The following is a 250062-nucleotide window of genomic DNA, read 5'->3' on the forward strand; positions in this document are numbered from 1 at the left end:
GATATCTCAGAACATGAGAATTTTTCAGTCTCTTTCATATAACAAATGCCTTATATAACAGAGGCTGTCTCAAAGTCCTGTTAAAAACACTTTTTTTTCCCCCCAGAATGGGAATACTCACTTCTGTGTGGGGTAGAAATGAATAAGCTCTTTTTCTGTTTACTTTCCAGTTCATGTATCAGTTCATGATATTACTATTGAAACAGAAGGTCTTCATAAGGAAAAAAGGTGCCACAGAGAGCAGATTTTAGTTTTAATACCAACAGAAATATGACAGCCTCTCCTGTTAGCGTTTTGCCTCCAAGCACTATAGCTATGAGTCAGCGAGCTGATAGGAAGACTTTCACACAGCCTTCAGAATCAGCCTTGGAGGATACACAAAATTACAATTCTTTCCTGTCTCTGCTGTGTTGGTCACTAAAGTAAAAATAACTTCAAAGTAACAATGGTTAACAGTTTGGAACTAGGAGTGCAGCTTTAGGTTAAAGTTTTTGTAGCACGAGAACTCCCTTTGTTTGGAGTTAAAAAGCTACTGTTTAAGAATGATGCAATTTTTAAGGGGAAAAGAAAGGCATGCTGCTGCCTGATGGAAAGCTGTGTTGCAAGAACTGCTTACGTGATCTGCTCTTCCCTTAATGACTCTCAGCTCTTTTCCAGAAGATTTCTTCCAGAGAAGTTCTTTCCAAAGCTGTGTCTTCTTTACAAAATATTGGGGAGCATTTCCCCTCTCTCCCATCTTGTGGAGTATGGGTGGTACCAATAGGTACCAATAACCTCTTTTTCTCATGCTCAGTGAATTCAGTGTCTGTACATAGCTACTGACTGTGTTTCTTCACCCTCAGTTTCTGCTTTATAAATATCCTGCTGTGTTGTGGCTTCCTTCTGTAGCTGTAAAGTGCTGGGAAAGAGGCATGGCAATGGACAGAACTCTTGTGAATTCTTGTGGGCACTCATCCTCCCAGCAATAAGCACACCAGCCATCTCGGAGTAAGAAAATTTAGAATGACACTGATGGGTGAAACAAGAAGGTATTTGGGTTTGGCCCTTCTGCATACCCAAAAAGATGGATAAAACCAGCCTACCTGAAGACAGGTCCTGAAACACAGATGCATTCACGAGCCACATTCAACTTTTTGGGGCATCCTTCTCTAGGTCTTTGCCATGCAAGAGACCAAATGGTTTATCAGGTATACATAACCAAGTATCTAAGAACATGTACTGGTTGGGTTGAAGAGAAGTGGGCACTTTCATTTACGGATGCCAAAGCTCAGACTGGTTTGGCACAGAACTTCCTACAAACGAAGAGGTTATGCTACAAATCATCAAGGCAGTTTCATGGGTCATCAGCTTCTACTCAAAACCCAACCCCAGAAGCTCCTGTTTGCCCCTATCCTCAGACTGGGAGCTGATACGGAAAACAAAAAAAGCAGTTTATTTATTTGCATTTTCACTGCATTGTTTCTCTTATGGTGTTTCTCTTGAACACTGAGAAATTATAAGAATTAAGGGGTGTTCCTCTAGGGAGGCGACATGGCCAACAGGCCAGCTGAGGTGCCTTTACAGAAATGCCTGCAGCATGGGCAGCCAACAGGAGGAGCTGGAAGCCACTGTGCTGCTAGAAAGCTTAAACCCTGTTGCCACCACCAAAACTTGGTGGGACAAATCCCATGACTGGAGTGCAGCTGTTGATAGCTTCGGACTGATCAGAAGAGGCTGGAGAGGAAGGAGAGGCAGAGGGATTGCCCTCTGCATCAAGAGTTGGATTGAGTGTGAAGAGCTGTCTTTGAATAACAGCAACTAGCAAGTCCAAAGCCTGTGGGTAAGAATCAGAGACCAAGGAAACAAAGGGAACCGTGCTGTTGATGTCTGCTACAGGTTGCCTGACCCAAGGGAGCCTATTGACAAATCCTTCTTGCTCCAGGTATGAGAGGCATTGCTCTCACAGGCTCTTGTCCTGTTGTGGGACTCCAACCACCCTGATATCTGCTGGGAAAGCAGCACAGCAAGCTGTAGACAATCCAGGAGACTCCTAGAAGGCATGATGGATAAATTCTTGACCCAGGAAATAGACAGCCCTAGCAGAGGGGGTGCATTACTGGATCTATTGGTCAACAAGACAACACAAACAAGATAATTGGGGACATCAAGATTGGAGGCAGCCTAGGCTGAAGTGATCATGCATTAGTGGAGTTTCAGTCCTAAGGGACATGGGTCAGGTAAGAAGTAAATTTAGGCCCCTGAACTTTAGGAAAGAAGACTTCCAGCTCTTTAGGGAGACTGCTGGTGAGATCTCCTGGGACAGGGGAGTGGAATAGAGCTGGCAGATCTTTAAGGAAGTCTTCCATAGAGCACGAGAGCTAGCAATCCCCAGAATTAAGAATTCAAGCAAGGAAGGACTGACCAGCATGGCTGAGCAGGGACCCATTGATCAAACTAAAGGGAAAGAAGAAAATGCACAAACAGTGGAAGTTAGGACAGGTGACCAAGGAAGAGTATAGAGATGAAGTAAAGTTGTGTAGGGATGGGGTGAGGAAGGCCAAGATGAAGCTGGAACTGAACCTGGCAAGGGTTGCAAAGAATAATAAGGAAGGGCTTATATAGGTATATTAACCAGAAAAGGAGGGTCAAAGAAGGTGCAACCCCTGATAAACAATGCTGGAAAACTGGAAATGATGGGTGAGGGGCAGGCTGAGGTACTCAGCAGCTTTTTTGCCTCAGTCTTGGCAACTTCTCTTCCCACACCTCTTGAGTGCGTGGACAGAAGGATGGGGACTGGGGGAAAAACGTCCCTCCCACTCTAAGAGAAGATCAGATTCATGACCACCTGAGGAAACGGAACATACATAAGTCTATGGGACCCCATGAGATGCATCCCAGAGTCCTGAGGAAACTGGCTGATGTAGTTGCTAAGCCACTCTCTATGATATCTGAAAAGTCATGGCAGTCAGGAGAAGTCCCAGGTGACTGGAAAAGGGGAAACATTGTACTCATTATTAAAACAGGGGAGAAAGGATGACCCTGAGAACTACTGACCTGTCAGCTTCAGGTAAGGTCATGGAACAGATCCTCCTAGAAGATGTGCTAAGGCACATAGAGGACAGGGAGGTAGTTTGAGACAACCAGCATGGCTTCCCCAAGGGCAAGTTGTGGCTGATGAACCCCGTGGCCGTGTATGATGGGGTGACTACATCAGTGCACAAGGGAAGGGTTACAGATGTCATTTATCTGGACTTCTGTAAAGCCTTTGACATGGTATCCCACAACATCCTTCTCTCTAAATTGGAGGCAGATGGATTTGATGAGTGGACTGTTAGATGGACAAGAAACTCGTTGGAAGGTCACATCCAGAGGATAGTGGTCAATGGCTCAGAGTCCCAGGGGACCTCAGTGAGAAATGGTGTCCATATTGGGATCAGTGTTATTTAATATCTTCATTAAGGACACAGACAAAGGGATCAAATGCAGCCTCAGCAAATTTGCAGATGACACCAAGCTGAGTGGTGCTGTTGACACACCTGAAGGACAGGATGCCATCCAAAGGGACCTGGACAAGCTCAGGAAGTGGACTCATGGGAATCTCATGAGGTTTAACAAGACCAAGTGCAAGGTGCTGCACTTGGGTCAGGGCAACCCCCGGTACCAACACAGGCTGGGGGATGAACAGATCAAGAGCAGCCCTGCTGGGAAGGACTTGGGGTGCTGGTGGGTGAGAGGCTGGACATGACCCGGCCATGTGCACTCACAGCCCAGGAACCAATCCTGTCCTGGGCTGCATCCAAAGCAGGGCGGGCAGCAGGTGAGGGAGGGGATTCTACCCCTCTGCTCTGCTCTGGTAAGACCCCTGGAGCACTGCATCCAGCTCTGGGGTCCCCAGCACAGGAAGGACAAGGACCTGTTGGAGCGAGTCCAGAGGAGGCCATCAAGATAATTAAAGGACAGGAGTACCTCTCCTACAAGGAAAAGCTGAGAGAATTGGAATTGTTCCACCTGGAAAAGAGAAGGTTTCGGGGTGACCTAATTGTGGCCTCCAGTGCCTGAAGGGAGCCTACAAGAAAAATGAAGAGGGACTTTTTAGAAGGGCATGTAGTGACAGGACAAGGGGGAATGGCTTCAAACTGAGAGAGAGCAGGTTTAAATTAGATATTAGGAAGAAATTCTTTACCAGGCTGGATGGAGCTCTGAGCAACCTGGTCTACAGAAAGGTGTCCCTGCTCATGGCATTGGGGTTGGAACTATATGATCTTTAGGGTCCCTTCCATCCCAAACCATTCTATGAGTCTATGACCTGACTCACTGGCTTTAAACCAACATCTGCACAATATAGTGACAATAAGCTAGTGGAAGTCTGGTTATGTTCACTTGAAGTTATTCCCATACAAATCAGACACAAAGGGTTTGTTTGTTTTTTTAATGCATCTTTTCAGCCACTGAGTTCAAAATAAGGTCTCACGAGGGCTTGCATCGCCACAACCCCCATCCCAATGAACTGTGGTGCTGGGGTTAGGCAGGGGTTAACTTCTTAAACCAGACAACTTCGCTGGCTGAAACCAGTGTCTCATGGGAGTGTGCCTTCACACATGGCAATAACACAAGCAACAGAAGTCTCACAGTGGGCCCTATGATATGGGCCAGAGAGTGGATGCTACTGGAAGAAGAGAATGTTGAATATTCAGCTTGACCATTTACTGAGAACCCTATTTTATGAAGTGAATTTGCAACAAGACAGCATTAACTTGCCTTCAAAGACAGGATTTAAATCTCTGGAGGGAACTCCCATGTATATTCAGGACAGCTACCCAAACTCACTTGCAGAATTTAGAAGTCTCCTACTGAGAAATATACCAGCAGATGCTTCCTGACATTTAATGCTAAACATGCTATAATGAGGCTATAAACAGCCTTTCACTCCAAAACATATGAAGGAATAGCACAAGACCCCAGGGAGGGACAGCTCTGTAGAAATGGGTTTGTTGTTCCTGATTAGGATTCAAACAGCCCTCCCTGGTGTTCTTAGTCCTGGTTTGATTTGTTCTAAGGCATGTCAAATGTTTGTCACACAAACAGACTCCCTGATACTTTCACTATGATGGAAAACTAAAAATAAGAGGTGCAAGTAAAGAAAGGGAGCCACAATATGAGTCTAAAAGCAGCACCTGGTCATGTAGTCACTACAACCCACTGCTGTCATGAGAACTCCTGACCAAAGTTTCCATTTTAACTTTTGCCATAGTGTGGTTGTCACCTTCCAGTGAATTTCAGGAAGATTCATGTGCCTACTTCCCTTTGGCTGCTGTGAAAAGTCCCAATTTCCCAGCATTTTGTTAGAGTACCAGTGACATAACCTTCAAAGCAACAATTTCTAAGGCTTCTGGAGAAATAGAGATATTTCAGTCATGTATGAATACCTGAAGAGAAACTTTTTGGCTCTGTGACCAATCTTATTAACAGTTAAATGTAGAGAACTATACAAGAAAAGAATATTGAAAGGTGTGAGAGACACCTGTATAAAATAGAAGCTAAAGAGCAGGAACAGAATAAAATCTGGCTCCAATCTCACACAGGGGTGAATGGCATGTTCATAGCTCATTTTGTTAGATGTAGGTTAAGGCTTTTGCAAGGTTTCTCGGGCTCAGCTCACCTTTTCTACGATTGAAGTTAACATAATTAGCGTGAGCCACGATTAACAACATTAATGTGATAAATAAGTAACCTCGTTAATGTTACAGGACTTTGAATTTACAGCAGGATCATAAATTAGAATTTGACCCTACGCACCTAACTGTGCAAACAAGCAAAAGATCACAACACATGTTAAACTCAGAGTTGTTTAACACACATGAACTCCTACAATTGAAAACTTTTAAAATGTTATTGTAAGAGATCGCTGACATACCTCTGTCTGGCATCATCCACCCTGAATTAGTCAGGGAACTCTAAAACATTACAAAATATTTTTATTGAACATACCAGATATACAATCACAATAGTGTTCACTAAGAGCAACATAGTGCATACAGTTCTAGTCCCCCACAAAAGCAGACTCAGACACACCAATACTCATTCTAGAAGAGGAAAAATTTTGGTGGACTTCCTGTGGAATAAGCTATTAAGAGCCAATTTCTGGCCCAGCATAAGTCAGAAATGAAGCTACAATACTAGGTGCTAGTCAAGGATTGGCCTGAGTTTTTGGATTTTCGAGGCCAGATGTCTGTGTCTAACCTTTAGACATTCAGTGCCAAGAGCAGTGAAACTGACCTGCAGTGTCCAGCAGATGAGAATATATCCCACTGCTCAAGTTCTCAAAATTTGCTGTACTGCAAAACAGCTACCTGAACCAGTAGGCAAGACTGTGACAAAACCAGCACTCTGCTGCAACTTCCTGGGAAGGGTGCTTAGAACTTGACAAAGCATGGACAGTATTTTGAGGGCTTGGATTCCTGCCCCCTAATTTAACTGCAGTGACCAGTTCACAAAGATTATGTCTAAACTGGTCACCTGGGAGACTTTCCAAGTCTCCAAGCATAAATCATGGCTGCATACCAGTTTCTGCACTACTGGGTCTTGCCCTTACATGTAATTTCTCACTGCTGGGGGTTGTGCCCTGCCCAGTAGAAACTGGAAAGAAACTTGGGTAAATAGTGTTTTACCCTAGGAATGATTCTCCAATTTAGTAGTCCCTCTTTTAAAAAACCAAACAAACATGCCACCACCTTCTTCTCCTCCCTCTCCAGCTGGAAGCACAAAAGGCAAAGATCACAGGTTGACACAGGAACAATTTACTGGAAATGGCAATAAGATAAGAAAACAAACAGTGACAGCAGTAATATTAATAACAAAAGGTATCAGACAAAGAAACAATTCACAGGGAAAGCCCACGACATTCCAGATGGCTGCACAGCACCCATGGGCCAATTCATTGATCTGGACAAGAGGGGTCTTCCGCGCACACCTGGGGGGCAGCTGGGACTCTGCCATGCTAGACAGGATTTCCCAGAAAAGCTGTGGAGGCTTATGCCTGGAAGTGTTCAAGGCCAGGCTGGATGGGGCTCTGAGCAACCTGGTCTAGTGGGAGGGTCCCTGCACATGGCCAGGGGCTTGAAGTTAGATGGTCTTTAAGGTCCCTTCCAACCCAAACCATCCCATGATTCTTTGAGCTGCCTTTCCAGTTGTGCCTCCTGTTCTGGTGGGTGTTTTAATGCCGAGCAGTCAACACAGGGATACACATTGTGATTGCACAGTCTGTGCCATCACTGCATGATGCCATGAAGAGGCAGAAAAGTCAGCTTGCCCAACAGCATGAAAATTAACCAAAGTTCGAGTCATTCTTTTGTTAAAATAGCACCTAATGCTATTTTAACAATGACCTTATGTATGTAGTAAGGCCACATTTTATTTAAAATATTTTCTTCCAGACAACCATGAGTTCTCATGATTTTTATCGTGTCTCACGAGCCTTTGGTCCAAGCTGTCTATTAATGAACTCATTGTGCTATATTGGAGCAATATGCCTGCCAGACCTAGCTCCAAAGGAAAACAGTGCAACTAACCTGGCAGGCCCTGTGGTCGGCTGGAGTGGCACAGGGCCGGTAAAAGCACAACACTTGCAGCATCTCATCCCTGTGTGTCTGCACAGCCCTGGATTTTGTAGTATCACCCTACCCAAGGTAGGATCCTAACAGAGGCAGGACCTTAACTGAGTGGTGGAGGATATTCCTGGCTGAAGGCCCACGTGCAGGACTCGGGAATGCTGGTGCAGCAGATATGTGGCTTGTGCTGCCGGGATCTAGGGAAAATGGGGTTTCCTTTCCTACCATTTGACATTTGTCAGTGTTTCTAGCTCCACAAAGTGGTCCATTACATAATTGCAAAACACCCTCTCCGCACCAATGACAAACACGGAGGGGCTGCGGGGCCCTAGAGGCCTCCAGGCACCTGTGCAGTCTGGCTGAGAAACCCACCCAAATCAAATCCATTCTCCAAAAGTGACAAGTCATGAAGGAAATGAAAGCAAAGTCTCTGGCACAGGAAGTTTCGCTTCGCGGATTAGTGGAGCAGTGACATTTTTAGTGTGTTTGTTTTGGAACACTCCTGAAAAAGGAGAAATGAGAGAATTTCTGCATAGGTTTCCTATTCTGTGGTCAGATAAGATGCTCTGAGAACAGGCTAAGTGTAGAAGAGAAGGTGGTAAGAGCCCAAACCACTAATTGACAAAAATATCTCAGTCGTCAGACGGCTGTCCTGCTGTTTACCACAGGCAGGCACAGGATTAACTGAGAGGCTTCCCACAGGAAAGGCCTCTTCACTGGAAAAGCTTTACCTGGGACACACACAGGTGCTGGAGGAGCTTGGAAGGTTATCTGAAACCATGAAGGAGAGCTGGGTGGAAATCCTCTGCATCATGAGTCAACATGACCTGGAAGAATATTCCATCGTGTCTCACGAGCCTTTGGTCCAAGCTGTCTATTAATGAACTCATTGTGCTATATTGGAGCAATATGCCTGCCAGACCTAGCTCCAAAGGAAAACAGTGCAACTAACCTGGCAGGCCCTGTGGTCGGCTGGAGTGGCACAGGGCCGGTAAAAGCACAACACTTGCAGCATCTCATCCCTGTGTGTCTGCACAGCCCTGGATTTTGTAGTATCACCCTACCCAAGGTAGGATCCTAACAGAGGCAGGACCTTAACTGAGTGGTGGAGGATATTCCTGGCTGAAGGCCCACGTGCAGGACTCGGGAATGCTGGTGCAGCAGATATGTGGCTTGTGCTGCCGGGATCTAGGGAAAATGGGGTTTCCTTTCCTACCATTTGACATTTGTCAGTGTTTCTAGCTCCGCAAAGTGGTCCATTACATAATTGCAAAACACCCTCTCCGCACCAATGACAAACACGGAGGGGCTGCGGGGCCCTAGAGGCCTCCAGGCACCTGTGCAGTCTGGCTGAGAAACCCACCCAAATCAAATCCATTCTCCAAAAGTGACAAGTCATGAAGGAAATGAAAGCAAAGTCTCTGGCACAGGAAGTTTCGCTTCGCGGATTAGTGGAGCAGTGACATTTTTAGTGTGTTTGTTTTGGAACACTCCTGAAAAAGGAGAAATGAGAGAATTTCTGCATAGGTTTCCTATGGTTTCCTGTGGTCAGATAAGATGCTCTGAGAACAGGCTAAGTGTAGAAGAGAAGGTGGTAAGAGCCCAAACCACTAATTGACAAAAATATCTCAGTCGTCAGACGGCTGTCCTGCTGTTTACCACAGGCAGGCACAGGATTAACTGAGAGGCTTCCCACAGGAAAGGCCTCTTCACTGGAAAAGCTTTACCTGGGACACACACAGGTGCTGGAGGAGCTTGGAAGGTTATCTGAAACCATGAAGGAGAGCTGGGTGGAAATCCTCTGCATCATGAGTCAACATGACCTGGAAGAATATTCCTACTTGATCCCGAATCCACTGACTAGTACGGCCTTGGGCATTTGAGTCCCATCCTGGTCCTGGCCCACAGCAGGACGAGGTGTGGCCAAGGCATCCTGTAATCCTAATGGAAAAGGGACTTCTGGGAAGACAGATGGTCCTTTCTGGTCAGGAGAGAGTACGGTGTGATGGGGAGGAGCTGGTCGGCATTTTGTCGTGGGCTTTCCCTGTGAATTGTTTCTTTGTCTGATACCTTTTGTTATTAATATTACTGCTGTCACTGTTTGTTTTCTTATCTTATTGCCGTTTCCAGTAAATTGTTCCTGTGTCAACCTGTGATCTTTGCCTTTTGTGCTTCCAGCTGGAGAGGGAGGAGAAGAAGGTGGTGGCATGTTTGTTTGGTTTTTTAAAAGAGGGACTACTAAATTGGAGAATCATTCCTAAACCATGACATGCATCAACCAAATACATAAGAAAAGGAAAGATTTGAGCTATCCATAAACCATAGAGGAGTGTATAAGATCAGTCTCTGGTGCTTCATGGGAAAGGTGGGAGAAGGAAACTTATGTTTAGTTTTTAGCTTGTTTCTAACCAGCTGTTCAGTGGGATGGAGAGGGGTGGGGTACTTTCTGATCGTTCCAAGAGAATTCCAAATGCCCAAGTACATGACACAATATAAGAAAGGTATTAAGCTATTAGAGAGTGTCCAAAGGAGGGCAATGAAGATGGTGAAGGGCCTTGAGGGGAAGCTGTGTGAGGAGCAGCTGAGGGCACTTAGTGTGTTCAGCCTGGAGAAGAGGAGACTGAGGGGAGACCTCACTGCAGTTACAGCTTCCTCGTGAGGGGAGGAGGAGGGCAGGCATCGATCTCTTCTCTGTGGTGAATAGTGACAGGACCTGAGGGAACGGCCTGAAGTTGTGTCAGGGGAGGTTTAGGTTGGATATTAGATTAGAAAGAGGTTTTTCACTCGGAGGGTGGTTGGGCACGGGAAGAGGCTGCCCCAGGTCAGTGGTCACAGCACCAAGCCTGACAGAGTTCAAGAAGCATTTGGATGATACTCTCAGGCACATAGTGTGACTCTTGGGGATGGTCCTGTGCAGGGCTAAGGTTTGGACTCAATGATCCTTTTGGGTCCCTTCCAACTTGGCATATTCTATGATTCTGTGACCTGGCAATAGTTTGTTATCTGGCATTTCTTTCTTTTTTGTTCTGATTTGGTCGATGTGGGTTCATTTCAGCAACTAATACTGTTCTGGTAAAACTGCAGCTACACTACACCAGTCAAACCTCTAGACCACCCCAGTCAAAGCTCTCATCTTCTTTTCCCTTGAACACCTGACCTGCTGTCACAAATGTGTAATAAAGTAAGAACCAGTGTCTGGAAATCTAAAACCAAGTAAATGAAACTTGGAAAGCTAAACCCTTCTAAACCATTAACCAACAGAACAAAACACCAACAGTTGATCTCCATTTCTTAGAATTTTAGCAGCAAAATAAAGAATATTTTTCTGTGAGAGTTATTATATGCATCCAAAGCCATGGAGCTAAATGCAGAGTTCACTGATTGATGCACTGTGGCCTGGGCAATGCAGCAGGTGAAAAGATCTGCAGGTCCTTCCCTGGCTCCAATCTCGTGGATGTTACATGGAGAATCAGCAAATCACAGAATAGTTTGGTTTGGAAGGGACCTTAAAGAACATCTCGTTGCAGCTCTCCTGCCATGGGTAGGGATGCTAAACACTAGACCAGGTTGCCCAAAGCCCCATCCAGCAAGGCCTTGAACACCTCCAGGGATGGGACATGGTGCAATCATTGTTGCTTTGGTGGAGTATAGGAAAAGGTCACAATAGTCTGCAGTGAACTGGGCAGATGGTGGAGTGGTAAACTATGAGAGAACTGGTGGGCTCTTCTCTCGCAGAAGTTGATGGCCTTTATTAAAAGTCATGCTATCAGCATTTTCTGCCAAGTCTCACTTTTCTGTCAATCTCTGAAACCACATTACATGACTCAGATGAAACCCACGGCATGGACAAAATTGGCTGCAGCATTATCAGCTCTTGGTTTACTGATGCTTGTTAAATAGTAAAGATGGTGTTCTGCAGAACAGATGTGAGCAATTACCAAGGGTGAGCAATTGCTGGTTTAGGGATGGCACCAGACAGGCACTGGGTACTGAAATGTATCAATGTCAAGAAGCAAAACAGATGTCTTTTTTAACCATCTCATCATCCCACACCATGCAAAGAAAATTAAAGGCAGATATCCTCAAGCTACATTCTCTTCTTGCCCCCTCCCCTATTTCCTTTTGGTTCAAGCCTCATGCATATTAGCTATCAATTTTCAAATTTCAGCAAAATAACTGATTACTGCAGTTAGTCCAGATGGCACAAGTGAATCCTGCAGATTTTTTTCAATGTCAGAATCAAAAGACTGAACACGAGAACAACTCACCTTGGCTATCTGGACCAAAAAAAATGTTAACTTATGACATACAAGAGAAAGCCAGTAAATGACTTGTCAAAGGCAGAGAGGAAAAAGACTTCCCATGCAAAATGTATCATTCTCCATATTGTTTGCTGCTATTTTTAGTGGAAGAAAAGCATTTGCTGGCATCGCTACAGCTATGAAATTTAAGGGTTGTATATTGCTTGCAGAGGCATCTCTTTACTGTGAAAGGGACCAGATCAGGCCAGAGCAGAGGTGATCACCAAGTGCCATCACACCAATTATCAGGTGACCGCAGGGAAGCGTGGCTTGTACCTGCTGGCTTATGGCCATGGGAATCCTTGCTTCTGCTGGCACAGAAATGTAGAAACCGTTTGAACAGATAAGATTGCAAGTTGACCTAGTGGGAGAGGTTTGATTTTTCATCCTGGGGTTGTCAGTCTCACGTTTCTCCTTTTTCAAGAATGCTCCCGAACGAAGGAAAAATGTCACTGGTCTACAAATCTGCGAAGCAAAAGGTCCTCTGGCAAAGATTTTGCTTTCGTTTCCTCCACAGCTTGTCACTTTTGGATTTGGTGGCGTGCAGCACTCACCAGGTGTTTGAAGCCTTCACAACCTCCTTCATTTGGGGAATAATGGCAGGGGTTTAGTTAATCTGGGCTCCAGCTGAAAGACCAATATGTTCTCCAGCTGTTTTTTTCTGGTTCCAGTGTCTAGTTTGGAGTACAAGCTCCCTCCCTGCCCCAAAGACTTCCCATCTGTCGTGTGTTGGGAGGGTTAAGGGTATCTGTATTTGTTGGAAAATGTTTCAAAAATGAACAAAAACTTCCCTGAAACACAGAGGGTATTTATGTCTTCAAACTACACACAGACACACAAATACACACACAGGGGAATAAGCTATTGCTGCTGCCAAGCTTTGAGAGAAAACCTTAGTTGCTATTGTGTGGGTTTATTGCATCTGTGATGGTCATCCTCAGAAACTTCCTCCTTTGATGAAACAGATGACCTGACCTAGGCTTGAGTCCAAGTGGCTGAAAATAATTCCAAATAAGGATCTGCAGCCTGACAAGCTGCTGTGTTATAGAGAAGGATAAAGTGACCATGTTTACCAGCAACTTAAATTAAAGGAGGCTCTTTGGCTTCATCACCTCTTTCAGCTGCCAAAGTGATATATCTCTCTGCACCTCTAACTGTGATTAGGAAGGAGGTAAATCACAGTAAATTGTATTTTCTGCTTCTGGAGGTGCCAACAGACAAGGCTTATGTTCCTCAGTTTGCCAAACACCAGTGGGTAATGAGGGAGCCTTGGGAAAGAACATCTCAAGGGAGGGGGGCAGGGGGAAAAAGGGGAAAAAAAAGATGCTCAGCAGGCACTGAAAGCACTTCTTTCTTTGCAGAATTCAGTTAATTCAAATGTACGTCCTCATAGGTTTGTTCACAGGGTTGGTATTCTCACATTCTCTGAATTCTGGCAAATAGATGAGAATTCTTTTGGATGACAGTTGCCATTACAGGAAAAAAAGCATCTCAGCAATTGGTGAATAGCTTCTATGAATAACGGTACTTCCAGATGTGACAGCTGACAGGTTTTGTCAGCACAGAGTCACAGAGATGATAAAAGGAGGTGTTATTCTGGGTTTAGTTCCAATAAGCAGCAAAAATACTAGAAAGAGCAACTTATAAAAGCACTATTGTCCAGTGAATAGTTACTTATAGTTTATATATTGTCTAAAGCCTATTTTGTGGCCATGGGTGACTGAGGGGCAGCCTGGGGTTCCTTCTGTCATATGCTGTTTATCAGGAAGAAGGTAGTAAAGGACAGATAGATGGAAAAATTCTCACAAAAGAAGAACTCGACCTCAGAGGGACCACCCATAGAAAAAGAAACTGCCTGAAACAGAAAACAAGGAAACAGAATATGCTGAGCTATGGTCACTAGGAGTTCAGAGGCCTCAAACTCCTCTGATCCCTGGGAAAGGATCAGTTCCACACCACACTTCTGGTAACACCAACATGTGGAACTGAAGGCTTGGCAGAGAGCATCTATTCACCTGTGAAGGTGGAGGTGATGTGACTGGAGAATAACATCCAAAATATATGCCAACTCCAAGTCACTTCAGACTTTTGTGGCTGACCTGAACAGCATTCAAGGCTTTAGAAGGAGTCCTGAAGAAGAGTAAAAGGAAGGGTAGAGAGACAAGATGCAATGTGAATATAGCAGGGCTAGAACATGCAGGACTAACTTGACCCTGGCTCTGATCAAGGCTTTCCCAACTCTAACCTGCTCAAGGTGTACATTTTTGTAAGGTGGCTCCATTGCTTCTGAGATTACATGGAGAGCAGTGGCCACTTGCAGGACTAAATGCATGATAATAAGAGGCATTCAGTGTCTTTTGTGAACCAGTGGAATCTAACCACAGACTGTGGGTGGGCAAACTTAGTTTCTAGGTACGAATCTGGCAGCTCAAATCTAAGTGGGCTCAAAAAAATACCCATTGCATACAATGTCAGATGGGAACTCCTGGTGAACTGGAAGAGACTGGGGCTGGAGAAAGGACTGTGAGGTAACACAATAGAAATGGGCTGAGAAATATGAAAAGCCCACAAAGACAGGGACTGATAATGAGCAGTGCTTCTTAAAGCCAAGGGAAAGTGATACTAGAAAGGCTGTATATTAGAGAAACACAAAGAAGTTATGTACACATGACTGGAAATGCAGAGCACTACTTAAGAGCAAAAACCCATCTCTTGTCTGATGTAGCAGAATAAAGTTTAGTGGAGATGGCAGTGTTACCCACTCAGCAGGAGACTTTACCATCATAAACAACACTGTTGAAAAAATAATTATTTCTAAGTTGGCTATAAATCAGAGGCAGCAACTGAGAAGATAAAATATCAGAGAACCGGCATCCTGAAAAACTTCCTCCAGCATCTACACTCCTGGTTTAAAAGAAGAGTCTGGAGGCTTACATTCCACAACCCCCAGAGAGAGCTCAGACCTACAGTGTACGTTCCACCAAGCATTAGGGAATACTGCCAGCCTCATTAGCCTATTGCAAATGTTCACAGGCCCATGTCCAGATTTTTCTCTAGAAGGGAGGAAATGAGAGCATAAGAGCAGAAAAGGAGGAAGATGACATGTCTGGAGGAAATCCCACAAGCAGCCTGACCTCCTTCACTGCCATCACACTGCCTACTCCCTCCCTGCTGCTACCCAGAAAAAGGGAAACTGAATCCCATGCTTGAAGTGCTGTCTGCTTTCTCAGTCTGTGCTAGTCACTCCCCAGACCCTCCCATTTCTCCTCCTAGTCTTCTTGTCTCGATCCACCAACTTGCTAATCTCTTCCAGGAAAGGCTGATAAACCACCCTTCCCACTCCTGCCCTTGGGTCTCTGCTCTTGCCCATCACACTCCCAGAAACACAACATCCTTTCCCATAAGGACCTTTCATCCCCATCACATGCTCACAAGAACACATCATCCCTTTGAGTCTTGGCTATCTCACTCCTCCAGCAAATTTCTGATGGTGTCACAGAACCGAGTTGGCTACAGCTTTTAGAAGGTGATTTCCCAAAGGTCAAAAATTTTCTGAAGTCCAAAAGCCAGGCTTGATTTCCTTCTCGCTATTGTTATAAAATTATCTAATATTTTAAAACAAAGTCTAAAAATAAAAGGATTGTCAAAAGGTCTCAACCATCCACCAAATCTCATCAGTGTGACTTCTTTCTTTCTCAGTTTGACTTCCTGAGTTGCAGCAACTTCTTGAATTTCCCCTTTTGGGATTCTACAAAAAGGTCTCCATGTCAACTGAAAGATCTGGTGGAATATTCTGCTGGCAGCCTGGAAGACTTCTTTGAGATTAGGAGCAAACTTATCCTCAGAAGGCTTCCTCCTGGAAGCTGGTCTACATTTTGCATGCTGGATGCTATTTTGGTCCTCACATTCCTGGTTCTCACAGCTCAGAAATGATCCACTTTAAGGGGAAAGGTTCAAAGAAGGGCAAAGATTATCAAAGGTCTGGGGAAATTGAATAAACGGGAACACTGTCACCCCAAGAGCAGTGACTAGGGTGAGATATGATAGAGGTCTACAATATCTTCATTGCCCAGGACTGAGTGGCTAGGATCAGCACTTTAGCATTTTTGTGGAAAAAAAGAATGGAGGGCATCAAATTAATTAGTTGAAACCAGGTTCAAAATAAGACAGGTCTTATTCAAGAACTTGTAAATCCATGGAGCTGCTTCTCAGGGGCTCAGAGCGGGATAGGAAAATGATAGTTTAAAATTTATTAAAGAGAAATAGTGGAGTCAGGAACATCTCCCAAGTTAAAAATTACCAGCACCATAAAGAGCACCAGAAGGAAGCATCATTAGTTTACCTTGTTCTTGCTCTTCTCTGGACAGCTGCTTGTAACCACTCTTGGAGGCAAGATTTGGGCAAGAACAGTCAGATAGGTCATCAACAGAATTCACCTGCCTGCCTTCAGCATCCAGCTCATCTCTCACTTCCCTCTTGTCCTGACATAAGTTAATGTCACTGCATTCCGCAGGTGACTCCTGGATGGAGGAACAGGCAACTTACCACTCCCTGTTCCTTGTCATCTTTGCCACAATGTTCTTGGAACAGTCTTTTCCAACTCAGGATAGCCATTTCCACCCCAGGTACACCAGCATATAGATATTTATAAAATAAGTATTCTATTTATTAATTTATTTTTAATATATATATTTGATACCTACAGTGTGTATCCTATATCCAGGTGTCATTTTGAGGAGGGTTCAGACAGAGTGAAGACAGCCATGTGCACACCACAGTAGTGTTGCCATAGGTACAAGCAGATCTGAAAGATTTTCTTGGATCTGAAAGATTTTCCAGGCAGAAAAGAAAATTTTGAGGCATCACAATTACTGTAAACTCAAGAAATGAAGCAAGATGTGCAGATAGGTTTGAATGAACAGGTTAAAAAGCAATGCTTCTGGAAACTGATTCTGTGACTAAACAGTTCACAAACCTGGATGGCAGGAGAAGCGCTAGACTGGTGGATACCTTTGGGAGTTCCTGGCTCTGTTGTAACAGCCACACCTCTTGCCCTGCCCAGGCCTCTTCCCCATGGTTACAGACAGCACTTTTCCTTTGATCTGCTCTTTATTGTTTTTTCTCCACTGCAGCACCTGCTGAGCAATGACAACCAGGATACCAGTGAGTTAGAAACCTGTGAACCATCTGACTTGATACTGAAGTGGGGCTTAAAAGTCATGCTTTAAACAACACATCACATAGGACATGCCATCAAATTCAGCAACTTCCCCATGATGAAGCCAGGACTTTGAGCTGCATTCAAATTAGCCAAGTTACTGGCATTGAACTGTAGAACTATAGAATCATCTAAGTTGGAAAAGACCTAAGATCATCAAGTCGAACCATTAACCCAACACTGCCAACTCCACAATTAAACCATGTCCTCAAGTGATGGTTACTCCACCCCTTTCCTGGACAGCCTGTTCCAGTGCTTGACAACCCTTTTGGTGAAAAAATATTTTCTTAGTATCCAATCTAAACATTCCCTGGGGAAGCCTGAAGCCATTTCCTTTTATCCTATTGCTTGTTACCTGGGAGAAGAGACCGGTCCCCACCTTGCTACAGTGTCCTTTTCTGTGGTTGTAGAGACCAATAAGGTCCCTCCCAAGCCTCCTTTTCTCCAGGTTAAACACCTCCAGTTCCTTCGGCCACTCCTCATTGGACCAGTGCTCCAGACCCTTCCTCAGCTCCATTGCCCTTCCCTGGATATGCTCCAGCACCTCAATGTCTTTCTTGTACTGAGTGGCCTCTTTCTTGTACTGAACCCAGGATTTGAGGTGAGGCCTCCCCAGTGCTGAGTACAGGGGGATGGTCACTGCCCTGGTCCACCTGGCTGACACAGGCCAGGTGCCATTGGCCTTATTGGCCACCTGGCCACACTCTGGCTCATGTTCAGCCACTATTGACCAGCACACCCAGCTCCTTTTCCACCAGGCAGTTTTCCAGCCACTCTGTCCCAGGCCTGGAGCACTGCAGGGGTTTGTTGTGACCCAAGTGCAGGACCTGGCACTTGGCCCTGCTGAACCTCACACAGTGGGCCTCAGCCCATCGATCCAGCTTGTCCAGACACCTCTTCAAAGCCTTCCTACCTTCTCACCTACCTTGGTGTCATCTGTGAACTGACTGAGGGTGCACTTGATTCCCTGGTCCAGATCATCGGTAAAGACATTAAAAAGGACTGGGCCCAGTACTGATCCCCAGAGGATCCACTAATGACCAGCTGCCAGTTGGATATAGTACCATTCACCATTACTTTCTGGGCCTGGCCATCCAGCCAGTTTTTACCCAGCGAACAGTGCACCCGCCCAAGCTATGGGAAGCCAGTTCCTCCAGGAGGATGCTGTGGTAGACAGTGTAAAAGGCTTTGCTGAAGTCGAGATAGACAACCACCATGGCCTTTCCCTCATCCGCCAAGCAGGTCACCTTGTCACAGAAGGAGATCAGGTCAGTCAAGCAGGACCTGCCTTTCATAAAGCCCTGCTGGCTGGGCCTGCGTGATGGCATGCTGCGTGATGGCACTCAATATACTCTGCTCCATGACCTTCCATGGCACTGAGCTCAGGCTGCCAGGCCTGGAGTTCCCTGGATCCTTCTTCCAGCCCTACTTGTAGATGGGCATCATGTTTGCCAACCTCCAATCAGCTGGGACCTCCCTGGTGGGCCAGGGGAAATGGTAAATGATGGAAAGTGGCTTGTTGAGCACTTCCACCACTCCCTCAGTGCCCTTGGGTGGATCCCACCCGGCCCCATAAACCTGTGGTTCTCTAAGTGGTGCAGCAGATCACTGACCATTTCCCCTTGGATCATGGGGGCTTCATTCTGCACCCTGTCCCTGTTGTCCAGCTCACAGGCCTGGGTACCCCAAGAACAACTGGTCTTGCTATTACAGACTGAGGCAAAGGTGGCATTAAGTACTTCAGCCTTTTCCTCCTCCTCTGTCACTATTCTTCCCACGACATCCAACAAAGGATGGAGATTGTCCTTAGCCCTCATTTTGTTGCTGAGGTATTTATAGAAACAGTTTTTGTTGTCTTTTATGGCAGTAGGCAGGTTAAGTTCTAGTTGGGCTTTGGCCCTTTCAGTGTTCTCCCTGCATAATCCCACAACATCCTTGTAGTCCTCCCAAGTTGCTGCTTCTTCCACAGGTCATAAACTCTCCTTTCTTTCCCAAGTTCCAGACAAAGCTCTCTGTTCAGCCACACCGGTCTTCTTCCCCATCGGCTCATCTTTTGGCCCATGGTGATGCCCTGCTCCTGTGCCTTTAAGATTTACTTCTTGAAGAATATCCAGCCTCCCTGGATTCCTTTGTCCTCCAGGACTGCCTCCTAAGGGACTCTGTTGCTGAGCATGTGTTACCCAAGGAAAAAATGGCATCTCAGATCACAGAAATTCGGAGAGCCATGTTATCATGAAATATGAGTTTCTGATTTATTTGACCTTGTCTGCTGGAAATTGGCAGAATCCCCAAAAACTGAGGAGAGGGAGTAGTTTACCTGACATCAAGAAGGCTTATTCTTTCATCTCTTGTCAATACAATCTACAAAGTATTAATGATCATATGAAGCTGAAAGTTATGAATCAAGTTTGCTGCATAATTATTTTTCTTCCTATTTTATCTGTAAAATATCCGACTGCCTGTCTGAGTCTTTCCACTCAGCACCTTCATGAGACTATGCTAGTACAAAGGAATGTGACTTAAAGGCCAGACAGGAGAAAAAAAAAGGAACTAAGCTATTCTCTATGCTTTTCTGTGATGTCTTAGTGTGTTATCAGAAGTCATGGACTTCGGGGAAAGATGTCCTAGATAGAGGCACCATGGAGGAGGGGGGAATTTGCTGGGTATCTACAGCACCAAAAAAATCTATGTGCTAAACCAGATTTACAAAGATGCTGTTGTGATTCTTCTGTACATGGTTTAGCAAACCCAATTACAGTTATATTTACACAGATGACTCCAAATGCTGCTAAAAGAGTTTATTAAAGACCATACTAACAGTTCTCATAACAATGGCACGTACAATGATTCAAAATCATGACAAATAGCATGGAGTTTTGAAGAGCATTAGTATAACACACCATGGACAAGAACAAAGCAGATGTGCTGTCTCAGAACTCTACCAGCAGGCCTATGAAATACAGGAGTCACATCATACAGCTGTACAAGTATCAGAGAAAATAGAAAGGAAAAAAAAAAATCATTCAATTGCAGTCCTTGAATTTATTGACAGTATTACAGTACTTTATGGGCAAGGACTGGCTTGTTCCAGCTGCACTTTCCAGAGCACAAGGGCAGCTGGAAAAGCAAAAATATCCCCAATAAAAACCCTCCAACAAACATACCTCAGGTGCAATCACCACTCCAGACCTTCCAGCTTACGAATATTCAGTCAGAAATTCTGACCTCCCTGCAATTACTTCGCTCAGGACAGTGTTTTGTTTTGCAAGAAAACAAAAGCAGGATGCTTCTTTAAGACAGTGCAAAAATATTTCAATGGTATCATCAATGGTATCGTAAGATTAATAACAATCAGCATGGATCAATCACAGCATCTTCAAGATCAGAACCAAACAAACGTGCTGCCCCTTGACCAGCACTCCAGACTGAGGGCTTGCAGAGGGGAGGCTTCTTCCTCTCTCCCAGGCAAGCCATCGTTTCTGGGTTCATAGTGAGGAATGGTCTTAGCTACTCCAGGGTAACAAAATGCTACAGAAAGCCTGCAAGTATGAAATTATCCAATCCTCTGTCAAAAACTAACAAAAGAATATTGAAGTGGAAAAAAAAGTACATAGCAGCCATGTAATTTGTCACGGCTCTAACTCTACGACTCTAACGCTGATCCCTCCCTTACCGCGTTGGTCACGGTAGCCGGAGCGTGCCTTGCGGAGCTGAGCAGCTTTACAGCACCCCCACGGCGGCGCGAGATTCCCGGCAGCACGTGGGGATTTATATTCTCCGAGACACACTGTCTAATTACAATGGCAGGGCAGCTGCAGCCTGCTCCCGGTGTGTTGCCTTCGCAGCTTTTGGCTATGAGATCTTAGGCCCCTCTGCACTTGTCTCCCATGCTCAGAGCAGCACACCCGTGGACATACATTCATCCGGTGTGCATCTCCAGAGCGATCTGCCACTCCCTTTTTAAGCAGATGTTGAGGTGTCTGCATACCATGTTGGCATAACCTGTGACAGAAGATCCCCAGGCAGCTCCACAGTACATGAATTCAATGAGAGATAACTGTGCTTTGTCAAGCCCCCAAATCATCTCCTCCCAATTTCCACACAGTTGTGTGTTTGCATCGTAGTGTGATTATGTAGAACCTTTTTAATGCCTGCCAACTTCAGAGGATAAAATCACAGTGCTGCATATCAACAAAACCCAGCAACTCCAGCCTCCAATATAAAATAATTTATATACACAAAGCAGAATTTGCATCTTAAATAAGAGATTGTCTCATTCTCTATGGTGTCTTACCCAGCTACTAAAAAATAAATAATTCACATCAGATTGATGGATTTGTTTCCTATACAGCACACGTGCGCTATCGGAGCTGACAAAGACAACATGAAAAAAAACCTTTTGCAATTAATAAAAGAGAATTGTTGAACACTTGCACATATTGGCACAAGGCAGAAGAGAAAAGGGAATATTACACAGCTCAGCTCAGGTGCCTTCCTCTGTGGAGCGGGATTCAGATTTCAACTTTACAAATTCTCTGGCAACTTCATCATTGGTTCTCTGAGAGAGAATCCTCAGGATTGTAAGTCCAGTCTCATCCATGTGAATCCTGCGCCCAAGGGGGCACCAGCAAGCACAGCTCCCTTTGTCTGCTATGTCTCTGAGCTGCATCACTGCTATCCCCAGTACCCGGTCCTCCCGAGCGAAGCAGTAATCCTTCACACAGACTTGGAGCTCATAGGCATCGGGGCCATCTTCATTCCCCAGGATGCTGAAAAACACACACAAATTACAGTTTCTAAAGTCTATAAATTCCTCTGCAGAATAAAGGTGTCAGCAGCTGACTAGAGTGCTCTGATAAGCCACAGAAACTCATTTCTTCAGAAAACCCTGGTCAGGGAGGGAGAAGTAAAACTTATAGCATGTGGGCATTTTTGCTGATTTATAGCAGATAAGACAACCTGCTTACTTAAAAAAAAAAACAACAACAACCTTATCAAGTTGCCTTTGCAACTTGGGTGTGTGTGTGTGTGTGTGTATTAAACTGTGAAATGAGAGGAGCATGGAACATTAAAGCCATGCTAATAGATTTTCAACTCAGAAGACTTTAAACATTTCTGCTTCTCTTAAGGGTTGCTTCATTTCAGAATTACTATTTTAATTAGATGAGGTCTTTGTTAAAGATTCAAAACCTTCCATTAAAGCAAAAGCTAATAAAAATAAATCCCCAACCCTTCTGATGTTGCTAAAATTAAAAGAATAAAAGGAACAAAATCTCTTCACTTAGAGGAAACCTGACTTTTCCCACAGAATAGAAAAATTATATGAACATTCCCTCTTCCCCAGAGATTCACAGTCTTTTGCTGGTCAGCTCTGCTCCACTCATTTTTACATGTACAGCTGAGTGAGCACTAGCCTGCAGCTCCCTTTGTTGAGCCTTCAAAGAAGGAATATGTCTTTGTAATAATGAAAGAAAGCCAAATAAGAAGAGATCAATACTCGACATTGAGAAACACTGCAATTTTAGCAGTGCAACCAGCAGTTCCAAGGGCTGTATCCTTGGAAACAAGTTCAGAAAGCATGTCCCACAGGTCAAGCAGGGATAAAAACGCACATTGAGGTTAAGAGAACGAAAAACATGTAATGAACTTTTAGCCTCAACTCTACCAATAAAAGATACAAAGTTCATTAAAATGACAGAATAAAATACGTTCATAGGACACACAGTGCATTTCAGAAGGTAGCTAAAGGACTCTCCTGGTACAGAACAGACCTCAGCATCCCACCTGCAGCAAAAATTCCCATGATCTAGTGTTTCCTGCCAAGGAACAAGGCACAGGGCCAAGCTACTGGTTCACACACTCTTCTGGGCCCTGAGTAGGCTGTTTGTGGACACTGAAAACCCCTATCTGCCCTCTGCATCTGCACTTGCCACACCAGATCCCTAGGCTATTTTTCACACTTACAAGTGAAAGGTTTCATTGTATTTTGGAGCCCAGTTGTTGCTCTTTGACTTGGTTGTGAACTTCCTCTTCTTGTCACTCTGGTGGGGCCCAATCATGGTGATTTCAACAAATGGACGGAACATGCCAGACGTCTGCCACTTCAGGTCATTGGCTGCCACAACTGGAAAAGAGAGTTATCATCTGTTCCCATTGCTCAGGACACCTTTCCGCCCCACCCTGCTTTCAATTTCTTGCTTCAGGGGGCAATGTCACAACACGCATGGGCAGTGTATATATTTTGTACTACAAAGATGTATATGCTTTTTTGATCTAACTTAAAGTCTGTGAAGGGAATTTAATGTTTGGGACATACAGCTTCTGCTATATGCATTGTCAAAAAATTAGCCCAAGAAAACAGGCATCCCTGCAGCTCTGGGCAGGCTGCCTTGACAGTTCAGTGCTTATATCTACCTTATGGGTGGGATAAGAAAAAAAAAAGGAGGATTTTGGAGGCCAATATTAAGGTCTCTGTTGAAAAGGAAAATGAGACTTCAGGTAAGACAAACAAACAACATGAGCTGTGAGTGGTTCCAGAATCCACAATTATTAGATTTTTAATTCTCTTTCTCTCTCAGGTCACTGCAGGGAACAGACTGAAGCAGAGGAAATAGCTCTGAAAATCAGCTTTTGCACTGCAGTGTAGATTTAGCCAAAAGAGAGGCCTGAAGAACTCTTCATGTAAATTGTTAGAGGAAATTATTTAAGTATGTTGTATTCAAAAAAAGGAGACGAAGGAGGAAGAGGAAGCCTGGGATGAATCACTACTTTGGCTATTTTCAGAGTGGCTCTTCAGGGACCAACGTGGCCTTCAGGATGGGGGAGAGGAGCCTCTGAACTCTTACTGGTTCTGTGATCTCTGGCTATACACTGAACAGTTTCGTAACATCACCCTGTCACGCTGACCCGTTCTCTGCAGCACAGACTAAACTGTGGCGCCTGGTGAGAGCCATCAACTGATTTTTGTTTACTGCTTATATCGTTGCCAATAAACAACAGGGCTGTACATTGCCATGTCACTGGCTGGACAAGCTCATTTGCTGTTTCTCTACATGTTCCTGATGTGAAACAGAGAAAACAATTGTGGACTCAGATCCCATGAGCTAACACTATCATGGCTGCCAACTGGAGATTTGCCTCGATGCAGTCACAGAGCCTGAGCAGTAACACATGATTTGCCATACCTTTCACCGTGACCTTGTGTTCACCAGTCCCTGGGTGCGTGTACAGGTCAATCTGTATGGACACTTCACCCACAGGATCATCCACACCGGAGCCTGTTGGAAGAAAATGGACACCCCCCCATGCACACATGGATTACTGTTTTTTGGCACCAGTCTTGGCCTCAGCAAGACAACATAGTGTTTTCACAGTGCACCTTCCATAGCCAGCTTTTCAGTCAACACCAATAATGTCACGTTAATGCAAGATATCATCAGGCTCGCATGCCCAACACGCATGAACGCTAACATTTCTTGCACTCCACCGTGAAGATCACATCCTATTGAGAATAACAGTAAGAATTTCAAAAGAATTTAAAAGACCTAATGCTCAACAATGGACCTTCACAGAGAGCAAGGGTTTTTCAGAGGTTCCTGCCAAGGTATTGTGTGTACATGCAGGCATTCCAGTGGTGGGCATCGGCATTCCTGTCTGCCCAGGGAAGAAGGGAGGACAAAAAACCCAGCAACAAAAAGAAAAGAGGAGGAGAGGACATCACACAAGAGAGGAAGTTTAGGGGAAAAAAAACATAGATGCTAGTGATTTGCACAGAGCTATAGTGCAGTCTCACCCTCCAAGAACCTTTTTCCATGCTGTACATCAGTTAAAAGTTGTCATCCTGATTGCCTATCTGCTTCCTTTTGGAGGATAATGAGAACCTCTTCTCTATTGTGCATCAAAAATGATGAGAGAGAAGTACTCACAATTTGCATACTTGTTTCCCTTTATCAATTAGTCAGGGACAAAACAAGATGTAGCTTCAGAGAGGAAAAGACAGCATGTTGTAACAGAGACAAGATCTCATGAACCTTATCATTTCTGTATTATGATTTTTTCATCTTTTTAACTTTTAATCATGATTATCATGGAATATGTGGAAATGACATTTTCCTGGGTAGTAAAATCAAGATGTCATGTAATTACACAATAAGACTGTTTAGCAAATGAAAATGAAGTCTTGGATAAGATAGTGAGATTGATTTTACTTTTGCTTTGATAACTGCCTGACCTCAGGTTGACAATTAGCAATGCTGTTGTAATTGAGATACCTACAGCCTAATTGAGTACCTATGAGCAGTTTTGAGGCTAAGACACATTACTAAGTGAAAAACTGGTCTGTTTGAAATTCTAGATAAGGAATCAAACATTTTGATTAGATCTAACAAATCAACTTACACAAGAATGGTCTGCAGGCAGCAAAACCACTCATTTAAAATCCAAGAGGTTGAGAGGTAATCTGTGCAATTCTCTGAAGAGAATTACATGCCACAGAACTGTAGGCAGTGAAAGTCATATTAATATAAAAGTAAAAGTATCTGAGCAACCAAAAGAGAACCTCAAATTATTACCTTAGGGTAGATTCTAATGCTTGACCTGCGTACAATAAACAATCTTTAGGCTGTAAAAAACATGATCTTGAATGTACTGTTTCCTCCCCACTTAGAAGGGCAGTGTCACTTTTTTGTATATAAGCACAGAGCTTTAAAATTGGCAGGCTTAATTATTGACCTGATTCATCTGATGGTGTGGGTCTGTCACTTACAGATGTTGGTGTTTTCCACGGGAACAGACAGGATTACCAACAGTATGTAACTGCCTAATCCACAGAAACATCAGCCAACAGACACTCAGGTCTTAATTTTATTGATCTTTAGTGTAATTAATAGGTTATAAAGGAGACACTGATGCTTCAGAAGAATGACAGTGGAATTTCCCCATTACCTTTGAGGATGACAAAATTTAGATTATTGTTTTATTCCTACCTTCGTTCTTTCCTTTTCATAAAAAAACCTTGTTCTACTAACTGAAATTAACAAAAAGAAATCCACTTTGAAAAATGCCAGCTGAGCACGTACAACTGTGTGCATACACGTTTGCAGATTTAATTCTTAACATGAAAATCTCATTGGTATTGCAATACTGAAAGGTGAAACTGCAGAACTGAGCTCGTGCAATGGGTTACAGATGTATTTCACCTAAGATAATAAAAAGACTTTGGACAGCAAAAAATAAATTGAGAAATGAAACATTACAAGACTTAATTTTTTAGGGGTCTCCTGAGCACCCAGACCTTTAGCTACCCCCCTCCAAGCCAAGTGGTTCAAGCTTGGCATAACCTTGAGTGCAAATCAGACATTTCCATGTATTACAGTAGCTCTTCTCAGCAAACCATACACATGCAAGTCCAAGACTTGAAATACACAGCCCGTGGTAAAGGGTAGGGGAACAAGTCTGCAGCATCTCTCAAAAAACCAGTCCATTTTCAAGACAAAGTTCATATCCCATTAATAAATCTCAAGCTTGGGGACAGGCTCTCAGGCAAGGTACAGACTTCTAAACCGCACAACCTGTGGTTCTTCTGTGGGATGCAAGCATTCAGTGAAAGTTCACTTCTACAGGGAACTACAGGAAACAGGACTCTGGAAAAGGTTTCTGAGCATGGGCAAGATGACTTCAAAAGCAAGGCAGTTGGGTAATGTTGTTATGGTAACAACATTAATCTTGAACATACCCTTATCAGGAAGAACGTCCTCATTAGCGGTAAACCTTATACCTTTCCCATCATGCACTGAGACATGAATTCAAAAGGCAAGAAGAAAGCAGGATAAAGAGAGAAGAGTATGAATTACAATACAATCAGCAGTGTCACTTAAACACAAGACAAATATTCTAGCTCTTAATAACAGACAAAATATCCTCCTAGGTCTTCTGCCCCAGTCCAGGCTTTGGAGGGCAAGGCTGTCCGTGATTAAGGGATTGTCTGGGTTAAAACAGGAACAGAATTTGTGCTGGCATAACTAAACTGCAAGCCCTGATCCAGATCTGCAGAGCAAATATTTAACAGCACAGTGCTATCGAAGCCTGCTCAGTAAGGAAATGAGAGCGGTAGGTACCTCACAAACTGGAAGAAGCAACCATTGAACAGTGAAGTAAGAGAAGCAAGCAGCATTTAAATAATTCTGCATGAAGCCATGTCCTCCCATGGGCTTGTGGGACACGACTTGTGCAAAGGGAAACATGAGTCACAGCTGTAAATAGAGGTGCTGTCCTTTCTGCCCCTTCAACGTGTGTGCAGATCTCCAAACCCACCTTCCAGCTGTAAGTAGAAGTGTAAGCAAGTAATATTCTTCTTTAGCCCAAATCCCAGGAGAGAGTCGTGCCTTTCTCAGAGATATTCCATCATAGATATTAGGTGGAGGAGCTCAAATCTTTTATTCCCCAAACAGGGTCAAAACTCTCAAGCCCACTAATATACAAGATGCTGATTTGGACCAGCTCAGTGGCCTACCATGCCTAGTACCTGTTCTACAAAGTGGCTCAGATGAGTCACAAAAAATGCCCTCAGTCAGCTATGAGATATAATTGATGACCTCGTAACATGTGCATCTTATGTCCTAAAGCTAGAGCTTCATTCTTTTTAAGCTTCTTAAAAAAATACATAAATAAATACCCAGGCACACACTTCTGTGGCAACCTTCTATGTTCCTGCTGCTTAGAGATTATGTTCTATTATCTTTGCGTTTCTGCTAAATATTTGCCCCCAGTGAAATTCTACAGTCAAATCATGCATTGCATAAACCTGCTTCTCATATCAGCTTTGAATTTGTCACTTTGTGACTTCAATGGAGCAATTTCTTCCTCTAATTTTAAACACTCCTGACTGTAGCATGGACTGGAGAATGACATTGCATTGCAGCACACTTCCTTGTATCTTGGGTCATAATGGCTATGTAACAGTATCCACATAAAAAAATAGCTTCCATTCGTGGTTTGGATATGTAACGTGAAACATTTGCATAGGGTAGCAAAAACTGAAAGCGCTCAAGTGTGCACTCAAGTTCCCTGTTAAAAAGTATTTTGAGTAACTGATGACAACAGCCAAGTTCCTGGAGTCCCTGGTGGATGTAGAAGTCTTTGACCTGTCTGGCCACTGGATGTCATCGTTGCTCTGCTGGGACACAGCTACAGGACCATTCTCTCAGAGGCAGGTACTGACTTTTAGTTAATTTCAATGTTTTAATGCAGTATGTTTCAACCTAAGCAAGACTAGACCATGCTTCTAAAGGCAGGGATCACAGAATTACAGAATCGTCACGGTTGGAAGAGACCTTCAAGATCATCTAGTCCAACTGTAAACCCAGCACCACCATAATCACCCTTAAACCATGTCCCCAGGTGCCACATCCACACCTCTTGAACACTTCCCAGAGATTCTGCTAGCTCCCTGGGCACCTTGCTCCAACGTCTAACCACTCTTTCAATGAAAAAAATAAATTCTAATATCTAATCTGAACATCCCCTGGGACAATTTAAGACCATTTCCCCTTATCCTTTCATTTGAGACATATCACAACCAGCTCCCACCTCACTACAATCTCCTTTCAGGTAAGTTTCAGGTCCCTCCTGAGTCTTGTCTTCTGATGATTCAGCCCCCCACAACTACACTCAGCCTTTCACTTTAGAAACAAACCTTGCTCTGCTTATGAAATCTCTGTACTTTCTACTCAGAGAATGCCAGTAGCAAGCAGACTCATTTGCAAAATGGGAAAAGTCTCTCAACTAAGGAGTGCTTTCCCCTTGATTTTGGGGCTCGGTGTGATGGTATGCTGGCAGAGTTAGTACCATCTGTGTGGTTGCCAGCTCTTGGAAGGATTAAAGGAGAAGGATCCAATGCAAAAAGATGGCAGGAGGACACCCCCATGGAGTTCTACTTTGCTGCTGAGATGAAGCAGCCTAATGACAAGGCTTGTATTTAAACAGCCTGAGAGCTCAAAAGCATTAGTTTTGGGTTTGACCTAACCTCTAGTAGCATCTGTCCCCTCTTACTGAGATTATGAGACTCATAGTCAGCTGGTGAAGGTCCTTGACTAGAGACCAAATTATTCTGTAAAACAATCTGGAGATGTTCACATGACAGCAATGAAAGATAGAGACAACTAAATGTTTACCCCTTCAAATTCAATGAAACAGTACCACGAAGCCATAAGGCTTCCCAGAGAGCCACCAAAAACTGTGGTGACCCATCCCAGCAGCTTATTAATTTATTGTGGTGATCTGTAAACATCTAGCTCCCACATATCCTGTAGCTCCATGACTCATCACGTTGGTGTCAATCAGCCTTAGTCAGGCCTGCACGGGCTGTGCTGGCAGCTGGCCTGTGACACAGGCACTGACTAGTTTCTGCAGTGGTGTCTCGCTGAAATGGTCCCCCACACCACTGTGTAAGTCTCAGTACAGTAACTTCAAATTTCACTTAAGTCACCCACCCACATTAATTCATGAAACGTGACTGATAAGGATTGCAGAGAAAAAAGACCACAAACACCCCAAGCCTTATGTTCCACACATCTCTGCTCTCCCAAAATGTAGTCATGGAGTGGGAAATAACCCCCTTTTCTTCCTTTCCCGTTTTAAACTGAACTGTCACGTTTCCAGAAACGTTACTGCCAAAAGCACTCTACAAACTGGCAGTACAAGACAGAGAAATTATGAACAGACTGGAGAGCTCCATTCAACTCTGCCAACAACACAAAAGAGTCTTACCCTGAGCTGTCTGACTCTGGACAAAGGTTTTGATGAGAGTGTCTGTGGTCTGAGTGTAAAGAGAGAGAGCATAACGAAGTGACTGCAGGTCTGGACTCTTCTCCAAGAAGGTTTTCTTCAGGCCATTCCCACCAGCATGGAAATATTGCTAAGAGTAAAAAGAAACAGGAAAAATACTGAGCAAGAACTGCAATCAGCATCCAACATGTATGTGCTATTGCATGTGCAGATAGGAAATAGCTGGAAAAATTCACAAAACAGCTTCTGTACTGGAAATCCAGCTCTTAGAACAACTGATATCAACTGATGAGCACATGGCTTTCCTCTTCCACAGCACTATAAGTATGCTGACTCCCAGCGTGCCAGTTACCTGGGCCTATTCAGGTTTACACAGACTCCTGCCATTTCCTGAACTGGGACATGCACTGTCCTCCCAAATAGGATTTGGGGATGGAGTAAGGGAATGACAGAGACAGAAATGGAATCACTTACTTTGATTGTATCCAGTGCCAGGTCCAGAACAGCACACTGCTTTGGAGTGAGACTCCTAGTTTCTTCTCTCACCATATGATCCTGCAAACAACCATTATATTTGACACAGGCATGCTATCAGAAGCTAAAGGAAAAGGAGTATCCACTATCATCACTTTTTCTGGATTCACGCTGTAGTTATGTGGTGACAGCATAAATTCAGCTGTTTAAGGAACAGTTAATGGAATCTCTCAGAGTCATTTATTACAGCTTAACTTGAAAATAAACTCATTTTCTCTCTTTTTTTTTGCAGGCACAGAAGACATAAATAAGGAAAGGAAGTGGACAGAGATAAGTGACAATTTAAAATCACAGTTTGTCTCTCTAGAAAACCCAAACAAAAGTCTGTCTGCTACCACTGTCATTCTAGAGCAGCTACAACAAAACTTTCAAAACACCACCTAAATCAAGGAATTCTGGTAACTATAAGTCGAAGTTGTCATATGCTGTTTCTGGATTTTTTAGTTCTTCCAACTACAAAGGTCACTAATTCATCATGTCATCGGTGTGGAGGAAGAAAAACAAAAACCATGTTCCAGAAAATATGTTTGCTAAAAGAACACATTGTTCCCATTAAGACCCACCATCTCTAATAGTAAACAGCCAGAAATCACTTAAGAAAGAATTCCCTTTCCTGCAGTGGGAGCACACCCCTGTTAGGACTCCTGGCTGACAACGAGGATGTGCCATCCTTTGGTATTTCATTAAGTTCTTTCTCTCTGATGCTTAGTCTACATCTCAGGAGGAGACAGCATATTTTAGGAAGCAGAGCTTTGCACAAACTCAAATTCTACCTGGAGGGTCAGGCCAGCTGACTGCAGCTTGAGTGCTAAAGCATTCGTGAAGAAGATGCAGGCAAATCAGGCAAAGGCTATTTATGCTACTTTAAGCATGTCATAGCCTCCAATAAGAGACACTTCCCAGGATACACATCTGCTAAATTGCCTTTCAGTAAAGCATGCCTAGTGTGTGGCACCATGTGTGCATTTCACACAGACAGACCTGCTGGCTATCTTGCAGCTTGGTGATCCTTCATGCTGCCTGGTGCTGTTCCTATTCATTATCCACTGGAATCCATCTCCTGCCTGATGGAGACAAGGATCACCGCAGTTCAGGCGCAGCGTGAGGCATTTGCCACGCTTCTCACAGACATCTAGCTGGCAGCTTCACACAGTGCTGCATTAAACTGCACAGAAGATGCCTCTCAAGTTGTCAGTACCTCAGACAAGTTCACACTGTGCTTCCTTGAGTACTGGAGACATCCCTCCACTTGCCTCTTTCCCCCACACAGGATGCTCCTGGTCTAGGGACCCATGTGCAGTGGCAGAGTACTCTGTAGGCTGCAGAGTATCTTCTGTTGTGACAAGCTGTCCTGAGCGGAGCAAATACCTCTCCTCCCTCTTCTTCACGAGCTGGGAGTAATTCAGTTGAAGATGATGTGGCTTCACACTTCAGTAGACAGAGGGTAAAGCATTCTTTTCTCTCTCTGACAGTCAGATAAAGTGCAAAATCAGCCAGAGCCCAAAGCCACATTTGTAGGAGAGGGCAATTTAGTCAGGGTAGCTGTGTTCCCAAGGCAGAGTGACTTTCGCATCTGTTAAAATGACTTTCTAGGCCTGCCTGCCAGATTGCCCAGACTGTGACAGAAACCAGGTGGTTTCTCTTTCTCAACATTTTTCTCCTAAACACCTGAAGAGCTCATGCAGCCCTGTTCTGAGCGGTCATTCCCCTGGTGCCCATGCTGTCAACGCACAGCAACACATCACTGCTTTCTTTGAATTTCCCAGTGTCATTTACTTCAACACATTATATAAAAATAACCCAGTGACTGGACTGGCAATGCTTGCACCTACTCACAGAGGAGCCCACGACTGTCATTTCCCTGCATACCTGCCCTCTGCAAATCCCACACTGTTCCTATAAAGGACTGTGCAGAGTGCTACCTTGCACTTCCCAGATTGCCAACCAGGAGCAAGACACAAATATTTACGTCAAATAATAAAGCGGCTTCAAGAAGAAGAAGTAAAAAACCAGAACAACCCAACAAACTTGTCAAACTCATCCTTGTATTCTGCACAGGTACTCTCAGGAGAAACTCTGTGGTCAGAGCCTGGCTTTTTAGCCTGAGGGCAACAAAAGGAAGGGGAGGTCGCTGCTCCCTGCTTCAGCTGCTGGCTATTAAGCAAACCAAGCAGAAAGAGTTTGATAAAAAGTGAGAGGCAGATATGTGGCACCTAGGTGCCAGGTTTATGGTTGGCTTTCTGAGCATTTTAAAATACACTGTGAAATTGATTTGTCATTGGGATGAGAGCCTGTGCTTGTCAGGTCTGTCAGCCTCAGTTTTCAGCTGAGTTATCTGATTCACTAGGGCTCTGTTCTCCCTGTTCTATTTAAGACCAACAAAGCTTAAAATCCATCCCATAATTTTCCCAGGATTTTAGTGGAACTGCAAAATGCAGAGCAGAGTGGCTCTGAAGAACCATTTACTAATGCCTTCCCTGTTAGCTTGTATGTGCCTGCAAAAACAAAAGGATAAAAAATTGTAATATCCACGATGCTCCCAAAGACCCAAACAATCTACACTCTCGTAACACTCCTGTTCTTCTGGAAGTTTTTGGACACAATGTTGGTTCACATAAAGGTTTCCAAAATTCAGGTGGTAGAGTGCTCTCCCACTTGAGCACGACTCTCTTGCCACATATAAAATCCTGGGTACCTGCTGCTGCAGTTCTATATGTGGATATGCAAATAAAGGTTTGAACACACCCCAGGGCTTGCCTGATTTGCATGATTATGTGCATTTCTAAAAGTGCACCCCAGAGTTAACAAAGTTAAGCTTTACTGTAACTGAACTGAAGACAGGCCGCTGCTGAGGGATGGCCTTCATGTGACCAGTGCAAACAGAAACCAGCAAAGCTTCCAACTCATTCCTGGCAAAAGGCACCCTGCATATGTTTGGAAATTCCGGTTCCAGAACATATGGAACAAGAAAAAGACAACATTGAATGTCAGTGGCCATGCTCAAGAATGCAAGCAAGCCACAGGAACTCACAGACCGTCCTTGTGACGTGGGAGAAGGAACAGAGCAAATCTGGAGCTCTGCCCCTCAGACAGCAGGAGGGCATGTAGAAGGCAGGGATGGCTTCTCTTCTGCAAATGCTGCTGATGTTTTTGAAGGGGGTAGGGGATACTCACAGGAAACGGGAGTCATATTTGGATGCTGTGGTTCAGCTCCCATTCTCCCAGGCTGGCTACAAAGCTCCTTCCTACCCATTTTTCCCACGGAAGTGACACACAGCATTGCAAGCGCAGGAAGCAGTGAAGGAAATGCAATCCTTAGGAGCCACATCACCAGGGAGGACAGCCTGACCGTGGGAGTGCATGAGGACATCACTCAGCACAAGTGACAGCTATTCCCCCAGAGAGCCACACTTCAAGGTTTATGTTATGTGACTGTTAACTGCTATGTAAAGGCCTCAAAATGCAGCTGGAGAAAAGTGTGCACGTGTAATGACACACCTGCATGTCCACATCACTTACTAAGATTGCTAATAAGCACCACCTTAAATGAGTTGTGTACTGGCCTGGCTCATAAACGTGTATGTAAAATGTGTCTGCTGGGCAAGGGAAATAGATAGGTGTATGAAAACAGCTGTATTAAGTGTGCAAGACAAAAAAACATTATAGAAAGGGACAAACAGATTTTTAAATTACTCCTAATCACTTAGGAGAATGTCCTTTGGTCTGGGAAGATTTCCCTGATCATGCTCCAAGAGAGAGTTCACGTTCAGCTCCCTTTCAGAACAGTTTGTGTACTGTGACGCTTCAGATTTAGACCTCCTCTTGCACAATATGTGTCTTGTAGCACAAGTCCAACCACAGCATAGTGCAATATGAATGCTGGAAGGCGTCACTATTCTCATACCATTCCTGTCGTGATCAGTGAATTAGTGCTTGATTTGCTTATGATGAGGTGGCATGCACTTCATAATGCTCATGTCATGCACTGTCATGTCATGCACTGTCAAAACACATCAACATAGCCTTCATGCTAAATGCCAGCTTGCCTGTAAAGAGAGCCCACGCAGAAGGAATTTACAGACACAGGCTCTCTTCCATAACAGTTATTTTTGTAACAGTCCATATAATTCATCCACAGCTAGCACAGTTGTCTTTCCAACCAATACCTCATTAGGGACTCCCTTTTACATATAGGGATACAGAGGAACTGGACAGATAATTGAGAAATCTACTTTTTTTCATTTTAAATTGATGTCCAAAACTGACCACTGTATCTACAGAAGAGAAAAACTACTTTGATGATTAAACTCACAATAAAATTAACTGTTAAACACTATACTAATGTTAGTAGAATGCATTTAAAAGCACACTCAATGCATTTAAAAGCATTTCTCTACAACTGCATTCAGTGACAAACCACTGGAAGCACAAGACATGCTATGCACTACTACACCTCCATGCTTACACACAGGGATAATAACAGAAGCCATGCAGGACAATACCTTCAGCTTTGACAAGTGTCCCAGTTCCTTAGCAGCACTGAAAATCAACTGTGTGCCCTATGATGGCGAGAAGTTAGAAAAGAAAGGAGGGGGAAAAAAAGGTTATAAACAAGCTTTGCATATTTTTCCAAGCAAGTCAAGCCAGTTCACAGCTAAAACTTTACGTAACCTTCCCAAGGCCAGACACAACAACTGGACTCCTTGCCTGTTTATTATGTAGTGTAAAAACTGGCATTTCCATGGATACCACATCAGGACCTATTTCAGAGCACAATATTTTGCTAACTGGTTTTCTTGTTTACAGCAGCCACAGATTTATACAGTATGTGGCTTCAAATGGATTGCACAGGCTCAGGGTGGAGGCAGTGCACTGGAATCGTATCCATGTGCTCCTTCAGATTTCACATCTAAATACACATGAAAACAGCATAAGATTGGCCAAAGCAAAAGATCACAAAACTGATGAAAATCTCACTGTAGAGGTAGGGCCCAATCATCAGGGTGAGGGTAAAGCACACCTCAGATCAGAAACAAAACTGCACCTGAGCTGTTTACAAGTGAGAGATTGCCAAAGTCCAGCGAATACTACAGTATCACCTTTAAATGTCAAGAGCTTGGCCAGTGGCTCTTCTTCCCCCACTGTGCCTCACTGAAGCTGTATAACCAATGGAGAAACACAAAGGGAAGATAAATCCCAATGGCAGGAAATCTCGCTTCAAGTCACTTACACTCCCATATAATGTATTTTTATATACTTTTCCAGCAATGGTTGCAACTAAGATATTTTTCCTTTTTTTTTCCTACACACCATTTCTCTGTTGTGTAATATTCCCTTTGCCTGGGGAGCGAAGCCCAAAATTTAATGAGAAAGCCAAAAGCAACCAAGACAATTCTTCAGTATCATCTCCCAAAGATACTTAATGGAGTGTGCTATAATTTATTTTCTTCCACTTCACTCATCCTTTTCATTCATTTAATTTTGTCTTTTTCTTTAGAAAAGTCACTGTTGTCTATTATTGCACTTGGTATGAAACCCCAGCTTACTGTAACTCTCTATGAATTTGCACTCCAGCTCTCTCAGGCTAGTCAGATTTGGGCTTTAGGACCAGGACAAAGCTACAGGTTTCCCTAATTAAACCTCCCCTCAATTATCCTTCTCAGGAAAACCTTCAGTATGTCAGGAGCAATGCCCTCCCAAAGATGATCTCTGGCTGTCCTCACTTGTACTTGGTCACTAGGGACTGGTGTTAAAGTACCTGTCACTGCAGGTATCAGTTGAGAAGTGCCCAGGGATGTCCCAGCTGAATGCCTGAAGTAAGATTCCAGGGATGGACACTTCCAAGAATGCACTTCGCAGTAGGGTCTTTTGCTCAGGAAAACACTTGGGAGATGAATCACAGAATGGCTTGAGTTGGGAGGGACTTTCAAAGGTCATCTAGTCCAATTCCTCTACAATGAGCAGGAACATCTTCATCCAGACCAGGCTGCTCCGAGCCCTGTTCAACCTGACCTTGAACACTTTCAGGGATGGAGCATCTACCACCTAGTCTAAATCTACCCTCCTCTGGTTTAAAATCACGCTTGCTACATGATACCTATGTACCAATTGGTCACTTAGGCACTTGGAAAATCAATATTAACACATAAAATGTGTTTCAACTAGATCAGGTTGGTCAGAGTCCCACCTAATCTGGCCTTGAATGTTTCCAGGGACAGGACATCCTGTCTCAGGACTGTTGGCTCCACTAGCTAAAGGTCTCCAGTAAACCCTATTCTCCTTTCCACAGCCCTCCTTCCCTCTCCTTTACTACCCTTTCTCATCTCAACAGTCTTTCCCTCTCCCACTTAATCACAACCTCTAATTTCTCTGGCTTTGGAAATTTCTTCAAGCTGAAAGACTCTGTGGCCTGAAATTACAGATCACCTCTTGATTTGCTCTGCTCGTAACCATCACCTAACCCTCACTGTTCCTCAGCCTTTTATGTTTGTTGACTAAAAATTGTCACAGAATGAACGTTATTGATTTTGTAGCTAAACAGAAGCTCTTGATAAATGATTAAATTCACAACTTTTGGCAGGGGTGGAGGGGAAAGTGCAGGCAAGGACAACACATCCATAAAGGAAAGCTTCTGAACTGAAACTGGGAGCTTGACTTGCTGTCAGTATCCCTTGGATAGTGTTTAAGACTACTACTCTATAATCTAAAAGAGCAGTATTTTCTCTGTATTTCCAGCAAGCAAGGTTGAACATGACTGCACACCAGGAACAGCAGATTCCACTGTGGGCCATGCCAAATAACTCACCAGAGTACAGGGTTTCAACCAGCAGATGTGCCTGCTGTTCTGTACAATTGGCCACATAGGGGTTTTTTTGACTTATGGGTCTTAAAATTTAAGGTTTTCAAGCCTATTAACCAAGCAGGGGGGGGAAAAAAAAATCAACATTTTTATATTCTGAATTCCGAAAAACTGAGTAGTCTCAAAACACACTAACATCAACATTTCTTAATTCAGTATTTTCAACGTTCACTGGATGCTTCTTTTTAGATACACTCGAACAACAACATTAACCAGCCTTGGCACGTAGTCTCACTGCTGCAGGCTTCTAAGGAGGGCAGGCCAGTAACACTGAGCAATACTCAGTGACTGGATACGCTTCATGGAACAAAGCTGCTCAGATAACTGCTCATTTCTTGTGTGCTAAGAAAATCCTCATCAATCAGTGACAATCTCTGTCAATGCGTCTGCAAGAAGTTATTTTACCGTTACACCGAGTTTGTCACCAATGCTGGTAACATCTAATGAAAATCTGGACAGCTCCTTCCCCTGCCAAATGGCATTCTTGTAAACAAGATGCCATACTGCTCAAAAAAGTTATTTATTAATGAAAAACATACCACAAAGGTCTACAGACAGCATCACAGCACTTATTCCAGGGAATTAAAACAAATAAACTTAAACTATCAGGTAGTTTTGAGAAAAGCTGCCTAGAGTGGAATTGGTTAAAAAGACAAGGAGAGAAATGAGGAAAAATTAAGTCCTTATTATGAATCATGCCTAGCTCTGTGGCAAACATAGCTGGAAAGGGGACAGGCCTTCGTGCTGATTTTTTTGGCTCTTCCCATAATACTAGCTGTATTTTCCTAAACTTTACAGTAACGGAAACACACCTATAGTCCACAACACAGAGATTTTAAATTCCTTGTTAATGGTCTGATGCTTTTTTCTCCCTCAGTGAAAGCATTTAGAGAAGGATCATCAGCTGACTCAAGTCTATTTGTTAGAAGCCAACAGAACTGCACTGATTTATATTCCAAGCAGCTCAAACCCCCAAAGCTTAACTGTCCTACTGCTCAGTTGACAAAGTTGGGAAACAAAAGCCTACTGCAAGTCTTTTGGATTCCAATCCTTTTTTGTAAAACATATTATTAGTGAGGCTTATTTTTCTGAGATATACCAGTGAAAGGAAGTTTCATCTGCTATTGTACATTCCTTTCCCATAATTTTTTCAATTCCTACATTCAACAACAATGAGATCTGATAATTTTTAACAGCATTTTAAGTTCATTTAAAAAACTCTATCATAACTGGCAATGTTCATTTGCATACATTAAAAGACTTTTTTTTTTTTTGCCACTGTGGTGTATTAATCACTGACAAAATAGGTTTAAAAGTGGGGATGAAAAGGGGAAAATAATTACCTGTCAGTACAGAGATCTAGACACATGTGCAGTTCACAGACCATAATTTTATTCAAGGCTACAAAAGCTTTTTCTCCTCATCACAGAGGCAGCCTTAAACTCTTCTGCTCCTAGCTAGCACAAGAGAGAGGATTCATTTAAACTAACACAGGTTAAGAAAGGTTTCGGAAAACCTCTTAAAGCCACACTCTCTTCCACCACAAAACAGCTCTGAAGTGGCTCAGGCAGATGAGCCCAAAGAACAGACGGTCTGGAAGTCACATGTCCTCAGCTTAAAGGAAATTTAGTTCTTATCCTGGACCGTGTTCTCATTTAGTGAGGAGAAGTCTGACAAGTAGAAAAAAGCAGAGCAGGAACAAACATAAATGGAGCCTCTTGTGAATGGCTGCAGTGTACTGTGTGAAATAAATAAAGGAGAGGCTCCAGAGGAATCATCTGGCTGTAAACTAAGCAACTCTTCGCTGACCTCACTAGTTACTGATTGCATGGTATAGTTTCATCCATTCATTCAAGCAGTAAGAAAGAAATATGTAACTAACCTGTTAATATCCCCAAGTGTTGTGCACTGAACCCTGAAACAAAGACTCCCAAAGTAGATATCCACTCAACCAAGACGGAAGGTGTTTAATTAAAAGCTGATCTTGAAATTAGGGAGGTGTGAATTACTTGGTGAGTTACTGGAGATCATGTTGTTACTAATCTCACAAGCCAATGCTTGTGAGGTGGCCAATGCTCAGAGGGGCTCAAGCATCTGAAAGTCATGAAGGACCCACAGCTCAGGTTCATTAGAGTGGGAGGCTGTAAAATTGCCCTGTCCCCACTGGATCCTTCACAAGCAGTAGCTGACACTTTCCCCCTTGGGCCCCACCCCTGCACAAAATTTTCCAGGAGCTAATTTAAGTGGAACAATCAGTCTGGAGAATGGCATTTAAGCACTGTGCAGTGCCAAGGTCATGCAAGTCACAGGTGAGACAAACTGCAGTGTGATGGGAACTTCCACCAGATGCTTGCCATGATCACCATCAAAACCACTTCTGCACCTCCAGCAATTTTACAGAAAGAAGAGAAAATATTCCATAAAAGAGATTCTTTTCTGCCATTAATATCCCCTACTTCTTAAGAGCTGTAGAGGAGTTTAAGGAGGGAAATCCCCATCAGTGGTCCTTCAAACCTGGAGAGGCACCACTGTGGCTTTCTTTTGCTGAGGGCTGGGAGGAAAGTGTGTTGCAGTGCCTGAGGCTATTTGTGTCTGATGTGCTTTAAAAAAAAAAAAAAAAAAAGCAAAATTAGATAAGAGGTGCTTGGTAGAGAAGTAGAATAGCAAAGAGAAACTACTGCTTCTGCCCATGCTGACAACCCTGAGTTTTGCCTTGCCTTGCCCTCCAGCCTTCACTGCTGGGAATAATGAAAATCTGGTGGTGACAGAATAAATTGCTACAACCCAGAGAACAGTGGAAGAAGCTCTTTGTCCTTGTAGCTCATCTAGCCTCACTACAGGTTCCCTGCTCAAGGCCATTTGAATCACTGCATTGTTCACAACTCTCCTTCTGAAACTGCAACTCTTTTCCAGTTTGGACTAGTTCAGCCTCCTTGCTACCATCCAGTGATAAGCATTTTGCATAACCTCAGACAACTGAGGATACACTTCAATTTGCCTCTCAATTTGAAACTGAAGTGATGGCAATAAGAAACTGTTTGTGAAGAGCAGTCTAAATGGCTTACAGCAACATCCCGCAGGTTGGAAGAATTGGCTGATAGCAGTTATTGCCTCCTTCATGATACAAGCACTGAATCACTCTCCTACTCTGCCTTTGAAATCCAAAACTAGCAAGTATAAAGCTCAAGCAGCTCCTCCCTAGTTCTGTCTGAGGCCCTTGATCTCACTGATTCCATTCCAAATGGGTCATGTTAATGCTGCTCTTACATGATGATTTTAGCACCTGTCCCCAAAGACTCCTTATTAAAAGCGATTCAACCAAGAGAAAGAAATTTCATCCTCCTAAATTAATTTTCTTTTTCTTTCTTATAAATTAAAAAGGCAATCAGAAATGATTACTCTGAATATAAGCTCAGAGAAAGCAGTCTTTAGCAAATTACACTTTAGGCTAATTTTATGGTCTTAGGTATGACAGTGCATTGCATCTCAACAGTTTTAAAGTTGTCATCAAGGCCAGAGACAAAGGCCTTCCCCCTCAGAGCAAGATACACCTAGTGCAAGAGGCAGGTTTGCATCACTTTCCGAGACACTGCAACCCAAGAAGTCCACTCAAAATACATGAGGCAACTGCTGAATAGTAAAAACCATTATTGTTCTTCCCACCACCGGGAAAAAACATAAATCTGCATAAATTAGCCACAGACTGGAAGTTTACTCTAACAGAGAGATGAAAAGAAGTTCTGGATCATTTGTAAATAATGAGGTTATAGCCCAAACTTCACAATGCCTGCAACTGAGTGTCATCCCCCAGAGCAGCCGGGCATCTGTGACTGATACTTAATCAGTTTCTATGGTTTCTCAAAATTGGGGAAGAGTTAATCTTCTATGGTTAAAAGCACCACTACATTCATGACACATATTCATCCAGCAAGTCTGCAGAGCTGAACAATTACACAAAAGACTTCCTTGGAAGGAAAACTATCTGGACAAACTTCCAACTCCCCAACATCACAGATAGAGATATCCTGCCATACTGATGTTAAAGTCTTCTGGGGAGCAAAACAGGGGATGCCTTCATTAATAATCAAGCTCGAATCAACCACATCTGTACAGAGGGACACTCGACTAATAGATGATTAGGCAAAAGTGCTTACAGGTGTTGACCTAATGCCGTGAACACAACACTAATGGCACAGCACAGACACGCACAGCTCTCCTTAGAGGATTGCAAATCCCTAATTAACGAGAGTTCACACACTGGATAGAAACTCCTTTTGGATCGCGGAATTTTAATTGGTTTTTTTCTAGAGCTTGCTCTGTATCTTGCAACCCTACCATAAAGAGAGCTGCTCTCTTTCTTTACTAGGTTACAGACATGTTTTTCCAACCTCAAGCAGCCAAATTTACCTGGAGAGATGACTCATTAGGTCAGGGAGATGAGTTACACAGGCAATGGCAACACTTTCTGGTATGAGTCAGGGAGAAGAAAATGCTTTACCGTATGGTCTGTAAGAGGAGGCAGCACAATCAGCTTCTCCATGGTATTCATTACCACCCTCCAGAGCTCTTTCAGCACCCGCTTCAACACTGTCTTTTCACACACTGTTGCAAACAGAGTCAGGCTGCAGGGAGAGAGCAGGAACTGAGTAAGTTCAAAGAGTGCAATATGAAATGACAGAGGAGATGTATACGAAAGAACCAGTGCCTTATCCAAAGTTATAATGATTGCTTTAAGGGTCTCCCTTTTTCACAAAGTATAGCCTTTGCTCGACCTTGGAGTTCTAGCACTAGATACAATGGCCAAAATGGATTATTGATATTTCTGAACTCAATGATTTCTGTTTCTTGACCTGGGGATTACAGAAGGTATCATCTGGTAATAGGTGGTTGGGAATAGTATATATAATCCAAATAAGAGCAGGTACCATCAAACAGGTTTCCCTTAAAAAGATGTATCAGGTTTATAGAGAATACAGGAAAAAATTATAAATACAGAATAATAAGTTTTAACTTCAAACTGTTATTATAAGGATATATGTTGAAAGACACACTTGCAACAAACGTGAGTAGAGCCCTTCCCAAATCTTCGTTTGCGAAGCCTAGCCATGATGATGATGATGTTGAAAGCCTTAAATTAATACTTCCCAGAGTGTTATGCAGAAATTCCTGTACAGCTTCTGATAGCTGCTCAAGCCTCCAAATCTTTAACCTCTACAACTCCTCTGAAGCATTACTTGGACTCCTCCACATTTTGTTATGATTGCATTCAACACCAATCAACTGCCATATGTTTGTCTGCTCTAACGTAAAGAAGTTCTGCTTTATCTCCCTAGTTTTTCTCCCTTTATTATTGTACAGGCTATCAAAAAGGCCACGAAGCACTAGAATTTCCTTCGCTAGACTTCAGCATTTACTGATCACACTAAGAGAGCTACAGAACAGGAACTCTGTGGCCAGTAGCAGGGCACAGGTGACAGCTGGCTCTTCTACAGTGTGTAACATCTTCTCCAAATTTCCCTTCTTCCCACAGCTGGTTAGACAGTAAATGAACAAAAACAAACAGGGACAAGACTGATGCGGGGGGGATGCAGTAAGCATCAAAAAATACTCTCCTTCTGTAAAGGAGGAAAGAAAATAATCCAGGCTTGGATTATCATAATTAAAATTACTTGCTCCACAGCTGGATGACAAGCTTGAGGAATAACAAGTTCCCAGCGGCACAAAGGAGTCTGGTTTCTCAGGATTCATGAAGGCATGCATGGAAAATGCTTAAATGAGAAAGCTCCTAGATGTAATGACTGCTGCAGAAAGTCACTTAGCACACAGTGACCCAAAGCAAAGATGGGATAATCAACACTAAGAGCAACCAAACCCCCTATATTTTAAACTTGCAAAGCTTCACATCTCTTGAGGCATTTATTATGAAAACTGATGGCCACTCCTTTCAAAATAAAGAACTACTGTGCATCAGCAAGAGATTTAACTTCTACAGTGATTAAAAACTATTTCTCTTTGTAATTCAAGGCTTGGCTGACAAAAATTATGTCCAGTCAGCCCCATTTAGCTGTCCTCGCACAGCTGAATCATGCTGCATGGTATTAATGGCAACAGTTAATGAAAGCAATGGCTCAAGCTTATGCAATCAGATAGTTTAGAAGCTTATTTGCTAGTCAGAACAGAACCGGTATGACCAGAACACACATGCTTAACACAACTGGGATACTGAGTAGTACGTGTATCAAGTATGTAAGCACTATTTTCAATTTGTTTGCTAATTGGCTACAGTACAATTCCTATAGGAAAAAAAAGCATAGTTACATAATTTAGAATTTCAGACTTTTCCACTACCTGATCAGTAGCGTGTTTTGCTGATTGCTTTAATTGTCAGAGGTAGAAAAAAGAATTGAGAATGTGCTCTGGCACGGAATGAGGGCTGAAGAGGCTATCCATGGCTTGTGAGAAGCAGACATGGGAAGAAAAGCTATTAATTCTTCTTGAAAATTTGGAGACCAGACATCTCAAGAACAATACAAGAATACAGAGCTATTTTCCTCTCTGCTCCATTCCTGTTCCAATCCAATGAACTGTATGTGTAGCATATGTTTGAACACTCCCTTACTTTCCATCCAGGAAATCCATCAATGGCCTCAGGACATTATCTGCATCTTGTGCAACTGTGTTTCTGGCATTAGCAGCAGAATTTGCTGTCCCTTTCACCTGACAGAGGATATCAGACATTTGCTTGACGCACTCATCAATACGAGTCTGAAAGCTGAACAGATAGGAGAGAGGCAAAAACAAGATTATCAGTGGCAGAGATACAAGGTAAAATATTGCAAGTTCATAAACCATGCACTCAGTTACTCTTCCTTTATGAGACTTGCTGCTCTTTCTTTACTGCATTTATTACCAAGGGGCATGTTCTCCAGTTCCGTATGCCCACCACCCACACACAGCTGATCACCTCTGAATACGAGACACAATCACATTTGAGAAGAGTTTGTTCATTCATCTTGCAGAAGGAAATTACCCTCTCCTGATTTCAAGAAACACTGTTATTCTTAGCTCAAAGCACCCTGCTGTATCCTTGCTTTCTCCATTTTTCTGCAATGACACAATGCATGCACAACTCTGAGCACCCAGGAGTCCATCAGCAGAAATCTGGTTATGACCCATCACAGGCTAAGTATTTAAAATAACAGAGACAGCTTGAAGGCAGGCACCAACTTAAACCAGTTCACTGCCATACAGTCCATGCCAAGTGTCATACTGGGATGTGGGGCTCAGCTGTGCAATGAGCAGTGTCCCTGTAATGAAGTGACACACAAGGCATTAAAGCACAATTACTTTTCCATCTCTTCCTGCTAAGAGGAGGTTCAAAATTAAATAATGCAATGATTAAAAATTATGAATAGATCAGCAGAGCTGACAACAAATCAATTCAGCAAATAAAGAAAAAAGGCTCTGACATTTAAAAGAACAGTTAGTAACAACAGGCACTACAAGTGACATTTAACTATCCACTAATGGCACAGGGGCTTGAAACCAGGAAGATAAGCCAGTGTTAGGAGCTAGGGTAAAGTTTTAAGAGCAGGGACACTAATCTGGAAGTCAGCTTTACATCTGCATAAACGACCTGAACTTCTGGTGTGTGAGCCACCCAGGACACCCGTGGGTTGGCTGCTACTGTACAACTGCTCTGCCCCGTGGCTCTCACCTTCCTTCTCCATCTGGTCACCTTTACTGCACTGCCACCTCCAGCCTCTCAGTCCCTTCTGCTCACTTCTAGCCTGCCTCTCACTGGAACAATTCCAGAGCTTTCCTTCCGTGAAGCCTCCCTCCTTCCCCATTTCTAGCAGAAAGAGGTTTGCAGCAGTCAGTTGTGGCTACACTGTCAGCTTAACCAGAGACTTAAATCACATCAAATGAAAGAGCATAAAAAAATTTCCTGTACTGCTGACAGTTCCTGTTCTGCCACAGGCTAATCCCACCCCACAGTTCTCCCAAATACTGCATCAGCTGCAGGGCCCCACTTCAAGATGCTTTAAACCTCCCAGCCAGGGATAAAAAATAACAATGCCTTAAAAGATAAAAAATGAGCTAAAACTGTTACCAATTCTATGAAAAATAATAAATCAGTTACTGTGGCAACAGGTTCACCTGAAAGTGAAGCTTGTGTAGATGTACAGTTTGACAGGAGTCCTTGGCAGCAGCAAGCTAACAAATGACCTCACCTATGCTGTCTGACAGGGCCTGATGCTCGCTAATTCCTGCAGGAATTCCCTTCTTCAATCCTTCAGCCTCCAGGGACAGTACAACAGCTAACCTTGCATGAATATAAACCCCTCCAAGACTCCTGTTCTCTATGATATCTCTTAAAGCAGAAAGTACTTCTGTGTCCAGACAAAATCCTCTCTCAGCTCAAAGGTGGTGAGGTTCCCTTGACATGTGCTGCCTTCTCAGCAAATGCAATTATATCACACAGATGAAGAGGAGTTCAGATCTGCAGCATCAGGTGTTCACAGTGTTGTAGGAGCAACTGCTTACAGACTCTGCACAGAATATTGCAGATATCTGTCTTATCTTCTAAGTTTACATCCTTTAGAAGATTCTGCTTATACAGTAAAACTGCAGCTCTGCTTTTCACTCCCTGCTACTGCTAAGGAATGAACAAAGCATCTGAGCCATCTGATTGGCTAAATCTCCTCCTGGCTCATCTCTCTAAAACACTTCCCAGTAACTATGCTGATACTGGTAATCTCTTTAAATCATATTTGCAAATATTAAGATTGTACCTTAATTGTTTTGTAGCAGCAACACCATGGAGGCAATACTCAGATTAAAAAAAAAAAAAATCACCCTCCTAATTATGATTTCTCACTCGCCCTCCATCTAGTTATGAACCTTATTGATTCAATTCAGTTACAGTTTGAGTCTCCCCATTTCTTGGTACAGCATCCATTACTGGCATTGGGAACTCCTCACTTATCTCCCTGCTTAGCTCTCTGAGCTGAAATCCAAACAGTCATTGACAAATCCCACTATGATTTTTTAGTCATAAATACTGCAAATCTGTAGAACCCAGGAGGCCAAGTTCGTACAATTTGTTTTGCCTTGCCCATATCCAAGCTACACTATGGTTTATGCCTGCATTAATCCTGTTATGGAGCACAATATGAAATGAATGGGGTTTGTAATGAGAAGTGGTTGTTTCTGAAGATCAGTTAGGAGTTCTGCATTTTTAGATTTTCCTTAATTGACATCTTTTATGGTTCACTACAAAATTATTATAAAGCTGAGCACACTTTTATCCTCAGGTAAATGGTAACATGATTTGTAATAAAACTTAATTGCTATCAATTACTCTGGCAATATTTTAGAGAGCTCCTCTCCTTGAAACATTAGAAAACACCATTTGCTGCAGCATTAGAACAAGTCAATCTCAAATTCCAGACCTGTTTCCTTCTTATCCCAATATTCATTTAACAATCAGAAATCAGTCAGCTGTTTCATACATTTAGAGTAGAACGTTTAAACATGAATGTTATTTCATAAATGCTAAGCTGGAAACTGCTTTCTGAGCAGTAAAGGAGCAGGCAATTCTGTTACTGACAAGCACTACTTACAGAAAAAAATAAAAATAAAAAAAAATCACTCTATGTGAGTCAAATACATTTCACAGTTGAGAGATCTCCATGTTACATTTTCCAAGCAGAGTAATACAGAAGAGAAAGACTTTAAAAATATTTCTCACTTCTTTAGATGGTCTCACTATTTGAAAGGCAATGAATTTAGGACAAAAAGAAAAATATAATGCAGTTCACAGGAGTTTCTCTTCTCTTCTTAACCTGACTGAATGAGATTGGACAAAAGAAAGGAATGCTTCAAGGACAAGGACCTCGTAATACTCACCTGTTACCAAACACTGCACTCAGCTCATCCAAAACATTGTTCAGCTTCACCTGGAGCTCTTTGAGATGGTCACTTGCTTCTGCATCCAACTGTAGATAAAAAAGAGCATTTAGTTTGAACCCAGAGGGCAGTCTGCTGTCCTTTGCAGTGCTTCTCTTCACTGTTGAGGCTATACTTAATAAGCAGGTGAACTATCCCCACTGGAATCTGCCAGCTAGGATGCTTTCCTCCACTGCCTACTGCTGCTACAGAAGCTGTAAAATTATCAACAGATATTTGCCTAAAAAGCAGCAAGTGATTTCCCCAGGCTCCAATACCCTTCAATGCCCTTCCTGAGGTTTGTAAAGTTGAGAAATAAAGTGCATGTGAACTCCCTGTGGCCAAGAGTGTAACTAGGCAGAGAAATCAAGTACTGTGCAGTATCTTCAGCTCATGGGTCATTTCACCCCTCTAAGTTTAGAATGAGACAGGGCTTTTCACACTGGTTTCTATTTACTTGTGTATGATCTTGAAAGAAGCTGTTTCACCTTCCACCCTGCTGCCAAGTATTCCAGCTGAAGACTGACCCAGCCTCTGCTCTCAGAAGGTTGGACCCCAGAGATTTTGAAAATCTGGCCACAATATAATGGCAGCAGCTGTTGTGCACTCATCGCTTTTGGAAAGCATCTCAGCTTTAGGTATTGAGCAAATGTATCTCTGCTCTCACATGGAGCCAGACAGCTTTTTGTATGCAAGTGCTCAAAGAAGACTTCAGAAAACAAAAACAAAAATAAAGTGCCCCAAGCACTACATGAATGCTGTCGACACCTTGGCAGGTTCTGTAAGAAAGTACTTCCTCCATTATTATCAGCACAAAGCCACCTGTTTTTACATGGAACAGTGCCCTGTATTCCAGCTGTAGTCATCCCTCCAGCATCAAAAGAACCACTTCTAAGCAACCTACCTGTGTGTACACCTAACAACAAATGATGAATGCTTTGGGATCACTTGCTCTGAAAAAGTAACTTGTAAAACAGATTTGCCTTTGTATGCAGGCAGGCAAGATGTTTGTAAAATAAAAAAGCTCACAGAAATGTTTGTATTTGGCATTCAGAACTTCAGCTCTTACCCCTTAGGCAGAGCATCTATTTACAGATGTAATGAGCCAGGTACCAGTACAGTGGTATAAATCAGTTTAGATTTTTACAGCATATCCATCTATACAGGATTTGCACACAATGGGAGTTCCCATTTCTAAATTCAGTGCCAAAGCCCTTTTCATGTTCCTCAGCATCTGTCAGAGAAAGCCAAGCCTTAGGGGATTTGGAATCTGATCTGTTCACTTTCCTGTTGTAAGCTGGCATGGAAAATTGACTCTATTACGCATTTGAACCTGTGCTAATGAAACTCCTGGATCAGAATTTTAAAAGTAATTAAACTAAGAACCAACGACCAAGCAAATGATGATTACTTAGGCCTTATAATTTTAAGCATTGCTACCTCTGATTATTTTTCCTTTATTAAAGTGATTTGGTTTTCCTATTATCTTTCTAACACCCTTGCTCTGTGACGGCAGAAGGAAGCTAATGTCATGCCAATCAGTATTCATTCTAGCCAAGCTTGTAGGTAACAAAACAAAAACAGCATCTGGTGGTGGTGGCTTCTCTTGCCCCTACATTAATCCTTCCCTCCCACGGCCCAAAGGCACAATGAGTCACAAGCTGTCTGATTTGCTATCTACAATTAATGGCATAGAACTGCCCCCTGATTTTGGCCATTTCTGACAGACTTGAGGTAGAACCAGTTCAAGACTCATCAAAACATTCCAACTAACTGCTTTTCCAGTTGGAAAAAAAAAAAAAAGCCAGAAGAATTTGGCACAAGACACCTGTTCTTCACAATTTACTTCTTATAAGCTACCAGATGCACAGTCTAGAGGATGTCTGAGGTCAGGATGAACAGCTTATTGCCCTGGTTCATGATTTATTTTCCTGTGAGGTGGCATGGAGTTATCTAAGTTTCCCCTTGCTATTGTACTCGTTGACTGCAAACTGATCTTCCTCAGAGCAGAAAACACCTGGTTGCTATCCCAGTACTGCGAGAAGAGACAGCTGGAACAATGCTTTGCCAAGGGGATGAGCTCCATTATCTGTGGTAAGGAACTCTCATTCCTCCAAAACATCAGCTCACAGCTCTCTGCATCTGGCAAGACAGCTGCCCAGATTTAACTTAAAGGTGCCCAGCCTCACCCTCAGGAAGCCAAACCCTGGTGGGTAAGCATTCTGGTTCAGTATCCACCAAGTCCCCTGCCATCCTAGAAAAGCTGTTGTCCTCTGAGCAACTGCTACTGTGGAGAAGGAGTCCACATAATACACATTACATAAATGCTTAGGCTGTGGAATGCTTTGGCTTTAGGAATCAAATTTCAGGGAATTACCTGAGGGTGATTTAAGTCCATTAGGAAGGGGCTGGTAGGTATATACTACTGTTTCACAAACATAAATTACATGTTAGCTACAAAGTAGTGTAGCATGTGGTATAACTGCAAACTATTCTTTGCCAATGTGGTGAAGCACTGATAACAGTGCTCAAATGAACCAGCACTGGTATTGCTGCTGCTGCTCAGCAATGAATTCTAAGCATATCAGCTATCACTGATAGCAGGAATTGCTACTTGGACTGCATGATAAATCTGGCTGGTAAAGCAGAAAGCAGTATTAGGCAGCTGGGTCACTGCCACATGTCACATCCACACCATTTTTGTGGGAAGCTGGAGCTGAGCAGGCTTATGATCTCCTTTCTGTGGGTGTATCAGAGATAATTCAGAGGAAGAATGAAAAGTTCCTTGTGCAAAAAAAGGGACAGTACCCACAGTGAGGTGGCTTTTGATCTCTGAGCCAGTGTTTCAACTCCAGTCAAATCTGTGTATTTGAGACTAAATGTATGACACTGAAAACTGAGGTTCAAAGAAAGAAAAGCTAACCCTGTACTTAAATTTCAGGGAGGAAATCAGGGCTCTGTTAATTTTCTGCAAAGATTTGGGACTTGGTACTTCAGAGAACCTGGGCCCCAAAGTCTCATCCAAGCCCATTTAGGGCTGAAACCTCAGTTCATCTGAGTGGTGGCATTTACAGCACGGGGTTATCAATTTGAATTTAGGTTGATCTCCTGCTTCTCTCATGCATGAAACAGAAGCCTTGAGTCTAAGAATTTGCTGTGATGGGCTTCCAAGTTTTCCAAGAGGTGCCATTAGTTCTTTGGTTTCTACAGTCACTGGTGAAGTGCGAGTGACCAGAACTGAAAGGCTTCTTGGTAGCTGGTGTACGTGGACAGACACGGCTCTTGCCTTCTCAAAGGCTGAAGATGTTAATCAATTCACACTGTGAAATCATCGGGTCTGACCTGACCTATCAGCAGGTAAAGAATTACGCCCTGCTACCTTATTTTAGCTTTATGCAAGTTATGGAGTACATCTGACTCTGGTTTGAAGCTGCTGATTTTTGCTCTGCCTCCCTCCACCAGACCTTGGGAGCTCCACTCTGCAGAGGTAACTGTGAGGCAGGGAGCTCACCAGGTCCAACCCTCTTTTAGGGACCTGCACTGAATCCAAACAACAGCTGCCAACTTCCCAAATACTAGGGTGGCCTTAGCTATGGCATGTGGGAAGCTAAAGAGGAGCAAAGAGTGGATACTGCAAATCCTCTGAGAACACTGCTATTAAATCTTGGCTGTTTCTAAGCCATCCTGCAATTTGTTATTCAGGTGGTTAACTTAGGATTTAAAATGTGGGCTAACTCTGGCTAAGCATTAAGAGGAGAGTTTCCTGAAGCTTTAATTGTGCAGATTAGCTTGAAACCGAAGGCATGAAAATTGTGTGATGACAATATGTGGATACTCAGCAGCTAATTCCTTGGGTTTCCCAGGCAGTGCTTGTCTCTGATACTCACCTCACATGCTTGACTTTGGGGAAAAAAGGCGTTTTAAAATGTTTTAAACTAGTCTTTCACAGTACATCTAGACTCCAGCAGTATGCAATGCAGTACCACGTCTTTTAATTTCAGTGGCATGAGTTCATTACTCATGAAAAGCTAAGCAAAATAATGGACTGCAGGCTGAACTCTGCTGGAAAACTGCAGAGGTGGGTTGAAAATGCAGGACACATTAGGTTTTATTAGATAATGTATGAATAATTAAATAAATGGGCCAAGTTCAGGCAAACACTAGCACTGAATATATGTAGCCCACTTTAGCACAGAGCTAAATTATTATCTCCATTCTGTGGGTGTACTGGAGATGATTCAGATGAATCAAAGGTTTCAAAAGATGTTCATGTATCCAGTTTTTGTCCAGGACTCACCCCCCAATTCCACTGTTCATTATGCTTTTAATGCTATCTGCCACTCCATAAACACTGCCTTTCCAAAACATGCTTTAGGGATGTCTGAGAATGCTCCTGAGTCATGGTGACACTGTCTTGATCCCATGAGATCAACACAGTGCAAAAGGGAAATGCAAGTATTAATTATAATTCCCCAAAATAATTTAAGATACTTTTCTCTGTGTATGCACATATGTATGTGTGTGCGTAAATATATTTGCTTTGAGTTCTCAAGCACAGATCCAAGAGAATCCCTCCACACAGAGCTCTCTAAAGCTTTGCTGTTGTCCTTATTGTTTCTGACTAATAATGTTCACAGATCACATGATGTCAACACATTAAACCAGAGATGTTGGGCAATTTTCCCCCTGTTTTGTACCCTCTGAGCACTACAGTTGAAAAAAGAATAAGAGAAGTGAAGAGAAAAGGTACCATAGCCATTGGGGGCAGGGGGTGGAGAAGGGAGTAAATAAATAGTACTGGGCACTTCTGTTCCATGTTATGCCACTACACTGCAGGGTGAGTATGAATGAGCCCTGTCCCTTCATTTCCCTTGCTGCAAAAGGGAGTAAGTTATATGGATTTCTGTTAGTGTGGGTTGTGGACCCACTGGAAAAGAGCACTAGGTAGCAGCAATCTTTCAAAGCTTTCCAGAGTTGTGCAGTGCTACAGCTGCAGCTGGAGATGGATCTGCGAACTGGAAGCAGATGAAGCCACACATAAACTGAAACCAGTCCCCCAGGTCTAGCTGCATGGTACACCTGGCATATCTGCCAGAGCAACAATGGAATATTTGGTACCTAGCTCTCAAAAACACTTTTGAGAACACAGAAAGTTGAACAGTTCAAGATCAGGACATACAACTATGCTACTTTCTTACTCCCCCAAGAAAGCAGATCCTTTTTGGATAGAGTAGTCAGGATAATGCTTAGTTTTGTGCAAGCTACTGTGTGAGGTATAGATGAATATAAAAGAGATCTGCCATAGCAAGTAAAAACTGTCCTTTCTGAAGGAGGATAAAACCCACAGATACATTTTCCATAAAGTTCTGTTTTCAAAGCTATTGTCTCACCAATTGTTACCCAGTAGTCAGGTTCAATCTGCATCAGAAAGACTACTCCAACTAGGACAAGCCCTTGTTTACTCTAGCAAAACAGAGAACCTGCAGGTTTCAAGTCAAGAAGCAAATGTTCCACACAGTCACCAAGCGGGAAACCCCTGGGGACAGCAAATAATGCAGGCACCTAACACAACACGATTTATTTCTGGTGATCAGCAGCAGCCCCATGAAGGGCAATAAGCGTCATCTGAGAAGAAAAGAAAAAATCACTTCCAAAAACCAGCTTCCTAGCATGTTTGTCACATTTCTTCCTGTGTATTTTATTGCTCATTGTCTGGATCTCTCTTCCCTCTTTTTTCTTTCGATTTCACAGCACAGGGGAAATAGTGGATTCATTACCTCTGTTTTACTTTACTTACATCTCCCGAGAAAGGTTTTAAAGGACAGAATGCAGAGAAGAAGTCTAGGAAAAGTAGCCAACAGTTTCAAGAAGCACAGGTTATTCTCCACTTATTTAATACAGTATCAGGGAATATTTTCAATTTGAACTGTAGGAAAACCCTACTTAATGGCTACCACTACAGAAAATAGCATCTAATTGCTTCCTTAAGGGAAATTAAATGCACAGGCATTAAAATTTTATAAGCCACTTCACAAACATTTCATCACAAGTTTATTTTTTTTCCACAAATGAGCATTTAGCTACTGCTGCTATTACAGCTGGGACCATATAATGCTGGTTCTTGATGTAGGGCTCAGAAATTAGTATTGTTGAGGTGACATGTGAAAGAATGACAGCAGTTTTCCTTGCCTCATGGGGCAAATCTACTTGTTGAGATTTTTGCCACTTCATAGAATTCTGCCACTGAGCACAAGAAAGATTTGGAAAAGCAATACAGGCAAAAACTAAGCTGTCCATCAGCAAAGCTGACTCTCCTCTTGGCATACAGGTCATAGCACAGGCTCTATCACAATACAACCAAAGTAAATGCACTTGAAAATAATTTTTTCCTAACATCAGCATCAGCAGGCTTTTCTTCATCTTCCTGAATCTTGAAAAGCAGTGAAAAAAGAAGAGAAAAAAAAGATACACAGATTATATGAGAACAGAAATAGTGATCTGGGGGAATAAAACATTATTTCTGTAAAAATTAACATCTCATAAAAATAGATACATCTGAGTATCCCTCAAAACATGAGTACAGAACTCTTATTTGCAAGTCTCTAATGTACTAGATTTTGAACATCTCATGCTAAAGGTACTGTGCCACAATTGTATGCCATATAAAATGATTCAACTGTCAACAGTTCTCAGACTTCTCTGTCTTCAGAGTTGAGAAACCCCCAGCCATGTCCACATCCAGCTCACATGAGCATGACATGCAACCTTCTCTTTCCTTCTCCATGCTATTCTGTGCTTCAAAATATTTGCTCCTGCTTTTTATGACAGATATAGTTGAAAAGTATTTAGCTACTGCTGTCTCCTCACACTTACAGTGCCAGCTGCCACAAGGCTCTTCTCATGACTGCAGGCCTCAAGAACCATTATGATGCACATACCCTAGTAACAACAGTGCAGCAGGAATGAGCAACACAGTCCCTGAGCTCTCTTACCTCTTTACCACCCATGGCTTCAAACATCTTCTCTAGCTGCACCCGCAGCTGTTGGATGTTATTCATCAGGATGCAGGGCTGCAGGGACAAAAGCAAGTGCCTGTTACTGCTCAGGATGCCAACACATTGTCACCAGTGAGAGACCTTGTGCCTCAATACCCTTCCCCAAGTACCACCAGATCAGAGAGTCAAACAGGAGGTAGGGCATGCACAGATTTCAGCACTCAAACATTAAAAAAAAAAACCAAGTCGTTTTTTCTTCAGCTTGAAATGGGATGGTCAGTTCCAGAACACCCAGACAGGAGATCTCTGCAAAATACCAGATCAACAGAGCAATCTGTGCCCACTTGTTTTTTCAATCACCTCTGTAACACACAACTCAGGCAGTGTGGAAGTTAATTTCAAGGCGACCTGACAGCCTCCAAGCCCTGCAGATCATCTTCAGGACCTGCTTTTATTCCAGGGCCAAGCCACAATTCAATCTGCAAAAGCATATGAATGATGATAACAATACTGAAAATATTTACACCATCACTACAGCCAGGTGCAATGTGAAATTGGTTTCATCAGGACAATTATGTGATTCTCCAGAGCAAAAGAGAAGCTCAGCACAACTCACCAGTTTCTCCTTGGAACAGTAGGACTCAAAGCTCTTGGATAGTATGTCAGCATACTGCATCAGCACTTTCCCAATAGTCTGTGAAGACAAGATGTGAGCGCTGTTACTTGTCCCCTACCACTGCTGAAGAACTCCAGGAAATAAAACAAAAAAACCATTACATTGTTTTACATCCCACTAAGGCAAGATTAACATCTGGACGTTGAGGGTATTACCTTAGCAAACCTCCTATTATAATGAGCAACAATGACAGGGTCTGGGCACTCCAGCTTCTTAATGATCTCAAAGCTCTGATTGAGCTGGGTGAAGACGTCCACCACTGAGCAAGAGAACAGAGCATGCTCGGACGTTTGCTGGAACTAAAACAGAAGTACAAAGAGTCACTGTCAAGCAGAAAGATCTGAAACACACTCATTTCATGGGTGTTTCCATCATCTGTGGCATTGAAGGCAGGACAAATTTATCAAAACCTACATCTTCCTCTGAATTAGTCAAAAAAACTCTCCAAAAGGCCTAGAGATGCTAAATAGCCAGTTCAGCTGGGTTGTAAGTCCTTTACCAGTGATGACATGACAAGCACCAGGGAAGTGCTGCGTGATGCTGAGACCCTTGATGAAATGCATGGTCTGTCAGTTAATGAGGAAGGAAGGAGAGAGTAAAGAGCTCTTTTTAATTTTATTTTTTTTTTAAATTTAGGTATTGAACAGAATGTTTCCATTAGTATCACAAACTACAGTCCCTGAATAAACAAGAAAGCTCTTCTCTCCATAGGGAATACTCAGCAAATTAAGAATAAGATTGGTCTGTCAGTGGATTAAGGTCACATTCTCACTGCATGACTAAGTATATGCAAAGTGCCTCAATTTTCAATTTCAATTACCTCTTCCAAACAGAGAGAGCACCAAGCCATTGGCTGACAGATTAACAGCAGCAGAACAGACATAAATGAATGATATGTACCTTGCTATTAAAAAGCTCTCTGTGACCTGTAAAGTCCTAAAATAAATGAGTTTCCCAGTTGTCTGGCAAGCAGAAAGGGCCACATCCTCCATTTGTATGACAGCTGAATTTACAGTGTTTTATTTGGTTCTATGCACTGAATGATGTAGGACCAAGTATTTCACTCAGCGTGACCTACATACCCCATCTTTTTTATCTCTCTCCAGAGCACCATGCAGGAATTCTAAGGAAACATCTTCATTTTCATCCAGCCACTGCATCACAAATTGCTCAAACCACCTGTGGGAGGATCAGGAAAGACAGCAAGTTACAGCAGGAAATGGAGCACTCCAACTAGACTCTGACAGTGCTGCAGTTCCAGCAAGCCTTGTGAAAGCTTGCCACTGTTAGATGTCTGAACACTGCTGTCTGTGCATGTAGTCCAAGTTCCCAAATATACTTGTACCTGTTCTGAAGCACCAGTGAGCAGGGCCTGTACCATTACTTGGGCTGGACCAGCAGGACACAGCCCAGCTCAGCCTCTGAAGTCTGCTGGTCTTGAGTTGTTTTTGTCCTTCTCCCTATCTTTTCTCTTCTTGGTACCTTCCCTTTTTTCCCCCTTGAGAACCACATTTAACTTTGCATCATCTCAAAGCACTTTGTTGTTTCTTTCCCTTTCATTCAAGTGCCAGATAGCACAAGGGAGACCTCCACACCCACTATCTCTGCATGCCAAAGGGCACCTGTCCTGCTGCCCACTTGGATGTACCAGCTTTCATGTGAGAGCTGTAAACAAGTATAAAGGGAGGAAAAGAAGCACCTGTTTCCCAGGGCCCTTAAGTCACTTCATCTGGAGATACAGATATCTTCTTGGAAGACCAGAAAGAGGAATCAAGGCTGGAAGTTTTCTCCACTTTAATCCTGCTCTCCCTTTCCCTGAGGCTCCCTTAGAATACTCTCCCATTTCCACGGGCTGCTGATCTCACTGTGAAGATGCCTGAATAAGATCAACCTCTGGTGACATCTGCTAGGGCTTGCCAGCCTGTCAGCAGCTCTTCATTGTTTTCTTATGAAGAAGCACAAACTTAGTTCATATTGAGTACTGGACCAACTGCATTGGTGCAAGACCCCCAAAATAGTGAGTTCCAAGAACAAGGACAGCAAAGTTTGTCTCTGTTGTTCCCCTTCACTTTGGAGGATAAGCTAAGTGGTAGAGCAGAATTAAGAAGCTGCTGAAACAGCCATTGCTGAATCTGACACATGAGAGGTGTCTCACATGAACTGGTGTCTGGGATTACCTCTTGCACTGAAAGGCTTCTACATGATCCCACCTTGTCCAAATAGTCAAGGTGAGAGGCAGCTTCAGTGATGGGATCTTACAGCTGTTCTCTGTCCCTCTGTTCTCTGTTCTGTGGGACATATTCACACAGTATAAAAGGGGGTGGGTGTGTTTTTGTTGTCTGTGTTTAAGCAATAAGATAGCACTTACAGCCTTATTTAAATGTCTGTCTAGAATTTGTTGCATGCAAGTGCCAACATAGCACAGCTGAAGCAAATCTTAATTTCAAATATTACTAAACAGCATTCACAAATAAAAGAAAAAAGTGCCCATGTGTGATTTAGTCCATACAAAAGATTATTATATGAGCTTCAGAGAGTACAGCCTCCTCTAAACAGGCAGCTGCGTTCATAGAGATTGTGCTAATTATGGGCTGAGTTTGCAAAGAACATGAAAGCATGTGCCAGACATGAGAGGGAGATCAAGAGCAAATTCACAGGCAGAGCACACTAGATAGCCTTAAATACTCTCTAAACTTTGAAATATAAAGCACATCAATGCTAATATTGGAAATTGTAACTGACACAGTGTTAAAATGCCAACAGAAACCTGTCTATGCAGCCCTATTTATTACAGACAGCAACAGTGGAATACTGTCACAGACATATGGACTTCCTGTATTCTGGAAAAATTCCTTTTGAATGGCACTTCAGGCTCCTAAAAGTCAGCATATGTTGAAGTCTGCTGCAAGTTTCTCAAGCTTTCAACATTTTCTTTTAAACTGCAATAGTGTATTTTAAACAACTAGAGCCTTAGAAGGGAACTCAGGCATTTTACAAGGAAGTAACTATGCATCTTCCACCTGTTTCACAGTTCCCAGGCTGTGAGTTGCTGACTGCTTCACATGTCACAGGTCAATGTGCAGGGAGGATTACTTGTTGGTGCCAGAAGCCACAGTTTTCACTCTGAGAAGCAGAGCAACTTCCTGATTATCATTCACCCTTAGTTATGGCACCACATTCACAAGAAAGAGCCATTTGCTGTTGAGAACAGTCACTGCCCATTTTTATGGCTACCATATGTTGATGTACAAAATCAAGTGCATAGGTATTTTACTGTCTTGCCAAATTGTCTAAACAAAGGTGGCAACAAAAAAGGTGCTGTTGGGTGGGTGGGGATGGTACATTTGCTTCCCCCTCATTAAAAAAAGCATTGCCCTCAGGAAAAGGTTTAGTATGAATGTTAAATGAATCACTAAGGGTCAGGTCAGGACATTCTGTAGGTACATTTGCAAAGCCAGCCTCAACTTTGCCCTTTATTGGCTGGCAGGAAAACACATGAGATGCAAATAATTCATAAATACTTCCAGTCCATGTGCATATTCAGGACCAAAACATACTTTGAACTGTAACACAAACCTAGAGCTATCTTAGGCCAAGTACCCCTTACAGTGGTCTACTATCAGGTCTTGGGCTGCTGAGCAAGTGAGGGGGGACTGCAAAGGCAACATATCCAGAACCATATTCAAAATTATCCAGCACAAAACCGAATAAAAATAATCTGATTTCATGCAGAAATAACTTCAAAATTTATATGGCAAATATCTTCTCCCTTGCCTGCTTCAATTATTGATCTAGACGCAAACGCTGTAATGACTCACGCACCAGCACACAAGGCAGTAGCTCACAGTGCTACTTCAGAGACATTTTGTGCTCACTGGGGTCAGCACTGACTCCAGACAGCACAGCCAACCCCTCTAAACAAGGTATGTACGGAATATGCTTCAGTCCTGCCTGCTGGGAAAGGGAGCAGCACTTTGGGACTAAATGGAAATTTACCTCTGCTGGCTGCACAACAGAGAGGTAACACAAAACACCACCATTTCAGCTTGGCCATGAGCATGGCTCCTGCAGTGTCACACTTCACAGGTGAATTCATCTTGTTCATTTGCTGTGGGTATCCGGTGAACAACCTCTGGGTCTTGGCAAGTGCTGAGGCAAGAAGGCAGGCAGGGTTCCAAAGAGTAGAAGAATAAATACTGTGTTTGATGAAGAGATCTGGGATAAGTCAACAGGATCTCAAGGAAGGAATACCTTCCCTCACCAGAGAGAGGGCAGCTACAATGCTAGCTGCATGCTAACATCAGTATTAAAACAAAACACAGAAGACTTATTTTACACATCTAAAAAGCTAGGTTAGCTGGCAGCTAAAAGCTGAAGAGAGGAAGTTTTGAAGATTCACTCCCAGATACATAGCTATTTCCGTTTCAGAAACTGCTGCTGAATTTCAGAAAATAAAGGGAGTATAAAAACTTCAGCTTCAATTCTTTTGAGCCTTCACTTTGTTCAATTATATCTCAAGGCTATCAGAAACATGGTTTCTCATAGTTTCAACATGAAAAGCGAGTTTGTGGATAACCTCTTGTCTGACAAGAAGTCAGACAACCCAACTGTTGTCTGGACAGCAGCAATTTAGTTTCACCTAAAGAGTTTACTGATGTGCAAACCTGATGTGTAGACTCCTTTGTTTAAGGAAGTTTCAAGACTGAAAGTACTAGTGATGAAGCAAATCAAAGGACAAGAGCACGTAGCTGTAATTGATATCAAGGGGATATTTTGTGACAGGTGAAGGTTATGGTTGAAATAAACATCACCTATGTGTGACAATGTGCCTATTGTTCTAAAATAAAAGAGTGAAGTAACAAAGCCATTGGCTGCAAGTGCACATGAGCACTGAAGCTCTACCACAAAGGGCAGCAAAGCAGAACAGACTGCAGAAGTCTGCAGAACAAAACTGAGCATCATTATCCCGATTACACAGGAGAAAAAGAGAGATTAAGAATGTCTGATGGCTTGCCTGAGATTGCCCAGACTCAGAGGCACAGCAAAGAGAACAAGGCTTCTGAGACTGCCATTCCAGCACCCTGTTCACTGGGTTTATGCCTCTTGCTGACCTGGTTTGTTAATCAAGGCCCACAGCCCACAACGAGCAATTATGCCAATTGCCTCATGTCTTATTAGTATGCAGCTGGCACCAGGCTTGAGGGACCGCATGCACAACAGGATGGGAGGAGAATTCAAAGTGCCAAACTGGAAACAGAGTCCAGGCACGATGTGTTTTTCAAGGGGGACAAGTGCAAAGTGCTGCATTTGGACAGAAGTGAACAGTCATGTACAGGATGGGAACAGCAGCGTGGTAGGACACAATGCTGAGGGTGCCTGTGGGCTGGCCTGTGGCCCACTGGAAGCACCACGAGTCAACAATAATTCTGAATAAAAGATAAAAGAAAGGGTTGCTGTCAACCCAGAGAGCAGCAGCACTGTCTGCAAGGCAATGCAAGGCAAGGTCTAGATGAAACATCGATATTTAAGGCTGGGTATTGTATGTTCAGACAGAGACCAGCTGGAAAGAGGTGAGTAAACCTCCCTTACAAGGAAAGCTGGGAAGAAACAAGAACCAGCACAAGACTGGGAAGAGACATGAGCAGAGCATTTTAGTCTTATAAAGCAGGAACAATTTATTCTCCATGCCCAGCCTATAACAAGCTCAAATCAAAACAAGAAAGATTGGGGGAGAAAAAGGAAAGTGTGTTAAACCCCCCAAACCAATGGAGGGGTAACAGTGAAGCACAGGAAAAAAGGAGATGTGGTGCAACCATCACTGAAAGCCTCTGAAAACCAGTTAAAACACTGGTCAGAACCAGGATACCTGCTCTTGCCTTAGGCAAGGAACTCTAGCTACAGCATTATCTCTGGGTTGCTCCCTTTTGGGCTCATACACCTTCTCCAGGTCTGAAATCTACTGTTGCTCGTTTAAAGTTAAATAAAAGTTACAAACAACTGCTTGGAGCTCAAGAGGAACAGCTTATCTGATCTTTCCAGGTAAACCACCCCGTCTTTCTAAAAAATAGAAAACATTATCTTACAAATCCTGTAGTGTGCACATAGGACATCTGTAATCGGAGGCATACAGTATAAAGACATAAACCTGTACCTACAAACACAAGAATGTAAGCCTACATCTGCTGTTCAAGAACTGACTGAAGCCCACACTGCAGGCACAGACTGACTTAACAGACTGCCCATGCCATTGCTAAAGCTTTAGAAATGTTGGGAGATATTGTACAATAAGGGACTGAGTTGGGTTGGGGCAGTGGCACAGAACACCACAGGGGACAAACATGCACATGAAAAAGCACAGAACATCAGGAATGAAGAAATGCTGTTATCATGAAGGCAGCCACAGGAGAACCAAATGATCCCCCTACCCTCAAGGTAACACAAGGAGACAGATAGTGGGGATTTACTAAAGGACACATAATACACTCACGCTGGATATTCAGGCACTTTTCCCTGGAAGGCAGGCAGATCACGAACATATTCATTGTACAGCCACTTCACTTTGAAGTGTAAATTCATATAGTCCGCACTTTTACACAGTCTGTGTTTCTCATGCTCTGTAAGGAAGGAAAAATAAGCAGTTAAGTCTGAATTTACCACTGAATTTGCCATCAGGCACAGGAAGGTTTTATAAAGCACATCTGCACTATGCAATGTTTTGAGTATGAAGTATCTATAGAGACATAAAATCTTCACAGCACAGAATTTTGGCAGCAAGCAGGGGTTCTTGGAGGTTGACCATTGGGGCTCTGGAGTTTATTTCTGTAGCTCTAATTAATACTTCCATTTGCTGAAGATTTTTTTGGTTGTCAAAGCAATAAAAACAGACGAATCTCTTATGGTCTTTTCATTTAACATATCACAGTCGAGATTCCATCTTTGCAGAGGAAAAATCAAGGCAAGTGAATCTGTTCATTCTTAGATACAAACAAAAGCAATACCAACACGTTACACTACATCCCGTAGGAGACAAGAGCAGAAAGCACCAAGAGTTTGACAGTATGAGTCACAAGCAAGTCCAAACGAGCTACACAGGAGGTGGATCCCCAGTTTGGAGAAATTAATGATACTTCTTTTCCAGAAGGCAGTGTCTGCTGTTGAGCCTCTTCCTCCCTCCAGGTTTCCTAATGTTTTTGTACCCAGACAATGTTGGAACAATTACAATTACACAGTTCTTCCCTGTGTAATGCACATACCTCCACAACATGACCCTTCCCACACACCTACACTGCTGAAGCACTGGCCATACTCAGACCTACATTTTAACTCCCTAGATCACAGCTTCTCTTACTTAACACGAGGAATGTATTCACCATGTCTTCACTCTCAAGGCCCTTCACAGCCTACGTCCACACTACCATCTTTCAGCAATTGACTCCCACCTCTGATCAGCCCACAATCCCTGTTTTTAAACTACTTGTTAAGTTCTCCCAAACGCTTTCTCCCAAGCCACCCCTCATGTGCTTACACAGGCAGCTCCTTGTACTGCGCTGCTTTTCTTCAAAATCTCCCTTGAAAAGATTAAAATTAATTCCTTTTTCATGATGCTATGAGGATTCAGCAGCTGGCTTTTGTCTGTACTGTGACCCTGCGTTATCAGGTGATCAATTCTGCACTGCTGCTACCCAGTGCTGCCCGTCCATATCCATCTCTTTCGTTTGCCAGGCCTCACAGCAGGAATACACTTTGTGCCAAGCTTCTTTGTTCACTCTAGCACCACAGCACGCTGCTAGTCCATGTCTACAGTGTGAGATATTATACTAAGACACACATGATTTTAGCTCAGGCTCAGGTTTATATCCTTAGAATTTGAGTTTAGACTCTTCTTCCTATCTTACATGTGGGTACCTCCTTACTGATGTAACTTTCCAAGGGCATCACTGCTGACATGCAGACAGGATTCAGCTATGTTGAAAAGAGGAAGTCTTTTTCTTAACTTTGAATAGCTTTAATCTAGGACTTCAGTACAGGTATCCAGTAGCTGGGTAGATCTGTGCACATGTGAGCAATACATGCTACAGATACTCATAAGTGGAAGATACATCTTCATGATGCAAAATGGCTGTAGTTTTCTAATCAGTTACCTGACAGACAAGCTTATCTTACATCATTATCATCATCTATTTTCATGTAAATGTGAATTCTTGCAAATAATTCAAAACACTGAGAAACTTCTGTATCTCTCTTGAAGCTTCATCAACCTGCACAAGAAGAAGGTCCACATCAAGTATGAATTATGCAACTGAAAACACAAAATCCAGAGAAATTTTCATTCAGAATTTTTCCATAAGCCTTGGCAACTGCCAAGCAGTGGAATGCCCAGTATCTGAGAGACACAGTCCCCAGGAGTAATGGTTCAATGGACAAATTACATATACTATGGTCCATTTCCCTCCAAAGTGAATTTGCTTGTATTGGAGCTGTGGAAAGTCCATTCCTGTTTTATATCAATAATCTTGTATCTTTCTTCAGCACTTAGGAGTATACTCAGTGTCTGAACTGCTGACATCCCTCAAGCAACTGCAGAAGAAAATACAAACTCTCTCCACAGATCTGGACGCAAACAGAGCAATAACTGTGCCTGCTTTGTTCCCTGTGACTGAGGAAACCAACAGACAATTATAACTTCATTAACTTGGACAGGCGCTGCCTCCAGCTGCTATTTCTGCATGGGGAAGGTGCTGTTCCTGCAAAGGAGAGGTCTGACTTGGACACAAAAAGGACTTAAATCAGACTTAGTTCCTCAAAATTAAGCAGTGCACTAAAAGCAAGCAATTCAAGCCTTTTTCTGTTTTTAGAATGTTTAAAACACTTCTAAGTTGCAGAAGACGAAGATGCAAAGCAGCCACAGAAGCTAAGCCCAAGGACTGCTACTAGGACTACCTGGCCATCTAAGTGCTAAAGGAGACACTTGACACTAAGGGCATAAACTACAGGAAAGTAAAAGAAAGAAGAAGAGGTCTTACCACCATAAAAGAGAACTTTACGTATGCGAAAGAGAGGTGGGGCTTGTGACAGAGAAAAGACAAAAGTGAACTATAACAGCTCAAACATTCTGGAGGACAAAGCCAACAAAGACCCAAAACCCCCTCATTCCCAACAGCTCACACCATCTGCCTTCCCTCCTTCAGTGGACCCTGCACAGTTTTGATAAGCTGCTTCCTTTACAAGGTGAAATGTTTAAGACTACCTGAAGGTGACATGGAAACACATCAGTCAGAGGCATACACTGAAAGCCCATTTTAGAAAAGGTAAAGTGAAGGTCCTGGGAGCCATCAGTCTTAGAACATTTCTGTGCTGCTTTATAACCTGCTGGCTTTTAAAGAGCTTAGTGGCAGCAGCAGCAGAACAGCACAGAGATATTGTACAGCAACTACTGTGTTTTATCCTGGAAAGACCACAGGGTTCTGTAAGTCTCACACATTTCCTCACCAGATTTCATCTGCAAACAGCCTCCAATGGAGAAAAGCTTTTAGGGTCACCAAGGTCATGTTATTAAGGCATTAATAGGTAACTGTTCCCTAGCAGCACACTTTCTAGTGTCACATCCAGTTCTATTTTTTCAGGCAGAGAACAGTGCTTCCACCACATCCTTTAATCCACAGATTATGTTTCCTGATTGTTAGTCTACTTTTCATGGGTTAATTTCCAGCAAATAATGCCAAATTTCTGCAAAGAAACTCTAATAGGTACCAAGGCTGTTGAAGCATCAACACTTTAGACAGATGGCATCTGTGTGTGCCTCCGATCCCCTTCTTCTTATTAGAAGTGAGAAAGTGGCAGAATGATTTATTTCAATCCTGCCTGCCAAGTCTGCTCAGTCTCTCTTCCTATCAAAGACGCTTCCAATTTGCAACTCTCCTAATGCTGATGTGTCCAAACTAAGATAAAATGGTGCTGTCAAGGATGACGTTGATTTTCTATTACTGTCTTTTAAGGCCTTTCTGATAAGGGAAGAGCACAAGCCTCTTTGCTCGAGGTGTTTGTGCTTTCTGGGCCACAGAGGTTTCACAGAGGACAGTGAGAAAACTATTAACTCCAATTAACCAGTCAGTGTCCCAGAGGTGGTGCCAACTGTATGACTTGGAAAATCATCCTCTACACTACAGTGACTCCAGGGGAGCATGATCCTGCCAAGCCTGGGACACACGATGATCTGATCTGTTTCACTCTTGGGTTGATGGGGAACACAGGACACTTCTCAAAGACTTGTCCTGTACTGCCTTTGCCAGTAAACAGGCAAGTGCCAGCTCTGCTGTGAATGGTGCTTTGAATTGTCATTGCTTTAGGGAAGAAAGAAAAGAAGCAGGGTAGATCCTGGAGCTTCTGCTGTGTCTCAGATGCTGAGTCTCCTTAGGAGAGCTGTAGGCATAAGATCTGTCTGCAGTGCACTTGCCTTTCAGCAGTCAAACACGCTGCTGCCTGATGACTGCTACCGGTTCCTGAACACATTTTAAATAGAGAATAGGTGTTTAACTTTTATGACTTGAACATTTCTCACATCAGCAGTCTCACCCTACAGAAGGTGTCCGAAGGACATGTGGTGTAGCATCCACAGGCTGGTATGAACTCTGCATCTGAAGCCCTTCAGCCCTGTATTCTAGGTATAAATTAGAGTTTATACATTGTCCTGCACAGGCTGCGTGGGTGCACATGGGGCTAAAGTCCAGCTGGGAAAGGCATGATGGGGAAAAAGGAAAGCAACTCGCACAGTCAGGCACTACTCTCCAGCTCAAAGAAACCATCTCCCACTTGAGCCTCCCAACTCTCCTCCACACTGCATCCTGGAGAGCAGTGTGGAAGTATGAGGCTGGAAGGAGGCAGGGGGCAGTTTTATGCAGCCAGGCCTGCACTCTTTCTACTCCAAACACTTCACACTGCAGAGTGGAAGGACCAGAGATCCTCAAGCATCACCTGGGCCAGGAGGAAAGGAATAGAGTCACATGTGAACTGGAGCTCTTACCTCAGCAGCTATTCTTCAAGAGACATTATCTACATCTTAATGCCTGGGACCCAGCAAAGGGGCTATTTCCCAGAACTGCTCAGTGCATCAGGCACTGTCAAAAACTGGAGTGGCTGATCAGAACAGGAGTCTCCCTACAGCACATACCCTCCATTTCTACAGCAGCAGTATGGTCTTTCAAGTCTTCTTTGCAGATCTGTTTTAATGCTGGCATTAGACTACAGAACACTAAAGCTAGTGTGACAAACTACATCCAGAGTGCTAAAACTATGGGTAACAGATTAAACTCTTCATCTACTCACACCTACAAGCTCCACAAGGAGCATGAACTTACCACTTGGTGAGGTGAATGAGCTCATGTGATCCAGAACTTAGGAACAGAACATAAGGGAAAACACCATGAAGAAAGTTAGGAACAAGTGTTATAGTCTGGGTTCACGTGCACATATCTCCACAAAGCAGATAAGCTTTTCTTGAAGAGAGCTCTTGATGCATATATATCTTGGAGTGCACCAGAAATGTACCCAGGGATTATGCCACAAACTGGCAAAAGGAATATGAAACTCTTAGTGCAGTTAAACTGGTAAAACAATCAGTGACTGAACCTGAGAAATGACAGAGCCAAGAGCTAAGGACAGCAAATCTAATCATCATCCCTCACATCATTCAATCAATTTCCTTTAATCCCTTTTTTCCCCTAGTTTAAAGAAAAATGCACTTAGCTAATCCAATCATCTGTATTTAAAATATATCTAGTAAGGCCTATAATTAAATTATTGTAGAGCTTGTTCTAAAGGTTATCTTCACAAGTTTCTGGAGAGCAAAGCAGTGAGGAATCACACTTGCCTCAAATAGAATTCTGCACCCTGAGGATTTCTTGAAAATATATTTGGAAGAGACACACCCCAACGCTGACTCTACTGCTGTCCAACCCTCCTGCATAACTTGCACAACTAGAGTACAAATACATTACCATGCAGTTTTTCAACTTTTGCTCAAAATGCAAATCCTCCCCCTTTGTGTCAATTTTCGTCACCAATAAATATTTTGAAGAGGGATGGTCTTCCAGCTAGTATTTGCTATGCACTGAGGAACTAAGGGATGGAAACATGATACCAATCCTTGTCTTAAGAAGCTCAAAAGTGACCAGAAGCATGTCAGGAAAAGGTAAAATAAGCCCAGATTGATGAGTGGGAACACAGTCAAAGGGGACATGGTATGAGATCTGAACAGAGAAAACCTGGGAGGCCATGCGAACATGGAATCAAATAAAGTCATTAAAAAGACAAAAAACCCCCAGTCAAAGTCATGTCCCCTTTGACAGTCAAATTCACACATGTAACCTTTTTACAGTTGCATTTTGGATGCAACAGGCAAAGGGAATCTTAGGAAAATAAGCAAGAGATCTCATGGCTGCAGATAAAGGAGGAAGATAGGACACTTCCAGCAGTTAGAAGAGTAAATTGCATTATAAATTCTCGAAGGCAAGCACGCAGGAGTAAATAGAACCATGGACTGGCTTGGGTTGGAAGGGACCATAATGGTCATCTCATTCCACCCCCTGTGCCATGGGCAGGGACACCTTACACTAGAACAGGTTGCTCAAAGCCCTATCCAACCTGGCCTTGAACACTGACAGGGATGTGGCACTCACAGCTTCTCTGGGCAACCTGTTCCAGGGCCTCACCCCCCTCCCAGGGAAAAATTTTTTCCTAATATCCAACCTAAACATATTCTCTTTCAGTTTGAAGCCATTCCCTCTTGTCCTGTCACTCCATGCTCTTGTTAAAAAGTCCCTCTCCATCTTTCTTGTAGGCTCCCTTCAGGTACTGGAAGGTTGTAATTAGGTCACCTGGAAGCCTTCTCTTTTCCAGGCTGAACAATCCCAATTCTCTCAGACTTTCTTCATAGGAGAGATGCTCCATCCCTTCTATATAAGTAAGAACAAAACGGAAAGGGGACCTAAAATGGTTTGCAGGAGCAAACAGTTTCTGGGGAAAGATAACATGAAATTATCACCATTGCCTCATCTCTAACATATGAGCAAGTAGTGACAATCCCTATAAAAGAGATTCTTCAGCACAGTAGGTCTTAGTCCTTCTTCCCAGTGTCTGTTCTTATATCAGCGTGACCTCACAAGACAAAGGCACTGTGGGGTACAGGCGTATATAAAAAGTTCCTAACACAGAATTGAGAACACTTCATCCAGCCCTGCAGCCTGCTGAATTCAAGCCTACAGCTGGCAAAGAGCCTCCCCCCACAGCACAGTCTCTACTTCTGTTGCACTGACAGAGATTAATACAATACATTGAGTCAACCTTCTTCACTTACAGGGCAACCCCACAGACTGTTTCTGAAGAACAAAATGCAGGAAACTCTCTTACAGGCAGCATTTTTGTTCTAGCAACTTGAAGTAAGAGTCTAATAGGCCGTCACTTCTATAAGCAAGCTCAAATCAAACTAGGGACAAGTGGATTGAGCAAAATTTTGTGAGTGACCAAAAGCAGCAGCTTGACCTGGGTTTGGAATATGAATACAGACACTAACATGCCACAGACAGCACCAGCCCTTCTCTTTTATCACAATAGCAACTTACAGGTGATCATAAAGCTGAACCCTACGAAATACTGAGAAAGCAACTGCTACCACAGCTGCAGAGCTAGCGGGAGCTGGATGCTCTGTGAACCTTGTAAAAAGATGATTAGATTGTGCAAATCAATGTATAGAACTAAAATCAAGTTCAGAAACTGTAATCAACCACCTGAAGAGTACTGCAAGTAGCAGAATTCCTTTCTGGAAGTTTGTTGGGCTTTGCATGTCTAACTCATTTTCAGAAACAGTAAAATTTCTTCCCTACTAGGAGGTGGAATTATGCAAAGACTAATTCAAAATGTCTGCAGCAGGAATTGTTTTAACAGCATCTTTCTGCCAATGGCTTAGACCATCTATGCTGTACTATCCAGGGAACTAGAGCTATGACAAAACCCAGAGTCTGCCTACGTTTTCAACCCTTTCTACCACAGTACACTGCAGAATGAAGCTGCTGCTGGCTGCTAATCTAAGCCAACGTAACCTCAGGTCAAAGAGAACTTCTGATTTCAAACCAGCTGGGATGACAATAAACAGCTTGCAACACAGCCTGACTCAGAGGTCTGGAGCTCATGGAGATCTCGGCCTCAATTCTCACCCATAAAGCAGCTGTGCACAAACAAACCACTGGGAATCTCTGCTCCAAACAGTGCTGCTACTCCTGTGCTTAGGCCTCATTTTCACCAAATGGATGGAGAACAAGAGATCAGCAACAAGTCAGCTAGCAGCAGTGAGACATTCTCTTACCTTCCATGGCGTATTTCATATCCTGGGCAAAAAGACTCCACATCACCTCTGCGCTGATCTTCCCAACTGCAAGCTCCTGAGGAAACCTGAGGGGACATTTGGAAAAACTTTGGCATGTGGCAGAGCAAAAGGCTCTTCTTTATTCAGCTCTGAGCTACACTATGTGATGAAAAGCTCAACATTATGGAACTTCCTTCACTCTAGATAAAGGTCCAGGTGAAAACTGGAGACTGTGAACTGGACTCTGTGGCATAGATTAAGTAATCTGAAAACTACACTGGTTTTAACTCAAAAAGCCAGGTCCTGGATGTCATTCTGCGTAGAGATGCATAAAATAATTCTGGGAATGTGATCTCAATGCCCTTGTACCTTTTTCCCTTTCCTTGTCTATTTTTTTCATTCTCCTTTTCAAGGGTTACTAGGCTGACAGATGAATGATTATTATGTTAAATCAATGATCATTAGGGCACAATCCAGCTGTTCGTGTATAATACCTTGTCAGATCTCTCTCTCTCTCCTGCCCTGTGGGACTGTTGGAGTGGTGTCACTGGTTAAACAGACCTGTTTCAGGTTCCTTTCCAGTGCTGTGCCAACTCCACCCAATGCAATCTCCCACTGCTGCAATGAACACCATGTTCCTAAATCACAGTGTAAGGCACCATGGCACCACTGTGTGCATTAACGTGCACCCCAGAACTGCTCAACATCAGAAAAAAACAAAAGAACTCTCACCCCATTTTCAGGTGCCTCCCTGAGTTCAGGATTGTAATAATCAGGGTGTTTGTGCTCGAACGCCAGCGTAACTGAACCTTTTGAAACTCTTCCATCCCAATCAAAAAGAGTTATTTATAAAGACAGAGACAGATAAGACAGAAAGACAGACAGACAAGATAAGTACTTCTATAAATGCACAAGTGACAGAAGAGATAGAAAGCAGCTCAACAAATAAAGCAGAGCACACACAGACTAATATTAGCCACACAGGACATGGAAGTTTCTTACTGATTCAGGACTGGGGTATAGGAATTCTTGTCCTCTTCTATGATGGAAACTATCAAAGTGATGAGCTTGGGCCAGAAATCAAGGTTCCTGATGCTGGGGCCCTGTTCCTCAGGAGGAAGGTCCTGACTTTTGTTCTGGGAAGGAAGCCATTGGAAAAACAGCATAAACTTTAAGTGGACAGAAAAAGCTGGCAAATGTAGATCACCATTGTGGGCCCTTTCTCTGAAGAGCTTAAAACTAATAATGACTGCTGGTAATTTGCATGATCTAATGCAAAACACAGTAAACATGCCAAACCATGTTGCTTACTGGTGGCCTCAAACCCAACTAATCACTGTTTTGTCATTTACCATGCCAAGAGCAGGCCAGGCTCCAGAAGACCTGCTGAGACATTATTTTCCCTAAGCTTATTCCAAATACTTGCTTTCTAGGCACCTGCTTGATGACTATATCCACACTGACACATTGTGTGTGCATTACTACACAGTGGTTGGAGGAACTTTTATGGATTTGAAAACAGCTTGTGTCTAGAGGCACCTCCTAAACCCAGTGCAGGATACTGGTTGCTAGAAAACAAGGTAAAATTTCACTGCTCGGGGTTTATATATGCTAAAGTTTCCTGGATCAGTCTACATCTGCTCTAATTGGCTTTTGCTCATTCAAAGCTACATCAAACCTTCCCTTCACAAGTAACTGCTGAGGCTGGCAAAATGCATCATAATTAGTGTAAAACAATTATCATCCTCCACTTACTAATTAGCGCTCATTATTTGATTACAAGTTTCGTGCATTCAGAAGATAACAAGTCACGTAATTTTGTTTGTGTTGGCTTTTTGTATCAATTAGTATTCTCGTTATTATCTTAAGAAAATCAGAAACTTGGACTTCAGCCTTCTTATCAGCTACTCACAGGGTCTGTCTGGTACTCGCGACTGTACAGCTCGTGACAGTTGTTGAAAATGTACTCGTAGGTGGAGTTGAGACAAGCTTTTACACAGTCCTTCACTACCTGGCTGGCTCGGGGTGGGCTCTGCAGCTCTTGGACCTGACAAGGAGACAACAAAGAGAGTCAAACAAAGAACTGCTCATAAATCAAACGGGGAAGGAACACACCGCCGGTTTGGGAACCACCCAGGGCTTGGTGGATCTGCTTTCAGCGACTTGTGCTATCGGTGACCTGAAGCCACAAGTGGGTCACTCTCCCCAGGCATCAAAGAGCACTGATGACACTCCCCATTGGACCATTTGCAGAATAAAAACAGACTTTGAAAGGCCAAGGAAGATTCCTCAAAAGAGACAGATCATGTGGCTTGATATGTGTATAATCTGAGCCAAACACGCAATTTCTGCTGAATTTATAGGATTTTGTTACGAAGCCAGCGAGTAATCTTTCCCAACATTGGAAAAATGTGCAACAGACCAGCTGAGCAGATAACATCTGATCTGGAAAGTCTTGCTGAAGACCACTCATATGCCTTAAAATACAAAAACTTGCATTAAGGACATCTTTCATCACAAGCTTTATTGAATTTTAAAGCACACCAGAATCCCTAGGGTCATGCCAACTGATACGCCTTCTCCTCTTGCAACAGCAGCTGTTTTCATTATTTCATTGTTATATTGCTTTAGAAAAATGCTGCAGGAGCACTTTAAACTAAACAGACAGGCAGGTATCACCCTGTAAATACAACAATAAACCAGCAATTTTGATACTGTCAGTATCTCACAACTTCTCAGAGTATTTCTATAAAGCAAACTTTCAATACAGACAGATTGCCTGAATGAACACTCTTAAAATGAAGTTCCAAAACATCATTTACCCTAGGGGTTAGGAGTAAAATTTTAAGAACTTCATGAAACAGTTCAAATTAAACACTTGGTTTTTGATAAGATAAGAATTTCTATGTCACATGTACAAACAGATGACAGTAGGTTGTAAACTTTTAAAAAAAGTTTAGAAACCAATAATCATGAATCAAAAATAATCTCATTACGCACTGCTAGAACAATAAACTTAACTATGGAACCAGCACATTAGCATTCATAAGAACTCTCCTGGACCTCTACTGAGAGATATTATCTTTTTGCAGTATTTTACTCTCCATGAGATAAATTATAAAATATTTACTAGATAAAAGATAGTGAATAGATGGTAGTGGCTTATGTTACAGTTAGTTTTATAGGAGAAGCTTCCTAATGATGTTAACAGAAGCAAATTATCTTCCTAAAACTAGCCAATTTTCTTTATTCCTTCTCCTTTCTTTTTTTTTATGCCATATTTATGACTGAAGAACCCTAGGCAAAAAACAATTTACATCTTCTCAGTGCAAAACACAGTGAAGTAAAGACAAAATGTGGATGTTTATACATGTTCACAGATGATTTTCATCTTCCTTAAGTGTCTAAAGCACAACAATGTTAAACAATGCTTTGAAAATGGGAAATCAACTCCTAGGGGAAAAACTAAAGAGATGCCATTCCCATCCCCACCCATATCACTACCTTCATCCTGAAAAAGGTGATGCTGGTCAGCAAATCCACTGTAGACTTCAGGTCCTGCAGGCGTTCACGGCTGCTGGCTGGGAAGTTATTCTGTTGACAGAAAAGGGAAATCCTGTTGGAAAGCACAGCCAGATCCATGCAAGGCTACAAGCATGTGCTAAATAAGGAAACTGTCTTGGAAACATTTCCTGCTCAAGAAGCTTGTACCAGTCAAAACAATGCTCAATAAATAAGGCCTTTTTGCTGCAGGAGCTTATCTGTTTGCTTAATTAAATAGATTCTCATAAGAACGCAAAGTCCGTGGATGCCAGGAGACTGACAGCCCTCGGCGGCAGGAAATCTCTCCTTGGCTGTTGAAGAAGCAGGCTGGGAACAGCCTCACCCCTGGCAGCCCTGGCCTCTTGCCTGAGGTTGCCTGTGTGGGCCCTTTCCTTCCTCACTGCTTGGTGTTTTGGCTTCCCTTCTGAGATGCTGAGAGATGTGGTGTATTAAAAACCTCTCCAGAGAAACAAACTGGACTGAGAAGGAAAAATGAGCACCGTTCCCTCTAAGAAGATATTGTAACCACTCAGCCACCTGTAAGACCCCATCTGCCAAGGTAACTAATGCATCCTTCAGTGCCTCCTTCCCTCTAATGCATTTATTTTACACACCCTTCCCATCACCCTGCTGTCCACAGCTGTACACGCCTTCCTCTTCCACTCTCTGGCTCCCACTGAAATTAGAAGTCTTGTCCCTTCCATATACGACACATATTTGTGTATGTGCACATATGTATATATATGTGTGTAAATACATATGCTGAATGCAGAAAGCTTCACTTCTTGCACGAGATCCTCCCTTTCTGACCTCAGGTACTGCACCCTTTCCTACAATCCCACTCTCTCCAACCTGTGTCCTTTAACTGCATTCATGTTCCTCAGCAGGGTCTTACATTAAAGCTGATATGATTCTTGGTTTTGCTGCAAGTACAACAGCAAAGGCAAGCTTCACTTGGGTAATCCCTTCTTGTTTGCAAGTTCAAAAATTATTAGATACAAAGGTAAAAAAGGGCAGAGGAGAACAAGTGTTCACTTTTTATTGAGGACTTGCAGAAAAATACACAGTCTCTTGACAATAGTAATTGAGTATTACTGCAGTTCAACTAACCACTGCAAAGAATTTAATTTGCAGTTATTTGTAGATGCTCATTCCTAGATAACTCTCCTTTTAAGGTTAACTTGTCTACACATGGGCTCTCTGGAACTCAAAATCAAAGCCTTTGAAGGGTCAAGATCTAAGTACAAATCACTGGATGAATGTGAAATGCTATCTCCTGTCTTGAAAGCTGCAAACTAACACCTTTTCTTCCATAACTTAACCTGCCCTTCAAGGGTCTTAAAATAATTACTAAATGGTCTCAAATTGCTTCAGACATTTCTCTAAATATAATGGCAATTGGATAACACCTGAAATATTTAAACTACACAAATCTTTCCCGGTCCTTTATGTAAGACCTTACTTGTCTGTGCACAGGTCAGTTGCATTAGCCACTGAAAAGCAGCTTTTAATGAAGACCAAGCAAACAAAAAAGGCATCACTGCTACAGATTCCTATTGCCCTGCGTAGATAATTTGCCTTCTGCTACTCAGTGGCTCTGTTTAGACCTTCTCTTACTAGTACTGTAGCTTTAGAATAGCTCTTCATACAATATTTCTCTTATCTTCTTTTGCACCCTGCCCCTTTTCTTTTGTTTTCTCTTCCTACTCCACTTCTCTTAATCTGCCCATGTTTTTCTCTTACATATGTTTTTCTGCATTTCAGATGAATGCACTAATCAGAAGGGGATCTAGTTTAAAATAAATAAATAAAATGAAAGCTCACATTTGCCACCATTTTTACAATTTTCAATTAATTAATCACCAATTGAAATAATATGGCAAGGAAATTAAGGAAAAAAAAAGCCAAGTCACGTGATAAGATTATATTGACTCTGCAGTAGCAGAGGAAGAAAACAGAGGGTTTATAAAGCCTGTTAGACTAATGCCAACATTTAAAACTCATCTCTTCACAAAATGTTGAAGAGGACAGAATCTCAAACCTGACAATATATCTTGTAGATCCAAAGTTAGGGACAGTGATTCGAGTTTGCCAAACCTCAAATAAGTGACAACATGGCTGTGGGTCCTCTAAAATATTTCTGTCATACTAGGGGAGAACAACTCTATTTTCCATTTTTAGATGACACCTGAAGGAGCTGATAAGAGTAATTAAAATAATTTAATCCAATCCAACTTGCATTTCTGGGAGAGTGTCAGAGATGAGCACAGTTCACAATCCTCAAATTATTTCAGAAGGCTTGAGGAAGTTATGATGGAAAAAAACCCCCATGATCCATGAGGAAAACTAAATGGTATATTTAAGTAACAAGTTTGTCATGACAATTTCTTAAGACATAAACTACACAAAAAGTTAGAAACATATGAGAAATCCAAATGGTGTGTTTCCCCTCTGCCCATCAGAATGCCTGAAGGGACTATATTTATTCTCACTCACCCTGTACATTGAGAGATCAATCCGAAGTGAATTATGAAGCTGGTCCAGAAGCTTCACAAATCGTTCTTTCTGTTGAGAACACCAATAAACATCACTTATCATCACTGTCCAATCGATGTTCAGAGTAAGCAGCAGGCTATCAGGTAATTAGTGTCAGATCTCATGAGAGCAGGAGGAAGCAGTATGGATACATGGCGTTGTGTAAACAGTGTTTTCTTTCAATTCTTGGATTTACTTTTAAACTGTAATTATTTCTGAAGTCTGTGTAATGTTAGAATTGTCAGAAAAAACACTCCATTATTACTCTGAAGTAGAGGTAGAAGAGAAACCCCTCTGATTTCTAGTCTGCAATTTACACCAAACTTGTATTTAAGAGAAAATATTTATTCAGAGATGGATAAAGTACAGCAGAAAAGAGTCTAATTCAGAGCAATAACACAGCTGCAAGATCTTATCTATTAGTTCAGTGACAAGTATTATAGGTTTCTTGTGAATATCTTCTTGAGGTCAGATTTCTCCACTGGATTCTGATTTGGCATTGTGAACACCTCCTCAATCTATTCATGAATTCTCAATCTTATGGGAAGCATAAGCCTTTCCAAATACTTTGCCAGCATACTCAGCTCCACCACCAGTTATGTCAAAAATATTTTAACCATTAGAGGGATAGACATTTCTTGTGGCTTCGAGTTTGTTTTTTCTTCCTTAAAGCAGTCGCTATTTTTAAAAATAAAGTTCTGAAATTACTAGATCACATGGTATATTTCAGCAACGGCATCAACAGGCAGAGTTTAGTACTGTTTGCTCATTCCATACCATCTGTGCTCTATTGTAAGGTGAACATAAAGAATAAACATCACAATGCATTACACTGATTGGTAACAAAAATGCATGATGATGACGACAATAAACCCATGCTCTTTGTACAGTCTGAAAGAGTTTTACTGCTTCCAACTCCTCACAGATTTAATGTTCCTTAAACAGGAGTTATTTATTGAAAGGCAGAAGCACCGCAGGGAAATTACAGAAGTCCAGCTGTAACATCACCAAACACGCAAACATACCCCAAAATTGGAGGCTGCAAAGCGGTCCGAAGCAGACACGTTTGTGGAGGCAGTGGTGTGTGCATAATAAGCATTGATATTGGCAAGTAAGGTGCTCATCACAGCTGGCACGCCTGGGCACATGTATTTAGAAGAGAGACATGCAAAATGCCTGCAAAAGAACAGTTCTGTAAGTCATTCTGGTCTCCCTTGTGTAGCAGGGCTTGACTTTATCCCTTTAATAGACCCCGTGTTCTGGCAGGCACTGATGAACAGATGCAAGTTGTTTCATCCCTTTATGCAGCTTTCCAGCATTTCAGAGCCTTTTTTCAGAACGACGCCATCTAGACAACAGCTCAAAATGAGAAATCCCTTCACTACAGCCCTTTCTAGATCATAAACCAACTGTTTGCTGCTGCCAACAGCTTGTGACTCCAGTCATACCCTGGGTCTTCATGCCAATTCCTAGAACCAAGCCTGACACAAGGTAATCTATATAACTTGCTGCTGCTCAAGGCAGACATGGGTTCTGAGGTGACATGAAGCAGCAGCAACTGCCTCAGAGAGGCACAGAGAGAGCACACACGCTGGTATTTCTGTGCTGCACTGGTATGTGATTCCTTATGGCTGACCCTTCCAGCCTGCAGGAAGCATGCACGTTCATTTGCATTTTCCCATTCTCTCATTAAATGCAAGGAACCCTCCTTCACAAAATCTCAACATTATGCCAGGAGCACCCAGGCTTGTGAAATGATTAAATAATCAAAGAAAATCCATTAGACATACGAGGGGAAAAAAATAATCAGAACTTAAGAGGTCTTGTATTATGGGACATGGAAAGTAAAGTTCATTCCAACAGGCAGGAGAGTTGAGCTGTTTTTAAGCTGGAATCCTCAGAGCTCCCAAACGAAATCTGGAAGCTACTTTCCGAATGTAGCTTTCTCCTTAAGGGACTCACAGAATCATAGAATAGTTTGGGATGGGAGGGACCTTTAAAGGTCCACCCCTACAGTGAACAGGGACATCTTCAACCAGAACAGGTTCTCCAAAATCCCTGACCATGAACATTTCCAGGGATAGGACATCTACCATCTCTGGGCAACCTGTCCATCCAGGGTTTAGCACCCTCATTGCAAAAAATTTCTTCCTTTTATCTAGCCAAAATTTACCCTCTTAAAAGTTTAAAATCATGCTTGCTACATGATACTTATGTAGCAACTGGTCATCTAGGCACTTGGTAAATAAATATAAGCACATAAAATGGCTTTGTTTAGCTTTAAGAAGAGAAGGTGTGAGGAGTGGGGATCTAATCAGTGTCTTGACTACTTAGCAGAGAGGGGAAGGTTATAATCATAGAATCAATCAATAAGGTTGGACAAGACCTCTGAGATCATGGATTCCAACCATTAATGTAGCACTGCCATGTTCACCACTAAATCATGGCCCTAAGTGCCACAGCCACACGTTTTTGAACACTTCCAGGGATGGCAATTCCACCATTTCTCTGGGCAGCCACTCAGTGAGAAGACTGAGCCAGGCCAAAATCCTTTTAGAGGGAGGACTAAAAGATAGGCAGCAGTATGCTGCAGCTACAGCATAAGCAATTCAAAGTACAATTTTCCAGTCTGGATTTTAACCAGGAATTTCTTTCCCAGAGTACTACAGCCTGAAGACAGGAGCCAAGAGAGGTAACACACCTTCATCCTTGGAAATTTTCCATTTACTGAAAGAGCCCCGAGCAGTCTGGTCCAACTTCCAAGTTAGTCCTGCTATAAGTAGTGACTAGACCTTCAGAGAAACCTTCCAATTTTTTTCCATTTTGGCTTTAACCAATACGCAGAAAAGCTGCTTGCAAGGTGATGTAAGAACAGTTCATAACTCATCCAAGGACCCATAACCCAAAACTTTCAGCTTCTAATGTGAAAAAGTTCACTTTTGTCTGCTACATATTTACATTTGAAATAAGAAATGAGCCAGGCACAGCACTACTAGTCTTTAAGAAGAATGACTAATCCTAAGTCCAAGTGAAAGTATAGTGACAAGGAAAAAGTTCTTTGAAGATGAAGAACTGCATTAGCCTAGCTCCAAAGAAGACAAATCGGTTGCTCCATTACTCAAACTTTCTATAAATGCCTTCAGCAGCACCTGGGAAATCAGACTTCAAAGGACTATAACAATTGCTGCAACAGTTGTGTAGGACAAATACTTTCGCAAAACCTCATCCCTTCTCACATCATCAGAAGCATTCATGGGAACCCTGAGCAAAATCCTTTTAACAGAAGAGTTCTCAAATAGGGATTTTTGAGAGTCTTAAAACAGCAATGTCTCAGCCACCATTAATAAAATATGGTCATTTACGCTAGTGAAGTTGGTGTAATTCCTTAGAATTAGTTTTAAAGGTGTTCACACAAAGTGTTGAGATAGAAGCTTAATTCCAGCACTTTGTCAGACATTAATTTCTAGACTTTGAGGAAACTGGTGATTCAGAGACAGGCTCACAGCAAGCCCCATAAGGAGCAGCTGTCACTGCCAAGCCTTCCATCACCAGCACACTTCATCATCTAACTAGTAAAAGTCACATCAGTTAGTTACACCGATTATGTGCGCTGAAGACCACACAAAATGCGTCTTACGTCATGGCCTGGTATATTGATTCAATGCCGTAACGCATTGCAAATTCATCCACGATCTCTTGCGCTGTCTCGTCAAAATACACCTTCCAGGCATCGTCTCCTTTGGCATCAGGGATCTTCACCACCCCATTCCCTTGCACATCTGTGAGGTGGTGAAAGAGGTTCTGAAAGACAAAGCAGGAATAGGTTTGTGTGTGAGGCTGCTGAGGCCTTTAAGCAAGATTCACGAAGATCTTGGAACTGCTGAGGTGGTGGCACTAACACAAATTCCCTTGTTCTCCTCCTCTTTCTTTCCCCCTACCCATTCTGTGTTTTCTGCTTTTGCTTTCTTTTCTTCTTGAGTGCTCATAGCTGAATATTTTGCATGTGGACCTACAACTTTACCCAGTAGACATTGTGAACAATGCAGAACAGTGCTTCAGTGCTCTGAAACCACACACTAATTAGTTTCCTGAAACCTACACATTTCTGTCCTCGGAAAGAAATGTCTTGGACAACCTATTTAAACTAGTTGACGTTACAGCTCTGTATCAGCATTGTAATTATTATCATACAGCAGAACAGTCCAAGGAGTGGTTTTTCTTCTGAGAAGGATACCCTTAAGATCACCCCTAGCAACTAGACAGTTGCATTATTATTCATCATAACCTTTCACTTTATCTAACACTACAAAAGTTTTCAGCTATCATTGCTGTGCAGAAATTGCACAATCAGCTCAGTGGGTTTCTCAGTTATCCTCAAATTCAAGACACTTGCAGATTCATCAGCCTATCAGACAGCTGGCTCCCTGCAGTAAGGGGTGCAAAAGTCTAATGATCTCATTAGTAGTTAGAGGACTGTGCTTTACACTACTATTTTTCCTGATTAAATTATACTTGCTGTAAATCATCTTCATTTTAGAATACACAAATGAAAGAAGGGGATACTTAAAATGAGACCTATTTGCAAAAAACCAGCAGCAAGTGATCATGGATGTTCAAAGGAAAAAAAAAAGAAACAGCTTATCAAACAGAAGCCATCACTGAATTAAAAAACAAATATGTATTGAAGGAGACAATGCAGCCTACTAAAAGACAGCCCCCTGGTAAGGCCGGAAGACACCACAGGACTCATCCAGCCCAGTGTCTGGATAAATATGTTGTTCCTGTTGATGAACGATCTGCTCTGTGATGCAACTGTCCTTCTTGTCTAAGATGAATTTACTTAAACCTCCCTGGACTTTAGGATATTCTTGTATAGAGGACTCTGACTACTCTTCCTTATTCAGGCACTCAGAGTCTCACCCTGCCACCCGATTCTCTTTGACATAGGTAGACTGGGCACCATGCATCTCTCCAAGGCAGGGTTATTCCTTTAGTCCTTTTCCTAAGTCATCTTTGGGTTTCTTCCAACTTCTGCAGCATTGTCTCCCCAGCTCAGCCCATCCTGAGACCAATCGGTACCCAGTAACCTCAGTTGATCTTCTGTTCCCCAAAAGTACAGTTCTGTTCCCCCAAGCTGTTGTACATAACTACACACCAGTGCAGCAGAACAAAAGAATTTATACCACCAATATATGCATCACTCAACAGCCAGAAACAAAGCCCTCCACAACCATAATTTACCTACAAAGCATTTTAGTATGCGTCCTCTAAAGAAAGACATAGCTCCAGTACACACTGAAAACATCACTCAAGGAAAAGGTTTCTCCACATTAAACTCATCTTTAATTGATTCTGAGTGGATCCAATGCCTCATCTCTGCCTAACAGTAGTACAGCTGTGACATGGAATGGACTGAGCCAGCCAGCCCCCAGCATGGGGGACACAGCCTAAAGCTGCCTTTGCCTTTCTGACAAATGCAGGTCTGATGATTCACTGCGTTACCAGGCCTGCATAGCAGGGAAAGCAAAGCTCACCAAGGGCAAAGCGGCACATTCCAGGGAAATGAATGTTAGAAAATTGCTTTTTCAGTAGTCAGAAGGAACATGGTGATGTTCCCATCTCTTACCTCGTGAAGGCAAGTGTACTGAATATGATATGGAGCCACCTTCTCCTCGCCTTTGATCTCCACACTGATTTGCAGACGAATAGCCCCGGACACTGCAGACTTATCTGTTCTTTTCTCTAGAAGGAAAAAACATCAGCAACTATATGCATTGTTCGTATTCAGAGCACAGACATCTTGGGGTGACAACACCGGCAAAGAAACTGCTGGAAGCTCAGGCTGAGTCATCTCAGAGAAAACTTTCTCTTTTCTTTCAAAACATTGAATACTAAGTAGACATCAGCAAAACAACTGCCATGATACACCCTCAATATGACACATCTAGCTAGAACTATGTACATTTTTAGACATAAGACAGCCTTTCCATCACCAAATGTGCTACAGGGTCTTGGATTCAGTCAGCTGAACTAGAACCACCAAGAACAGATTCCTTTCCTGAGAACAGGGCTGAATGATGTGGAATTCTTCTCTAACTTCACCATAGCCCTGAACTCCTGGGAATTGCTGGCTGTCCCTATCAAGAAGATTTTGGATCTCCTACGACTATTACTGTGCCTGCCAACTCAGCACCATCTGGTTACTTGCTAGTACTTTCCTCAACAGTCACTGGGAAAGGTCTCAACAACCTGCCAGCCCAGTGCAGTGCACTTGATGGTTTTATAGTCAGGCAAAATGTTTGTGTTAAAACAAAACAAAAAAAGGATGTATGTAAAAGGGCAGTATGCCTCCAGCACAGGTGGAATACAGTCCTGCCCCAAGCATTTCACCCACTGTACTTTTCAATGCCTGACAGACAAAACTCATCAACCCTCTGACATGTTACACTCCATTTTATCTGGGATAAGCTTTGCAGCTGCTCTGCAGTGGCATCATGTACCCTTTGAAACCATGTAAGCTTTTTTTTTATTTCCTTTCTTGCAAGTTGTCCATATGCATCCAAGTGCTATCAAACATTCCCAAACTAACACGTAACATTTTCAGTCCCAAAGCCCTGCTCACCAAGGTTGTACCACACGTCCATTTCTCCGCTCAGAGTACGAACTTCAATGATTGTCTGCCCCAGGAAATCATCTGACTCGCGTTTCAGTCTCTGCTTGACACGAGACTTGATGTCATCATCTTCATCCCACACTCGCACCTTGATCCGGTCAGAGGAATTATGGCACTCACTGCAAACAAGAGAAGTGTAATTTATTTAAGAGTGCATAATGCAGCCAACATTTATATGCGACACGCTTCGCGTTCCTCTTGACCCTTTCATTCAACATTAGAAGGATGTATTAGCAAAATCTATTAGCAAAATGTAAACAATGCCTGTTTATTTAAAAGTGGAGCATCTGGTATGAACAACCTCTTGGTGCGCTCTAAATGCTCCTGTGACATGGCAGATACTGCACTCCAGATGCAAGCTGAAGGACTGCCCTGCCCGGACCTCGACCACCAACTTCGCACTTACGAAGTGGTTGTGACTCTCCTGCTTGTCCTCACTGTCAGCAGCAGCTCCCCAAACTTGGGAATTCTCTTCACAGCTGACTGTGAAGCCCACAGAAACCTGGGGATAGCTAAACTGGTAAATGCTTTCGTATACCCCCCAAAAATGACGATGAGCATCTCACTGGTTTCAGTAGCTCACTCCAACAATGACCCTCTGTTCAGCCGTAGGTGCTAAGGGCTACCTGTATTTATGCAGTATCTAGGACAGCACAGTCAAGGTCTGTGACACACACCCTTCACGCTGGTTTCTAAGAAAAGGATAAATAGCTCAGGTGGAGGTAGATCTCTTACTTCAAAATAGTCACAAAGCAGTAGTGTATGAATGCACAATACATTACAACCAAATGATGCACATACGGCCTGAGGGGAAAGGGTGGGGTACAGTAATTACAGCATTGGTATTTAATTACTAGAATTGATTCTGCCCATTATTCACAGTGATGCCTTAAGCCCCTAATGGTTTTTTATTTTTCTAATAGTTATAAGACTTGTAAATTTTATAGGTAGGTTTTAAAAGCAGAAACCCCTCTGTCCCTTGTTCCTTTCCCTTGTTTATACATTCCCTAACCCTTTTACCCCATTCTATGCCTTCTATATCAACCTACCCCTGAATCCAGTAGCAGTGTTTAGTCTTTTGTCAAGGTAAAAGCCTAGACTGTTTGGAGAACAGCGTATCAGGGCCTAAACCACAGAGTACGGTCAAAAACTAGGTGACAATATACCCTTTGTACTCTGATGAAGCTGAAGATGATGAAGTAGGTGGTCCCAAAAAGACCCCAGACCCAATTCTCAGGGGGAGGACCCGGGGCGGTCCAGAGGAAGGGCCAAAGGGTGGACACATCTGGGATTGGATGGATAATGCTATAAAATGTAACCTCTCGGGCACGGCCGGCGCGCGCGTCTATATCACCTATTGCCTTGGCAAATAAACCCTTTCTTATCTCACCCCTAATTAACTGCTCCGGAGATTTTTTTCAGAACCAAAATACACCGGCAACAACAGCTTAGACTGATACTTTGTGCTCTGAGCAGATCAATAATGACATTTTCATTAAGAGAAGTAGTTTACTGTTTGATGAATTGGCACCCTTCAGTTTAATGCACAGGCAGAATTCGCAGACTCTCCCTCTTTTTTAGGTGTTCACCTTTTGTAGATCCAAAAAAGCTCTTGGATGACAGAAGTGGGTAGAAGAACTGTATTATAAGAGTTCTGCTCATTTACAGGGCATGCAATAAAGCAATTTGAATGCTCATATGAGACCATGACAAGGGTGATTACTCACCATAACCACTACAAATGTCTACCCTCAAGCAAATAGAATATATGAAAACAGGCAACTGCTGCTGAAGGCCTGTTTTCCAGCCTTTTTAACATTAACATGCTGCATCTGTTGCTAAGCAACAGGGAGAAAGAAGAAATGGGTCAGAAGAGATCTGCTAAGCCTGGTCAATAGGATATGGCAGTGACTGGTATGAGCATGCTCTCTCCCAAGAAACCATTTGGGCTCTTACTGCCACCACTGTGATTTAGGACAACATTTAACAGATGTCCATGCAGCTCCTACTGATTTTTCCAGTAGAGAGGGATAGCTGGGAATTATATGGACAAAGTTAGAGGCGATTCCATGCAGTTCTGATCACAGACAGAGCACATCACTGCTCCCTGTCTTTGCTTTGCAATCAATGCTGTATTTAGAGTTCAGAAGAGAAGAGGTTCTATGTTTGTCTCCTGGCTTTATTCTCCTCTTCCTCCTTTTTTGCTGCAAGAACATCTTCCTTAAGAAAATCATGCAGCCAAGTGTTCACAAGCAGGGAATTCCTGGACTTGCTGTTCCTTGTAGCTCTCAAATTTATCTGAGTACATTGCCATATTTACCAGCAACACAGTGTAACCATGCAAAAGAAATCCTCTTTTCCTGACATGGTGTGCTAATGTACAACCTGGCAGTTTTGTAGAGGCTCAGTGTTGAGAAATGCATGGGTGCCTAAAAACACAGACTAGCACACACTGCCATTTACAAAGCATCAGTAAGTTAAGTCCTGACTTCTTTAGACCTCACCTTCTGGTGTGACAGCTCTTCGTTAGGAATGTTTTGATCTTGTTTCTTTGCTACCAATGGTCTTTCCTTGAAGAAAACATTCACTGTTCAGACCTAAATCTAACTTAGGCAGTCCCACATGCATCATCCCACGCTCCTGAGGTGGCTGGCTATCATCCTTCACTCGACTACAGCAGCATAACTCACTGCTAAGTGCTACAGGAAACTTTCCAGTACCAATTACTGAGCTACTGAAGCTTCTATTTTACCACACCTTTCTCTGCTGTTTTTAAGAGACTGCTCAGTTTGTATTCTTTATACTGGTCCCATGCCAGAGAGTGAGTTTTATCACTTGCTCACAGCATCTGAAAGCCCTGAGCTGGTGGCTCACCATAAAACATCTAGGTCTGTAAGAACCACAGTCATTGCTTTCGGTGAAGTAAAACAAGTGTGTCAAATCCAGTTTACCTTCCAGAGAGCACCCCAAAACAGAATGATGAATACTGGGAGACTTGGGCTTGCTGATTGGTAGCAGTTTTCTAATTAATTAGTTAGTTAGTCATTAGTTAGTTTTCTAACTAATGACATAGTTTCCAGTTTGTGACAGCATCACGACTCTGTAAGACTGTGGCTAACAAGCTCTGCTGCTAGAAGCTTTCCCCTTCATTAGTACAGGAGCTGGCACATTTCTCAAGACGCCTGCCCCACTTCTTGCTATGTTTTTATGAAGCTTGATACGAGCACACATACGTCTGTCCACCCTCCCACAGCCGAGCTCCCACAGCTTTCCCAAGAGGATTCAGAGAAGGAAAGTGACCCCACTGAAAGTAAGAAATTACCAAATCCTTTCAGGTTCTCTTCAGAGAGTGAGAGACTGGAAACCATGTTTGCTATGTACATGGCTCAAAAACTGTTTTTTTTTTTATCCATATCATCTTTATGTTTACAGTGGTGCCACTTTACACTTAAAGATACCAAATAAAGTAATATTTTCCAGAAACAGCACATCAAAATTTTAAGAAAAATTAAAATCAAATACATGGTGATTTTATTTTTTTTTCCCCATTAACTTTTTCTGCCTGAAGCCAGTGGCTGCTGCAGAGGAAGCAGCTGAGCCTGGTTCTGCTGACTTGCTTTTTATCCCACTCTCTACCTCCATTCTCTTCTACCGCTTCTGTCTTACCCAGCAGCAAAGCCCCAGTACCCACACACATCCCCTGCACTGTCAATATTTGGGTCTCTTCCCATGCCCAGCCAGCAACTGGGCTGAGGGGAAGCACGCGAGCGCACGAAGCTGTAGTTAATTCTGTTCTGCACACACAGTGACATGCCCACACACACGGCAATTAGTATATTGGTGGCTAAACAGAACAAGTAACTGTTGAATTTACACTATAGTTCCTCCCACAATGAAGTTAGTAATTTGCATCCTTCTTATCCAGCTCTAACTTACCAAAAAAAAAAAAAAAAAAAAAAAAAGGAAAAAAAAATTGTAGAAAGTGATTCTTAGTTGTGAGATCTCTGCCCACCTTGGGCTAAATTGGCTCAGATGATGTCAGGGGTCTGAGACAGAGTATTTAATGTGCCTTGTCTCCTCCAAAATGTGGAGAGAAAGAAAAAGGAGAATGACCAGAACACCACTTTTGAAGCAATGATTCGTACTTTGAAAGCAAAAACACCTAACAACATTTGTGCTGAATTTGCTAATTTTGCTTTGTAGAGCTGACAGGCTAATAAAGACAAAACAGAACAAGTAGATTTAAGCAAGAACAGACAATGAAAATGAAGAATCAGAGGAAGCAACAATATTTTGCAGATTTAAAGCTAGGTTGAAGCCCAGAATTAAGTAATTTTATTGTATTTTGATATTAAAAAATATTTATGGTTCAAAGAGTCCAGTGAATGTCTATATGTCCATATTCTGTGAGCAGTTTCCTTTCAGTGTCATGGCTGATGCAGCTCTCAAGGAGGGCCTGTAAAGTTTCACAGTCTGGGGCAGTGGACATTTCAGACAATGACAAAGAAAAAGAAAGAAAGAAAGTGCAGAGCTGCTTGCAGAAATAATGGATGAGAGAGCAGAAGCCAATACTTTAGGACCTGTGATCATTTTAGGAGGACAGTTTTGCTCCTGAGGAGCACGGTTTAAAAAAAAGCAGAAGCGATTTTTTTTGGAAAATGACAAAGGAAAACAAGAAAGTTTAGTCAAGTATGAGAAGGTCCAGTAAAAAGTTATAACAACATACAGAGAGAGTAGGAAAAAAAATTGTTTGGAGAAATAGTGTGGCTGAAAAAGCCGGAAGACTTGAATATGGTTCAAATGAAGTGTCATGACACGGCAGCTCTGTTGTGGCCAACCTCAGTGGGAATGGAAGGCAGAAAACTTCTTAGAACACGTTCACTTTTAAATAATGATAAGACTCATCTACTGGGGAGAAGAAAGGACAGGGGAGAAAACACCACAGGCAAAATTGGAGTGGTAAGAGAATAGAGGAAAAATCCTTAGTACCTTAGAAGTTAAGCACGACAGCACAATAATATGCCCTGAGAGCCAGTTGTTACTAAGAACAAAGAAATTAGTTTTCTGTTCTTACTGTCATGAAGCTCTTTTCTTAGGGGAACAAGTCTAATCATTTGCTGTTACCCAGTGCTACAACAGCAACTGACAAATTAATGGTGCAGTTCTAACTACAGAGAGCAGATAAAGTGATTCTGAGCATTACACCCTTAGTTACATTAATTCAGCTTTCCAACAGGTGCTTGCTGCAAGACCTCAACTCTGCAATCAAATTTAAGTCTCACATTGGTAACTGAGCAGGGAAACAAGTGGTATTTTATCAGAGTGCCAGTTTCAGTATCTGTGGTACCTGGAGAAAAAAGAAAGCAAGGAAAACTGGATGGCCCCTGCAACACAGTGAAGGGAGGCTGAGGAGCAGAGTTGCAGTGACATTTATAAATACAGTGGTCTCAGAAGGGGAAGTCTAAAATACAGCTCTGGAACAGTCACATATAACCACAGAGATAACTGAAAGATGCTGAGCTTGACAAGAGGCTCAGCAGTTGAAAGGAAAATTGGGGAATGAAATAGAAGCTTTCGTGTGACAAACCAGTGGTTAGCTGAGCAATAGCACCATTCCCAAAGGATTAACAGGAATGTGCATCATGTGGGCTCCGCATGTCCTAGTAAAATACTGATTATCTGCTTGCAGGAGGCACTGCATTTGTTTTAACTCAGTTATTCTTCTGCAGTGAGAAAGAATAAAACATGCCTCTTGCAAACTGTTCAGTGACAATGTAATCTGTTCCAGGCAATGATTTCATACCCACCATTCAAAGCCTCAGGCACAGCTGTACTCAGACCATCCAACTTCAAGGGGGTATTACCGTAAAATGAACGAGTTTTGCACCCAGGCCAAGAAAAATGGCAACATCCTGTTTGAATCCAGTAACCTGTAGTGTTCATAGTCATTAAAGACTACGATGTTCCCTGAATAACAGGTACAGACCAGTAACCTCCAAACAAGCCCAGAGCTCTCCCTTTAAAGTGGAAACTCTGTCCTGCGGTCAAGTTTATCCTCCTAAATGCTGTCTGCTATTGTAAACCATGCAAATGGATGCTCAGCTTCAGCCTTTATAAAAAAAAAAGATGCCAGGAACCCTGCAATTTCCACTGACAGTCCAAAACACAACTAAATGGGGAATTACTGTCTTGTTCTAATTGCACTGAATATGGCAAAAATAGCTTCCCTCTAATATTACTGGACTGTTTCCTGAGGAAATGAGAGTTACACAGACTTGTTATGAAAGCTTCTAAATTCCAACAACTTTTGTGAAAAAATAACAGCTAGATGGAGAAGAGAAATCCATACCAGCTGCTGTCCCTGGAAAGCCTGCAGCCAGCTGGCTCCCATGGACCAATCCATACAGACAACTCGGAATCCAACTGCGGGCAGGACACTTGCTACCTTCTGTCCAGCCAGAATTCAAGGCAAGGGAAGAGAGCTGAGGGCACAGGGGAGAAGGCACCCGGCAAATGAAGGAAGCCACCTATAAGTCTGCTCATCATAACTAGAGGAAAGAAATTGGGGTTTACTGCAAAAGGGAAAGGGATGTAAAGCCAAGGGAAGCAGGGTGTGTGCTCACAGAACAACACGTTTGTATTGCAGGAATGGCTGAAGCTTTCCCCATCAAGCTTCCTGCTGCCAGGCACCATATGTGCAGAGACTCTGCATCAAGCCAGCAACACTTTGAACTTGGCAGAAAAATCAACACCTTATATTTTCAAAGGTCTTCAAACTCCAGTGAAATATACAAAAATCTCTCCATAACAACACATTTCCTAAAGCTACAGATGTAAACATACGAAGAGATAATTTTCAGACAGAAACAGGACCTGGAAATCACTTGCTCAGGTAACAGAAATACACTGTGAGAACTGGTCATTAATCTAAGCAGATGTCTGCAGTTACACAGGCTAGTAATGACCTAAATAGCACCTATAATGGAAACCCAAAGTGCTTTCAACCTTGTCTTTTCTAAAATACGGTTCTAAATCTGGACTCCTAAATTGGGTCAAGCCTTCCACAACATTTTTTTTTCCTGAGAATATATGGAAAAGGAACAAAGCCATTTTTAGGAGAGGTATTTAAGTTAATATACTTTTCCATCCATCACTGTGCATAAGCATAAAAAAACCCGATTTGAAATAGGCTACTGCTGCCTTAAAAATTTAAAACTTGTTTAAGCTGCTTTTAATAAACTTCACTGAGTCTGTAGAAAGAACTCTGTCACTCAGCTGTACATAGTCTGCCTTAATTCATGCCATGGATTACAATAACAATGCTATAATTATAATGACTGATGCACAGAGATTTCTGGCTCTATATCCAACCTTTGAAAAGACACTGGAATTGTGTTCATATAAAAGGCACTGTGCCTAATGAACACCAGCTACAAACAAGTCCACCAAGCCAAACAGAAAAGGAATAGCAATAGCTGACATGCATATTAGTAACTGACCTCTCTTGTTCCTGTTGAAACGTTAAACCATTTTGAACACCAAACTTTTCATATGTTTACTGCAAAGCTTTCAATAACCACCAGTACACCTTTCTCTCACTATAAGAAATTAACTTCTTTCTAAGAATGAAAGATACCCCCCTGCCAAAGCCTTTAAATTTGACAATCTCTTGATTGTCCTGACAATCTCTTATAAAAAAGCTTGGTATGTAGTGGGTATTTTTGGCTTGCATATGTTGATTTAAATTTCCATTTCATTATGGGGTAGAAAATTTTAGAATTTTCTAAAGAGTTGTAAGCTGCAAAAAGATCCATAATTTCAAAATAGAAAGATGGGCGTGTAGAAGACCAGTGCTGCACACACTTCTAAGTGACTCTCTCCTCACCCAGCAGAAGATGAGCTTTGACACCTACTCATGAAATGACACACTGAATCCAGAACTGAATGCTCTCCTGCCATCAGTCTGGACACTGTGCTCCTTCCCTGCATGTCCCCCTGGGATTCCAAGGAAATTAAGACAACACGCATACCATAGGCAAGACAGAAAGTAGCACCAACTCTAAAGCCCAACAGCATGTTATCTGCTGAATCACAGGCATGGCGATGAAGTCTAAACAGCGGCACCGTTAAAACTGTGACATTTATCACGTTGTGCTATCTATCTTTAAAGAGAGTATTTGTTGAAGCTCCTAAAATTAGAAGGGAACACACTGCAAATACCATGGTAACTACTTGGCATGGTAAATCAAGGTCCTTAAGGCTCCCACACAGACTTACTGCTATTGTGACTAGAGTTATTCAAATGGCACCTAAGCATACTTACTACTTACCAAGCAGCAATGTTACCTTGGATTAAACTAAGAATAAAGTCAAGGGCTTACTAGCCCAAAATAGCACTAAGATTTTTCTGACGTTAATGAGTAGCTCAAAACTGCTTAAAAATAATTTTGTTTGTACTGTACACTGCAAAGACAGAGCTGCGCTGATATAACTCTGATTTTAAAACACAAACAAATTGCATTTTGCAGAGAGATCAACTGCCAAGCAGTTTAGGGAAGAACAGGGAAATAAAAGAAGGAAGGTAGGAGATGGTAAGAAGGAAGAGCTTACACCTTAAAGGAAATACAGATCTTTGAGATCAAATGAAATCATCCAGAATCTTCAGAAAACGCTCACTGGATTTCATGTCTCCATTTTGTTTTATAACACGTTCAATGACAAATTGAGGGTACTGTTTACTTATTCAATAAAAGCAGGATGGAACAATGTATTCTGAGTGTAGCTCATATCTAAAGAATTGTGTCTCCACTCTTTGCTTTCGATTCAGACATCAATACCTTGGTCATCTTAAAAGCTCCCTCAAGAAACAATGACTCCCTCAAGTTATTGTTAAATTGATTTTCCAAAACTGAAAGAAGAGACTGCTGGTGTGACAGACAACTGACAACTAATTACCTTTAAATTTTGTTGCCAAACACCAGTAGCAGGTCACAACAACATGTCACAGGAAGTTTGCTTAGTCTTTTACATGAATTTTGCTCTCATATTACAAAGAATATTGTTAGCCAGGAACAATAGTCATTGACTTAAATATTTTCCTTTCTTTCTAGCATTCTCTAGAAACATCAATATAAAAGTGTTCAGAAGGCAGACAATTTGTATATACAAAAGGAAGACAGATGGGATAAATAGGTGTGCACTACATACATTGTTAAAGATGTCAACCCTCCACACGAACACACACACACAGAGCAAAAATAGAACCATCCCAGATTAGAGGTGATGTGGGAATGCATTCTGACAGAGAAGACAAAGCTGTCAAAGCATAGACTGTACAAACAGGTAAAATGGGAGTGAGAGTCAAGAGCACTCACAAGTAAAACTTCTCTTCCCATACAGGGTTCAGATTCCCAAAAATTGTTTTTGTCCTCTTCTTTGTTTTACCCACTTGAACGGTTACATACGGATCGCTGGACCCAGTCTTGTCTTTGGCCTGCAGACCCTGAGCACACACCACTGAAAGGAAAAGAGAAGGGTTACCACCACCATGCAACAAGACAATGTGGCTGAACACCATGTGAAGCAGCAGCTCATAATGCCAGAGAAACAGGAATATCACTCATGAGAGCATTTCTGATGAGCCTCAGCTTATGGCGCACTACAGTGCCTGCAGTAGCAACATCTCCATGTGCTACCTGTATGTACACTGAGCAGAAGGAGACACAGGTCAGAGGAGCCCTTCCTCTCTGTTCTCCCTACCTTCACACCAACTGTCTCTAACTTCAGGCTCCTGAGTGAGACCAAGAGAACCCACGACTCCCTCACTTACCGGTGATCGTGATCTTTGCTGACCATTTTGAGGTGCCATCGAGCACACTCTGCTTCACTGTCTTCATCTGCTGCGCATGTGTCATTTTGCTCTCACAAAACACATCTCTGATCAAGTCAAAGATCTCTGGCTTGTTCCGTTCCCGGATTTTCATGCGATCCTTCATTGCCATGATGAAATTCTGGGTTCGGTCTTCAGCTCCGTGCTTCGAGCTCTTCTCCGCTGCTCCTGTGCACCAGGAAACATGCAATGCTCATCAGAAACAAACAAGCAGAAGATCGTGTTTCACTGTCTGGACAGCAGGATCAAAGCTATGAGTTACCCTCCACATCATGGTTCTTGCTATTTTACACTCATTCCCCCCAGTTTCAACATATGCACAGTGAATCGGGACCATTTGGAGTTGGGAGGGGATAGTTCCTCTGTAATCCGGGATCAGATTGCTCTCCTGACAACAGGCTGATTTAATACCCTTACAGTTGAGGAAGACTCAGAAATGAGGTTCTTACATTAGCAGCAGATATCAGCATGCCCCCTGCTCTCCTTATCTTGATTTGAAGAAATAAATCCCTGCTTGGGCAAGTGCTAAGAAGAGGACATAGGACCCCCATTACAAATAGTATCTATGAGCTTGTCTCAAAGCTGCACTTCAGCACCACTGAAGAGAAGTTCAGATGGCTCAACACTGTTGGCATTTCCTACCCACGTGTGCCACACGACTCCCTGTTCAGCACAGAGTCACTGCAAATCTCTGTCTCATTTTGCCTGGAACCACCCTGTTTGGATCAGGCATCAAGCTGCAGACACACAAAGTGCCTCTCTGGATGCCACTCTATTTTATCAATTTGTATGGAGACAATTCAGATCATCCATTTCTAGAATTACACAGGTATATTAACTATCACAAATACCTTTAAGGTAGCACATTCAATAGTTAAAACCTTGAGCCATCATAGGTATGGGGCACTAGTACAGTATCCAGCAGCTGGAAACACAAGAGCCAGGTACAGAGTCTGTAACTGCATAGGTATTCAACTGGATCTGGAAAAAAAGAACCCACTGGACGCTTGCATACTGCTTACAAAATTTAGAAGTTTATAACATTATGAGATAAGACTACTCCCACAACTGACTGCTTCCTACTCAATTTTGACAGTCATTTTTACTGTCAAAATTTAAAGACTGACTATTGTGTCAGATGTGAGACATGCATTAATGAAAGCACTGACATGAGCTAACAGAGCAGATAACTCAGGTGTGAAATGAAAAACAGGAACACAAGATTGCACACTGCCTCTCTACCCACTGTCTGCAGCAATTTCAAGTTATGATCTTAAATCAGATTAAGTTAGAATGCTACAAAAGTCTCGTGAACACATTCAATCATAATCCTTCTCTTTAATGTACTGTGCTTTTGCTTGTTTTTCTTCTCCAGGATAGTTTAATTAAAGCAAGTTTAGTCCTAGAAAAGTTATTTTCATTCAGATGTTCACCAAAATTAAATTACCTTAAAAAATATGTATTAAAGCAGGTATAGGTGTGTGCAAAGGGAGCCACCAATCACAAAGATACATAAAACTGTTTTCTTCCAGAAGAAGTGGGCAAATATGATATCTGGAGCACCTTTAATATAAGGTATTACAGTTTTGCATATGAAACTGTTTCAGCAGGTAGAGACTAAATATGAACAAAATATATATTTACACTCACACAGGACCCCCAGCAGGACAACATAACAGGCAACCTTGTCAGCAGGTTGTTGTCAACAGGGTGCCCAGTGACTAGTGCTGCCTGAAGGCACTCATGTCTAGGGCCCTCACTCTAACACCTTTCACCCTGACTCAACTCACTTCAATAAAGAAACAAAACTCTATTATAATTTCCACCATCCACACCAAAGAGAACAAAAACACAGTTTGGAAAAAACTGTGGCCGCTGAAGTGTCAGAAGTTCACTGAGGACACTGCGTAACAAGGCATGCTATTAAGGACCTGGGTGTAAAACAAGCCATAATTTTACATTACCTGAGTATTTTTTCATTTCTCTTGCTAGAGGCTTGATGTTCAGTATTTAATTTAGTACAATAAAATGTACATGCCCCACAGTTTCCTGTTGTTGGCTTAAGATGAAATGAAATCAAACACTGGAATTAATTACGCAGTCCCTGCTGTTTCTACTCACCGGTGATGAACCTAACATTTATTAAAGGAATATGAGACCAAAATTATACCAGGGGCTATACTTTGAACTTCAGATAAGAAGTGCTATTCAGTTTTAGCAGAACTAAGTCTTCTGGGGATGGAGGTAGACTCTATACTGTATATACAGAGCTACAGAAAATTACTGGGAAATCAGGAAAGGCCAAACTGAACAATTTGCCTTTCCTGGCTGGAATTCTGAAATCTGTTGTGATCCAAAGAAACCAGCTGTGCCCTGACCTTTCTGAGTTTAAGGAAATTAAGAACCTAATTCAAACATTAAGAGTTTCTGTTATGCATGAGAGGAATGCTCCATTTCTGAATAATTGTTTAAATAAATTACTAGCCAGGCAGCTTGTGAATATAAATGTTTCCCTGTCCATCAGTGAGTTGGGACAAGAACTACCATAGTTCTGGGGTAGCATGATCTGCATCACTGCCTTAATACAAACACCCCAGAAGCCTCAAATGGTGCTTTAGAATGCAAACTTGGACAAATGGAGGAATTCTAGTTAAAAACAAGCTTAACATCCCCACAACCTGCAGATACCTTGCACAGTGGATTTATCCCTCTGCAAGCCTAGCAGCAGTCCAGGGCACCCTGGGTTGCAGGACATGTAAGCCATGTCACAGAGACCCCTAGAGCCCTCTCTTTAGTCACCTCCAAGGCTTGGCTCTGCCTTCAGAGGACATGCTGCTTCCCCACTCTGCCCAAATAATTTGCCCAGATATGGCAGCTCCATTATTCCTTCCCTGATCGATCTCTCCCTGAGCTGCAGACACCTTATTTAACAATTCAGACTAATAAAGAACAGAGAATGTCTGTTCTGCTGTCTCAACAACACAATTTTAATTTTAACATCTGCTTCTTGGTACAAAACCAAGAGAATTTCCAAAACAACCACTGCGGGACTAATTAACTATGATGTATGTGTTTTAAACCCAAAACATGTCATTATACTGAATGGCAGAGGATGCTTTTCCTGGTGTTGGACTGGGATTGTGTTTCTTCAAGCTGCAAAGAGGGTTTTGGCCAGTGGATCAGCTTTTCAAGTCCTGTGAATAGCAACTGACAGGCATCTGAATATACAAGGAATGTGTACAGTACTATAGAAATGGTTCTGGGTTTTCTTTCTCTCTTCCTTTCTAGGACTGAAGGATGAGTGAATTTATGACTGGAAACAGAAAGCAAATATGTCTATATTGGGAATTGTATTGATACAGCTATTAGTAAACCACCAGTGCTGTTATTCTATGCTTTAACAAGAAAAAGTCAAGAAAGCAACACTGGCAGGATTGAAGGCAGCTGTTCAGTAGGCGGATAATGCTTAGAAATTATATATTCCTGAAACTTAAAATAGATATTCAAGTTTCAAATAAAGGTATCCCTTCCTCCCTCTGTGCAAATATTTTCCTACATAGAACTTTGGGAGCAAACAAATGTTCCTCAACATGGTGTCTAATCATCATTCAACCCAGAAGCCAAGATGATCATCACAGAGTGACTTAATCGGTCTCACTAACAGTCCACTCACTGACCTGGTCTCAGGACTGCAGCCTCTGAATTCACAGTGCAATACATACAAGTTTCTCACCCAAAAAGCAACAAACACACCTGCCTTCCAGTCATGAGTCAAAAGCACTAAACATGCCCAGAGGTGAACCCAGAAGTCAAAACAGTTCAAAAGCAGGGTATTTGGTAATGTAGTCCTGATGGCTTGTGTGAACTTCTCCAAGGTTTAGCTAACTACAGATTTCATGTTCAAGAGTAGTTTGAAGCTTGAGATCTCATTTCCTCACTTTCAAGACCTCCAGAGGACCAGATTCTGTTATCCCAAGACATTTTCTTTTCTCAAGTTTAACTGTAATATACTGAGGACTAGATTAGCATAACTACAAAAAACACCCAAGACACAATTATAGACACAGATTACTATGGCTTTTCAAAAGTTAGTCCTGAACTGTACAGGCCTCTTTTACTGGGACCTTGTTAGCATAATGTCCTTCCCTTCCACCCACTTCACAACTACTTCTATGCATTTGTTCCTTGGTATCCTACACATCCATTCCCAAATTTACTCTTCCTTTGATACCAACGTTGCCCAACCCACTCTGATTTAGTTAGTACTACACCAGTGCTCAAGGCAAGAGATAAAATTCCTTTTCCAAAACCTTTGCATGCTATGGGGATGCTAAAGATCATCCTTCTATCCATTTTCACCCAAGCAAGAAAGGAAATTATCCATATAGCAGAGATTTCCACCACTTTCAAGAATAGCAGAAGGCTAAAAAGAGAGCACCATCCCTTGCGCAAGTATTTATGAGCTTATGGTAAAAAGGTAGGAGCCCTATCATCAGAATAATAACTTCTCAGTGCCTACAATACTGTAAACCAGGTGGCTGGTTCCAGTTTACTGCACTTCAGACATCACCAGTTCATGGAACAGCCCCGCTGAACCAGTCTGCAAATGGGTTCTGATTCAAATTGCAACAAAGCATTGCTGAATTTGAGTATTTCATCAGTGCAGCCCCATATGTTTGTTGAATGTATCAGATACTCAGTTTCTTAAAAATATGGAGAGCTAGAAAAGTACCCTCAGAAGAAATAATCAAACTTAATTCTAACAGACTTGGGGAAAGAGGTATTTTATTTCCCCCAGAAAGATATGAAGGAAAGAAGATGAATAAACAGCACATTTTGATTCTAAGGAATGAAACTCCAGGTGTCTATCAAAATTTTAAGCTATAGACAACAGAAATATATTTGTAACCAGCCAGAAAATTCATTTTACTCCAGTGTAACATTTTCTGGAAGACTTACAGAGATTGAAGTGAAGATGTATCCTGAGGCATCAAGGTATAATCAACAGAATTGTATTTGTTACCGGTCTGAAAATTCATTTTACTCCGTTGCAACATATTCTGGAAGCCTTAAATAGACCTAAGTGAAGATACATCCTCAGAATGTTTGGGGTTTTTTGCCAACAGCAACAATAAAGCTTCTGTTAGGAAAAAAATCCCTCCTGAGTTCAGTAAACAAGAAAGTTCAGTCTTGAATTTATTGGATCTCTAAACTGCTGTTTGTCCACCAGAACCGCTATTTCTCATTCCTCAAGCACAGACTATGTTCTTCAAACACATATTGAAACAAAATTAATTTATCCAGTTTCTTCTGGCTTGTTGGGTTCCAGTTAGAAGGATTTTAGCATGAACATGCCAAAGCAAAGAACAGAGTTGCCTGCAAATGTCTTTTAATAGATTTCTAGTACTGATAACAATTGTTTTCCCATTTCAGAAGCACACTCACATATGGACTCCACCATTTTCTTCATCTCCCAGCACCATCCTCTACCTTCTTTGTCTTTTAATTACACAATTACCATCTTCAGTTTGCTTTACATCTCTGTCCCAGCTATTTATACACTCTACACCCGCAGTGGGTAATCCTGCAGACCCCAGTTCACAGTTTCTCTATCTTCCTTGTTATGATACTGGACAGATTACAAATAACTCCGTAAGTAAAATTTTTGCTTGGTTGGGTTTCACTTTTCTACATGATTCACATGTTTTAAGCCAAATATATTCTCAGTTGTTTCCTCTCTGTTTCTATAACTCTGCACGATGAAGTATCTTGAGTTTACATTCAGAAAGAAAATGTGAAAACATCTGCAACCCTCTGAATAAAATAACAAGTTCTTAATGCTTTGCCAAATATGAAAAGTAGAGTAATTTCCAGTTGTTTCTTCTATTTCATGGAAAAACACAGACTTATCGCCATCATCACATCCCACAGTCCATTGCATAAGCTTATGTAATTACAACTGGAGACTAAAAATCCTTCCCCCATGGTTATTCTTCAGAGACTGTTTCAGAGACTCTCTGTTTTCAAGGCATCTGAATCACTGAAGTTGTCTTCTACTTCTACCTTTAATTTTCTTACAGCAAATTTAGCCAATGTTTGGGTTTGGGTTTTTTTTTTTTTTTGTAAACAGGAAGCCTAAACAGACCATTTTTTCCCCCCGCAGCTCATGACCCTCTTGCCTGACGTGCTGCAAGCACAAACAAGGATTAAACCAATCCACACTGCCGGCTATGAAACATCTACTGCTCAGAAAGGCTTTAGGCCATGGACATCTGTAAGGTGTAAGAGCAAGCCAGCATCATAGCAGGTGCCCCACATGCACGTCTTACACTTCTGCCATGGGCTCCATAATATCCTCTCAGAAACATTCTATCAGGACAGACCTTGTATGCCTATTTTTACTTTTTTGAAAGAGCATGATTCCTGTCCTCCTGTCCCACACTGCCAAGCCTCTCTTTTGAAAGACTAACAAATTCATACCATCCTCTCTCAAGACATTCTCATACTTTCTCCATTACCACTGAACTCCCTCCAATACCCACCCCAGACTGAAGTCTCCCTTCTTGAATATGGATAGTCACAACTTTTCTCTGCAGGAACATATTTCCTCTCAATTATTAGCTATTTCTTAAATTGGGGGGGGGAGGGGAAACAGGGGGTTTCCTATTGTTTTCAACTTTATGATCACTGCTCTGTTCAAAAGCTTTGTGCCTGTTTCCTCACCCTGCTGGTGAAAACCTAATTTTCCTCTGCTCTCCGTAGCATTTTCCCCATACTGAGATATCACAAATCCCTTGCAACATTACAAAATCCTGGGTATGCAACAGATTCTGTCAGAAAACTAATATATGGCTGGATTACATTCTCCTGGACCAAATGCAACACCACAGCTCTTTGCTTGGTCACAAAAAGGTCGCAACAAGCCAAGGTGCCAATGATGCAACAGTTCTAATGCTCTAAATTGACCTTGCAGCCCTTGAAGACAAATCCAGAAACACTAAGCAACTGAGGGACAGAGAAGTTCTGCCAGTGTCTGTCAGATGTGTCTTACAAATAAGCCATTGCAAACAGTCCTAGTCCTAACTATGACAAATTTAAGACTCTGCACATATCAAAAATACAAGTACAAACAATATCCTTTTGGAATGTTAAGAAAAGCCGTAAGGAAAAAAAAAGTGATCTGTGATCCACTGGTATCCCCTGCTGGATCATCCAGACTGGCTTTCCCAAACAACTACAACCTGAGGCAGATACAAGATTTGACTTTTATATTCCTATAACTCCTAAATGCTCACAGGCATTTGCAATAAGTCTGTTTACATTTCAGAAACTTTCCTGATTTCTTAGATTTAGTCCATCAAGCTGCAATGACAAGAAAAGCAGGAGTGAACAGAAACAGCCCCACCTTCCTACTCAAGATTTAACACATATGGCACATATTCCATTTAGACCAAGATATTTTGCTCTCAAGCAGGAATATAAATTTGAGACCAAATTAAGAACAGTTTTACAAGCAAACAAAAATAACGGGCCCAAGGCAGATGTCTAAATGAATACTTTTCTCTCTCTCTTTTTTTTTTTCTTTTTAACCGAATTTCTTTTAAAGTCCTCCCTTGTTTCTGTAAGGTGTCATTTATTCTGCAAAGTCACAAAGCTCCTTGAAGAGATGGCTTAGTTTTTTACAACACAGAAATAAAAAAACCCAACAAAACAAACAGAAATGCTAGTAGGAAGATGAAATACTGTCCATAGACCCAAACACCACCTCTGTATCTGACCCACCACTTCTGCTGACTCAGGCCCTGGTTCTCAAAGTAATTCAGCCAGGAAGACGTACTGTTAAAAAGACAAAACACTTGCCCGATCTGCCCTTTAAACAGAGAATTCAAGCTTAGTCATGGACTCTTATCCCCTAGAACTCAGTGCTGCTCTGAAGAGCTTAAAACAGTGGCACAGGCTGATGGCTGGAACAAGCAATGATGACTGGGATACCAGGGCAGGGGGGACGGAACACATGTCAGAATATTCACCCTCACACCCCCAGCCCACTGCCTCTCTTCCATGCAGGATTATGTTAGCAGACACACCACCTGACCTGATAAAAAGAGAGTAAACAAAACAAACAAACAAGAAGTCAGCCAAACCCAACAACCAGAGGTGAAAGAGTCAAGAATTAAACCTTCTTTTAAAGTACATCAAGCATAATTCTGCAAAGTTCTTCTGCATCACTGGCGTCTGTGTCCACAGGGCGATGGAGGTAGGCTCAGCCTAAGGGCACCTTTCCAGAAAATACAGTCACTTTAATAATTGCAGCTTCACTGATCCCTGAGATATCACCAGTACATTTAGGAAAGCTCTGGCAGCACTTCTGGACAGTCACACTCCACTGGCCACTACTCACTCTGTAAGCAGTCAGCGTTGAGCAAGTCTTGGCACTTCTCATGGCACTTGACTCCACATTCCCCGCAGCGCATTCCCTGCCGCGCGATACCCCACAGCAGCCCCTCACATTCGTAGCAGTACGTAGGAGTTGTGGCTGTCCACACCTCAAAGTTGTGTGGGGTTGTACAAGAGATGGGGTAAATTAAGGCTTGCAAGGTCTTCTTATAGACATGAGATTTCTGAAAGGCAAGAGTACACGTAAACCCACATCCAGGAAGGTGACTGAGCCTATTTTTGCTGGTTAATACATGAATTTTAAAGAAAAATGGATGAGGGGTGCAATAAATCTACAAGGTAGACAAATTTATCAAATGTATACAAGAGGCGTCAGAGGACACCCTTGCTCTTCCAAAAACATCTCTCCAGGCATTTAAAAATGTGGAAGAGGCTGAAAGACAAGAATTAAGGTTTGTGGACGAGGAACATCTTGCATGAATCAAGTTTCACACACAGCAGATAGCACAGGGAAAAATGGTGAGATTACTGAGTTCAACGCTCTCAGGCACATGGTGTGACTCTTGGGGTGTCCTGTGCAGGGCCAGGAGTTGGACTCGATGATCCTTCCAACTCAGCATGTTCTGTGATTTTATGGTTCTACATTTTTTGGCATTATATTGATACATTTAATGTTATTTTTTGCATGTTTAGTTTCATTATACAAACGATACAGGAAGCCTTGCATCTATATTTCTAGATTTCTGTGAAGCTGGCTCTGCAACCCAGAGAGTCAAATCCCCATAATTTGCTTACTAAAAGTTAATAGAAGCCAAGCAACCCTCCCAACTTACCAGTTCTTCATCTTTGAGAGATGTTCTAGTGGCCATTGCTGAGGTAATTCCGGCTTTCCGGGACTGAACCAGTGACTAAGGACGAAGAAAGTTTGTTATTCACTACCAATATTTAGGAATGCAATGGCACTACATGCCCAGAGATGTGAGCAAGTGGACTCTCTCATGCCAGATATCAAACTAGCAGTCTACTGCATTCAAGTTGGTTTCTTAAAATGACAGCTCACATATCAGAAGAGTCAAATGTATATTCTGAAAGGTCTTCAAACTTGTTTTTATCTCTCCCAAACCAGTCTAAATCTAGTAAATTTTTTATGTTTCTCTGGTAAGAACTGTCAAATAAACCTGGGTTCCCATCTTCACTACTATGTTCTGGTAGCAATAATAACTCTTCTATTGCCTAAGGCCACCACAGGAGACTCACTTTTCTATATCTAACTTCATTCATATCCAAAAGGACATTATTTTTTCAGTTTTACAACACACACAAACCCCCAAAATATGACAGTAAAAAGATTACAAATAACCAGGATAAAAAAAAAGCGGAGTGGGTTGGGGGCAGAGATCTGAATGTGCTGGTGTATCACATTCATTGGCCATCACTGAACACAATGAACTGCATTTTCCCCTCAAAGAACTGCCTTTCACATCCACTCTAATGCTGTTTTGCAGCTGTGGACAGCACAGGACAGTGCCTTTGCAGGACTTCACAGTGGCATACACAGGATTTCTGCAGCAAGCCACTCCGTTTAGGTGAAGGCAGAGGAGGAAATTTAAGGTAGCAGCATTTGCTTTGAAATCATCAAACTGTGTCAAAAGGCTCCATTTATGCTCTGCTTTATGCTGTTTGAAGACAGACTGAAAAAGTTCATTCTCCCAGTGATGGAGCGGGACAGAATGCTGGATACACATGCACTGCAATACTGCAGGTTCAAAAACAAAAGAAGTGAAAGGGAAATAAGGTAAAATAATTTGGTGGGGTTTTTATGGTGAAGACTTAATGGATAGTCTTTAGCTTCACTTACCATGGCCTGTGAAGAGAGAGAATGAAAGCGTTCAAGGGAAGTAACACAAGTTAATGCCATTATTGCAGAGATTTAAGATACAAGCAGTTAGTAGACACATACTAAGCTTCCCATGCATAAGCTGGCAGAGAAAATTGCATGCATCTTCTCACATGAATTACAGGATATGGAAACTTTGGTCTTTCAGCTGTTACAGCATTTCTCTCAAGTATGAAATTGCTGCGTGTATTGAATACAGCCAACAGAAAACCATTTGTCCTGCAGAAGCCTTATTTCACCATATCATACAAGCATATGAAACTTGTCCTCATTACTCGCTTGGTTCTCGTGCTTCCTCAGTGCAGAAGCCTACTGGCAATATTGCAAATAGCTTTTAAAATCCAAGCACATATGCTTGTTTATCTATCCTCTGAAATTCCAACCCTCTGGTGAGTCGCCAAACCTCACATGGACATTATAACTTTCCCTAAGGTATGTGATTTTTAGGAAAACGCTTAAAAATAATGCAGGCCTGAAAATAATCAAATATTTTTTGTAGAATAACAAGGAAAAAGAACATGAAAAATACCTTCATTCTGTCAAGTGAAACTACCTACACAACTGTAGCTCATTCTCACTGAGATTTTTTCAAGCAGAACTCCTAACCCTTTAGCACAAGAATTAATTTAACAAAATGGGAAACCTTCAGCTTCTTGGAAGTGACAGAAACCATTACCATACACTGAAAAAGTAAAGCCAGCTGTGCTAATGGCTATGTGGCAGAAGAGAAACAAACAAATCTCTTACCAGATCACTGACAAGTGGAATTGGCTTTTTTTTGCGTAGATCGGGCATGCTGTCAATGCCATAGAGACCACCTGCAGGCCTGGAAATTCAGGAAGGAAAAAAAAAATTCATTAATTTAGGGTTGAGAAGGGTGAAGAGGGGGATGCTTTACTGGAGGAATAAAAATCAGCCAGGAGATTATACTTAAGAAAGTGTAAAGTTAATGCTAAAAACGATTAAGTGTTTATCTTCTTCACGCACAACAACCCAGACATTCCTGCCTGGTGTTGGTGGTTAGGAGGGAGTATGTCAAAGAGGATCAGCCCAGGGGCAGGATGCTGCTACCCATCTTCTTATTCGAGGCTAGAACATAGTTAACCCTTGAGGTCCATATAATTATTAGGAAAAACCTGACATCTGAGGATAAAGGAGATTATTTTTATTTCTATGAAAGAGACCATTTGTGGTGCTCAGCATTTCAAGCCATCCAGACCTGTACAACCAAGAGCTGCCATTTGCTGATGGAAGTGGCAATGGAGCAAAAGAGCCATTATCCCAGCAACAGTCAGAGCCTGATGAAATAAAACACTATAATCTGCTTCCCACCTGACAATGCCAGATTGGATAAGTATACCTGGAACCTGCTGTTCACTGGTAACACCACATGGATGTAATCCTGTACTTGAAGCAGATCTATTAATTCAGCTTAAAGGCCCCCAGCAAATGCATCCATCTGCAATGAATTTAGACACTGTTTTTTGCTAAGGCTGGAAACAGAGCACACACTTCCCTGCTGTGACCCCATGCAAAGAACACTCAGCCCACCAGGCAAAGCCCCTCTCACTGTCTCTCTCACCTTTCCCAGCTCCACGCTGCTCTCACACCTTGGTAGCATTAGAAATATGGTTCCTGAGGCCTTTTATTTGACTTACAGAGACTGTAAGGAACCCTCTGTCTCTCCATTCTTACTCATTTGTTTTCACCCCATACCACACTGGTTTACACCTTTTGGCATTTGTATGATAAAATGGATAGCCCTTTTAACCTGTTTGTTTTGCTGATCTGGCACACCTGACCCAGCCAAAATGCTTTAGGACACCACAATTACAGGAAAAAGGAATACGGGACAAACTGTTCTTATCGCAATAAAACCCACATATAGAGTTACCTTTCCTAACAATCTAGGAAATCAAACTGCCACTACAAATTTGCATATGCTATGAAAATTGGGAGGCTGGTAAGTGACAAGAGGCAACCCTCAGAAAGCAGGACCTACTTGTTAAATACAGCCAAATGTAAAAAAAAACAAGAAAAAAAAAAGAAATCCAGGGTGACCATAACAGCATACATAACAGCAGGCCATGCTCGAGGATAGATGAGGCTGTCACGACACAGACCAGCACAAGGCTGTGCCAGAGAGGAAAACAGTCTATTATTACAGAAATGTGAGACAGAATTGAAAAAACACAATTGACTTTTTCGATGGGGCATGAGAGGGTGACATGTCCGGGCCAGGGCTGAGCTGACAGCTGCTGCTGGCTGAACGAGCTTGGTGGGAAGGTGAGCAGTCACGTGTAACTGCGCAAACTGTGCTGGCTCCACACGCAGGATGAGTCACATTTGCACGGCAACACAGCCCCTCTGTGCTCCTGACACACCACCTGCAGTCGCTGGGAAAGGAGGCAAACTCAGACACGAGAAAGGTGGAGGTTTACAGCAGTTAACTGAATCTACTGAAATATTTGGCCAAGAATGAGAACAGTTTTCCCAACACTGGAAATCCTTACAGAGAGGCAACACCGTGTTTTTACTAGAGGCTGTCCTCGTTTCCAATAGAGAATTCAAGAAAAAACTTTTTGCCCAAGTCACACTGCCATGATCCCTTCTGACATATAGAGAAATCTCTCACCTACATCAAGAAATAAGAGATATCTGCACAGTGTTTATATTGCCAGAAATATTACTGCCAGACTTACTGGGATTAAATATGGAATTTTGTCTGCTGCCCTAACATTACAAATCCTTTCTGATATCAGTGATTCTTTTTCGGTGTAAAATAGGTGTCATGGAAGACTACTCAGATAATGCCACAAATCTCAGCATTACTTAAGCCACAACACAGCTTATTGATAAGTTGAGGTCAAAGATTTGTGTCAAATCACTTAAATTGTGAAAGCATATACAAAATAGAAAGGGAGAGTCTATAAGATGAAAAGATGCAACAAAATGATCACAAGTAATAATCCAGAGTCAGTGCTCCTGCCAAAAGTCAATTGCAGAGTTGCGAAATTACACTTCTTTTCTACATGATTTCCAATGTTGGTTTTTTTTCTAATTCAATTGAGAGGAAACTGTGATACTCTGACATTTCCCAGGAAAGAAAAAAACATTAAAATTGCATGTTTTATAAGTTCAAAGTGAGCCCATACAAATTATTGTGCTGGAGAAACATGTCCAGTTACAACTCGGTTCCTTGCAAATATATTTTTGCTTGACTGAGGTTTATGAGAGAACCAGTGGTAGGCCAGGATGACAAACATATTTGAAAGGTGCTTGTGCTTGTCACTGAAGGAACAGTTTCTTAGAACACAGACAGATACGCACTCAGATGACATGCTTTTAGCTTGTTAATATGCATAAACAAACAAATAAATAAATGAATAGCAACAATTCTTAATTTTCAAAAGTGTTGTGCTTTCAGCTATCTAAGTCTCTTTATTCAAGCACAATTGCTACCTTGCTTAATAAAATTAGTGTTTGCACAGACAGAAGAACTGACAGTGCTCCAAATATGTAGTTTTATATGTAGTAGGGTAACTCTCCTCTGCAGTGACTGTAATATTTATAGCATTATTATGGAGAGCTCTATTGAGGAGTGAATAGCATTTCTGTATGAGAAGAAGATATGCACTAATAAATAAATTATATAGATATGAGATATTACACCCAGAGACTGATCCATAATACCAATTGTGCCTTTTTTTGAAGTGATCTCTCCAAACCCAGTGATTACAGACAGGGAGCTACTGTTGCATTATTCTAAAAGTGAAAGTACCCTGAAGAGTGTATTCATCTTTTAATACAAGTTTTATCACACAGAAGCTTCCGTTAAATCTTGAAAATTTAAGCAAGCAAAGGTGGTTTGCAACGATAGAAGATGACTACTTCCTTCAAAGGACACCACTACTCTAATCTTCATATTGAAAGAACAAACAAAAATGCTTAAATATACTTTGAGGCTAATAAGCCACAACGCGGCTAAGGGTGGAATTAAAAGGTTTACCACCCACAACCACCTTCTCCAGAAATCCCTTGCATGGGGAATACAGTGAATATGACAAACTTTTGTCAAAACCAAATTAGCCAGACTGTTTTGTTACATCTTGCATAGAAAGGAAAAAATTACAGACCAGAGCAAACACTGGCTTGAATAGACAAAACACATTTTTGAGTATTTCAGGACTGTAGGTGTATTCATCTTTCAGGCTGGGGAGTCATTTTGTGTGCACGAACCAATAAACTGAGTACACTGTGTCCATGTTAAAGTGGGAGAAGGTGCTGCTTATAGGTACTATAAATCACTGTCTTCTGCTCCAGCAAATTGCCAGTTCTCCAGCAGTGTGCTCACCCAAGTCCTGGGCTCCTTGGGAAAGCACAGGGTTGCTAGGCAGCTCCAGGCATCTGCAGGTGACGCTTTGTGGGAATACCAACACTGAAGAACAATAACTCCAAAAGCAGGAAGCCGTATAATGAAGCCTCTAATTTATCTTCACGTTTTATTAGGGAAGCTTCCTTCAGTAGTACCAGAATTAACTTAAGTGTGTAGCAAGACAACGTCTTGCTGAGATTTCAGGGCAAATCTGCTGCTACTGACTGTCAGCTCCTAATGAGTGCCCCACCACCAAACCGAATCACCCTTGTCATGTACCAGGCACATAACTGATCAGCCTGTAAAATGTGTCATTGTCTTTTTTTTTTTTCCCAGAGGATTCTAGAGAAGCTACCATGCTGGCACCTATTATGCAGAGTGTCATGCTGAAATTACAATCAGGATCTGTCTGCTTCATTTGCTGCCATTGTGGAGAGAATCCACGACCCCTCACTCTCATCTGTACAAATCAGGCATGATAATCACTGCTTTAAAAAAAATACGAATTGCAATGATTTCTAGAGTTAATGCAGTTTTCACTACTATAATGACCATAGAAAACATTGCAAAGACAGAACACTTACCCAAACCTACCTTTTCCTTCTAAGAGCAAAAGACACAGCAGTCTTTAAGAGCTACTCTTTCAACCTCCTGGTGCCACAAGTGACTGATTTAGGAAAAAGAATTTCATCCAGACCACTCTGAGGTGCTCAGTAACAATTATTTAATACTACTGCCATAAGCACCTGCCACCAATACATTACAGATTATACATTGCAAGTATAACCTCGATTTTAACCACAGTTCTCAAAGAGCAGCACAGCCACCTCCAGCTCCTTAAGAGCAGATTGAAATACAGCAGCAGCCTAGCTCTAAGTGAGGTTTGGCCACTTAATTACTTCATTTAAAACACTAGAAATGCTGTTTTAACTTACAGTGAACTGCAGACCTCAATGTAATTATAAATAAAGGGAAATAAGGTCTCAAACCACTACTTACCCTCCTTTGAGCCAGGGTGGTTTTGATGGATCAGACACATCTTGGCCCTTAAAGAGAGGAAGGGAAAAGAGCAACATGAAATTAGTTTCCAAAAACACCAGAAAATACCAGAAAAAAGTATTTGGATTGTATTCTGAGGAAAGGGTAACGGACGTCACTGCATGCTGGCAAATGCATACATGAACTCATTAAAGCACCTCCAGTGACCAAGATGCCAGGATAAGTCATACAGACACAGACAGGCTATGCAATTTCATTGAACGCCTAGGACTGGAACCTGAAGAGCCTGTTCAGTGCACCTCCTCATTCAAAAGGCATTCTCGAAGACCAACTTTTTGGTTTTTTCCAACCCAAACCAACATGAGTTATTGGAGAGCTCCTATTACTACGGGTCACCACTCAATCAGAATGTGGTCATAATGAAGATGTTATAAATTAAAAGCACTTGTATGAAATGCACAAATGACAGACCAGACCAACATGAACCTTGGTACAAACACTTGTGAGTTTTGCTCATCCTCAAATGTGAAGACTCTTTAGTCCTCTAAGCAGAGAGGTCCCATTGCAGCTCCACCCATTCATATCAAAGTATTTAATTTCTAACAGGTGTGAAACAAGAGCCAGTACTTGCAAGATGACTGCAGGTGAACTGGGATCTCACAGTCTGATGGAAAACACCACAGACTGCCAATACGAAGATTCATATTTATGAATTCAAATCATGTTCTCGTGCTCATATCAGGATCGTACTTATAGAGTGATATTCTGTTTCTTTGAAAATCTTCAGTGGACTCATTAAAAGTGGTAAGTACTTAAACACCTGCAATGTACCTGGAGGAAAAAAAAGGTTCTGAATAAGGAGAAAATGGTTACCTGAAAATGAAAACCTCTTTGTTCCAGCTAGAGGTCATACATTCTCTTGCCCTCCCTGAAAGAAATGCTGGTTTCAAACAGGACTAAGACACACTGCTAATAGCTAACACTCCAAACTCAGATAATGACGTCTGCCAAGAGCATAAGGAGGCTACAACTTGACACAGTGGAAAACAAAAGTATTTCCAGCCATAGGACTCACAATCTGAGAATCAACAAAGTAAAGGAGTACGAGTCAGGAAAAAAGATCCAATTTTATGAAAGATAAAAGCGATTTCTTTTGGGGATGTGTTCTCTTTTTTGTTTTTTTTGTCCTGTGCTTTGGGTAAGCTGTGCATCTTCAGATTGTTCACAGGTGACAGACAAGGTCTCCCAAGAAGAGCAGAAGTAACCAAGGACAATAAGTTTCTATCTGAGGTCTCAGCTTGAACAGAAGCATAAGGCCAAACTTTGTATCTGTGAGTCCAACAACTCCAGGGACAGGCAGATTTAAAGACTACATAATTTTTATTATTTTATGTTTAAACAGACTGAACAAGATGACATTATCCATAATGGAATGGACACTCCATTGTATAAACAATGGAACAGACATTTCTACATGATCAGACAGGCCTGCAGAGCAGGCCTAGACCCACAGTCCAGCACAGTGCATGTTTCCCCACAACCAGAGCGACACATCAGGCCCCAGGGTCCCGAGGGACAGATTGTGCTCTACATGTCGCTGCTCCAAGCTGTGCTTCCAAAACCCCTCAGCCTGAAACCTGCATTTCCTCTGGAGGGATCTAAACCAACTGCTGGTCAAGAGAGAAGATTCCATGAAGCAAATGCAACCACAGCCTTCTGAGCACACAGGGGAAGACAACTCTACCTTTGCTTTTGAACACTTGGAAGAGCTGTGGCTAGGAAGCAATACTAAATGGGACAAAGGTTTTTTAATGGACTGAGTTTGACGTCAGATGGTTCAGCTGAGATGAATGACAGAGAATGACAAACAAAGGTGGCAACGCTTATTGGCAAAAGGAATTAGTTTAACAAACAAGTTTTCAATCACTTTACCTGAGAAACTCTAAATAAAAGGAGTGATATTTGAGACATTAAAAGACCACAAAACAGCTTATTCACTGCAGCCTGTAGACCAGGGGAAAAAAGATCCAGGGAAAGCTGTTAACTTGCTGAGCAATAACCATTTCTTACAGCCAATCATGAGTCAACAGATAACACCCAGGAATATGGATGCAGGGAGGGCAGAAAGTGCAATTAGGAAACAAACCTCCATCGTTTCCCAGATTTGAAACATGCCAAGTAAAAAGTGCCAAGAGTTCCAGATAAATTATACTTTTGCTCATGTATTTTAATTACTTTTACCAAGCCTTTTAGTCATGCAAATAACAAGAAAACAAGAGAAAGAGCATCTCTTGGGTCAAGATTCAAAGTCATCTGGATACAACAGCACAAAACAAAAGAGCTTCCAGCAAGTGACAATATTGATGCAGGGCCAAGGCAGGTGATGGATGTGTAGAGGAACAGGAGTTATCACCTACTGAAAGCAATGTAAAGAGGTAATTCGCTCCAGGCAGCCTTCTCCCTGAGAAAATGCCAAGAGAATCAGCCCCTGACATCCATCAAACAGGGACTGATGCCTTGAGACTGTAGAAGAGGTAATGCAGTATCCACAGTTAAGGTGTGTGTGGGGAGGAAGGACGCGTGATCCAGATTAATGTAGGATCATTATTGGCTTCAACAGCTTGAAAGGCTTCTGAGCAAACATGAAGAAAAGAATTAACATGAAGGCAAGTGAAAAACAGAAAAAAATGTAACAGAGGTGCACCAATTTTGAAAACATTTTGGTTTTGTTTCACAAAGCAACTATTTTTTCTTTATACTGTAAAATGAATGATAAACTGAATTTTCATTTCAATAAAAAACTTTTTATGCAATGCCATGTGACATTAATAAGGCCGGATAAGCTGAGGAGGAGGAAGGAGCTTTAAGGTGGATAAACAACTAACTGTAACTGAGCCAGCCATGGACAACGCAATAAGGAAGCTAGTGGGAGTAAGCAGGATCTGCTGATAAAATCTGGAAATGACAAACACAGGGGAATTATTGATACTGAACACATATGTCCAGTGGAAAGAACTGATGGCAGTAAAGACTGCAACAATGGAGGATTAAGCATGGAACAAACAGCAAGTCCCAAAGCCTGCTGTGAACTTGACTGCATACAGGGTGATCCTCAGTGGAGAAAAGCACGTGACAATGGACTTGAGTCCTAGTCATCACACTGACCAAAAGCCTCTATGATATGGCCATGTAAGCAGAGAACACCATCCACAGAGTATGTTCAGTGAAATGTCTCCACAGAACTAAAAGCATAAATACCTTTGTACTGTGCTGGAAAGACTCCTTTAGCGAAGGCATATGAAACCTTTTTAGTCTATATCAAAATAAAAAAGAATTCACAAAGAAAAATGGCAAAAGCAGTTTGAGGATGTAAATACAATACTATTGAAGGAGAACAAAACATCTTGCTTACTCTAGCAAAAAGAACCTTTTCCTGTGTTTGTTCAACAGGCAGGAGAATGGGAGCAGAACTGCAGCTAATCATAAACAGAGGATGAAAATTCAAAGGTGCCTCACCATGACAGTTCTGTAGCAGCCTTTCAAAAGGAGAAGCAGACACCAAACCTAACGAGTTCTAAAGAAGAAAATTAGGAGGTTTATATAAGATGTAATGGCACAATATCACAGTGGCAGAGCACTGGCAGTCACCAAGAAGTCCTCTGCAGCCTCTTCTTGCACTGACACACGCAGTCAAAGAACCAGAGGCTTCATTAGCTACAAGTGCTGGCTCAAGGATCCAGACACCTCCATTAGTGTCAGTTAAACAAAGTAATCCATAGTTTGCACCATAGTTTGTGGGTAGGAACTTTTCATATATTCCCTTCCATTTAAAGAAGGCAAATGGCAATGCTGATTAGAAGGATTTGCTGCAGAGGAGGAGTTTCCCATCCTCCAAAGGCAGCACTAGGACCAGGGAACAGCAGGGCTCCAGCAGCTGCTCTAGGACTTGCACAGCTATGGATCTGCTCGGGTTCAGCCCACAGCAGCAGCCTGACTCACTCACAGCCTGGGCAAGCAGCGGAAGCAACAGGCAGGTGAGAAGAACACTGTAACAACTGCAAGAGCTTTTAGCACTGTCCTTCCCAAAGCAAACGGGAGAGGCAAAGGGAAAATAGACACATTTAACACCCAGTCATCCACATGCTGCATGTCACAGAAAGTGTTTTGCTGGCTTATGCATCTTCTCTGCACATCTCTGTCACTTGATCTTTCCTTGAAAGCAGCCAGACCAGTCTGAATCTGAAAATATTTTCTTTTTTTTAAACCTCCAGTAAGCACGTGAAGGAGCACTGAAATGCTGGAGAAGCAAACATGTAAACAAAACAGCCCATCACATCTTTATTTGATTTTTTTTATTATTATTTCCGATGCTGCTGGATGACATTTTTACACCTACTGTCCAGCAAATACCTTCAGCTGGGGAAGTGCTTGTCACCCCTAGTACCACAGCATATTCACTCACAGTAAAGCATGCTGCAATCAGTTGCTGAAAGGTCTTCTCCAAGCAAGTAAAGTTTCTTATCTACCAAAAATCAGTTAGCAAAACAATGCCAGTGACAGAGCAGCATAAATTTAAGGCCCTGGATTAAACAAGGTAACAGACATGATCATCTAAAGCACAGTATTCAGTCATAGGGAAGGTAATGTTTGGTGAAGCCTAAATATGAAACTAATAGGAGTTTTGTTTTCTTAAGAAAAGCACCAACTAGGCTTACAAGTAATCTGAGAAGTTATTTAACAAAGCTGCAATTTTTAAATTTGCAAATTCTCTCATACACAAGATGATACTTTAATAGCCAGAACAATTACGTACTCCTGTGGAGACAAGAATCCATAAAATGGACAAAGAGGCATTAAAAAATTAAAAATACAAAATCACCAAGTCTGGAGCACCATAAGAAAACAGAATAATATCCCTAGATCTGTTAGCCCTCCATACAAATCTATCTCTCCACATAAAAGACTTCCTAACAATGCAACTTTCCATCACATTTAAGCACTGTGTCTAACACATTATCCTCTCAAGATAAAAACAGATGTAAAACATGGAAAGCTGCTTTATGATGCTTTATTTAAAAAGATTAAAAAAAATTAATTACTTTTATTTGTTTTGAAAATCATCCTGACTTGCTTTCAAATACCATGCTTTATTATTAAATCTCAAACCCCTCAGTTTAGATATAGGTTACTCTGAATCAGGCTAAAACAAGGAGCAACTGTTTCACTGTCTAAATTAAACTTCTGGTCATGCCTAATTAGAGCATTTCGTCAGAGTCAAACTGAACTAAATCTTCCGAATTAAATGAGTCAGTCTTGTGGTTCAATGTCTTCATTGAACTCAAATATGCTGCATTTTACATGGAATCCAAAGCTGCAACAAGTCAAGGGATTATTTTAAATTCATTCTCTATTCTGCAACAGCATCAATTTAATTGAGGACTGAAGAACCCCAAAGGAAACTCATTCCACTTGATGTATCATCCAGTACCACTTTTCTAATTGCCAGATGAGCAGTTTAAAGGAGGTTGCAGTGGTTTGCACTGAAGCCAGAGGAAGATGGAATTTAACACAAGTATTTGACACCGCTTACCCCAGCGGTGAAAAATTCCTGAAAAAGCATTAATGGACAGATATTTACCAGTAAGAATGAAACAAAACTGCTGATACGTGAACCAATAAAGTTCAGAAATACAAATTAATCAAACTCAATGGATGAGATCTGCATGGAGGCCCAAAAGCCCTGGAACGCTCAGCCTACTCCAGGAAACCGATTTAGCCTCACTCATACATCAAAGGGAGAGGGAGAAGCACAGCAGGCACTGAATCCATGCAGCATGGATTCAAGAAAATAAAACAGCTGAGGATCCAAAAGACAGTAATTTCTCTGTATGAGGTACAGTTACAAACACAACTGTTGACAAAACACACAGCAGTCAATAAAATAATTCTGCAGATCCCGTTAGGAGGAAAGAGTCACCTGTTGCCCACAGAGTAATAAGCAGAGAGGTAACCAGTCCATGAGTAGAGAAGTAATAACTGTAGGTATAAAGGGAAAAATCCTGCTCTTCCCATGTGGCACAGAGCCCTGCTCAAAGCAAAGTGAAGCTTGTAGCTACCTAAAAAGACCTGGGATCTGCAGTGAACACCTTTCAGCATCCAGTCTTGCTTAATCTCAGTATTATAGCCCATAGATGTACTTTTGACTGTAATTGATGTTAAGTGTATGAACCAGACAGACATGAAATGAAATAATATAACTGAAGAAAAAGAAATATATATACTTGGTTTAAATAAGATTCATAAAAAGGAAGATGGAAAGTACAAGATAAACAACTTGTACTCTGCTAACACGGAGCCTGTGAACATCACACACACCCCACAGAGCACCAAAGGGAGGAGATCACTCCAAGCATTCATGTTCTCCTTTTTGTCCAAGATAATACGCACTGAACAGACTCTTAACTCATACACAGTGTTAAACAAAGCCTCTGACAACCATGACATGCTAAACTGAACCTCAGCGCCTCAGCAGGAGCAATTGGCTACATGGAGACGAGTCATGCACACACAGGGGTTTCAGAAAGAGATGCTGGTTACAAGGGACAACATGTACAACCTGGAGCTCTCCTCTACCTCCTTCTGCAAAGAAAAGAAAAAGAGAAGAAGAAGAGGAATAAAAGTTAATAGACCAGATTTCTGCCATGAGATCTGTAAAATGATTTCAGAAACTGGGGTAAAGGTTTGCCACAAGCTGATAAAACATTTGTGCAGCGAAGAGTTTTCCCATGCACTTCTTGGGACATACACCAGTCAACTAATCTCTTTCAATCAATCTCGGTTAAACTAGTCAGATTTCATCCATACCTGCACATGCATCAACACATATGCTTTTGAGAGCTCTTTTTCGAGTTACAGTTCTTGTTTTATTAACTGAAGAATTTTAAATAATCTTAATACAGAATTGGAGCAGCTTATCATACAGGAAAGAAAACCTGTACTTATAGAGAGAAACAAAATTGATTCCTCCTTTCCCCTGGACTGCATCCACTGCCTGCATCTGAAGCATCCCTGCTGCTTCCCTCCTCACCCCCTGTACATTTTGCCCGGTATGAGGAAACCGGCAGCTCCCACGGAACACATTTTGCTTTTGCAAATACCGTAATGCAGAGAGATATTTTCTGGGTTTATACATCTAGGCAATTTTCCTCTGAGAAAAAAAAAAATCCAGAAGCCTCCTACACTAAATCTCATGTTTATGGATAGGTAATTTCAGGGCTAGTAAAGTTACATGAGAGTCATACTCAAAACTTCCGGTACAGACATGATATTTTTTAAGTCCGCCAATCGGATAATTCTCTCCCTGCACAGAAGAATCATATTACTCATTTGCATATGAAAGATGGAGGGTAAGGAATATCTTCATGGCAACAGGAGACACTCAAACTGGTTTAAAAGCAAAAATAGTTTTTGAAGTTACTGTCTACATGGGTATAATTACAGACATGCAATCACTAAGACAGGAAAATAGAGAAGCTATTTTAACTCAATTGCTAAGGAGAAGTCAAATTACTTTAGCAAATGAAGTGCTGGATTGTAGCTAAAATAAAACCCCTACTTTCCACCTTAAGGCATGCCTGCATGGATGCTCATTAGGGAAGAAAGCCTCCGGACCACCCTGCAGGCTTCTCCTTTGGAGCTCACGGAGGAGAAATCCCAAGCAGCAGGATGCTGCTGTCTTCTACCCAACAGCTGATGTGGCAGAAGTGCTGTGTTGTGACAGTCAGCTTGGCAAAGACCTGGAGAAGCTGAGGAAATTTGGGGTCCACTCCAGACTCAGGTGGGCATATGTTTTGCTAGGCATGGACACTTCTGACTGTTTTCCTCTGAAGTAATTTTATATTTTATATATAACATCATCTTCCTGCCTGTCCTGTTCTGTTAGGGAAAACCATCTCACCTAGACAGACACACTCCAAGTCCTCTGGTTTTGTCCTTCTTTTTGCACAGCTACCCCAAGCCCTTCCAACCCAAGCCAAATTGTCTCCTGACTTGGTCCGTGCGGTTGTTTCAGTGTGTTTTAGAGCCAGACATTCCTCATTCCTGGGTTTTTAACTCCTTTGTATTTGAACAATTAGTCCTTCCTGATGTCTCTCATGGAGTCTCAGAGGGCAGAGGATGCAGAAGACCTGGACTTGTGTCCCCTCTCAGGTCTGCCTTGGCTCTCAGTCACATCAAGCGGGGAAACCCTGCTTTTAGCCCCCGGCTGGAAACCACTGAGGACAGATGGAGTCTCTGGCAGTGCAACAGCTCAACAGTACCAAGCTACCAGTGAGCATATGCAAGCTACACATTTTTCAAGAGCGTGTTCACTTCGCTCATTTGGGGTTGATTTTCCACAGAAAATTCCTTGACACAGACTAGCACTGCCAAATTTTAAGACCTCAGGGCACTAGTGTGTCTCCAGTATAGGTCAAACTTATTTTTATACAAACACAAAGCAATAAATCCTACATTAGACTAACTTTTTAATTAAAAAAAATAACACAAACAAACACAACAAAACATTTTAGCTTAAATTCCATACATATCCTTGATTTCTGAGCCCCATCAATTTAAGGCAGTTAGGGACAGTTTCAGGCCAAATACAAAATTTGACAAAGCTCTGAGTAACTGCACACAAAGATCTAAAATCTTGTGTCTCAGTACAGCATGTGCACTTCATCAATGGTCACAAACTTGGTTAAACGCCTATCACAGAACTCTTTCACTATTCCACTTTTGAGCAGTCACCTTACATCTACAAAAATCTCTATTTCAGGACTTTTCATTAAAAAAAAATCAAACTATCTTCATCTTCACTTTCTTTTTTTTTATTTTTTCTCAAATTCAAATTTTAAAAGCTTCCACAGATTTTCAGAGGATATTTTATTTTTTTTCCTCTTTTGACTTCCAATTAAACACAACAATTATGCATCTGCCAAGTTCTAAATTCTTCCGGTAATTTGCATCTGTGTACAACTATAAATAAGTTAAACCTTTATGCCAGTGCATCATCTCTGATTCACCAAAACATGCAGATTTACCAACACCTTCAAAGTTATCATCCATTCCTTTGCTGCAAGCTGCTGCCAAATGTATTTAATTAAATATCCTGGACTGAACTTTTGAGCAGACATGAGTACCACAGTGGTTCAGGTTCAGAACCAAAAAACACAGCTGCAGAATTGGGTTTTCAGTGGACTTTACTCAGGAACTGGAAAGCCTATTAACAACAAATTACATTTTTAAAGTGAGACATAAACACTCATCTACAGCTGGGAAAAAAGGCAAACCAACAAGATTTCATTGCATTCCAAGTATGATGCTTTTTCCAAAGGAAGAAAATAAGAGCTTGGCTCAAACTTGAGTACATCAAAGCAGGACATAAAACTGCAGCTTCTCTTTCTGTAAAAATGCATGCCAGAACAACGCCATTTCAGAGTCACAGAATCACAGAGCCAGAACAACACCATTTCAGAGAGTCACAAAATCACAGAATGGCTTGTGGAAGGGACCTAAAGATCATCTAGTTCCAACTCCCAAACAGTTTCCCTGCCTAGCTCTGAGGGTCTAGACTACTTTGCTTCCTGACATCTTCTCCAGGGTTTTTTCCCCAAGGTCTCTTCCTTTTCTTATCCTTTAACCAGTGCTTTCCACTACCCTTGACTCATTTGACTCCTCCCATCTCTCAGAGCACATTTCCTGCATCACGATTTCATCACACACTTATTTTTATAGCTTCAATGGCCAAATCTAATATGTAGATCCACCTTTACATGAGTGTCACACAAGCACCAACTCTTTGTCACGTCACTAGATGATGTTCAGGAGAACTGAACCAGGGAGGCTCAGGAATGCCAATTCACCCTGGAGCCAGATTTGAGGTACTAAATCCAGCTCTGTTCCTCCTTCTCCTCTACTGTTTTGGCTACTTCTCTCCTTGTGAACATGCCTGTACTGCTCAAACTCTGCTGAGATGATCAGCCTCCTCTCACCTCCAGAAACAGGCTATTTCAATACTTTTGCTGTGATATATGCTAATCCGAACCCCTGGCTGTTCCTTCAGGTCCTAAAATTAGGACATATGTCCAGACTTGAGCACCACGCCAACACTACCGAAAAAAAAAAAAAAGGCATGTCTGCCAAGCCTGTCAACAAATCCCAATGTTTCCCTAACTAGCTTTATGATCAGCATAACTCAGAAGGTCATCGGTACAGAAGTCAAATACAGGTTGACAAACTGTTTGTTCACAGTGAAAGCACAGTCACTGGAAAAGCACTTGGAGTTAGATGACTCTTTCAGTCAGAAAAAGACTGCTCTGATTACTCTGACTAGCTTTCATGATTGCAGGAAGAGTGAACATAGTATTTGATACACAGAAGTTCACAATAAGGATGTGAGGGTTTCAAGCTGCAATTCAAATATCTTCCACTCTTGAAACAAAGCCTCTTCCCTTAACTGTGTAGCAATCTGGACAGAGATGACACCAAGGAAGTGTTCTCAATGCCTGGAGAGGAAAGGGGCAGATGGAGTTACATTTCAAGTTTAGGTTCTGTTTTACCAAATCAAGGCCTATCAAAACATGTCCCATCAAAAGATGCTGGTCAGCTCTATCTCCCACATGCTCAGGGACAGATTTAGCAGCACAGCTCCACCACTGTATCACCTCATATGGGCTCTTCAATATCTGTGCTGGAAGTAAGGCATGTACTTCCACAGAAATGAACAATTTCTCATCTCGAGGACAAGTTACGGAAACAATACCAAAATACAAGTCTCAACCATTTTGTGTGTGTGTTTTGGTTTTATTTAGTTTTTATTTTTAAAGGTCTGTACTAGGGTAACACCTAGCAGTGATTAAACACTGAGAACTCCCACTTCGTGATAGAGTCACTTGAAGTCTAGATCCACTCAACTCACAAAACTGCAAATCTGGATACTTATAGCTCCAATGCACACTTTGTTATCACATGTCTTAGCTATTATATTTAACAAGAAACCAAGTCACGAATTATGATGAAAAACCTTAACACCTGCTATTTTGAAGAAGCACTGCAAATCTTCCTGTCTGAAAAAAAAAAAAAAAAAAGAAAAAAAAAGAGAGAGGTGAAGCTCGCTAACTGGCATTTTAGTGTGTTACACAATAAATTTTAGGCAGTTTTGTCAGTAGTGTTGAACAGCATATGTACTTGTCTTTGTAATAATTTGCTCACAACTTCTAATAAACTGTTCACCCACATAATGAGGTTTTGGCTGCTGGCTGCACAAATATCAGATTTTGACATCTCCTTAAAAACATTTTTTTCATTTTACCTGAATTTGTCTCCTCAGCAGAAATCCAGTTTCCTTCCTGTGCTAATTCTTTTAAGAGTCTCCTACGCATTTGTCTCTTTTCCCTCAGCACATTTTTGAAATTGTTGATGCACTTGTTCAGGTAGATGGTCTCTGCGCACACCTTGTCAAGGCTCATGGGTCTGCACTCCTTTGCTGGCTCAGGTAGGGTGTTCACATCTTCTCCAAGCTCCTCAGGAGGTAAGCATTGCCCAGTAGGGATTTCACAGTCAGATGATGGCACCAAACTGGAAACAGGAGGCTCATGAGGAACAGAGGAAAGACTGGAAGGAGCAAATTGCACCTGAGCAGATGCTTCGCTGTTGACGTTTGTGTTTGCCTGGCTCTCAGAGGACTGACTAGGAGGGGTTTCTGCAAAGTTGTCAGAGCTGCCACCCATACCTGAACTGGTCAGCATAAGTGTGTTGTCATCATCCATCTGTAAGCCACTATCATTTTCCAAAAGGATTTCAGAATCACTTGTTTCCAGTTTATGAAATACCACCTGCAGAGCAGACCTGAAGTGGTGAATAGCTTTCCCAAGCTTATTAGTGTAAAACTTCATGTCTACAAGATCAATGTTATCCCGGGAATGGTCAAGGAAATACTGAGAATTTTCCAGGACATCCCTAAAGACCTGATCAGTTGGATCTTGATCATTCAGGTCCATTTGGATCATATCTTTCAAGCTGTCACTACTATCAGCCATTTCATCTGTTGTATGATCATAGCTAATGGTTGTCACCCCACTAGAAACATCTTCTCTTTGAATATCAACTTTCTCTGCACTGGTTAGTTTGCATGAAGTATCACAGTCTATTTCAATTTCTTCTGTGGTTATGCCCTCATCTTTTTCTAGAAGGGAAGAGCAATTCTCAGTGACATTTTCAGTGTCAAGCCTGTGCTCACCACCATTATTTGAAGCACACATCTGGTTTGCACGGCCAGAAGAGTCAGATGAGCAGCAGTGATTTCCATCACCTGATCTGGCCAAACTGGTCACCTGTGGATTTTGCAGAGGTTCATGAAGGACCTGGTGAATGTCACTGTCATCTGAAGGCTGCTCACCGCAGCTTATTATTTGTGTTTCCTTTCCAGTCTCAGACACTGAGTTGCTTTCCTTGGCTGATTTCTGCGCAGAATCAGGTCTCTGTCCTGTGCATTGTGCTTTCCTACTCGTGCTTTTATACTTAACTTGGAATGAGTCCATCTGGAGTTGCCCAACTGCATCAGTTCTCTGAGCTCCATCAGGATTCACCGAGTTGTGATGATTTTTCTTGAAGCCAGACTGCAAAGAGACCGAATCTGTTTTCTGGCCATTCTGCCGCTTTTGCTCCTCACTGGTAGCAATCCAGACCCCTGAGCTCTGTAGAAGGATAGACTTCTGTAAAATAAAGTCTCTCTGTTCACAACTGACAAGTTTCACAACTGCTGGTCTTGGCATTAATGGTTTGCCTGTACCCACATCTGATCTATAAGCATCTTTTATATACTTACTGCACTGAATACCATTGAAGCAGTGATACTCAGACAAGAAGCTGCAGATAAGCTCTACTGTGTTTTCACCATCTTTCTCTGGGATGCCATAAAAATATAATACTGGTTCTTCCTTTTGTACCTCCTTTCTTGGCTCTCGAGCATGTGTACCCTGGGTTTTGCCACTGGAACCACCTTGTAGGCCTTCTATCTCGCTCAAGACTGTATCCACGCAGCTGGAGACTTCATCCACAGAGCCTTTTATCAAGGTGAGGTGCTGACGGAGCTCTGCGATCTCCGTCTGGATTCGACTTATTCCCTGGAGCTCTTTAACAATGTAATCAACCACATCAGCTGAGCGATCTCTTGATTGCCTTCTACGGCTCTTGTACGAAGTGGGCTTTTCCTGGGGAAAGCACCCTTGCCTTTCAGCTGCATCCCTCCAGCTCATGGTAATGCTCAGGGAAGAAAGGTCCTGCCCCTCAGACACTCTGCTCTTTATTTCAGACGAGGTCTGTGTGATACCATCAGAAGAACTTCCCTGCGAGTCCCTCTTGTTCTGTTGAACCGAACATGGTATTTTCACATAGCCATCCCAGTTCAGTTCCACCTCACCAACACAAACTTCACTCACTCCTTTGGAATCACGTCCTCCATCCTGATGAAAGTCCCCTCCAGCTGTGGAAAATTCAGTGCTCCCGGAGCTCCTCTTTATTCCACAAACAAACACGTCTGTTTCAATCTCCACTGGGGATAGCTGGCAGCGATGTGCGTGGTTTGAATTATCATCTACCTGGCCTTGAAGAAGCCTCTTCATTTTGTCCCGCAGAAACAAATGGAGTTTTTGCTTCCGGAATTGCTTCCTGCCCCACAGTTTTACAACAGGTTTTCTGTGCAGAAGTGAAATTTCATTTTCTTGCTTTTTCAATCTACTTCTAGCAAACATCATCAGCTGCACCTGCGTTTCTCATAGTGCTACAAGCTGCAAAAGCACACATCAATCACAACTCGCATCCAGTTTTTATTCTGTCATGAAGCAGCTACCAAAAGAGGGGAAAAAACATTACGGTTTGGTTCAGATCGAAATAGCCAAAGTAACTTAAGCAGCAGAATAACAAAAAAAAACAAGAACAGCATACACATAAAATCAGACAGAAAGAGAACGTGCTATTTAGAGTGTATAGACTTGCTTTTGGCCACCTCCCCTGATCAGGTTCTTCTTTGTAGAAATAAGTGTTTCTCACTTCCTCTTCTATTCAAGAAAGAAAAAAAAAATCTAAAAAGCAATTGTGGTCATTCCCTTTTTCTACAAGGTCTGCAAATTGCTCTAAGCTTGAGTTCCTGGCAATAGTGCACTATGTGATTTAATTACCCCTCTGAATACAGAGTTTCCGACATTAGAAATTCTATCCTTGCACATTTCCTTTCCTTTCAAGTTCACAATTCTCATCCTTTCTTGCTTCAAACCAAAGCAGAAATCAAATTCAACTTGGCGCATTACCAGTTAGCCCACAGGAATTGCACAAAGTGATGTAAAGTGGCAGAAAGATTGGATGACAGATTTCAAGTGTAAAACCTCTCTGCTATTTTAATACTTTCATCTTAATATTTTGCTACCAAACAGTAAAAAAAAAAACCAAACCAAAATGAAGCAAACCCAAAAAACCTCAAAGCTTGCAAGCTCCCGAGCTAACCTGCAGTTAAATATGCCACACTCAGCATATGCACAAACAGGCTGAGCTGACAGCAGGAAGATTCTGCATGTCACTTCAACTCTCAAGATTTTGCAGTGGATCATTTTCCCCAGTTTAAATCCCCTCTGCAAAGAGCAAAATAAAAACAAAAAACCCTTACTATGTTAACTACTTCAAACTTTCATGTTTCTTTGCTGCACTTAGTAAGCAACATAACAATCAGCTTTTCCCTCCAGAGTGTAAGTTAGACGGAGACCCATAGAGAGAACCTCCTGGAGCCACTGTGACTGGAGAACACAAGTGTATTTGATGATTCAGTTTGGACTTGCTGCTGAAGCACATATTCTTTCTCGTATTCTAATTTGGAATAAGACCTATAGTACCTATTTTCCATTCTAGTTCTCAAAAAAAACCCCAAACATTTTCAAGCTTCACAATGCACAAACCTAATCATCACACCACCACATCCATTTGCTCCAAAATCTCTCAGAAGCTTTCACCTGGTCCCTTTTTGGGAGCGCATACAATGACTCCCATTTTCAAAGCATTAACTCGAAGTTTCCAATCACTGACTCAAAGTTTCTTCACCTGCACTGATCCCAAGCTGCTGAGGTGCAGAAATCCTCCCTATCATGTCCTCAGCTCCACCTCACAGCTGGCTGTGCTGCTGCCAGCAGCGAGCATGCTGCCTGTTAGCGAGCATTTTCATCGTGGTGAGCATTTTGTTTTCACTTTTGTTGCTTCATTTTGTGGGTAGGAAAGGAGAGAGTGTTTTTTGATCTGGAGGAAGGAGCACTGCAAATACCAATGTCTATAATAAGAGCTTAATTAATATGCTATAATAGAAGTTGCATCTGTGCTTCAGGTTGAAGTCCCATCATTGAGCATCTCAGCTGAACTACCACACCAAAGGCAGCACGTGCCCTTACGTAGGCTAAACAAATTCTCTGTGAGATTGATTGATGGCTGCTTAAAAGAAAACAAGTTTTAATTTTATAGAACTTTCAGGCCACTGGTCCAGAAAAAAATTTTATTTTTTTTTTAATGTCTTTCTTATCTAACTACTCACCCATAGAATAGGGTTGACATAAGAAATACTTTCTCAGACTCTCTTCTTCCACACAGTTTAGCTACTTCCACTTGATTGGGTAACTGATCTTTAACACCAGAAAATCACTTCTCTACCAGTATTAAGAAGTGAACCCTCAGAGACCAAGCACCTCGATTCAATGGCAGCCAAGAAAAAGGGCTCCACAGTTCTGGCTCCCTACATGTGTTGCTTGAGGGTAGCACACAGAAATGCTCATTTCAAATATTATCCAGCATATTGAACTCCAAGTGCTAGGAGAAAAGCCTACCTATGCTTGTGCAAGGTTTCCCTCAGAAAGCTCGATCTTCATCATGTTTCCTTCCATACTCAGCTTTCAAGGCATCAGAGGGGCTTAATGATCATTTCAGTTAAAAAAAATAAGAAATCAATTCAAAACGGTGTTTGCTCTCATTTCTTTTGTCTGCTGCAACACTCAACAGCAGCAGTTTGATATAGAAATCACTTTTGCCTGCTGAACACTTTCTTGCAGAACTGCAGCTGTTTCAAAGCTGGAAGCTCAAGTGCAAACAGTACAATGCTGTCATTTTTATTTATATATACAGTGTTTGTGGTTTATGTATATGTATGTATGTATATGTATGTATATGTAGGTATATATAGATATACAAGAATACCTATTTCGTAGGAGATTTAAAAAAAAAAATCCTTGATTTCATCAAATACCATCAGTACCTTTCCATCTTACCCCAAGAAGGACAGAAACTGTTTCCTCCCAAGATGGGAACAAGGTTGGAGCAGAACACGTGGACAGCAGCTCTAGCTCAGAGGGAAGCCTCCCTACCTCTCCCTACAGTGGGTGGAAATGAACAGAAATTGCTGTTTACCACCAAAGAGCAAATCACTGCCCACTTAGACGAATGCCAAGAACCAAGTAAGAGAATCGCCCTCTTTGCACCTCTCCCACAGGCCTCCTCTTCCTCCATTCCCTGCCTTTTGCCACCCCAAACCCACACTCAGGCCTGGAGTTCTGGACATTCGCCCACCTCATTCTGTGGGCTGTCCCCAGAGTGCCTCTGCACCTCCTGCCAGGGTCCTTCACTCCTCCTCTCCACCCAGGGTGTGGGTGCTCCTGTCCCATTCCAGTGCTCCAGACTTGGGTGCTCTGCAGTCACTTGTGCCCTGTAAAGATCTCTTATTCCTCTCAGGTTGCCTGCGTTGGGGTCATTCTTTTTTGTAGCACTGATGTGCAAAGTGACAATCAAAGTTACTGCAGGTTCAGCCAGGGGAAAAAAAAAAATCTAATCTAGATGCAAATCCTTGCTGAAGTCTTTTTCTCTTCCAGAATCACGCCAGGAGTCACATTAACACATAACAAGAAATCAAGTCTTTAAAAAAAAGAGTATTTGGATCTTGGTATCCTGCCAGATGCTGCAAGCCTTCACTGACTACACAAGGTTTGTTCTGACCGCCTTGTTAGCAAGCATTTCTCTCCAGAAGAACTCTACGCTCAGTTTCAATGCAGCTGTCTCTGGGTGTGCAGGCTGGAGAGCAGCATACAAAGGTACCATCATTTCTATGTTCCCTAAATTCTCAAAATGAACCAATGCTCAAGCTAAACATGAGGAACACATTGATGCTTTACTTGAGGACGTTTGAGTCATTTTGCTATTTCCATGAGGACAAAGCTGCCATATTAAGATTTTTAACAGGGGAAACACATGAGCTACCACAAACACTGCACAGCTTATTACCTTGTCACTGGACACACTTATGAAATATCCTTGTAATGTAATGTAATATAATCCACGAACAACAGTTACTTTTCCTCCTGACACATGGATTTGCCATGACAACAGGAGCAAAAGCATGGCATGCCAGCATCCATGAAGGAGAAAGGAGAACATGAGAAATCCCATGAAGGAATAAAATGCAATTATGTTATCTCTGCTTGGGATCAGTCATATTATACACTTTGGGCACTTGGGGAAGGCCAGGCTCTTCCCAGGGGGAGGGGAGATGGCTGCAACCCCCTCTGAGCAGCACCTTCAGCTCTGTGAGCCACTGGCCAACATGGTTCAAAACAAAGGTAGAACTGTGGTGCCTTCAGCACTACCCCACACTGCAGTGAACTGGCTCCAGTCCAGTGGAAAAAAAGGGAGTGGAAGCACACACCCTATGTCCATTAAACCTCTGCTAAAATGAGGTGGGTTTATCTTACAAAATCATAGAACTCTTTAGGTTGGAAAAGACCTTCAAGACCTTCAAGTCCAACTGTTAATCCCACACTTCCAAGGCCACCACTAAACTAAGTGCCGCATCTACACATCTTTTAAATACTTCCTGGGAGGCTGATTCCACCACTTCCCACTTGGGCAGCCTATTCCAATGTTTGACATACTGACATTTTTACTGGCTGTGTGGTTTTCATCACACCAATGTAAATACTGAGACACCTTTACCCCACAACATCATGCTAGAAGGTGGCAGTACCTCAGGGTAGACGTGATGTTCAAGGTCACCAGCAAAGAGATATAAAAATAATTGACTATGATCAGAAAAACATTTCACAGCAGCCTCTCTGGCTATTGATTCGTGCTACTGAGTGAAGTCTTTTTGATTAGATTATATTTACAGTATCTTCCACACAAAGTGGTATTGTATTACCTGTGCTAGCAATTACACTAGGAAAAGAATGACTGATAAATGGTCCTGCTACTTTATAAAGAACCATTTAAAAATGAAGAATACCAATAACTAAAATGTAGGACATTCTGGGAATAAAAAAAATTGGCATTAACAAGAGAAAGAAAATCATGGCTAGGGCTGCCATAGCAACATCGCCCCAGCACTCTGCATGCTGAAACATTGACTCTTCCTGAGAATATTATAGCATTTTTAAACACATTAATTGCTGAAATAATCCTAACAACAAGTCCTGACAGAGGTATGAAGGGTTACCGTCAGTTTTGCTGATGGATGACTTCTGGAGAGGAGCCTGCAATTTTCTAATTAATATGATTACATTTAATTTTGAGTTGGATCATATCTCAATGTGGCACTATTGCTTTGCTTCTAAGAATGTGTCTCTCTTCAAACCTTGTCCTGGTAACTAACAAAAACTCTAACTTTTGAGTCCTGGCATGACTAAGAAGGTACTGAGCTGAGGAATCCTGGGCAAAAAGCAGGACAGCTGGAGAACAAAACATACTGTTGAGAAATGTGTTCACCTCAGGGCATTTTGGCTAAAAGTAAGCTGCAGAAGAGACACATGGAACACCACAGTGGATTAAAGATGAAATACATCCATGCCATCGAACAGATAGTAGTTACAAAAGAATAAAAGTAATTTTAAAAACAAAACAATGTGAGCAGAGGAACTATTACTCAGCACCTCATCAACCCTTTCACAGTTCCTCTGCAGCGTAGCCTCAACTTAAGTTCTTGTTCTGGACAGCCCCACCTGTAAAACTTTCTTAAGTTTTTAGCACTTCCAATGGTATTTTCCAGGTTTCTTGTACCTACAACATCTGTTTCTATACAGCTGAGCAAAAACTGTGACAGAACACTTCAATGCAGGTATCAATGACAGCCACACTTCCCACCTGACACGTTCAAGGAAAAAAAACCCCATACTTGAAATCTTCCCAAAGCAGTTTGATAGATGTGATAAGAGGTCAGGTTCGGTCAGTCAGTCCCCCTCATGGTGGAAAAATGATCCACGGAATACTGCATATTACAGACTTCTGCACCTCCCACATCACAGTTATTTCTTACCTTTTACACAAGGCCATCCAACCAAGACAAAAAAGCACCTCTGAATAATATCTTGCTGTACGAGCAAGCTATCAGTGCAGCTACAAAGTGAAGGAACAGTAAAAATCACAAACTATGAGTGTACAACACCCACTGAAGTGTTCTGAGTGCATTCCTCAATGTCAAAATTTCTGTTGCAAAACAGCATGAAATTAAATTAATGTAATTAAAGAGTATCACTATGTAGTAGAACAAGGAGATAGCACTCCCTGCCTTAACTCCTTAACACCCTCTACAAACGTAGGGACCAACACAAAAGTTAAATGTGTTTCAGCTTTCTCCAAAATGGGACTAATGTCAGTCATCCAGACGACATCCCTTCAGTGAGCACAGATGGAGAAGGACTAAGTTGCCCAGGCTGTAAGTCCAGCGGTGTTGGGAAGCCCTGGAAGGCACCTCAGCACCAGGCAGCCCTTCTATCCTTCAAGATGTGCTCATTTCCCTCTGCAGCGTATCCTTCTGTCACAGCTTTTCCTGCAAGCTGAAAGCAGCAGTGGCTGGCACAGCGATGCATCGCTCGCAGTAACAAATGAGGTCTGTCACCACCTGGCAGCCAGGGAAAGGCGGCATCCAGAGACAGAAATAGGGGGTGTCCCCAAGCGCAGAGGGAGGCACAGCCTGGAAGCTGCCGACCATGGCAGTGCAAAGACTCATGCCTAGCAAGCAGCAAGCTAAGTCTAAGGTACTTACCTAGTTCTGAGACAATGCTGTGCTGAGAAAAAGGCAAAAAGGATAACTGACTACCAAAAATAGAAATCACAGCTGTTTCTGTCGTTCTTATGTAAAAGTTTCTTCACTCCTTAGAAGAGAAAACAAAACCTGAGCAGCAGCTATTAGCAGTTTAAGAGCAAATGGAGAAACAACTAAGTTCAGCAGCCCCCTTATTTCCAGAGCTTGGGGGTTTTGTAAACAGCTGAATCAACCAGTAAATGGTTTGCCTAGGACAACCTAAAGCACTAATTATTCCTTAAAACAGATTTATCCCAAATCGGGATCCTAAGGACCAAGCATTATACTGAAAAGACAAGTCAGGATCAAGAAGCAACTTCTTATTTAAAGGAAACAGCTCCAAGGACTGAACCAAAAGTATGAGGGCATGCTAAGTTGGCTGGCCATGGGATCAGAAGCATCTGATGGAAATGTCTGCCACGTTTTGGGGAAAGGTTTGTGACTATTCAGTTACCTCTAACAAGAAAGCAGACAGACAACTTATAGCCCAGTGCTGAGTTACTGTGTGAACTCTCCAAGTCCTGCATTTCTGGCAAGAACCACCACGAAACACATCCTTAAGAATTTCCTCAAAACACTTGATGACTCCCTGAGGAGGTCTGCAGCTGGTTTTTCAGGTGACAGTGCCTCAGCTCACAGGGACATTCAGGTAGGAGACGGACAGGCAGCACTCACCAATGAATTAAGAGACCCAACTTCTGTTGTCAGGGCAGAGAGAGCACAGCCCTCGTACTAACTGGCGCTACACAATCTTGCTCACTGATTTGACCTGCTCTGCACTCCTTTAGGGCAGACACTTGGCAGTGTTCAGCTGGGATGGGTGAAAGTAATGTATGCAGCAAATGGAATTAGGGTTTTCCAGCTCATGCTACTAAAATGCAGCACTCGGCAACTAAAATCCTCCTGGGGTAAAACTGCAGCTTTACTTCTATAAGCTTTCTCCTTTTCATCTTGAGGACAGAAGACCTCAGCATTCTGTATTAAGTCTTGAGGTTTATCCCCCAAAGGCTCACTCCATTAGCAAAAGAAAGCTGCCCATATAAATGGAAGGAAAACTGAAAAGATATCTGAAACAGTCACACCATCTGCTCCGATTCACGAGCTTGTACAGCATCCTCATTGCTCCTGCATGCCAGTCATTCCATCTCATCAACTCACAAGCTTCTCAGCACAAGAAATCAGGCCAATGACAAACACTCTGTGTTAAAAGCAAGCCTTTTCTAAGTGACATTTCAGAAGAATCAAACCAATAATTTAATTACTTCAAGTTATTTGCTTTTCAAGTGATCAAATTTAATTTATCCCCAAGCCCTTTCCCTTTAACTCTTCTTCCCATAGTGATTTTGATGTCAAATTCCAGCTGAGATACAAACCCTCCTAACAGAAAAGTATGAGAAGTAAACAGACACAACCTCAATTATACCAGTCATAAGACATCTACAATTAGTATCTAAGGGGTGAAAACAAAAACTAAGAAATAGAGCATACAAAGGAACATACTAAGTGTAAATTGCTTTTACAAAGACATTTTTAAATCCAGTCAGCTTCGAATGGAGCTATTGTATTGCTAAAGTAAACACACACAGAGCCCACTCTAAAAATAAAGAGCAATTCTCCTTGGTAGCTGCCTACTTGCAGTTTATACCCAGCCACTTCATTTGTTCCAATCTTTCACTTACCTTGCTGCTTCAAAATAAAACAAAAGGTTAAAATGTAAAGGAAATTTATAGAATTAATAGAAAACTACAGAATACAATAGCTTGTTCTCATAGAAAATACAGGTCCTGAAGGATTCCTAATCTTGTTAAAGGTTCACCGGATAATGAACTTTTACTATGGAGATTATCAACATATTGTTGGTGTCCCATCTGAGGTATCAGGGAAAGCAATGTTAAAGGCACCGAGAGTTTCCCGTTCCACAGCAGCACTAGGATGAGAAATCACATAAAGTTGAAGGCATGTTTTGAAGGGGATAAAAAATGCAAACAGCTACTAAAAATCCAAAAAGCAAAAAAACAGCAGAAGCCAACGATTGTAAAAGCCAAAAATGAAGAAATCCTTTTGGTTTCCAGGAGCATCCCTCAACAGAAATTCTTTAGTTCCCCACCACAGTGCATCTTTTCCCTTTCTCAGGCTGTACCAAGTACAGTTAAAACTTCATCCTTCTCTTCAGTTGTGACTCAACAGAAAATATTGTACTTCAGAGGCAGAGAGAAAGCTGTGCAGCTATTGCTACTTTACTCCTCCTCGTCAGCTGCCTACTGCCTAGCTCCTCACACACAGGCAGCCTCCCCGCTTCACTCCTCGCCTCAAAATGATTCTCCACTTTATTATCCATTCAGAAGGAAATGCGAACTGATGGAGCCAATCTGACTAAAGACAAAACGCACTCCTTTGGCATTACGAGAGCAGGCAGTGCAGCGCAGTGAGCTGATCTCTGCTGGAAAAGAGCTCTGCCTGACTCCTGGCATCCTGCGGGACTGTGGAGAAGGGGGAGGGGGGGGGTTGGGGAAAAAAGCTCAGGACTCAACATAATTAACTAGCTCCAAGAAGATTCTTTGCCCCGTTTATTTTTATCTCTCCTGTTCACCCCCAGACTAACCCGCAAGATTCAGCGATGCCCTCGCTGAAATGAATCCAGTTTCCAAGGAAGACTAGTTCTGGTACAAGTGTGGGGGATTGAAACACCCGTTGATCTCTCGTTTCCCAAAAATAAAAGTCACATTGTTACATAAAAGAATGACTGCAGAAGTGTTGTGCACAGAATCATATCCACTCACGTTGTACTGACACTTCTCTCCTGGGAGTGAGCAGCAGCAGGCACTCATCCTGCAAGAAGCAACTGAATTACAGGCACTGTACATCAGCACCACAGCCTGCTCCGGGGGTATCCAACACACTGCTGCTAAGATAATCTTCCTGTTGAACAGCTGATCCATGTTCATATATCCTCTGTCCCCCCTCTTCATGCACCCAATACAAGCACCCACCTCCTTCCTGAATACTGATTCTCTGCCTTTAGCATCAAAGGCACTGTATGACTGCTGGTTCTGCTCAAGGACAACTCACTGCATCTTTCAAAACAGTGTCTTTTCACAGTGTGGGGTGGGATTTTGAAGAGGCCTATATGACTTAGCTGTGGAAATGCCACTATCCTCCCATCTGTTCAAATACCTCCTACCTCCTTGTGAGCCAGCCTTGCTGTGAACGATATATCCCCTTCAATGTCTTACCTACACCAGAATCAACTTTTATTCACCACTTCCTCCACAATCATCACTGGGCTCCCACCCCTGTCCTCGCTGCAGGGGGATATTCTCCCCTCAGCTTCTACCCCCTGCTCCCACAGCTCCACCCCAGCATGTTGCTGTAGTGCCAGCTGACAACAGCCAGGCTGGTGTCCCTATCAGCTCATTTCTTTGATTTGGGTAAGGGTGAGTTTTACACACAGGCAAACTAATGTCATGATTCACAGCACTGTCTCAGCAGCACTACTAGTGACCTGTACCTCTGTTCTTTCCACGTGGACTGCCCCTTTCAGTCAGGCACAGAAACCACCTTCCAGACCCCCTGTAAGGCTGGTGTTCCTTTGTGGTCACTCATATACTCCATCCCCTGGAACACCCTCTCATTTTTGCTCTTTCTCCTGCTGTAGGGGCTGGGACTACAGGTCAGATTTAGAGAAGTGCTTTAGCTTTAAATGATTTTAAGAGTCTGACCCCTAGTTTCTCATTATATATATTTCCATCCCACCTGGAGAACAGGGCTCCTGCCCAACTGAGGGCACCGAGTCCCACTGCAATAGAAATTATTCCACTAAACACACCAATTATAGCACTTGAGCTCAGATTCAAAGCTCTGCATCAAATTCATCCATATAAAAATGAAGACTGCCCAACAGAGAAAATAAAATGCAATCCGGGATTTGTGCAGCATTTAGTATCTTCAAAGCCCTGCCTGTGAATAAGATGAAAAAGATCTTCTGAGAGGTCTCCTTCACAGCAATAGCTTAAAAAAATATTAAGTATCCATCAGATAATACTTTATTATTCACATTAACTCTCTACAGCACCTGAAATTAAGACAGTCTTACAGGCTTTTGCATGCCTTACTCTTCCCAAAGATCTTACAACAAGTGCAACCAACATCATCTTGCCATCGTTGCCTCTGTTCTTCCCATTTCTTCCTTCCTTGGTCTTTGCCCATTCCTGCAGCGTCAGTACCAGACATTAGCACATCAAAGTACCAAACATAATGCGGCTCTAGCTACAGTTCCTAAGACCCAAAAAACCTGTGCAAATTTCCAAGCACTGCAACAAGAAATCCCAGTACTCCCATGGCTGTCATACAAGAACAGGAGCAAAAAAACACACGGAAAAAGTGAGCAGGCCTCAACAGACAAAGAGACAGGAGACACTGCTAATGCAGGTCATGAGCAATGGAATGATGGAAAAATGTCACTGCCCTCACCACAGCTCACAAGGAACTGGAGAGGAAAATGTGGCTAAAAAAAAGACAAAAGAGCAGGTGCCCTCAGAAGCAAGAAAGATGGCACCTTCCAAACATTTAGGACCCCTTACCCAATGCACAGGAGATTGAGACAGGTTTCTTCAGAGATTTTTTTCCGAAATAATGAAGATAATTCATAATTGTGAAAAATAGGCATGACTTGCCTATTTCTGACTTGCCTATCTTATGACTCTAAAAAAAGTCAGTGAGAAAGAGTATGCTTTACCTTAAGGCTGAGAGCACTGAGTTATTTGCCTTCTAGAAGAGAAATAAACTTACGCTTAAAAATTTAAATACTTCTTACTGCAATTATTTAATTCACCAACAGATTTTAATTTTAGGTTGAGCCAGCAGGGAATTATTAAAACTGATAAAGCCAGGCTCAGCTATATAGGCCAAATGCTTTGATGTCTGAGAGGTATACATTACCCTTTCTTCTTTTTTAATCCTCATTATCTATTTCATTCCAACTTCCTGTAAAGTAGTGAATTACTGATAAAATTGTAAAAAGTAAGCAATTCCTTCATGAGCACGAGTGGATTAACGAAAGGAAAATGAGCACTCTTCGAGCACAGGTCCTGCTCCTCCCTCTCCCAGACTTATGCCCCTTCTCCCTGCAGGAAGACAAGCAGGAACATTTCTAGTGTCCTGGCTCTGGGGGAAGAACAGAATTGAGTGGCTAAGGAAATTAGCCACGATAAGAATGTTACACAGAGAGATGAAAAAGAAACAAGAGGGGGAAAAGTAGAGAAAAAAGTCAATGGAGAGAACTTGTCTGGTACTGCAGGGGAAAATTCTGTCCAGCTAACTCTTAGGTTTAATTTGTCTCACAAATGGTCCTGGACATCTCTGACTCTAGAGCTCTCTAAAATAAAATTTTTATTTGACTTGAGAAAAGAAAAAGCCATCTATCCCAAGTGAAACCGCCTGCTGCATCTCCCTGAAGGCAGAGTTTTCAGTAAGGCAGCTTGAGTTCAGTGCTTCACTAGACGGTACGAGTTCAAATACACTGTGTAAAGTTTATCAATTTATTCAGCAGTGAAAACATGCTATTTATTATGTTTTTCAAAGCCACGAGAAGATTAAATCAATCAGCAGTCTAAATATGAAGTGTTAATGAAAAAGCAGTGACCTCCTGCTGTTTGACAGCTGTCCTCAATGAATACCAGCTTTGAGGAGCTGTGCATCACACAACCCCAAGCAGGGCTGCTGAGACCGAGCGTGGAAGAGGAGAGTTTCTGTTCTGAGGAATTTAAAACTGCCCTGTCAACGATGCTGCTGTTTGTTACAGTAGCTCCAGAACACACGTATGAAACATATGCTTAAGACATTGCTTTCAGAAGAAAGAACAACTTCAAGAAGGGGTCATTCAAAGCACTGACTCTTTCTTTTCCCCTTAGGAAAGGCTAAGGCAAGGCACAAGGGCAACATATAAGCTCGGAAAGGAATAAAGATACAGGTACCTCCTACAGCACCTTGAGCACCTTGGAAACTGATAATGGCCAGACATTGGCATTGAAAGACTTGAAGAAAAGGAAGGAGATAATCTTACCTAAAGTTCTTACCCTTTAAAAAGTTGGGTTTTTAACTCTCATGCAAGTTGAATTATTTTGTTTATAGAAAGACAAGAATGGCACTGGCTCATTGAAAAAAAAAGCTAAAGATCAGAGGTACCGGGACTGCTTACCTTCCAAAGACAGGCAACCTAAGTCCCTTTGTTGCCCATGGCTGAGACCAAACCACTGGCTGACTCAGCTTCACAGGAAAGATGTTTACACTCCACATGTTATCATCATTTCACTGTAAGGACAACCACTGAACTCTGAGACACGAACATTTCTAAACTAACAGAAGGAAAGACTTTCACATACCTGGGAATAAAGGATATTTCCATGGCTAAGAATGTAGTAAAATTCAAGGAATGGATTTTTGCTAGGTTAATGAAAAAAATGACTTAACACAGCACCAATGTTTTTGAAGAGCCACGAACTATACACTCCATAGTTTAGGTCAGTCTTTATCAGGTAGGGATTTATCAGAGACCTTAGAGCTGCCTACAATGAGTCCTCCCATCTCTGTCCCTCTGAGGGTGCTGCTGCCACACCAGTCAAAAACTCCTCCAGAGGCTACAACAGATCTAGTCTGATGCAGGAATTTTTAAGGTGTAAAATCCTTAAGGGAGCATGGGTCATGAAGTTAGAAAAGCTTGTATTATCATCCTCCAATGGCAATGCCTTTCCTAAGAGATGTGAGACAGTCCTTCAAATGCATGGGCTAAACCTGCCTGTCCCTTTCTTGTCTCCATGTGGATGTTTGCACTCTTGGCTTCAGGGTACCAAAAACCAGATGTTGTTAGCTCTGCAACCCAGCACTTCACAGAAGAGGTTATTTTATTCCTCACTCAGTAGGTTCCAGCCTCTTCGGGGCAGAAACAAGCCTCGGCTCCCAGACACCACACTCCTTCCAGAAGCCACTCCAAGACAATGCCAACTCCACTCGTCACAGCCCACACCAGCCTTCAAAGTCAGGGTGATGAAACTTTAAAAGCAGAGCTGCCTCAGGTGACAGCCTGTGGGGTAGCATGTTGTCCCCTTGTGCCGCAGCAACAACAGACACAAAGCCTTCCTTAATGTGCTTAAGGAAAACAGCAAAATATCCCCAGAGCTTTTGCCCTGGGTTTTGGCTGCCCCTCTGAATGCACAGAAGCCCTTATCTAGCTGAATTGTCATTCTCCATTTTCAGTCAAAACATATAAGTCGAAGATGGACTCTTAGAAAAACGATGCTGCCTTCTGCCACTCAGACAACTTGAAAATTTTAACCACTGGCTGTCCCTATTCCAGAAACAACTATTATACTGGCTTGTAGACTAGAGTCAGTTTAAATACCTTAGGTCAACAGGCAGCATTTATAGCAGAGAAAACTCTCCCTCTGCTGCCTCCTCCTTCAAATTACATGTCTCTCCTTCCTTCCTAACTCCATCCAAAACGTAAGGACTTGATATTTCATGAAATTGGAAAATTACAATCAATGCGTTAATTGCACATCTAATTAAATAATCAGCGTTTCTAAAATGCAAAGGCATCTGGGCACAGACATGTGCCGGGGGTGGAAAAACCTGTAATTATACTCTCAGTTGGAGCTGTAATTGCTTTTTTCATCAAGAAACCTGGGAAGGAAAAGTTGCAGACGATACGAAATGTAGATCTCAGGTAGACATAACAGCTTTCAAATGTGAATTAGTTGAAGCAAGCACAAGGGAAGTAAACTGTTCAGCATTTCTATTGTAAATACAGATAAAGGAATAACAGACTTAACCTACAGCAGGGGAAACCTAGGCTAGACAGCTGAAAAAGCTTTTAATCAGAAGTGAGCGTGGATTATCTAGGGAAGCTAAAAAAACTCTGTCACAGAAGGTTTTAACAAGTGGAAGCATACACATTTTTAAGGGATGCTTTTTGAGGAAGATAGATGGTCTAGTTAATCTCTTCAAGTCTCAGTTTTATTGCTGCTTATCTTTATCATTCTGCTACCTGTCTCAGGTAGAAAACTGCATGGTAACACATATACCTGGCTAAGGGGCAGGATGGTACATTACTCCCCACGGACAGTCTGCATGACAACCCAGCTTCCCACAACACAATAGCTTAGTTCAAACACTGCAGAGCACATTTTCCCGCATGAGCTTCACAATGAGAACACAGAAATGGTCTCTCACAGAACTCTCTGTGCATTCTACAAGGTCGGTCCAACACATGGGGATTTGGCTGAAGGAATTAAGTGCCTTGATCCTACCTGTTAGCAGTCTGTATGAACTTTAGGACACCTCTTTCTCTGGCTGGAGGTAAACCCCTCTCTCAGCTAGGAAGGAGGGTGTCCTACTGCTCACCACCCAAAAAACTATTTAATATTGTTTCCTTCATGTCACTCAGAGCACGATCACATGCTTTATTTATTGCATCAGAGCCAGGCCTCCCATTACACGCAATTACATCACCATTGCATGCAGTGAGGCAAGGAGCATTCCCTGTCATACTACTGAAGTAATTCAAACATTATTGGTGTTTAGATAGCACATCTGTGAAGTTAAAAACTCCCTGTTACAATGGAAGAATAAGGGAAGCATCAGGTCAAGAGCTTCTTCTCTGGACACTTATCTCAAGACAACAAACCTGACTTCTCAGAATACTTAAGTTGGGAGCATATCAAAGACTAGGAAGTCTGGTTCCCTGCTGCTTCACTCATTGGTGACTCACTTCCAGAATCTTAAATCAAATAACCAGAAATCAATTCGTGGATCAGAGGGAGAGGAATTGTAAAAACCCTTTTCAAAAGCCAGGATGGCTTGTCCAGCCTCATATAACAACATGGCAGGGGAGTAACAACTAATAATCTTGCAGAGCAGTGCCCAGCTACCTCTGTTGACAGATGGTGTCCTCCTCATTGCTACAGATGCACCAGCTGGGAGAAAATATTTTTTACTATCCTGCCTTCATCTTTATGTCTCCAGGCTTAAATAATACACCTGTCTCTTAGGTGGGAATAATTTCGTGTATTTCTATTCCCTTCAGAAGGCAGCAGTTGATTAATGAACCAAAATGCCACATAATTACTTGTTATGAACCATGTAGAAGCCCCCTGTCAGTCTTTGAGGACACTGTTAGCACTGGCACTGAACAATGGGCACTGCCACATCATAGCTCTGACAAAGCCAGCTCCAGCAATCACACCCAGATTAATAAGTCCAGACACAGCTTTCACACATCCAGTAAAGGCACTTGACAGGTTCTACACTGGGCCTGAATTAACTGGGTCTAGAAATTCAGTCTGTCTGCTCCTCTGATTGGGAGGGACAGAGGAAGAAATTTAATGCAAAAAATGAAAAATTATTGGATTTAGAAAGCCCCTGCAAGGGGATGAAAACTGCATTACAAACCAGGCTTTGATAATGTAGCCAACCTAAGTTAAGTCACTGAGAGGCCAATTAACCCCTTCAGCAAAAGTCTGTGATGGGAGGGGCAAGCAGAATCAGACCAAAACACACTCCAAAATACTGAGCAGGGATGGCAGGGGGATCACTCCAGTGGCTGCTGCCTCTGTTTGCTGCTCTCAGGTCACAGAAGTCACTCCACCTTCACAGAAACTGGAGAGAAGAGGATGTAAAGGCAGGATGAAAAAGGAATGATTCTACCAGCTGTAAACAGTTGTATATTAAATAGCTATTACTACTGTGAGCTAAAAACAGAGCGACATAATTAGGATGAGTAACATGTATCCATGTCAAAAAATATGAAAGAGAGTTGTACTTGCTTTAAATTAGGTTCCTTAAATTAGGCATAATAAAATTCAGAGTGAATACACCAGCCAATCTATAGGTATTTGTGTAGACAAAACTGGATCCTTCAAGTACCCGTTATATGAGATACCACAAAAACACTTGCATGCATATCAATCTGCTGCACTGTCATAATACAATGAATAAAAATAAAAAAATGTAAATAATTCCATTAAAATTTAGCACTCTCAGCTTCTCAATAACAGTTTCTAAAAAATCTGCGTGCTATCTCAAAATATAAGGTGAATATTGACTCATTAACAAAAATAAAACACAGATGGAGACATGGTTAAAATAAATTGATCTTTTACATAAAGCAATCTATTTGTATTTCAAATATTCTCATATGCAACAACCTAAAGTATTAACTAAAGTGAGGCTAAGTAAATTGAGTCTTGAACTGATTTATATAAATTCCCTTCTAGCTGGACAGGTCTATTATCTCCTTTTTAGTACTTATCCCTGATTTAGTCTCTGTTGCTTTTCAAGCTCTCCTATAAAATAATTTTCAAATGTTAGCTTTTAAAAAAACTTTTAATGAATATGAGTTCAATTGCAAATTACTGTCTAAATAAGCAACTGAAAGCCCATGGAGCATTTATAAAATTTAAGAACAAACCTGTTTACAAAGCACACGGTATTTTCTGAAACTGTTACCACTCAAACTTTTGTCAAAACCCAAAATTATATCTATGACAGGTTCATTACCAGGCATGAGTCACTAAGAACAACCATTCTTCAAGAAACTCCTCACACAGTCTGGTATCCTTAATATTAACTGCACAACTGCACAGAAAAGTCACCATCCAAGGGAGGCTGCAATATGATTTTCACAAGTTTTACTTCAGTGACAGCTTCTAAGCAGGAAACACCTCTCCTCCACACCTCTGGTTGTGCTCCAAAAGCCACACAGTCCTGCAGTGTGGCACAGCTGGACAGCAAAGGCAGGCAGGTGGGCAGAGTGAACACAGGAAGGCCACGCTACAAAAAATCAATGACGGAGGCTGTGGTTCCACAGACATTTCTGACAGCCTACTTAGAGGCTTCCTGGATGATGAAGTTCCATTCTTTGCTCCCACAGGCGACTGTCATACAATAGCATTCATAAACAGACCCAATTTTAGATTAATTAGAAACAGAAAGGGCAAAGAAACCAATTTGGAAGCTGTTCACTAACAATTAGAAAAATCGCTTTCTGATTTCTAGCCTGGGTTTGCTCATAACCGGCTTATACCCTTCTGTTCTTGTGCTAGCATTAACCTTTCGCTTAAATAGCTGCAAACTTGCCAATATTTACTCCCATGCTCTATTCGTACACGGCAGCAACATCTGCTCTTAGCTTCCAACCTACCAAGCTGAGCCACACTTGTTTGGTCTCATCTCACACATCCTCAGCACCTTCCCTCCCAGGACTGCCCTGGTATTCCCTCTGCCACTTCTATTCTCTGATGTTTGCAATAGTTCCCATCTTCTACAAATCCTTTGCTGTTTTCCTGCATGTCATATTAGAAGTATTATGGACACAAAGGCAGAAGAGACCTACTACTGCCCACCTGGTCTGCCACAGTGTAGCACACAGTATAAAGCACTGTGCAATTAATAATTTTACTAATTTCTCATTTGCCAGGCAGTAATTCTTTCTTTCATAACTATTTCTACAGCCCCACTAGTGAGGGCAGACTGAATGAGCTCAGAACAGCCCTTCCTTCTCTCTCTCTGATCCAATGCATAAGTGTAGCTTAAACAGGATCCTCCTGTTTTGAACAGGATACTCCCTTAGGCCAGAGAGTAACGCCACTGCTCACCTGGGTACCTGCAAGCCTGAAGGCACAAGCCACCCTGTACAGCAAGAGCCACCCTGTACAGAAAGAGACTCACTGCCTAGAGCACCCCAGTAAATTAGCACTCGGGTTTATCTTAGCCCTTCCAGCATCTGGTACCTGCATGCTTCAGTAACAGATGAAAATCTCAAGCTACATTTGGGATTTTACCCCAGCTTTATGCCTAAATTATCTTTGGTTTTACAGCACATAAAGGATAAAGCTGTCAAAGTGCTCAGGAAATTCTTCCCGCAGAACAGATATCGATGCCCTGATGTTCCCAAGCGCCTTTCAGCAGAGGATGTATGTTACAAAACCAGCTCACAAGCTGCCAGGAAAGGCTGCAGGCCTTCTCTTACAGATTCAAAAGCCAAGGAGAGAAGAACTGGTCCCATCTTACCACTTACAGGTTTCAAATTAAACGAATGTGGAACCACTAAAAAGCCCTTTAGAAAGTGCCAGTGATTAACCATCAAAGCAACGGAAATGAACCCACAGTATGATCCAGATCTGGCTCATCTGATCAGTCCTTCACAATGTCACAAAACTGTCCAGACTCTAAATATGAGCAGACAGCATGCAGCATGTGTGTGTCCATGATATGGCTTAAAAAATACCATTTGAATGCCAAGAAATGAGTCTGGATACAAAGCAAATTCTTGTAATCACCTGTCAAGAACTAGTCCTAGTAGGTAGCATTTATTTGCTGCATCACAAGACCTTCAAGTGGCTTGAATTCTATGCAGAAAATAAATATGCTACTCTGTTTCTGGCTGACACACCTGAAGGACAGGCACTCAGAGGGACCTGGACAAGCTCAAGGAGTGGGTCCATGGGAATTTCATAAGACCAAGTGCAAGGTGCTGCACTTGGGTCAGGGCAACCCCTGGTACCAACACAGGCTGGGGGATGAACAGATCAAGAGCAGCCCTGCTGGGAAGGACTTGGGGTGCTGGTGGGTGAGAGGCTGGGCATGACCCAGCCATGTGCACTCACAGCCCAGAAACCAATCCTGTCCTGGGCTGCATCCAAAGCAGGGCGGGCAGCAGGTGAGGGAGGGGATTCTGCCCCTCTGCTCTGTTCTGGTGAGACCCACTTGAAGCACTGCATCCAGCTCTGGGGTCCCCAGCACCAGAAGGACAAGGACCTGTTGGAATAGTCTAGGGAGGGCCACCAAGATGATCAGAGGGCTGGAGTACCTGTCCTACAAAGAAAGGCTGAGAAAATCGGGATTGTTCAGCCTGGAGAAGAGAAGGCTTAGGCTTAGGTTAAGTACCTGAAGGGAGCCTACAAGGTTTCAGTACCTGAAGGGAGGCTACAAGGAAGATGGAGAGAGACTTTCTACAGGGGTATGTAGTGACAGGACAAGGAGTAATGGTTTTAAACTGAAGAGAGTAGGTTTAGGTTAGATATTAGGAAGAATTTCTTTACTGTGAAGGTGGTGAGGTATTGGAACAGGTTACCTATAGAAACTGTGGATGCCCCACCCCTGAAGTGTTCAAGGCCAGATTAGATGGGGCTTTGAGCAAAAGGGTCTAGTGAAAGGTGTCTCTTCCCACAGTAAGGGGGTTGGAATGAGATGATCTTTAAGATATCTTCCAATCTAAGCCATCTTATGATTCTATCATTCTGTTTTGCATACTACATAGCACCATCCAGAACTGGAGTACTGCTGTCTTCAAGCATTATATTAAGTATTATTAACAGCTTTTTGACTTATAAGTGCCACTTTTACAATGGGGAGGAAAAAATGAAACATCTTAGTTCTGGATGCACAGTACTAGAAGATTCCAGTTACAATCACCTTTACATGACTCCAAAAATTAGCTCAGAATCATGAAAGGCAACCCTGCCCTACATCTAAACAAGTTGTATAACCATGCAGCTTGGAAAACAACAAACAAGAAAAGCAACGCTGGAAGAAAAAATTGTCATGTACTAACACCCTTTTACTGCCTTTTTCTATGAAGTTTTGTTGTTTTTCAGAGCATTTGCTAACTTTGCATGAATAGTTAATGCTTCATTTATGATGCTCTCAGTCAGAGCTGGTTAGCTCATCTTTTCCCCAACGCTTGTGCTTTGTAAGCTGAAGCCCACTGCTATCTCTCTGGTGCAGCATTTCTTGTACAGATTGCTTCAGTAATACGCAGCACTGGGAAATATCCCCTCCTCCCACACAGATCCTTAAAAATAAGAGTGTGAAGTCTGGCTCTCCCAACAGCCAACACTATTTTTAAGGGCTGCGTATGTGGCAGGTAGGAGTCCCCCCACCCACCTCTCCCATTGCACCCCTATTCTGAGCAGAGGCAACTGACTTACTCCACTGCCAAATGAAATTCTCTCAATTTTTACCGACGAGCACCATGCACGAGCGTCATGTCAAGGAGTTCAGGACACCACAGATTTCTGTGCCCCATTCCAAATACGATACAACCTCTTCCATCAGACCACACTGTTGTAATTCTATCTGCCATTATACCCCCAAAGCAAGGTGCAAAGAAGGGAGTTTTGCATGAGGTGGCAACAGTTGTCTCAGCTCCATCATCTTTAGTGTTCTTCTACAGCATCTGATATACACTGATTAGAGGACTTGGTCCACTCTTCAAACATATCTGGGTTCCATTTTTACTGAAAGAGTCACTACTGCATCAAGTCCTGAGAAAAGACAACCACCTGATCAAGAAGGTCTTTGTTAGAGTCTTAGTACAAATGTGAATGCGTGCTGGGCAGCATCACACAAGGGAGAAGAGCCTACTGCAGTTCATCCTGGTTAAAAGGGATGAACTATGCGCACAAAGACTGTTCTTTCAGCCTCCAACACTCAAGTCGCTTCTGGAGGAAGCCACCACAGAAATTGCTGTGACCAGATTGCCTAAGAAAAATGTTGGTAGAGAAAAAAAAGGTACATAGTCTAATAAGACTATGGACACATAGTCTAATAAGAAATCTAAGAATTGTACAAGATGCGGGTCATTTATTCACATCACCAACCCACTGCTGCCAACTACATCTTGCTGTCTGGTCAGCAGTTACACTTCCATGGAGAAGAAGGAAGGTGACTAAAATTCCTTTTCCTTCAGAAAACACCAACTTGTCAGATTCAAAATCTGCTTTACAGGACGATGATTTTGAATGAGAACACTTTTCTGGTCTAAGATGCCCAAACAGGTGAGGGAGTGCAAGGAAGAAGCATTCTGTGGAGGAGTGTTACAGCTTAGCAGTCAATGCACTTTTCTAAATTGTGAGAAACGCAGGCTAAAATCTCAGTATTGCCCAGTTTAGATCAAGAACAAGAGTCTTATTCCTCCATTATTCTAAACATATCTAGCTTAAAAAAGCTAATAGGTATAATGGCAGTCTATTCACAACCACCCCAGTACTAGCATTATGACCTTACAGGTCAGAGAAGAGAAGCAGAGCTCAGCCAAACTGGATTACTCGAACATAACATGCAGTACTAGCACAAAATACAGAGATGCATCTGATGGTGGAACACTCTGTGTTCATAAACTATACCCCAGATGTTGCACAAACATGTTCCCTTTCTTTTTAAGGAAATCAATGGAATAAACTTTTGAAGAAAATTAAATTACACTTGGATTCCCACTCAAAGGCTTCAAAAGAATTTTGACTTACAGATGTGTAGAGTTTATGATACCAAACAGAGAACAAAAACTCCCTTGAGTTTGGGGTTTTTCTAACCAGCAACAGGAAGATAGGAAGGAACTTTGTTGTCACTGGAGGGGAGAGATGTCCTGTGTGTCTGGGAATACAAATCATCAACACCAAAACTGGTTTTTATCAGAGATGAACTGAAGTTGAGAGTCAGCATACTGGTATGTCCAGAGAAGGTTGCAGAAAATCCTATAAGCAACTGAACAGGCTCCTACCTGCTGTGATCATTATAAAAAGCATTTCTCACCAGCACACTGCTCCACAAGAGAGCCTTTCTCTTAATTTTTAACTACTCTGAAAAGGGAAAGCCTGTTGATTTTTTCCACTGGAGATAAGGTTATCAAAAAGCTACTCAAAAATTACAACAGCAGCTAATGAAGGCACAACACTATTTTCTTGTGTGTCCATACAAATAATTATCTCTGTTGTAACATAACTGTTAACACTCATTGTAAAGCAGGTTAACGTAGGTCTCAAGGAATCTCAGAAAAGATGAATAAAGATGCATTTTATTCCCAACAGATGAGAATACGCAGATATCTTATTTAAGACACTTGGAGAAGAGAGCAATTTGTCCTTCTCTGAGTACAGCATGTCAGCTGAACCTTCCCTCACAGAGAGGCAACAACAGGCACAGGTTGTTCAAGCACCAGAGAATCACCCAACACAAAAAACTGCCTTGGGAAAGCCACAGAACGCTCTGGGGAGTCTCACAAGACTTGCCACGCTGCAAACTCAGGTCAACACAGAGAACCAAGACCATGGCACCGTGAGACAGTCCCCTCTACTTTTGTACTGAAATGCTTTCTAAATAATTATTGTCATGCAATCCCTAAGAGATCTGAAAGCTGCACATGCACTTTATAGGTAAGGTATACAGAAAACATTTGGCTGCTATTGTGAGCACAGCCACCTAACACCAGACAGTGCAGTGCAGCTGGCAGTGACCCTCGGATCGTGCCTTACCAACATGATGTCTGCTCAAGTGTAGGAACAGAGAATTCATGCCCACAAGGGTATGCTACAGGTCCCCCCCACCGCTGATCCCTAGCACATTTGCCCAGCAATGCTGGTATTTTGGTGGAGGTTAAAGATAACCTTCGTACATCATCAGGTAGATAAGAATGAAGACATTTAACTGGAGATGGAGGTTTTTCTGTATGGAGAGAAGTTTCTAGTAACTCTAATGTTAGAGTCACAGTGCTTCAGTTTGCTTCTTTGCCACTGTGTGGGAGGCTTTGAAAATGCAGAGCTTACTCATCTTCACGGGACTGATAAAAAACACCTAGGCAACAAAGCTTAAGGGAAACAAAATGCCGAAAGTAAACTATTGCATGGACTGCAAAGTCCATGAGAGGTGAAAAGGGACAGTTTCTAGTCTTTTGGTGACTGGCTTAAAGCAGCCTGTCCTCCACTAGCCATCTGGGATGGTGAACAGTACGTGGTAGTACATGCAACAGTACAGAGCAGAGGGCCCGGATTCACACGCTGAGCTCATTCACATGGGGACAGGCAGATAACTTACAGTCAAGCTTGCAATCAAACCTGGCACCAGCTAGTACCCTGCTGGTCTTTTCACTAGAAGTGGAAGTCCAGAAAGGACTCTTCAGGTCACCCCACTGCTACTTAAGAAGGGAACAGGGGTGCTTTGCACCAACAACTTGCTTTGTCGAGATCGAAACAGGGCTTCACACTCCAAAATCACCAATACAATCACCCTCTCTGAACCCAGGCTTTTAAAAGTGAGACCCTGATGGTTCTTAAATACTTGCAGGTGCTTGATCAGAAGTGCCGATGTGAAGCTATGGGGTATGGGAAAATCAGACTGAGGACATGACTGGGTACCTATAAGAGTAAAGAAGAACAGCCATTGAGTTCCCCTGACTGCAGGTGATCATCATACTCCAGAAAAACAGTCACAAACTACATCTGCCATCTCAGAACGTGATCTAGTTATGTATCAATCAAAAAGAATAGATTATTGACATTTAACAGGGAAAGACAACTATTATATCAAAAATGGTATAAAATGGTATTTATTAAAAAAATGAAGAAAAATGCTCCAATTACTTTGGTTTAGAAATGAATACAAGTCAATTGATGTATTTAATCTGCTGACATAAAAGAGAAAAATTATGCATAAGATCTTTTCCCCTGTAAACGAATTCAGTATAAGTGGAGAAAATCCAAGACCCCACACCCTCTTCTAATATTTAAATATACTTGAAAGAATTGGTAAGAGAAGCAATTTGATGGTTTGACTGAATTTTCGTTCTTCTCCAGTCTGCCAATTCTTCTGTTATACAAAAGTCAGATTCAAATTTGTATAATTTTAAAAGTCACGCAGCCATGTCCCTAGCTGGAGGCTATTTCAGCTACAGAGGGCTGTAAGTTGAAGATGCAATAGCTACGTGTTTGTTCTTCTCCTGGAAAAGAAGCTCCCCCTGAGGGACTGCAGCAGACGAGCTATCAATTAATCCCTCTTTGTAGACAAAGTTCTTAGTGTGAAGGTGAGGAGTATTGAGTCATCCCTTGCGGGGCTGAAAACCCTAGTTGATTCTGGCATAATTAAGTTTCCTCTTCACAGAGAAAGAGAACAAGAAAAACAGCAGAAGTGAGGAACAAAACATGCAGGCTACAACAAAGCTTTTTTAACATGCACAGTTACAAATTTCTCTGCCATTTTATAACTGTCAAGTCTTAATTAAAATACTATATTTCTCTGACTCATGGTCAGGATGTAGGATGCATGTACATTATTCACATGAATATTAATCTCTTTCCAGGTAGGAGGCTGAATTGCTCAGGGGATTTATAATCACATCACATATGGAAACTTCTTGGTGTGTCTTCTTTTTTTTTTTGTTTTCTTTCAAATTTCAGCCAGACCATTAACGATTAAAAGTCATAAGAGCCACTTCAGTAGTCTATGTGAGAAGAACGCAGCCATTCAGATCTGTGAGCTGGAGCTCCATGTGTAGTCATGAAATGATATGGCACATTGAGTAAGAGGAACACAGAAATGTTCTGGAGGCATCACTTTGAACATTAAGGACATAACTACCTGTTCTAACACGCTGGAACAAAAAAGGATAGTCCTCTTGAAAGCTTCTAAGTAATGACAGAAAATGGAAAGATGTTAATAGGGTGACCAGACAAATGTAATCTTTTACCAACAGATACCAACAGAGTTTCCTGGTTAAACTATCATCATCGAAGCAATCCTGATCCTTATCTGTAAGCCTGTATTTGTGTTACTGAGTTCATGAGAAAAAGGCTTTAAGGACCAGGGAGTTCAGGAAGCTGTTAACAAATAAAGAAACAGCATTAACAGACAGAAATCACAAGCTGTCCCAGTGAAGAGGAGGGAAAGGACTTATTGAGAAACCTGTTCCTCTCCTAGGAGGGCTTGAACTCTCTTCTTGAGGAAGTTTTTAAGGACAAGAAAGATTGCACAGGAAAGAAATCAAAAGGCTAAAGCACAAAATTAAACACTTAGCAGTGAACACACAATATGACAAATAAAGGATGGATGGAACTCACAGGAAGACAAAGCTAGCATCAGGTGGCATTACGAAGGCTGGACCATTTGAAACCTTAATTGTTTCAGGTCTTCACTGAGAGAGGCAAGTGCAGTCAGGCAGCTGACAAAATTAGTAGTGGTTTGTTGGGGTTTTTTAAAGGAAAGAAGTTTAGAAAGTTATAATAAACAGGCTGCAATAAAGGAAAACAAACTGAAAGAAATAACTGCCTTATCTGCTTGTTGAGTCAGCTGGCCCTGATAAATCTTCATCCCCAGGTTCTAGGTTGCAACACTGACAATCAGTAAGCACTAAGAACTCAAAGATTTCAAACAGGCAAAGCAAGTATTTACGCTTGTAAAAAAAAAAGTAAAGTAGTGATTAAAAATAGTAAGAGGAGAATTTAGATAATTCTGAAAGCAGTAACTTGACAGACACAGACACACCAATTTCCTGGAGAACAAATAATCAAATTATTTGCAAATCTTCTAGAACATAAAAAGGAGAGAAATAACTGTGAGCAGAGTTTCATCAAGAGTAGAACTGTGTCAAATGCACTTAACTTCCTTCTATGACAAGGTAAATTAGTCTAAGAGGTAGAGAAAGAATAGTAGAAGTTTTGTATCCTGAGATCTGGATGAAGCTGTTAAAAGAGATGCAAACACACTGGGAAAAAAAATTATACTCATGGCAGCCAAGCTCAAAGAATGTATCAAGCAAGGTCCCTCAGGCAACTCTGGTAGTACACAGCCTGGCAGCTTGAGTACCACACAGTTTTGCCTCATACAACTTGAATGATTTGTTCACGTAAAAGAAGAGGAAGAGATAGACAGCAAAGTGCTTAAGAAATGAAAAAAACCCCAATTCTATTAAGAAGAAATGCATAACCATATTCAGCTGTAATCCAACGTAAATACAGGCTAGGGAACAACTGACAAAGCCCTTTTTCAGAAGGAACCTCAGCTTTGGAAAGCATAAAAGGGTAACTATGCATCAGTGATAGCCTGTGACAAAAAAAGCACCATCACAGTAGGACAGCTGATATCCTGGGGTATCAGGATCACAGACAGGAGAGCAAAGTCTTTGTTGCTCTGTAGTGCACCTGAACAGGCTCTCAGCTGGGTTTACACATTCAGCTTTGGACACTGTGTTTCAGGAAAACCAAAGAAAGGAGTAAGAGGGAGAAGAAAAAAAGACAGGCTGATTAAAAGAGTGCCTAAAAATCCTGGCAAGAAAAGGCTAAAGAAAAAGGGTCATCTAGTGAACATGAACAGAGTGAGTGTGGTTTTGTCTTGGTTTTGCAGCAGCCCTCTACTATTCCAGAATTCCTTGTCCTAATCATGAGAAATGGATTTATATGGCACAGGAGAGACCTAGAGCAGAAGTTAGGAAAAGTCTTTGGACAGTAAAGGCAGCTAAGCCCTGGAGCAGCTCCTGGAAAACTCCATTTCCCACATTTTTTGTTCTAAGGGAATTCTGGATGAATAGCTTTCAGTGGTGGTCAAGGCAAAGCAAATAATGACATTTTGCTATCATAACTAAACTACTGTTTCAGTAACAGTCATCCTAAAGCATGTCTTCTTTCCAATTCAGCAGAATCACAAAATGGTTCTGAACCACCTCAAGGACCTTCTACTCTCTCAGAAAAAGAGACATCCAGGGAGAGGTGTTGTTGAACCTCTTGTTCCTTCTAGTATGGCTGTGCACCTGTTTTCCATAAGGTACAGAACTAAATTGTTTTGCTTGCATAGTCTGCAAAATCACAGCAAAATCCTTCTTCTTAATATACTAATGGTGCTTAAATTTCACTTTGCATGTCATTCTGACAGTTGTGATCCAAATCCTTTCTGCTAAGAAGTGAAGTAATTGTTAAATGGAAAAGCATTTACAATCCAGATAAGCCTAAGGAAAAACTATTTTGCCTCCCCAGACGCAAAACAACAACAACAACTGCTTTCTTGAAAATTTGCAACAAATCCAGAAGAGAAAGAAAAGTCCTGATAGTGACAGATACTGTAAAATAATTTCTTATAAAAACAAAATAAGGCATCTCTAGAAGAAAGTAGAATTTCTAGATGAAATATATTAACTCTGCACTTAGGGTAATAGGCAAAAGTGTATCATCTACAGAACATGAGCACCATATGTTATCTTTCTGTGGGCATAGAGATGGATGAAAGCATAAGACTTTTTTTTAAAAAACCCAACTTTTTGGTTCGTAAGCACTGTTTTCTAAAACAAGAGTGTTTATTCTGTTATAGAAAATGTCACAACCTTTTCCTTTTGACTTCCCAAATCAAGACTATTTATTTTTAAATCTTAGTTCCACGAGATGGAAATACCAAGACTTATTATACACCCACTTTCAATTAGTATATATAAAAATATTTGATGTAAAGTTTCCCAAGGAACATTTTCACATGAAAAATAATACAGATTACTCCTACTAAGCTAAAAAGCTATCCTCAAGCTGCCTTAAGAAAAAGTCTTCATTTCAAGCAGTTTGACACAAACCATTTAGCCCCAGACATTATCATTTCAAATTATTATTTACAGATCCAGAGCTAATTTCTCTGCTTCTGCATATTTTCTGATTTTCATCTCTAGTTCCATACGACAATGTTAAATATGGTTGAACTAGACAGCTCCAAGATCATCAGAACATGCTGCAGTCCTATACATTTCATTAAATTTTTGACTGCAAAACATCAACACTGTAAGAGGTATCTTACAATGAAGAAGAAATGAAATCGCAGTAGCTCAGGAACAAGCAAAGCAATACTCCATCCTACCTCTTGAAGCTGCAGTCGAACTTTGCTAATTGCTCTAATCCAGTGGGCTCTTGCTGGAGGAAATGGTGGTGGCTCGTTGTCACCATGGTAGCTTAAAAGCAAGAAACAGAAAATCACTATATGAAAAACACTCACCTGTAGCATTAAAGACTCAACTACATGGTGCAATCACAGCTTCAGCTCTGGAAGTTGAAGGAACCAACAGGCTCCAGTCAACACACCCCTGCACATGCTCTGGGAAGTGAGAGGCTAAGGTTTCCTTATATACAGGAATTGTCTCAGAAATTGATGAGCTGAAAGATATAAGCTGTATACAATCCAGACCCAGGAGCAAGATGATGTCTGAGAGAACATAAGGAAAGCTGTCCAAGGCACATGACCAAGCCAGTGCAACACACTGGTATCATAATTACACACACAAAGAGGCAGATGGTGCCTGTTGGAAGTTCCTTCTAACCACTGCCCTTTCCTACTCACCCCTACTGCTACAAATTTACAGCCCCTCTTCAGTGGAAACACTAGCAACAGGGCTCAGCCTTGTTTGCCTTGGTTCATTGAACCTTTGTCACTCCACCCTTTCCCACAGCTTTTCAAGAGGGAATGTGCATCTGTCAGCAAGCTCCACTTCAGCTCCCCACAGCACATGTTGCACTCCCTAACCTCATGGTACCTTGGGCTTTTGGTTGCATTCCTGCTTTTGTATGTTGCTGAGGTGTAAATCGCCAAAACAAACATCTTTTCCTGCCTGCAAAGCACCCACTCCACACTGTTGACAATACTAAACAACCCCACAGCTGAAAGCATCACATATCCATGCCACACATCTAGCTCAGGTGCAACTCTAAGGACCAATGTTCAGAGCTCAGTTCCATGCATACTCCATGGAGACAGGAGAGCATTGCCAGAGAGCGGAGAGAAAGGGCGCCAGTGATGTAGGAGCATCCAAGTTAGATGCTTAAATTAGCTTGAAACAGCCTATGTGAATAACCTTCCCTGTGAACAAATATAGGCCAGCCATTCTGGGACAAGACTCCTGCTGCTCTGTAAGGAGAAGAGGAAAGTGAGTCAGAGTTTAAAAACAGTTTAACACTTTCTCTAGTCTTGTTTTCCTTTTTTCATCTTTAGTGTAAGGCTTGCCTACACATGAACTCTTGTGGTTAATTCTACCATACAAGCACAGTGACACCAGCTGTACCCTCCAAAGGGCAGAGACAGGCAGACATCTTTCCATGGATCTAACTGAACCCAATAAAAGCAATCCCTCATACTTATTAAAGTATAACCTTATCCACACTAGGGTCTGCAATGACTTGATTACCTCAAGGAAAAATGTCACTCCCAAATTTAAGCAGTGGAATTTGAAATTCCTCTAAAACCTGTACAAAACCCAGTACACTACTCCCCCAAACTTAGCCAAAATACTTTTGAAGTCTGTTTTCAATACTGTACAAGGACAAAAAAAGCTGCAACAGTGAGTCAGATCAACATGTCTATTCATACTGTAATTCTACAACCTACAACTACATAAACACTAATGGTGGTAGTCTACTACAGAAGAACTGAACTAGTGAAGCTCTAACCATGACAACATGGATTTCTTGGTTGCATAAACCTGATCCCACGTGAGCAATGGAAGCAGCTATTTTTGGGCCAGAGTACATTCATCAAACCAGAAACAGGAAATACAGCAAATGAGCTTCAAGGCACTAGCTGGTGTTCCTCTTCACATACACTGCAAACATAGCTTAACCTAGCCAATGTCACATAAATAAATGTTCCTGCACAATAGATGTTTCACAGGTCAGCAACATCAACTTGGTTGTCAGAGAAGGCTGCAAGAACAATGTGCACAATTCGCCCCAGGAAATAGCAAATTAGAAGAACCCTCTTTGAACTAATTGAAAATAACTAATTGAAATTCACCTACCTCATTTGGGCTTCTGCATCAACATCCTTGGGCTTCTCAAGTTCCAGAGGTAACTTAGCTGCAGGATGGTCTGCCTGCTTTTCCTCTGCCTTGCAGAGCTTCTCCTCCTCTCCTTTGCCATGAGGCTCCTCTTGCTCCCTGAGCCAAGCCTGACCATCCTTCTGGTAGCTGCCCGAACTGTGGTAGGAATGATTCGACTGCCTTTCCTGGTGATCATCATCTTGCTCAGAGCCATGGGCACTTTCATGGGAATGTTCCAGCTCACTTAGGTGAGAGCTTTCCTGGCTGACATTGCAAGAGGAGCCATATCTACTACTGCCAACAGGACTATGAGAGAATAAGAAAGCCCATCAGAAAAAATAATGGATTGGAAAAACACAAAACAAAGTGCACATTCAACAAACTGAGCAGAACACTAAATATTACTGAAAACATATGTGTTACGGAGTCAAACATATTTAACTACTATGCTCTTATGATTATTATCTGGACTTATGAACCTCAAAACTTTGGTAGGCAGTAGAAATGCTTCATACACAGTCTGCCAGCATATAGACCATATATGGTTTATATATATATTTATGTATATACGCATATGCATATGTATACTTTTATATATATACTTATATATGGTCTATACATATATATACCTTGGTCTTTCCTGCACCAAATACTATTTCACCTTACATCAGCAAGAAACTGCCAGTGAAGATATTCTAATAATCAGACAAGATTAATGGAATCATAGCAATTCAGAGTGAAAGTGTTTCTGTCTTCTGTGGTTTTGCTGCAGCCAGGGTCTTTATCATGACCATTTAAGCTGATTATTATTATTAAAAAATACAGTTAAAGTTAACTTTATTTTTATATATTGCAAGTTTATGATAAAATACATTGCAGTCAAGATTAAGATTGTCAAGACTCTCAACTTAAAACCTTTCACAAAAGTGGAGCAATTTTTCAAATGAAAGCCACATGTCTCTCTCTAATAGAGCTCTCTCAATAACTTGTTTTATATAAAAAAAACCAGAGCCACAGGGGTGTGATCTCTCTGATTCAAGACACCACTTTCAGGACTGAATTCCTAAAATCCTCAAACAAAATACAGCAGATGGAAATTTCTCATGCAGTCAGGAAAACTATGGCCAAGAATAAAGCAGCATTCATATTTCTCTCTTGTAGTCTTTGGAGAATTTGAAACCAGATAGGAAGTTTATGAGTGCAGAGTTGCAGCTGTGTGATCAGAGGAACAAGTTTCCCTTATATCACACAGAAATATGTAAGTTTAATGAGTCTCTGTTTTGATTTTTGAAGGTGATTGTAACTTAACGCAGAGGACTTAATACAGCCTCATGAAATACCGATACCTTCCTCTAGTGGTTTTCATAACTGCATGAAATAACCTTCTCACAGATTTTAGGAAAAGCGAGCATTAGAATACCTTCACTGATATCTCTGATAATGTTTTAATATATTCGGTAATATGAAATGAACCGAAGTAGTTCTATAATGCATCATCAGTAAGTTAAATTTCTCTCTAAAAGCCTTTATCTTGCATTTTGAAAACAAAATGCTCCTTCCTACCAGTACTTTCTACCCACTGTTAGTTTTTTTCTTGGCAAATACAATATTATTATCACTAAACAAGAAAGCAAAGTGAATCATATGCAGCAGAATTAACACACAAATACTTCTGAGAGGCTATTGAAATCAGCACTAGAAGCATTTCATTCAGTGGCACACAGTATAAGAACATAGGAAATTCAATTACACTTGCAGAAGAAAAGTGGAAAAAGGCGAGAAAATGGTCTAAGGGCTTGTACATAACTGCAACTGCAGTTTGCCATAACCTCTGTGACAAACACTGACAACAGACAGGGAATGGGACTGAGCTACAAACATCAGACACCAAGGCCATCATCTACTGCTGCAGTGTTGCATTATAAATGGTCAAAACCCATTTATTATGCCTCATTTGTAACTAGCCTTTTCTCATTCTGTTGTTCCACGCTCTGCAGATCTGCAGTCAGTGTGTTAGGATGAAGCACTGCTCCATCAGGAGCAGAATCAAGCCCAGTTTCTCCCAGTTCAAGCTTCTCTGTCACATGCTCTTCTGCCTGATCGTCCTTCTGCAGTTCACCTGAAATCACGTTCTGCTGATCTTCTGACTCTTTACCAAACTTCTCTCCCAGCTCTTTGCTGGATGTATCATCAACAGTGCTTGCACCAGATGGCTCTTTGGAAAGTTCATTGTCTACAGTGTCAGGCTGCTTTGAAGACAACTTTACTTCTATATTTGCATCTGTCGGTTGATCTGAAACTGCAGATTTTGAGTTTTCATCTGAACTGACTGTTCCTAACACCTTGTCATCTGGTTTTGACAAAGCCTGTGGTGGCACATTTGGTTCCTTTTTGGCAGAGGTCTCCCTGATGTCTTTTTGCCAGGGAAAGGAGAAATCTAGCTTTTTCCCAAATACTGCTCCTTGGGCACTCTCTGGCTTACTCACCTTTTCTTCACTACCTCCTTCAAACAGAGATGAAGAAAGCTTCTTAAAACTGGACATGAGGCCCTGATCTGTTCCTGCTTTATTAACAGAGGGTGGCTGCTGAGAGAAGAACGACCCAAATGGCTTTCCACTATCAGAAGATGACATAAAGCTGAATTTTGGCAAACTGGGTATGTTTGGTATCTCAAAGACATTTTTACTACTATTTGTATCTGGAGGGACATTATCCTGTTTCTTCAAGTCAGATTTGGAAGCAATTCCTTCTGCAGGCACTTCATCAATTGCTAAATGTTTCTCCTCTTTGGCAGTTTGCTGTTTTACTTCACTTGTCTTATCTTCATTTGGCTGAAGCTGATGAACACTGGGCTCATCAGCTGGAGCTGTGGGTTCTCTATCATTGCTACTGATCAAGTCCTGCTGATCAACACCAGCATTGGCCTGATCCCCTGTAACAGCAGCCTCTGATTCAAGTGTAGCACTCTTGTCTAACTGGGAAAGGTTTGTGCCTGCCTCACTAGCTGGGGCTTCCATTTCAAGTGCAGGCTCATTAGTAGAGTCAGAGGGAAGGACATCAATGGCTGCCTTGTCTGCAGGAGCAGCTTGTTCCTCTGCTACATGTGAAGACCCCGTATCTAGTAGGGAAGTACCTACATCAGTCTGGTCAGTGGCCTCAGCCTGCACTGTATCAACTGCATCCCTGAGATCAGACTGGTATGGCTGAGTATCTACCACCTCAGAGGGTTGTGCTTCCTTATCGAGCTGCAGAACCTCAGGGGCTTGTTCCTCACTACAGACTCCCGTTTCTGGCATGATCCTCAAAGGTTCCTCTTTACAGGTTTCCGAGTTCTGTTTTGACTCAGCTTCTGTTTTCATAGGAGACTCATTTGTGGAGTTTTCTTCTGCTGAAACAGGTAATACATCCTTCTTCACAGAGCTTGAGACGTCTCTTTTAGACTCACTGGTTGCATCTGTATTTTCTGTCTCCTTAGAGTCTTTTGCTGGAACAGACCCAGTGACATCTTTCACACTACTGCTTTGAGGTTTAGGGGTGGATTTTGGAGGCATCTCTTTTGGAGGTTCTTTTGGAGGTTCTTTTGGACCTTTGAAGATGCCAAAGAGATCATTTGTGAAAGCTGGTGCTGGGGCACTTGGGAGGGAGGAGAAACCAAAGAAAGAAGAGTTTCTCTTCTGTGCAGGAGGAGGTGCAGTAGCTTGAGGTTGTGAAAAGAAACCAGAAAATGTTTTAGGTGGTTTCATTTTTGTCATGAAACTTGAAAACATTTCAACTGAAGAATCCAGAACTGATTTATCACCCTCAGGTTCTTTAGGTTTGTTTTGAAAATTAGATGCCTCTGGCATTTTAGGAGGAGTGTGTGGCTCTTGTGCCTGTTTTAACCTGTCACCAAGAGTTTGTTCAGGTACTTTATGTTCTGGCTCTTGTGCCTGTTTTAAGCTGTCACCAAGATTTTGTTCAGGTACTTCATGTTCTGGCAACTCATGCTGTACACAGACTTCTTCAGAGACTGCTTCATTTTTGATGTCACTTGTACTATTTAAATCTTTTCGACCCTGGGAATCCATCTTATCACCTGAGGCCATGCTATTATCCATCTTTTCAGAAGTTTGCTCTTTTGAAGAATAAGGCTCTTCTTTATCAATGGGAAATTCAAGACTGTCCATTTTTTCTGTATTACGCAAAGCATCTTCTTCTGTCCCTAGGGAAATAGTCTGAGAACCTTCCTGCACAGTGGGAGTCTGAAGGCAAGGATCAGAAGCAGCTGAATTGGTTACTGCAGTGTCATCTGTCTGTGGAAGCTTTTCTAAGTCACTCTCTTCAGCTACTGCAGCAATACTTTCTATATTTTTCACATTTTCCACTGCCAGCATTTCTGATTTATTTTCTGGGATGCTGAGGTCATTAGATATTTGTTTGCCAGTCACTGCTGCAATAATATCATCAACTTCTTTTTTATTGTCTGCATCTTGTTGCCTGGTAGAACTGCTGCTTTTGACACCAGAGTCAGCGGAAACACTTTGATTCATATGTGGCTTAGAGTCCACTGGTTTGGCTGGTTTTGTATTACTCTCCTGTCTATGAGCAGTTGGTGGCTTAGAACTCACTGGTTTAGCTGGTTTTGTGTTATTCTCCTGTCCTGGAGTAGTTTGAGGCTTTTCATCCAAAAACGATGTCAAATTGAAGAAGCTAAAGCTAGTGCTTCTTTGAGGTACGCTCTTCTCAGCAGACGGACCACTGGAGAAGAAGGAGGGCAGATGAAACAGTCCCTCTGTTTCTTGTTGCTTCCCGCCAGCAGGAGCAGCAGCAGGTGCTGAAGGCTTTGGTTCATCCGACCCAGTGAAGAAGGAGAATATGCTCTTACTGGCTGGCTGTGATTTCGGAGCAGTGATGTCAGAAAAGCTGAATGGCAAACTGAAACCTGACTCTTTAGGTGTCTGGTCTGGCTTTGGTTTTGCCCGATTGGCTGTGTCTCCTAAGCGATCTCCTGCTTGTTGCTTTGGTGTAACTGTGGGTGTGCTGCTTTGCTGCACGGCTGACTGGCTCAGCTGGCTCATTCTGGGACCTACACCCATTGGCTTCTGTGAAGCATTCCCAGGAGGCACTTTTTTACTCTCAGGAGGCCCCTCCACAGCTTTTCTGTTTTGTTGTTCCTTTTGCACCCCAGGACTAGGAGAGACCTGGCTGTCCATGCCTTCTGTTCTCACCTCTTCCTTAGGGGTGGAGGACAGACACGGCATACTGGCACTCTGAAGACCCCCAGACTTCTCAGGTTTTTGTCTTGGCTCAGCCACAGTTCTGCTATTGGTTTTTGGAAGAGTTGTAGTGCTTGAGGTTGGTTGAGAAGACACAGGTTCCACTTTGAAGAGATCTCCGATGGATCCAAACAGTGATGAGATGCCAGAGGTTTCCTTCTGTTCTGGCTGTTTCACCTCTTCTGGTTTATCACTTTGACTTTTCTTCAAATCTGGTGATGGTTGTGGTGCTTTGCTCACCTGTGTTTTAAAGAAATCAAAAAATCCAGAAGCTTGGGGTTTGTTGGCAGTTGAGCTAGCAGGAGAATCTTCTCCAAGACTGAACAGTTTTAGAGCACTTTTAAATAATGTCTCCTCAGGCTCAGTGGCTGGTTGGCTCTGATTTGGCTGTGACTGAGAAGGTTCACTAACGTTTGCGTGCCTTTCAAGATGCCTGGAAGCTGGTGTTGTTTTGACAGGTCTCTCTTCTCGTATGGGCCTGCTGTCTGGAGCAGTCTGGCTCAGTACAGAGGGAGATCTTGTTAATCCTGTTTTTTTAACACGGATGTTTTCTGTTTGATTTAATTCTGGCTTTTCCTTTCTAGCAGCCTCCAAATTAAGTTCTGATGAGGCATTCCTTCTCAGTTCTGATGTCACAGGAAACTTCTGCCCTGCCTGTGCCTCATCCAATTTTCTATTTGGTGTTAGTGGTAAAATATCAGTTTTATTTTCAGATGATATTGACTGTGTGTCTGTCCTCTTCAAGGCAGAATCTTCTGATATCTCAGAGCCAGGGCCCGAAGACTTTCCAATTAGTCCACCCAAAGCAGAAAATAAAGAGCTAACTTTATTCACTGGTGTTTTCTTATCTTCCTCTGTCTTTTTTGTTTCTGTTACTCTTTCAGTAGATGCTACAGTTTCCTCAGCTTTAGGAGTAGACTGAAACAGTTGGAAACCAAAGAATCCTGATGACCCACTCCCAGAAGTTGTCACAGGGACAGCCTTCTCGACTTCCTTAGTGTGGACCTCCTTACTCAGGGATTTATTGAAAGCTGCTCTGGAATGTGTTCTGAGATCAAGGGTTAATGGAGGCTCCTCTGAATGATTCAGGGTTTCCTTCTCAGGCCTAAAATCTACTTTGAGTTTTTGAAGCTTATAACCTGAGAAGTCTAATGGCTGCTCTCTCTGATAATAAATAGACTCCTCAAACATTTGTGAAAAGGTTTCCAAATTCATGTTCATTAGCTGATCACTCCTCTGCAGAGCTACTGACAAATCCAGGGGTTTATTTGTTGTATAATCATCTAGAGACTCTTCTTCAGCAAACCAAAACAGCTCATCTTCACTGCCAAGAGGGACTTTAAAACCACAAACAGCAATTGTGTTGTCGTCTAGCACAGCTCTTGGAATGGAATCCATCTGAAAGTTATAATCCCAGCAGTCCGGGTAAGAATAAGTTTCAGGAGCGCACACGTAGACATACTGTCCAGTGGGATCAGTGAGCAGTGAATACACGTACTGGCTATCACTGTACATGTAGTATCCACAATCACCATCTTCTGATGGCCACCATATGCCCTGCTCAAGCATCGTTATCCACTCCTGATACTCCCGGCTATAGGATGAGTACATGAAGCTCTCGTCCATACTTAAAGTCTCTTGGTCAATTAGTGTCCACATTGTTCCATCACAGCCAGAGGAGTAGCTTAAATCCATGGGCAGCTCCTCAAATGAGTAACTGACATCTCTTTCAAAGGGTGGAAAGTTACTGTAACTTTCATTCACAGAATTAGCAGCCCATGCATCATTTTCTTCTGAACAAACATCTTGAAACATTAACTGGTCAAATGACTCATATGACATTGCACTTAAATCTAAACTCTGTCCATCAAAATTGGCATTAGTCTGCCAATCCATCACATTTGCATTCCCATCCTTTTTGCACAGATTCACTACCATATCATTTGCAGGCCAGTCCAGGAACTGAGGGGGCAGAACAGAGTCCTGGTTTAACACGTAGTAAACTGGAACTGCTATTCCATGAGTGTCAGCCAGTTCCCCCATTTCATATTCCCATTCAAAGCCAGAATGGCTTCTTGTTTCCTGATAAACTGAGTACTGCTCCGTAGGGTTATAGCTTTTATTAGTCAAATTGAGAAATTCATTTGATCCTTTGTTTAAAGGAGTTGGAATTACTCTAGATTCTACATCCTGATGAGGAATATGTCTACTATTTTTAGGCTTTCCAGATAAGTCCTGTACCTTGTCTTGCATATTTAGAGCTTCAGGTTGCACAGGATGCCCACAGTGGGGAGCATGTGGCTCAGCTGTTTTATTTACTTTTGCACCGGACAGGTGGTCAGTAGTTTTGGAAGATTCCACTGTTTTCACATGATCTTGTTTCTCCTTTGGTTTAGGCAGGAGATTTTTTAAGAAGCTGGAAGCTTCCTGTTTTTCTCCAGTGCTGCTTTGACTGTCAGAAGCCATTCCCGAGTTGCTGGGTTTTGTCTCTGAGCTAGAATCCTCACCTTTATCAAAGAGCTTCATGAAGCCCAGAGAGTTTGTTTTCCCCTTCTCTTGCTTAGATTCAGACAAGTTTTCATTTGAAGCTAACCTAAATAAGCCAGACAACAATCCAGGAGAAGTGCTCTTCTGGCCATCGCCCTCACTTTTAGCAGTTAGGTCTTGGTTATGGGCTGTGTTTTCATTGGAAGAAATGCGAAGGAACCCAGAAAGAAAACCTGGTGCGTGCTTCTTCTCCATGTCGTCTGCACTTGCAGCTTCTGGTCCTCTGGCTGAAGAGGTGGGTTCAACTGAGCTGTTGTTTACTCCTTCCTTCATCAGTCCTTCTTTTACATTTCTAGGTTCTTCCTGAGTACTCTTGGTTCTCTGCTGCTCTTCTGCAGCCTTAATGGTAGTAGAGCCATTCTCCTGGTGCTTTTCTCTGTTTCCTTGGCCACTAGATAGATTTTCTTTATTTGTGCTTTTTCTCTGTAAAAGTTCCTCCTTACGGTCTGATAAATTTGGAACTGAGCTAGATTTTAATGAAACGGCATTTTCTGAATTCCTGTTTCTGTCTCCAGGTAAAGAATTGTCGTTAGAACTCTGGTCACTTCTTTGGTCCTTTGTAGGTGCTAGATTTTCTGCAGAAGAAAATTTAAATAACGAAGGAATAAAGCCTCCTTTCTCATTCTTCTGTTCCTGCTTTGCTGAAAAACCCAGACCACTGAAAAAAGGAAGTTTTCCAGTGAAAGGAAATGAGTGTTCTTCCTTTGATGAACTATTTTGTCTTATATCCTCCTCAGACTTATGGCCTTTAAAATGCTCAGATGTACTTTCTTTCTGCCCTTGTTCAGCAGAAGGAAGCAACAACTGACTGAAAGACTTTTTGAGTGGGCTGAAAAAGCTTTCAGATGCTGTACTCTGACCTTGAGGTTGTGAATTAGGTTCCACATTACCTCTGTTTTGCTTGTTTCCCAGTCCATGACCTGCAGTATGCTGATCCCCTGGGTGATTTGCAGGAGGCTGCTCCCTGGCAGTCGGTGCACCCTCTTTCACAGTGGCAGCTGGTTGGTTTGTAACAGGATGCAAATCTGGTTGCTTCTGTGGCATATCCTGCTGCTTGGGAGCCAAGAGACCATCAAAATTGGCTTTCAGGCTGAAGGAACTGACTGAATTTGTGAGCCTGCCAAAGATTGAAGACACAGAAGTGCTATTTGCGTTTACCTCTGCCTCACTTCCAGTCTCACTTTTCTGTACCTCTGGAACAATGCTGCTGGTCCTGGCTGACGTCTGTCCAGACGGTGTTTCACTCTTGTTTGCCTCATCAACTTTCGCAGCCTGGCTGTCCTCCTTGGTGTGCTCCTCCTTTATGACTTCTTGCTTTGGCACTTCCCTCTCAGAGAAGATCTTTAAAGGATTAAACATGCCTAGAACTGAATTCACAACTGAATGTTGGTTCTGCTGGCCGTCAGCAGCAGTTCCTTGTGATTGTTGGGGATGATGTGGTGCAGAAGCCTTACTGTCCACCTCAGTGGTTTCTGGCTTGTTGGAGTTTATGTTCTGGGCTCTTTTATCACCACTCACTGGGGATGGTAGCAAAGACTGAATGGAGAACTTGGTGTCAGCTTTATTATCTGCTGCTCCTCCAGAAGATGAACTCTCGCTTTTAGACTTATTAGAAAATACATTCAAGATTCCACCTTCTGATGAGTTTTTGTTTTCTGTATTCTCTGGAGTGGAAGAAACAAGCTTTTCAACAGATGCTGTGAGCTGCTTTGTGCTTGACCCTACCTTTTCTGTGAAAGAGCTGAACAGGGAATTTACTGTATTTTTCACACCTGACAAGTCTGGAAGAGATTCAGATTTGCCTTTGGTACTCTCCTCCACAGCAGGTTGTTTGGTCTCTTCAGACTTTTTAGCTTCTACTGAATTATCAGCATTACCCTGTTTCAGTGGCACGCTCTCAACATTTTTTCTGGTTTCTGGCAATGTACCAAATTTGCTGATTTCTTCCTCCTTTTCAGCCAAGTATTCTGAGACTGATTCTACTAGACACTGAAGTTCATCCATTGTGTCTATGTACTCCTCGCTGGGTTCTTCAACAGGAGACAGTGTCAAGTCTTGCATAGTATGAACACGCTTGCTCTCTTTAGTTTTATGTTTTTTATCAGAGCTAGCCTTTTTTTGGGAGCCCATATTTGCAGGGCCATTAACAGTTAAGTTTCTCAAATGGTTGATGTCAGAATCACACCACGTTTTTGAAAGCGTAGCCAGTTCCTCCATTTCATCATCCGAAACAGGCGAGTACTGGAACTCATCAGAAGCACTGCTGTCAAATTCCTCAAGGACATCCACAGGCACAAAAGTGTTTTCTGGCATCCCCATGTGTTTCATGTCTTCAGCGTTACTGAGGTGAAGTGAGTCCTCACGGTTCATTCCCTGCTTGATGGGCAACTTGCCACTTTTAACCATTAACCCATTTTTGTATGGACGCAGGATTGGATAAGCAGGCAACCGTTCCTTACTTTCTGAGCTACTGGTATATTTTCCAGTTCTATCATATACTGGGAAATCATCAACTAGCTCAGAACTAGTTGCCACACCATTGAAATAAACTGCCTTCTCCCCAGGAAAATGTAGACCTCCATTACCCTGCAGGTTTATTTGTTCTCTCCCTCCAAAATTGTAACGCAGCTTCTTTTTCCTTCTTCTATCTATTGTATCATATTCCTCAGGATATCTAGGGACATCTACAGATCCTGACTCTACACACACCCTTTGGCAGCACCTTGATCTTTCACAGTGACTGAAATTTTCTCGTTTCGAGAGAGTCTGCATCTTTTTAATGTTTTTCTCATGCCAACTTCTATTTTTATGATTTTTTTCTAAGAATTCCTCTATTAGCAATTTTCCTAGCTCTTCATAGTTACTCTCCTCTTCTTCTTCTCCATCTTCAGAGTTAAATGGAATGATCCTGATTCTTTCATTTCTGGCTAGAGATCCTTGTCTAGATGAGAAATAAAGGAGGTGGGAGGGAAATAAAGATAGGCAGCAAAAAAAACAGGAAGGGAAAAACAACAGTTTTAGAAAAAGCTCTAGAAAAGACAGAAAAAACAGCAATGGTAAAACAGGCATTAAATAAAGGAAAATTAAATCAGAAACATTCAGAAATAACAACGTTGAAAACCTGCCAATCTACCACCATTACATTTAAATGAAATAGTCAAAAAAAGCAGCATGGGTTGTGAGATTCCACAGGTTATGGCTGCACAAAAATTAGAAGTGCTTATTTGAAGGAGAACAGCTTTTTGTGATCAAGTGAGGGCACACAGCCTTGGCTGCACCAGTATTCTGCTGTTACTTTTTTAGGCATGCTGAAAAGAAGTCACTTATTGCAGTAGCAGGACTACTTTGAGATACAGTGCCCACGCACACCATCCACTACGCTGTGCCTGCATTTCGGTCACTCCATGCTGCAGACTTTTGTTTTAGCAGTATTCAAAAAGCAGAATGACTTTGTCTCTGCTTCATGACTTTGTGTCTTCCAGGGGTGGCTACAAAGCAGAGACTTCATGTAAAAACTCAAGAGTCACTGGACTCCGGGCAAGTGTGCAAACTGTGCACACCAGCAGCATGAGGAGTTTTGGCTACTCCACCACTCCTCTTTGTTGGGAATGCTCTCACTGCAGCTACTGGCCTGGAGGGGCTCCTACCAACACAAAATTAAGGTTCTCGGGGGTGTCACTGGATCAGAAGGTAAAATAAAACACTGGCACTGGATATTAGCCCATTGCAAGCCTCACATGCTTTTCAGGATCCATACTTCCCCTTTATAATGCACATCTAAACAGATCCAGCAACTTGTCCATTGTGGGAGAACGGTTTAAAACTGTGAAACAATTCCAGACTTCTCAGAAACCCAAGTAAATGACCCTTGGGGTTTTGGGATTAATTCCTAGCCCTTGGTCAGAAGGATTATCTCAATTGTTCAACAGCTCAAAGGCTAGTAGCAAGAAAGCTTCCTCTTTATCTGAATCTCACAAGAACAGCTCCTGGCAATCTACATAAAAATAAGCAGGTAGCAAGTGGATGTAAAAATAACAAAATGATCATCTGAAAGATGCACCACAGCTTTGTCTCACATCATCATATTGGGGCAGCCCAATATAGAACACTATCGGGATAGCCCTGAAAAAGAAATAGGTCATTGCATTTTCACTACTGCTGGTTTAGTACTGCATTTCCACCAGTAATACCCAACTTACTGTAATTGAAATGGTACTCATTACTTTAAATTACTCCTGTTATAAACATTTAGTACACTTACTACACTTCTTGCTCACAATTTTAAGGCAGTAATTGAAATAATTTTCTTTTAAAAGCTAACGAAATTTAAAAGACTCCCAGGGCCACCATAGTTACTGGATCAAGACCTTCCAAATCTCAACTGAAAGCAATGGGACCTACATGAATGCCTGAAGAGCCATTATCTGTAAATGCTGAACCAACAATAGGCTAATTTAGGCACAAAGGAAATTACTTTTCTTTGCAATTGAGCGCCTTCCCCTATATGTGTTTCCCCTGTACTTCTACAAAGCATCCCTTTCACAAGAAATAAAGCAATGATGAGAAGTCCAACACATGAGAGGACTAAGAGATGACAACATCAGCCCAGCACTTGATTACCACAGATCTGAAAGAGAGAGGAGGCAAACAGCAAACATCAGCTGAAATGTATCACAAGACAAGCACACAGGCGCAGAGAGGTCAACCCACCTATCCGACAGATCTAGAGAGCGCCTGCTCTCTAGTGAGCACTGGCAGCTTGTCATCTGACTACACTCAGATGTGGACTCTGGGTCAGTGCAGCCACTCACAGTGGAATCTATGCTATCAAATCGCCTTGGGAGTGAAGAGAGCAAAGAGCAGGGAGACATGGAGGACAAATGGTTACACAAAATGAACATCGCAAAGAAAACTTAGTGCTTAAAAAAAAAAATAAATAAATGAAATCTAAGGGGAAGATATCTGCTATTCTGAAGCCAAACTGGCTGTTGGCAGCAAAACATTCTCCAAAGACAAATAAGAATATTGCTTGTTATCCCTAGGAAAGTGTGGAAGAAAATACATGTACTTCTATCAAACAAGTATGATCACATGTAACAGCTAATAAAGAGAATCAGAACTTTTCCACCCAAACTCAAATGTCATAAGAAAAAAACTAAGGTGTTAGGACAGTTTCAACTGAGGCATTTTGGCACTGACAACACTCTGCCCAATTCAAGTCAGGTTCTAGCAGAACTTTGTCTGGTTCCTCTGGGTCTGCCCAGGACAGCCTCCTACAAGCCGTCGTTTCCTCAGCAACCACCAGTTGTCATGAACTGCAACCTGCAGACTGCCAGGAACACTGATTTCATCAGGTGACTGCATGGTCCACAGCATTAATTGCTGCTAGGACAGTTTAGTTTTGCAATACTCAGCTAAAACTTTGTTTTGAAAACATTTAAGACCTACCCACATGCTTCTTTTCAGCCAGCTTATTAGAAATACCTTTCTGGTAAGAACGAGAATCCCACATAGCTTCTTTGGAAAGCTTATTTGCATTTTTAAGATTAAACATGTAGCAAAAAATCTTGTTGGGCATGTGGAAAATGCACATGGGAACAGGAAGGCTCAGAGGGAATCGATCACCATCTAGCCTTCCTGGACTGAAAGTAATTTTAGACCTTAGCAGTCTACAAAGCTCATTAAATTTTATCAGTCCAGATTGTTTCACACCAATACTTCAGGAAATCAGGAAAAAAAACCCAAAACCACAAATTCATACTCTAGCTTGTTATTCTGTAACAATTCAAACCAGAAGTGCTTCTTTGGAAGGTCTTATGAACACATTTAGCCTTTAGATACAGTTAAAAGTTCACAAACACCCTGGCTCCAAGAAAGGTGAGCCATGAAAGACTACTTGTATTGTCAACACCACCCCAAGAAGTCACACAACTGCAAAAATACACAGCCACTATTGGCTTCCCCTGGCTGGGGGCCCAATCCCACTGTTCAGTTTGGCTCTTCCATAAAGAGAATGCCTCAGCTCATCTACACAGACTCTCAGTAAGATCTTCAGCAATTTTACCACTGCAAACCAGCAGCACAGAATCACATGGGAAAGGGAATAACTTGCTTATACAAGATATTTAATGGACTGGGAAAAGAGCGCTAGGAATGACATGTCACACTGCAGTGAACACATTTTGTCAGCATATTTGCCTCTGTTCTTGAAACCTCAATAACAGTAACAACATTAAATGTTACCACTAAAACTCTTCCTTTACCATTAATGATCATATGTCAAGAAGAGCAAAATTTAGCCTCAGTCATACACCCATGAGGACAACTGAATTCAGGTTCAGGCTTCAGGAAACAAGAACATTCTTACCAAGGGACATAAAGTAGAACAAATCAGTTATAATACATATAAAACTCTGCACATCTGTGATAGTCTTTAAGCAATTGCCTGTTCCTTCCACATCCAAGGCAGAAGCAGCAGCATAGCCCATCTACACACCTACTCTTACCAAGCTGACCAGCACTGTCCAAGTTCTTCTGCTTTCTCCTTACACAACCAGCTCTATTATTAACTTATTATCATAAATTAATGCTGTAATGCTTAATACTTAAGTTAAAACCAGTTGTGAAACCACTGATTTATGGTCAAAAATATAATTTAGATCAAGTAAACCATTTTTCACATAGCTCAAAGTAAACCAAAAGAGAAAGCACAGAATTCAACAAGGTTGTATGAGGACCAAAAAAAAAAAAATCAACCAAAAAACCCCAACTAATTGGTTACAAACTTTCTTCTTGAATATGTTGTTTTGACAGAGTCAATAGAACCAGAACTAAACTAGGACAGAGGATAAATCTGCCCCGGGAAAGAAGCTCCCAATAGGATAACTCTGCTAGGCTGTGTTTCACTGGCTTGGGAGGCATGCCCATGCAATGGTACCAGAACAATCAACTACTCAGTGCTCTGGCCTTCAAAAGGTAAGGGGAAGGTACAGCCAAGAGTAAATGACCTCAAAGTTGAGCATATCTTTTAAAGGTCACTCCCTAAACTCCCAGATCTGGTGTAACACGGAGCCTCATGGGTTTTTCCTGGTTCACAGCACAGTCCCAATGCTAACAAAACACCTTCCTATCAGAAGACTTTTAAAGCCCTTGATCTGCCCTCCCCTGCCAGCACGGCAGCTTCATGGCCCCGCCAACAAAACAACGGGAAAAGAAGAGCTACCCAGCAGACAGCACTCACCTGATGGCCACGTGCTCCCGGTAATCCAGATCATAGTTTTGTAGGGAGTCAGCACAGGAATCCCGCGGGACCCCTTGCTGCTGCAGGCGCGAGGGCACCGTGAACTGGTGCACGGAGGCGTTGGGCTGGGCCGTGGTGTGGTAGGGAGGGGGGATGCTGTTACTGGTCTCACTGCGGTAGTCGCTGTCCCGGTCGTCCACAGCACTGTCAGCATCTTCAAAGGCTAAGAAACAAAACCAGTTAAGGCCATGGCTCTCTCAAATCGCCCTGCATGGGGCAGTAAAGCCCATTTCGTTTTGAAAGAATGGCAAAAAACACTGTTTCTGCTGCGGATGTATCTCAGCCTGGTAGCTGGCTATAACCTCCAGTTCTCTCAAGTATGCACCAAGGAATTGCAGTGATCAGGTCCACACCTTCCTTTCCCTCTTCCCACCATAGGAGTATACTTCTCTTTAGTTGTTACTAATCAGCAGATTAAGACATTTTTAATCAAAACAAACAAAAAAACCCCCCAGCATCTAAAATTTCAGGTACTTTGCTGCTGCCAAAATGAACCTTTAGATGCTGGGTCAAAAAAAAAAAACAAAAACAAAAACAAAAACACCAAAACATTTCCTTATGGAAAGGAGCTCTTTTCCTGGAAACTTTTCAACCTTTAATTCAAGCTGTAATACTGTCTCTTCTTCTCAGCATCCTTAACCAGAACTGTAGGGTTCTGGATGGGTATGTCATGCCTTTTTTTCTCTCCTTTTTGATAAAAGTATTAGTTTAATTTAAGAGAAACTAATGTAAACTACTCAGTAGGAAAACCAGAAGAACTGGGAGAGCAGTTCTGCTTATAAACAACTACACTACTTCTTATAGGGGAAAATTGCTACATTTAACACATACAAGTAAATTAGCCTAAGTATAGTACTTAACACTAATAATAACCTTCACAAAGGAAAAGGTTCCTCTCCAATGAGTCCCTCTCCCTGCAGAAACATTTTAGCTTGTTAACCCTTCAGAAAAGGAGAATGCCGAGTTATAGTGAGGAAAGGTATAAAAAATATACAGCTGTGTATGGCTGTGCAGGATGCAAGGTTATCTTTGCAAGCTTAAAGTGAAATACACACACTGTTAGGCAGTGGAGTGCACCATTAACATGCTTGAAACAAAAGAAAATAAGGATCAGCCATTATTCATTCTCTCTGCCAACAAAAGCCTGCCTAAAAGGGACAATCAAATTAAAGCTCTCTCCAGAAAGTTACCCAGTGGTGTGTGTTCTACACAGTCATTGACCATGAGGCTAAAGGTGCTCTTTACAGGCCAGATCCTTAATAAAACCTACATTTAAGTGCTGAAATTCCAAGCAGATGGAATGCAGCATCACGGAACACCTTCTTCTTCCACTGGTGCTTCCCACACCTCTATTTCAATTTCCATTTTTTCAATCTGAGGTAAAATTTGTTCTGTGACCTTTTCAGTTCCTTCACAATACAGTAAGATTAGTGCCCTGAAGATGGATGGAAGAGTAGAAAAGAACCCTAGCAGAAAACAAGTCTGCAAAATATGGGCCACTTGAAAAAGCCCAGCTCTACCCTCCTAAGTAGAAACAATTCAATTTGATTGTCCACACTGAAAACGAAGTTAAGCCTCCTGCTTTTTAGTAGTTTAAATGCTGCAGAGTTCCTGTCAGTCTCTAGTCAATTGAATAGAAATGAATAGCAATCATATGCTGCTTTATTCAGCTTTATTAAAAGCAGTGTCCATCACTTTTATTACAGTTCAGTGCTTAGGAGAAACATTCAAGATTTACTACACAAAAGTGATTTTATATGGTAAGGTGCCAAACCACTCTGAGGAGCACCAAACTTCCAGCCTGTGGAGCAAGGGTTGATCTATTTGTCAATCACAAGGCACACGCTGTCCTCAGAAGAATAACAAGCTATTACTCAGCTGAGCAATGACATTGCTGAACACTTGAGCCATTACCATCTAATGCACAATAATTACTTTTACTTGGAAAGAAACGCACTGCTCCAAAGAGCCTTTTAATGCCTCACTTTGCTGCTCAACTAATTTCTTGGTCCCATCAGATGTAGCTGTCATTCAAGCTAAAGCCTAAGTAACTCTGGTAGGATGGAAAGTTCTTCAGCTGTGGCTGCATCATCATGGCAGCACTTGTAGGAGCTGAAGGCAGCCTAACTGAGATACAGGTCTGGGAGCTGGTAAAAGTCACCAGATGAACAGCCTCGGGGATAAACAATTTAGCTAACCTCAAAAATAAAGCAAAAAGTACAAATCAGTAGTACAATCACCTGGGTCAAAAAACCCCAGCGAATCCAGTAACTCATTAGTATTGGGCTAAGCTTAGTATCAGGGAGTGCAAAGACTTAGACAGTTATGGTTACCAGGAATCAGGACACAGCTTCTACAGATCAGCAGCTCTGACCACCTGACAGACTCAGAGATTTCCAAAGGAATCAGACTGTCGCAGAAGTACCATCTGGATTTGTTAACCAGCCATCCCATCTCACCTCTGCACTATCAAATGAAGATTTCCCACATGGACCACAGTATCTCTAAGCAACATCCAAAAATAGCTGATTAGCTTAAATGTTAATCATACATTTAGAGTATATATGTTTATAAAAGCTGGTACCAGAATTTCTCACAATTCCTACTGGTGTTTAGCATGAGGAAGTCACTTTGGGATCATGACACTAACTGCTTCCCTGAGGCATGTTTAAAGGATGCAAGGCTCCTTGAGACAGGAACATACTGTTTCTTTGATGTATGCACCATGAGCCTACCAGCATCCATAGATGTTAATACCAGGCAGAAATCCTCATAAATAAGAGACAACTCAAAAAAACTCCTGTTCATGCTGAACTGCAACTACCCTATGAGCAATCTCACTTTATCTAACAGAAGAGTTCTCAAATGAAGACATTGCTCAGCCTGATCAAAAGCATCAAAAACTGGCCCATATGTGGCATATAGCACACGTTACCTTTGCAGAAAAGTATTCTGTGAAATGCCAGCATATAGTGATAATCCTGTTCATTAACATGCTCGATGTTTAAATTTCAATTAAGCAAGAGACTGACAAAAGCTTGCAGAAGTAGCTTTGGGGATGCAGTGCCTCTTCAAAAGGAGGCATTACAGTCCATGTTTCAGCAAAATATCCCTCACAACACACATGGTGTGATAAATTCAAGTACTATTTTCTTCGAACAGATGATACACCAAGTCTTCCATAAGCGAAGCTGTAGCTTAGCCTCAGTCTCTGCAGATTAGTTAAATTAATAACAAGATACATAACAATAAACAAAAAAAGCCAGTAACTGTTATCACACTTTGAGAAAATTCACATATACCAAAGAGCTCTCAAGGGACGAAAACTGCTTCTTTGTCACTGGACCCACTGCACAGACAGCTGAGGGTGTGGCTGAAGGGGCAGGGCACAAGCATGCTGTTCCCATTTCATCATTGAATATTCATGCATATAGGCAGTATAAGAAGAAAACCCATCGGATTGTGACATCACACAGTAGGATTTTACAGAGTGGGAAAAATCAAGGAAAGGAGAGATACCTTCTCTGCCTGTTATTCCTCCCCTCAGCTCCTGCCTCTCAAAGTTATTACACTGCTGCAGGGTAGAACACACAGAGTTTTTAACATCTTGATCTCAAAACCACTTTTCACAGTCCCGTCATGTCATGTCAACTAGTCACCTTTAGCCTCTGGCAACTTTCTTAAATCAAGCTTCAGGACAGGAAGGAGAGCCAGCAGCAAAATTATTACAGGTGGCTGGATGAATGCACTTGAAGAAGTGTTTTTGTTGGTTTAAGGTCCCAATGCACAGCAGGAACTCCTCTCAAAAGGTTGTATTAATTGCCTCCTGCTTTTCTAGCATAATGTGTCATCAGCCTCTGGGAGCTGAGGTCCAGTCCCGCAAGCTTAGTTATCATCCATAAACTTGAGCAAAATCTTGGACAAAAGCAAAATCCTCACTAGTTCTCCAAATTAAGCACTGAGCTGTTCACAGCTTTTGTATATTTCAATAATGGTAGAAGAAAATGAAGTGTTCTAACTGAAGGAACTATGTCCAGTCCAAGTCAGCAGAGATCTCTGCCAGCTCCCCACCAAGGCCTTTGCAATTCACCTTCCCCACCCTTCATCCACTTAAACTTCTTTTCAGGATAGCTCCCCACAACTTCATTCCTTAAGTCTCAGACCCCACTGCTCCATCATCTGCCAAATCATCGGTCCCTTATGGCAATCATGGACACTTTCTAAAATCTAATCAAAATGCATATTAGCCTAAAGAGGACTATTGAATAATAAGGAAGGGAAAAAAAGACACAAGAGCATTTTTTGAGGCCCTTCTATATCTCTCCATGCTAAAAACACCTAGGTTGTGAGAAATACTTTAAGTGCAATTTTGCAGGTCATTAGTTCATTGTATTGCCCTCATCACTTAAAAATACATTAGAAATTTGCATAATTGTAAGATGGCAAGTTTACAATATTGAGTCTTCAGTTTAAGAGCTTTCATAATCTTGTTTTTCCCACTTGAAAATACTCTGCTGCTGAAACACTCAACAGTCAAGAACCAAACTGACAGGCTGAAGTGCAAAGACTACTTTGAACATCTATCCTACTTCTTCAAGTCTTTCCCTTTCCTAAAATAAGACCAGGTTAGCAGCACTAGCTGCTAACATTTCCTAAAGTGCCCCCGTCCCTAAGAAGGGTCTGGGCTACAGCACTCCTTTAGCAAGAAGCTCTTACCAGGAAAAATCTTCCAGCTACCATCATGCTGTTTCTGCTGCTTCCTTCTCAGTTGCTGTTGAAAGTTTACAATTAGAAGTGTATTTTTCATAACATTGTCAAGATAATGGAGTTCACTTGGAAACATCATCAACACTGGCCCAGGCCTGCCTATAAGCATTCTAACGTGATTTCAAAGAGGACAGCACAGGAAGGATGAAGGAGAGGGAGGAAGGGAGCCTCATGAACACAAATACCTTTTGAATCCAAAACTCCACACACCAACACTTCAGATAAATAGGAGAAATACACTCTGCACAACTCTCCTAAACCTCTCACTGACCAATGCCTAAGCACCCCACTTCCTTCCCAAATACTCAAAACTGAGAAATTAAAGAAAGCTGTTTAGGACACTAATCTTTGGTTTAGTAGTGTACAAAAGTTAATTAGTTACCTCTCAGTTATCCTACCACACCTCTGAGAATAACTCCAAACAACTGAGACATTCAACACTGACAGCATGAGTTGGTCAACGCTGCTGATGCACAAAGAACTTATTCTTTGGTCAAAGACAGGAGACCAAGGAGGACAAAAAACATTGCTGGAGGAGAAATGGGGAAGTCAGTGGTGGGAGAATTCTAAAATGCAGAACAGGTCCATGTGTGAAATGCACTCTAACATTAGCTGGACATTAGACTCAGATGCAGTAAGAGCATCCTCTCCAGATCCCATTGTGTCAAAAATGGAAAAGCACCAGGCAGAATCCCCTCCCTGATGGATGTAGTCACAGTGACCTTTCTTTGCATGCTCCCCTTAGCAACACCCTCATTCGTAGCTTTTTTACAGGGAACAGACACCTTCATTTTAACCCTGATGGATCCGTCTTTACAGGTCTTATGGGCTGTAGAAGCCACATACTGTATCTTGAGCAGAAGCCTTGCCTGTAGGACTTTGAGAAAGTGAAGATGTTTCATGCACATTATCTGGAAAAATGAACAAAAATTTGGTGGCCGGTGCACAGGTTATCACACCAGTCTTCACATGTAGCATTAGCCCCACAGATCACAGCCAGCTGCAGTATCTGAATTTTACCTGTCCCAGGCTGGTAAGCATTAGTTAAAGCAAAGCCCTGCCACTTTTGCCATGATAGTGTCTCACTGAGCTTGAATATGTGCACCTGCCATTTCTGCTTTCAGATTTACTCCTATTAGTAGTATTTGGAAGATATTTCCACATATTTTCACATCTTAGTAAAACAATCACTACAGATTCCCTTGTGTTTTTCCATCATTCCAAACATTGATTTGGGCTTACAGAGGCATGAAGACCAACACAAAAGACACACATAAGCAGAAAACTAGAATCACCTTTACAGGAAGAGAGTAATAGTCCAGTTCTGTCATCATGTCCTCAAATTCCAGCAGAAGGCAAAAGCAACTCACTTAAAACATGAGCAAAACAAAGCTAAAAAGTGAAAAAATGAACAGCCATCCATCCACACAAATATGAAGACTCAGTGAAAGTGAAAGAAAATACAATGGAACGGATTTTCTATATGCATGAATATTTCCACTTTTCCTCATACTGGAGCATGCTGCATCACTATACAATCAGAAAGCTTGCAAGAAATCAAACTGTTACGTACTCAGCTGTTCTCCCCATCCGAAATAACTCCAGCTGCCTGCATGTAACACAAACAGCAGAAAAGAATAGGAATGGAAAAAGAAAGCTTAGAAAAACAAACCACAAGCATACTTTTCATGAATTTAAAACACCTTATAGATCATGAAAGAGATTTTTTTCTTGATAAATACAACATTAAATTTATGTTGGGGCTTGCTCCTCGTATTCTTTTTGTTTGTAAGACATTCTGAAGACTAAGATCGTTATGAACTCTAGGAATTGCTATGCAATCATGCATTTATCAACACAGGTAGACAAAATACTTATCAATCAACACATTACCTAACAAGAGCAGTTAAACAGTTATTTCCCAGTGCACTCATCAGGATTATAGATAGAAGGTCCCAGAAACCAGGGTCCAGTTTAGAGCAGTATCTGATTCCAGGCTAAACTCTGCAAGTCAAGTGGCAAAAGTTGCTCCTTGTTTCCACTTTCTGCCCTCAGCAGTGAGAGCACCACACCAGTAGTAACAGCATGAAAAACTGTGTGCATGTAAACTAGTGTTAAGTGTAGAGTACTTTCTTAGGCAGATAAACACACAGGTGAAAAACTTAAGAGCTCCCACAACGTTCCAGGGATGCAAATGGCCACAAGTTAATTCTGCAACAGTAAGCAAATCTCTCCCTATTAAAATTGAAGGTGACAACAAATTCATGCAAAAGCTGAACTGTAAATTGGTAAGGCAACCAAGTTATCACTTATCAATATCCATGTTGTGACCTCAAGGTCACACTCAGTACAATGGAGGCAACAAACTAGCGCATACAACACTTAATGCACTTCAGAAGCATGCACACAACTTGCAACTCCAAGAAACACTTCAGATCCAGCATTTCTAGAAGACTACCTGTAAAAAACACTTCAAAAAGTGACATTTACAGGAGTTTTGATGGGCCAAGTGCAGCAGACAATAAGCAAATTCTTCACCTGCAGGAAGAGAACAAGCAAGAGCTTTCTGCCCTGGCTATCAGCCTCGTCTCTACCTACCAGCCAGACACACATTACCAAGAAGGTGACAGCTCAGAGGATTAAACATATCCCTCACACTGCACTCATTAACAAGAGTCACAAAGTTAGAGTGGGCGAGTTCTTGCTTTTAGCTAAAATTGCAAAAAACAGTTCTGGGAAAAAAAAGTATCTTTGTCCCAAAAAATCACCACTGAACTAGTACGTAAGTAAGTGACGATTAGTCCTGATGAGTAACTTGGCTTCCCAAGGGTTTAGTCCCTAGGTACATGTACTACAGTGGGGCTTCAAATCTACAGGGAAAGAAAAAGTGAGCAGGAAAAAGAAAAATAGGTACAAAGGTGGACTACCCCAAGAAAATTAAAAAAGCAAATCAGGGTTTCACTCTCTCTCTCATCAGAGCTACAACTAGACTGCTCCTTTCTTCGCAGAAATAAAAGGTTTACTAAGCAATGCAGTTCCTCAGATACACATCAGTACTTCAAGGTTCCTGGACTACGCTCTGACACACATGTGGTGCTTTGCACAGGCACAAGCTTTGCTCAGCCCAAAGTGACACTTTTATTATCTGCTAGAGCTTCAGAGGTAGGTCACTGCCTTCTGGTTCCTACAAGAGTAGTTAGAGAAAAAAAAAAACAAACCAACACATGTATGTTTGCTTTGGTCAATAAAGGAAGCAGCCCTGACCAAGTGGAACAAATTCAATTATATTTTTTATCATATTGATTTAGAAAAAGACCGCATATTAAACTGATATAATGCTCAGCAAATGCAGTTTCCATGGAGTATAAAAGGGTTATTCCTCTCCTGTTTACAGAAGTTCTTGCTCACAGAACTTAACAAGTGAGAAAAAGCAAAGTCCATCGAGTTGAGCACCAGAAGTCTACAGCCTGAGAGAAGACAAATGTCATGTCTCTGGTCCACAGCAGCAAGTGTGACAATTCACCACTTGGACAATGCACCAGTGCCAGCTGGGCTGGCAAGATGATGATGTATCCAAATGCATCAGAAACCTGCCAGTGTCCACCTGACAGTGTTTACATGACCCTGACCACAGGGTTGTCATCTCAAACTTGTTTTTCACTGCAACAAAAATCCATGGATTGCCTAAATATCAGCTTTGACAGAGGTCTGAGTGTATTTCAGGGGGAAAGGAGTGAAGAAGGAGGAACACACAACCAAGCTGGCAAAAAAACAGAAGTAAAAGACATCCAACAAAGAGAGATGAGAAAGGAAGACAACCAGTAGAAAAGGTATGGAAACCAGAGGCAGGGAGAGCAGAGGCAATAGAGACAAATATGGGGAAAAAGTTGAGAAAAAGAAGCAAGATGTTGACAGAACCCTGCACTGAGCTTTAATGTGCTGTAATCAATAGTTCCCATTAGAGAGAAAATAATTTCCTATTAATGTATAAGTCAAACAATATCTTTTGTGCATCTCGTTCCTGAAAATCTCAAGCCACTAACACATGTAATAGCAACTCCAGCACATCTTTCCATCAAAAAGTCTGCATCTCAGGTGAACAGTAAGAGGCAAAGGAAGGAACATTCAGACATCTGGATCAATACTAAAGATCCAGAAAAACTCTGTTGTGAGAGAACATCATTGCAGTCAGGCTACTTATTAGTGAAATCCATGTCATTATTCACAAGTGAATGCACATGTAACATCCCAAAGAAACTGGGGAAGAAATAGCAGAAGATACTATAAATTTCTCAAACCAGTATGCAGATCAGAAAAACCACAGAGGAAATGGAGCTTACCTGTCCTGCAACTTTCACAAAGACAAAACACCCAGACTGACAGCCTCTGCACAAACCACTGTAATCAATCTGTGTGGAGGGAATGAGTGGCTCTTTAAGGGAAAATGGAAAGCCTGACCCCTGAAATGAGCTCAGACTGTTCCTAGCCCTTATTTCCTACACAGTAAAAGGCCTGATGGCACAAACCAATGACAAAAGTCATTGTTTAAACTGGAACAAGGAGAAAACCACCAAGTGCTAAAAATGAGCCTTTCTCTTCCTCTGTTCTTGGAGGAGAAACATTACCACCTCCCACAGGCAAAGAGTCCTCAAACTGACAGTGATAGCCCTGAACTAGCTACTTACCTGGCCACCTCACTGCTACCAAGTTCCACAAACTTTCCATGCCCAAACATCAGCTGATGCCAAGCAGGGCAGGGTGAGGAGAAGGGTGGCTGCCATGAGACACCAGCTCCTTACCCTGCAAGTTCCACACTGAGAAGTTGTGTCTTGGCTAACCAGGGCGTGCTACAACTAGAGAACGACTGGAAGACAATACTGCAGCAGCAAACAGAAAGAGATGCAGTAACAGAGAGTAAGGCAGAAGCTCAAAACTCTGCTTTTGTTTGTTTTTACTAACACCCACTTCACTTCAGCGTCTAACATTTTGGAAAAAAAGATGAATTTATTAAAGATTCAACACATATGCTGCTTCATTTAAGATTCAGGAGCTAACAGTATATATCTCAGTCCTTCAGCATAATCGCAGAAGACCTGGGCTGACAGTCTTGATATTTTGAAGGTTAATGAAAACAGAATTTCCTTTTAGCCTTTTCAAGTTGTTTTTCTGCTTCATAAAAATAACATGCATAACCTCAATTTGTTAAGAAAAATCCCTTCCAGATCACCTTCAGGAACAAATTTAAACCTGTACTAACTTGAATTAAAAACGTCAAGAAGTCTGGACAGATAAAAATTGGAAATTTGTAATTCTAAAGACATACAACAACATACATTAACACTAGAATAGATGATACACACAAGTCAGACTGGTTACTCCATGTGCTCTTAAATACCAACAGTGTGTGTCTCGGTTATCACATTATTTTGTATTCATAAGTTTCAGTACTCAAAAAATGAGGTTTCATATAAACCTCCAATTAAGGACTAAGCAATGCCAGCAGCCTGGTGCCTTGGAAGCTACAACATTTTTGTCATTAACACATTTTATAAAGCACATCTAAGTTCCCACAGTTAGCTGAACATAACATATGCTTGTTCTGTGTCTCAGTTATGCAACTATTCAAGGAGGAACTCCTCCTCCCCACTTCACACTGTCAAGCCTGGATCAGCAGGGACACTGTAGAAAAGCAGAATATTCCAAGTTCTTAATGCAGTCTAATTTGACTGCTTGTGTGCCATTTTGTTTCATTGCTGTTTACAAGTCTCTGGGAGTGGCTGGCACCTACTCTCCCTGCTGTCCACTGCTTACAGTCATGCTGGTGAATTATTTAATTACCCTGTTGTATCCCATGCTGAGCACAGACAGAAATCATCTAAATGAGTTTATAAAAGCAAACAAAGCTCAGGAAATCGCACTATATTTGGTGCTAATAAAATACTGTTTGTAGAATACAAACAGAGCTGGGAAAGTCCTGGTCAGTTCTTTTTTCTGGGTTTAATAAACCTCCTTTACCCCTGGCTAATTCCCTCAACAGAGTGTGCCAGCTCTCCGATTCCATAGAAATCCTCATTCTTCCAGTGTTCAATGCACTTCCCAACACTGAACAGGTGGTATTTTAGTGGAATAAGCTTCTCAAATACCAAACATACACTGAAGAGGTTTTTAGAAGGAAGTCAAGTTTTCAGTAAGCAGGATGACCAAGAGGGTTTCATAACAAGTACCACTATTTCCAGTTCAGTTTTGGAACATCACAGATGAAGGCTAAGGCCTTTGCACAAAAGGAGATGAGAAAGCACAGGAGGGAAATGAGCTAAAAGGAGCTGACAGAGACAAGGATAGGCATGGTAGTGTGACATTGGAGTACTCCCCTCTTGCTCCCTTTTTTTCACCACATTCAGCTTACGCTGAGCTTTTGGAGTATTTTATTTCACTAAATGAAAGGGACCTTCTGGCCACCTTTACTATGGTTAAAGAAAATCAGATTGAGAGCTGAGAATTTAAGTAGGGCTTGGATCACCAAATTAGAGTACCCACTAAGTTATTACAAGCTTGTGCAACTCATTAATAACCACAGTAAAAGAATCAGGTAGAGCTCCACCTAATTTTATTTACAATGGAAAAACTGTAATATTTCTATCACTGCATTGATATCTAACAGAGCTGTCTTGTCTTAAAAATTTTACACAGATTAAGAGATGTAAACACAAGTACTGGCAAAAGATTTATATACTCCTCATGAGATACAACTTTGGACCATAGTGGATCACCTAACACTATATATATATATATGCATAATGGCAAAGAGGAATATAATGTTCTACAGCAGCTGGGATACAAGATTTGGTGCCTTTTTTCCTTCTGATTTTCAGTCTTGGACTTTGAGTACAAGCCTTATTGCTCAAGGGCACATGTTTCTGGCTTGTGCATAAAGTCAGGCAAAAATTTTTCTATCAGTTTAAAATATTTAGTCCAATTTTTAAAAAGTTTATATTCCACTGTGGCAGCAAAATTCAAATTAATTTCCTCCTATTGCTATGACATTAAAGGATGACTAATAAAGTTTTAAAGTCCTTAAAAAGTCTGCACAAAAAAAAAGGCATCTTTCATGAAGAGCGCTAGACAAATTATGAAAGCTACAGAGTTTAACTGAGCATTTGCATTGTTTGATCACTGTTTACGGACACACACATCAGTATTAGCAATGTTCAGAATTTCAGTAGGAGCTTTACATTTGGAGTTTATTTAAAAGTCAAAGTTTTATTTCCTTGTCACCACTTCTTAGAATGCAGCCCATACTCTAGGAAAACAACAACTAAAAAAAGGTATATTTAGGGGATCAGCAGCAAAAACAAAGCCTTAGAGTTTTCTAGAGTTCAGCAGCAAGTCAGTCTTTTTTACTGTATAATCTCCTAATATAGCCAGTATTTTTATTTTTAAATTTCATTTGCCAAGTACTTTTCCTTAGACATATCCAGTCCAGAAGTGGCACTTTTACCCTAAAACTGCAGGCAGACACTTTGGAGTAATACCTTGAATCTGTGTTCCTTTTAGCAGATCCATCATGCCTTCAGCCAGCCCTGACAGTGAGTACCATAACGCCAAGAAAACAAGTCTCCCAGGGGGGATTCATCCCAAACAAGGAGGAACGGGAGCTGCCAATCACCCAGAAGCAGAGAAGCCCAGGAACTCACTTTCCCAGCCCATCACCAAATGACCACAAAACAGCTCATACAATGATTTCCCTTGCACAGGTTAAAGCAGTTTTTCCTCGGCCCAGCTTAAATTAAAAAGAAAAAAAAAATAGCCGCTCGTGTATTGTTTTGAATTATACTAAACATTTTTCAAGGACTGTTGTAACTGCACTGTGGCCAGAAGTTCTGCTCTTACTGGAGCACAGCTTTCCAATGACTGCAGCACGATCTTTACTGTCACCTACCCTTGAGAAGGGTAAAACAATCATTGACTTCCTCTTCACCGTTCCCAAACTGGTCTGGTCTAGAGATGCCATAGGTGTCTGCTGACCTCTGTTGTTTAGGTGCAGAATCAGGCTGGTAACTATCAAAAAAAAAAAAAAGGCAAGAATCTAGATGTATAGCACACACCTCTACAGCAAGGAGAGCTGTGCAGCTGTGTCACCTCCCAGCAATCTCAGACAACTATGCTGCCTGACCCTCCACTAACACACATCATACATCTCTATGAACAATCAAAAGGGTCAAGCTGTGGCCTGTTTAAAAGTGTTTTGATTCTGCCTGGCCTTGAGACACCGGTATAGCAGATCACTTTTTTTAACGTATCATTACTGAAGAAGAAAACAAATTTTTTTTCAATAGGATGTCATTTCGGCACATTTGCTGACAAAGAGTCAGTTCATCCAGCAGCAGGGTGGGATGCCCCCAACCCAGTGGCACATTAATGTCAGCAGAAAGATGCCATATCCACAGTATCATCACATCCATACATCAGTGTGGATGGTATCAGGGCTTCCTGGGGAGTCAGGGCCTGGGAGGGCAATCTTTGGGCTTTTTACCAGACAAAACCCCTCATCAGCACCAGGGAAAAAAAACATAATCTCAGCATTAGAGTCCTTCTATTCAGAGGAATGTACAAGCCTTCCTGAGGCACCAGTGGAATTTGAGGTCCTAAAAAGAAAACTAGAGGGCATCAGGAATGAAACCTCTCAAAGTCAGCCTTTGTTGTACCTTTGAAATAGTAGTGAATGTGTAGGTATTAAAAGAATTTTGCCTTATATATTGTGCAGAAACAGATTTCTTCGAGTATTAGTGGGAGAGAAGGGTCACCACAACAAACTGATCTGGCAAAAAATGCCATCCATTCCTATGATGCATATAAAACATTTTGCCAGATTTTAAGTGGATAAAAAGCTGCTCGTGTATCTAAAACAAAACTGCAGCATTTTTTTTCCTGCGTGCATGTGCACACACACACACATTCCAGAGAGCATTTAGAGATGTAACCTTGCTCCTTTCTCTCTCATCTTATGGCAGACCAAGCACAGGCTAGCTCTGGTTCTTTTGGTGGTATAACAGTGTATCAGAAGTTTTTTCTCCTTAACACACAGAGTCCAGAGCCAAGCAACAAATTCGCCTTCTGCTGATAAAAAAGAAGAATAGCAAAACATACAATAAAAAAATAAACAAAACAAAACTACCCCCCCTTTTTTTTTTTAAAAAAAAAAAAAAGAAAAAGGAAAACAAAAAACCACCACCCACCACAGCCCTGGTAACCAGGGATTTTACAGAGTAAAGCACTAAAGGAAATGGAAGAAAAACATATATGAAGAAAAGCGACAATAAAGCGTTCTCACAAAGATTATCAGTCAATGATAAGAAGACAGACAGAACTGGTTGATTCAGTGGCACTTAGATTATCGTTCCTGAGAATCTGAACAAACCTGCTCCCTTCCAGATTTGTAAACTCCCTGACAAATGGTGTAGGACAGTATTTACAGTAGCTGATATTAACCACGTCTGCCAAACCTTTTTTGCAAAGATGCAGAATATCTTTCTCATCCCACTTTGGACTGTGACTGATCCAAGTCAGAGCTGCATTTAAAACACTCTCAGTGTGACTCACTTATGGATTATAATGGACTTTTAGGTTGCCAGAAATGATTTTGAGCATACAAGGAAAACATATCTGTAACTCCCCACAATAAATAGATTAAAGCTTATTGACTCAAGGCCAAAATAATCAAATAATGCTTCTTCAATCTGCTTCATTTAAAGTGAATTTCAGACAATAAAACCTTGGGGTTTTTTTTAATTTACATTTAATTTCAGGCTGCTTGTAAAAGCTAATATGGGGATGCTTCAGTTATTCAACAATGACGTATCAGAAAATTAAGAATTATGACTGCCTTTAACATAAAGGCAAACAAAACTGGATCCATGGGCACTATAGTGCTTTGCTTATGGCTCGGAATCACTGGAAGTTAAATCACTTGGAAGCATGCAATCTTTCTGGGGCAGGAGAAATATACAGGGAAGCACAGCAGTTGGGAGGTAAAAATGAAACGGTTAAGTATGATAAAGGAAGAGACAGGAGTGCCAAAATCAGCAGGGCTTAGAAGAACCACCTGCTTCATTTAAGAATAGGTAGGAAGCCTAAATACCACATTACCTCAGGAAGTATGGGTCAGACTCTTCTAAGAACAAAACAGCATTTGAGACTGTGAAAGTGGACCTGAAAGCCCAATAATCTCTGGAAAAATTGGAGCTTCTAGTCTGGACTGAGATTTCCCATGGTACCATGCCAAGGCAGCAGCCCATACACAAACAGAGACAAAACCCCACCCTCACAGATCAGACGATGGCTTTCAGACAGGGCCCACCTCTCTTCTCCCACATCCTGCTCCATCCATCTCTGCCTCTGTACTCATGGGGGGATAACAGAACAAGTTGCATCCACGCAGGAGGAGGGAAACAACCACAAGAAGGTGGTTGGGGAAAGGGAACAGACATGTCTGCAAAGTACAGAAGCAGAAGAGGGCATAAGTGTAATCTAATTTAACATATAAGGAGGACATGTATTTCTCCATTTAATGAACCTGATCTTTCCTGCTGGAGTAGGTTTTCTCTAGCTAGAACAAGGATGTCAAAATGTTCTTCTGAGACCTGCAAGAGGGCTAAGCAGGACACCAGTGGCATGTGCAGTTAGGCACCATTTTTTTAAATGCAATCTATATGAAGTGTTTTGCGGCACTTTTGTTCTATACTGCATCAGGTGTGGTTTCTTTATCAGTTTTGTATTTTTTAGGATTGGGAAGACATTCTCATGGGGCAAAAACTATTTACACTGAGCATTTCTCTTTCTCCTTTTAAACCGTTAGTCTGATGTCCAGCTGATTGTGTCCTGCTCCCAGCAGCGACCATATCTCATCTAGCACATCATGATGGAAAATTGGATGAGTCTTGCAAGTGTTCTTGAGGATGTTTTTTATTACATCTAAAAATATAGTTATCAATTATTAACCGACAAGGTAAGTAAGAACACTGCGTACTGGGCACATTTTAGGCTCCTGTGTCACATGCAAAGGTCAGGTCAGCTTTCAATAGAGATATAATCAATGCACCTTCTGGGTTAAACTCTTGAGTATCCAAGGACTGTGCTACAGTCAGGAAAACTGACGGTTCTTACGCACAGGTTGATGCAGGGACAGTTCATTTTTCAAGAGTACCTCTATATTAAATGTCTAATTTACATTTTTCCATGTAAACAGATATTCATAGATGCCAGATACTTGCAGGCAGTAAATAAGCAAAAGTACATGCAGTGCCATGAGCTTTATTGAAAATTCTTAAATACATTAACCACATACTGCTTTGAAATGTTTAACATCCATTCTAATGATGCTTTAATCCCATGAATGATTACACTAATTCTTGTGTGACATTACTGTTCAAAGCAGGGGCCTTCAATTAATTACTGTAAAAGGTCACTTTCAAGGAAGGTGCACGCTGTTAACAGGCAGCACAAAAAGGGCAGCTGCAGTGCTGTTCTTCACTGTGTCTGCCTGCGAGAGCCCATTTGGCTCTCCAGGGGAGAAACGGGCTACAGGTAGATGTAAAAGCACCCTGCTGTGGGAACAGGTGCAGCTATTTTTTCTACACAGAAGCATTCCTTCTAATTTACCCATATATCGCAATAATTAGAAGAGCCAATGAAACCAGGCTCTCCCAAACCGAAGCAAAGTCCAGGGCACAGAGCCAGGAAAGCAATTTCAGCAAATATGTTAATTTCTTCGACATTTCACATCAGGTAGCTTTTCTTTGACCTTTTGGCATCAGGAGTTCTGCTCACTATGCTAATATAATTTAATAAAATATCTGTTTCTCCCAAAATGCTTCTTATTTGTAGGCTTAACAAATCAATTGTGACCTTTTGACTATGTAAAAAGCGAAACAAAACACAAAGAAACCCACCCAAAACAGATCACCAACAAAAAACCAAAAACAAACAAAAAAAGTGCTTTATTCTTTACATACACCTTTTTTTTTTCAGAAAGAGAGGACACATTCAGTGTTACCTGGAGTGAAAGCATTGATGAAATACTCTCATATGGAGCTTTGTACATTTTCCAGCTACACAGCACATTTGGATTTTCTAAGCAATTGGTTAATATCCATATTTTGTTGAGGATTCTTTTAAGACAACATTACAATACTATACAGAGTAATTAATTCTACTCAAAAAAGTAAACAGTAATTAGCATTTCCTAATGTTATCAGTTTTGAGGAGATCCTATAATCAGCCTAATGGATAAACAGCCTGCAACGTGTAATATCCAAGTCTTACAGGATTTGAAGTAGAGGATAAAAGATTTGTCTAAATTATGAGACTTGAATTTTATTAATGTGGTTGCCAAAAGTAGATAAGACATTCACAAGAGACATCACTGAGCTTTCATCTATTGTACGTTAAAAGCAGTGTTTCAGAAATCTAATTTTGCAGACCATCAGATACAGTATTTCCTAGGTTATTTTTCCATCCACGTTTTCAGAAGCATAAAAAAATGCAAGACGAGATAAGCAGAAATTAGTAAAAGCATTTTTTCCATCCATCAACACAGCATTGAAAAGTAATATTAAAGAAATCAGACATCAAGTACACAAACCTCTGGTGCATGTTAAAAGGCTACCAGCAGTACTTGTCTCCATCTACTTTCTGCCTCTTCAAATTTCATTAAACAGTAATAAAAATAATATTTAACACAGGATGTTTAAAGATAACACGTTTAAAGAGCCTGACTTAGTCACATGAAAAAAACTCAGCATTTTCTTACAGGCATCAACATTACAAGGCTCTAACAATCCAGGTGACTTTGAACACATTTGCTGTTCCTTTTGCACATAAGGACTCCAGCAGGTTAGACTCAATTTTGCTTCCTTGCATCAGAAGCTTTAGACCAGCATTTTGAGGAGCACAGCTTTTCATAACTGACAAAAGTTGCTGGCTGCACAGAGATTTAAGTATTTCTAGCAAGAAAATATTGTTCTGATGTACCATCACTTGATAACTAAGCACAGAAGGAAATTAAGTACACTGTAAAAGGAAAAAATATTGAGAAGAAAAAAGTCTAACTTACAACACTGGGAGGCAGCACTGGGCAATGGTTTCTTCTGGACTTCCTCCTGAAAGGAGTACTAAGGGAGGAAAAAAAAATAGGAAAAAACACAGATGGATAAAAAAGCAAATGGTAATTTTATGAAACAGCTTTCAGAATACAGCATGCCACACATAAGAGAAAATATCCCTGGCAGTATCAAAGCATAATATCTATAAGTATAATATCTATAATATATTCTCCATAATACAAACACAGTCCCAGAAGTGTCCTTTTTTTCATGCTAAAATCACATGTTCCAAAGTGCACATCTTGTTAGGGTGAAATCTGCTTTACTACAAGCACAGGCCCCTACTATCAATTGTGAGGCCTCAAATTAGACACCTAAAAGACCCGATTCTCCACACCATGATGTCGGTGTGACAGGGAGCTCAGAACTGAGTATAAGCCTGTTTACATTTAGACACTGCAGCAGAGCTTAAACAGCTCAAAATTCAAGTGGGCTCACAGCAACTCTGCAGCAGGAGATGGAAGCAGTTAGATAATTAGTGTGTCTGTCAGGGAGGAACACAATGTTTGCCCAGCCAACACTTGCAAACTCTCCTGTGATCCACTTTCCATCCAAAGTAAAGAATTTTTCATCTCATTTAATACTAAATTAGAGAACACAGAGGTATTTCAATTAGCCAGCTTTGACTTTTTACAAAGCTGTTTGTTACAGCATCAAAGCATTCCCAAGGGGAATGCCAGTGATTTTATTTTGTTATTCCATCTTGCATTACATAGAGATACGAGAAAATTAGGACAATTGACCAAAATAATGAGAGCAGTCTTTGCTGGGAAAAAAAGGTCTGACAACAAAGGAAGTGGCAAACTCAGCAAGATGGTGCTGCAGCCTGTGCAAAACAGGGCCACCAGACAGTCTCTCCTTGGATTTGGTAAGGATTAATGGCCGGTTCTTTACATGGAAGGTGACAACCCGCAGACTTCCACTGTGGTTATCTTCCAATCTGTGCTATTTAAAATGCACAAGGGATCCTGAGAGGTGGTTAGTCTTGTCATCAGCAAACTGCCAACCCACTGAGTTAATCAGGATTGCGAAAACAAGAACTGCCGGATCTGACAGCACTGACTGGTTGACAAAGTGGTGAAAGGAAGTCTGTTGATGAGCAATTTCAGAAGCACAGGACAGCAACGGGTTGTGAATTATTATCCTCAGAGATCCCAAAATGGCAGCAGTTTGTTCTTTTTAAGGCATCAGCCTGACGGCTATCAGCATTCCCAACATGAAAACTGAGTATTGTTTGTAGGAAGAGAGGCCAGAAAGCATTTTTACGACACCATATGAACTCAAAATGAACCTGCCTATTGAATACTGCTGTGCAACCTTAGTCTGTTCATTCATTGTCTCAGAGATAGCTGAACTTAACGTACAGAAAAGAAGATAAAGGCACAAAGCTGCCCTGCACCATGAATACCACTGTGCAGACTGGGATTCTGCAGCCCAAAAGGTGAGGTCTGTACAGGTGAGTGGCACAGAGTGGATGCACGAGGATCAGTCATTTAATTTGTCCAAATAAACCTGCCACCAGCTGGTTTCACAACATTGGGTTTATTCGCCCAGAGCAAATAAGGTGTTTCTTCAGGCAATGCACAATTAAGGTGCTGAATTCCTTTGCTACAACATAACTGACCTGGGTGCACTGAAATGGCAACTGCCATCCACAAAGAAAAATCCACTGAATGCTGTTAAACACAAGAATACTGCCTCTGGCTCTGGAAGTTCCTGAGCTACAAGTCACTGCCAATTAGATGAACATGCAATGAAGATCTCATCCCCATTCTGGGTGGCTGGCAGACATGGGACAAGAACCTTAAGTCAGACACTGCCAAGGTGTCCTTACATTTTCTCATTTTCTCACTGGTGACACAGAACAGCCACAATAAATTTGAGACCATTAGGTCACAAACACAGAGAGATTATTTTGGTACTGGTATTTGACAAAAGCATGCACTTAGCATGCAGAAGAATGGCATAGTAGGGAAAGAGAAGTCTCAGGGTATCTGTCAGCAAGTACCAGCTCAGTGAAGCACTAGAGGGCACCTTTGCTTCACTGAAGTACCTGGCACGGGCTGCTCCTACAGGCCATGGGAGCAGGGAGGCACCACAGCAGGATCACTGACAGGACAAATCACAGACTGAGCTTTTTCATCGACTCCTAGAGGTTCTCAAGCCTCTAGGAAGGCAGGAGAGATTGCTCCAAACGTTTTTATCCACCGAAAAACTGGTCTGTCCTCAGCCAAAAAGAAAATCCACCTTATTTTCCTTCATCTGCGCAGTAAAACAACTGACTCATACGAGGAGCAGAAAAGAACAGATGAAGGATCCCAGAAGAAAAATCTCCTGAAGTCATCGCATTGGCAGAATACCTTGTAAGTTATCTTGCTATGGAAAGAGACCTACCAAAGGGTTTTAGCAAGCACCATGTTCTTACTCAGTGATGTTCACATCAACACGTGTGTATGGTTTTTTTTAAAATGCTACATTTCTGGTACAGGCATTACTATGTTAAATCTTACTTTGCAAACAATCACAGGGATCCAATACAAAGAATAAAAGCAAGTTATATGGCATTCAGGGCTATGTTAATCTTTCAATTTAGATATTTACCTCATCATCTCCCAGTGAATTTATTTGTTCCAATTTTCTGGTCCAGTATCTGGCCTCTTCTTCAGGGATATCTATATCAAAAGAGTAAGTCACAACACCTTATTAACGAGGCAAGTTTGTATTTATCACCATTAGCATTAAAACAGGGAGAGCAGTCCAAGATCACACCACAAAAAACCCACATGTGATTTTGAAGAAATAAAACTGTCTTAGGTTAGCACTCAGACTAAGAAACAAACATTGTAAATAGTAACACAGTTCAAGGGCTTACTTTGCTTTCTTGTTTAAAGCTGATTAACCAAATGTACACTGCACAAAGGTAGGAAAGAGAAGGACAGACTGGTTCACATTTAATTCAAGTATTAGTTTCATGAAGAGCCATTTCGCAATGATATTTTAATACACTTGCTATATGCCTGATAACACATAAAAATAGCCTCTTCTGGAGGCTTTTATAACCTCAACAGAACACGAGCTCCCTTTGAATAGCACATCTTACCTAAATACCTGGTGTAGCACAAATTAAAACACAAAAGCTAAATGGTCTCTTTTATTCCTTTGCAGGCAATAAGCAAAATCTTTTGAGGTAAAGAATAGTGTTACATTATAGGCAGTCATATTCACTTGAAAGCACATTCCTACTTTTACACCACACTGCAACTTCATTGTGAAATGAATCACAACAACACTTTTACCTTCTAGATTTACCAACTGGATGACTGGCAGCAAGTAGCAAGCATTATCACCTTTATTTTGGTAACTATTTCTATTCTCTATTTCACACTTTGAAGTAATATAGTGTCCTAATGGAACAGACTTCTGCCACTCAAAATTTCACCTTTCAAAGCACACTCTGGGAGATGCAGATGAACTGCTGTGAAAAGCCTGACGCAAAATTATTTAGGGATGGGGTGGTGTAAAATCATTGGAAAAGGAAAAAAAAGGTTATGGGTTTGGTTTTTGTTTTTGGTTTGTTTTTTTTTTAGCTACTCAATATCCCTGACTGTAACAACTTCTGAAATCTGGCTATTCATGGCCTGAAACCACCCCAGTGCAGAAACTTCAAAGCTCACAGAGGAAGGAAGTGGAGGCAGTGCTCCAGCTAGACAACGCCAGCCCTGCAAGCCAACAAGAAGATAGTGCTATACCAGTTCAGCTGGTTTTCCCATCCTCTGTAACCCTTCACACTCTCAGGTGGCCTCAAAAGGAGCCAAGTTTATGTCTAAGAAGTTTGTTCTCCTGACAAGAACTCCACCCAATGACCACCATCACAATGGTGTGTTCAGCTATACATTGGCAAGAACAGGAGAAGCAGGCTTGGGATGGCCTCCTGGTGAAAAGGTGATTCAAAAAGTTACATCCACCCTCACTCTCGAGAGAAAAAAGAACAGGATTTATTGGCAGGTGAGCATTCCATTGGAACTATGATGCTTTCAGGAAGGACCAAGTATTGTTTTCTTCTTGTACTTTGATGGGATTATCTGTCCTACATGTGTTCTCTCTCAGCCACACAAATAAATCTTATGAAGGCAGTGACCCCAGAGCATTGGAAATAATAGTGGCCATGAACCACTATCAACAGGAACACACCAGATTTAGTGGAATTTCAAGCTTCAGAAGTAGGTATTTCCTTGGACTACAAATTCAATTCTACACCTTTGTAAGAGAAACATCACTGTATTTTTATGCAACTAGTCTCACCCAGACAAGGGGATAAAATAGTTGCCACTTGACACAGTTTTATGGAACCTTAATCCCTGGCTCCAAAAAAAACTGCATCAAGTAGGAAAAAAGACAACCTATTTCTCTTGCTTGGAGGGAGACCAAAGTAATTTACCCCAACCATAATACACAAAGCCAGTTGCACTTCCTGGTGTACAGTACATTACTTTGTTGTTAAATCCTAACAGAAAACAAGCTAAGAGAAACACGAGAGAGTCTTCCAGAACTGCAAGAGTTGTAGGAAAACATACATGGTTTTGATCATCAGAGCTTTAGATCACAGCTGCACAGATTTATTAGACAAGCTCTGCAGAAATCAGGGTTGGCATTCAGGGAGAATCTGGATAGAACTGACCTAGAAAGAAGACATCAATGAACTGAACAGTTATCAGCACACAACCTGATGAGATTTAGGAAGACAAACTCTAACAAGGACCTGAAACAATCAAAAACTTACAGCAAAGCCTATGGAATTGTCTTTGAAAGCCAACACTTCTCTAAGACATGAAGAAAAACTCATGAATTGAGGACTAAAGGTCAGAGCATATCTTGTATCCCAGATGCCCATTTCATAAGTAGAGCGATCAGATTTTTACAGCAGGATTGCTGCTTCCATTGAAACAGCTTCTTATGCAAGTCAGAGATAAAAATCTGCTACTGTCCAGATACCAGCTGCTTCAAGGACATCGTCTTGGTCTTAGAGAAACTCTTGTCATCAATACTAATGCCAGTACAATTACTGCACAGCAAACGTTAAACATGAAGCAATGGGCCTATGACCTTGAGTCAAGTAACCTGCCCAGATGAAGAGATCCCAACGAGATAGAATTCTTGATGTTTTGAGGAAGCAGTTTGTTTTTTACTTTCACAATTCTGTTGTGTCTCACCTCAGCCAGCAGTTTCGTTGAAGCTCGTTCTTTGGAATGCAGAGAATAGAAATCTCTAGCGCAGAGATCACAGACTGCTTGCAAGGCCACATCCACTGGCCAGCTCCTACATCACGGCTCAACTTTGATTACAACGGAAATTACTATGCTACATTAACTTTTGCTTACAAGATACAAATGTGGAACTAGTCCAAAAAAGAAGGACACCTGATGACAGCTCTGGACTTCACTGACATCACGCCTCGTGAACAAAAGGAGCAAGGCCACATGTCAGTGGAACTTATTCATGGCCACACGAATAAGAGCAGAGACAAGATGGGCAGCTATGTTCAATAGCTTTTGGGGCTTATTAATTTGATGCCGACACAGAAATATTGCAAGCTTTACTGCCCTTACTCCTACTGCCATCCTCAGCTAGAAGCTGAACCCCTTGTTTTCTCTGGGCTCCTGGTGTTAGGGAGCAGTGAAGTCCGGTTGCTCCCCAAGGGAGGGGAGGATCCCCTGGCTGGCAGGGCAGGGGACTTGCCTGTTAGGGTCTCATTCTTACAGCACCTGAGCAAGGTGAGCAAAGCAGGCCCAGAGATCATGGCAAGGTTCAACCAGGAGCCCAGACTGGCAGCCAGGTCCATGATGACGACAAGGTAGGCCTGAGGTCGAGTCCAGACAAGGGCCTGAATCTATGGGGTCCCTAAGCAGGCAGAGACACGGCACTGACTGGGGAGAGGGATCAGCAACTCCCACAACATCACTCAGAACTGAAGGCTCAGAGCTGAGCTGAAGTGGGATTCCTGGGCACACGAGCAGAGGTGTTGGGTGGAGGTCCCAGGTGAGGCTGCTCAGAGCAAATAGGACGTATCAGTGTACCCAGGGCCCTGACACCTGGATACAGACAGACACAGAAATGGGGACACAGCAGTACAGTCACTTATCAGACTTATTAGAGGAAGGAAATAGAGGAGAATTTGGTGCATCTATACAGACCACTCCACTCAGTTATACCCCTTGAGGTCCTAAACATGACAGTATTGCTGCCTAGAGATCGCCAGCTTGGCAATAACCAGGCATTTCAGCGCTAAAGCTTTTCTACTCCTCAGGTTTAGTGGTCCTTGCTCTAATCCTTGCACATCACTAATCCTTGTGCCTCCTGGGTTTTTCCCAGGTAGCAAGTCCTGGGCTGGGGCATACCCCAGCTCAGCATAAGAACAAGTGCTGAAGGTGACACCCTCTCTCTCCCCACTTTCCTACAAGACTTCACCTGGCTTCGCCTCTTCCCAACCCCAATTTCTCCCCTTTTCCAACGTATGGGAATCTTCGCAGGTTCTCACTGAAATGAGTTTGTCAAGCTGAGTGTTTCTTTCTGTTCAGTTCCTAAGACAATAAAACAACAAAGCACATTTACTCCACCTGATGGCTGGATGCAGATCAGCATGCTCCCAGCCTGGGAATAATGAGAACACTAAAAGCATCTTCACTCCAATTATGAACTAGAAACTGCCTGGCACAGAACCAAACTGCTATAGTTCGGGAGCCAAAAGCATTTTTGAGTGCTGCATCCTGTGAGGGATTTACACATAGTCATTGCATTTCTAAAAAAGGGGGGCAGAGTAAAATTGCTTCTAAACAGAACAATTTTACACTTGAAAAGCAGCATCCTGAAAAGTCTGTGCCAGCACACACTCACTGCATCAAAACAATAATAGCAAGACTGTCTTCTCTTTACCAGTAAATTTTCTAAACCAACCACAGAAGGCTTTCTCTCTTCCTTGATATGTCTGTCTTGTTCCTGAGAAGAAACAGATATGATCAGTGGAGAAACCTGCTCCAGCCTGTCTTTGCTCACAATCCCATGAAGAAGGTAGTTTACTGCCATTTTTAATAGACTACCAAATATAAAAATGCTTTGCACCCTATGGGTTAATATCAACTCTAACTAACACTTCACATTTCCCATGCTCACTCTTCGCTGCACTTTTACAGAAGAGGATTTTCAGTCATCCTGTTTCTGTGAGACTGAACATTCAAGCACCTGGGGCTGGCAGAGATCATTAGAGGACAATCTGGCCCCCAGCAGCACAGTCCATCACACAAAAGGGTCCACAGGTCTGCTCTCTCCTGTACACCCTGTGCTGATGTCACACTAATGACACTACTGACCACAAGGCAAGAGCTGCATCTGGAATGTGCAATGGGACACATGGGCGATATGTCAAGGCCACCACAGTAGTTCTTTTTCCTGTTAGAAATCTGGGCATTAATGAAGTTTAGCTCCTGTATGACCTCAAAAAAGCTTATCTAAAATCACCAGAAGCAGCGACTAAACTCTCATCAGCCTTTGTCAGGAGATGATTGCTTCCCAACCCTAAGCCTGGTAAATACTTAAAAACAACTTCACATGAAACACCCCCTCCCAAAAAAAAAAAAACAACCAAAAAAAAACCCCTCTAAGTTGCCTTCATCATATATTACCATTACCAGCATCAGCATGTTCATTTATTTCAGCTTTAGCTGTTGCCAGTCTCCAGAGTACCAGGAGAAGAGATACCAAGAAGGTAGACTCTTGAATATATCATGTGGATGCAGAACAACAAACCAGTTTCTAAACCTCACTGCACACACAATCATGTTTTACGTCACAGATTTCAGCTTTTCTGTTTTTCAAGTTCACTTACTCTCTTTTATAAACCCTAAAAAGCTTCTCAAGCTCCACTTAAATAAAATGAAACATTTTAAATACACAGAATAACCAGCAGTACTGGATCTGTATACATCTAAATGAAAGAGAGCAGCCAGAAGTGACAGAAAAAGCACAGAAGCACAGCCAAACAGAACACACAGTTTTTTAAAGCTGCTATCCCAGACAGCAGTGTTTTACTCTACTTGAAAAGCAGCACAAGCTGTACATGTGCACACATATCGCTCTGCTTCTCATGTATCTACAGTAGCCAAGAGATCCTCACCTGGGAAACAAAACATGATACACAATGTTCCTAAGTGTCACTTCAAACCTGCTGTTATTAAAATATTGCCTCTAGTGCACTGCTGATGACTTAAGAACTTCCACAGGCGGATCAGTGATCCACTTAGCTCCCTGTGTAGGTTTAAAGGGGCAGTTCCCAGCTCATTTTGAAGAGTCTTAACATGTAGGGCACTGGGAGTCCACATTGCTGCCATCCAGCTAAAGGGAAGCCAACCAGCAAATCCACTGGGAGAGATGCAGAGGCACTGCTGTGAGCTGAGCTGCCTCCATGCATCTCTCTGAGGCTCACAGTACTTGGGACAAGGAGACAGAGCCTAACCCATGCTGCAGGGTCCTTCTCTATCGTAGAGGTGATGGCACAAGACAGTCATGGCGTGAAGGGAAGCACTGCTGGAGAAGGTGACGCTCCCTTACAGAGAAATATCACACCCCTTAGTGCCTACTGCTTTTCAACCTGCCTCTGACCTTGCCATGGCAGGACACACTGAAAATGGAGACAGAAGCAAAAACTGTAGCACTCTTCAAGGGAAGAGCAGCAGAAGCCTTGAAAGACCTAACTCATGCACCCATTTTTTTCCTGGACATTATGAAACACTGGAAAGGCAGACAACTTTTCACACTCTACAATAAAACTCCTTCAACACAGCAGCATGGACTTCCTGTTGCTTCAGTATTTGGCCTAGTAAGCAAAGAAATAAGTAACAGATGTACTTTAAATGATCAATTGTGTTAAAAACAGAAGAATCACAAAATCTTGTTATTTATTGTCTGCTCTGCATGAAATCCTACTTCTCCAAATGTAAAAATTTAAACTAGTAGTAAAAAAAACCCCCAAAAAACCAAATAAAACCTCTCGTGAGTATAGTAGTAGGGAGAAAATAAATTATTACCTGAGATAGTTTTATTTTTTAAATGCAGATGCTCTAATACATAATGATTTACAGGGAGTCTGTTTTCTTATGCTTGAAAAAAAAATCTCAAAATGTAATGCTGTTCAAAATATGAATTGCAGAAGAAAGTAAATTCACTTTTTGACCCTCTCTGAATATAAAGGGAGACTCCAGAACTTCATTTTCTTTTAAAGCAGTGACAGATTACAAGCAACTGTGTCACAATGAACTTAGATGAGAAGGTAGTGGCTACAAGCCTTGCCTTCAGCTGTGTGTGCTGTGTTCTGCCCCTCCCAGAAGCCTCAACACTTGCCCCAAAGAACCAAGATTTCCATGTGAGGTGAAACGAAGTGTGTTGTTCCTCCTCTTACATAACAAGCAATTTCAGTAATAAACTTCCCACTGACAGGGTGAAAGCTGTCAAATACCTTTTCCCCCTTTACACACTGGACTGTAGTTAAAGAGTAGTGCCATTAGAACACTGAAGTACAACCATCCAGGGGACTGTGCACTCAGAACAGTACACTCAGAGCACTAGATACAGTTTGCACTGACGTGCTGCAGGGCCAAGGCCTGCATCCTCCCCTGCACCAGCAAGGGGGCTATGAGACTCAAAGATGTCCTCACTCCTTCCCACAGATGGCCACCCCTGACAGGTGCTGGCCAAACGCCAGCGGGTGCACAAATGTTCCACCCCTGCTTAGAGCAGGATACAAATTCCCCACACTGGCAGGGGGCTTGGCAGCTAAAAAGAAGCAACAGGCAGAGAGGGAGAAAGGAGCCTTTGAAACACTTCAATACCCAGTGCATGAAAAAAACAATAGCACAAGCCCTAAAAACATCATCTCTGCTCTTATTAGCTAAGAGCTGGAAAGAGAAGCTTCATAAGCCTAGGATGCATTTTGGCTAAGGCCTTAGTTTTGGGGTTTATTTGGTTTATTTTGTTTGCTTGTTTTTAAGTAAAATAAAATTTTAAAATTATACACAACTTGACTTGAGATCTGTTTGCTCCAATTAGCTACTTTTCCATATTCTGTATTTTACAACCACAAGTAATTGCCAGAAAGGCACTTTTTACAGCATCAAGTTATTTGTATACTCTGCTAATGATAATGTTCAGGAGCATTAAGCATTAATGTTTCACTAACTGAACTGCACACTTCTAAGATGGCTTATGTGCACCTACCACAGAACAGCCCTAGCAATGCCAAATTTATCTAGGTACAAAAAAACAAATGCTTCCTGCTCAGGAACAAAATCTGTGACTACACAATCCTGAAATACTATTAAGATGAAAAATCTACTACTCTTCTAAACATTCCAGCACCCAGGGACTTTCAGATACTCCACATTTATTTGGATCTTGTAAAAAGAAGCCAAACAGAAAATGAATACCAGAAATTTATCTCCATTGAACTATACTGACTGAACTGAGAATGAGCACAACTTGATTATAAAACTCAATCTGCCACCACTTTCTCTCCACTGTCAGCACTCTTGGGTAAGTTATGGCAAAGCACTCACCAAAAGGTAATTCAAATCTTGTGTCCAGCAAAATTTTATGAGGAGTTGGGTTTTTGGTTCCACAGATTTCATCATGTTTCATTACAACTTCTGCCTCCAACGTAGACCATTCCCCAGGACCTTCCTGTGGATCACAAGCCACATGTGAATGAACTTTCAAGTCTGAAGAACTTTATGCAGCAACTCTTAAACACTTAAGAGTGTATAAGTTAAAAGACTCCAGGAAGAGCTTTACAGCATTATCAAGGCCTAGTACTTTGTTTAACATCAAATTATATCCAGTCAGCATGTGCTGGCTTTTTCTTCCAAACTGGATTTCTTCGAAGTCTCAGAGGCCTTTACCAGGACAAGTAGCAAACATCTCCTAGCTTAACTGCTGCCTTCTTAGTGGAATTGCAAAGGTAAGACCTTAAAGACAGGACCAAGGAATACTTGGACAGCCACAGACCTTAAGCCACACTGCTGAGCATCCCCACTCTTTTCTCTGTATGGAAAATATACTCTCTCTCTCCCTGCTCAAATTCAATAATCTTCTAATTAAATACACTGATATTTGAGTTAAAAAACCAAATATGTCTTGCTTAGCTGCAACGACTGCCAAATTCAGTAGTTAGGGCAGTTACAGACATTGGCACATTCCCACTTCCTACTTTCTTCCATATATATCAGCATCAGTAGACACCCTCTAACACTGCAATCAGAAGCCCTAAGAAGATGATGCAGACATGCTCTGGGCATACTTTGTCAGCTGGACTAAGACAGTCTTTAGCAATAAGTCAAAGAAATTTGAGCATCAGACGAAGCAGTCAGTCCTTAAGACTTCAGACACTTGTCACTTACATGTTCCTTAGCAAATTAAGCCCTGATTTTTGAGTCCACATGACTAAAATGAGACCAAAAACCCCTGTGTAATTTTGGTCTCACTTCAAAACCAAAACCAATAAAATGAGAGAGCCCTGTCTGGTCACCCAGCCTTCCTGACTTTTCAAGTGGAAGTTTTGCTGAGGAGCTCACCCTAGGCTGCACCAGGCCAGATTTGTAACACATTATCTATTAACACTGGAGAAAATAAAGGTTCTGTGTGAGCTTAACCTCATCAGATTGGTGAATGGCCTTCAGAGCAATCCACACGGTCCCAACCAGGGTATCCCAGATCAGTCCTTTGTTCCATACTTCAACAATTAGTCCCAGGTCCAGTCGGCTGATCTCACTGCAAGAAAAGAAAAGGCATCACAGGTGAGAAAAAAGAGAATACCATCCAATTCTGTTTCAGGTTCCAATTACCACCATGATTGTACCAGTGAACTCTTTCCACACAGCAGTGTCAAGCTACAGAAAGCTTCTGGAAGTCTATGGTCGAGGCAGCTCATACTAACAAAGGTCACTAGTTTCTAATAACTACACAAAGATTGCAAACTAAAACCCAGGACTGTGTCATGCATCAACTGCCAGCTGGGAACTCATCTCTGCAGCTATGTACACAGGAGGAGGAAGTGTATCTTGGGCCAAAACCGAGGGGTGAATTGTTCTTTGTCATCAGGCACAACATTTCTAACAAAGTGGGTGTCTCCCTTGGCAGCACAGAAACACAAGTGTGCTCTGGCAGGTGCAAACATGCCAATACTTACCTGTAAGTGGAGCTACCCCATGTCCAAAGTAACAGTCCCAAAATCACAGCTGCACCAGCAGCACTACCTATTGCTCAGGGCTGTGTTGCACCACTTCTGCTCCAGCACTAGCTACTTCCACATGGCCACCGAGTGCCAGGTTCTTGGAAATACTTATCTGAAGGTTTTCATGACATCTTCCCTTTCAGTAAGGAAAGAATGCATCTCAAATTTGCTTCCTTCCAGTGTTTCATAGCATTTATACCTCTCTCTTCCATGCTAGTTTATAACCTGTCTACTTCAGAACAGCCTGACACATACACAGCTGGTAAAAACAATGAAGTACAGAACAATCCCGAGCTGTCTGTTGATACACAACTGCCTCACACTTATCAGGAAGAAAGGCTTTCACTCCTAATTCTTTGAGCTCAGGGCTTCCCTTCAGTGCAATGTTAATCCCCAAAAGTAGATATTTTGGACAGTCAGTCCAAAGCTGCTGCCTTTTGTCCTTCGGTCCAAGCGTATCCATTTTACATCCATCAAGGAAATTTAAAAGCATGTTAGTCCCTAATTTCTATAGGCTGCCATCATGGCCAAAAAAAGAAAGAACCGCTGCAAATCCCAGCATCTATTTCAGCTTTGTCCCCTTCTTACAACTTGAAAAGGGAACACAGTATCTACAAGGCTCAAGACAAACCCTACAGCTACAGCAAAGCACATTAATAACTATTTTAAATCCAAGTGCTTCTGTTCGCGTTTGAGACACAGGAATTGAGGTCAGCAGTGTCCAGTACTTGGGTGGCTCAGGCTACACTAGTTCAAAATCAAGCTATTACATAGGCTTATTATGACTTTATTGCTAGCATCTTGTAATTCCAGCATCCTCTGTTTAGACAGGCTTTCACAAATACAACCAAACCAACAACTGTACCAGTACTGCTCTGCCCCTCCCACTGCTTGCCTCTTGGAAGATGATATTTATCTGACTCCAGGCTGCTGATGACTGGCTGTCTGCAGGCTGGACCAGTGTGAGGCCAGAAAGGGAAGGGAAGGAAGAAATACTCTGTTTTCAATCACAGTGTAAAACCATGTTCTTTGCTTCAACATACATTGACAGAGCAAGACATTGATCATGAGACACCCAATGGGCTTCTGAACAGAACTCCACAGGATAGGTCACCAGATAAGAATAATAAAGATATTTTCTGTACAGTGGCTTTGATTGCCTTTGTGTCTCCCTTTCTCCACCTTCTGGTTAGATGCAGAACAGCTTCAGAGAACAAAAGAGCTGAGACTGGTATTTGGTGTCCCTCCCTTTCCACACACACGTAGAATTTAAATAAAATACCTTTCTTTAACACCAAATTAATCATCATGTTCTAAACATCAGTTTGCAGTTTCATTCAAGAGGTCCTTGCTGCAAATATGCAGTTCTTTTTAAAAAGCTGCTTTAAAATTAGAAGATTTCCCCAAAGAATAAATTAAAATGTTTTCCTGGTTTGGTAAATATCCAAATTTCAAACAAGCCCAGAGCCCCCAGTTCTGAAGTGCTACATCTCACAAGAAGTTTGGAAGCAAAAACAACAGACACAGACAAAAAGCATTTTCTTGCTTGTAGTCTGTTCTTCTAGTATGCCTCACAAAGAAGGTAAACACAAATACAGACAGTAAAAGCATCCTTCCCTCAGGGAAAAACAACTGTATTAAAAATCCTTTTCCAACTCCAGAAAGAAAAAGAGCAAACTAGAGAACAGCAGTATTGGAATACCAGTGTTATTCCTCCTGGGACAACTTAATGTACACAGGATCATGCAAAACACGTTTGTTGCCACATGTAACATTTCTGTCATAAAGAAACAGCAGAACTACTGTGCAGTTGCCTGGCTAAAGCAGGGGTGATAATGGCGAGGTAGTTCAGCTAATATTCTGCTTTCATATTCCCTAGCAACTAATTATGGAGCATTACAATGACCTTACAGCAGGATAGCTCAGCTCCCAGCTGATACTGGAGTGCAGTTCCAGGAGCTCCTTCAGGGAAGGGAGGAGGAGCAACCCTGAGAGCCTTCATCCAACATGCTCAAGTGCCTTTCTTAAACCACCTCTGAATAGTCTCCTCTGCAGCTGGCCATGTTCAGAGCCAGTTCCTGTCCACAGGATGAGCACAAATCACAGGCAGAATGAGTTAGTAGTTTGGGTATAGGTGTGTGATTTGACAGACAGTTACTGCCCCCTGTCCCAGCTTTACCCAGTCCTGCATGGTTTACATCAGTGACAGTCACAGCCTCTGTCCAACCAGGAACTGCAGAGCTGAGCAGATGTATTTCACCAGATGCCAAAGGACAGACTCTCTGCAGGAGCACACCCCTCTCATACTGCTCCAAAAGCAGACTGGTACCAAAAAAGGGATGTAGGAGCACAGCTATGATGCCAACACTGTGCTAACCCAGGTGAACTCCTTAACCAGAGGCAACAACTTCCCGCTTTCAGCTGAGGAGAACCAACTGCTTCTGGATTGGGAAACATGCTCACAAAATCCCATGTGGGTGTCTTACTACAGATACTATGTAAACACCACAAACATGCTCAAAAACAGCAGCACTAGCTTTGACTCCACAAGATGAATACAACATCATTCCTCCCCATTTAGTTTGCTTTGTCTTACAAAGCTATAGAAACGGAAGCAGATGCAATATAATCAATAAGTCATTCATCCACTAGAAAAAAAGAAAACCACCATTGTGAAAGATACTGGGAAATCTTTGGCTACATGTCAGGATCAGAGCAAATCAGAAGTGCCGAGTGCACCAGAAGCCCGGGAAAAGCTGGAATGAACTGGTTCTGCTGCTCACGGCAGGGACTGGCAGCCCCTTAAGCTGAACCAGAGGAGATGGAAAACACATTCATGGGCACTGGGCCAATAGCAGAACACATCAACACACAAGCAGCTCCCACACTAAGGTAACCAGGATCACCATGTGGAGGTCCTGAGTGCATTAACAACAGCCCTTAATTGCCCTGACCAGCCCCTCCAGCAGCCTCCACCCACACCCTGGTCCAGGGTCCAGGAGCTCCATTTAAGCTCAGCTATGGGTCTTCAGCCCTTCTCTAAACTATGTTGTAGGTGTGTGTGTCTCTTGCTCATAGCCACAGCTGTGCAGGTACCTGGCCAAGGACATCCATCCAGACCAACCCACAGACCAACTTCCCAGTTCAAACTCAAACTTACCTCCTCCCTACAGACCTGACTGGCAAGTGCCAGTCTGTGGCACCGGCAGAGACGATCTCCAGGTTTGTGCATTTTACCCACCCAAATACTCCAACCCATGCACACAACAGCAGCTCTGTGTGAGTGTAGGGGCTGTGGAAGGACTCGACCACAAGCACCTCAAGCTGTGCACCCCCATACTTACAACATAAAGTCCTGTTCCCAGCAGGGTTGGTCACCGCGCACGGCCACCGTCGTGCTCTTCACATTTTGCACCTTCAGTGTCACATACGTATTGAATTTATCTGGGGAATGAGACACAACAAGTTATCTCCATCAGCAGACCCCTTCATCACATACGCACAACACTTCAAGGTTTTCAGCTCACACAGTGCATCCAGAGAGGCCCCAAGTGAAAAGCCCATCTGGAAAGACGTCACAGGGTCTAAGCAGCCAAATGGTCATGATGTTTTTTACCTGCCATCAAATTTTGAATCACAGCATTTTTTAGAAATTCAAGCACAAACAAACAAGATAAGGCAACTAATCACCTGCAGTAAGACAGGGACAAAGAAAGCATGTAAAATCCTAGAGAACACAGACACTTAGTAAGATGCTGCTACTGAAATGCAGACAAGAGGAAGAAGAGACAGTCTGAAGGAACGGGGACCATCATGCAGACCAAGGAGAGCAAAAACAAACTTGCAAGACATGCAAGCAAGCAGTTGAGTTGAACATATCATTTCTTCCCTTTTGACCCAAGTGCTCTCCTAGTTCCAACCTGGTTTTCCACCCAGGAGTCCACAAAGAAAAATCCTGAAAGAACTTTTTCCTCGTTCTTGCTCTTTCCGTGCTAATAAAACCAAAAGCAGCCAAGCATAGACACATTCAAAGTTTGAATATCAGCATCTGAGAATGATAAAACTTGTTTTTAAGGGAAGTTATTACCTCAGACCTATCTATCAGTTTCAAAGAGCCTGGAACAAGACACGCTAAGTAGCCAGGAAGCAGTGTACATATTTTAACACTTCAGTGTTCTGCTACATCTATTCCCAGTGCAAGTCAGATCACAGTCCATTTTAAGACTGTCAAACCACACATGGAAAACAAAGAGGTGATTGGGAAGAGCCAACATAGCTTTACAAGCAGGAAATTCGTGCCTGACAAATCTGATGACCTATGATGTTTCAGCATCTAGCTTCCAATATCCTAACAGAACAAGAAGAAAGGGAAATACATGATCCAGAAGGGATCCACATTTCAGGAAGAAGTAGGAATCACTGAAAGTCAGAGTCTTCATATCTGTCTACATCACTTGCATCCTCCTGGGACACTGGCCTTGTCAGTAAAACCACATACTTTGCTGAGTTAAACCTAGACTACAAAACAAATATTTTGCATCTGTGAGAAGGCTTCTTAAATAGAGAAAGGATAAAGTACACGCTGTCTTCCTTCCAGTCTGGGCAATCAGCTTTCCTTCCCTGGAAATTCAAGGCTGGTGCACACACAGATCTTGACCTGATGTGGAGTATGGACAATGACTCCCGGAAAATTTTCTGCTCTAACCTGAGGACAGCTGTATCCAAAGAATAAAGCTGAACAAATAAGTCATGAATATAGCTGTGCAATTGCTTGGTATCTAAGCACCTGCACAGGTGTTATTCCAGAAGCAAACTTCTTCTTTTCTAAACTGTACATCAGATTTCATTCAATAAACCTATTTGCCTGTTAAGGGATTGCTTGCCACCTACCGAACCACAGGGGAAAAAAGCTGCCTAAACTGTAAATTCTGGGTGTCACCAGCTGTTTGGTTTTACTTTATTATGCAGATACAAAATGTAGTGGATGGGGTTTTAATTTCAAGCATAGCCATTATGGACTGTCACATAAGGGAATGAGTCACTTCTGCAATTCCATCCAGCAATCCCGATCAGGATCAAGAAGGCACTGAATCCACACAGGTACACACCAGTCCTGTTCAGTGGACATTTTCAGATCCTGTTTTGAACAGGGACAGAGGAAGGATGAGCAAAAGGGCAGGGTGGGTAGGAAAGGGTGACAATAAAGGAACACATTTCCTTATTCATCACCTGTTCACGTCAGTGAGCAGACAGAGGTTTTCAGCACTATGACACCACATCACAGCCTCAAGCTGCCCAGATGCTCAAGGCAGATCATGTCACTCCTAAGGAGAACATGGAGGAGCCGAGAGGGGGTGGATGAAACTTGAGGGAGCAGAATGAACAGCAGTGAGAGAGGTGTCCCTATTGCTGCAACTTAGCAGTAGAGCATGGCTTACCTGGTGGTCCATGGAGTTTAGCTTTTTTTACTGTAAAGAGAGAAGAAAAAAGAGGCTGTTAGTGATTTTGTCCTGCTGCAGGACACTGTTAGAGTGTCACAGTGCATCGCATTGATTGGACAACACCCCCAGTAGAGACCTGGTGGCTGGAAATCCAGTTTAACAGATCTGGAGACAAAAACTTCTTTGTACCCCATGGCACCTCTCTAAAGTGATGCATTTAAAAAAAAAATAATTATAGGCTTAATGTGTGAAAAGTAATGTGATATGGCTAATGGAAAGCAATTTCAAAATCGGTCCTTTGCAACCCCTCCCACAAGTTACTGCTGCTTAGCAAGGTGTCATTTCATACCACCTCACTTACAAAGTTACTTAAAAACACTCTAGAAGAAATAAACATTTCTTTATAAACAAAGAAACTCCCCTAACAGTGCACAGCAGACCTTCTACCACAAACTGAAAATAATCAAGCCTGAATAGCAGCTCTATAAGTAGCTCTATATTATGACATCTGTAAATTAAATTAACTAAGCCAAACAAACAGTGGTCTAAAGTCAAATGTCACTTTTACAAGCTCTCCTCTGTTAATTTAATTCCAGGACAGTACTTATATATAAAAATAGAATTGTTAAAACAAAACAGCATTGGCTCTTATCTCGCCAGATGAAGAAGGTCCATGTCTACCCAGGGGAGATTTTGTTTACATTTCCCTTTTGCAAGCTCATATCCTCACTAGAATTGCTAAGTGTAACCACTAAGAGAAGACATCTCCAGGCTCCAGCTAGTTTTCCCAGTGGAAAACTAATACTAAGAAGAAAACATATTTAGCAAGCTAGGAATCAAGATATACAGAGAGCAAAAACTTTTAAAAGCTGGTGTAGTGAAGTTTCCTTCAGAAAACAGAGATGCCGATACTGAGTAGTGGCTCACAGTGTCCAGCTTTCAAGATGAAAATTCTAGAAAGGAGCATTAAAAAAATCAAAAAAATAATAAAATGCCCTTACACAAGTTACATGCAGAGCTGCAATGGAGTGTGATCCTGGAGAATCCACTTGCTATCTGAGAAATTCTCCTTTGTGAGCACTGACAGTCCAGGTAGATGTTTGCATGAAGGAAAATGCCGTACCAGGTATAGTATGAGCCAGAAGCCTCTCAAACAGACACTAAAAGAGCTGTACCTTTCACCTAGGCTGACAAGGCCTACAAGCCATTCAGTCCAAAATAAACTGTCATTTTCTCCCAGGTTCAGGGCCTGAAGCATTCCTGATGCTAAACCTAGTGGTGCAAGCAAAATATACGATGGTGTGGGCCAGTGTTCCTGCTCACTGAAGATACAGATTCTGTTTAAACTCCAAATCAATCAGTCTGTTTAACCATGGAGAAACACACAGGCCAATCTACCCACTTTCTAGGTGCCTTTGCACGCCACACAAAAGCAAGCATTCCATGAACTACGGCTCTGGAGTGGGCAGGCACCAGCTTATCTCTGAACCTCCCCTCACCCCTCCTTTGCAAGAGACAGGAGACAAAGAAACAAGTGCATGAGCTTAAGGAAAGGAAAAAAGGAGAAAGAGGGAAGGGGACCAGCAGTAAGCTTCAGCTGGCCTCTCTCTCTGTTTGTAACAAGCTCTACTACTGTTAGCAAGGAAGCAGAGGCAACTCCAGCGTGGAAATTTGGTATTATTTGTCGAAAATGCAGATAGAGTGGGCCACTGGCTCCTAAAGACAGAGACTAGACACTGCCACTGCAGTGAGGAATATGCAAACTAAGAGGCAGGTGCCATCTGTATGTTGTGGTCTCAGCCTCTAAATATTCAGAGGTTCATTTTTCATTTGATGAAAAGCAGCAAACCCTGCACTACCTCGGAGTGCTGAGAAGGGTGCCTGTGTGGGGCTTCAGCAAGAGCTGCCCCAGGACTTGGCAGCAAGAGGAATATCTCCAGGCAGCAGCCAAGCTAAACAAAGATCACAAGCCTGCTACAGGTCCACATAATAAAAATGAGAGTCTTTAGTAACTCCCAGGAATGAACACCATGCCTCGAGACAAAGTGCAAACCTTCAGCTGAAGAAACAGGGCTTATAACTAAGAGCTGGATCACAAACCCGGGAGTCTCATCTCACCAGTAACTCTTTTGCTCTGCCTGCAAGTCTACACGGAATGTCCAAAAAGTTCCCATGAAAAGTGACTTGGATGTGTTTTATTTTGTTAGCCCCACAGGAAAGCACTTCCTAGGGGTGTGTAAAAAGCATTGCAAAGGTGCAGCTCCCACAGTATCTCAGGATCGGGACTGACTGTGATACTGCAGGGTTTCCCATTTAACAGCTTGAAAGTCTGGGAGTTCAGAGCTGAAAAGAGCTGCTCAGCTCTGCCAAGGCCCAGCCTGTTTGTCAGCCCAGGGAATCCACAGGTTGGTTTTCTACCCACACCTGCTTCTTCTGTCTGGTTAGACCTCCTCTGTGCCAAGTGTCCAAGGAAGGACTCAAAGAAGTAAAGAAGCTGCAAAGAAGCCTGATGCATTAGTTGCTCAGTGTTGCAACAAAGGCTGAAAACCCATTGCTACTTCAGATGTAGAGTGACAGCGCCTTGAAATTAAGCCATGTGTAACACAATATTTTTATAATATAACATCTGTAGCACAAAATGAAACCAAGTTTCTCTAGAGCACTCAACAACACTAAGTTTCACAGATATAATTGCTCCTGAGTTGCCATACAGTAAAAACCTAAAGTAAGTTAAAAGTCTAGATCAGATACTTCCTGACTCACTCCCATTTATCCCACAGCACTTCTGGTCTCTGAGAAAGCCCTGGTTTTAAACCATCAGGAAATGTTAAATTCTGTTCAGTTTCAAATGGCTTCTCTCAGCAAACCGGGCAGCACAGAAAGTCCATCCATTCAGAGGCAAACATTGAACTCTGTTGAACCGTGATCCTCCCATGCCACTGCACAGGATGAGCAGGACACGAGGGAGGGAATGAAAATGACATAAAATTAGAAATGAAAGTGAGACCTAGTGTTTTACACTGCTACATGCAAGCAGTGCATGACACAGATGGACAGAGATGCACCTGCTCTCACTGCATGTGATGATTCATTTAATCACCAAGAAAGACTTGGGTATATCAGAGACACAGCTATTGCAAGGAGAAAGCCAACAAAAATTGATACAGAGAATCCCCCTCTCCTCTCCCCCCCCACAGCATTTCTCACCATTTTGGCATTACTCTAATAAAGAGACAAGAAAAAATTAAGTTGAAGTCTTGTATGCAACTTTAAAAAAAAAAAGGCACGGCAAGATTCCAGAATCACTGTGGGAGGATGAAAAAACAACAACAGAGCGTACATTAGTATTCCTAAACTCAAGTTCTATGAAAAAAGTCTTGCTATCCACATATTTTTCAAACAATAATTATTTTTTTCCTGACTAAGTGCTCCATACACCAGTGAGAGAATTAAAACTGAGCATGCCAAGTTCAAACGACACACTGCTCAACCCTCCTAAGCAGGCACACACTCATATTCAGTTAGAAGGAACCAGAGTGTTCTGAACACCTGCACATTTCAGATCACCTGTAACACCTGCTTGCAAATGAGAGGGATGCAGACACAGGGAGTGCCTGAGCAGATGGCCAAAAGATTACATTTTAGCTAAATCCAGCACATGACTTAGCTGGTCACTCAACACGCTACAACAAAACCTACATCCTTTAACAGGGGCCAGTGAAGTGCCATGGAGGGGCTGTGGGAGAAATCAGAATGAAAGGACACTGTTTTAATTAGTGCTCTTAAAAATAAATGCAATGATGAAAGCAGAGCACTCAAACGCATTTTCATGATCAGCAATTTGATAAATAGTTTCCTTTTCCCTGGGAAATACAAATGGTCATTGTGTTTTCGAGAGCACTTTAACTTTTACAGTAACTGTCTCCAGCTGAACAGCAGAATTAATACATATTTCCATTTCACTCTGCTTTTCTCACCTTTTCCAGGTGCTCAGACTTCAGTGTACAGTGACACGCAGCAGTAGGTGCAAAGGTTGCTTAAACAACAGAAGTAAGAGACCACAGAAAGCTGCTCATACTACCCTAAGTAAGAATAAGTCAACACACCAAATACATGGCCTGTGCACCCTGCAGCAGGCACGGAGAAGGGAGGAAACCCTTCTGGGAGGGACGCAATGGTCAGGTAGTGCTCCAGCCCTTCAGGTGTGTTACATTTTCTGTAATCGAGACTTTGGAAACAATTTTGCTGTCTGAACCCTGCACCAACAGCTATAGCACATGAACCTATAGCAGAGCCAGAAACTCAACACCTCCTACTCACTTCTTGAAAGTTATTTATAAAATCTACGACATAGCTGGTAAGTGTCACAAGACTGGCACATCTAATGAGGACTGCCCTGTCCCTGGGGATCCCACCCTGACACACAGGGATCTTTCCCAGAATGGGCCAGGTTGGAAGGGATCACAGTGAGTCATCTGGTCCAACATCCCCTACACGAGCAGGGTCATCCTAGAGCACAGACAGTTCTTGCATATCTTCAGTGAGCGAGACTCCCCAGCCTCTTTCCTCCTTCGGAAATCAAAACGTGCACAGACTGCACACCCTCATCTCCCACCTGAGGGTGAGGAACCCTTGTCTTTCTCAATACCTGAACCCCAAGATGCTCCAGGCTGGAGGAAGAAGAGGCCACACAATGATCTGACCTCTGATTTTAAGTCAGTCACTGTTTTGTTTCACATGATCCCTATTAAAGCCCAGTAGCATCAGTTATGCCATTAAATGCAACTGCATGTGTCAGAGTAGAACAGCAGTACTGACTGTGCCACGAACCTCTACTCCTCGCTTCATAACTCCAAGAAAGAAAGAGCTGGATAAAACAGCAGTACAATGGTTTCCTGAGTCTGTTATGAAGATTCGACGTGTCACAGCCACAGCCTGAGACAGGTCTAAAAAGAAAGGCTCCACTACATTCTCACACATTCAGAACCAAATTATGTTCAGAAGAAAAAGATTTCCCTGAAGTAGCTCAGAGGAAGCATAATTGCACAGGAGGTCCCAGGGACACACCAGCACTCAGCAGCACCTCAACAGCCTCCGCTGTAACTGCAGAGAGCCCAGAGCAGGTTCCACTCGGGCTCCGATTCCTCGCAGCAGAGCCCAGCAGAGCTGGGCTGGTTACTGCAGACGAGACACCCCTTTGGTCTCAGGGTCCACTGACAGACACGGGACCTAAGTCACATTTATTGCTTTGTACTTCGTTTTTCTGCCAGGCAAAAGAAACCGCTGGTTTACATATAAACATTGGTCCACTCAAGCAGGGAAGAAAAGAGAGTACTTTATGCCCCAGTGTGTTCCCCTTGAGAATGACATAACGGAAACACAGTGGGCACCTTCATGGACCAGCAGTCGTAAAAGCTGAGGCCGAATTTCGCAGTACACGGAGGATAACATTCTGTTTCTTGCTTCATGTGAAATGAGGGCTGGGCTGTTCAGAGAACTTCCCTGCTGCCAGAAGGAAGAGGAACCGCTGTGAAATGCCACTCTGCTGGGTAACTCAGGAACTGCAGGAACACAGCGCAGATTTTCAAAAGTACCTGAAGAAATAAGGCTGCATCTAAGGGCAGAATTTTTCCTACATAGTGCTTGAAATAGTCCTTCAAAAATCCACCACCTTGCTGACTGAGACAACTGTGGAGGAATCCGGATAGCCAGTTCACCTCAGCTGAACCGAGGGATCGATCTGCTTTAATAAGTAGTACGGAAAATTGGAGTGGACACAGTATGAGTTTATTAATTTTTAATAGTTCACAGAAATGAAAAAAAAAAATCCAAACCACAAAGCACTTACACACTGCAGTTCCCATTCATATAGCAAAGAGCTTTCTTCAATTTGACCACTCTAAATGCCCAGAGGACAACTTGATTTGCCCTTCCCAAGCCCTTGGAAAGCACATCAAACAAAGGGAAGGTACGTTCCCTTCAGCAACCAACCACCACTCAAGGATTCTTCTCAAGAAGGATGGGGGGGGGGGGAGAGAGATTCTATTCTGCTGTCTGCGGATAGCAAATTGATCTACCCAAGGGATTTCCATATTGCCAGATGTCTTGAGAATGAATTAGAATCCCTCCTAATTCACGTGAATTAGCATCTTCCTGCTCAGATGACCTACAAATTCATTATCCTGTCCAGAGACACACAAAGCTACTAAGTCTCTTTGATTTACAATACAATTTCCAGCAAACAGCTTTCTACCAGTGACTCCACCCTTCCTCCACACTGGACAGTGACTGACAGCAGCTGGGACACATAACTGCTTGAAAGGTTTTCCAGATTTCTGTGCTAAGTGGACATACACTCAATAATAACTCCATTCACGTTCAGCACCATTTCATATAGGATTTCTAGGAAAGTACACATCCCAATAACTCCACACTGCCAAACCTCACTAGATGCTCCCCTGTTCATCTTTAAATTCTGGTCAGCTGGGATCAAGGACTTGCACGCATACAAGTGTTACAACCTACAAATAGATAGCACCCCACTTGCTTCCCTCCACAGACCAGGCACTCCACACCTTGAGGCTGACAGATCAGCCCCAGAGGGATACTGTAGTTGCTGCCTGGTTCTGCTTACTAAGCTTCACCCCAACATTTACTTCTTGCCAGAATTTTCACCCATATGGTACAAACTATGATGAGCAAAGAACTGAAACCTACCCAAAAAATGCCTACCTTTTTATATAAAGATATATATCATAGTCTTGTCTAAATCTCTATTACTGCCATAGCCAGTGGGCATGACAGTGACACAGTACAGTGACCAGGTATCTGGAATATTCCACGGTGTTTCCTGCACATAAACTTGAGAGAGCTGGTAGGACAACACAATGGCCTATCTACACAAAATTGATCAAACCAACAGCTAATATACTGTGCTGAACAAATTATAAAATAAAAGACACATACAACTACTTTGCTGAATCATGCAGTTTGATCTCCTTACTGAAGTGGGTAATTTCACACCTCCTGCAAATATTGTCACTTTTCAGCTCAGCTTTCGCATAAAACTTGGTAAGTGTATACAGCACAGCACAGCTTGCATCAGAGCTTCAGAGTGTTCTGCTTTTTCCATCCTTACCAAAGTTACTAGATAACATAAACAGAACCAATTAAACAACTGCATAGGAAATCCTTTCTGGCAGTTACAAACACTACAATCAAAATCCACATTCTCACGGTATACCTCGAGGACAGGACCAACTTTGCAGACCCTTTAGCAATTGTGGTTTGGGTTTTTTTAAAATAAAACTCAGTCCCCATCATCAAAAGAAGCCTTCTCTTAAAAGATCCTACTTCTCTAAAAGGTATTTCATGTGATAGAAGGAGTGACAATTCAATTTACTTTCTGCGCTGGTTTAATGTAGAGGCAGTTAATGTAAATAAGCTTCTAAACACTTTCAATGACAAAATAGATTCTGACACTTAGAGACGCATCTGGGTCTCGTTTACAGGTTAATCTGTTACCAGATTTGATTTGACACACTGACTTACCATCACACAGGTTTTCAACCTCCTCAACTGAAGAGTTTCATATGCATTCTAGTTTGGTGCTTAGCTCAAGAACTCAACTACCTGAAATATTCCTTGAACTATTTCAGCAACAGAAATTCACAAGTGAAGAAAACACTACAGCAATTTAAAAAAAATAGTAAATAGTGCTGCAGAAGATATACCATGGGGATTGCATTTGCATCAGAGTATTGCACAGCAAAATGAAACATGTATCTCAAAGAAACTCAAACTGAGTGTTTTATCAGGGAACTATATAACAGGAAAAATGGAACTGAAACTATGTATGCAACTTGTAGAAACCAACTGTGACAGGGAACTAAATGCAACAGGAAAACTAAAGAGGTCTGCAACTGATTCCTTCCTAGAAGTAAACATCAGATTGCTCTTCTGAATCCTTATACCAGCATTTCTCCAGAAAGTATCAGGCAACAAGGTCAGGCTGTTATCTGTTGCTTCGAAAAGTATCTGAGGTAGAACAACTAGGACAGGGTTCACCGAGAGGAAAGGAGGGAGGAGACTCACAAAACGACAGGTCCCAAAACCCAGAACTCCCCTCATCTCTGAACTTGTAAGCAGATACGTTGATTTTACTAAAAATCTAGCACAGAACAGGATCTATACTGGCAAAACATAATCAATACACCATGACCACTCAGCACTGCAAAAGGAATCCAGCATTTTAAAACATGCAGATCATTTTATCCAAAAAAGCCTCAGGAGATCTTACCAATAAAATGCTTAAAACATTGATAAGCTATTTTGTAAACCACAGATCAAATCATTGTTACATTAAGCATTAGCACTTACTGAAACTTCTGTTTTGCAGTAAGGAAGCTGCAAAAAGTTTACTTACAGCTGATCCCAGAAAAAGCTTCCTGAAAGGCAGTAGGAAGCATTCAATTGATTTCAGATAAAGAACAGCTGAAATAAGCTTGACAATATTGTTTCTTCTGGCTGAGGGGGGAAGTGTATTCATGAACCATGCAGCCAAGAAAGCTGGAATCAGATCCTGGGAAGCAATAAAGAAAGTAGGAACATGCAAGTCTTGAACTTTACAGCCTCCTGAAACAAATTAGCACTGCCAGCAATTCCAGAGTGCCAACAGCCCATTAAATATTTCCAGTTTTTACATGAAACACACTTGGAAGGAGAAAAAGTGCAGAAGCTTCTACTTGCCAAGCAGCTTGTACGGTGAAACACTGAGGAGAGAGATGGAGGCAACAGTGTGGGAAGTGGAACACATCATGCTGGAATACCCAACACCAGGACACTTCTAGAAATTCCCATCACTGCAGATGCTCTTCCAGGCAAGAGTCTCCCTATCCCCAGTCTCCTGCCTGCATGGTCCCCCAGTTCAGATGGCAGGCAGGACACTTCTCCAGCCAACACAAAAAAAAGACCAACACACTGAGTTCAAGTTGTCTTTCAGGTCATTAAAACAAGTTGAAAGTCATAAGCCATCTTCTGCCCACTTTGGGACTTGCTGGAACGATAGCCTCCCAGTGCCCAGACAAAAATCTTTCCCCTAGAAATGCATCTCATTATTGTCCTTAAAAGGCTGTGCAGAAAGCATTTGGTCCAGCTCTCAAGAGCCCCACAGCCTGTGCTGGAGTACAAGGTGCCTCCTGCTTGTGTGCTGCTCTCCAGAGAGAGAAAGCATTGCTCACCTTTTCAACTTATCTGACAATAATCACAATCTCAGTGCTCAATCAACTGACAAGTTAATTCTACCAAGGCAAGAGCCACCATACTCAGATGCATATTTAGAATTGTGTTTTGCTCCTTCATAACCTTCCCACAGATGTGTTATCATCCACCTGAAATTTAACCTCACTGTCATCTCAACATCCATTTGCTACTCAAAACCAAATGCCCAGGCTCTGACACACAGCCAGTGGAGCATGGGCAAAACTATCTTCAAATGGCTTTCTTCACCAAGGAAAGGCTCTAAAATGTCAGTTCTGCTGTCCTATTTCTCCACTGAGAACTGCAACCAAGTCACACAAGAACATTCACAAGCAATATGCTACAGAGACCCCTTTTTATCACCTCACAGATAATCTGCCTTGTGGTTACTGCCTCTCCCAGCACAATGACAAAGCCAGTCAACATTTGCAATTCACTGTTCCCCAAACATCAGTTGTTTTGATAAGTCTGACAGTCCCACTGCTCAAACTCAGTGCTGGAATTCCCAAAGAACCTTTCTGACACCAATGACATCTCACACTTGGGTCCCAAACCAGATGTCTTCTGCCCCACAGACCAAAGGGCTCTTTGCACACTTCCAGCAAGAGCTTGCACTATGAGAAACCATATAATGATAGTAAGGGCTGCAGAACAAGCCCATTTAGCTCATATCTTGCCCATACAAACACCCAGACAATTCCTAGGAAAGACCATGGCATGATGATACAGCAGTACCTACTCTATAAATTAATATGCCTCCAGGCTTAGGACCCAGAGGTGACATTTTCAAAAGCAGAGTTTCATACAGTCTGTTCTACCACCAAATCCCCTCCATTCCCAATATAATCAAGACCGAATGGTGCCAACAGGCAATTTCAGTTGAATTCCATGTTGGTATTTCTTCAACAGCAAGGGTGAATGCATGCTTCAGACACCTCACTTGACAGTTTAGCCTCTTTGCTATACATGTTTGCTGTCACTTGACAGCAGTATCGGATGTTTTAAAGTAGGCAGACAACACAAGCAAACCCATATCACTCTACATTGAAAGGAAAGGGACTATCAAAGAGAGGCAAGATGCTTTGCTACCTGTCTGGCACAGCAAGTACAGTCTGGTGGCTTTTTTCAAAACTAAAATGAACAGCCTTCCCACGACCACAATACACGAAAGAAAATCCTTCAAATTTTGTGGGGCTATAAGCAGAGAGCTAAATCCCTTATTACTAACACCACCACTCCTCAAGGGCAGATACTCACACCTTAGCTGACTGAATAATCCCTCCTAGCTTTGGCCTGACCTAGGGCAGGCAGGTGAGCATCACCTCCAACTGATTGGTCTGGATCAGTTACATTTTTCTTGAGAACTGGGAAAACAAACACAACACTGAAGTTCTCTTATGCTGTGCTTACAAACCAAGAGACTATGATTTTGTCCAAAGTTTGCTTTCCAAGGGGCTGGGGAAGCAGAGTGTGGTGATGGAGAAATGGATTTGACACTATTTGTGTAACAGAACACCTTGTAAACAAAGAGAAAACTGAGGATGTGGCCAGCTTCCCCAATTCCATGGAACAGCTAGCTGCACCTATACACACACTTACCATACAAACACTTAAGTTGCTAAAAAGCACAGTTAGGAGAAATTCTCTAACATCTATTTTTTCCTTATTTTGTCTGACCAGTACAGACAGGCTGCTGAAGATCCACTGAAGTTTCTGCCAGGCAGCTGCTTTGAACTGAGCAGTGAGGACAGGAACAAAATCTCCTATTCAAATCACAGAGATTATGAGAGGTTAATCCTCCTGACGCTGGCAACACAGACAGCTCTGTCAGGCGACCTGGTTCCCCAACCAAGAGGTGAACTAAACAGTAATCCAAGCTGCCACGCCTCTCCAATATTCTGCTGCAGACTTTATATTATTAGTAGAAAAAGCAGTTTGGGTGCAACATACTGGAGTGAGTTACTGAGTGTGTGACTCTCTCAGAAGATGCATTCATGCTTCGGTCACTTCGCTTTAAGGCGTTTCTAGGGGTTACAAATTTCTCCTGAACTTTCAACTGTTTTATGATTGGAAAAGACAGCATCCCTACTCCTGAATCTGTGCCATGTCAGGGAAAAAAAAACCTCTATCGAGCCTTTCAGAATTTTCAGATGTATAAGATAAATACTACTGGATAGAGTAGTAAAGGAGGCTTCCAATTTTCAGTGGTGTAATTGTCCTTCTTTCAAATTCTTTAAGGTTCGGAAATACATTATTTTAAGTTAGTGAAAATGCCTTAACTGAATATGAGAACAAAACCATCCCACTTAATTTTACACAAAACAGACTTCAACTCATATATGCATCCAGCTGCCAAAGACTAAGGAAATATGCATAATGAAAGACATATAATTGCACCAGAAGGCAGGAAAAGAGACAGACTGATAATGTATTAGGTCTGCTAGGAGCCAGCCTGAATTGGTAAACTGACTCTGATGACAAAATAACAACAGTTCAACTAGTTTATAATAAAAGGTTTGGGAAGGGGGGTGGGGAAAAGGCCACAGAGCAAAGATAAAAATAATTAAAAAACACACACACAACAAAACCCCTTAAAATTAATTCAGAAACCAGATGAATGGACAAAATGGTTTCTTGGGGTTTGGAGGGGGGTATTTATTTATTTATTTATTTTGAAAATAAGATACACCTCTTTACAGAATCATTTCTGAAAAGACACAGAGCATATGCAGCTGCTGCTCAGGCACTGTACATACAGGTAAAGGCCACTTAAATTACTAGAATCTTGCCAGAGTTACTAGGCCAAATCACACAGCCTGGTCACAGCCAGGTAACAGCTGCTTGAAGACACAACTACTCTGGTACCAAAGAAGACAGAGCAGAAATGACAGAATAAAACCACTTGTGTGTTTGTCCTTTGGCTGGTGTGTGCTTCTCTCCTGTCAACAGAAGCACTCAAGTCACCTGTGCAGTCTCATGACTCAGATTTCTACACTCCCTGTTCAGATTTAGTGTAAACAAGATGCACCCTGGAAAAAAGGAGTTGCTGACTAACCACACTAGAAGTGATTGCCACCTAGTCACAGCCTTGGTCTGTTTTCTGGTAGTTTCGATTTAAGTTACAGAATTGCAAGCAATCAGCCAACTGGAACATGCCTAATTATCAAGCAGGACGGAGCACAAGTTTGCCCTGAAAGGCACCGAGTTAAAATATGATACTGACAAATACCACTGTTCGACTCCAGAAGTCTAGCATATTCACTAAAAGAGAAGCTAAAGAACAAAGCAACAGCACATTTGAGGTGGATTCAGTAACTTTTTTTTTCTGTTTTCTTCCTTTTTTTTTTTTTTAGCAAAAACATCTCATCATACTACAGCAAATGATCAGCTTCCAGCACCTGTGTTTTCCACACCAAATGAAGAGCGATTGGTCTACTTCAAAAAATATTTTCATTAAAATACTAATAAAATGTTAATAATATATTAGTAATATTTCAGTAACATAATATTATGTTGCTTAGATATTTCCTGGTCTGGCTTCACAAACCAGAGAAAAGACTAATATGTAGGAGACAGAAACAAGCTTGACTGCAAGAATTAGGAAAGAGTAAAAGAACTGATCAGGATATGAGCTGTGGTGTAACTGCATGAGATTCCCAGGAAGGAACAGGACATGTAAGAGAACGCTGCTGGCAAATAAATTCTTTGGCAGTCTGGCTCTACTTTTAGCATTCACAAACTGCTCAGACAACACTGGTTCTTGGAGGACACCATCAAACTGTAGAAATAGGACAGTTAGATGAGAGAGCTGTGCCTCACGAACAATTAGCATTCACCTGCCAATACTTTTGTTTCGACACAGCATGTACACAAAGAACCGAACCACGAGCAGGTCTTACTAATGACAAGGATTGTGCCCAAGACTGTTCTTCCAAAAGCCATGTTGTTTTCTTGCATTTGGGCCTTAACAAAAAATAAAGCGAAATTCCATCAGGCTAAACGCAATAAGAATCAAAATCATTAACTAAAATAAACAGCCCTAGGTAACAATTTAGTATGAGCATGTTCCCTCACTTGAAGGGTTTTTTTTATTTTTTTATTATTAACATTTGTAACTAAGCAAGATGCTACCTCAAAATTTTACCTTAATATACAAATTGTCTATAGCAAGTAGTTGTAAGAACAGTAATTTACGTCACGATGAAGTTAGTTCTGTGAGGATAGTAAGACTGAAAGGGCCCTTTGGGACCAACAACTGTAATGTTGGTTTTCCCAACACCTTTACCACTTAAACCATTAAAAACCATTCCCACCTTCCAGCCTACACTTTAATTAATGGCACACTTATACCTTCTATATCTAATGTCAACACAATCCTCCACCTCAATGTTTTTCTTCACCCCGTGTTTAATTTCCTGGTGTTTTTTATGGACACAAGTCACAGATCCCATCAGCTTCTGTTTATCAGCACCACGGCGCAGAGTCACAAGGACTCCCCAACACATCTCCTTTCACCAAGATTCACATTTTTCAGCAATGCTTGTCATTTGCCTGTAAGTGTACAGCTCTCCTACATAACATCAACTCATTTTCATTATCACTCTCCTCAGGAGTCACTGAGTCCTTCATGCATTATACTTATCTGCTTCCAAATTTACTATGCCATTAGGACTTGTCTTAAAAACAGCTTTGACACACACATTGCTATTTTTTTCCTTGCCATGACACAAGTGAGAGACATCTATCTGCTTCTCCCACTAGTCTTTGCCACATTCCTAGCTTCTGCTACAGCCAGCTCCTTATAAACTTTTTATATATTTTGCCAATTCCAATTTTCTTTAAAAAAAAAAGTCTGTTACAGGATATGTGAGATACTACAGAAGTTTGAATAGATGCATGCTTTCATCTAGAAACAAGAGACTATCCCAGCACAACCTTCCTCTCACAAACACACACCATATTTTATACCCAGTGACCTTCCACACTGCCTTCATCTGTCCGTAAAATTTTTATCATTCTCTCTTAAAAGTGTATTTTAAACCTTGCATATTGTCACAGTCCTGCCCGCTTTAGAAGTCAAGATCCATACTTACCCACGTCTATCACTCCTCTCCTTATCTTCCTGCCAATCCACAGAAACCACCTTTCTTGCCCTCCAGTTAGGTGATGCCACTTGTGGTTTTAGGTGACTGCTTGCTTACAAACTTCTGCTAACAGAGCACAGATTTCAAGTCTTGCACATTCAAGCACTCTGGGATACAGAGTACCAGACTCAAATTCAGAGCATTAGAAGTTTTGCTCCCACCCCATATATCTGTGCAACATTTTCAATTTCAACCTCATAAGAAACAATTCCTGCAGTCCAGGGACCATACCCAGCTCATCCTTACTCAACTCCCTCTCCCTACACACAGAAGTCTCATTCCTTCCTCTCTGGAAGCTGGCTGTTTCTCCTTTTCCTATGGCCAAAGCACATTCTGTTATCTGTTTTATTACCCTTTGCAAGATGTCACCTTGTCTGCTGAGGTGGAAGCCCCTGCCTTAGCCCTGGACTTCCTGATCCTCAATATACACCTTCCTTTAGAAACTGATTTTTTGCCCACACCTCTCACAGGTTCTGTGTTTGCTCACCATATCCTGATGCAATGATCAGATGAATCATCAGCTCTGGGGTCATTTCCTAGGTGGAGCCTTTTCTGTTATTTGAGATGCTAATATTTACCCCTGTAGCTTCACTGAATTGCATGCCCTCCTCCGTATCCAAGCTCCTTGCTTCAACAAAAGGCTTCTTCAGTTTCTCTGGAAGCCTGACAGTTGCTAATCTACATGTTTATCTGTTTACCTTAACCTAGTTTCAGTTGTAATCACTCAAACCAAGTTCAATTCTATGTCCAGCTTCCCTGAAGCATCTTCTGTGCCTCTCAAAGTCACGTCTACAGTTCACTCCATCAATTTTATGACTTCAGTCACTGTCTGATGGTGAAACTGCCAGATAACATAGCTCTCTACACCTAGCCATCACCAACAGCATCCATTCTCTGGTGTGGGGAGTCAATCTTTCACAGTGACAATACCCAGAAATGGTTCTCTCTAACCATGCTACGAGATTTTTACCCATATTTAAACCCTATGCTACGTGCAGTAGATCTCTTGTGCTATCACGGTAAAATCTCTTATCAGCTCCTCCCAAAGCAATTTCGGCCCAGCTGGTTCTCTTTTATCCACACTAATGCTGCTTTACAATTCCGCATCACCAAAACCCAGTGGAATTTTCCCAGTCACCTCTATTCCTCTCTTTCCACAGCAGGACATCCCCTCCAAAATTTCTGTTCCACTCATAACCCCCAATCCTCGTGGCTCCAGCTAATCTTATGGGGGCTAGTTCTGAGTCCTTCACTAACAGCCCCCTTCCCACCACTTCAGTCAAAGCTCCCCACTTTGCTTTACAACACTAATGTCTCTGCATCCCTTTGGAAACAAACTCAACACTACTAATTCAAATGTTTGTCATTGTTTGCTTTCTGTAACTGTAGCGCATGTCATTTCAAGATCATGTAATCCCTACTTCGTCTCCAACACCAGCTCCAGCTCCATTCTTTGAGAAAAAAAAATTCTACAGTGCAGGCCCCCAGCAAGTGTGCACAGGGTTAACTCATATATATTCAAACTTCTGTCACGTGCTGCTCTCCTCCAAAAAATCCTGAACTTATTTCTACACCTTTGACTTAAGTATCAGATCTACACAGAATGGTAACTTCAAGCTCAAGTTTACAACAGAAGTAAAAGTTCTGTAGGTCAAGCTCTGTCAAACACCACTCCTCCCACCTAGCAAAAGTGCAACAATATACTGATTTAACACTGCAATCCAACAGGTCATGGCAAGTCTTGATCTCTTTTTAACTGTTGAAAAATATGGAAACACTTCTCAATATAGTCAGATTAGTCATAATACAACATCCACAGGCCTCTACTCAAGTAACAGATGTTACCAAACTCCATTTTTTTCCAGTCCTTCAGAACTGGATGGGCTAGGAGTACAACTTTCATAACAACTTCTCCAACCTAAGGAAATGCACAACAACTTCTGCTGTTCTGATGCTGAAGCTAGGAAACCACTTCAGTATAAAACACAAAAACCTGTCACATATGATGATAATCAACATAAAGCTGTGGAGAACTGTAGAAAACCCTTCATCAATTTTAGCTCAGAATCTGATCTTTTTTATAAGACTCTAGGTTGTTATATTAAAAAATACTATGTCCTACAGAGGGTCATATTAGATGATTACAACAATCCATTCTGGCCTTATAACTATGGAGTTTATAAGCAGTTAATCTCCTCAAAAAATCTCCTATTGAAATGGAGCATATACAGACTCCACTTACTTAATTTGAGAGGTCAAAATCTAATAAAATTCTGCACATGCAGCAAACTACACCAGGTAGGAAAGACTGAAACAAAGCTACTGTCTCACGTCCATTTTCCCTCCCCAATAATCCATATCTATTTTGCATGCTAAATTCAAGTTGCACACTACAAGTTTAGGTTCAGATCAGGAGTTCAAGTTTGGGGGATGTCTGAACCAGAAAATAATGAGAAATTCGTTTAAAAACAAGACTTTATTAATCTAGGAAATGGCATTATGATTTTGGTAGGTTAGAAATCCCAAATCCAAAACCAGAGGCAATCTCAGCTTTCTAGTAATTTACAGCCCCTCTGGCTCTCGAAGAGGAGCCACAGGAAGGGTTCCTTCCACAGAGGCCAAATGACCTTCTAAAGAACATCACCTGCTTGCCTTAAGTCTTATGATGAAGAATAACTCACGAAATTTGGAAGGCGATCAGAAAAGGAATGACAATTTTCTACAATGCCTGTAATAGTTTAGTCAACAGTCAAATTTCTTCCTCATTCAAAGTTGATAAACTACCTTGGCATCATGTCAACTAGTGTACAGTGTACCTGGCCCTATAGGAAGCAACAGCTACTAAAGATTTCCAGAATAAGGGTTTGTAGCTGTCCAGTGTATAATTGCAGCCCTAACACTCCACAGGGACTTCTGTTTGCAAAGGACTGTGGTTGTTGTGCGTGATAACTAAGTGTGAATCAGAGCAGGTACTGAAAATCTCAAGTCCCTGGATGTTTTCTGAAAACCTGTTCTGAAGTTCATACAAGTCCTTAGGAAAGCAAAATGTCTCTAAAGGGTTTCTCTTTAGAAATTTAGGTATCTACATATTCATACATATATATTTATTCACTGAAATCTGGTATGTTTGCTAAGCATAAATTTTCAGTTTACAACATAGCTTAAGTGAAATTTCTTCATGTCTAGCCTTTCCATCACTACCTGACTTACAGAACTGTTTTGAAATATCCTTAAGACGTACTTCAGAGCAACTAAAAAAAAAAATAAAGAAACCCCAAACTCAAAGAACTCCATTTGCACAGCAGTCTTAGAAAAATTTGATGAAGGATTTGCTGAAAAAAAGGTTTACAGTAAGTAACTTTCTTATGATACCCAGGATGCCGACTATCAGTACAGAGCAGAATAAAGCACACAGCTCCCCAGGCCTTCATCAGGTATCCAGTGGCACAAAAAAATCATATAGCTCTTTGACAACTCCAAAAATTCTGGCAAGCCAAGACAGATGGCGCGGGGAAAGTTCCATGAACGTTTAAAAGCACAAGGTAGCTTTGTCAGCACACCAGCTCCAAACCAGTGCCTGAGTCTGGGGCTTTGCTCTCTGTGCACAGCACCAGTGCTCACCTCACTGCCCAGACCTTGGACAACAGCCCTACATCACCCTAGAGAAAAGGTTCCAGGTGATGCAGTCCCTTCATAGTTATAGTGCCCTATTAAATGCCTACATCTCTGGCACAGGAACTGCACCACAGGGCTGCCATAACAGCTTAAAAAAGTGAAGGGTTTAATGGGCCACCATCCTTAGCTCCAGACACAAACTCTTTCCCTCAGCAGATGCCAACAAAGACAACACCAGGTTGGTTATAGGTTGGAGACTTCATCTGAACAGAGTGGTGACCCAAAAAGTCCTTTAGCGTATTATTTCGTTTATGATGTTTCTTACACTGAGTGCCTGAGCAGAGAAAATAAACATTGAGTGTGCCAATACTCAGAAGTGTAATTCTGCAGTTATTTTATACCTGATAATTAGGTCTCCATGGTGGAAATGCTGCAGTCTGTTTAGCAGAGAATTTAGTTGTAAAGAACTAAGAGAGTTAAGTCACAAGAGCTTTAAGTAATAAGGTTAAAACCAGTATTCCTTAAAGGGACACTCTCAAGGTTTGAAGCCAAACTTCTTTTAAAACTTGCCAACAGTTTTAGGCTAGAGATTATCTTGAACAAGACACCTTCTCTTATCCCTCATCAGACAAGACATCCCAGTCCAATTCACTTTCCATTTATACAGGCTGTTCAACTGCAAGGAAGAGTATCAGGAGTCTGAGATCAGCACAAGGCTGTCCAAAAACTATACCTTCTTTATGTTTCTAAATGTTTCAACTCCCCAGACACAGGCAAGCCAAAAGGGAACAAAGTAAAATGTTTTAATCCCTTTATCACAATTTCTATCCCATGCACCCTGCCCACCAATGTTAAGACTTTTACAAACTTAAGCTTGGCCAGCAAAAGTAAACCCTGCAAACAAAGCAGGTGACATTTATTCATACCTAACAGTGCCTCAATTTAATTTTCTCTCAGCATAGGATTTCCATGAACTGAAGAACTCTGAGCATATGCTTACAGGTTGAATGCAAGTATCCAACTCCCTTACAGTTCTGCCCCAATCCCACCTCAGCTCATCTGACAAAAGGATGAACATATACTTGAGCAGTATGCCAGAGGGTATAAACTGAGTCACAACTGGCAGCATTCCCTTTCATTTTTAAGGTGCCCTCACCTAGCAGTCAGAGAGAGGGAGTACCTGCCAGTACCATGCTCCCATTCCTTGTCACTTTCCACAATAGCAGGACATGAATCGATGCCATTAACATGGTGCTTATGAAGTTCAACCAACATCAGTCAAAAGAATTCCTCGGCTGAGGACTTCTAACCTGATCTAACTTGATCCCCTAGCCACAGCTGGTCTCTTGCACCTCATGCTACACAAGAAGGGAAAAGCCAATAACATCTATAGGTACTGAGTGTGTTACTGGTTATTTTGAAGTGCAGTTACTCAATTATTCAAAAGTTCATAATGGGGAAAATAACCTAAAAGAACAGTAAGAAATTTATTTTGAAAGCCTGGTGAAAGAATTGGGTATCTCAGCTTTTTACAATGCATGATTTAAATCCCACTTGCATCTTGTCATAAAACTATCAGCCAGAGGTTTCTCAGTTTAACTTTTTTTTAAATCTGGATTAAACTTGAAGCTTTCTTCACAGCTGAACTACACATATAGATGGACATAGTGTATTCCATAATGTATTTAACTGAAATCTGTGAACTCACCACAGAAGACAGTATTACTCACAGAAAGACAGTTAAACAGAAAAATGCTGGAAAGTTCATTTATATAACTATCAATATTTCTTCAGTCTTTCAAAACTTGTAAGTAGTGTTCCAGCTCAAAAACTGCTGAACAGCAGAACACCTATTTTGGATCTCCACTACGATTTCCTTCTACAAAACAATTAGTTAGAAGTTACCTGCGGTAGCTGTGATCAAATAAAATACAACATGGGCTGTCCAAAGACAATCTCTATACAATAAACAAGGGACATTTCAGAGGGGGTTAACTTCATGAAATTGAGAGTAGTTATTACAAAATAGACTGAGAAGAATAAATCCAAACCAAAACTGTCATAAACCAGATGCAGGAATCATTTATGAGGAGTTTTCCAGGGGGCCAAAAAGCCACTACTCCTCAAGCTGAATTCCATTCCACTCCAAAGAGCTATAATGCCATGGTAAAATATACAAGAAATAAACAGTATCAACACAGGTTGTGTGGCTCAAGAGGTAGGAAGTTAAATGCAAGGAAAAGCATGAGAGTTAGATATATCAAAAAAATCTTAATTATTTTAAGGGAAAAAACACCAGCAAGGGTATTTACTCCCATCTCATCAGTTGACTTCATGGCTAATGGTGAAAAAGCATTAGACATCCAACAAAAGTTTGCCCCATTCTCAGGAAAAAGCAAGCACCTGTGAGATCAGGCACTTTCCAGCCCATCACTGAGTGAAGATGATGTTAAATATCCAATATGTAAGTAATAAAAATCAGAAGGTCTAGAAAACTGCCACTCACATGTCAGTGAAGCAGTCTGCAGCCCAGTGACTTTGGCTTTAAATGCACCTGAAGAGATTAGAAAAGAGGCTCCAAGAGGAGCAAAGCACGACACCCAAGGTGACACTCAAGAGTACACTTGTAGGAGCTCAGGTACCTACATAGACCACTGAGCACTCCAGAGAAATGTCTGAAATGTCTGAGGAGTAAAAGTTCTGAATAAAAATTATGCCCACTATTCAGAACCAGTTTGGACAGACTTATCTAAGCTGTACATGCATGGAATTTTCTGAGATATATGACTTATTAATGTAGCGTAAAATGACGCAGCATGGCAGGAATCCAGTGAAACAGTAATGGTCAGCCACTTGAGAGACTGGTCATGGTCAGTGGGGTTTCCCGCTCCAAGTGCCTGCCATGTTTCACTCCTGCTCAGTTGGGGATCTGCCATTTACACAAAACCAAGCAGGACATACAAGCCAGTCAAAAGGCAAATAATGAAAGCATCGTTATGCACAGCAGCCTAATCAGGTACAAAGAGGGCCGAAGAAAAAAATAAAAAGCATCTAAAATCCTGCTAAACGCAAAGAGATCTGATCCAAACACCCAGGATACACCTATAGAATAGGAATCCGTATCACAGAAAGCATCTGCCAAATTTTACAGGTCACAGCATGCAAGCAAAACATTATTTCAGCACAGCCCTTGGCAAAGATGGCTAAAGCATGCTCAGATAAGCACAAGCTGACAATACAAGTAAAGCACATTTTAGTTCTCCATTTAACAGCGACAAGATCAACACATCAATATTAAATGCAACATTCATCACTACAGAAACTTTATAAGTATGGTCAGAAAATAAAGACTGCAAAGAAAAGCAAATTCAAATGCTAAAGAGAAATCTTTCAGACTACAGACTCCAGAAATCTTTCTATCTAACAAGAAGCAAGAACAGCAAGGTGCTTTCACACACTTCCACCTCAAGGAAATGCCAGGGACTAACTTGTAAGCTTTAATTTACAAAACAGGCAGAGTAAGGGAAGACCCTACAGACTTACACAGCAGTTCTCTATCTGTTTGCAAGACCACACAGTGAATTACCAGAACAAAAAAGCAACAGAGTTATTAGGCACAACATTTCAATTTAAGTTCTCTTGGAAGAGCACTGGGAACAGCTTTCAGCAAGTGATTCACATGTTTTTCAGAACATGGAATAAAATTTGATCACGAGGCATCAAAAAAAAATATGCAGGAAAAAATTTTAAAGGAAATTTCTAAGGGGATGATTTGCCATTAGACATAGGCATTTCACATGCCTTCAAGTCACATATTTGAAATTAGGTCCTGGATCTAAAGCAGCAGAGTAATTTGCACATACCATTGAGTAAACTGCAACTAGCTCTCAGACTGTACCAGTTTAAAATTAGGATCTTTCAGCATTTGGATTAAATCGCTTTACTGCGTATTTAAACAGTATGGTAGTAACAACTTTACTAAGTTTGGCCTGGCAGATCCCAAACTCATGGAGTCAACTCACAGGACACCACGGGATCAAGAAGGAAGATGACACTGTTCAAATTCAGGAAGCACCTCTGTACATTTCCTTCATCCCACTGAGAAATACAGGGAGGTTTCAAGTAGCTCATAGTCCCTAAATACCTAAAAAGTAGACTCCACACCTGTTTGTTGGAACTTTTGCAGTAACAGTGCCCAAAGCTGAAGGATAGAGGGTTTGAAACAGGAAATTGAATGATCTCCTGAGAATCAAAAGCCAAATGTGGTTTGTAGGTTTTAAACATTACTATTATTTAACAACAGAAAAAGCTTGAAATATTAAAAGTTCTCTTCAACTAAGCCACCAATTATAACTTTATAAACCTCAAACTTAACTGTCAACACAAAAATGCTCATTGAGTAGAAAACGTTTCTATCTTGCCCCTACTATCCAAATTTCTAATGCACTTCATTTAGTTCCAACACTACATACACTGGTAGCTTCCTCACTAAGTACTGCTAGAGAAACAGAGTTCATAACACTTACACAGCAAATTCTAAATGAAAAATTATGGTGTTTTAATGGCCTAGCTTTATAATGTGTACTTCTGCTACCACTTTTAATGTCCAATTATGTTCTTTGCCATTTTGATCTATAAAAAGATGGGAAGGGTTTTTTTTTCAATTTTTCAACTATTTCAGAATACTGTCACAACACAGCAATGCAATTACCTGATTGCTGAGTACTATTTATGAGTGTACATTGTAGGGAGCTCCAGCCAGAGAGACCTTCACCCTTGAGAGAGAAAGGTGGAGGCACTGCATTCAGTCTTACAGAGAACACCAAAGTGGCTATTGCATCAGGGTGAGGAAAAATCCTGTAAACAAAAAGTCCTGACACTGCTTCTTTCAGTTGGATGTCAACAGAGTACAGTTTAGTGCACAGGTACTGGAACTCACATTTTGCTGGCAATACAGGGACACACAGTTAAGTTCTCTGAATAGCATTGCAACACTCCAGCTGTTCTGACAAAAATGTCACCAGATAACAAGCTCTTCTAACTATTCAGAGCAGCCAAAAGATACACAGTAGGCAAAACAATAACATCCCCAACCTCCAGACAGTGTCATTTCACACAGCAGTCAACAACTCAAAACTCTAGAGTGCAAGGCCAGAAGAGTTCACCTACATCAGTCTCCCACGTACCTCTGGCAGACCTCTGGCAGCCAAGTCTCACGTTGATACTGCAGATCAGTCCCCAAGATAAAAGGACATTACACAAAAGCACTATGCCCTCACAGGACTAAGCTAGGTTCTGTGCACAGGGATGAGGGAAGAACCCCACCGCCAGTATCCTTGGCAATATAATTATCAGGCGGATAAGGTACGTCAAGCAGTTGGGAATACAAAAACAACGAAGACACAGCATAAGCTGCTTTAAAGCAGAGGGGAGAAAAACCATAAGAGAACCATCAGTGTCTTGAGACAGCAAGAGCCGGGGACAAAGCAAGATGTAACAGAAGTGAGCAAGTGAAAGGGCCTGACGTGAGGACAATGACGCAAATAGAGCCCGTGACCGGCTGATCCAGCCCCAGCAGGGTCTTCCTCTGCTATGACCCTTGCAAGCTGTGCTGAGACAGCACTTATTTCTACCTCCAAGTCAGAAGACAGGAAAGATCACAAGAAGAAATTTAATTTAGCTGACATGTGAGGTAAGATCAAGAGTCCCAAGAGAAGACCAGGGAAGCTGACAATGGAAGACTGATGTGGAAAACTAGACTGCTTCCCTGGGATTGGTTTTATTTAATATGTGCTGTTTTTGCAAATACAACACTAAATGCAAACTAATAAAGCAAACTATGCCAAGAGGAGATTATCAGACATAATCCAGACACAGCTGCTCTAAACAGGAGTGTATGCAATCTCTTTTGCACTTAAGCAGTGGAATCAAAATACAAAGAAGTCTCCTAAAAGCCTCAATCATGTAATATTCAGGACTTCTTTTCCCCTTCACTTCACTTACAGTCTCTGTGTATTTTACTGATTCAAATGAATCCCTTAATTTGCTCCTACAACAGCCCGTTACCACTGGCTCACTACACAGGTCCTCTGAACACCAGCAGGCTCACAATTCCTCCAGCCTTAGATTTTCAGCCAGGTACTTCCTACTTCTGTGGTAGATATAGCTCAGTGATTCTGGAAAAAAAAAACCAAACCAAACCAAAACACAACAAAACAAAACACCGAAGGAACAAAGAGAAAACCGACCACATAACAAAACAGTAGCAAGTAAAACAAATTAAAAAATCAAAACAAATAAACCAAAGCTAAACAAAAAACACACACACCAAAAAAAAAAAAAAAAAAAAAAAACCAAAAAAAACCAACAAACTGTTCCCCAGAAAGAAGAGGTAAAAGAAATGTACCGCTAAACACGAGATCAAGAAGCCATGTGTGCTAGCTGCTCTCTCAGGAACAAAGGCAGCACTCAGACATGTTTGGTGAGCACTGTTTTAGATTAGCCATTCATTAAAATACTATTAATGTGCGTAATTCAAGGGGGGTGGAAAATAAATCAATAAATTAAAACACTATCTTTCTGGCTGCCAGGCTTCTTATGACGCTGACACTTAGGGCTTTTTCCACATTTCCCTTTATCTGTTAAACTGCAATCCAGATGCTATTAACAGTGTCCCAACTGCCCACATTTATTGCATGGGTTTTTTTGTTCTCCTTCTGTTTGAATCTCAGGTCTACACCATCCAACACCACATTACTATGCAGTCTTATGTGTACCATTTTTAATGGAAAAAAATCAGCTTTTTCAACTTTCTTAATAACAGCTCACTGGTATCTCAACAAGATAGTTCACTTCAGTGAAAAGGCAAAAAAACGAAGAAAATGCCACTTTTTGGGTTTGTTTTTTTTTAAGAAGTGCCAGTTAATAGAGCCTTTTCCATGCCCCAGAAGGTATTTTTTGTCTTAGCTCCCGGTATCTGTTTTGTTTTTCAGGGTGCTCTACCTCAACATACTTCCATTCCATGTTTGATGGTTCCTACTTGTGAGATCTCATCAGCTCAGCCTTTCAGTCATGGCTCTTTCAGAAAACATGTTTCTTGAAGTTTAGTAAACTGACTACATTCTGCATGCTTGTGATAAAGTCGCTCATTATCATCTATGTAAATTAATGCCGATGTTGTCTACTGTGTTCACACAGCAGATGGAAATGAAAGATACCATTTTCACAGTAATTCTCCATTACAGTGACCAGCTTCTTCTTCAGCTATTTATACACAACCAAAGAATAAATCTAACACAAGACCACATCATTCCAGGCTGCCAAAATGTTTTTGTCCCGAAAACTCGAGACCGAGAATAAACACCCTGAAAAGGGAAGATACTTTCAACAACTCAATCATCCGGCTCATGTTCTACCACTAGTCTTAGTGAATGGTGTATGAATACATTTTTAACACAATCAGCTCCAAGTGGAAGCTCAAAACCACATTTCCTTAAAGGACACTTTGAAAACATTTTGACCATGAACCATCAAAAAGAAAAAAGAAACACTTGTAACATATAAGCATTCTTTGGCCACTAAGAATCAGATTTTGGCAAAGCCTTCAAAATGGACTAGACAAGTCTGTGTTTCACAGTTTACACAGAAGTGCATGAAAAGCATTTTAAAGATAAACTTCACACTTGTGCACCTCTCCTAAGTCCTTAAACACAATGTATGTTTAATAAGAGGGCTAAAACTTTATTCAGTAACACTCTCCAAGAACAGCGCTCTCCCCAAAACAACACATCTCAAGACGCTCAGCTGGCACCTTATTAACACCATCACTGACACACGGATTTTGATTCAAAAAGGTGACAAGCAGCTGGATAAAGGAGCTGCTATCAAATCAACACGTGTGTGTGGAAGAAGAGCTGAACTATCAGCAGCACACCAGTGCCAGTTTTTTTATCATACCTGGCAAAGGAGCTGAGAACATTAAAACTACACTTTTAAGCCGCAGGGCACGGCTGGCGCTCGAGGACGCCCTGTGACCACGGCTTTCAGTGCAGGGAGACACATCCCAGTAGCGTGAGCCCTGTGGCAGATGGTTTTCCCCGGGGATTTTTTTTATTATTTATTTATTTTCTGGCACAAGGGGAGCAAGAGACGGAAAACCGGAGATGGCGAGCAAGCCGCTATCACTGTAACCCACTGTGCAGAGAAGGTGCCCGTAACCTGTTCAGCCAGGGGACGAGGTTTGGTGGCAGGATGAAAAGGACATAAGGGATGCGCCTGAAGTAACAATGCACGGTGCAAGGGGAGTATACGGAGTGACAGCAGCCCTGCTTCCTGACAGCGCGGTTCACCGGGCGGCAGCGACTCAACTCGTGTCCGAGCCAACTCCCAAAGTCAAACCCGGCTCCTCCCGGCTCCTCCCGGCTCCCGGGGCTCCGGCTCCCGCCGCCCGGGATCGCCGCTCCCGGACACCGCACCTGCCCCCGGCCGTGCGGGCACCTCCCGCCCCGCGGAGCGCAGGTGGCGGCTGCGGGGCCGAGGCCGCCCCGCGCTCCGCCGGGAGGCACCGGCACGCCCCGTCCCCGGCTCTCGGAGGCACAAATCCACTTCACCCAGGACAAAGCCAAACCCTGCCCAGGCGTGACACCCCCACCCCCCCCCATCCCAATCCATCCACCCGCCGCCGCCGCCGCCCCGCTCACCTCCACACGCACAGCAGCGCTGGCGGCCCCCAGCCGCCCGGGCTCCTCTCATGCCGCCGCGACACCGGGCGGCGGCGGCGCTGAGCCGGGGCGGGGCCGTCCCGCCGGGCAGGGCCGAGTGACGAGAGGCGCGTCAGGGGCAGTTCGCGCCCGAGGGACGGGGAGCTGGGGGGGCCGCGCTCGGCTGAGGGGGTTGGGTGCTTTGTGGTTTGGTTGGGGGTTTTTTTCCGGCTTTTGTCGCTTTTGTTTCGCTCCCGCAAAAGGCGGGAGAGCTCGCTGGAGGAGTGGCGTCCTGGCTGTGTCTTTTCGCGGGAGTTGCTGCCAGCGTTTACCTGTCCCGTCCTCGCACAGGTTGTGGTTTGCTACCACAACATCCCGATTTGGAAGGCACCCACAAGGATCGTCGAGTCCTGCCCCTGCACGGGACACCCCAACAATCACACCATGTGCCTGAGAGTGTAGTCAAAATGCTTCTTGAGCTCTGTCAGCCTTAGTGCTGTGATCACTTTCCTGGGGAGCCTGTTCCAGTGCCCAGCGATCCTCTTGGTGAAGGACCTTTTCCTAATATCCAACTTAAACCTCACTTGATAACATGCCATTCCCTTGGGTCCTGTGGCTGGTCACCAGAGAAAAGAGATAAACATCTGTCCCTCCATATACTCTCACAAAGAAGTTGTAGACTGCAATGAGGTTTCCTCTCAGTCTCCTCCAGCATGAATAAGCCAAGTGTCCTCACTCAGCTGCTCTTTTATGGCTCTAGACCCTTCACCATCTCAACTGATGATGAAGAAGCTTGACAGATTCGCAGCAACAGCCACCTATATTCCCCTGGTACAGAAAAAGCCATAAGCAAAACACTTCGGGAAAAGCAGGACAAGCAGGTGTGATTACTGTGCCCTAAGTCCTCCTACAGTACCCTGCCAGCTTCAAAGGGCAACCACCTCTCAGGGTTTTCAGAACCTGATGCATTTTTGCGTTTGGTAACCCCTAATCCACCTTTCTGCTTGTCTAGTCTGTCTCAGACCCCTGCAAAGTCCTTGCACCCTCATCTCCTCATACAGTGACTCACAGGTTGGCTGCCTGTTGCAGAAACAACCTCCTGAGATGGTTTCCCTTGAGCCTGGTTCTAGTCTGGTTTCCCTGATTGTCTCTAATGCTTTCAGTTCTGCTTCATCCCAAATTATAAATAACCATAACACTGCAGAATGTGCTTTGAGTTCCAAACAGAGGATCCAAGGTGAAACAAATAGTTTCCGAAATTGAAACTCAGCAGCAAAATCTCATATGATATGATTGGTATTCCATTAGCATTTAGAATAACTCAAAAGTCTACATAGAGAGTGGAAGACAAGACTCTTAGCTGCATGTTTCAAAGACACAACAAACATTCCCAAAACTCAGACCTAGCCAGGTGAGATTTAATTTCTGCCCTGTCCAGCACAGCATGTTTTACTATCTTTGTGTTTGCTGCCCAGAAGTGCATCAGTGAAGGGAATTTGTCAAAAATAAACATAAAGCTTTCCCGAGATATAAGAGGAAACACTTTTAAGGATAAACCATGATGTGCCTGCAAAAAAACAAGCAGACTGTGTGCTAAAGGTGTTACCAAAGGCAGACTCAAGGGACTGCGAACACTTCCACTTAGCAGTGTGAATGGGGACTGTCAGTACAGGGAGCTGCAACTGCCAGCACTGAGGCAAGCAGGAAACGAATCTTCTCTTCTTGCCCCTGAAGTGGCTTCAGCGCTGCTGAAATGCTGCTAGACTCCTGAGAAGCTCTGCTTTGCTTCTTTACACGTTCATCAAGTACAACAGTGGCAGACTGTAAGGGTTCCACCACACCAGCCTCTGCATTTTGGCTGTACATCATCAAAGCCTGCCCTACCTGTCAGCTGGACACAACACTGACTTTCCAGTTAGCTTGAAGAGAAGTTAGCGTTTTGATCTAAAAAGTCCATTATTATTTATCTAACATGTGCCTTAGGGTAGGATGCCAGATCCCTGGCCTTTTCAGATCTCTATCACTCCTCTGCATTCATCAGAGTCTGGGAGCTTTTTGTCACCAAAAGGTGTGTTTGAGGGTCCCTGAGCTGTCCTGATCCCTTTCCTTTCCTGTCTTCTTTGAAGCCTTCTTGCAAATGAAAACTCCTAAACTTTGCATGAGATAATCTCTGCCATAAACACACATTCCCATCATGACTGCTTTCCTCCCTTTGCTGGGCCCCACTGTTCTGCCTGTCCTAATTTAAAAATTAAAGCCTTGGAGACCATAATTGTTACATACTGCATCATGCAGCACCTGGTACAGCCAGTCCCTGTCTTACCCACAGCTTGCAAATGCTACCAGAATACAGAAATTATCTCATCAAGGGCAGATGATGTCATATGAATTTTTAAAATCATACTAATACATTATTAGCAAGCGTGGCAATCAAGTATGCGTCTCGTAGCTAGGATGAGATTTGTAACCACCAGCAGTAACAGTGAAGGCTGGGATTATCACAGATGTTATTATTTCCCTGCAGTTCTGAGGTCTAATTAGACGCAAGTGTTTTACCAGACTTTATATAATCAAAATAAATCATTTGTACTTGCGTATCTGTCTATCCCTCCTCTTCTTTTGACCTCAGATAGGCTGGAAGAAGGATCAAGCCACTACTGCAAAACTTTTGCAAGGCAGAATTACCTTCTTCTAAATTCTGCTTGCTCTTTGAAATCAACTTCCTTATGTTTTCCCAGCTGAAGTGACTCCCCAATGCAACTTTCTCTGTTATTGTTTCTAGTTCTTCCTCTGGACATTGTTGTCATAAATACAAAAATAGGTTAGTGATAAAAATGCTGCAGTAGAAAGAGGAAAGAAAAACCCTGCACTGTCCTCATGCTCTTAAACATGAATTATCTTTCTAGGTTTATTTCTATAAATCCACAAAAGGGAATACCAGGTTTACAAATACTTAACTATAAGCAAAGCCCTGGTCTGTTGTAGCAGACCAGATATAAATTCTGCAGCTGACGTGTGTTCTCGTAGTTCAGGCAGCAGTGTACTTTTTTTTTAATGGAGAATTCTACTAGATTAAAGAGGAAAAATACAGTGCAGCGAGCACACTACAGCAACCTTCATACACACTGAAACTATATGTTTTTCTGAGCAACAAATGAGGTACTCTGGAAACTCAGAAAGGAGGCATTACTGCCAACTCTAAAGTAATACCTGATTTTTCTCTTGCTGCAGAGCAGGAGTTAATTTTTTCTGGTTACTCGGACCCCAGCCATTGGTCTCGGTTCACCTGCTGTTGAATAGGAAAGTAATAAATGGGTGATACTACACTCACTGCAGCTTGCCAGCTGTTTTATACCTGCGTATTTGCTGTACTTTCCCTGTTCAGAGTGCAATACTGTACCTATATTTGCAGTCTAAGTAAACTGTGTTTGCGCCTTCTCTTCTTGTTCTTCTGCATTTTTTGAGCTTTGTATTTGTTGCTGGAGAATGGTTCAAGCTGAAACTTAGTGTGTAGCAAACCCATGTGGGCTTTATTTTAAATGAAAGGGTTTAGGTCTGTTAAACCATTTTTTTCTGTTATGCAACTGAAAAAAAATCATCTCAGACCTGTTTTTTGGGGATAAGCTCTGAAGATAAGGAGAAAAAGCTTTTAATTTACCCTATGACATTTGGCAGGAATTCAGTGCTGAATATAGACTAAGCAGTTGATTGATATTCTGATATTGGAAAGCAGCCCTCACATTTATTTGACTGTAAAATAACAGGCTACCGAAATGGCTTTCACCGGTATTTCTGATCTGTTTCTTTATTAATAAAATGTAACGTTTGCATAACCACTAGGGGATCATAGGATCTCTTTCACAATACTGTGTGGTGTCTTACCCATGTGCAGGAGACATTTCAATATCATCCTGAAATGCACCTTCCCCTGAAGTGGATCGCAGCCAATAATCAGTGCACAAGGTAAAGAACACCACATACATGCACTGAAACATGCAGGGAAGCAGCCTGCAGTCTCTCAGTTATATATTAACCAGAATATTTGGATTTAACACTCAAAAATACCCAAAAAAATTTTAAAGGTCCCAGAACAGATAGGACTTCTGCACCTGCCGGGCAGCAAGAGGAACAGGGCAGCAACCTCCACCAAACAAGCAGCCAAACTTTGGGCTGCAGTTTAGGGCCTCCTCTTTCCAGTGTCCCAGTCTTGGTTTTCATAAAGATTGGTGGCATCTGGAGGTGACAGTGGTCTGGCAATTAGAGGCGTTAACCAACGGTTTAAGTTTAAGTGCTTCTTAGATCAGTGTCTCTCCAACTATCCTGCTCAACTGGCTACCGTGCCACTGAATTCCCTGTACTGAGCCTTTCCTTTTGGCATGCTCAGGAACTCTCTGCAGCCATTTAGCTTTCCTCCACAAGTAGCATGAGCACTTGGGTAGGGTTTAGTCTTTGTGCCTTAATTCGCCACCCACAAAATGGAGGTGGTGATATTTCTTTAAGGAAGGAGGTATTAAAGATAAAGGGTGTCCTGATTATAAATACATTAGCGGTGATGACATGCGTGGACACTGTTGCCTGCATTTAAAACAGCACAAAGAGATCTGCCAGCTTTTAGATTACGAGCCATATTCAAAAGACTGGAGGGGCAAGAAGTATCCTTTCATCTCAAGGAGAAAACCCTCTACATAAGAGAGCAGCTTCCATGGGAACTGATCTTTCAATTAGAACTGCTCATGCTGGAGTTGATAGAACTGAACCCATTTCTCATACAATTATCCCAAGCATCCCAAATATGACATTTCTTATTCATATTGGGGCAGTTTGTCCTTGAGCGACACGGTAAGATTATACTGCAGGCTACACCCAGGGCTACACACATGCAGTGTGGGATCTTTATCCAAGCAGTGAGCAGCAAAGCCAGCAACACAGGGTCTGTGGGAAGTAGAGACTTTAAAAGGGATACTTCCCCAGGATCTGGTCATGCACACCAGGACTGGTGATGCCTGCTAGTGATCCCTCACTTAGCCAGTAAGGACAGTGGCACTACTGCTGCTTCCTCAAAAGCAGGTGTGTCAGAATCACAGAAACAACTAGGCTGGAAAAGACCTCTGAGATCATTGAGTCCAACCTATGACAGAACACCACCTCGTCAATTAGACTGTGGCACTAAGTGCAGTCCACGTCCAGTCTTTCCTTAAACACCTCCAGGGACAGTGACTCTTACCACCTCTCTAGGCAGTCCATTCCAATGTTTAATCACCCTTTCTTGAAAAAAATTACTCCTAACGTCCAACCTAAACCTTCCCTGGCACACCTTGAGACTATGTTCTCTCGTCCTGTCTCTTGTTACATGGGAGAAGAGCTTGACACCTACCTGGCTACAACCTCCTCTCAGGTGGTTGTAGAGTCACCCTTGAGCCTCCTCTTCTCCAGAGTAAACAGTCCCAACTCTCTCAGCTGCTGCACCTCTTCTGTTTAAGTTAGCATTTCTCAAATGTTAGGTATATGTATTATGCACAGCTGGTCACATTGAGATCAGGCCAGTATTTCCCAGTGTTAATGCTGCAGATCAACTACAGGGATCTGTGAAGTCCTGTGAGATGGTCACCTTCTGATTCAATAAGAACAGGTGACACCCATTCTGCTATTCCATATTCCTCTTTGACTGGATTCATATTTCAATTGAGCCATGGCTTCCCTATTACAAAGGGAGGAGATAACAATTTTACTTTAAATAAATCAGATATTTTCCCCTTCCAAGAGTGTAAAACCCCTTACCCCAGTTAGGCTTGTTTCCCACCTTACAGCTGTGTCTTCAGTTTTTTGTTGTTTACATTAACAGACATTTGAGGAGTGCAGAAGGTTATCCTTCAATAGAGAAGCCTAGGGGAATAGCTTTTCTCTTGCTTTTGTAGTTTTTATTCACTGAGGATGAACATTTGTCAGACGTAAAAGAGGAGCTATTTGTCAAAGTTAAAATTGTTGGCAAATACAGCTGAAGCAATCGGCTCTGAAGAAGAAGCACCGTGAGACCGCAAAGGACTCTTCTGTCTGCTTGACTGGCATCCCCATCCCAGCACTTCAGTCAAAAGCCACTGAGCCAGTCAACCTCTAGCAAAGAGTACCACAGACATAAGGGAAATCGTGTTCCCCCTTGGGAATCCTGGATAACTCTCACTTTGCTGTGGAGCAGCTGGCCAGGGCTTCTCCTCTCTGGCGTGATTTTGTATCATAGTGTAACTGCTATCTGAGAGCAGCAGGGAAAGAAGGGAGGTTTCTACAATAAAACAAAAAGTGCCTCAGTAAGATCCGTGAAGAATATGGGAGGGTATTTAACTGTATTTATGTGGAACATGGTTTTTCTTGGACAACTTTCATAGTGCTCTTGTAAAATTTGCTTTCTAGGGGAATAAAATACATAGCAGGAAAAGGCCGACCTTGCACAGTTTAGGAGAGCCACCAGCCCTCTAGAAGAGGGCAAATGACTGGCACTTGCTATGCAAACAGGCTGTTTAACCTTCCAACTAAGCTCTTCTATACGTGCTGGAGTTCGAGCTGTGTGCATGTGTACCATGCCTTCCTGCTACGTGAAGAACGGGGGTAAAGCAGGCGGGCAGGCAGGCTGTCTCTCCCTCCTCCAAGCTTTTAGAGGAATAAAAGCAGAATAAAAGCCCTACTGTGACAGTTTTTGACACCAGTCTCCTCAGAGGGGTGTGCAGAAAGGAAATATTTTGCAGTTCTGTCCTCTCAGTTCACCAGGAGTCTCTCTAGTTCACATTTGTACTCCCTTTTTTGTCCCTGTTTCCAAAGGATTTAGAAAAATCCTTTTCAAAAGAATTTTAAATGCATAGATAAGAGAAGCTTATCCATTTCATTAAATGTCCATGGAACGTTTAGCACTGTGTTGCTGATTACTGCACTATAAGACAAGTGGTAAGTGGTAATTAGGAAACATCTCACTGAACAAATTGTAACTTTTTTTCCCCATTACTCCCTCCCTCAAAGCTTCTTTCTTAAACAGCAACAAAAAAATTAACAGCTCTTCAGATTTTATGTAGTTGTGTCCACAATACAGCCTGCCTGGCAGCCGTGGGGCACAGTTCCCTTAATAACAGAGAACTGCGGGTGAAGATAAGTCACAGAAGATGTAGCAAAACAGCCTGAAAGTTGTTGTTTTATGGACCATAACTCTTTATTGCCATGTTGCTGAACTTCACCTTGTACCCCCGCTGGCAGGTCTGAGAGGGTAGGATTTGAAAGATTAACAAAAATAGAGGATCCTCTTGAAATCTTCCCCGGGAACTCCTTGAACAGCACAGGTGTCATTTAGGGACTATTTCACATCTTTGCATGAAATAAATTGACAAAAAGCAATACAAAAGTGAAATTCAAAACTGTTTCTTTGGCTGGACATTATCATTTTTCATTTTATGTTACAATAAGAACAGACAACATTCATGAGATCTTTGAGCTTCTTCCAAGAGCTGAGGATAAAAAAAATAAAATAAAAAAGTAACAATAACAACAAACAAACAACAACAACAAAAAAAAGAGGAAAATACTGCTTTTCCAAAATTCTTTCCTATCATAAAGCAACGAAAGAGGGCAATAAGCCTTTGCTCTACACTCGTGAAAATCCAACCCAGCTGGTTACATAAAGTTGCTTAGGAAAGCCAGCAAAGGTTGGAGAGAAACAGCCTGGGACAGATATGGTGTTTAAACATTGGAGCTGTGATAAGGGGTCTGCAAGGATCCTGCCACGGTCGAGGTTTGCCTTGGCAGCAAGCTGGGAAAACGGAAGGGTGAGAAGTCCCTGGTCAGTACATTGTAACTGTGGGACAGCCCTGAGCCTCACTGCAATGCCTGGTACCCTCTGCAGTACACCATGACTCCACAGCCACCTCCCATCTCACCTGGGAGGCTTGTCCAAATCCAAACCCACTCAAAGGGAAGGAACAGGGGCCACTGACACATCTAGCCCCCATCTCCACTCTGAGCAGTGCCTGCTTTACTCCAGGGCTGTCATTTCCCTCCCTGCTTCTCCTCTTCCTTGTCTTTTTCCATCTGCCTGAGAAGGGCTCAGGTGAAGCATCTCTCAGAGCCTACAGCCAGAGCATGGATGCAGGCAGTGCCTTTAACTGGCATGAGTTTGCCAGGTCTTGTCTTATGCAAGAAACTGGTGATTCTCATTGAGGAAAGCGACACAAAAGCAGAACAGTCCTGGAGAAAAGGGCAGCAGCAGAGTAACTCCATTGAGATGAGGTCAGGAACAGCAGTGGAAAGCGGAGTTGTGTAGGAGGGCCTGGAGAGCAGCTTCGGGCCTAGCCTCCCATCATCTATAGGAAACTTTCCCAGTCTTCTGAGATGCCATTCCTTGTCCCCATTTGTGAAGTTTCTCGCCACTGAGCACTGAAGCCACACAGCCTGTAGTGACATCCATCAATACAAGTGATAGGATCATGACAGAAACTCCGAGCATAAGGTTAAATAGGGCCCTCCATCTGAACCAAAACCTACCACCAACAATTAATTGTTGGGGTGTCTAAGACGTGCTGGGAGGCAGTGGTGGCTGTCTAATTTCTACAAATACGAGGCTGTGAAGAAGTTACCTACCTGCAATGTCATTTGCTTATCCGAGAGAGGTTTTTTGGCAGTACCAGGCATGCTTTCTCTGCCTTTGCAGTTTCTGCTAAGTGTACAGAACCAGGATTCCAAGTTCATCTACTCACCAGAGACCCTACAACCCTTTCCTTAGGGTACTGCTCTTAGCCTCAGCATCCTGGCCAAATTCCAGTTGGGTAATTAGACCATGATTAGGTAACTGATTGTATATGCCATTCCTCTTCCCTAGGGAGCCTGTCTGTAAATTATTTGATGCTTTCAAGATTTCTAGTCATTAACAAGGCTGTTTCCATTGCCAGTGGGAGACCAAATGCTGGCAGAGCTTGGTGAATCAGTATGAGCAGGGAGATGAACAGACTGAGAGCAGCCCTGCTGAGAAGGACTTAGGGGTGCTGGTGGTGGCTGAGAGGCTGGACATGACCCAGCCATGGGCACTCACAGCCCAGAAAGCCAATCCTGTCCTGGGCTGCATCCAAAGCAGGATGGGCAGCAGGTGAGAGAGGGGATTTTGCCCCTCTGCTCAGCTCTGCTCTGGTGAGACTGACCTGCAGTGCTGCATCCAGCTCTGGGGTCCCCAAGGAAGACATGGCTCTGTTGGAGTGAGTCCAGAGGAGGCCACCAATATGATTATAGGGCTGGAGCACCTCTCCTATGAGGAAAGGCTAAGAGATTTGGGGTTGTTCAGCCTGGAGAAGAGAAGGCTTAGGGGTAACCTGATTGTGACCTTCCGTACTTTAAAGGAGCCTACAAGGAAGATGGAGAGGGACTTTTGACAAGAGTATGTAGTGACAGAACAAGGGGGAATCGATTCAAACTGCAACAGTGTGGGTTTAGATGAGATATTAGAAAGAATATCATTACTATGAGTTGGTGAGACATTGGAGAGAAGTTGTGAGTGCCACATCCCTGGAAGTGTTGGATGGGTCCGGTTGGATGGGGCTCTGAGCCACCTGGTCCACTGAAAGGTATCCCTGCCAGTGTCAGGAGTGTTAGATGGATTCTATGATTCTATTAATAACTTCACTTTTTATGGCTTGCCTGTAGGTTGGGTATTTCCTGGGTGGCCTGGATATTGCCTGTGGTAGTCAGAGTCCTCCAGCCATTTGGGGAGATGCTGATTGGAGTTTGCTCCTAAAGCCGAGGTGTAAGCAGCAAGACCCCCAACTGGGAAAATAAACAGTGTCATTGTTATGCTTAGTGAGTAGGAAAGAAACAGATTGGCAGAGTCATTTATATGTGCTAGGGATCATTTCGCGGTTTGCAGAATTGAAATTCTTAATGGCACTCGTTAGAAGTAGTTTGCTTCCAGATGCTGTTTGCTTTCATGTTCAGAGCTACATGCATTGACATAGAAAATGTTGCTTGGAAAAATGGTGAGTACTTGCAACTGCACAAACCTAAGAAAAGTCAGCATACAAAATGCAGGAAATTTTAGGCAGATACCATGATTTTTTCCTTGCCTTTTGGTCCTTAATTGCCAACCATTTATCTCCCATGGAATATTTCTGTACCTACAAAAATGCTGCTGGCTCACGCAAAGGTGTCAGGTAAAGAGATTTTTGCTTCTATCACAGATTTTTATCCATCATCTGCCTCCTCCTATATCCAGCAATTCCCCTCTAGTCTGCAGCATTCATCCAGCCAACCTCCTGTTCCCATCTGGTGACACCAGTGCTGTGTTCTGCATTTAGAAGCTCCTCCAAGCCAAGTCCTGGCTGACACATCCACAGAGGAAAACCCAGTTCCTCAGGCTGATGACAGCCTGCAGCATTCATGGCAAGCCTGACTGCAAAAATCACCCAGATATTCTGGCACCAGGATCCCCTACAGAGACAACACAGATGTAGAAGAAAAACATCCCTGTCTGAATGCACATTCCCATAAGGCAGACAAGTTTCTCTAAAAGTCTCCAATCAAACTACCAAGCAACCCAAGTCCTGTTTTTTTTGCAAGGGTCTGCTAAGTCAGCATGCACCAGCAATAAAGGGCATGTGTCCCTGCAGGATGTGGAGATTTTAGCGCAGAGGCTGGAAGTATCAAGAAGCCTTGTAGGTCAAAACTAGTATGTTTGTTTGGGGTTGCTCATAATCTGAGGGTTTACCAGAAAACTGCCCACATCTGGTGTTATTTAGTGAAAGTTTCTCCCTGTGATCTCACCAATTCAGTTCTGGCAGAGTAAGTTTTTACAGACTGAAATCTCTAACTGCAGGACACCGTGAAGCCAATATGAACACCCCGTGGGGTGTTCTAAGTTTTAGTACTAGATACATCTGCATGTGGGGATGGAGGAGCTGTCATCTGTACCCTGTCTCAGCTTTCTGTAAGGAAGAGTAGGGCTTTTCTAGTGCTTTAGGTGTGTGTTGGACCATTAGCCAAACCATGAGCTTTCCCCAACAGCAGGGAAAAAGAGGTTGCAATGCATGCTGGAATCTCAGCCAAGAGCCAAACAGGCAACACAGCCAGGACCAGACAGCTCTCTTGCAGAAGCAAACCAAGACAAAAAAACTTTCCCTTTCCGTGCAGGGTTTTCTCAAAACTCAACCTTGCACCTTCTTCCAAGGCTGTTGATGCTCTCAGCCTTGTCATCTCTACATTTTTGCATGTTCATACTGCCACATGGGCAGCTTCAGCTGTTTTGCAGAGGTGGGAGTGTGCCAGTGCTTTGGCCATAGGGCAAAAGCAGGAGGGCTGACTTTATCCTGACACTGAGTTTGTGCAAACCTGTAAAACTGCTCTGCTCCTCTTCAAAGCTCCTGAGGACATCTTCTAGTCCTGTCTTGGTCCTGCTGAAGTCCTGATGCAGTATTAGAGGGTGAGCAGATGCTTTGTCATCTCTGATTTATCACCACTGGATCATTGACCATATTTTTCTCCTGGAGACCCTGTTTTCCTTCCGATTCTGTGTTCTGTGTCCTCACTTCTCATTCCCTCTGAGTGTCCTTTGGAGCAGGAATCCCCCTAGGCTTTCTGTGGGATTTGCTCTGGGTCAGGATTTAGCTTTACAAATGCAGGTGTCTGCAGCCTGGGTATCTGTCTCTGAGGTCTTCTCAATGTGTCCCTCTTTATAATCCATGCAAACACTTCTTGGTAACAGTTTTTGTCACCCTCAAGTATGTATTCAATCTAGATTGGATGCCTCAAAATATCTATTTTTCTTCAGTGACTGCTAAGGAAGCCTGTGTGCCTTACCTCAGAGGAAGGCAAATGTCAGATGAAATGAATCTAATGCTTTACCTCTAAATATGGGCACCAGCTCATACAGCTTCATGCTCACAGATTTGCATTTTTATCTCAAACTGGGCTTTCTTTGCCCAAAAAGAAGCTTGACCTGCCATGATTTTCTCCTCATGGGTGTATCCCACGGCCTCAAGTTCAACTTGGCTAGGGCAGAGCTCTTCATATTCATCAAGTTCTTCCATGATGGAGTAAAAAAATATTATCCTGCCAGTTTTTCAGGTCATAAGCAATATGCCAACTTCAAACCAGGTCCTTCTGTGCACCAAGGTCTTGCAAATGCCTTCTGCAGAGCACCTCTAATCTTTCCCCACTCCCTCACAGGAAGGAGTCTCTTCAAAGCTCCCATCAGAGCTATTCTGAACTGTGTGGCAAAGGATCTTTTCCCAGCCAAGTGTTGGACCCATCTGGCTGGCACAGTCCTAAAGAGAAACCACATGTACCTCCCTCATTTCTCATCCAGCTCTCCCAGTTTTCCACTGCCTGCTTTTTTTCATCTCTGAGTTTTTCAGTGTCCCTCCACATTCCTCTTGCAACACTCCCAAAATGGGAGCTGACTGGTTAGCTCTGCTAGCAGGCTCAAATCCGTGTGGCACTGGCTGACATTTTTCCCAATGCCCCTTGGCGTTGTCTCTACCTGCTGCTGTGTTTCAGATCACAACCTCTCAAAGCCACCATTTGTCCTTTCACTGTGAGCTGGCACAACAGCTGCTGAGGCACAGCCCCTCTGGAGAGGGCTGTTGCTGCAATAGCTCAGACCACGAGGACTCTTTGTCTGATTAAATCTGAATGGGGATTAGTAATGGAGGAGGAAAGGGCTGTAACTTTAATTCATGAACATTATCCTCTTTCCTTCCCTCACCCATTCAGCATTGAAGTGGATGAGTGGCTGCAGAGCAGCATTTTTATGAAAGCTATATGTACCCTGTGCTGCCCTGTGTTTTTATTCCAGCTGCAGTCAGCAGAGATGAAAATCCAGAGCCAGCCCTGTTGAGCTGAGAAGACAGCTTCAGGAAATGGCTTGTCACTGTAGGGCATGTTCAGAGAGCACAGTCTGAGGATGAGTAGCCCAAAAATAGCCAAGTGCCTCCCACTGCAGCCACCCGTACCTGGAAAGAGGCAGATGTGATCTCTTCCTGTTCTGGCCCTTGGGCTTTCACATTGGAAAGCTCTGCTGATAAAAAGCTATCCTGTGTATGCCCTTTTGCCTCCAGAGCCTGGACATGCTGGGCAAAGAATTTACTTAATGGCGTAAGGTGACATTTATTAGAACAAGGTGTAGTACTTTTTCCCCTCTGATCTAAAATCAAAACAGCTTTGCTGGGGGGAAGCTTTCCCCCCATCCCCTCTTTTTTTTCTTTTTTTCTTTTTTTTTTTTTTTTTTACCCCAGATATAAGTGTGAAAGATATGGAGGTAGGCCACCTGGGCTGGAAATTGTTTCAGAGAGCCCAAAACCACTCTCCAAACATTGCTCTCACTGCTAGCACGGCTGCAGCATCCTTCACCACTGTAGTGGTGAAGCAAAGCCCATGGGTGCGAGGGATTTACGTAGCCCCTGAGCCCCCCTGCACCTCTCTAGCCCAGTGCCAGGGATCTGCAGCCTGGCAGGTGCTCCTGGGACGGGGTCAGTCGTAGTGCTTGGAGATGGGGCCCAAGGCTCCTGCCTCCCCCGTGGCCATGACCTCGTTTCTTGTGCACCCGCCCGCGCTGAGCCGGTGAGACTCATCCCGGGAGCCCCACACGGGCAGCTGGCAGGGATTTTTACATCGTTTAATTCTCAATCCTCCCAAGAGCCTGGCGAGGGATTGAGCGCGCTCACTGGAACGAAGGACAGAGCCGGGCACTGGGAGTTGAAAAGGCCCAGTGAGAGCAGTTTGTTCCCAAATGTCCCTTTCGGTGGGAAAAGGCAGAAATGACAGCCAGTGTGGGCATTCTTCAGCTCCAGCTGGACAGAAGAATGCATGCATGGAGCACACTGAAACCTTGAGGAGGGTCCCAGCCCGGTGCAGCAGAGGTGACAGGCCATGAGCAGCTGTGATTTGGGACAGGAAGGTTTGTCCTCTCTGCTACCTGCTTCCCTGTGAGCATAGACATGCCCACGCGGTGGTGCTGGGTGTGTTTGCACATCTCAGCGTGGTGCACAGTTGTCTGCAGTTGGATGCCCAGACAGGTGTTTTTGGGATGCCAACAGGCACTCTGGCAGTGCAGCAGCTTTCTGGTGCTGCCCAGCCCTGCCTGATAATGCTGGCAGGCACAGCAGCCCCTCCTTCAGATCATGGAATCACAGAATCACAGAACAGTTTGGGTTGGAGGGGACCTTGAAGATCATCTTGTTCCAACCCCCCTGCCATGGGCAGGGACACCTTCCACTAGACCAGGTTACTCAGATCTGACTCTCTGCTCCATAGGCTCCTTCTGACTTGGTTTCCTCTATAGATGTAGATGCAGATGAGCTTAAGATGCCAGAGGGGAAGATTGACTTCTCAGTAAGACACCTTTCTGATAGAGTTCCTAGGAGCAACTCCTACAGAAAGAAAGTGGGATTTAAGGCAAAGGTACAGTGCCTGGAAAGTGGGGTCTTGCAAAGACAGGAAAGGTTGAGGGTGCCCAGCTCTCAGCCTTAGGTAGTCAAGGCTCAGATTATGACAACAGCAAGGGGGATAAACTGGTCTGGCACGAGATTTGGCTGTAAACCCAAAGGAAATGTTAGTGGGTCTCTGACAAGGTCTCTACCATGGTCTGTCACACCAACAGCATTCTCATGTGTCCCCGTTACAGATAAGCAAACAGAAAATGGGAAAGGGTGCATATCAAAATGAAATCAGTCCAACAATGCAGGCACAAAGATCAGCTTTGGCTGCTCCAGGGTCCTGCATAATCAATCTCCAAAAACTGAGCCAGGCACCAGATCCCCTGAATAGTCCCATATCAGGAACTTTGCAGCTCTTCTTGCTTACAAAAATGCACCTGGAGAGAAAGCACAGATGGAGGGAAGAAATGGAAACCTGCCGTGCCTCCTCACGGCTGTATCATTGAACATATTCACAGGGAGTCTCAGGCATAAACCAGCCTCCAACCTGCCACATTCAGAGGGAAACAACAGGACATGGGAATACAGTGAGCCCCAAGAGGTAAGAAGTTGTGTCAAAACAATGGACTCCCCACAGCATCAATAGTTTATAAAAAAACTCTCTACATCCTTTTCCTGGAGGTGCCTGGCCACATCAGGGTGAGAAGCCCATTAATGCTTCTAATGCATCCTGATACCCCCACCTTGGGCTGGTTGTTGCAGACCCCAGGGCAGAGAAGAGCCCCTCATTGCCTTTTGCTGTGCTGGCTTGTTTATCCCATGCTTATGTTGTGCCTTCTTGCTCAGAAAAACCCTCAAAGAAGGTTCTGGTAGCAACTGTGTACCTGGTGTGGCCTCACCCTGAGAACCTCCCTAGTCCAGGAGCTGCAGGACTGTTGCCCACCAGTGTGTCCTTTGTCCCCACATCCCCTCACAGAGGGAAGGTGCAGCAGAGCAAGGACAGTGAAGATGCACCCCCTGGCTGCCCATGGGCAGGGCTGTCTCCTGCAGCAGGGCTTGTCCCTTCCTCACCCTGTGGCAGGGTGAGGACAGCACCCCAAACTGAAGACCAGCACCCCAAGCCTGCGGGGACCGGGGCCACCCTGGCAGGTCATGGCAGGGCCCAGATCCCCCTGCAAAGGTGTTGGTCATGGCCCTGCTGAAAATAAGCTGGGCTGGGCTGCCACCTTGTGCCAACAGGCATCCACTGACCGAGCCTGGCACGGGAAGAGACTCCCATTTTCAATGACCTAAATGGGGATACATGCCCGGCCTCCAGTTCCCAGGTGAACCCCACAGAGCTCAGCACCTCCCTGGCAGCAGGCAAGGGGCTTTGTTGTCCCTCCATGGGACCATCTTCCCCTATATCCCGGGGTTAAATAATCCCATATTTGTGCAGATCTTGGCCCTGCCATTCAGCAACTGAGTCTTTGAGGAAATGCCCAGGAGCTGGAAGACAGGGTGCAGCATGCTAGTGTGCTGGCACTTGGGGGGCACAGGATCCCTGTGAGCACTCTAAGTTGCGGAGCTCAGTGGGAGGGCTCAGACCCAAATGCCAAGTACAGCCAGGGAGAAACGCCAAAATTCCAAAAGGTAAGTGCAAGCAGCAAGTGAGCAGCCTGTGGCACTGGTGCAGCCCACAGTGCTGAGAAGCATTTCTGAGTGGCTCCAGTCTCTGCCACCCCGCCAAGGTGACGCCAAGGGACCTTCGCCTCCTGCTATCAGCCTTGGCTCACACACGTGGCTGGGGGTGCAGAAGCAAGGCAGAGATGTCACTGCCCAGCCCGGGCAGCCCTGGCATGCACCAGCCCCGGCACAGCCCACGCCTGCTGGCTGTTTGGAGCCGATGCTATCTGGGTGGGTAAACAGAGTTTATCAGTGCCTTCAGGGGGTTTTTTATTGGTTTGTTTTGTGGGTTTTTTTAATTTTATTTTCAAGGCAGGCATGAAGGAAACTGCAGGGGGAACAAGCCAGGGACCCATTCCCACATCCACTACTTGGTCTAGGCACTTCTCTTCTGGGAGCCAACAAAGACCATCAGCACCCTCTTCAGAGCCTGTCCCTGCTGCCATCCTAAACCCACAGCCCGCCCTACAACTTCCCAGCTGCAGGTCAGGGCAGAGGGCCGTTAAGTGAAGTCAAATTGGCCGGGACAATGGGTGATCCTGAGCGAAGTGGCAGCAGTGGGAGGTCTGCATTCTCAACAGTGAAGGATGAGCAGGGATTATTTCGCTGGTGCTGAGCAGGTACATATGGTCCCCAAGTGTTGTTCCAGTGCTGGCTATGGGATGGCAGTTGGGCACCCCCCAAGTACAGCTGGCAGGGACAGGCAGGGACATCCCCAGCCTGACTTCCTGTTCAGAGCAGGACATGACATCAGATCTGCTGTGTCTTTGTACTGCAAATCCCCATGCCTGGAGATCCCTGCCCTGGGCTGCCCAGAAATTCTTCCTGCTGAGAATCCTCAGCCTGCCAAGCTGCAGCCAACAGCCCTCATCCCTCACAACATACTCTGCTAGCAGCTGCAGGATGGACCTCTTGAGCGTTGCCCACAACCAAGAACCCAGTTTGACTCTGGAAGGCCCCTCATGTGTCTCAGATCTCAGACACAAAGCAGCAATAAAGTGTTGTGGCTGCAGCACTGGATTAATGACCTGCATCCAGCCGCAGGTCATCCAGCCTTTGCCACTGAGGTCCCTTTGCTCCTCGGTACCTAAGACCCACCACGGTCCCCTGGAGGTCATGGTGCTGCCCTTCTCTACAAAGGTGCTGGGAGGCAGCTGATGGGAGAGAGGCAATGCTGGAGACATGAGGGTTGTGTGGGCATGGGAGGAAGAGAGCAGCCCTGCCTGGCCTTACCACCACTGCTTGTTAAAATGGTATCAGATCAATCTTTCCTCGGTAGTGTTGTCACTTCTTCCTTTCCCATCAGAGCTCTGGATCCCAGCAGACACCTCCAGTTTGGGATGAGGCTTTGGTGGGTGTAGGGGCTCAATCAGGGTGCCACAGTGACTTCAGCTCAGTTGTGATCTCAAGGCCTGCTCAGAGCCATACATGGAGGTATTCCCACAGCACCAAAAGGGAATACTACCCATACCCTGAGAGGTGGAGGGCTCTTCAAGCAGGAAAATCTGCAAGCTGGATTCATATTTCCAGTTTTACATCCATTTTGGTCAAACGGGTAAACCAAGCACTTTGTGGAAACAGGTTCCAGCAGGGGAAAGGTCCTGCAGCACTAGTTCACAACCCCCCCCGGGGATATTCCCTGGCTCCAGTGCAGCACCACAGGGCACTGGGGTGCATCCCCTCCTTGTCACAGTCTCAGGGAAAGAGAGGCAGGGTTTGGCCTCTGTCTTCTCTAGTTACTAGACACAGGGAGGATGAGAATTGCGAAAACCCCGTGAGGTAGTGTTGCGGGAGCCACCATCTCTCTGCTGCACTCAGAGGGCTGAGGCTGTGAGAGATAAAGCAAAAGCCTTTTTGCGGCAGCCTGGCAAAAGAGGTGGCTGTGCAGCACATCATTAACATGGGGAGTGACACCCAATGGTCCTCTTGCACACCTGCCCCTTGGGCTTTCTCCATCTCCTCTGCCAGATGGGATGAGGCCATGAGTCACCACAGGGCACTTGGTCCAGCCCTGCTTCTGCTCTGCACCCCACCCAGCCTGTCATGGCTTGCCAGGGGCCCTGAGCAATGTGACAGCTGATTTCCACCAACTTCCTCCAAGGGCCTTTTAAAATTCCCCACAATCTCTCCCTGGCAGGACTCCAGGTCTTTCCAGGCTTGCTTCTGTCCTTTATTGCTTTACCTACAAGGAGTCGGATCAGGCTTGTGTAGCATGGGCCAGTCTGCCAACACAGACAGCACATAGGCGATGCAGTGGTGCCATCACCCCTACAGGGGCACATCCTGCCCCATCTGCTCTGGGAGATGATACACGTACTTTCTGAAGGTGCTTTCACGATTGCGAAACCTGCCCACACCAACAAAATGAGCACGTGCATGGGGACGTCACCCTAAAGTGATGAAAACTATTAAATTAAATTAAAACTGAGGCAGGAGCCTTGCTGCTGTCAGCTCCTCAGGCCCCTGGAGCTTGGCACCTGACAGCCTTTCCGGTGGGAGCAGCCAGCCTGGCAAACAGGCTGAGCAGCCCCAGCCTGCAGCTGGCGGGTTGGGGTGGTGCTGGCAGCTCCAGGAGGGAGCTAACCCAGGGATGAACTCACCAGCACCCAGTCACCTCACCAGTGCACCCTTCAAAGGGAAGCCCCGCAGGCAGCAGAGCTCATGACGGAAGGACGTCATTCCACTGTGCACTGCCTGGGACACCTCATCTTCCTGGGGAAACACCCTCCTCCCAGCCCTCCCGGCAAGCAAGCCTCTGGAAGGTGGCCAGCCATGATGCAGAGCCATGCCTAATGTGCTTAAACCTCCCTGTTTGCCTTCACCAACCCTTGTGAAGCCTTGGCAAGTCCTCAGGGTGTGCAAGGAGTAGGAATAGCCCATTTCTGGCAAGCCCTAGGGTAGGCTGCCCTATGCAAAGCACCAGTACGGCTTGTGCAGTAAACTCCCCCAATCCCAAACCCCTCCAAGCCTCTGGAAGTTTTTTCCAGATGCTCTCTGAACCATTACAGTCTTCTGCCTGTGTTACTGTTCCTGTCAAATGGCCACAATTGAGGTTCTGCCCCATGGGAAGAGGAGTGGGAACACCCTCACCCCATCAGACTGTTAAAAGGAACTTCTATGTCCTGCTCCTTAATCCTGTTTCTGGAATGATAACATGTTTTAAAAATCAGGGGAGGTTGCTAAGGGACAGTGTGCTCAGCAGGGACATCCCTCACAAACCCTCAGCACTCAAAAGCAGGAGGTAAATAACTTGGGGTATTATTAATCCTTTGCTGCCCACACAATAAACAGAAATGTATTATTCTTGTCAAGGACAAAGGAGCCCATATTTCCCCACAGTCGAGGAGCTGAACCAGCAAATTTTTTGGTTTCAGCTCCACGGTGGGTTCAGTTGTGACTGAAGTTGTTCCAGTTCAGTTCCTGTTCAGGCCAATAAAGGTTCATTAACCATTTGTTAACCCTGAACTGATTTCAGCCAGTTCACACTGGAAAACAGAGGCTGTGAAAGCAGCTGTGTGATGGGAACTGAGCCATTTTCAGCCTGTCTCTGGTTTCTGTGGCCTCTGTTCCTGTCCTGGTTGGACACCAGAGTTTCTTACCAGCTCAGAAGAGATGGAACACAGGGTCAAAGGGCAGAAAAGCTAAATTTTGCACTGGCAGTCTATAGGAAACCCACACTGTGAGGGACAAACAGGGGTGTGGGGAAACTGAGCTTCCTGGGCTTTTTCTGAGACAAGCACCTGCACACATGTGGTTTGAGACAGTGCCTCCTGAACAAACAGGAGCACTGGAGGATCGCGTGTTCCTGTCAGTAAGCTCAGAAGTTAAAACATTCCATACGTTAAATACTCTTTAATGGCCCACAACTTGAATATGGGGACAGTGGGGGTTATTTAGCAAGAAATCTACAGCAACAGGCTGAGGCCCCAGGGGAAGATGAGGTCTCGTGTTGGCAGCTGCTCCATGGCCACGTAGCAGCACACTGAGCTGCCACTTCTCCCTGCAGAGAGGCACGTGCAGGACAGGGCTGTGAAGGGACCAACCGTCCTGCTGTCCCTCTGCTCCTGGCTATTCCCAGACAGCACCAGCACAGCTTTATCCATGACGGCACCTCCGAAAATAATGCCCCAGGATCAGCAGAGAGGCGAGGGGGGCACTGGGATTCAGCAGCCAGTGTGCTGCCGGTTCACATCCCGTTTGCTGCACGCTAGCACAGTCAGAAGACGAGATCTTGGTTATATTTATCATTTGACAGTGCTGGTCCCCACTATTTTTAGAGCGGTGTTGCAGCTGCAGCTCGCTGAGGAGCAAGGTGAGTCAGCTGGGGGACTGATCTTTACCGAATTTCACCCAAAATTCCTGAAGTCAAGGCATCTCTTCCCTGACCTGAACGGCCCAAGGTCAGGTTGTTGAGCTGTGGGCTGCTGCGCCTCGGGGCAGTGGGTCCTGCCAGGGTCCCTGAGGCAGAGCCCAGTTGCCTCATGGCTTCAGGGGGTTCCTGAGCAGCCACATCCCAGGGGGCAGCTGCTCCCACAGGTCGGGCACCCACGGTGGGCTCTGGCACAGCCTGGCACTGCTAGTTCCCAGCCTGGCTGCGTGGGAGGGGGCACTGGCACCACCTGGGTGGTGGGGGACACTCAAGTGGTTCCACTTGGACCGTGTCTGTGGGGCAAGGGCCACCCCGTGGGTCTCACCTGGGAGAGGCTGTGCCCATGGGACCAGGAGAGAGCTGTGTCTGTGGGGCTGGGACACATCGCACGTGTGGTCCTGGGGGAAGGGTGACTGTGGGGCTGGGACACGCTGTGCTCGTGGGTGTGTCCGTGCTCGTGGGGATGGGGGATTCCCGTGGGTGTGGGGGTTGCCCGTGGAGCTGATACAAGCTGTGCCCAAGGGGTGTGCAGGGGATCGTGTCTCTGGGGTGGGACATGGCGTGCTTGTGAGGCTGGTGGGGGTGCCTGTGGAACCGGGACACGCCGCGACCCTGCCGTGTCCGTGGGGTGGGACATACCATGCTCGTGGGCATGAGGGGTGCTCATGGGGCCGGGAGGCGCGGTGCCCGAGGGTGTGTCCGTGGGGTGGCACACGCCGTGCCCATGGGGATGTGGGGTGCCCGTGAGTCCGGGACACGCCGTGCCCATGGCGACGGGATGTGCCCGTGGGTCCGGGACACGCCGTGCCCGCGAGTCGCGTCGGGGGTCCCGGGTCCCCACGGGGGTGGGGGGGCGCAGCCCCGCCCAGGGCCGGGATAGG

General features: G+C 42.5%; 2 protein-coding genes across 2 annotated transcripts; both read right to left on the bottom strand.

Moving 5' to 3' along the window:
* Positions 1-20197: 20197 nt before the first annotated feature.
* UNC13B (unc-13 homolog B) lies at positions 20198-202055 on the bottom strand. Its single transcript, XM_029961542.1, has 38 exons — positions 202042-202055; positions 199948-200047; positions 196023-196140; positions 194931-195054; positions 186931-187001; positions 184281-184338; positions 166343-166565; positions 151280-151606; positions 149353-149443; positions 107568-107614; positions 102941-103019; positions 101130-101204; positions 100301-100520; positions 91840-92067; positions 91385-91526; positions 81960-82129; positions 80964-81079; positions 78975-79138; positions 76363-76513; positions 75299-75367; positions 72764-72853; positions 71172-71306; positions 70262-70395; positions 69260-69345; positions 61391-61517; positions 55986-56082; positions 55059-55202; positions 54844-54921; positions 54225-54302; positions 47194-47282; positions 43901-44053; positions 41780-41903; positions 34925-34981; positions 30363-30443; positions 29871-30018; positions 24290-24382; positions 23070-23229; positions 20198-21874 (listed from the first exon to the last, which is right to left on the bottom strand). Exons 2-38 carry the CDS (start codon positions 199950-199952, stop codon positions 21589-21591), a joined length of 4638 nt encoding a protein of 1545 aa, XP_029817402.1. The 5' UTR covers positions 199953-200047; positions 202042-202055; the 3' UTR covers positions 20198-21588.
* Positions 117823-129464, bottom strand: LOC108640525 (protein unc-13 homolog C-like). Its single transcript, XM_018077303.2, has 3 exons — positions 129381-129464; positions 118921-121454; positions 117823-118114 (listed from the first exon to the last, which is right to left on the bottom strand). The coding sequence occupies exons 2-3, from the start codon at positions 121361-121363 to the stop codon at positions 118062-118064; spliced, it is 2496 nt and encodes an 831-aa protein (XP_017932792.1). The 5' UTR covers positions 121364-121454; positions 129381-129464; the 3' UTR covers positions 117823-118061.
* Positions 202056-250062: the final 48007 nt, after the last annotated feature.

Source organism: Manacus vitellinus, unplaced genomic scaffold (assembly GCF_001715985.3).
Source record: "Manacus vitellinus isolate BGI_N305 unplaced genomic scaffold, ASM171598v3 scaffold_36_pilon, whole genome shotgun sequence".
NCBI lineage: Eukaryota > Metazoa > Chordata > Aves > Passeriformes > Pipridae > Manacus > Manacus vitellinus.

Bases quoted from the DNA above. Each gene is read 5' to 3' on its own strand.
- LOC108640525 (XM_018077303.2), bottom strand. From the start codon at position 121,363: ATGATGTTTGCTAGAAGTAGATTGAAAAAGCAAGAAAATGAAATTTCA. The intron at 118,115-118,920 runs GTAAAATGAAAA...TTTCCTCTCCAG, and splicing joins TGCTGAGGAGACAAATTCAG to GCATTGAGAACACTTCCTTG.
- UNC13B (XM_029961542.1), bottom strand. The intron at 149,444-151,279 runs GTAGGTGAATTT...CTTGCTTTTAAG, and splicing joins GATGCAGAAGCCCAAATGAG to CTACCATGGTGACAACGAGC. The intron at 23,230-24,289 runs GTATGGCAAATC...TCTCTTTTCCAG, and splicing joins ACACAAGGTCACGGTGAAAG to TTGTGGCAGCCAATGACCTG.